Genomic DNA, 288,358 nt, shown 5'->3' on the forward strand with positions numbered 1-288,358 from the left:
CCTAACCTTTCAAAAAAAACTGAAACCTTGGCTCTTCAAGCAAGCTTTTGGAGCCTCAGTATAATTAGACAATCTTGAATCAGAAAATGACCCAGGAACAGGTAAGACGACGGAACGGATGAGGACTGTACATGGTGACATAATTTTAAAATTTGTATTGTTCAATGATTTGATGTTTTTAGATACATTGTAATGTGTAGGTTTTATTTTTATTGATGTATGTATTTTATATATGGCATCGAATTGTGCCGACTGTTCACCGCCCTGAGTCACCTTCAGGCTGATATGGGCGGGGTAGAAATAGTGTAAATAATAAATAAATAAATAATCTGAAGGACCATATTCTCTCACTCATGCCGACTGTTCGCCGCCCTGAGTCATCTTCGGGCTGATATGGGCGGGGTAGAAATAGTGTAAATAATTAATAAATAAATAAATAAATAAATAAATAATCTGAAGGACCATATTCTCTCACCCATGTTGAGAGAACTTCTGGGGATGTCCTTTTCTCTGCTCCATATCTTCACAGATAAAGAAGGATGGTGAGGTAGGGTGTCCTATATGGCTAATATCCACATTACTTTAACAGAACATGTTATCCCATATTAGCCTGCCCATGGCTTAAGGCCTTCTAGGGAGGTCTTCTCCTCTGCTGCACACCCTCAAAAATGTACACAATGGGAACACTTTGAATCATAGAATCATACGGTTGAAAGAGACCACAAAGGCCATCCAGTCCAACGCCCTGCCATACAGGAAAGACACAATCACAGTTCCCCTGCTAGATGGCCATCCAGTCTCTGCTTAAAAGCCTCCCAAGAAGGCAACTCCACCAGACTCGGAGGGAGCATATTCCACTGCCAAACAGCTCTAATTCTCAGGAAGTTCTTCCCAATATTTAGTTTGAATCTTGTTTTGAATCCATTGCTCCATGTTCTAATCTGAAGAGCAGCAGAAAACAAGCTTGGCCATTCCTCAATGTGACATTTATTTATTTATTTATTTATTTATTTATTTATTTATAGTGGTACCAAGACCATAAAATACAATTTCAATACCATAAAAACAATCAGAGAATCTAAAACCATAGCAAAGTCAATTAAAAACACATATCATTAGGGTCTCCTTTTAAAAACATTGTCCAGTCACATCGTCTACCATTCCATTTTACTATATCTGTTACACTGCATTTGTAAACACCTGTCCAAAAGCCAAGTTTTGACTCTTTCTAGAAAGGCCAATGTGATATCCTTAGGGAGGGTGTTCCATAGCCGACGGGCCACCACTGAAAAGGTCCCGTCTCTCATCCCCACCAGCCATACTTGTGACAAAGGTGGGATCGAAAGCAGGGCCTCCCCAGATGATCTTAAATCCTGAAAGGTTCAGAAGGAGAGATGTGTTTGGACAGGAAAGTTGGGCCAGAACAGTTTAGGGCTTTATAGGCTAAAGCCAGCACTTTGAATTGTGCCTGGTAGCAGACTGGAAGCCAGTGGAGCTGGCGCAACAGATGAGTTGTATGCTCCCTGAACGCCGCTCCTGTTAGTAATCTGGCTGCTGTCCATTGGACTATTTGAAGCTTCCATTCAAATATAAAAACATGGTGTTCGTGTCCCCTCTCAGCTTTCTTCTCTCAAACTAAACATTCCCAGCTCCCTAAGTTATTCCTCAAAGGCTTGGTTGTCAGACCGTTGGTCATTTTTGATCACCTTTCTCTGGACACACTCTTATCAATATCCTTCTTGAATTGTAGTGCCTAGAACTGGAGACAGTATTCCACTTGAGGTCTGACCAAAGCAAACTAGTGTGGGACTATCACTTTCCTCGATCTCAACACTATTGATGCACCGCTCAGTAGCTGTTCCCAAGCATTCACTTCCAAAATCAGCATCCTCCTTACTATTCTTCCACAGGAAAGCAAAGACCTGAGGATGCCACTTCAGAGCCCAGAGGAGACATCCATCCTCCTTGTGAGTAAATTCACCCATCATCACTGCTGAATCACTCTTACCATCAAGAAGGTCCTTCTAATGTTCAATCAAACATCTGATTCAGCAGGCGTTGGAGATCTGGTTGCTTAAGAAGAAAAGGGCATCTCAAGCTGTGCATCATTGCTTTTTTACATGCAAGAGTCACAATCCATCCAACAGCCACAACTAGAAGATTTGCACCATCTGCTGTTAATGCAAACTAATGTTGCGCTGAATGCCCTTTCCTCAAATTCATAAAAGCCCCTCCCCTCCTCAAAACAAATCAGACATGCACAGAAATTCTGACATTTGAAAGGCAAAATGAACAGCCTCCAGCCTCTGATACTTTTATCCCCTTTAATCCAACAGAGAGTGGAAATATGGACAGAGCTTAGGAATATTAGACTGTGTGATAACATGTTAATGTCAACTCTTGAAAGAAAATTGTTTTGTTCCTGGGAAACAGTTGAGAGAAGTGGGTAAAATACATTTGTTACATCAAGCATCATTAAGATTTTTTAAACATCTTGCCATGCATCTTGTTGGTTAGTCCCAATTGGATTAAATCCTATTCACCTATTGAATAGTGCATCAACACCGTGGGGAAATCCCATTGATACAATATGAATGGGTTCCTTGGTAGACAGGTTAAACACAAATAATCCACTTATTTATTATTATTTATTTATTTATTTCTTGCATTTATTAACCGCCACTCTCAGCCCTAGGGCGACTCGTGGCGGTGTACAGTACATAAAAGACACTTTACAGAGAAATCAGGACAGCAAACTAACATCACTAATACACAACATCTAAATTACACTAAAATAGTCCGCTCCGTCATATCGTGGAATCATAATCAATCTCGTAGTCGTAATTCATTCCGGTTGTCATTTCCAGTAACATAGCACTCAGTTGAATGCCTGCTCGAAGAGCCACGTCTTCAGGCCCTTACGAAAGGCCATGAGGGAGGGCGCCTGTCTGATGTCAGCAGGGAGGGAGTTCCACAGCCGGGGGGCCACCACCGAGAAGGCCCTCTCTCTCGTCCCCGCCAGACGTGCCTGTGAGGCAGGCGGGATCGAGAGAAGGGCCTCCCCAGATGATCTCAAGGTCCTCGTGGGCTCATAGGCCGAGATGCGGTCCGCAAGGTATTTTGGGCCGGAACCGTTTAGGGCTTTGTAGGATAACACCAGCACCTTAAATTGGGCCCGGTAGCAAATCGGCAGCCAGTGGAGCTGGAACAACAAGGGCGTTGTATGCTCCCTGCGTCCTGCTCCTGTTAACAACATGGCTGCCGCGCGCTGGACTAGCTGAAGCTTCCGGGGTGTCTTTAAGGGCAGCCCCACGTAGAGAGCGTTGCAGTAGTCAAGGCGGGATGTGACCAGAGCGTGTACCACTGTGGCCAAGTCAGACTTCCCAAGGTACGGGCGCAGCTGGCGCACAAGCCGAAGCTGTGCAAATGCTCCCCTGGTCACCGCTGAAACCTGGGGGTCCAGGCTCAGCGATGAATCCAGGGTCACACCCAAGCTGCGAACCTGCGCCTTCAAGGGGAGTGCGACCCCATCCAGCACAGGCTGTAACCCTATACCCTGCTCGGCCTTGCGACTGACCAGGAGTACCTCTGTCTTGTCTGGATTTAATTTCAGTTTGTTCGCCCTCATCCAGACCATTACAGCGGCCAGGCACCGGTTCAGGACTTCGACAGCCTCCTTAGTAGCAGGTGGAAAGGAGTGACAGAGTTGGACATCATCTGCGTACAGATGACACCGCACCCCGAAACTCCGGATGATCTCACCCAGCGGCTTCATGTAGATATTAAACAGCATGGGGGACAATATAGAGCCCTGTGGAACCCCACAGGTCAAAGGCTGTGGAGTTGAACAGGAGTCCCCCAATAACACCTTCTGGGTACGACCCTCCAGAAATGACTGGAGCCACTGCAAAGCAGTGCCCCCAAGACCCATTTCCGCAAGACGCCCCAGAAGGATACCGTGGTCGACGGTATCGAAGGCCGCTGAGAGGTCCAGGAGCACCAACAGGGACACACTCCCCCTGTCTAGCTCCCGGCGCAGATCATCGACTAAGGCGACCAAGACCGTCTCGGTACCATGTCCCGGTCTGAAACCAGACTGTGCCGGATCCAGATAATCCGTGTCTCTCAAGAATACCTGGAGTTGTGAGGCCACCACGCTTTCCATGACTTTGCCCAAGAAGGGAAGATTGGAAACAGGCCGAAAGTTGTCGAATTTAGTGGGGTCCAGTGATGGTTTCTTCAACAGCGGTTTTATAATAGCCTGTTTTAGGCTCGCTGGAATCTTGCCTTCCTGAAGGGAGGCATTAACCACCACCGTTACCCACTCAGCCAATCCCCCTCTGGCCTCCTTCAGAAGCCAGGATGGGCAGGGGTCTAGGATGGACGTGGTGGGCCTCATTCCTCCAAGTATCTTGTCCACATCCTCGGGCTTCACAAACTGAAAAGAATCCATCAAAATAGGACAAGCAGGTGCTCGTGTCACATCCACAGAGACTGCATTTAATATGGTGTCCAGCCCAGAACGGATCAAAGCGACTTTGTCTGCAAAGAACCGAGCAAATGCTTCACAGCGCGTGGCCGAATTGTCAGGGCTCCCGCCTGAGGTGGCGGGAGTCAAAAGACCTCTGACAATCCGAAACAACTCCGCCGGACGGTTTTTTGCAGACGCAATAGTGGCCGCAAAGAAAGTTTTCTTTGCGGCTTTTATTGCCGCGGCATATGCCCTTAAAAAGGACACAAACCGTGCTCGATTTGGCTCGCTTGGGTCCGAGCGCCACACGCTCTCTAGTTCCCTCTTCCTTCGCTTCATCGCTGCCAGCTCCTCAGTGAACCAAGGAGCTGGTTTAGCTCGGTTACTTGAGAGGGGACGTTCCGGAGCGATCATGTCAATTGCCCTGGTCATCTCCCCATTCCAGAGAGCGACCAAGGCCTCGACATGGTCACCTGCCGAGGTGGCGGGAAAATCCCCAAGAGCCGTCAGGAATCCATTCGGATCCATAAGCCTCCTGGGGCGGACCATCTTAATGGGTCCTCCACCTTTGCGGAGGTTAGGGGGCGCAGTGAGCCTAAATCTGATCAGGAAGTGGTCGGTCCATGGCAACGGAGAGATGGACAACTCCTCCACACCGCCACCCGGCTCCCATCCCTGGCAGAAAACCAAGTCCAATGCACAGTGGGTGGGGCCAGTTATTCGTTGGGACAGCCCCATGGTTGCCATGGTGGACATGAAGTCCTGAGCCGCTCCTGTGAGGGTCGCCTCGGCATGGATGTTGAAGTCCCCCAGCACGAGAAGCCGTTGAGACTCCAACGCCAGGCTCGAGACCACCCCCGCTAGCTCAGGTAGGGAGACTGTAGTGCAGCGAGGTGGACGGTACACTAACAGAATCCCTATTCTGTCCCGGTCACCCACCCTCAGGTGGACGCATTCAAAATTTGTGGTCTGTGGGATGGGGCTCCTGGTCAGATGGATGGAATCTCTATAGACCACTGCGACCCCGCCTCCCCGTCCTCCGGATCTCGGTTGGTGCTGTACGGAGAAACCTGGAGGGCAAAGCTGGGTCAGATTTACGCCTCCAGCTTCATCCAACCAGGTCTCCGTAATGCACGCCAGATCTGCCCGCTCCTCCAGGATTAGGTCCTGGATCCAGGTCGTTTTTCCGTTGACAGATCTGGCGTTCAGCAGCACCACCTTCAATCCCGAGGGCCCGCTCACCTGGTTACACCAATTTACCTTAGGAGACCGATTGGGGATTGTTAATGTAGATAAACGGTCCGAATTAGGCCAAATTCGAGGTCTCCTTTTTCCGCATCTCCTCCTCCCCACCACGACCTCTATGGGGGCCCCTCGGCTAGTGGAACACCTCCCCCCCTCCATGCCGCGATCTAATATCAAGGTCTTAATTACTGCTTCATCAGTTGTTTGATTTGTTGGCCCCTGCCAACACCCTTGCTCCCCTTCTTCCCCCCTCCCCGCCCCGTTTTTGTCCACAGGCTCCAGCCCACCTCCTCCCCTCTCCTTTCCACTAGTCAGTAGTAACAGGGACAGTACAAATAGGTGGGTGGGGGACCACATGGATAACAATAGCTTCAGATGGTGGAAGGCGTTCCAGCCACACCAGTTAGATAGTTCTTAAAGTGCGAGAGTGCGAGAGTCTTTAGTGCAACACAGTCAGTAATACCACTCAGTTAACAACACACTGCGTGCCGTTGGGCACATACATAAAGTGCAAGATCTAAAGTGCAATAGGTACCTGAAACTGGTTCTCAGCATTCACTAAAGTGCGGCATAGAGGGATAAGGAAGGGGGCGTAAGTGCTAGTGTTATTTAGCAGCAGGTGGCAGGCGCCTTAAAGTGCTATACTTATAAGGATCAGATAATGAATAAGTCCAACAAATAGGTAGAATGTGAAACTTAGACTGTTCAATTCACAGTAATCACAAAATTAAACAATATGAAATCAGTTCTGTACAGTCTTTTAGTAATATCGTTGTATGTTCATGAATCAGCCTCCCACGACCGGTTTCGGCCTTTGCTTCAAGCCTTCTTCGGGTGGTCTGTAATTTTACATACATAAATACATTTTACAATTGTATAGGTTGAACATAATGTAATAGAATGCATTTAGAAATACTTACAAAGTTCAGTCTTTTACATATGTTCTCATAAGAGATACTTAAGTTTTTTGCAATGGGATCTAGGTAAAAGGAACAAATTGTGGCTATTAACATTTAAAAATTACATATATCAAAATAAATGTTTTCCCAATATATTTCACCAATTAGGTGTATACTTACAAGATACTCTGCTTCTGAGTTTGATTCTAATTGCGAGTATGAACAAGATCTGGGGGTTTCCTCTATTTAAAGAGGAAAATGAGCATCAGATGTAGAGGAGACAGAGAAGTTAATTTAAGGCTCATTTAAAGTTATAGGTGTGGAAAATGTCAACACTAGATGGCGTTGTGAGTAATGTACTCCCCAGGGATGTATAGTATACAAGGGATAATACAAAAAACCTCAAAGTTATATATAGCAACTGTATGAATTGTGTTCATTAAGACCATATGGGTGTTCCATCCGTAATCTGAAGATCCAATATGCTTCTCTTTGTAGGAGTTTAATGTTAAAGTCCATGTGTTTGGATTGTGTGACTACTTCTAATATGTGGTATTTAAAAGATTCAGGGTTGTGCCGTAGATCATCAAAATGTTTATACAGTATGGAATCTCTGGAATTAGTTCTAATTTTGCTCCGGTGTTCTATAATCCTAGACTTCACTTCTCGACGAGTTTGGCCAACGTACATCAGATTGCATTCACAAATAATCACGTAAATAACCCCCTTGGTTGTGCATGTAGCAAAATGGGAGAATTTAATTATCAATGGTGGGTGTTGGTGTGTAAAAATTTTAGTCTCCACCAATTGGTTACACACTGAGCAATGATGGCACCGATAATTGCCAATCAGATTTGATTTCATGGTCCGAACATTATGTGTTAAGTCTGAATGTACCAAAAAATCCCCAATGCTCTTGGTTCTTTTATATGCTATTAATGGGGGTCTTTCACAGCCCGGGATGTCCCTTATTAAGTTCCAGTATTTTTTAATTGTTCTGATGGCTAAATTGGACATGTTAGTGAGAGTAAGTGGCCATATTAATCTATCTACTCTGGGTCTAGTCTTGTTCTCTAGAAGTTTAGACCTGGGAATGTTGGCTACTTTTAGATAAGATGATTGTATTATATGTTCAGGATATCCCCGGTTCCTAAACTGCCGTTTCGTTACCTCAATCTCATGAGTGAAATCCTGTTGGGTCGAGGAATTACGTTTAATCCTGAGCATCTGTGAAAACGGTAGATTATTTTTTAATGCCCAATGATGGTAACTATTGCAGTGTAACAGAGAGTTTCTATCTGTGGTTTTACGGTGGTTTCTCACCCTCAATCGGTCGTTTTCTTTTATAATCATAACATCCAGGAAAACCAAGGATGTGGCACTGATGTTCCCTGTAAATTTGATATTGTGGTGTACTGTATTGATCCAGGATAATAATGTTTCTGCCTCATGATGTGAGTTTATAATGATGAAAATATCATCAATAAATCTGCAATATTTGATTATGCTACCCGCTACAGGGTTATATGCACGATTCAAAATTATATTGTTTTCCAAATTATCCATAAATAAATTTGCTATTGAAGGTGCAACAGGGCTGCCCATGGCCACTCCTTGTATTTGAAAATAATATTTTTGGTCGAATTTAAAGAAATGGATAATTTGGAAAACAATATAATTTTGAATCGTGCATATAACCCTGTAGCGGGTAGCAAAAAACTTAAGTATCTCTTATGAGAACATATGTAAAAGACTGAACTTTGTAAGTATTTCTAAATGCATTCTATTACATTATGTTCAACCTATACAATTGTAAAATGTATTTATGTATGTAAAATTACAGACCACCCGAAGAAGGCTTGAAGCAAAGGCCGAAACCGGTCGTGGGAGGCTGATTCATGAACATACAACGATATTACTAAAAGACTGTACAGAACTTATTTCATATTGTTTAATTTTGTGATTACTGTGAATTGAACAGTCTAAGTTTCACATTCTACCTATTTGTTGGACTTATTCATTATCTGATCCTTATAAGTGGATTATTTGTGTTTAACCTGAAATCCCATTGATGCCATCTCCGTGAACCAGCCCAGGCCCTTCGATCTTCGGGGGAGGTCCTCTTTTTCCCCCTGCCAGTTTCACAGGCTCATCTTGCGGGCACAAGGGAGAGAACCTTCTCCTCTGTGGTCCCACGACTCTGGAACTCATTACCTGGAGAGATTAGGAAAGCTCCCTACCTTAAAGGTAAAGGTAAAGGTAGTCCACTGACATTAAGTCCAGTCATGTCTGACTCTGGGGTGTGGTGCTCATCTCCATTTCTAAGTCGAAGAGCCAGCTTTGTCCGTAGACACCTCCAAGGTCATGTGGCCGGCATGACTGCATGGAGCGCCGTTACCTTCCCGCCAGAGCGGTACCTATTGATCTACTCACATTTGCATGTTTTCGAACTGCTAGGTTGGCAGAAGCTAGGGCAGACAGCGGAAGCTCACGCTGCTCCCCGGAATCGAACCTGTGACCATTCGATCAACAAGCTCAGCAGCTCAGTGCTTTAACCCACTGCGCCACCCTATCTTAGAAACCTTTAAAAAGGACCTTAAAACCTGGCTCTTCCACTGTGCCTTTGGTGAGTAGGTACACAACCTCACACTACTGTACATGTGAAAAAGATCTTGGAGTCCTTGTGGACAAAAAGATAAACATGAGCCAACAATGTGATGTAGCGGCAAAAAAAGCTAATGGGATTTTGGCCTGCATCAATAGGAGCATAGTGTCTAGATCTTGGGAAGTAATGCTACCCCTTTATTCCGCTTTGGTTAGACCACACCTGGAATATTGTGTCCAATTCTGGGCACCACAATTGAAGAGAGATATTGACAAGCTGGAATGTGTCCAGAGGAGGGAGACTAAAATGATCAAGGGTCTGGAGAACAAGCCCTATGAGGAGCGGCTTAAGGAGCTGGGAATGTTTAGCCTGAAAAAGAGAAGGCTGAGAGGAGATATGATAGCCATGTATAAGTATGTGAGAGGAAGCCACAGGGAGGAGGGAGCAAGCTTGTTTTCTGCTTCCCTTGAGACACGGAGCAATGGCTTCAAACTACAAGAGAGGAGATTCCATTTGAACATGAGGAAGAACTTCCTGACTGTGAGAGCCGTTCAGCAGTGGAACTCTCTGCCCCGGAGTGTGGTGGAGGCTCCTTCTTTGGAAGCTTTTAAACAGAGGCTGGATGGCCATCTGTCAGGGGTGATTTGAATGCAATATTGCTGCTTCTTGGCAGGGTTGGACTGGATGGCCCATGAGGTCTCATCCAACTCTTTGATTCTATGATTCTACTGCTCCCATCAATGTTTCTGTCACTGAAGTACGCCCCCCCCCCCCATGGGAAAGTTTGGTTCTGCAACCCTTTTTATGAGCTCTCCTTTGCAAATAACCTTATCTCACCCTGAGATTTTTTAACATTTTATCCTGCATATGTGGCTCGCCCATTGTCACTGTGATTGTGTTTATTATAATTCTATATTGCTTAATGTGTTCATATATTTTTATGTAATTATAATGTTGTTGCTTGTGTTTTTGGTTTTATTTTGCTGTAATCTATTGTCTGGGCTTGGCCTCGTGTAAGCCGCCCCGAGTCCCCATTGGAGGAGATGGTGGCGGGGTATAAATAAAGATTATTATTATTATTATTATTATTATTATTATTATTATGTCATAATCTAGGCCAATATTTCTCAACCTGTGGTCGGAACTCATTGGATCTCTGGCTGGCTGCTGCAATGGAGGGACACATCTCTCCCTCTCCTGATTGGGACTTTCTGATGCTGAGCAGAATTCTGGGAGATGTAGTTTAGAGTCAAGCCTTTGCATTCTCTGGTATAGGGCCCCTCGCCTTTCCAAACTACATTTCCCAGAATTCTGTGCTTTCTCAGTCTCTTTCCCAGTGAACTCTGCCTTCCCCCTGCTGCTTCCCTCTCTCAATGGTGAGTGGCCATTAATTTAAAGAGGAAAGGCAGCCTTTTTGGCTTTGCATTGCTTCCTTGCATTGAACATGAAACTGATTTTGGAAGGCTTCTGAGGTTTACAATATTCCAATGAAAAAGTATTGAATAAATTTCAATTTTTGGTGCAGGACATGCTTATGCATTAGATAACACATTGTAAGTACAAATTTAACGAATTTGATACGACTAACGAAAAAATTGCACACCCCTACTGGTTTCAGTTTAACTCCATCTTTTCATGGATGAGAAAGTGGTAAGAAGAATTGGAGTGGAAACCATTACACGACATTGTTAAAGACGCTGCAGTGTGATACGGAGCCTCCTGTAATAAATGCATGCATTATGTGCTTGCCTTAAAGCAAGATCTAGACCTTCTGTCGCTACAAACAAACAAACATATGTTTACTGCATGATGTATAAATTCTTTTAACGGATTATGCATGCAATCTTCCTGCGGGGTGCCTACCTAGCCATTAATTTAATGGCAACATCACTTGGTTCTTCACCTGCTACATCTCATCGTTGCTTGGAAGTGCTTTAACAATATTAACCACACTATGTAAAAAAAATATGTTTTAGGTTTGAAAGTGTTATTTCCATTTAATTGTGCGGCACTTCCTTTGAAAGTAGCTGTTTTACTCCAGAAACTTCATTTCTGTGACTGCCACAAACTAGGTTGAATTGGTTGAGGCTCAGTGAGATATTGATTGGTAAACTATAGCAAAATGTGCTGTAGGATGTCCTGCGAAAACAATATTTTTGCAGTTTCATAAACTGTTCCCATGTGGTTATAATAGAACCAATTAGGAAATACCTTTTTTAACACAGGAACAAAAAATATATTACATTTTGCTGTTAAAGCTTTTCATTGTGACTTGCAAGCTGCATCTACGTGGTAGAATTTATGCAGTTTGTGACGGCGCAAGTGACGCCACCTATGTATAGAACTGTTAGTTGCAAGATTTAAACTGTTGTATCATGCTTAATCCTACCCCTTTTTACCCTGCTTATGTATAATTATATGGATTGGTTGCTTGTAGCTGTCAATCAGAACTGTTTGGCTCCACCTCTTCTTGCAGGAGGAGAGAGCTTCCTTTTTCTTCTTCATTCTGCCATCAGAGTTCATACCACATGGACATGAGTAAAAGACTTGATTCTAAAGGACCCTGATTTAAGTTACCTCTTAGCACCAGTTCTGAGGTTTTTTACCCCTGGGACTCATGCTTTATGTCCAGATCATCCTGGATAACATTGAGGAGTTCCCAAGCACCTTCAAGCCGGTTCTTTTGGCACCAGAGGAAGATCCTGAGTCTTCAAAACATAGGCCATCAGAACTGGGGTTGTGGTTTGCTCCGGCATTCACAGCCATTGAGGAAAGAGGAAACTTGGTGAGGCTTCTCAGCTTCAAACCCCTTGGACCCAGGACTAATTGAGACTGTAACATATGTTTTCCTTCACCCCTCTAAAGTTTTCCAGCTCATTGCTTTGACGAAATGACTTTGTGATAAATAAAACTTATTTTGAGCTATTTACAGTGTTTTGGGGGTTTGGGAGTTCCAGTTTCCTATAGGAGGGCAAGAAGCAATCCCCTGGGGGAAAGATGCCATGTCCATCCCTCCTTTATTGAGAATAATAGCCCACAGGCGTGACGGCACACAGTTTGAAACCACTTTAACTGCCATGCCTCAATGCTATGAAATCACAGGAGTTGTGGCCTTCTCTGCCCAAGTGTTGGTACTTCACGAAGCTACAAATCCCAGCATTCCAAAGCATTGAGCCATGCCAATGAAAGTGGTGTCAAATTTTATTAATTCTGCATATTCAGTCATTTCCCAGCCTATTCCCCTTTTCATGGAGAAGAGTAAACAGAAAGGTGCAGACAAAACTGCTTGGCTTCTAGTGTTACCAGATAACTGTCCCTGCAAATTGGAATGTGTAATAAGCTGAGGTTCTTCTTCCACACATCCCAAACTTGGAATAATACCTAAGCCCCACCTTTTTTCCAGCGACATCAGCATTCACCCCTGTAATCCCATCTAAATGCCAACTCTGCATCTACCCAAATGACAGCATCCGTCTGTCATCAAAGCCACCTTGGAGACCTACAGAGAAAGAGAGAGATCGAGAGAGAGAAAGATTAAAAATTAAAGGACAGAACTCGGGCCTGGTGTCTAAATGAAGGTTTATAGGCAGCACAAATCTGGACAGGTGGCCACTAAGCAAGACATGGCCACCGAGACACATTTCTCTTGATTTTTATTTTTTAATTAACTTTTATTCCCAGAATTTTATCTTTCCTCCCAACTTTTTTCCCCCTTTAAATCCCCCATGCTTTTCAGAAAGCATACTGAGATCTTTCCCTGATAAAAGCTGCAACTGCCTGAATGGGAAAATGCAAAGGAATTTCATCATATGCATCTGAAATGTGATAATGATGGTGGTGGTGGTGGTGAAGATGATGTTAATGTTGATAATGATGCTGCTGGTGATGATGATAGTGATGGTGATGATGAAGGTGGTGATGATGGTAGTGGTGATAATGGTGGTGATGGTGATAACAATGGCAGTGGTGTTGGTAATGGTGGTGATGATGATGTTAGTGATGGTTCTGACAGTGGTTGTGAGGATGATGTGGTGGTGATGATGGTGGTGATAATGATAGTGGTGATGTTGGTGATAATGATGGTAGTGATGATGCTAGTGGTTGTGAAGATGGTGTGGTAGTGATGACGGTACTGGTGATAATGATGGTGGTGATGATGGTAGTGGTGGTGAGGATGATGTGGTGATGGTGATAATGATGGTGATAATAGTGGTGGTGATGATGATGTGGTGGTGATAAAGATGCTGGTGGTGATAATGATGCTGGTGATGATGCTAGTGGTGGTGATGATAATGTGGTGGTGGTGGTGATAATGATGGTAGTGGATGTGAAGATGGTATAGTGGTGATGATGGTAGTGGTGGTAATGTTGATGGTGATAATAATGCATGTGATGATGGCAGTGGTGGTGGTGATGATGTGGTGGTGATAATGATGCTGGTGGTGATAATGATGCTGGTGATGATGCTAGTGGTGGTGATGATAATGTGGTGGTGGTGGTGATAATGATGGTAGTGGATGTGAAGATGGTATAGTGGTGATGATGGTAGTGGTGGTAATGTTGATGGTGATAATAATGCATGTAATGATGGTAGTGGTGGTGGTGATGATGTGGTGATGATAGTGGTGAAATAATAGTAGTGATGATGATAGATGTAGTGATAATGATATGGGTGATAATGATAGTATTTATTTATTTATTTACGACATTTATACGCTGCCCTTCTCTCCCCAAAGGAGACTCAGAGCGGCTTACAAGATATATATACATACAATATATTATGTTATTAGCATAGTACAATATCAGTATTAAATATTACTATATTGTACTATACCATTATATTGTAATATTATTAGTAATATTACATGTAATATAAGTATATAATTATACTATCATATTATTAGTAGTAGTATTATAGTGCATTACATTATAATATTATAAATATTATGTGTATATACAATATATTATATTACATTGTATTATATTATTAGCATAGCACAGGAGAGAAGGTGGATCTGTCCCCTGGCCTCTTCTCTCTTCACTCTGACCCAGAGAGGCAGTTGATGCTGTGGGGAGGGGTCCCCAGCTGATGACATATGCAGGAGACAAGGTGGAACTGTCCCCTATAGTGGTGGTGATGAGGTAGTGGTGATGATGGGTGATGGCGATGGTATTGGTGATGGTGGTGGTAGTGGTGGTGGTAACTGTCTTTCTATTCTAATGAGTCCTTAACATTTTGATGGAGCAATGTCACTGAGTTATTATAATCCCACTCGCTCTTCCCAATCACTTTATCTTTGGGAAAATTACAAGCTGAAAATTCTATAGATCTTTGGGGACCTCAATTTCTGGAATTAGATACCAACAATCCCACAAGCATTACAGCTTTTGAGCTAATTTGGGGAAAACTTCTAACCCCAACGTTAGCCAAATGAGCTCAAACATAGCCACGAAGGCAGAAGCTTATCTTCTCACCCTAGAATCCTCCTGCCAAACTCCCAAATCCTATTCCAAAAATATAGCTCCAAAGTTGGCCAAAACCACAGCCAGAAATGACAAGATGTCACTCACAGTGAACCAAAATGTTAGGAAAACGATGTAGCCTTCTGGAAAGGGTGCAAAATATGTCCTCACTTCTTCTATAGAACCCTTTAGTTCCCATGGCTCAATGCGATGGAATCATGGTGTTGGAAATAGTAACCTTCTCCAATCCTCCTATATTAGTTGTTTGTTATGTATATAATTGAGATTGCTTACTATGAGGGTTGAATGAAAAGTAATGCCTCCACCTTCGTAACTCCTCAACAGATGGCAGTACTGGTATGCAGCATGTACTGGCTTGTTCAGTAAACTCTACAGTTCCATTTTGGCGGGAAGCCTTAGCATTGAATGGTTGTGTTGTTAAAGTGCAAAGTATAGAACCCTGCACAGACAGTCGGTCAATGCAACTTAAGCAACGTGCAGTCATTGAATTCTTGACAGCAGAAGGTGTCACCCCAATGGAGATTCATCAGAGAATGCAAGCTGTTTATGGTGATTGTGTTGATTTCAGTACTGTGCGTCGTTGGGTGAGTAAGTTTAAAGATGATGAGGTGGGAACATCTGACTTGCATGACAAACAAAGAGTTGGACGTCCTGTGACAGCAACCACCAAGTTTCACAAGCAAAAGGTTGACAGATTGATTCAGGATGATCGTTGTATCAGTCAGAGAGAAATTTCAAGCATAACTGGCATTTCACAAGAATGTGTGGCCCTGGGATGGGGGGGCATGAGGACGTGTCAAAAGGGTCACCAAAGACCATCAGAAAACACAATATTTTCCATTGGTCATGGGGGTTCTGTGTGGGAATTTTGGGCCAACTCTATCATTACTGGGGTTCAAAATGCTCTTTGCTTGTAGGTGAACTATAAATCCCAGCAACTACAACTCCCAAAAATCAAGATCTGTTTTCCCCCAAAACTCCAGCAGTGTTCACATTTGGGTATACTGAGTATTTGTGCCAAGTGTGGTCCAGATCCATCATTGTTTGAGTCCGCAGTGCTCTCTGGATGTAGCTGAACTACAGCTCCAAAACTCAAGGTCAATGCCCACCAAACCCTTCCAGTATTTTCAGTTGGTCATGGGAGTTCTGTGTGCCAAAACTGGTTCCATTCCATCAGTGCTGGAGTTCAGAATGCTCTTTGATTGTAGGTTAAGTATAAATCCCAGCAACTACAACTTCCAAATGACAAAAATCAACCCATCCCCACAACCCACCAGTATTCAAATTTGGGTGTATTGGGTATTTGTGCCAAATTTGGTCCGGTGAATGAAAATACATCCTGCATATCATGTATTTACATTACAATTCCTAACAGTAGCAAAATTACAGATATGAAGTAGCAACAAAAATAATTCCATGGTTGGGGGTCACCACAACATGAGGAACTCTATTCAGGGATGGCAGCATTAGGAAGGTTGAGAACAACTGGTCTACTGTATTGTCGAAGGCTTTCATGGCCGGAATCCATGGGTTGTTGTAGGTTTTTCCGGGCTATATGGCCATGTTCTGGAGGCAATTTTTCTCCTGACGTTTCGCCTGCATCTATGGCAAGCATCCTCAGAGGTAATGAGGTCTTGCCATAGATGCAGGCGAAACGTCAGGAGGAAAAATTGCCTCCAGAACATGGCCATATAGCCCGGAAAAACCTACAACAACCCAACTGGTCTACTGTCTGGATCCATCCTAAGATGAGAAACAAATGCATTTGGGATTCAAGTGCAATTAATGATAAACATCTGATGATTTCTCTGGCAAACTACAGAAGGGGATTAGAATTCTTCCAGTGTTTTGCCAACGCAAGGACTGGATGCAACATCCCTCTGAATTGCATGCGCAACTCTACTATTTACGTGCTAACAAGAAAGGAAAGTCGGCGTTCTCCCCAACGCATTTGGAATAGGTTCCCCCCCTCCCTCCTGCCTCCAACCAAACCATTTTCTGCCAGGATTCAGCAGCCCTTTAAATTTTAAACAGCTCATTCTCCCAGCTGTGCTAAGTGGCACACCCGGGAAGAAAAGTGGTTTTAAATTTGCTGGTATGCGCGGCCCTGTGGCGTTAATGTCATTTATCAGCGGCGCAGGGGCTTCCAGCAGGAAAAAGCTCATCGATGTGGGCTTTAATTACAAAAAATTAATTTTCAGCTGTGCGTTTCACGGCGTACCTGACAATAAGCGGGCCTTTTCGCCGGCTGCGTGTGCCTTCCCAAATGCCACTCCGAGGAAGAGAACGCGAGCAAATCCCTTCTGGAGCAGCTGTTTGGGGGGAGTCCAACTGAATGCACCATCATAAGGATGCAAAAGAGAGAGAAAAAGAAAAAAGCCAATAGGAATCCAATTCCCCTTGCATTTATTTCAATAAGATAATCTCTCAAATGGAACAGTTGCCGGAGGATTTTAGCCAGGGGTCTAGGAACAAGTGCAGGGCCAAATGAGGATGTGTGCTCTTAAATAAGAATTCAGCTCCCTGGTGAATAATTGCACCTAGAGACTTGTTCTCTTGGCGTAAAGCAAATAGCTGTCTATTTTGCAAAAAAATAAAAATAAATAAAAATGACATGACCTCCACGTTTGCAAGGGTTTGCATCCCAGTCACCACAAAGTGGGGGTTAATGTAACACAATGATATTCCTCATAGGAAATGGCAAGAACAAAGTTTGCTTTTGGGGTTGTCATATTTTCAAGTCATGGTTGGTCAAACACATGGAACAAGAATCTGTAGATACAAAGGGATGGCTGTGTCATGATGTTGTGTTGGATCATGCAAGGATGCCCCTGGAGATAACAGTGTAGATGGTGCATCTACACTGAAGAATGAATGTTGTTTGATACCACAATTCAAGAGAGATATTGACAAGCTGGAATGTGTCCAGAGGAGGGCGACTAAAATGATCAAGGGTCTGGAGAACAAGCCCTATGAGGAGTGGCTTAAGGAGCTGGCCATGTTTAGCCTGAAGAAGAGAAAGCTGAGAGGAGATATGATAGGTAAAGGTAAAGGTAGTCCCCTGACATTAAGTCCAGTCATGCCTGACTCTGGGGTGTGGTGCTCATCTCCATTTCTAAGCCGAAGAGCCAGCATTGTTCGTAGACACCTCCAAGGTCATGTGGCCGGCATGATTGCATGGAGCGCCGTTACCTTCCCGCCGGAGCAGTACCTATTGATCTACTCACATTTGCATGTTTTTGAACTGCTAGGTTGGCAGAAGCTAGGGCTGACAGCGGAAGCTCACGCCACTCCCTGGAATCGAACCTGTGACCTTTCGATCAACAAGCTCAGCAGCTCAGTGCTTTAACCCACTGCGCCACCAGAGGCTGATAGCTATGTATAAATATTTGAGAGGAAGCCACAGGGAGGAGGGAGCAAGCTTGTTTTCTGCTTCCCTGGAGACTAGGACACGAAACAATGGCTTCAAACTACAAGAAAGGAGATTCCATCTGAACATGAGGAAGAACTTCCTGACTGTGAGAGCCGTTCAGCAGTGGAACTCTCTGCCCCAGAGTGTGGTGGAGGCTCCTTCTTTGGAAGCTTTTAAACAAAGGCTGGATGGCCATCTATCAGGGGTGATTTGAATGCAATATTCCTGCTTCTTGGCAGGGGGTTGGACTGAATGGCCCATGAGGTCTCTTCCAACTCTTTGATTCTATGATTCTATTGTACTTAGGCAATCCCTTGTTGTCCAAGTATGATGGCCTTCCAAGTTTAGTGTCTTAGCAGTCAATATGTAGGTTACTGTGGAACCCTATTCTTGACCTGCATGATCTTCCACACTGAGGGCATTGGTTTCCAGGTGAAAGGCAGGACTGGTCAAGGTTGGCTCAACATGTGTTCCTCTTAACATGTTTCTCCCTTTCACCCTCTATTCATGCCTCTTCATATTCCACAGCACTGCTGGTCACAACTGACCTCCATTTGGAGCGCCCAAGGGCCAAGGCTTCCCAGTTCTCTGTGTCTATGCCATAGTTTTTAAGGTTAGCTTTAATCCTATCTTTCCATCTCTTTTCCTGTCCACCAACATTCCATTTTCCATTCTTGAGTCAGGAGTATAGTAACTGCTTTTGGACATGGTGATCGGGCATTCGAACAATATAGCCAGTCCAGCAGGGTTGATAGTGTAGGAGCATTGCTTCAGTGTTGGTGGTCTTTGCTTCTTCCAGCATAATGACATTTTTCCGCCTGTCTTTCCAAGAGATTTGCAGGATTTTTCAAAGGCAACGCTAATGTAATCATTCTAGGAGTTGGGTGTGACATCTGTAGACAGTCTACATTTCACAGGCATAGAACAGGATTGGGAGGACAATAGCTTTATAAACAATCACCTTGGTCTCCCTACAGATGTCCCAGTCCTCAAACACTCTCTGCTTCATTCAGAAACTTGCAGCACTCACAGAGTGAGTGCTGCAGTGTCAAAGTTGACTTTTGTGGCGAGGTGGCTGCCAAGGTAGCAGAAATGGTCAACATTTTCTAATGTTACATCATTACATTATTTCTGGCCTTGCAGAGGGATTGGCTGGTGACTGCTGGAAGAGCACTTGGGTTTTCTCAATGTTCAATGAGAGGCTGAGCTTCTTGTACGTTTCTGCAAAGGTGTTTAGAGTGGCTTGTACTTTCTTCTGAATGTGCACAGATTACATTATCATTGGCATATTGGACTTCTATTACAAATGTTGTTGTGACCATGGTTTTGGCTTTCAGTCTGCTAAGGTTAAATAGTGTGCCATCTTCCCAATAGATAATTTCCACTCCATTGGGAAGCTTCCCATCAACAAGATGAAGTATCATATTGATGAAAATGGAAAAAGATTGGGGCAATAACACATCCCTGTTTGACACCTAATTCCACCTTAAATGGGAGCATTTGATACCACTTTATCTTCCATGGCTCAATGCTATGGAATGTTAGGAGCTGTAGTTTAGTGATCAGTGCTCTTTGGCAGAGAAGTCTGAAGACCTTGTAAAACTACATCTTCCAGCATCCCATAGCTTTCCACATTGGCAGCTGAAGTGATGTCAAACTGCATTCATTCTACAGTATAGACATACCCTTGGAAAGAAGTCTCCTGGAAGCGAACCCATCTGCTTTTGCAGTGCAGAACCAGTGAACTTAATGTAGTACCTTCATTTGCTCCTATTCTCTTCGGCTCACTTGCAAGTGTTAGGCCAATCACTGGCTTCATCTGGAATACCATAATTGAAATACATATAATACCAGTCTACACCATAAAAATATATGCAACGCCATCCTATCCTTTGTAATTTTGAAAGAATTATGAAGATAATTTCAGTGAAGTTATTTAAACTCTTGAAAAGCATCTATAGCTGCTATGAAGAATCATCTTGAGTAAGGGCAGAAGTAGATAAATGTTAGTGGGTGTATAGATAAACGAATGAATGAATCTGGATCTTCCAGATTCATGCACATGACTCTTCTCTGGGGATTTGTGTGATTCCAGTGGAAATTGCCCATAATGTTGCACTGGAGGACCTAGAGATGCCTTGAAAGGTGTTCTTTTAAGTTTTAAAAAGGTTGTTTAAAACTAGATTACTAACAGGAGTGGGGTACAGGGAGCATACTACTCCTCTGCTGTGTCAGCTCCATTGCTGCCAATTAGCTTCCGAGCACAATTCAAAGTGCTGGTGCTGACCTATAAATCCCTAAACGACTCCGGCCCAGTTTACCTGTCCGAACGGATTCTCCCCTATGAACCATCAAGGTTGTTAAGATCTTCTGGAGGGGCCCTGCTCTCAGTCCCACCACCCTCGCAATCACGTTTGGTGGGGACGAGGGACAGAGCCTTCTCGGTGGTGGCCCCTCAGCTCTGGAACTCTCTCCCGCTGGAGATTAGATCTGCCCCTTTCCTCCTGACTTTCAAAAAGCTGGTAAAATCCTGGCTTTGGAATACAGCATTTGCAGGATGATGATTATTATTTGCACTTGTTAACCGCCACTCTCAGCCCGAGGGCGACTCGTGGTCAATCGAGTCAATAACTGCTGACCACACCGGCGGATGGTGATGAATTTGTGATTTTACTTTGACGACCTAGCTTTTTGTAATTGTAATTGTATGATCGGTATTTTAATGTGTTTTATGTATTAATGTATTATGATTATATTTATCCTACTTGTGTATGAATTTCCTGCTATTAGGTGGGCAGAATGTTGGATAAACGAAAATGTTGGATAATAAGAAGGGATTAAGGAAAAGTCTATTAAATGTCACATTACATTATGATTTTACAAAGTAAGCACCAAAACATCATGTTTTACAAGAAAATGACAGAAAAAGCAGTTCACTGTAATGTTATGTAGTAATGACTGTATTTACAAATTTAGCACCAAAACATCACAATATATTGAAACAGCTGTGGATCCAGGTGGGAGGCAAATTGCATTGGATAATACAGAATGTTGGATGAGCAAAGGTTGGATAAGCGAGACTCTACTGTAGTTTGAATCCACTTTAACTTCCATAGTTCAAAACTATGGAATCCTGAGATTTATAGTTTGATGAGACAGCAACATTATTTGGCAGAGAAGGCTAAAGATCTTGTGAAACTCCAACTTCCCGGATTCCGTACCATTGAGCTATGGCTGTTTAAGTAGTGTTGAAATGCATTAATTCTACAGTGTAGATGCACCCCTAGTCCAACATGCAAACTACAACACCATGCATACCTCTTGGGAATAATAATGTCTTCTTCTCTTTAGTCTACTACTCATTTCCATTGAATGATTTCTTCAGGATGGGATAGGGAAGGACATTTGGAAAGTTTGCCTAAAAATACTCTTTCCTGCCTTTTCCCCCATCACTATCCCATTCACTCCTTGTCTCCTCTGTTGACCTCAGGGGAACAAGGGAACCCTCTGATAAATTATTATGGATCACTATGGTTATGGTTCACAGAGAAGTCAAAAAGTGGTTTTGATGGGATTCATGAGAGACTAGCTGGCAAGCAATGTCCCCTTTTGTCAGGATTTCGGGACAGCTGAAACAACACTTCAGGAGCCAGGCAAGTGTGAAAGAACAGCAATATTGTACAGCTCTGAGCACTTGGGTGCGTATCCCCATGTCCACATGAATGTGGCCGCCTGATTTTAATGTCACATTACATAAGAGGATCGGAAATATTAATTTCCTGTTGTGCTTCCTGTCTTTTAATTAAAAGAGAGTGAGGGTGAATTGGGAGACAGGTTTTGAAAGAAAGGGGAAGACAGATAAGAGGCAACAAAGGCAAGAAGTCCACTTTAAATCAACAGGGTCTGTTCAAAGGAACTACACACCCACATACAGATATATGCTGCGATGTTTTGGAAATGGTGCAATCATGATGAGATGGAAGACAGACTCTCTAATTTCATTTTGCTGTTTCATTGGAAGCAACTTTTTATTCCTCTGGGTAACAACAACAACAAAAAAACCCTTGCTAGAAATTGCTTTGTTGTTGCAATCCTTCAAGTTGGAGTTTTCTCAGCAAAAGGAAGCTTAGTGTTGCCTTCCTCTAAGACAGAAATGTCAAACTTGTGGCCTTTCAGATGTTTGGACCTCCAATTCCCGGAGGGCCCAGCCAAGCTTGTCCAATGGTCCAAAATTCTGTGAGCTGAAGTCTAAAACAGCTGGAGTGCCACAGGTCTATCACCGGTGATCTAGGACTTGCTCAAGGTCATCCAATGAGTTTCCATGTCTGAGTAAGCATTAATACTTTGGACTTCAGATTCACAGTCCAACGCTCAAGCCTCTATACCATACTGTTGCTGTTAACTAGGCATGTGCACTAGGGCTGGGTAACCACGGAAAAATTTGTTTCTAAACTCGATACGTTTTTAGGGGGTTTTTGCGTTTCGCTTTTTAAAAGAATTCCGAAATTTTCCCTTTAAAAAAGTTCGAAATATACAAAATTTCATAAAATTATGAAACAATTACGAAACGATTTCGAAACAATTACGAATCGATTCGTTAATGGCGGACGCGATTGTGCAATATGCTAAAAAACCCACCAAATGGGACAGGGGGAACTTCTGAAGCTTCCCTCTCCCTCTGTTGTTGACTGTTGGTGTGATAATTTATTTTTTATCACTGATAAAACAAACAACAACCCTAAAACTTGCACCAGACATGCGGAAATAATTACGAAACAATTACGAAACGATTTCGAAACAATTACGAATCGATTACAAAACAATTACGAAACAATTACGAAATAAATTGAAAAAATTGTTTCGATTTTTAATTACTCCTGCATGGCTCAATATCGGATCGTAAGCTAATTTAAATACGAATTAATAACAAATTACGAAATTAACGAACGAAACCGCCCAACCCTAATGTGCACAGATTCGGTTGGTGGGTTCCCTTTGGCCAATCTAGCTTGTTCGGCTTGTTCGGCTGGCCGTAACAGTAAGGTCTCAGCTGCCTTGTTTATTTTGGCCAAAATGGTCCACATGGCTGCTGTGCATGGATTTTTCTCTTCTATTCAGGAGTATGTGGTGCTTGCTTCCTTGACCCAATTCCTCAAAAACTCAGGCTTCATTGAAAGGAAGAAAGGAAAGAGTCCCAGGAATGAAAAAGAGAGCCTTGTGAGTTCCCCATTGCCACCAACGTACCAGATCTTCATAGATCTTTCGGCTGCCTAGCCAAAAATAGATTTTTCTATTAACCGATATTCGGGAGGCTCCCAAAAACAGATCTGGGTACCCATTTTTTTTGTCATGTCAGGAGTGACTCCTGGTGTGAGAGAATTGGCCGTCTGCAAGGACGTTGACCAGGGGACGCCTGGATGATTTGATGATTTTATCATCCTTGTGGGAGGCTTCTCTCATGTCCCTACATGAGGAGCTGGAGCTGATAGAGGGAGCTCATCCGCCTCTCCCCGGATTCGAACCTGCGACCTGTCGGTCTTCAGTCCTGCCAGCACAGGGGTTTAACCCACTGTGCCACCGGAGGCTCTGGGTACCCAATGAAATTTGGATACCAAAAATGGATTGTCCTCCAGCCAAATTTCACAAGCCTACTGTTAACTGTCGTAAAGTCAACTTTGACTTATGGTGACCCTATGAATGAGAGACTTTCTAGTCATCATCCTGTCCTCAACATCCATGCTCAAGCCTTGCAGACTCAGAACATTCATCGAACTGGAAGAAACCACTGGGTCATCATTTCCAGCTTCTCAACATGGAGGAATTTGTTGCACAGCAAGTGGATCTTAGTCACATCCCATGCACAAGACACATAGACAAAATACTCTTAATAGCAGAGATTAAACACAAACTTGCAGTGTTGCATACAAAAAACAAACAGTGCAAGAAACTTATATAGTCTTTGTAAGTAACACAGAATAAGACATCTTCATCTTGAGTCAAATGAGAGCAAAAACCAAAAACCTTGAGTAAACAGTTATTCCACCATAGCCTCCTTTAGAGCAGCATAACAGCATCTCTCCAACCTGCTCCTCAGAGCAGAGCCTTTGAGCACAGATCTCCTCAGAGAAAAAGCTCTCCACCACCACCACAACTGTATTCTAAAAACCCATACAGTTATACCCTATCAGCTGTGGCCCAAAATTGCTGGTTGACCTACATTACCAGCTGCACATAATAATTACCATCATAAGATAATTATCTTTGTCAAAGGCCCCTGGTCCTGCTACAACTCACCGTAACAGAATATACCCAGGCAAGGGGCATCCAGTCCAACCATCCACCAGGCATCCTTGAGTCAGTCCATCCACATGGAATGGGGTCCTCTTCTCCTACTGCCATCCACTTTTTCTGTCATTATTATCTTTTCTAGTGAGCCTTAATATGATCAAAGCACAACAGTCTCAGTTTAGTCATCTTGGCTTCTAGGGAGAGTTCAGGCTTAATTTGTTCTAGTACCCATTCATTTGTCTTTTTAGCAATCAATGGTATTCATAACACTTTTGATTTTCCTATCAGCTTTCTTCACTGTCCACTTTCACGACTATATGTAGAAATGGGAAATTTGATGGTATTCAATGATGTATCATTACACTTTGAAATCTTATCCAGTCCTTTCATAGCCATGCTTTCAAATCCTAGACTGCATCTATATTGTAAAATCAGTGTAGTCTGACACCACTCTAACTGCCATAGCTCAATGCTATGGAATCCTGGGAGTAGTAGTTTGGTGAGATACCAGCACTCTTTGGCTGAGAGGGCTAAAGACTTGGTAATTTCTAGGATTCCATAGCTTTGCAGTGAAAATTGTGTCAGGCTGCATTAATTCTATTGTCTAGGTACACCAAAGACTTCTTTTCATTTCTTTACTACAGTCTCTATTCTCGAGGAAATGGGTATTATTATTATTAGTGACTGAGCTAAGATATGGAAAATCTTGAAATATTTCAAGGTCTTTGTCATCTCCTTCAAAGTGATTTCAATCCATCTGTGGTCATGATTTTCATTTTCTGAATGCTCTACTACAAACCTGCTTTTTTCTTCTTTGACTTTCTTCTAAGTCTCTGCTTTCCCCTAATAGTAGTATGGTATCATCTGCATACTAAAAATGTTGACGTTCTTCTAATTATCACAGCTTCCTTCATGTCTAATCCTATTTTACATATGCTATATTCATAGAATCATAGAATCATAGAGTTGGAAGAGACCTCATGGGCCATCCAGTCCAAGAAGCAGGAATATTGAATTCAAAGCACCCCTGACAGATGGCCATCCAGCCTCTGTTTAAAAGCCTCCAAAGCAGGAGCCTCCAACACTCTGGGGCAGCGGGTTCCCCTGCTGAACAGCTCTCACAGTCAGGAAGTTCTTCCTAATGTTGAGATGGAATCTCCTTTCTTGTAGTTCGAAGCCATTGTTACGTGTCCTGGTCTCCAGGGAAGCAGAAAACAAGCTTGCTCCCTCCTCCCTGTGGCTTCCTCTCACATATTTATACATGGCTATCATGTCTCCTCTCAGCCGTCTCTTCTTCAGGCTAAACATGCCCAGCTCTTTAAGCCGCTCTTCATAGGGCTTGTTCTCCAGACACTTGATCATTTTAGTCACCTTCCTCTGGACACATTCCAGTTTGTCAATATCTCTCTTCAGTTGTGGTGCCCAGAATTGGACACAGTATTCCAGGTGTGGTCTAACCAAGGCAGAATAGAGGAGTAGCATTACTTCCCTAGATCTAGACTAGGGTTCATCAAACCTTTTAAACAGAGGGCCAGGTCATAGTCCCTCAAACTGTTGGAGGGCCAGATTATAATTTTAAAAAAAACAAACACTACACATATCTTACTTGTAGTGCAAAAAAATTTAAAAACAATACAATAATTAAAAATAATAATCTTAACAAATATAAATTTATTAGTAATTCAATGGGAAATGTGGGCCTGCCTTTGGCTGATGAGATAGGATTGTTGTTGTTGTTGTTGTTGTTGTAATGTGCTTTGGAGTCGTTATAGACTTAGGTTGACCCTGAGCGAGAACCGGGTAAATGACCTTGGAGGGCCACATCCGGCCCCTGGGCCTTAGTTTGAGGACCCCTGATCTAGACACTATGCTCCTATTGATGCAGGCCAAAATCCCATTGGCTTTTTTTTTTGCCGCCACATGACATTTTTGGCTCATGTTTAACTAGCTGTCCACGAAGACTCCAAGATCTTTTTCACACGTACTGTATTCAGCACACAATGAGAAAGATAAGATAAGGCGTAGCCTTGCTTGACTCCCTTGCCAACTGGAAGCCATTGCATTTCTCTGTGTTTTGAGTAGGACAATCAAACATGGCAGCATTTATTCATTCCCATTGAATGTGGTACAACTCCACACCAGCCCAGGTCTGCCATTCCTAGCTGAGTGGTAAACTTTGATTTCGATTTGCTCTTAATGCATTCAGCTGCTATAAAAACCCATTTGATTTCTTTCCCCACCTCCCGAAAACTCATTGTTTTACAGTCTCCACCACCCCAGGGGCCTTTGACAAAGATAATTTGAAACTACTGTAAAGACGGGCCCTACATTATGCCTTTGAACATGACAATAACCAGAGCCTGGTGTATCTCCGGAGAGGAAAGAAGGTGTCAGAACGCAGTTGGTAAATAAGATGTTCCTGGGCAAAGAATCAGGAAAACTCCAGCCTCTTCCTCCTTTGTAAAGCCTCTACCTGCGGAACATGAAGGGGAGAATCGGTGACAGACACATTAAAACACCATTAAACTGTGAAATGGAACACAGTGTGAAAATAGATTTAACCTTCACAGCATATCGATCTCTACCCTGTGCCGTGCCTAAGTTCTTGGACAACTGTTTTATAATAGGTTTTACTCATTTTCCCGTTGCTATTCTGACTTCCTCTGAGGAGCATGTTATTTCTAAAAGATCCTGACAGCTAAGGCAAGGTAGGGGGGAAGAGGGGGAAAGAGAGAAAAGATGGAAACCCCCCCCCCCCTTTCTTTTCTTTCTTTCCCAGCTACCCTTTCACTTCGGGAAGTTGTAACTAACAGTCATCTCTGTAAAAAGTATAGTTACCTGAGACAGAATTGGCAGGATTTTCACATATGAGCGGCATCATCCATGTTTGTTTTTTTTTTCCATTCTCTGTTTCCTCAATGTACAAAGTTTGAGGAGATAAAAGCTAAGCTCCTACTCTTCACCTCACCCGCCTCATAGGAAACCTGCTACAAAACAGGAGCTTTTTTGTTGAGTTCCAGGGCCAGAGAAGCAGATGGCGGAAACAGAAGAACGGCCTGCCTCAGGGGAGCGTGCTTGCTCCATCCATGTTCAACATCTACACAAATGACCAGCCACTGCCAGAAGGGACAGAGAGTTTCATCTATGCAGATGATCATGCCATTACTGCTCAAGCAGGGAGCTTTGAGATGGTAGAACAGAAGCTTTCCGAAGCTCTAGGTGCTCTTACTGCCTACTACAGGGAAAACCAGCTGATCCCTAACCCATCTAAAACACAGACATGTGCCTTTCATCTCAAGAACAGAGAAGCATCCCGAGCTCTGAAGATCACCTGGGAAGGAATCCCACTGGAGCATTGCAGCGCACCCAAATATCTGGGAGTCACTCTGGACCGTGCTCTGACCTACAAGAAGCACTACCTGAACATCAAGAAAAAAGTGGGTGCCAGAAACAATATCATACGAAAGCTGACTGGCACAACCTGGGGATCACAACCAGATACAGTGAAGACATTTGCCCTTGCGCTCTGCTACTCTGCTGCTGAGTATGCATGCCCAGTGTGGAACACATCTCACCACACTAAAACAGTGGATGTGGCTCTTAATGAGACATGCCGCATTATCACAGGGTGTCTGCGCCCTACACCACTAGAGAAATTACACTGCTTAGCCGGTATTGCACCACCTGACATCCGCCGGGAAGTAGCAGCCAATAGTGAAAGGACCAAGGCAGAGACATCTCCAGCTCATCCCCTGTTTGGGTATCAGCCAGCACGTCAACGACTTAAATCTAGACATAGTTTTCTAAGATCTACAGAGACACTCGCTGGAATACCTCAGCAAGCAAGAGTCCAAAAGTGGCAGGCTCAAACCCAGCACTTCAACCAATGGCTGATACCAAATGAGAAACTCCCTCCTGGGCACACAGAAGACTGGGCGACTTGGAAGGCGCTGAACAGACTGCACTCTGGCACCACGAGATGCAGAGCCAACCTTCAGAAATGGGGCTACAACGTGGAACCCTCGACATGTGAGTGTGGAGAAGAGCAAACCACTGACCACCTGCTGCAATGCAACATGAGCCCAGCCACATGCACAATGGAGGACCTTCTTGCAGCAACACCGGAGGCACTCCAAGTGGTCAGATACTGGTCAAAGGACATTTAACCAACTACCAAACTCACAAGTTTTGTATTTTTCTGTTTGCTTTGTTCTGTTAGAAATGTAATATAATGGACTGGTTGCTCTAACACGACAAATAAATAAATAAAACTCTTCATACTCCATGGTCATAGCCTTATGTGGTAGTTGTATGTCAGTCATCTACATTCTCTGGTGCTTGGGACACAGAAAGCCTTCAAAACTTGAAATAATGCAGTTCGATATTGATTTATTGATTTATTTCCTATATTAATACCCCGACCTTCTCCCCCCAAAGGGAAACTCACCTAACAAAAGCATCATAAAAACAACCACAGTACAATCAAAATATTAAAAATATTGAAATAACAATTAAAACAATTAATTAAGACACATCCATTAAAATCGAAATCCAAAAACCAGTCCGGGTCAATTCATTGCCATAAGTTGTGTGATCTTCGTCAACTTGCTGCTCACTGATCAAACGCTTGGTCCCATAACCAGGTCTTGATTTTCCTTCTAAAAGACAAGAGGGAGGTGGCCAATCTGATATCTCTAGGGAGGGTGTTCCATAGACAGGGCCACTACTGAGAAGGTCATGTCTCTCGTCCCCATCAACCACGTTTGCGTTAGTGGTGGGATCAAGAGTAGGGCCTCTCCTGAAGATATTAAACTTCGTGATCGTTCGTAACAGGAGATATGTTCGGATAGCATTGTAAGTGCCACGACACAATGCTATGTAATCCCAGGATCAATAATTTTGACTAGGCACCAGTGCTCTTTGGCAGGTAAGGCTAAAGACCTTGTTAAACATTTGGCCGTGAGAGTTAAAGTAATGTCAAACTACACTAATTCTAGTGTGCAGATGCACCGTACATTCTCCACCACAATTCTAAGCTCAATAGGGTTGTGCTTTTTGGGGTAAACCTTGACCCGTTTCATGTCCTGGCTTTCGGTAGGAGCCCAAATCCATTTTTTTGGATGACTCCTGAAATCAGGAGAGCAGATATCTGTTTTCACTCTGGGGTGCCAAAAGATCTGTTTTCTATCGGCCCATTATGGGGAGGGGAGGCTTCCAAGGCTCCTCTTCCTGTCATTTTAGGCATTGATGCTGCTTTACTCTAGAGGCGAGGTGAGAAACTGCAGGCTGGTGCATGCTTTAAGGAGGCTTCTTACCTGTTCCTATTCTAGAGGAAAGGTGCTCGGCTGCAGGAGGTGTGGGCGCTTTTTGGGCCTGCATGCCACACTCTTTCCAAGCCAAGCAGACAAGTTCTCATTCTCTCATTAGAGGAGGAGTGCAGCCAAGCGTGCATATTTATTTATTTATTTATTTGCAACATTTCTACCCTACCCTTCTTAACCCCCCCCCCCCCCCCGGAGGGGACTCAGAGCGACAAACACAGGCAACAACTTGATGCCACAATATCAATAAACAACAGTATAAAACCATACATGCATAATAGATTAAAAACAGTAACATTAGTTATATAACCACATAATCACATAGCCGTTTCCAATTATCATAACTGTCGTATGGTCCAGTTCAATGTCTGAAGTCTGGGTCCAAAACCACGATTTTAGTTTTTTCCTAAAGGAAAGAAGGGAGGACACCAATCTAATCTCTCTAGGGAGTGAATTCCACAAGCAGGGGGTCACCACTGAGAAGGCCCTGTCCCTGGTCCCCACCAGATGAGTTTGCGAGGCCAGTGGGACCAAGAGCAGGGCCTCCCCAGTAGATCTTAAACTACGAGGTGGAATGTGCATATGAGGCATGCATACTTTCTGATCCTGCATGCCACACACACACACTTTCCAAGGCAGGGAGGCAACAGGCAAGTTTTCATTCTTACTCTAGAGGAAGTGCTCGGCTGCAGCTATATGTGTACATTTTCTGGGTGTGCATGCCACACACACGAAGATACTCTCTTTCCAAGGCATAGACGCTTAGAGTGCCATATGTGCATGAAAAGCAGGCGAGAAGCTGGGATCGGCTCCCACTCGCTTTCATGTTGAGCTGATTTTCCTACCTGGAGGAGGCTTCCCATTACATGCTCCCGAAGGTAACAGAAGTAATGAAGGAATGGATGAAATGAAGGCAAACAGTTCTACACACAACTCTAATGCTCAACTGTTGCTGAACATTGGCCATAGATCTGCACTGGAGGACTGAGAAATTGCCAAAAAAAATGACCATGGAGTTACACGGAGAACCTAGAAATTCCTAGGTAGACTTTTTAAATCAAATCTGTGAATATTAAAATCCACTGAAGACAAATCTGAGATGTGAAGGGCATGGCAAAAATGTTTTGTTTTGTTTGAGCCTGTATTATCTCCTGTACCTCTTTCTATTATTGTTGTTGTTAATGTTATTTGTTGTTGTTATTATTGTTATTGCTGTTTTTTTAATTTCCTTACATTTTGTGATTCATTTCAATGCTTCTCAGAGCTCAGCATGCTGTGTAAATGCCAGAAGAGTGAGCTATACATTTCCATATAAATAAATCAATACAATAAATAAATGTAGTCATGCTGAATTCAGTGCACACGGTGAGACAAATTACCATCTTAAAAAAAATCATACTAAATTACCATCTTAAGCACAAGGGAAAGGAAAATGTACATTGATTTCCTTTGATGGGGTGTTGCCCTTAAAGTGCCAGTCAAAGCCTTCTCCAGAATTTCAGAATGTCTGTTCCTTGGCTACATTGCGTAAACATGCAATATTTTGCTTGTTCCCTCCTTGCATGCAAAAGTATGGTTATTGGTTGTGATTCTATTCAATGGTCTATGTTGAATAACTGTTTACATAATAGGAATGGTTCTGAACACTTTTGCTGAATTGCAAAGATGTGTATCAGAACAAGAGGGTATAATGCACATTGGTATTTGCTAGGGGTGTGCTCAATTCTGTTTGGCAATTCCTGATTTGGGGAAATTCGGTGATCCAGAAGCTGGATCACCGAAAATGGACTGAACAGGACCCAGCCAAAAGCCAGAAATGGGTCACAAGCAGCCAGATCTTTCAGCTAATGGGAATGATGGCATTGAGCAGTGCTCTACCAGTGGAGAAGGCCATGGCATGTGGTCAGCCAATCAGAGCCCTGGTTGACTGTGTCCATTTTCCTTCCCTCTTGCAGCGCTTGATGGTTAGGACTTCAATGCCCAGAACCCCTCTTGTGGTTTTTTAAGAAAATGTTATGGTAAAAACTTCAAAAATATCTCCAAAATCAGTGGATTTGAAATGTTCTGTAACTTGGCTGGCTTGGAGTCATAAATGTGATCTACAACAGAGGCAAGTTTTATTCTGATAGACCTACAAATGATGGAGAAACGAGCCCCTAAAGATTCACCATTGGCATCAATGGATCAAATCTTACCGGACTGAAAACGGCACCTCCCTCCTGATTTTGAGAATTTCCTGGTAAATGGAATGGGTGGGCAGCTGAAAACAGGAACTGAAAACGGCACATTTTTTTTTTTGCTGTGTTGCACACTAGGCTTGTTTGATCGTGTTCATCAGTTTCTAAACTCGTTATTAATTCGTATTTAAATTAGCTTACGATCCAATATCGAGCCATGCAGGAATAGTGTGAGGAGTAATTAAGAATCAAAACAATTTTTCCAAATTTTCGTAATTATTTCGTAATTATTAAGACGGGAAATAAGGAGAGAAAAGGTGCCAGCATTGCCTTCCCTCCGCATCCTCCTCCTCCTCCTTCTCCTCCTGGAGATATTTCATTAGCTTATTACTTATTTTTATTTTATGATTTTATGATTTCATGATTTTATGATTTTATGATTTTATGATTTTATGATTTTATGATTTTATTAATCTTAAGTGATTTTAATTTGTATTTTTACTAACTTAATGTATTTTAATTTCATCCTGAATTTATTTTAATTTGGTTTCTGTTAGTTGTAAGTTTTATCACCAACAGTCAGCAACAGAGGGAGAGGGATGCTTCAGAAGTTCCCCCTGTCCTGTTTGGAGGTGTTTTTTGCGCATTGCGCAATCGCGTCCGCCATTAACGAATTGATTCGTAATTAACGAAATTACGGAAATTTCGAAAATTTTGAAATCTTAAATTTTGGAAGTCCTCTGAAATTCAAAACGCTGGCGCCCCCTGGAAATGAAGCGAGTTTAGAACCAATTTTTTTCTTGATCAAACAAGCCTATTGCACACCCCTAATATCTGCCAATGTGTATCAACACTCCTTGTCCTGTGTTCCAATGTGCTTCTGGCTCTACCAATGTACATGGGAAGACTTAGCCATTGTTTGGATGGGCATCAGGAGCACTTGATGCACATTGGGAGAAGTTATGTCATGGCTGCAATATGCATTGGTCTCAATGTGCGTTGGTCTTGATTCACAATGGTTACTTCACTGGCTCCTAACTGAATACAGATATTGTGATATTACACATTTCTATTCCCAAAAGAAGTAATTCTACTTATGTGGCTGTAACTCTTATACTAAATTCCAGCCATCATCATCATGAACAGACATTTCTCTGCACCAGGCAAGATTGGAAAACTTTTGAGTGATAGGAAGGAAATGGAGTTTTGGAAGCAAGCAAGGTGAGGGGGAAAGGATCTGGGCTGCAAGGAAGTTGAGGGGAAAATGCTTTTGTTGGCGAGACAAGCAGGTTTAAAATGTTTTTGGTAGTGAGAGAGGCAGGGGGAGAAGGAGGAGAAGTAAGAGGGAGTAAAGCTTGAAGTAGGAGTAGGAGGAAACCACAGAGCCCCTCAGTATGTTTCATGGAGCCCCAAGGGCTCTGCGGAGCACACTTTGAGAACCACTGCTCTAGATCAAGGGAAATCATGGTGCCTCTCTATTCTGCTTTGGTTACACTTTACCTGGAATACCGTGTCCAATTCTGCCTCAGAGTCCAGTCAAAGCTCCTTCCTTGGAGACTTTTCCTGCATGGCAAGGGGTTGGATGATGTAGTGAATTCCCTACCTGTTAGGCCAGGAAAAGCCTAAAAATGTAGGCCCAGGACGTTTGGCAGCCATTTTGGAAAGGGTGCTGGGGGCATCCATTTTAAATCTCATTTCCTGAAGGGGGCGTGGAGGGAAATGAGAGGAGTTAGTGATTGGCTGGGAGAGAGTGTGTAGAGCTTAACTTAGAAAACAAAAAAAATAGTCTTTAAAGGAACGTTTTAAAACCCTGTCATGGAGATTGAATCTGGGTGTCAAAGAGAGAAGGATCTGGGAGTTTGGAGTGGAAAAGAGAGTAGGGAGAAAGGCCTAAAGTGGTCAGTTAGCTAGCAAAGATAGCTAGTGGGAAGTTTACAGCTATTAGGGAAGATAGCTGGGGAGTAAAGAGACAGATCCCAAAAGAAAAGGACTGTCTGTGTGGAGTTTGGGGGTTACTTTCAGAAAAATAATCCTGTCAGTAATCTCTGGAGGGAGGGAGGAGTTTTATTTGTAATTAAGTTCTGAACTGCTCAAAGAAACCACTCGCTTTTAAGACAATCTTTCAAACCAACTAAGCTTAATACCTGTTTTGTTCAAGTTCTCTTAAATAAACATCATTGTTTTATTGTTCACAACATCTGCCTCACGTGTGCCTCTGTGTAAGAAGTTTTAAAAGAAGAAGTCAAAGGCTTAATCGTGGCAGCATATATTTTAAAGAAGAAATCCTTTCAGTGTTACCTCACTGCACAGGCCTGAGTGCGAATCCAGAACATTTTAGCTAAAGATACCTGTAGTAAGCCAAGGGCTTTTCATTGCTTTTAAGTTTTGGTGGGTGCCAGAGTTCATTCAAAAGGTTTTCCGGCCAGACGAAAGTTCCAGCTTCATTCCAGCTTTTTGATTTTGGGTTTTACTGACCAGAAGCCACATTACATTATAACTGGTGGCAAGTGCCGGGATTTCGTTACTCAAATAAATCCCTAACACCATTGCACTGTTGTAGGAGCTTTGATTTTGTTTTTCCTACATGGCAGGGTGTTCGTCTAGATGGCCCACATGGTCTCGTCCAACTGTATTATTCTGGTTTTGCTTTATTCTAAGTTGGGGAGAGTTCAGGGCTTTGGAATCCTCTTTTTATAGATCAGAGTGAAAATCAGAGCAGGTTCATGCTTCACTGACGAGGAAATGAATACATGATATTGTCATGCTTTCATTGTCATGCTTTCATGCTTCCGACTGGCATCCAGTACAAGCAAGAAAACACCTGAATGCCAGGATGTTATCGCGAAAAGTACACACAACATTAAAGGAGGGTCATTCTTTTTTTTAAAAAAAAAAAATCTTTGAAAATGGATAAACAATTAAAAATGTATTGAAAGCTGAAAATGGGAGGAGAGAGAGAGAGAAAATAATTCCTAATTAATTCTGGTGCCCTGCTCAACCTCTCTCTATTTGTAATCCTGCAGGGAACATCTTTATTGATCTAGGGGAGGCTGCCACGGACTTCTGATGCTTATCTCAGCATAAAAATAGGCTCTCGTGAGGAGCAGTGATTTAATTACATGACAATCACCGCTAACAATGCATGGTGAATATATATATATATATATATATATATATATGCAGAGAAGCACTGGCAGTGATAAATGCAAACCAAGGGTGTTGACTTTCAGTAAAGTCACATTCATTGCCAGTAATGGTGAGAAGCTGAGATCACCCCCTCCTTTTTCTTGCATCCATTCATTGGGCTTCTCATCCCTTTGGAAGCCAGTTGAGATCTGCTCAAAGGGCTCTCCAAACATATTGGTGGGTGGGTTAAAAGAGGGGGTGAGCAAGCAAGTAGCTGAGGGGATTGTGATCAAAGCGAGGTTTAAGGCATGCGACAGTTGAACTTGCCACAGCATGACACCTCAGAGAAGCGCACACGCCGGGAGACCTTTCGCACATGTGCTTGTCAGGAAATAAACTGGGGGAGAAACAGTTCCAGTAATATGGTTGATGCAAGAAGAATGCGGAGAGTGGAGCATGTTAGCCACTGGAAAAACAACATCACTCAGAAAGGCACTGCTGGCACATCTCTCTCAAACCTGAGTTTCCATATTGGTGAGAGAATCAGTCACATTTCTAGATGGAAATCTCTTTTCCACCCAATCCCACAGAGCTAAAATTCTTCCATCAATAAAAAAGAAGTGACTAGCCAAAATTTAGCTGGTTCTGTTTCACTGCCTGTCCTTCCATATTGCCATTGGCATTTGATGTCAACACTGTGCATTTTGGGGATAATAATAATAATAATGATAATAATAATAATATGCTTTATTTATATTCCGCTCTATCTCCCTGAGGGGATTCAGGGCAGATTACAGTACACATATAAGGCTAACATTCAATGCTGCTATACAATTAACAAAGAAAGACTACATAAACAGAGGCAAAGGCTTCCCATCTTTTTCTATCTCTGGCATCTGGAGGTTGTGCTCAAGTCCAGCCACAAGGAGGTGCTGTCACTCCATCTTCCATGCTGAGGAGCTTTGTTGTCCTTAGACGTCCTCCCGATCGAAATGCTGACATGTCTGCATGGGCACCTTTTATTACCTCACCTTTTATTACCTCTACTCGCATTGCTGTTTTTGAACTGCTAGGTGAGCAGAAGTTAGACTGACAGCAGGAGCTCACCCCAACCCAGACTTTAACTGTCGACTTTTCAATTGGCAAGATTTTCTGCAGCTGGCGGTTTAACCTGCTGTGCTAAAGTCCAACCCTTTAACAGCAGTCCATACCATAGAATGTTATGTGAAGAATCATGGATTGTGTAAGCTACACGATCATATCTTCTTCTTTGCATGCACATGTTTCTCTCCCTGGGTTATCATGGGATGTGAAAAGCACCTCATGATACTTGTACCCCCACAAGATATGGAGGGCACTTTTCCTATGTTACATCTCCAATTTCCCATCAGTAGTTTGAGACCCAAGGCAGTCTTTTTCTCCTAATGGAAAATGACTTGGAAAGTGGACTGATCCATGGGGCATTAGAGGGTGAATATGCCCTCCAATGCCTCATGGATCCCAAAATTGCCCCAATTTATGGTAATGAATGAATGCAGAACATAGGGATGCTGTGCCAGATAAGGAGGGTTGTCATGTATGTGAGATTCTGAACTCCTGCATCACGAAGTTTAAGATCTTCAGGAGAGGCCCTGCTCTCGATTCCACCACTATCGCAAATGCGGTTGATGGGAACGAAAGACAGGGCCTTCTCAGCAGTGCCCCCCCTGCCCTGCCTATGGAATGCCCTCCCTAGAGATATCAGATTGGCCACCTCCCTCTTATCTTTTAGAAGGAAAATCAAGACCTGGTTATGGGACCAAGCATTTGATCAGTGAGCAGCAAGTGGAAGAAGATCACACAACTTATGGCAATGAATTGACCCAGACTGGTTTTTGGATTTTGATTTTAATGGATGTGTCTTAATTAATTGTTTTAATTGTTGTTTCAATATTTTTAATATTTTGATTGTACTGTGGTTGTTTTTATGATGCTAGCATCGTATGATGCTTTTGTTAGGCTGCCCTGGGTCCCCCTTCAGGGGGAGAAGCGTGGTGTATATTAGGCTTGGGCGATCCAGTTCGTTAATTTCGTAATTTGTTATTGATTCGTATTTAAATTAGCTTACGATCCAATATCGAGCCATGCAGGAGGAGTAATTAAGAATCAAAACAATTATTTCCAATTTTCGTAATTATTTCATAATTATTTTCATATGTCTGGTGCAAGTTTTACAATCTCGCACTTACCGGTCCCTTTGCTCTGCTCCTTCCCTCCTCTTTCTTATATTATATTATTATAATACTATTATATTATAGTATTGTATAACACCAGTTGTAGGTGTTTTTAGCGCACTGCGCAATCGCGTCCGCCATTAACGAATCGATTCGTAATTAATTATGAAATTTTGGAAATAACTTAGCGCATTGCGCAATCGCGTCCGCCATTAACGAATCAATTCGTAATTAATAACGAAATTTCGGAAATAACGAAACTTTGAAATCTCAAATTTCGGAAGTCCTCAGAATTTAGAAATGCTGGCGCCCCCTGGAAACGAAGCGAGTTTAGAAACAATTTTTTCCTTGATCGCCCAAGCCTAGTGTATATATATGGGAAATAAATAATTAAGCCACACTTGCACAAACACACAGTGAAAATGAACCGCCAAATTTATTATGTCACCAAAATGTTTTATTTATAAAGTTGAAATCTCTTATAAACCACATCATTTCAAAAAGGCTGTTTATTAATATAACATAATGCATCTGATAAAAAGTGATTTAAAGAAAAAGGCGACCCAATATACATTTCTCATAAATCCTTCACAACATGCATTTCACAAGACCCAGGGAATTTGAGTTCCAGGATATTGACAAATGGAGGGGAACCTGTTCTTGGAGTCTTTCTATACGTTAAACCACCCCGTACCAGCTTCAAATGTGACCTTTCTCAATGAAAGATGTTCTGTTTAAGACCTTTGACAACCTTCAGATAGCAAACTATCCTGAGATGTTCTCATCCGTATTCTAACACTCTACATAGGAAGACAAAAATGCCTTGTTCTATTGATCCATCTAGCCAATCATTCTTGTCTGTGGATGCTCCCATTCAAAGCTTCTGTGTAAGTCATGGTCTTCTACTTCCACCTGTTCCATTATTTTCCTGAAGATCCACCATGTTTGGCAAATGAATTGTTGGATCTCTCACATCCAGTCAAACATTCGAGTCCCTCAAGTGTTTTGACTGCAATTCATCTACAACCATCCTCCTCAGCAGAATGGCTAATGTTGAAGGATGATGGGAACTGCAGTTGAACATCAATAGGAGTCACTACTCTAAACTATTAGGTTTAATTAAAGGGGTAGCTCACAGATGATTTCTATTTACAATTATGAATACAGGTTCAGCATGCCCTGTCTGCAAAATCCAAAATAGTTCACAGGGGTGACTGAGACAGTGGCATCTTTGCATTCTGATGGTTTAGTGTACACAAACTTTGTTTCATGCATAGAATTATTTCAAATATTTTTTTATAAAATTACATTCGGGTTATGTGCAAAAGCTATACATGAAACATAAATGCCTTTCGTCTTGAGATTCGAGCCCCACCTCTGAGATATATTGGTAAGTATATATGTGCAAATACAAATATTCCAAAATCTGAAGAATCCAAAATTTACAATGCTTTGGGCCCAGCAAATAAGACACTGGCAGTTGCTAGGTAAACTATCTCATAGTCCTACTCCATTTTTACACACTTCTAAGACATTTCATTGAGGAAGTGCCATGGATGCAAAATGACTTCCAGATGTCATATGCTGCATTTCGTCCATGAAATGTAGTAGAAGTGTAGAGAAACAAGCAGGAACAGAGATGGGAAGAAGTCGTATTCTGAGCCCCTGACATGCTTCAAAATGGGAGAAAGTGAGATGGGAGCTGTCAGATTCACCTGTGTCATTTCAATTCAGTAACGTGAAGCTATGGGTGGTCTTCTGGCAAGCATTGATGCTCCAATTCTTGTTCCAAGTCCTTCCATATGAGCCTGAACCTTTTTTTTTTAAATCTCACAAGAAGAAATTGTGCAAATGAAAAATATACCCACTGTGTAGGCCCGTAGCCAGAATTCCGATTTTCTTTTGGGGGGGGGGGGGGCTGAGTTTGTTTCAGGGAGGGGCTGAGTCTGAGTGAAAGAGGGTCTATGCTAGCAAACCTTTTGTATTGTTACCCCAATACTCCCATGCATATGGGATATATTGAGCATGGTGATCAGATCATGATATGAATATACATAATAGTTTAAATAATGCACCAGTAAGGCCTTTTCGCGAACCACCATGAGAATATGGGGGGGGGGGGGGTGAAGCTCCCAAGAACCCCCCCCCCCCCCCGCCTCCCGGCTACATGCCTGCCACTGTGCAATAAGAACTAGGGTTGTGCATAGATTTGTTCAGTTGGTTCGATTGGTGTGGGCTATTTTTAACCACCATTTTTTCCTGGCTGCAACAGAACAGTGGCTGTCAAAAACTGGCTGCTTTGAGTTAGACATGGAGTGGGAGGAAGGAAAAGTTTGAGGTGGGGGGGGGGGGGGTACCACTCTAGCACTTCCAAATCAAGAGAGAAGGGAGGGTTTTTTAAAGGAAGCCTAGTGTAGGATACCTCCTGGTTGATTCCTCTTCCTTCCCTGGAAAATGGGAAGCCTCCTTAAAATGATTTGGAAAACTGCCTGCTGTAGGGAGAGAGTGTGCATGCCCGCAGTTCCTGTCTCCTCTAGAGCAGAAACAGCTTTAATGAAGCATTAAATGTGGTCTCCTCTATAGACAGAAGGGAAAGGATCACAGAAAGAGTGGTATCTTATAGGCCTGGGTAACAACAGAAAAAATTGTTTCTAAACTCGTTTCGTTTTTAGGGGTCCATCGCATTTCGTTTTTAAAAAGAATTCCAAAATTTTCCTTTTAAAATTTTTGAAATTTACGAAATTTTGTATAATTACGAATCAATTCGTTAATGGCGGATGCGATTGCGCAATATGCTAAAAAAACCTCCAAATGGGACAGGGGGAACTTCTGAAGCTTCCCTCTCCCTCTGTTGTTGACTGTTGGTGTGATAAAACAAACAACAAGTATAAAACTTGCACCAGACATGCGAAAATAATTACGAAATAATTACGAAATAATAACGAAACAATTACGAAATAAATTGAAAAAATTGTTTCGAATCTAATTTACTCCTCACACTATTCCTGCATGGCTCAATATTGGATCGTAAGCTAATTTAAATATGAATTAATAACGAATTACGAAATTAACGAACGAAACCGCCCAAGCCTAGTATCTTACATTTGGTCTTAATGAAGGATATAATGCCTAAATTATGGGAAATGGAGCCTGTAGGCCACCAATGGGCCAGATGGAAAACAAATCTTTTGGCTTCCTGGCTCAAAAATGGATTTCTGTCATCCTGAATTCAGAAGGCTCCTGAAAAATGGATCAGGACCCCAATCGAAATCTGGGACACCAAAATGGATCACAGTTTACCCAGATTGCACATGCCTAATAGGAACATGTGAACGTCCTGGTACCCAGTTGCTGTAAATTCCTTCTTTGGTGTACTGTAGGCTTTCAGAGTTCCACAAATCTGAAGATTTTTCCATTTTTTTTAAAAAAAATACAGAATTGGTGGGGACTGCACTCTTTCATGTGATGGTTCCAAATGTGAGGCACAATGGTGAGATGGCTGGGAAACATACGTGTCTGAATGGAAATTCTAAAATGAAACGATCTGTTTTGAAATGGAATCCTATGACACGGTGTGATAAAAAGATGATTTGCTTTTCCACAGCTCATTTTGTGAGATCTTAGGTCAGGGTATCCAAATGTTCTGGAGAGGAACTTCCATAATTCATATGCTACATTGTTTAGGATCTCTGAGAGTTGATGTCCTAAACTTTTGAAAGTCCAAAGGTTCACCATACCTGAGCCACCATGTAAATCCACGTAAACAGTGCTTAGACAATGGACATACCCAGAATTGCACGATTAAAATACACTAAAAAATAGCTACAGATTATCTCCAACATGTCCCTTTAATGCATGCTTCTCTATGCCTATAAGATTATATTGAAATATTGTTGCCTATGTAGTGTGTGCATACCATTGCATCGAAAGTTGGAATTGAGGAAAAAATGAACTGACTGGTAAAATGGAAACTTGAAAGGCATATTGAATGAATAGCATCCGTTGGTCCAGTCCTTGTGGCCCTGTTATGTGGAACCTGGAGAAAATGCCTGTCGCCAGCAACAGACTGCTCTCAAAGCACATCACTTCCAAAGTGGTATTTAGCAGCTATTGGCAATTTTCAACAAATATGTCAGCAGCAATTGCAGGATTATTTAAAAAAAGAAGGAAGGAAAGAAAGAAAATGTTTGAATGCTGAGCAATATCTGATAATTATGAGGAAACAAAATTATCTAAACCATCCATTGCTTGAAGTAGAAGATGTGTATCAAAGGTTTGGCTGATTCGGAGCTAGAAAACCATAGGCACACAGTCATTTGGGCAAGTGATGGATTGGTTTCGTATCCTAATGCAAATTTGTCGAGGGGGTTGAGAATGTCTCATATCAGTTTTTTTGATCTGCCCACGAAGCAAAACATGACTTTTCTGCTATACAAAAATGAGAGGAAGTCTCTCCTATGGTTTTGAATCCAACAGGCATGTTGAAAACCATTCAGGATTCAATAGGTCGAATTCTCTTCTTAGTGTGGGTAAAAATCGGTGTGTGGGTAAGTAGGAGGAAAGCCATCTGAATTCAAGGTGAGGCCTTGGGTTAATTTGGAGCAGGAGGTTTTTACATATGTCTTTCCAGACAAAACATCCAGGATAGGAGGCAGTGAACACAGCGCCGTGTGCACGAGGATGTGTGTGAGTGTGCCGGAGAATGCCACATTCCAAACTCAGCATCCTACAAAGCGTTCCGTTTCTTCCTAATGGGATTGGAACCACTGCATGGTTTCAATTCAGCATGTTGCACCTGTAAAAACAAACAGACGTCACGTTTGCAACAAGGTAACCCAAGCTTTCTCCACTACGTGTTAATGGTTCCCCGAGGACAAACTCAGGGAAAACCAAGGAAGGTTCAAAAGTAATGAATCATTTTCCAAACACGGTAACATGGGGGATTAATTGCAGGAAGGATTTGAGAAGTCATGCATCATTTCTTGAAAAGCAAAATATTAAAGCCAGGTTTTGTTTTTCCTAATGAGATGCACTGGTCCGGGCGTTAAGGGGGTTTCCACCTGATTTTGGCATGTGGCATAAAAGGCCCCATTCTGTCTTCTTTCTTTCTTGTACAAAATTCTCATATGATTGTTCTGTGCAAAGAAACCAACAATGTTCTATGCAGAAAATACTATTTATGCATGAAGATATTTTCTGTGCAAAAAAGCAGTTTCATGCATAGAAAATTCTGTGTTCCATGTAAATCCTTATACAATTTTTTTTGTGCAAAGCAAGTCCTGAACGATGAAGATTTCATATCACAGTTCCTCTCATTGTGGTTTCTCGACCCTTGAAAACATGTTTTTCCTGCCATTTCCTAATGTTTGCAGATATTCTTTCCATCCAGCATGTGTGCACACTTTTGAAACTCCCTCTTGCAAAAACTGACGATCCTATCAGAAAAAAATTACAAATACAGGAAACTGGTCAGCCCTCCTGTTCAAACAGCTCCACTGGCTACCGATAAACTTCCAGTCTGAATTAAAGGTTCAGGTTATCACCTATAAAGCCCTACACAGTTCGGTACTTGCTTATCTTCGTGACCGCATCTTCCCCTATGAATCAATGTGATCGCTAAGATTCTCTAGGGAGGCCCTCCTCTCACTCCCAACCTCATCACAAGTGCGGTTGGTGGGGACAAAAGAGAGGGCCTTCTTAGTGGTGGCCCCTCAGCGCTGGAACTCTCTCCCCAGGGAGATTAGAATGGCACCCACTCTGGCCACTTTCTGAAAAGAACTAAAAAAAAGGATGTTCCACTGTGCCTTTGACTAGATAGTTCCCCAAATAATTCTGGCCAATTTTGATCCATAATCAGATCTTGCACTTTACCACTTTACCTTCTAATGACATAGTGCTCTCCTTACATCCCCCTCCAGTTTTTAACCTTATCATCTGTCCTCAGCACTTTATCCATCAGCCCTATCCTTGTAAGTGATTTGCACCAGCCGACTGCCCGAGCTCAAAACTGTACATTATTCAGAGCATGAAGGTTGTTAGATGTTTGCTATGTATTGTATTATGTGTGGTTTGTTTTTATATTGTGAAATGTTTTTTATGAATTTTGTTGTTATATTTTAATTATGTTGAACCTGAGGCTTGTCCTCAGGTAAGCCGCACTGAGTCCCTTCGGGGAGATGGAAACGGGGTACAAAATTAAGTTATTATTATTATTTGAAACACAACAAGATGAGTCCACAGCAGACACTCTGCTGGCTGTTGTATTGGATCACATGTCGGACACTTCCCAGTTGTTGTTGTTATTGTTGTTGTTGTTGTTGTTCAATACTTCCATATGCAGGCATATAACACCAGCAGGATTCTAGAAATTGTATTGAATACTTTACTCTAAAAAAAGGAATCTTGCACTGGGGTAATTGCATTGGGAATACTCCATTAGGGTAACAGCATTGACGATTAAATGAATCTCACATTACATACGGATATAACTGTATCAATTACCAATAAATAATAACAACAACAACAACAACAACAAACTTTATTTATACCTCGCTACCGTCTCCCCAGATGCCCCAGTCACAGTGGGTTAAACCCTTGTGCCGGCAGGACTGAAGACCGACAGGTCGCAGGTTCGAATCCGGGGAGAGCACGAATGAGCTCCCTCTATCAGCTCCAGCTCCTCATGCGAGGACATGAGAGAAGCCTCCCACAAAGATAATAAAACATAAAAAGATCCGGGCGTCCCCTGGGCAACGTCCTTGCAGACAGCCAATTCTCTCACACCAAAAGCGACTTGCAGTTTCTCAAGTTGCTCCTGAACTGACCAATCAAAAACCATCTCCCCAATGGGGACTCGGGGCGACTAACATGAGGCCGAGCCCAAAAATAGTACAATGAAAGAAGATACAAAACAACATAAACATAACAAAATACATAATGTAACACAATAAAAATAGACAATGCAAAATAACATAATAAAATCAATCACAAAGGGCATGTCAAATGTGCAAGATAATGTTAAAATGTTAAATCTCTGGGTGAGATAGGAAATAGAAAAGTGTATTTGTAAATCAAGAGCCTGAGAAGGAGGAGCAGTGGAGTTTGGTCTTCACTAAGGGTGGGGAAAAGTGCATCGTGTGGACAACTGTAAATGGAAAGTAACAAAAATGTTTGCCGAATTTGGATGGCATAATAAAGTCTTATCACGATTTAGGCTCTGGATATTGGCAAAGTAAAGGAGCACAAGCTTTATGCGTTGTTTCCCATTTCCTAAGAATTAAACATTATGCAACTGTATTGAACTCTGTTGTTTAGTTATGTTGAACTTCATTTCTCTCTATATCTCGGTTGGTGCTAAGTCATTTCCTCAAATTACATGCACCATCACAGCGTTTGCCAGACTGTCCCTTCCACCCTTAACATCAACTGGTTTTAAGAGAAACTATTTCGGGCCAATTCCAGAAATGCAAACTTTCTATATAACCTAAACAGAAAAGCAGCTTATCTTCAAATGTAAATATTAATCCAGACTGCCACTGGAAAGCCTGTGACCTCTAAAACAAAAAGCCAAGGCAGAAAGTGTGGGCTGACTCAAAAGCTCACTTCAACTGAATGAACTGATAGTCTAGGGAAACTACTCAAATCAGGGTTCAATTCAGATAGCATTCCTTTGGCTTTTCTTAACAAATGTCCTGGGAAACCAGATGCCTATTGCAGGGGTGGAGAAAGAAGTGTTCCTGGTCCACTCGGGATCTTTTAACCCATTTAAAAGCACCACTCCAAGGGTCCATAGCATACCCTCCATAGTTTCACCACTGAATAATGGAGGACGTGAGACCAAGCAATATCAGAGAGTGGTCCAAATGGCAAAAGTGATGAATGGGGCACCCAAAGCTTGAAGAGCCTGCGACAGTTTGCTTTTGCCTGAACCTCCTGAGCAAAGCAAAGTTCTCCCCTCTTCTCCCCTCTTCCTTCTACTGACTAAATAAGGCTATAAAATACTTTTGTGCTTTCAACTCAGTTTGCAGCACATGAACGTTGGAGAAGGAGAGCGAAAGAGTGACATTAGAGTGGCAAAGGAGAGTGAAAGAGTGACTGTCATTATATTTGGTTTACTGTTATTTTTCAATGTTTTGTGTATATTGTTTATATGCTTATATGTTTTACACTTTAATGTTATGTTGTTTATTTTATTGCAATTTGTATCTCATTGTATTGTAATTTGTTGATCGGGCTTGGCCTCATGTAAGCCGCTCTGAGTCCCTGTTAGGGAGATGTTGGTGAGGTATAAATAAAGTTTATTATTATATTGTATTTTATAGGCAGGTGAAGAAAAAAAACAGCCTGATTGGGCAATTTGTGTGTGTGTGTCAGGAATGACTTGAGAAACTGCAAGTCGCTAGTGGTGTGAGAGAATTGGCTGTCTGCAAGAATGTTGCCCAGAGATGCCCATATGTTTTGATGTTTTACTATCCTTGTGGGAAGCTTCTTTCATATCCCCACAGAGAGAGCTGTAGCTGACAGAGGGAGCTCATCCATGCTGTTCCTGGATTAGAACTCCTGACCCGTCAGTTTTCAGTCCTGCTGGCACAAGGGTTTTAACCATTGTGCCACTGGGGGCACTTGGAGGCTATTGCCCCATTTTGGTCCCAGCATTGAATTGTGTTGGGGGGACCTAAAGATTGCTAGAGGTACTTCGTAGGTCCCCCAATGTAACTCTATGATAACATATGGGTGAAATATGCCACAGAATCTCCTGAAGGACCTGGCATGATTTTAAAGAGACAATTTTTCCTCTGGTTAAGTGAAACCGTGGACGTGGATTCCCCACTTATGTTCTTCACATACCTACAGAGACATACAGGCACACAAATATATTTCCATGCCTTTCCATTTCATGTGTTTAGTAAGAAGTACAATCAACCAAGACTTATATTCAAGTAGGTAGACCTTAGACCAGGTGTGAGCAAACCCAGGCCTGTGAACTGGACACAGCCCTTTGGGCTCTTCCCTCTGGCCCTCATCTGCCTCAGCCTTGCTCTCAACATAAGGATGTAATGGCCAACCACAATGGCTTGGAAATGGATTATGGATAAGTTAAATGGAGCACTCAATCACAGAATTTGGCTAGGTAACGGCCACCAGGCTGGCAATCGTTTAGTAGATTGTAAGTACATTGCTTTAATGTTTAAATGTTTTTAACTATTATAATTATTGGTAGTTTGTATTTTATTATTTGGCATCGAATTGTTGCCGACTGGAAGCCGCCTTGAGTCCTCCTTAGGGGCTTGAGAAGGGCGGGGTACAAGTGTTTGAAATAAATAAATAAGAACCACCTTGCATCGCCTCCGGGCTGAGAGGGGCGGTATACAAATGTAGTAAATAAATAGTAAATAAATAAATAAATAAATAAAAATGCCCAGGCTGAGGAGGGTCGAGGCAGAGACATGCTGCTGCTGAGAAGAGAACTGGAAGAGAAACACGCCACGGGAGAACAAGCCCTATGAGGAGCGGCTTAAGGAGCTGGGCATGTTTAGCCTGAAGAAGAGAAGGCTGAGAGGAGATATGATAGCCATGTATAAATATGTGAGAGGAAGCCACAGGGAGGAGGGAGCAAGCTTGTTTTCTGCTTCCCTGGAGACTAGGATGCGGAACAATGGCTTCAAAATACAAGAGAGGAGATTCCATCTGAACACGAGGAAGAACTTCCTGACTGTGAGAGCCGTTCAGCAGTGGAACTCTCTGCCCTGGAGTGTGGTGGAGGCTCCTTCTTTGGAAGCTTTTAAACAGAGGCTGGATGGCCATCTGTCAGGGGTGATTTGAATGCAATATTCCTGCTTCTTGGCAGGGGGTTGGACTGGATGGCCCATGAGGTGTCTTCCAACTCTTTGATTCTGTGATTCTATGATTCTAGGTAAGAGCGCTCGGCAGAGGCATGTGTCTCCTCCTCCTCCTCTGAGCCTGGGGACGTGGTGGGCCACCACATCCTTGGGCTGAGAGGATGACACTCCCTCGAGGTGCCAACTGTCCGCTCACATCAAGCGCCCCTTGTGCCAACTGCCCTCAGCCTCTCTCTTTCCCTCCCAGTTCATCCCTGCCAACCTGCTCCACCCTGGCCTGCCATGTGGCTTCCACCCCAAAATATTTAGATTCTAGCCTTGCACAGGTATTGGTCCCACTGGGGATGGGGCAGCTACACTGCAACACAGAGAGTAACATGCAAACCTTAAAGCAAATATAGATAGTTTCCACAGTCAGTGGACCTCCAAGCCTTTTGAAAAGAGAGATCTTTGGGGTGGGATGCAGTTCTGTTCTGCAAAGATGTTCAACCCCCCTCCCAATGTCTCTGCATCTGTCCATCTCCTTCCCTGCTTTCGTTTATGGTTTCTTCAGATGCGTTCTCTCTACTGGTCAAAAAAATGCCTCTGCATTGTGTTCATCTGGCATCACACTTGGTGGCTCTTTGGACCCAGGCCTGGTGTCTCGGTGGGAGGCCACCATTCATTACCTACCCTTTGAACATCTGACGGCACCCTGGAGAGGAAATCGAGGAGCTCATTATTGTCAATGGCATAGGGATTCCGGAGCTTTTTCGTAAATTTATTTATGCCTGGGAAAGAGAGACCAAAAAAAAAAAAATCACCACACAATGCAATACAATTACTACAAGGTTTTTAAAGAAGACAGAAAAGAAAAGAAAGAAAGCCCGTTGCAATCACTGACATACACACAGCCCAGCACATAAATGCCTTGCTTGCTCAGGCAGGAAGGTGGGTGGTGTTCACAGCAATGGGTTTTACAAGAAAAAATTAGTGTGAAAACACAGATGAGGCGGACACATGTTGGTGTCATGTGGAATCATTCACAAACAGCTCTCTTTGAAAGAAGCAGTGGGCGGTTTATTACAAAGCAACACGGTTTGCTTGCCTCCACAGTGGAAGCCCCCCTCCTTGGCTTTTAAGTGGTAAGAGGAGCAGGAATGGGTTTTGCGGGGAAGGGAAGGGCGACTTGGAGGCTGACATTTTGGCTTTGGGAATACATATCCAGAGGCACACTATATACCCGACGCGTTGCTTTCCGAGGGTCTTCTAAACGTGCAAAGAGACGCCATTTCTAAAGACGAGCTCTTTTCAAAGAACATAAAACACATATGTTTGGTGCCCGGGTATTTGTGCTTTAGCAAAAAGACTAAAATTGAGGGCAAGATTTATTTATTTATTTATTTACCTTGCTTATATACCACTGTTCTCAGCCCGAAGGCGACTCACAGCGGTTCACAACAACAAGAGACAGCAAAATTCAATAATTACAGTATAAAAGCAGTTATCAACTCAATAGAGTTGCATAATTAATAACAATAAACAATTATCAATTAACAATTACTACAATAGCCATTCACTATCATCTCATCATCAAAACATGATCCAGATACGTCATCCAATGATCCATTCCAGTGTTCATTAACCAATCATTGCACTCATTGTTCAAATGCCTGCTCGAATAGCCAGGTCTTCACTTTTTTTCGGAATACCATCAAAGATGGTGGTAGTCTAATGTCGGTAGGGAGGGCGTTCCACAGCCGAGGAGCCACCACTGAGAAGGCCCTATCTCTCGTCCCCGCCAGCCGTGCTTGAGAAGCAGGCGGGATCAAGAGCAGGGCCTCCCCGGAAGATCTCAAAGTCCTGGTGGGTTCATAGGCCGAGATGCGGTTGGAAAGGTAGCTAGGGCCGGAACCGTTTAGGGCTTTAAAGGTCAACACCAGCACTTTGAATTGAGCCCGGTAGCAAATCGGTAGCCAGTGGAGTTGGCGCAACAGGGGGGTTGTATGCTCCCTGTGCTCCGCTGGGAGCATACAACCCACAAGGAATGGCACGGGTTGATAAAGGCACTGCAAGGCAGAGCATCTCTCCAAAAAGGCAACTCAGAGGGATTTGGAAGTCACTTTTGAGTTCAATACATCAAGTTCCCCTCTTTCTATGATTCATTGATTCTTGTATTGTAAGCCACCCTGGGCCCCATACCAGGGGAATTTGGGGAAAAATAAATAAAATAGAGAAGAAGAGAAATAGAACAAAAAAGGACTGACTTACCCCAGATTAAAACGATGTACCTTAGTGGTATATAATACAGGGCGATCATTGCTACTGCAAGGACTAAACAAGCCAAGGCAGAGAGGAAAGGAACTGTCCAGTTGAATGTGCTGTGAATCCATGTGGAGAAGACAACAAGAGAGAGCATTTTAGTCTCCATAGAACTCACCAACACGTTCCATCAGAGTCCCTGTTTGCAAAGTAATTTCCAATCATGTTCTACAAAATACAAGTTGAGCTTTGTCAATAGCATCCACATCACTGAGATGGTGAGCTTACTCTGGATTTCAGACTGAAGGGCTAGACCTTTTTATCACACTGTTACTATTTACTTGGTTTTTTTTTTTTTTACTTTCCATTGCACTTTTTAAACTTGACTAATGTGGGATTGTTAGCTGCCTTGAGTCTTCATGGGGAGAAAAACAGGGTATAAATAAAGATAATAATAATAATAATAATAATAATAGGCATAACACCGTTGTTCAGATGATTCATTGGAACCTGTGTCACAAATACCATCTGCCTGCAACAAAGAACTGGTGGGATCACAAGCCAGAAAGAGTTACAGAAAATGAACGCGTCAAACTCCTCTGGGACTTCCAAATTCAGATAGACAGAGTTTTGGAACACAATACTCCTGACCTCACGATCATGTTAAAAAACAAAGTATGGACTGTCAATGTTGCAATTGCAGGTGACAGCAGGATTGAAGAGAAACAACTGGAAAAACTAACATGATATGAGATCGAACTGCAAAGACTCTGGCACAAGCCAGTCAAGGTGGTCCCAGTGGTGATCGGCACACTAGGTGCAGTGCTTAAAGACCTTGGCCTGCACTTAAACACAATCAACGCTAACAAAATTACCATCTGCCAGCTGCAAAAGGCTGCCATACTGGGATCTACATGCATTGTTTGCCAATACATCACACAGTCCTAGACACTTGGGAAGTGTCCGAAGTATGATCTAATACAACAGTCAGCAGAGTGATCTTGTTTGCTGTGAACTCATCTTGTTGTGTTTCAAATTATTATTATTATTATTATTATTATTATTATTATTATTATTATTATTATTGTGTGTGTGTGTCAGGAGCGACTTGAGAAACTGCAAGTAGCTTCTGGTTTGAGATAATTGGCCATCTGCAAGGATATTGCCCATGGGACACCCAGGTGTTTTACCATCCCGTGGGAGGCTTCTCTCATGTTTCTGCCGGGTAAGCTGGAGCTGACAGATAGAAGCTCACTTCATCTCATGGATTCGAACCACCAACCTTCAGGTCAGCAGTTCAGCCAGCACAAGTATTTAACTCATTGTGCCACCATGGTTCCTTATAATGATGATAATAATAACTTTAGACCTTGTTTTCAGAACAGATCTAACACACTGTATAGCCCCCAAATACCAACTGCAAGTACCAACCTCTTTCTTTGCTTTCAATTAGTATATTAAATATATATTATTAATTCAATGAATAGTGCAGGCTAAACCCATGTTTGTACCATTGAATCAAGACACCAACCATGCATCCAAATGTGCATGCAACCATGCATCCAAATGTGCACATCCATGGGCAATGTTCCAGTATGCATTCAGGCATAATGCAATACTATAGTTTGAATTCAATATGGATATTCTGCCATTGGGTAAATATGCTCAAATATTTTCATAAGAAAACATATAAACAGGATTCCAGCCTCCGCTTGTAGTCATGAAGAGTAGAGGAGGACTAGACCATGATGGCTTCCCAGATGTTGTGGGCCATCCCAAAGGATTGTAAGAGCAGTCTAAAGACATCTGCAGAAGCACATTGACTCACTCCTTATGTAGATGATACCAAGAGAGGGGCATAACTGAGGCCCATCCTCTAGAAAAGCAGCATGGTGAAGTTTTTGAATGTCAGAATGGGATGCTGGGAGACCAAACTTGAATCTGCACTCAGCCATGGAAATCCATTTGGTGTCTCTGGCCATGTCTCACAGGGTGGTAATGCTCTCATTCACCCATTCTTCCCAAACGGATCCCACAATAGGTTTGTCTAAGAGTCACCATAAGTTGGAAATGGTTTTAAAGCACATAACCAGCAGTGACAATCTCTGAATCCATTTGGATGTTGTGGACCCTGATGTTCACACAAAACTCAGCCAACAAGGTTAATGTTCAAGAGTTTTGCAGAGCGGAACGCTTCCTCGCCTATAAAAATTATCTCTCCTACTAGCAAATAAAGACAACAGTTTGGCTGTGTGAACTAGACACAACCCTTTGTGGCCTAATCCAACCTTCTGCCCGTTGAGGGCACTGGATGTCACCAGAAGGTTGCCAGGCATGTCTTCTGGATGTCCTTTAAGCCAGATGATGGTGAAAAAAAGAGTATCATTTGGGTTGTGAGGAACACTTTGTCTCGACCTACAAGGTTCCAGGGCTGAAGTGGAATGTCCCAGTTTCAATGAAGACCTTACAAAGTTGAAACTAAAGGAACAGATGGGCCCTGGCCCAGAAATACATGGAAAGTATTTTTAAATCCATCAACCCCAACTGACTCGAGCTATGAAAGTCTCTTTGATACTACGGGTTACACAGATGGAAGAGTTTATGTAAACCCTTGGGACACTTGTTAAAACCATGCTGAGGGACTCCCAGCCCACCCTGGTCCACAGCAACATTGCTATTGAGTTACAATGAGATTCCTGGAAGATTAGGCAGGACAACCGTATTAATGCCCCTCTTGCGCTCTTAGGGATCATTGTCATCCAAATGAATACGAAACGAATTAAGAGCCTCCCAGCATTTCCATCCAGCTGCACACAGAACAGTGCTCCGTTCACAAAGTGGAAGCTTTTGCTGGGCCATTTCCTACACAGCTGGGACAGATGTTGCGGAATCACAACACATGGATTTGTTGTATTTTTAGTCCCCCACATGGCTGCTCTTTGAAAGAGCGGAACTGTTGACAAGACTCTATGCGTCTGTGTATGTGGGGGTGTGAGCATGCACAGATGTTTGTAAAAGGAGGGTCACACAGCTCCAATAGTGTAAGAAAGAAAGAAGATGATTATTTTCTCGCTTCTTTCTCTGCCAGAGAATGGATGCGGAAACTGTCTGAAATTTCACCAATGAATCAAAAACAGGTCTGGATTTGAAAATGGATGAAATGCATGACCAATTTTCAAGGATCAGAAATAATAATAATAATAATAATAATAATAATAATAATAATGGGTTGTTGTAGGTTTTCTGGGCTATCTGGCCATGTTCTAGAGGTATTTTCTCCTGATGTTTCACCTGCATCTATGCGGACACCAAGAAAATCCAACAAATGCTACGTTCAGCAAAGGACAAGAGGGATCCTCTCACCTCGGCAGGAGTCTACCGTATCCCATGCAGCTGTGAACAAGTCTACATAGGGACCACCAAACGCAGTCTTGCCCAAACACGAATCAAGGAACATGAAAGGCACTGCAGACTACTCCAACCAGAGAAGTCAGCCATAGCAGAGCACCTGATGAACCAACCTGGACACAGCATATTATTTGAGAACACAAATGCTGGACCACTCTCACAACCACCATGTCAGACTACACAGAGAAGCCATTGAAATCCACAAGCATGTGGACAATTTCAACAGAAAGGAAGAAACCATGTAAATCAACAAAATCTGGCTACCAGTATTAAAAAACTCAAAAATTACAACAGCAAAACAGCAGAGAGTAAACAATCAGGCACATCAAATCAACTCTCAACAAAAGATTCCCCCAGGCACTTCCAAGCCATTAAATGCTAATCAAGGTGGTCAGTTGAAACATTCACACCTAGCTCCAGCAGACAAAACTCCTTTGTCCCACCCTGGCCTTTCCACAGATATATAAACTCATTTTCCTACTTCCAACAGACCTCACTACCTCTGAGGATGCTTGTCATAGATGCAGGCGAAACGTCAGGAGAAAATGCCTTTAGAACATGGCCATATAGCCCGGAAAACCTACAACAACCCAGTGATTCCAGCCATGAAAGCCTTCGAAAATAGAATAATAATAATCTTTACTTATACCCTGCCATCATCTCCCCAACGGAGACTCAGGGCAGCTTACATGAGGTCAAGCCCAATCAACAAATTACAGCAAAATAAAACCAAAAACACATGCAACAAACAACAATATCATAAGTACATAAAACATAAGAATACATTAACAATATAAGATTACAATAAACACAGTTACAATGACAATGGGTGGTGACATGTGCGAGAAAACGATTAAAAACTGATTAAAAAAACAGATGAGATAAAAGGAGAATTACGTTAACTCCTCTGTACAGCAACCATCAATATACTCATAGTTATTTCTGAGTTCGTTAATATATTTCCAATGCTGGAATTTGATGTGAAATTTGCATCTTCATAAGTGAACTTATTTGTACAGGAAATACATTAGAGCAGTTCTGTAATGTCCAAATTCACCTAGCACAGTGTTTCTCAACCTTCCTAATGCTGTGACCTCTTAATGCAGAAATCAATAAGATGTAAAGGTGATTTTTTTCTTTCTCTTCTCTCTCTCTCTTTTTTAAAAAATCCGCACACACACAACTGTGACCATCATTCCCACTTCTTCCAAGGAATAATATCAGTGTTTGCTTAGATCAGTGTTTTGCAACCTTCCTAATGTCTCAACCCCTTAATAGAGTTCCTCACGTTGTGGTGCCCACCAACCATAAAATTATTTTTGTTGCTACTTCATAACTCTAACTTTGTTACTGTTATAAATCGTAATGTAAATATAGAATCACAGAATCATGGAGTTTGAAGAGACCTCATGGGCCATCCAAGCCAACCTCCTGCCAAGAAAACCCAAAAGAAAGTATATTAAAAGGTGATGGTGGCTACAAAACACATACCCACAATGTGCACTTTGTTGTGGAATGACATGGAAAAGGCACAATTAAAAAGTTTGAGTACATAGAATCATAGAATCATAGAATCATATTGTTGGAAGAAACCTCATGGGCCATCCAGTCCAACCCCCTGCCAAGAAGCAGGAAAATTGCATTCGAAGCACCCCCAACAGATGGCCATTCAGCCTCTGTTTAAAAGCCTCCAAAGAATGAGCCTCCACCACACTCCGGGGCAGAGAGTTCCACTGCTGAATGGCTCTCACAGTCAGAAAGTTCTTCCTAATGTTCAGATGGAATCTCCTTTCTTGTAGTTTGAAGCCATTGCTCCGTGTCCTAGTCTCCAGGGCAGCAGAAAACAAGCTTGCTTCCTCCTCCCTATGACTTCCTCTCACATATTTATACATGTCTATCATATCTCCTCTCAGCCTTCTCTTCTTCAGGCTAAACGTGCCCAGCTCTTTAAGCCACTCCTCATAGGACTTGTTCTCCAGACCCTTGATCATTTTAGTCACCCTCCTCTGGACACATTCCAGCTTGTCAAAATCTCTCTTCAATTGTGGTGCCCAGAATTGGACACAGTATTCCAGATGTGGTCTAACCAAGGCAGAATAGAGTGGTAGCATTACTTCCCTAGATCTAGACACTATGCTCCTATTTATGTAGGCCACAATCCCATTGGCTTTTTTTGCCACCGCATCATATTGTTGGCTCATGTTTAACTTGTTGTCCACAAAGACTCCAAGATCTCTGTTATGCTAGATGTATTTTCATTGACTGGACCAAATTTGGCACAAATACCCAATACACCCAAATTTGAATACTGGTGGGGTTGGGGTGGGGTTAATTTTGTCATTTGGGAATTTTACTTGCTGGAATTTATAGTTCACTTACAATCAAAGAATGGTTGGTACTCTACCAATGATGGAATTGAACCAAACTTGACACAATGAACTCTCACGACCAACAGAAAATACTGGAAGTGTTTGGTGGGCATTGACCTTGAGTTTTGGAGTTGTAGTTCATCTAGATCCAGAGAGCACTATGGGCTCAAACAATGGTCGATCTGGACCAAACTTGGCATGAATACTCAATATGCCCAAATATGAAGTTTGGGAAAAATTGACCTTGACATTTGGGAGTTGTAGTTGCTGTGAATTATAGTTCCTCTACAATCAAAGAGCATTCTGAACCCCAATAATGATAGAATTGGGACAAACTTCCTACACAGAACCCCCATGCCTTGAAGGGACTCATTGGTGCGAGCCTCCCTCCAGCCTTGTGTGCTCTCCCTTGCCCGTGAATTTGCACCACACTGCCATGTGCCCAGCATGCTTGCTCTCCCCTCCCCATTTGAAGTCTCAGAAACAGTACTCTCCTTGGCTGAGAGGCCAGTTGCACAGTGGAGGAGGGATTTTGGTGGGAGGATTCGCTATCTGTTTCTTAAAAGGAATACAATGACAGGCGGAGAGATCTTCAGCCTTCTCTACCACACAGAACCCCAATGCCTTGAAGGGACTTGTTGGTGCGAACCTCCCTCCAGCCTCACACATTCTCCCTTGCTCCCCACTGTGCATCCAGCCTCTCAGCCAAGAGGAGGGCTGTTACTAAGACCATCAGAAATATATGTTTTCTGATGATCTTTGGTGACCCCTCTGAAACTTCCTCATGAGTCCCCCCACCCCCAGAGGTGTCATCCTCCAGGTTGAAAAACACTGACCTAACATCTTCTGTGATACCTCCATAGCACAATAATGCAATGGCTGATCCACCATGACACAATGCACAATGATATACAAAATGTGTGCATATGTACAAAACATGTGCATTAGAAAATGGGCGCAAAAATATGCAAAGATCATAGAAACACATATGAAAAAGCCATACAAATTTCAGCCAGGGACCAAAACCCAAAACAACCAAGCTGAATTCAAGGTACAAAATGAATTTGCATTTGATGAACTCAGCAACGAGATAAGAAGAGGAAAAGGTGGGATCATGCCTTTCCCAGTAGGCTTAGGCAAAAGCAAACGTCTATAGTTCAATCAACCCAGCATAATTTTCACTTACTTTTTTATCCTTTCCGCAAAAGATGCAAGTTCCTCCAAAATAGTTTGAACGGTTATAACGATGTCCTGAACCATGTGGATTCTTTCTATTAAGCCCTTTTTTTCAGATTCCTAGAAAAAGCAAGAAAAAAAGTGAGGACCAGGAAAGAAAAAGAAAAACCTTTGAGACTTTATAAAATTATTGCAGATAATGAAGGTTGTAGAAGTGATTATTTTACAACAGCATTCTCAAAGGTCAGATTCTTTTGGCTGCAGTCTGAAATCCTGTGAATCTTCAGCATTTTAATAGGAAACTTTATATTTATTTATAGTACTTATTTATATCTACCGATGAATTAATTCTGTTTCAATTAATTAGTTTTTTTTTTGCAGTACAGGATTCAAGGTGCCTCACATTCATTCAAAACCACAGTATAACTTTTGCATATTTATATATCATATAAAAACCCCAAATAATACAAAAGTTAGGCTACTAACTGGAGGCTATTACAGGAAGCACACGATGCCCCTCCTAAAGAAGCTCCATTGGCAGCCGATAAGTTTCCGGTCCCAATTCAAAGTGCAGGTTATTAATTATTTATTTACAGTATTTATATTCCACCCTTCTCACCCCGCAGGGGACTCAGGGCAGATTACAATGTACATATACATGGCAAACATTCAATGCCATAGACACACAACATATATAGACAGACACTTAGAGGCTATTTAACATTCCAGCTTTTTCATGAGGGTATTCTGGCCACCAGGGGAGCTGTCGCTTCACTGTCCATTTGTGACACTGATGCAGTACTTCCTCATTCTTTGCATTCTTTGCATGCTTGTTGGAAATTTTTATAGCATTGTAAATTAGTCTCCCCACATAAGTGGTACCTAAATTTCCTACTTGACAGGTGCACCTGTCTTTCTGGCTGCAAAGGTTGACAGCAAGCTACACAAATTGGTCAGAAGCTCACTCCGCCTCGGGCTGGCTTTGAAATCATCTTTTGGTCAGTAGTGATCTTAATGCAGCTGACTCCCAGCCATTTGCACCACAGTCCCAGTCCCAAAGGCCCTGTCTATTACCTACAAATAGATGTCACGAAGATAGGGTCTACTTGCCAAATGCCTGCTTCCACAGCCAGGATTTAAGTTTTTTTGTGACAGATCAGGAAGGAGGAAGCTGATCTGATTTCACTGGGGAGGGAGTTCCACAGCCGAGGGGCCACCACCGAGAAGGCCTTGTCTCTTGTCCCCACCAGTTGTGCCTGTGAAGGAGGCAGGACCAAGAGGAGGACCTCCCCTGCAGTTCTTAATGCTCTAAGTTTCTCATGGAGGGAGATACATTCGGACAGGTAAGCTGGGCCAGAGCATTTATGGTTTTATAGGCTAAAGTCAGCACTAAGTTGTGCTTGGTAGCAGACTGGTAGCTGGTGGAGCTGACACAATCAGGGAGTTGTATGCACCCTGTACGTCACTCTGGTGAGCAACCTGGCTGCCGACCATTGGATTACTTGAAGCTTCCAAACAGTCTCCAAAGGCAACCCACATGGAGTGTGTTGCAGTAGTCTATTTGGAATGTAACTACAGCATGGACTACCGTGGCAAAGTCTGACTTCCCACGGTATGGGCGCAAGTGGCGCACAAGTTTTAATTATGTGAAAGGTCCCCTGGGTTCCAGGCTCAACATTGAACTTTTTTCGATGAGGCGCTTCAACATAAAAATATGCATTTTTTTACGGTGAACAGGAAAAAATGCAAATATTTTTTTCACATCCCACCCCATTTGTTTTTAGCATATGAAATTTTGAAAAGTGTGACTGCCTCACAGGGCAAGTACACAAAGTCTCTTTCATACTTGAAGTTGGTAGGGAGTAAAATCTCCCAAGGTTTCCAAGGAAGGCTTCTTTCAGGCAGAACAGATGCTTGAGTTAAAGTCCGTTAAGTCATCTCACTGAGCGGTGCGTCCATGTCTCTAACTTCTAACCAATTCTTTGTGGCAACGGAATTTCAAACAAAAATGCAACCAGCCCAGATCTTCCAGGGCAAGCCTGTTCTTGCAACTTGGAGCTGTGAAGAATATCATCTAGCATCCGGGTAGACGTCCTGCTGCTTTGTTTACACATCTCAGATTGTGCTACAAGAATGTGGTGATAACATGATTTAGCAAACACAAGATTACGTCTTTTGTTTCAAGCGAGCTGGGCCTCCTTGGATGGAGAGAAGGAGTGAAAAGAAAGAAAAAATAAGAGGGCAAAGGAGTCCATTGAAAGATACGCTGAGTATGAATCTCACCAGTAAGAATGGATGGCATAGGAGCCTGGTCAATAGGATGGTTGAAGCAAATAAAGTAAAATGAAGAGAATGATGCAAAATAACAGCTACAAGCATTTTTTCCTATATCGGAAGGAAATATAATCTATGCATATAGTAAAGTATCTCTGTATGTATCTATGCATTTTCCAGGATGGCTCCCATATACAGAGAGCTACATCAGGATCAGTGACAATGAATCCAGACCAAATCTGACACACATGTTCATTGTGATTAACTGAAAATACTGGTGTGGTTATGGAACAAACGATCCAGGATGATGGGCTTTATAGTACACCCACATCAAGAGAGCAGCGCGAACCCCAGTGACGATGGATTTGGACCAAGCTTGACACACATTCCCATCATAACCAACCATAAATACTTTCAGAATTGGCAAGGGGGGGGGAGGGTTGACATAGGATGATGGGAGTTGATATGCACCCACATCCTTATGCATGTTATAATTAGACCATTCATCAAATCAAAAAACAAATAATACTATTTCTAATAAATGGCATTACAAAACACCTAAGCTAGAAATCCCAGGTGCCACAGCCAGTAATATATAAAATAAACTATATATTCAGCCCACTCTAGAGAAAACATGGTGTGTTCTTTAAATACCTCAAGGGATGCCACAGACAAGACGAGGCAGGTTTGTTCCCTGTTGTCCCAGAGATTTATTTATTTATCTATTTATTTATCTATCGTGTCAATGCAACCAGTCGATTATATTACATTTCTAACAGAACAAAGCAAAAAAACCAGACAAAATACAAAATTTGTGAGTTTTGTAGTTGATTAAATGTCCTTTGACCAGTATCTGGCCACTTGGCGTGCCTCCGATGTTGACGCAAGAAGGTCCTCCATTGTGCTTGAGGCAGGGCTCAGGTTGCATTGCAGCAGGTGGTCAGTGGTTTGCTCTTCTCCACACTCGCATGTCGAGGATTCCACTTTGTAGCCCCACTTTGTAGTCCCAGAGATTAAGGACAGATTTAAGTGTTTGAAGTTACAGGAAGATAGATGAATATTAAAAGGAAAGCCTTGACAGAGCCATTCAGCAATGGACAAAGATGGTGGGGTCTTCTCTAGACATCTTCAAAAAGAGGTTGGATCTGTTATCTGCTGGGATGTTCTGACTGGTGATTCTGCATTGAACAAGGGTTTTGATTTGATGTTCCATAAAGGGAACCAATTCAAAGGTTCTCTGGTTCTCTTGGGAGATAGAATCATAGAATCATAGAGATGTAAGAGACCTCATGGGCCATCGAGTCCAACCCCATACCAAGAAGCAGGAAAATTGCATTCAAAGCACCCCCAACAGATGGCCATCCAGCCTCTGTTTAAGGAGCCTCCACAACGCCCTGGGGCAGAGAGTTCCACTGCTGAACGGCTCTCAGAGTCAGGAAGTTCTTCCTCACGTTCAAATGGAATCTCGTTTCTTGTAGTTTGAAGCCATTGTTCCATTGCATCCTAGTGTGCAGGGCAGCATAAAACAAGCTTGCTCCCTCCTCCTTATGACTTCCTCTCAAGTATTTATACATGGTTGTCATGTCTCCTCTCAGCCTTCTCTTCTTCAGGCTAAACATGTCCAGCTTTTGAAGCTGTTCCTCATAGGGCTTGTTCTCCAGACCCTTGTTTTTGGTAATTATGATGTTGTTGTTTGTTGAATGTGTTTTTGGTTTTATTTTGCTGTAATTTGTTGATTGGGCTTGGCCTCATGTAAGCCGCCCCAAATCCCCGTTGAGGAGATGGTGGCAGACTCTCCAGACCTTTGATCATTTTAGTCACCCTCCTCTGGATACATTCCAGCTGTCAATATATCTCTTCAATTGTGGTGCCCAGAATTGGACACAATATTCCAGGTGTGGTCTAACCAAGGTCAAATAGAGGGGGAGCATGATTTCCCTGGATCTAGACCAGTGATGGGCAATCTTTTGAGCTTGGTATGTCAAAATTCCCCAAAAACCTGAGCATAACTTGGGTGGGGTGTCACTTCGAGAGAGAAAAACACACCATAATTTTGCAATAGTTATAGTTTAAATAAGAAAAATATATAATCCATGCTGAGTTATGGAGTGAACAATGCTCAAATGTGCAGATGTTAAATTTGTAGAGCCTTTTACAAATTTAAGGATGGAATTAGATTGGCTCTTATAAGGTGTACTTCTCTGTATACGGCTGCATGTGTCTGCGTGTCATCAAAAATAGCCATGCGTGTCAGTGCTGACACTCATGTTATAGGTTCACCATCACGGATCTAGACACTATACTCTTATTGATGCAGGCCAAAATCCCATTAGCTTTTTTTGCCACCGCATCACATTGTTGGCTCATGTTTAACTTGTTGTCCACGAGGACCCCAAGATCTTTTTCACATGTACTGCTCTCAAATCATACGTCCCCCATTCTGTATCTTTGCATTTCATTTTTTTTCTGCCTAAGTGGGGTATCTTGCATTTGTCCCTGTTGAACTTCATTTTGTTAGTTTTGGCCCATCTCTCTAATCTGTTAAGATGGTTTTGAATTCTGCTCCTGTCTTCTGGAGTATTGGCTATCCCTCCCAATTTGATGTCATCAGCAAACTTGATGATCATGCCTTCTAATCCCTCCACAGACTTTAGAAAGATTCTTTTTACAGCCCTGAATCTGTTCAGAAATAGAAACTGGGTAGATCTCTAGTTGATTTTGGATTGCATCTCCTAGTAGTCTTAGTCAGCAAGGCCAAAACAGCATATGGAAATCTGCTATCCTTGCTGGAGTAGTTGCAATGAATTCATAAGATTTATATGAGTTGATTCCTCATACAAAAATAGATTCCAGGTAGGATGGAGTGTGTCCACGCTGGCTATGAAAGTTATAATTAAAAGAGGTAACTTTTCCAAGTTCTGTCAAGCTTTCCATAGGCTTTTATTTTGCCTTGAAAGATTGGCACAAATGTACAGCTTTCCATCTGACCCAAGTTTAATCTAATGGACTTTCCTGCCCAGTTCCACCTTAGAGAAACAGGCACCTTGTGCAGCTATATTTGAATCTCACTGAAGGATGAATTATCACCTGGACTCCATCACAGCCAGACTCCTTTCATCATTATTTCGTTGTGGCTTTTGGTGACCTCCCTCTCTTAAGCCAAAATATAATTCGCTCACTGAAGGAATATGTGCACATGGACAAAAGCCCTGGCTAAAATTCTGCTTTTCTGAAGTCTTTGTTGAAAATTAATAAGAAAGTTCCCTGCCTGCCTCTGACAAGGTTGTCCCCTCCCCAGTCTTCGCTCTCATTCTGCACAAAGAAGAAAAAAATCCTGTTTCTTCACAGTCCATTTCATACTTCAACTGTTTCACCACTGACTGCAGCTCTCTGGGTAGAATAAAAGTAGCTCTCAGCCTCTGGGAAAGAATTAAAACCATCAAAACAAATTTACAACTGAGAATTAATTACATGACCAGTGTGCTACTTAAAATCTTCTCATATTCCGAGTTAAGAAAGGACTCGTTTCTCCATTAATTGCTTAAACGGAACTACAAAAGAGGTTATTGGGGAAGATTAAACATGGCAGGAGAAAGAAAGCATTTTTTATTCCAAAAAGAAGAAAAAAAGAAAGTTGAACAGAGTCAGAATTTAAAGCTTTTGGTGTCTAAGGACTTTATTGCATGAAGCCGCTATTGCATGTGAATTGATTGATCACCAAGAGTGGCTATGGGTTTATAAGGTTATGTGAAAATAGGAGTGCAGAGCCATGGTTCGGTGAATTGACACAGTTGTGAAAATACAAGAGACATGTGATAGTGAGGTATGGACATCTTCACTATCACATGTTTTTGCATTTGCACAACTGTGCCAATTCACTGAACCATGGTTCTGCACTTCTACTTCCACATAACCTTGTAACCCCATTCTCCTTCACTTCCACTGCTCCATATTTTAAACATATTTTTTCAAACAATCACAAGGGACTTTCCCACCCCAGCACAGCTGGGGGGTAGAGCAATTTGCCTCCTCCCTCATAGAAGACAATGGATGGTTCCTTTTGGAACCATCTGGAAAGACCAGCCCTATTCCTTCAGTCTGTTTGGGAACGTCACCCACCATGCCCACCCATTGACAGTATAATTACTGGTTGCCTTCTGGGACCGGATAGGAATTTTTCCCCTCCTATGTTCTATGAGGGTTTTTCACCAACCCTACACAGCATTAGGGGCTAGTTGGGCTATGCTAATATACACTAGAATAATAGAATCCTAGAGTTGGAAAAGACCTCATGGGCCATCCAGTCCAACCCCATTCTGCCAAGAAGCAGGAAAATTACATTCAAAGCACCCCCAACAGATGGCCATCCAGCCTCTTTTTAAAAGCTTCCAAAGAAGGAGCCTCTACCACACTCCGGGGTAGAGAGTTCCACTGCTGAACAGGAAGTTCTTCCTAAGGTTTAGATGGAATCTCCTTTCTTGTTTGAAGCCATTGTTCTGTGTCCTAGTCTCCAGGGCAGCGGAAAACCAGTTCGCTCCCTCCTCCCTATGACATCCTTTCACATATTTATACACCACTATCATGTCTCCTCTCAGCCCTCTCTTCTTCAGGCTAAACATGCCCAGCTCTTTAAGCCGCTCCTCATAGGGCTTGTTCTCCAGACCCAGATCATTTTAGTCACCTTCCTCTGAACACATTCCAGCATGTCAATATCTCTCTTTAACTGTGGTACCCAGAACTGGACACAATATTCCAGGTGTGATCTAGCCAAGGCCAAATAGATCTAGACATTACACTCCTATTGATGCAGGCCAAAATCCCATTGGCTTTTTTTGCTGCCGCATCACATTGTTGGCTCATGTTTAACTTGTTGTCCACAAGGACCCCAAGATCTTTTTCACACGTACTGCTGTCAAGCCACACGTCCCCCATTCTGTATCTTTGCATTTCATTTTTTCTACCTAAGTGGAGTATCTTGCATTTGTCACTGTTAAACTTCATTTTGTTAGTTTTGGCCCACTGGTATAGATTATACTTTTCCCTCCCTCCCTTTCCCTCCCTCTCCCTCCCTCCTCAACCACAGTATATTTCTACTAATCTTGGAGATCCAGTCACTGGTAAAGTCTTTGTATTTTTTCTTTGATGTGATTGTTGGCTCCTCCATTTTTCACTCAGTTGAAGTAGACCTTCCATCTATTTGTAATGACCTTTTGTTTGTCCGTTCTTATTGCTTTTTTAGTCATAATTCCCAAAATGTCTAACAGCACTTGATCATAAATATAATATTTCCAATTGCTTAACATCCATTTCGATTTGTCTTTCCATCCTCTAGTGATCACCGCATGTGCTGCTCTTATTATAACTTTAAATAACTCCTGGCAATTGATTTTTATACTCAGGTGTGCCAACACTCCCCATAGTAGCAAATCATTGTTAATTTGAATTTTTATCTGCAATATCTCCTGAATTTTTCCTTGTATCATTTGCCAGATTTTTTTTTATTTCAGAACACTCCCACCACTTATGTGAATAAGTACCTTTTTCTTTATTACAATGCCAACACTTCAAATTCTTCCCTTTTACCATGTAAGCCGGTTGTTCAGGAGTTCTATGCCATCTTAATACCATCTTTTTTTCTAATTCGTTATATTTTTCTTTTTTTATTTTATTCATGTTCCTAATTATTTCCTCTATTTTTTATGTTCTTAATGATTAAACTCCATTCCATTTGTTATGTATTGCTCTAATCATATACTCCTTATCTTCTACCATTAAATTATATATTTTGCCACTGTTCCTTTACTTGTTTTTTCTCTTGCATTTAGCAATTTTTCTGCCTTTAATTCTTCAATGGGCTGTGCATCCTCTTTCTTTATTTTTTCCCCAAATCCTGCTTAATTTTAACCAATTTTCTTCTTCCCCCTTTTCCAAAAACTCTGGCCAATTAATTATCTCTCCATCTTGTTTCCACATACCTTTTACCCTCTTTAATCACTTTTCTTCTAAGTTATTTGCCAACCTTTCGGGGAGTCCCAAGCTCTTAATTGGAGTCTCCAACATTGGTACCAAAAGTGTTACGAATCAGTCAACTTTAAGTTCGGTTTGGTTATTTGTGGTGCTGATTCAGAAATTGCATTGGATAGACCACATCAGCCCTAGTTTCTGATACAGAACATATGTCATCCAGTAGTTGCCATCTGCTCACCCATAGAAAACCATATTTAATAATCTAGAGCTGATGTGGTAGTAGTAATCTTTTGTGGGTAGTCAGCTTCTCCTTTCCCGACATTCCCATTGCCTTGGCACTATAAGAGGCTTTTGCAAAACCAGTTGATCTGGCCGGGGTGGTCCATGCCTTGGTCACCTCCAGATTGGATTACTGCAATGCGCTCTACGTGGGGCTGCCCTTGAAAACGGCTCGGAAGTTCCAACTGGTCCAACGTTCAGCAGCCAGGATGTTAACTGGGGCCCCTTACAGAGAGAGGTCAACCCTCCTGTTCAAGGAGCTCCACTGGCTGCCGTTTATTTTCCGAGCCCAATTTAAGGTGCAGGTGCTTAGCTACAAAGCCCTGAACAGTTTGGGACTACCTGCGTAACCGCATCTCCGTCTATGAACCCACGTGTTCACTTCGGTCATCTGGAGAGGCCCTGCTTGTGATCCCACCTGCGTTGCAAGCGCGCTTGGTGGGGACACGAGACAGGGCCTTTTCCGTGGTGGCCCCCCGACTCTGGAACACCCTCTCCAAAGATCTTAGACAGGCCCCTACGTTGGCAGTCTTCAGAAAGAACTTGAAGACCTGGCTGTTTCGATGTGCCTTCCCAGATTAGGAAATCTCCAATACCAAGTCCCAGACGCATTTTACTAGTATTAAGATTACTGCACGCTGCACACTGCACTTGCCCTATATGCCTTATATACCACCTGTCACATCAGCACTTTTAATCCTGTACTCCATTACTATGGCCGGCCCAGTTTTATTGTGTCTTTGTGTATTGTTTATTGCCTGTTGTTTATATTGCTTTATTTGTTTTAATTTGCTTTAGGTTTTGTATTGTATATTGTGTGTTGAGGCCTTGGCCTTTGTAAGCCGCATCAAGTCCCTCGGGAGATGCTAGTGGGGTACAAATAAAGTTTAATAATAATAATAATAATAATAATAATAATAATAGCCACATGGTTTTGAGGCAACAGTGAACTAATAGTGAGGCCATGAACCACTGGTGGTTCATGGACCACAGGTTGGGAACCACTGAATTAGATGAAGATCCATGCTGGTTTGCCTCTTTTGTGCAATAAAGTTCTAAGAAAGTATGTATGCATTGAGTTGATGTTTTCAGTGGATACAGAAGCCTTGACATTTTAGTCCACGTTACATATTTAGTAGCTTCTAATACCGATATGGGGTCCAACCACAAAAGAGTGGTATATCTGGCAGGAGATGGTGGTTTCCATGTTGGTGCACATAGTGGATCTTCACAAGGTTTTACCTACCTACTTTAAAGGAGATTGCGAGCTCTTTCTAGAATAGGTGCGACAACATGAACAGTCCCCCAGCCTTGCTCTACTTTAGTTCTAGTTCTATGGGATTTTTCAGAGAGTCTTTGGAAGCAAGGTTCAACAGCTACATACTTTGGGGATTTCTCTAGTGGTTGAAGAATCAACAGGAAGGAGGCATTTTCACAGCTTTGTCTATGCTGTGATCGGTGTTTCGAATGAAAGCTGAGAAAGAAAGCCAATATTCTCCTGGAGACGCTCTTTTTAAAAAATGGCAAGTTTTCTTTTCCTCGGCATGAATGGGTGTCAGGACACATTAAGACACCTTGTTGAAGAAACTGTCAGTGGCTGTTCACTGTGAGAGCAAAAAGATCAGCACACCTTGCTCATTTTCATTGTTTTTTATTGAGTTTTCTGCATAAGTGTTGCATTTTGTACAATATTTGATTGCTCGAAAATCCTTGCTCCTCCCTGTGTTAAGAAATGGCCACCAAGGCTGGAGCCATTGTGCTCTCTCCTGAGACGGAGGTAAGACATTACAGGTAACCTGAAAACCTGGCTTTTCTGTTGTGCATTTGGAGAGTGACCATTTATCCCACTTCTGTTTGCCCCATCTATAGTGTTGCCCCTATGATGCACTTTCCCCTGCCCTAAACTGAAAGCCTTACCCCACTGTTTTATCCCTCTTGGGTTTCCCTCACTTACACATTTTCTATTCCTACCTCACTCATTTTATCTTGTCCATTTGGCCTGCCCATCCTGTTCGATTTTATATTGTGTTAATTTGCTTTATTGTTTTGTTTGCTATTGTAATTATTTTGATGTAACTTTTGTTTTTTGCATCATGTATTTTATTGTGTTGTATTGTATTTTTTGGACTTGGCCTCATGTTAGCTGCCCCGAGTCCCCATTGGGGAGATGGTGGCGGGGTATAAATAAAGATTATTATTATTATTATTATTATTATTATTATCATCATCATCATCATCATCATCATCATCATAAACACAACAAGATGAGTCCACAGCAGACACTCTGCTGGCTGCTGAATTGGATCACACGTCGGACACTTCCCAAGTGTCTACGACTGTGTGATGTATCGGCGAATAATGCATGCAGATCCCAGTAAGGTGGCCTTCTGCAGCTGGCAGATGGTAATTTTGTCAGCGCTGATTGTGTTTAAGTGCAGGCCAAGGTCTTTAGGCACTGCACCCTGTGTGCTGATCACCACTGGAACCACCTGGTTTGTGCCAGAGTCTTTGCAGTTCGATTTTTAAATCCTCATATCGTGTCAGCTTTTCCAGTTGTTTCTCTGCAATCCTGCTGTCACCTGGGATTGCGACATCGACGATCCATACTTTGTTTTTTAACACGATTGTGAGGTCAGGAGGATTATGCTCCAAAACTTTGTCTGTCTGAATCCAGAAGTCCCAAAGGAGTTTGGCATGTTCATTCTTTGTAACTTTTTCTGGCTTGTGATCCCACCAGTTCTTTGTCATAGGCAGATGGTATTTGTGGCACAAGTTCCAATGAATCATCTGAGCAACAGTGTTATGCCTCTGCTTGTAGTCTGTTTGCGCAATCTTCTTGCAGCAGCTGAGGATGTGATCTATTGTTTCATCTGCTCACCCACAGAAAACCATATTTAATAATCTAGAGCTGATGTGGTAGTTGTAATCTTTTGTGGATAGTCAACTTCTCCTCCCTTGACATCCCCGTTGCCTTGGCACTATAAGAGGCATTATTATTATTATTATTATTATTATTATTATTATTATTATTATGCTGAATATTGTGATACTGGAGATAGTCCGCTATCTTCTTTTATTCATGATATTCATCCAGTCGTCTGATTGCTTTCGGACCAGGAAGGAATGTTAGCCTTCATCACCTGATCGGTGAATTAGGAAAAAGTGGTGGTGAATATTCTTGGTTATCCTGTAATATGTATGGGCCTTAGGGCAAGTAGAACAATAAGCAAACAGGGTTTGGTGCTGAGTAAAAAGGTGAAATTGGTAGACGGCATGGAAAATGTAAGAGTTGAAACTATTAGTATTGGAATTTCTTGGAGCCCCTTCAGGAAAAGGATTTTTTTCCTAGATTTACTCCCTGTGTTAAGTGGAGCTCGGAAATAGAAAGGGACTGTGTTGAAACTAGATGGACCAGGCTTCCATCTGAGGGCCCTTTAGGACAGCCGCTCAATCTAGAGCAGAGAAGTGGGATTAAAAATCCCAGTACCTTGAGGACATTCGTCCTTGTAAATGGACATGGACATTAGTCCTTGTAAATGGTCCCACGGCATCTACAAAGGTCTGGTTAATGTGAATTGGCTGGAACCACAAAAGCTATAGTGGGACTTGCTTCTCCATTAATTGCATAAATGGAACTAAAAAAAAAAAAGGTTATTGGGGAAGATGAAACATGATAGGAGTAAGAAAGTACTTTGTATTCCAGAAAGAAAAAAAGAAAACAAAGTTGAATAGAGTCAGAATTCAAAGCTTTTGGTGTCTAAGGACTTTGCTGCATGAAGACGCTATTGCATGTGAATCAATAGAGCACCAATAGTGGCTATGGGGTTGCAAGGCTATGGGGAAACAGGAGTGCAGAACCATGGTTTGGCAAATTGTCACAGTTGTGCCAATTCTTTAATTTTGTGGCCTATTGGTGCTCCGAGATGTGCTGCATCTCATAAGCGTTTTGCCAATGTTTCAGCGTTGATGCAGATAGAACAAAATGTGCACAAGCAGATTTTCTGTCATCGTTTCTTGTCACCCTCTCCCCTGGTGCCTCCAGGTTTGCCCTTCTTGAACCCTGTTTCCCTTGATGTCACTTGCCTTTGACATGCTTGGAATCCCAAGCTCTGTTTCTTTCAGCAATGCATAGGAAATGAAAACAAAGGAAAGGAATGACTGAAGAGAGCTCTCATGGGAATTGCTTTCCTCCTGTGCTTCCATATAACCACCTTGAGGACACCGTATGTCCATGGCTCCATCAGCTGTTTCAGGATTTTAAAATGAGGATAAACCCTGAAGCAGTCTACACCAACATACTATAAGGAACGCTTTGGGAGTTCTGGGACATACAATGCCCTATAGCAGTGCAATTTTGCACAATATCAGGCATAAAAATGAAATGCAAAGATAAAGAATGGGGACGCATGGTTCCAGAGCAGTACGTGTGAAAAAGATCTTGGGGTCCTCGTGGACAAGTTAAACATGAGCCAACAATGTGATGCAGCATCAAAAAAAGCCAATGGTATTTTGGCCTGCATCAATAGGAGTCTAGTGTCTAGATTCAGGGAAGTCATGCTACCCATGCTCTATTCTGCCCTGGTTAGACAACACCTGGAATATTGTGTCCAATTCTGGGCACCACAATTGAAGAGAGATATTTACAAGCTGGAATGTGTCCAGAGGAGGGCAACTAAAATGATCAAGGGTCTGGAGAACAAGCCCTATGAGGAGTGGCTTGAAGGGCTGGGCATGTTTAGCCTAAAGAAGAGAAGGCTGAGAGGAGACATGAGAGCCATGTATAAATACGTGAGAGGAAGTCATAGGTAGGAGGGAGCGAACTTGTTTTCTTCTGCCCTGAAGACTAGGATACGGAGCAATGGCTTCAAACTACAAGAAAGGAGATTCCATCTGAACATTAGGAAGAACTTCCTGACTGTGAGAGCCATTCAGCAGTGGAACTCTCTGCCCCAGAGTGTGGTGGAGGCAGGCACATAGCCAGGATTTCGATTCAGGGGGAGGGGGGCTGAGTTTGTTTGGGGGGGGGGGTGAGTCTGAGTGAAAGAGGGTCTAGACTAGCAAACCTTTTATATCGTTACTCCAATACCCTCATGCATATGGGATATATTGAACACAGTGATCAGATCATGATATGAATAAACATAACAGTTTAAATAATGCACCAGTAAGGCCTTTTTGCAAACCACCATGAGAATTGAGGGGGGGGGGGGCTGAAGCCCCCCAAGCGCCCCCCCCCCCCCCCCCCCCCGCTACATGCCTGGGTGGAGGCTTCTTCTTTGGAAGAGTTTAAACAGAAGAGGCTGGATGGCCATCTGTTGTGGGTGCTTTGAATGCAATATTCCTGCTTCTTGGAAGGGGGTTGGACTGGATGGCCCATGAGGTTTCTTCCAACTCTATGATTCTATGATTCTATGTACTTGACCTTTTTAATTGTGCCTTTTCCATGCCATTCCACAACAAAGTGCATATTGTGGGTATGTGTTTTGTAGCCACCCTCACCTTTTAATATAATTTCTTCTGGGTTTTCCAGCTTGTATAGATGAGTCCTATGTTAAGGGATGCGGGGGAGAGGGGGGGAGTATCCAGCCAACTGATGCCAGTCTGTAGACTGAATGTAATGGCATTGCAGCTTTTGTAGTCAGGAAGGAGGTCAGGATGGACCACCATCACCCCAATCCTGGATGAGAAAGTTGGTGAACGTAAATGAAATGGTCCAGTTTAAACTCATCACTTGTATTTGGGGTGGGAGCACTTGAGTTTAAGGTGGGAGCACAAATCATTCCCCAAATTATCTTAACACTTCTAAAGGTGATGCCTCTATGTACGAATGTGTGTTGATGGCGCAGAGGAGAGAAACAGCCCTCCCAGCAAGTACAGAATTTCAGATTTTGTATAATTCAGGTATGAAACTAAACGTTGTGTTTCAAATGGCAGCCCTAGACAATGAGGCATGCAACAAAGTGAATAAACCACGGTTCCCTTCCATCCCAGCCTCTTCTGTCAATGTTTGGAGGCATAAGAGAGCCAGTAATGTTACCCTTCCATTTTAAAGATTGATCATTCATATGGAAGGGGGTTAATCGGTTCCCTTGTTTGTGAACTAAGTGTCTATGTGTTCCTAAGTTGTAAACAGTTAGTCTCTGCGGGCATGTTACAATCCCCAGAAGCATGGTCTGCTACATCTGACATGCAGCAGAATCCAAGAAAGCTTTTGCTCTGTATACTTTGATAGAACGCACACATATTTGATAGAAACCATGACCTTCTGTATCAGATCCCAGCCAACTTGCTTTCCCATTTTTGCAGACACTGTGGCACAATGAAGGCAAATGCCTTTGAGAACGCAGAAATGCTGGACCACTCTCACAACCACCATGTCAGACTACACAGAGAAGCCATTGAAATCTACAACCATGTGGACAATTTAAACAGAAAGGAAGAAATCATAAAAATGAACAAAATCTACTAGCATTAAAAATACTCTAAAATCATAACAGTAAATAAAGACAAGAGAGCTTCAGACAAGAAACAATCACCTCTCAACCAAAGATTCCCCCAGGCAGTAAGAAGCCAGACCTTGAAACTGCTAGGCCATTAAATGCTAATCAAAGTGGTCAATTGAAATATTTACACCTACCTCCCACCCTGGACATTCCACAGATATATACATATAATATTTATATATTATAATGTAATACAATATAATACTAGTAATAATAATTCAATATTATAATTATAATTATATATTTACATTACATGTAATATTACTAATAATATTACAATATAATGGTATAGTGCAATATAGTAATATATACTGATATTGTATCATGCTAATAATATAATATATTGTATGAAAATATATATTGTAAGCCACTCTGAGTCCTCTTTGGGATGAGAAGGGCGACATATAAATGCCGTAAATAAATAAATAAATAAATAAATAAACCCCACTTTCCTAGCTTCCAATAGACCTCACAACCTCTGAGGATGCCTGTCATAAGTGCAGGCAAAACATCAGGAGATAATGCTTCTGGAATGTGGTCATACAGCCTGAAAAACTTACAACAACCTACCATTGCTTTCAGTTTAGCCAAACTTTGTATCATGCACAAAATTATGTAAAATACTAGCCGCCTCCTGCCACACGTTGCTGTGGCCCCCATGGGGGTTCAGTGTGGGAGGTTTGGCCCAATGCTATCATTGGTGGGGTTTAGAATGCTCTGTGATTGTAGGTGAACTATAAATCCCAGCAATGACAACTCCCAAATATCAAGATTCTATTTTCCCCAAACTCCACCAGTGTTCAAATTTGGCCATGTTGAATATTTGTGTAGAGTTTGGTCCAGATCCATCATTGTTTGAATCCACAGTGATCTCTGGGTGTTGGTGAACTACAGCTCCAAAACCAAAGGACACTGCCCACCAAACCCTTCCAGTATTTTCTGTTGGTCATGGAAGAACTGTGTGCCAAGTTTGGTTCAATTCCATCATTGGTGGAGTTCAGAATGCTCTTTGATTGTAGCTGAACTATAAATCCCAGCAACTACAACTCCCAAATGACAAAATCAATTTTTTTGAGTGAAGGACATACATTGGGTTGTTAGGTGTATTGTGTCCCAATTTGGTGTCAATTCATCCAGTGGTTTTTGAGTTCTGTTAATCCCACAAATTAACATTGTATTTTTATTTATATAGATTGTGTATAACATCACCGTTAGGCAATGTGCGTATGATGTATATGCAACATAGGAGAATGTTGTGTTTGGACTTGGGTGGCATCTCCAAGATATCACATGATACATATCCATCATGCTGCTTTGATTCTCTTTTGTGAAGAAAAATTATGGAGTATAAATGAAATAATATGTATTGGTGGTTGTTGGTGTGGTCCAGCATTTCTGTGTTCTCAAATAATATGCTGTGTCCTGGCTGGTTCATCAGGTGCTCTGCTATGGCTGACTTCTCTGGTTGAAGTAGTCTGCAGTGCCTTTCATGTTCCTTGATTCGTGTTTGGGCAATGCTGTAGATTGTAGATTGTTTGTGTGTTGCGTTTCCTCATCAGCTTCCCTATGCGGTCAGTGGTTCCCTTGATGTATGGCAGGAACACTTTTCCTCTGGGTGGATCTTCATCTTTACTCTCATGGCTTGTTCTTGGTTTTGCAGCTCTTCTGATGTCTGAGGTGGAATATCCACTGGCCTGGAGAGCCCAGTTCGCAGATTCTTTTTGCACGGTCTGCCAAGGTTTCTGTAGACACACTGTCTACAGAAAACCCACACACACAGATAGATATCTACATAAAAACTCCAACTATCACCCAAGTAAAAAAAGAAGCACCATTAAAGCCTTGGCAGACCGTGCAAAAAGAATCTGCGAACCCCACCTCCTCCAAGATGAACTGAACCACCTCAACTGGGCTCTCCAGGCCAATGGAGACTCCACCTCAGACATCAGAAGAGCTGCAAGACCAAGAACAAGCCACGAGAGTCAAGATGAAGATCCACCCAGAGGAAAAGTGTTCCTACCATACATCAAGGGAACCACTGACCGCAGAGGGAAGCTGATGAGGAAACACAACATACAAACAATCTACAAACCCACCAAGAAAATCCAACAAATGCTACGTTCAGCAAAGGACAAGAGGGATCTTCTCACCTCTGCAGGAGTCTACCGGATACCATGCAGCTGTGGACAAGTCTACATAGGGACCACCAAACGCAGCGCCCAGACACGCATCAAGGAACAGGAAAGGCACTGCAGACTACTTCAACCAGAGAAGTCAGCCATAGCAGAGCACCTGATGAACCAGCCTGGACACAGCATATTATTTGAGAACACAGAAGTGCTGGACCACTCCAACAACCACCATGTCAGACTACACAGAGAAGCCATTGAAATCCACAAGCATGTGGACAATTTCAACAGAAAGGAGGAGACCATGAAAATGAACAAAATCTGGCTACCAGTATTAAAAAACTCTAAAATTACAACAGCAAAACAGCAGAGAGGAAACAACCAGGCACATCTTAACACCTCTCAACAAAAGATTTTCCCAGGCTCAGCCAGGCCTTCAAATGCTAATGAAGGTGGTCAATAGAAACATTCACACCTAGCTCCAGCAGAGAAAAGCTCTTTGCCCCACCCCAGCCATTCCACAGATATATAAACCCTTTGTCCTGATTCCAACAGACTTCACTACCTCTGAGGATGCTTGCCATAGATGCAGGCGAAACGTCAGGAGAAATGCCTCTAGAACATGGCCCTATAGCCCGAAAAAACCCACAAGAACCTAATGAAATAATAATAATAAGAAGAAGAAGAAGAAGAAGAAGAAGAAGAAGAAGAAGAAGAAGAGGAGGAGGAAGAAGAAGAAGAGGAAGAAGATATTCTAAAAATACAAAATATTTCTGGCCCTAAGCATTTTGGATAAGGCCTGCTCAACTTGCACAGTCTTCCTGCATTACTTCTGTGGAACCTTTTGATTCGCCCTTGTTCAATGGCAACGGAGTTGAATTTGCAGCCTATATCCTAGGATCTCAAGCGTTTCCTTCAAACACAGACGCAGCCTGTTATCTGTTGTCAGATAGCAATGCAAGAACTACCAGAGAACGGATGTTTTGTATTATCAGAAAAAGAAATCGCAGCACGCTTTTGTTGATATGTCGGGGAAACCTGGTTCTTTGAGCCTCCTGCATCCCCGCTTCGTTCCTCAGTGTTTTGTACTGCTGACTATCTTATTCCTTTTGTCACGGCCAGTAAAATATATGTGCCATTTTCCTTGCTGCAGAAAATCCACTGAGGTACAAAACACGGAATAGCTGCAAAGGGCTTTTGATGTTTACTGCTGCAATCCCTCCAGCTAGAAACACCACCAGTTTATTAGTTTCCATTCCTCGTCAGGTATTCTTACCTTGTCGTCGTCATCTTCGTCTTCATCTAAAATGATGCAATCCTTGGGAAATAAGAAGAAGACAGGATATCAGTTCTCTCCAGAAAGCTTAGCAAAACTATGAAGCAGTGCTATTTATTTAGACATTTCTTTGTGGGTTGTTACAGATGTTTTGAGACTTGGAATGTGATGGAGTGGTTTGAATTCTGGAGTATGACATCGGTCTTGTCAAGAAAGACCTGTGATAGGATTGCCTTATGGTTGCAATAAGTTGGAAACTGCATGGACTTGCAGGTCCACCAGTGTTCCCTTTGGTTGGTACATAAGGACTCCTTGAGGAGCCTCTACCATCAACATTTGTACCATCTATGCTAGAAGAAAAAGGCTGTTAAACTCAAAAGAGCACTGAGTTTGTGACAATACAGTGACTTAGGAGCAGAGGGTTAGGCATTTTCCTTGAGTATGCATTGGAGAAGAGGTGTTTTATGTATGAGGGTTGAATAAAAAGTAATGCCTCCACCATCATAACTCCTCAACAGATAGAAGTACTGGTATGTGGCAGGTACTGGCTTGTTCAGTAGACTATCCTCTACTGTTCCATTTTGGCAGGAAGCCTTAGCATTGAATGGTTGTGTTGTTAAAGTGAAAAGTAATCCCTCCACCTTCGTAACTTCTCAACAGATAGAAGTACCGGTATGTGGCAGGTACTGGCTTGTTCAGTAGACTCTCCTCTACAGTTCCATTTTGGCAGGAAGCCTTAGCATTGAACGGTTGTGTTGTTAAAGTGTGACGTATGGAACCCTGCGCAGATGATTAGTCAATGTGACTTAAGAAATGTGCAGTCATTGAATTCTTGACTACACATTGCTTAAGGTGTCACCTCAACATCTTTAAACTTACTCACCCAACGACACACAGTACTCACATCAACGCAATCACCATAAACAGCTTGCATTCTCTGATGAATCTCCTTTGGGGTGACACCTTCTGCGGGCAAGAATTCAATGACTGCACGTTGCTTAAGTCGCATTGACCGACCATCTGTGCAGAGTTCCATACTTCACACTTTAACAACACAACAATTCAATGCTAAGGCTTCCCACCAAAATGGAACTGTAGAGAAGAGTCTACTGAACAAGCCAGTACCTGCTGCATACCAGTACTGCCATCTGTTGAGGAGTTAGGCAGGTGGAGGCATTAGTTTTCATTCAACTCTCATATAAATGTTTAACAGACCCAGCTATTAAACTATGAGGGGTTATGATATTTTGGATATTCAAAATTGCAAATGGTAGCAAAGCCCATTGAAATGAAAATCATTTGTGCAATTGGGAAGCTGTGGTGGCGCAATGAGTTAAACCCTTGTGCTGCTGAACTGCTGACTTGAAGGTTGGCAGTTCGAATCCGCAAGATGGGGTAAGCTCCTGTCTGTCAGCTCCAGTTCCTGCCAACCTAGCTGTTCAAAAAATGCAAATGTGGGTTGATAAATAGGTGCTGCTTTGACGGACAAACACAAGAGATGCTCCAAGCAATCTTGCCAGCCACACAACCAGGTGACAAGACAGGCTCCTCGGTTTGAACATGGAGGAAAGCACCTCCACAGAGCCAGAGATGAGCACTGCCTCCAGAAGCTGGAAATGAAGGGAGAAGCCTTTGCCTTTGTGTTTGTGTGTCTCATTGCATATAATTGTAAAGGCACTGAATGTTTGCCTACTGTATGTATGTAAATGCTGTAACCCACTCTGAATTCCCTAGGGGAGAAGGACAGAATATAAATAAAGTGTATTATTATTATTATTATTATTATTATTATTATTATTATTATTCATGACATCTTTCACATTGGCGGATCTAGAGGCATATTTTGCCAGATGTTGATAAATGAAACCGCAAATACCGTCCCATAGATATGGAAGTATTAAAACTGTATTTAAAATATAAATCACTTTGAGAGAATAAATTCTCTTTTTGGAGTGGATCATTTTTACCGCAGTCTCCCAAATCATCTTGGACAGGAATAGACAACATCTAGGCTCCATTTTCCCCCATCTTTGTGGGAAGAAAAGGTACTGGTTACCCGTGAATGTTCGTTCTGCTCATGGAATCAACTACTACCATATTTTTGATAAGCTGGAATGTGTCCAGAGGAGAGTGACTCAAAGGATCAAAGGTGTGGAGAAGAAGCCCTATGAGGAGCATCTTAAAGAGCTGGGCATGTTTAGCCTACAGACGAGAAGGGTGAGAGGAGACCTGATGAGGGCCATGGATCAGGAGATGAGATCATGAAAGTCATAGGGAGGAGAAAGCAGGATTGTTTTCTGCTGCCCTGGAGACTAGGACACAATGAAACAATGGCTTGAAACAACAGGAATGGAGATTCCACTTGAACAGGAATGGAGATTCCACTTGAGAGAGAGTTGTTCAGCAGTGGAACCCTCTGCCCCAGAGTGTGGTGAAGGCTCCTTCTTTGGAGGCTTTGAAACAGAGGCTGGATGGCCATCTGTCGGGGGTGCTTTGAATGCAATTTTCCTGCTTCTTGGCAGAATGGGGTTGGACTGGATGGCCCATGAGGTCTTTTCCAACTCTAGGATTCTATGATTCTATGATTTACTCGATTCTAATGGTCACCTTTTTTGACTAAATTACCTTTCCAAAATTAGGGTGCGCATTAGAGTCACATAATATGGTAAATACTTTTGGGGTTTTAGGCTTTTGAAAATTGAGGTGTGTATTAGATTTGATGGCGAAGTAAGGTGAAGGCAAAGGTGACAGCAAGTCCAGTCGTGTCCAAATCTAAGGGGTGGTGCTCATCTCCATTTCTAAGCCGAAGAGCCTGCGTTGTGCATAGACACCTCCAAGGTCATGTGGCCAGCATGACTGCATGGAGCTTCATTACCTTCCCGCCAGAGCAGTACCTATTTATCTACTCACATTTGCATATTTTCGAACTGCTAGGTTGGCAGAAGCTGGGGCTAACAGCGGGAGCTTACACCGCTTCCCAGATTCGAACTGGCAACCTTTTGGTCCGCAATTTCAGTAGTTCAGCAGTTTAACCCACTACAGTAAAAGGTAAAGGTAAAGGTAGTCCCCTGACATTAAGTCCAGTCATGTCTGACTCTGGGGTGTGGTGCTCATCTCCATTTCTAAGCCGAAGAGCCAGCGTTGTCCATAGACACCTCCAAGGTCATGTGGCCGGCATGACTGCATGGAGCATCGTTACCTTCCCGCCAGAGCAGTAGCTATTGATATATTCACATTTGCATATTTTCAAACTGCTAGGTTGGCAGAAGCTGGGGCTAACAGTGGGAGCTCACGCCGCTCCCCGGAATCGAACCTGCGACCTTTCGATCAACAAGCTCAGCAGCTCAGTGCTTTAACCCACTGCGCCACCGGGGGCTCCTATCAAATCGAAGATAAGATGCTTGCATAACTATAATTCCAACTTTCATAAACAAGAACAATACAGAAGCTTTTAAAATCAATTTCTCAAGGACTTGAGCTTCTGTGGATTTTCTTTCTAGCATTCCTTTCCCCCCTTTTTGCAAGATCCGAAAACATCGCTACCAAACGACCCTCACTGAACACATTTTTTTTCTTAACGCTGAAGGAAAGCAGATGCGACCCAACCGTTCCAAATGCAAAAGAAGGGCTGGGACTTTATTGCATGTTATTCTAATTCCCTTGCCAAGTTTCACTTCCAGTAAGCAGCTTTGTTCTCCCTCTGACAAATGAACCAGTTGGAATGTCAAGGCTGAGATTTCTCCACTCAGCTTGTTCTCCTCTCGGCACTGGTTCCAATGATTGTTCTCTCCCTTTAGGGCCATTACCAAAACATTAGGGGGCAGAAAATACATTAGCACACACATAATCAATCTTAAGAATCAGATATAAAATTTTATACAGCATTATCACTCCACTTGCTAAAAAGGTAATGGGGGTTAGGGGCGAAAAAATGCAGAGGCAACTTGGATTTCAAAGCTGTTTCGCTGCCAGAGATATATAAAAAGACCTTTTGGGTTAGCTGGAGTGTTTGTTGTTGAATAGTCCATTTAAAAATGGAAAACAACAGTTAAATGCAGTAAAAAAAGAGGAGTAGATGCACAAAGGGAGAATTAAAAACATGCACACCAAAATCTCACAATATCAAGATGCTGGCGGCACATGGCTGTGGACAGTTGGCCTTCTAGATCTGTGGGTTCTGCATCCATAGATTCAATCATCCAGTTCAAGTTAGTTGCATTCATCTTGAAAATATTTTTCAAAATCTAAAAAGCAAGCCTGATTCTGTCACATTATATAAGTGACAGCATTTCGTTACACCACTGTTTATAATGGGGCCTGAGCATCTGTGGATTTTGAGATCTCCGGAGGGTCCTGGAACCAAACCCCAGCTGATACCAAGGTGCTGGAAGAAGCAAAGACCACCAGCATTGACGTGATGGTCCTCCGCCATCAACTCCACTGGACTGGCCATGTTGTCTGGATGCCCGTCCACCGTCTCCCAAAGCAGTTGCTCTACTCCGAACTCAAGAATAGAAAATGGAATGTTGGTGGGCAGGAAAAGAGATTTAAAGATGGGCTCAAAGCCAACCTTAAAATCTCTGGCATAGACACTAAGAACTGGGAAGCCCTGGCCCTTGAGCGCTCCAGCTGGAGGTCAGCTGTGACCAGCAGTGCTGCAGAATTTGAAGAGGCACAAATGGAGGGCGAAAGAGAGAAACGTGCCAAGAGAAAGGCATGTCAAGCCAACCCCGACTGGGACCACCTTCCACCTGGAAACCAATGCCCTCACTGCGGGAGAAGATGTAGATCAGGAATAAGGCTCCATAGTCACCTACGGACCCACCCTGGAGGATTATCCTACTTGGACAACAAGGGATCGCCTAAGTATGTAAGTAAGATACCAAGGTCCTATTTTATTGGAAACATATCCATGTTGTGTAGCTTAAGAGGATTTTGAGATCTCTGGAGAGTCCTGGAACCAAACCCCAGCTGACTCCAAGGTGCTGGAAGAAGCAAAGCCCACCAGCATTGAAGCGATGGTCCCCCACCACCAACTTCACTGGAGAACTGGGAAGCCCTGGCCCGTGAGCACTCCAGCTGGAAGTCAGCTGTGACCAGCAATGCTGCAGAATTTGAAGAGGCACAAATGGAGGGTGAAAGAGAGAAATGTGCCAAGAGGAAGGCGTGCCAAGCCAACCCCAATTGGGACTGCCTTCCACCTGAAAACCAGTGCCCTCACCGCAGGAGACGATGCAGATCAAGAATAGGGCTCCATAGTCACCTACGAACCCACCCTGGAGGATTATCCTACTCGGACAACGAGGGATCGCCTAAGTAAGTAAGATACCAAGGTCCTATTTTATTGGAAACGTATCCATGTTGTGTAGCTTAAGAGGTTCCCCCAAAATATCTCTTTTGGGGTTTAACTTTGTTGGGCCCTGCTGCAGGAGAGACCCTAGGGCATGAGTATTTGACATCCAGCTTTGCTGTCTACTCAGCCTTGGGCTTATCCACAAGGACAAGAACTTCCTGACTGTGAGAGCCGTTCAGCCGTGGAACTCTCTGCTCCGGAGTATGGTGGAGGCTCCTTCTTTGGAAGCTTTTAAACAGAGACTGGATGGCCATCTGTCAGGGGTGATTTGAATGCAATATTCCTGCTTCTTGGCAGGGGGTTGGACTGGATGGCCCATGAGGTCTCTTCCAACTAGGTTCTTGTAGGTTTTTTTGGGCTATAGGGCCATGTTCTAGAAGCATTTCTCCTGACGTTTCGCCTGCATCTATGGCAAACATCCTCAGAGGTAGTGAGGTCTACCTCTGAGGATGCTTGCCATAGATGCAGGTGAAACGTCAGGAGAAATGCCTCTAGAACATGGCCCTATAGCCCGAAAAAACCTACAAGAACCTAGTGATTCCAGCCATGAAAGCCTTCGACAATACATTGAACATCTCTTCCAACTCTTTGATTCTATGATTCTATGTCACCACGTGGCTAGAGGCTGTGTCCCATTACATCTATCACCGCTGGTGTGAGACTGTCTCAGCTATACCGGGATCTTTACCATCACCCCTGCGCTACCTTCGATCCCTCCAGTGTCACCAGTGCACGGTCCTTCTGGGGCTAAGCTGCCCGGGCTGCCCTGGAAGACTCTTTCCATCTGGCCTTAGATATCATTCCAGAGTTCTTTTGACTATTGTCCATTCAAGTTTTAATTGGGTTTAATCATTGATGCCTGGGTGGCAAATTCCATTCTAAACTGGACATTGAGTGTTGATATCAGATACTTTACTTCATGATCGAAACCTTAGCATTCTTGCTCTTTAAGATCTGGTATTCTAAGATACTCCACTTAGGCAGAAAAAATGAAATGCAAAGATACAGAATGAGGGATGCATAGCAGTACTTATGAAAAAGATCTTGGACTCCTCGTGGACAAGTTAAACATGAGCCAACAATGTGATGCTGCAGCTAAAAAAGCCAATGGGATTTTGGTCTGCATAAATATGAGTATTTATTTATTTAAAACATTTATATTCCACCCTTCTCACCCTGCAGGGGACTCAAAATGAAGCACAGCATATATACAGCAAACATTCAATGCCGGGACATAAAACCATAATTATATACAAACATTAAAATCATTTAAGGTAAAGGTAGTCCCCTGACATTAAGTCCAGTCATGTCTGACTCTGGGGTGTGGTGCTCATCTCCATTTCTAAGCCGAAGAGCCAGCGTTGTCCGTAGACACCTCCAAGGTCATGTGGCCAGCATGTCTGCATGGAGCGCCCTTACCTTCCCGCCAGAGCGGTACCTATTGATCTACTCACATTTGCATGTTTTCGAACTGCTAGGTTGGCAAAAGCTAGGGCTGACAGCGGAAGCTCACGCCACTCCCCAGAATCGAACCTGCGACCTTTCAATCAACAAGCTCAGCAGCTCAGTGCTTTAACCCACTGCGCCACTTATATCCACATTAAAAGTTGCTTAAAAAGCATCTCAGGATGCCATTTTGCTGAATTGCACTGCCCCAAAGGCTTAGTTGCACAGTCAGGTCTTCACCATCCTTCTGAAGGACAGGAGGGAGGGAACTGATCTATCATTGCCAGGAAGGGAGTTTCATAACCGGGGGGCAATCACCGAAAAGGCCCTGTCTCTCATCCCCGCCAAACGCGCCTGTGATGGTGGCGGGACTGAGAGCAGCGCCTCCCCAGAATATCTTAGTTTCCGCAGTATAGTATAGTGCCTAAATCCAGGGAGTATAGAGTAGAGTATCGTGCCTAGATCCAGGGAAGTCATGGTACCCATGCTCTATTCTGCCTTGGTTAGACAAGACTTGGAATATTGTGTCCAATTCTGGGCACCACAATTGAAGAGAGATATTGACAAGCTGGAATGTTTCCAGAGGAGGGCAACTAAAATGATCAAGGGTCTGGAGAACAAGCCCTATGAGGAGCGGCTTAAAGAGCTGGGCATGTTTAGCCTGCAGAACCGAAAACTGAGAGGAGACGTGATAGCCATGTATAAATATGTGAAGGGGAAGTCATAGGGAGGAGGGAGCAAGCTTGTTTTCTGCTGCCCTGGCGACTAGGATGCAATGGAATAATGGCTTCAAACTACAGGAAAGGAGATTCCACCTGAATATTAGGAAGAACTTCCTGACTGTGAAAGCTGTTCAGCAGTGGAACTCTCTACTCCAAAGTGTGGTGGAGGCTCCTTCTATGGAGGCTTTTGTATATATGTCCAGAAGAGGACATCTTGGAGATGTCACCAGATTTGTTTATATTTCATAAACACCTTGTATACATTGCACAAAGGCAATTTTATATGCCTTATTTGTAATACTTTTTATATGTAACACAAAGTGTATTGTATGTTGAACCACCAGAAAGCAAAGGCATCGCTCTCGGAGCGTTACTGATTTTGGAATTCCAAATACAGGATGCCCAACTGGTACGTCACATTAGATAAGGCATAAATGGCCACCATAACAACTAGCTATTGGCAGTCTTCTACATAAGTTTTGTTGAATCGCTTTTTCAAACCTATCAATATTAGTGACCTTCACTTGGGATAGTCAATATAATAAGGTTGGAGTACATTCAGAATGAAAGAAAAATGCTCTCTGTGACATGTACAGTAAAATCAGAACATCCATCAACTGGTTAGCGATGGCACAGAAAATGGTTTAGATTTTAGCAGGACACTGATGTCTCACTTGAGAACAAGTGATGGAGTGGGATTGCTGTTGGCTCTGCCTTTTCATCCTTCATCAGATTTGCTCGGCTTCATAATAGTTTGGGTTTTCTTTTTTTAAGAGGGGGAAATGATCCCCTTCTGCAGTTAATGCCCCAAGTGTCCCAAATTTCATCAAGTGGCAAAACTTCCCATTTTCGAGATGTAATAAAGGACATGTGAAATGTCCAAAAGGTTCTCTCTTTAGGGTTTGGGACTTGGCACAGATTACTTGGCACCTTACCATTTGTCATGAGAGTGTGCGGCAAAAAAAGGGGGGTGTTAGTTAATGGAAAATCCATTTCACTCCAATCTGAAAGTAGTTTCTCAGGGTAGGAGAAGGGATGAGATGAAAAGAAGCAACGAAAGAAACCAGAAGATAGATCAATGATTAGATAGATAGATAGATGGATGGATGGATGGATGGATGGATGGATAGATAGATAGATAGATAGATAGATAGATAGATAGATAGACAGAAATAATAATGATAATAATAATAATTTTTGTCATGTCAGGAGTGACTTGAGAAACTGCAAGTCGCTTCTGGTGTGAGAGAATTGGCCATCTGCAAGGACGTTGCCCAGGGGACCCCTGGATATTTTGATGTGTTACCATCCTTGTGGGAGGCTTCTCTCATGTCCCTGTATGAGGAGCTGGAGCTGATAGAGGGAGCTCATCCATGCTCTCCTCAGATTCAAACCTGTGACCTGTCGGTCTTCAGGCCTGCAGGCACAGGGGTTTAACCCACTGCGCCACCGGGGGCTCCTAATAATAATAATAATAATAATAATAATAATAATAATAATAGTTTTATTTCTTACTTACCTCTCCACATGGCTTAGGCCAGATTACAATATGACTAAAACATATAGAAAGAGATCGATAGATATATAGATAGGTAGATAGTAGGGCTGGGCGGTTTCGTTCGTTAATTTCGTAATTCGTTATTGATTCGTATTTAAATTAGCTTACGGTCTGATATTGAGCCATGCAGGAGCAACTAAAAATAGAAAAAAAAAATTCAATTTATTTCGTAATTGTTTCGTAATTGTTTCGAAATCATTTCGAAATCGGTTCAAAATCGTTTTGTTATTATTTCCGTATGTCTGGTGCAAGTTTTATAGTTGTTGTTTGTTTCATCAGTGATAAAAAAATTAATTATCACACCAACAGTCAACAACAGAGGGAGAGGGAAGCTTCAGAAGTTCCCCCTGTCCCATTTGGAGGTTTTTTTAGCGTATTGCGCAATCGCGTCCGCCATTAACGAATCAATTCGAAATTTACGAAATTTCGTAAATAACGAATTTTTTTAAAAGAAAAATTCGGAATTCTTTTAAAAAACGAAACGCAATGGACCCCCTAAAAATGAAACGAGTTTAGAAACAATTTTTTCCGTTGTTACCCAGCCCTAATAGATAGATAGATAGATAGATAGATAGATAGATAGATAGATAGGTAGGTAGATAGATAGATAGATAGATAGATAGAGCTGGGCAGATGATAAAGATAGAGATTAGTTAGATATGATTGATTGATCAAGAAGAACTTCCTGAGTGTGAGAGCTGTTCAACAGTGGAACTCTCTCTTTTAGTGGCCCTCCTCTGGACCCTTTTAGCTTAGAATCAACATCTCTTTTGAACTGGGCACACTGTGATTCCAGGTAAAGAGGTCTAACCAAAGCAGAATACAGAGGAACCATGACTTCCCTCGATCTGGACACTAGACCCTTTTGGATGCAGCCCAAAATCCCACTGTCGGCTGATGTTTAACTTGTTCTCTACTAAGACTCCAAGATCTTTTCCACCAAGTTCTCCTGCAAGTATTGGGTTTAGTAGTACCTATGGAGAAGTGATTGGACTGACCTTGAAGGAGCTGGGGGTGGTGACGGCCGACAGGTAGCTCTAGCGTGGGTTGGTCCATGAGGTCACGAAGAGTCGGAGACGACTGAACGAATGAACAACAACAAATGGAGATGTCAACCCCACATTTTCTCCATCAGATCCATCATTAGCAAGTAGAAGAACCAGTTTCATGTAGCAGAAAACAACTAGTAGAAACTGTCACCTGCAAATCCGACATCGCTAGCTGGAATAATAACAAATGTAAGGTGCCGAAAGTTCTTGGCTTCCTCTGTCGCTCAAGGATAAATTACAATCAGGCTTGAGAAACAAAGAATGGAGTCACATACCTGTGGGTCTTGGATGCTGGTGGCTTTCTCCGGCGTGATCAAGGAGAAATTGTAAGCAAACAGCAGCAACAAAGCCAAGGGAACCATGTACAACTCAAAATGCCACACCGTGACCACAAAGGCCTAGAAGAAACAAAGCAAGGTAGAGAGCATTGTGGGAGATGGTTAGCTCGTTTGCCCTTCCTAGAGGAAAACAAAACACAAAGAAAACAATAACAAGGCAAGAGTGATGGTGGAGGGGAGATAAAGCTTTGGAGTCTTTCTTCCAGTAAATATGCACTCTTGAATCTCAGCTAACCTTTGATTCCCACCCTGCTTTTTGCTTTCATGAAAGACGATGAGTTTTAACTCTCTCTCTCTCTTATTTTCATCTGAATCATCCATAAGGTCAGTTAGGAGCTTCTCATCCCTTTAAATGCAAAGGCTCCGAGGCTGAAGAGGATGCAAGAAGTGTGCTGTACTGGGGAGAACCTTAACTTTTGCCTTGTGCTAGAGAGCTGAGTATTTGTTTCTTGTTTCTTTAAGGCTGGGCGCTTATTTGTTCTCAAAAACATCTGGCAAACTACAACTGCAGCAAATGCAAACAGGTTGCTTTGTTGGAAAAGAAGAACCATCAAACGGAAGTTCAACTTGTTACAGTAAATTGTAACAGGATCAAGTATGTGTGTGTGTTAAAGAAAACCTTATACCGTTGATTATTATGTGCAGCTGCTAATGTAGGTCAACTAGTAAGTTTGGACCACACTCAGTGGGGTATAACTGTATAGGTATTAGAATACAGTTTAGCTTTTGCTCTGAGGAGCCTTTGCTCAGGCATTTTGCTCAAACATTTCTACTGTTCTCTCATTTGGATGAAGCAGATGGCGGAAATAGAAGAACGGCCTGCCTCGGGGGAGCGTGCTTGCTCCATCCATGTTCAACATCTACACAAATGACTAGCCACTGCCAGAAGGGACAGAGAGTTTCATCTATGCTGATGATCGTACCATTACCACTCAAGCAGGGAGCTTTGAGATGGTAGAACAGAAGCTCACCGAAGCTCTAGGTGCTCTTACTGCCTATTACAGGGAAAACCAACTGATCCCTAATCCATCTAAAACACAGACATGCGCCTTTCACCTTAAGAGCAGAGAAGCATCTCGAGCTCTGAGGATTACCTGTGAAGGAATCCCACTGGAGCATTGCAACACACCCAAATACATGGGAGTCACTTTGGACCGTGCTCTGACCTACAAGAAGCACTGCCTGAACATCAAGCAAAAAGTTGGCGCTAGAAACAATATCATACGAAAGCTGACTGGCACAACCTGGGGATCACAACCAGACACAGTGAAGACATCTCCCCTTGCGCTATGCCATTCTGCTGCTGAGTATGCATGCCCAGTGTGGAACACATCTCACCACACTAAAACAGTGGATGTGGCTCTTAATGAGACATGCCGCATTATCACATTATCCCCCACACCACTGGAGAAATTACACTGCTTAGCCGGTATTGCACCACCTGACATCCGCCGGGAAGTAGCAGCCAATAGTGAAAGGACCAAGGCAGAGACATCTCCAGCTCATCCCCTGTTTGGGTATCAGCCAGCACGTCAACAACTTAAATCAAGACATAGTTTTCTTAGATCTACAGAGACACTCGCTGGAACACCCCAGCAAGCGAGAGTCCAAAAGTGGCAGGCCCAAACCCAGCACCTCAATCCATGGGTGATACCAGATGAGAGACTCCCCCCTGGGCACTCAGAAGACTGGACGACTTGGAAGGCGCTGAACAGACTGCGCTCTGGCACCACAAGATGCAGAGCCAACCTCAAGAAATGGGCTACAAAGTGGAATCCTTGGCATGCGAGTGCGGAGAAGAACAAACCACTGACCACCTGCTGCAATGCAACCTGAGCCCTGCCACATGCACAATGGAGGACCTTCTTGCGGCAACCCCAGAGGCACTCCAAGTGGCCAGATACTGGTCAAAGGACATTTAACCAACTACCAAATTTGCAAAATCTGTGTGTTTTTTTCTTTTCTTTTTAATCTGTGTGTTTGTTTTGCTCTGTTAGAATTGTAATACAATGGTATGGTTGCTGATGACACAATAAATAAATAAAATACTACTTCCTATCCTTGCATGACACTACTACTCTGCAATAGTCATTGTACTTTGACTAATAGAGGTGGTTGGAGGAGAAGAATCATATAGTATTGCCCAAGATCCTACATCAGGATTATCTATACATAGGAAAGCCAAAGTAGGTACGCATGTTTATATGTATGCTGATTTGTAACACAAAGACTCCTACATGCCTTGATGGATCTGGACCAAATATGGTGCACATATCCTTCATGATTAAAAAAAACTAGCAGGGCTGGGGGTGATGGAGGAGAATGAGAGTTGGAGTCCAGTCACGTCCAAAGAATCGTGTGATTCCCAACCAAGACCAAAAGTGCAGATATCCTCCTAACTAATCTGATAGCACAATCTATTATTTATTTATTTATTTATTTACTTTGCTTCTATACCGCAGGTCTCAGCCCAAAGGTGACTCACCGCGGTTCACAACACACAAAAACCAGCAAAATTTCAATACACCAATATAAAACAGTTAACGACCTAATCTAATATACAGTATCTACTTCCCAGTCTCATCCTCAACATCCTTGTTCCTTGGCTAATCAGTATGGGGATGATGGCTGTTGTGCCCTAACATGAAGGCTGAGCCCTTTGAACAATTAGAAGGAGAGTTGAGAGTTAAAAGCCCAACTAGATATGGAGCCGATAGGAATGGTAGCCATCCAGATCAGGGACTGATGGGAGTTGCAGCTTGATCAAGTCTTGGGACTCTCAGCTGTATGATTTTATAAAAGGTCCTATTAGGCAGGTGTTCATGGGACCATATTTAAGAGCCGCCGCAAACTAGCGTCTTGGGAGAGCAAATTGTGCCAGCACAGTCGAAGACTCCACCTCTGTCTCCGCCTATTTATCCGCGGCCGCGTGGTTTTCCCTTTGCTAGGGCAGCAATGCGAGCGTACTCTCGCTGTTGACAGAATTCAACAGCGAGAGTACGCTCACATCGTTGTCCTAGCAAAGGGAAACCACGCGGCCGCAGAGAAATAGGCGGAGACAGAGGCAGAGTCTTCGACTGTGCTGGCACAGTTTGCTCTCCCAAGACGCTAGTTTGCGCCGGCTCTAAAACTGAAAAGTGAACAACGAGTAATAGTGTTACAAAAATGCCTAACATGGACAACATTGGTTGTATAGGCTAGTATACTCTAAATCTCCTCCAAACTCTAATTCAGTGGTTCTCAACGTTCCTAATGCCGCGACCCCTTAATACAGTTCTTTATGTTGTGGTGACCCCCAGCCATTAAATTATTTTCATTGCAACTTCATAATTGTAATTTTGTTACTGTTATGAATTGTTATGTAAATATCTGGTATGCAGGATGTATTCTTATTGGAGTGTCATGGGAGGATTGATTTTGTCATTTGGGAGTTGTAGTTGCTGGGATTTATAGTTCACCTACATTCAAAGAGCATTCGGAACTCTACCAATGATGGAATTGGACCAAACTTGGCACACAGAACTCCCATGACCAACAGAAAATACTGGGAGGGTTTGGTGGGCATTGACCATGAGTGTTGGGAGTTGTAGTTTGCCTACACCCAGAGAGCACTGTGGATTCAAGCAATGGTGGATCTGGATCAAACTTGGCACGAATATTCAATATGCCCAAATGTGAACACTGGTGAAGTTTGAAGAAAATAGACCTTGACATTTGGGAGTTGTAGTTGCTGGGATTTATAGTTCACCTACATTCAAAGAGCATTCTGAACTCTACCAACGATAGAATTAGGCCAAACTTCCCACACAGACAAACAGAAAATACTGTCTGTGATGGTCTTTGGTGACCCCTCTGATACTGCCTTGTGACCCCTCCAGGGGTCCCGACCTCCAGGTTGAGAACCACTGCTCTAATTGGACTGAACCTCCTTTGTGTTAAATGGTAAAATCATAGAGGCACCAAACGTGCAGCTGAAGACGTACCCAAATGAGCATTCACATTCATTGGCAGTGTGACTCATGTGCATCCATGTGCAATGCACCTCTGTCTGCAGTTCATGCCACATCCATGCACACTGAGTACATTTCACTCCCAACCAAGCTATTCTTGCAGAGAAATTCAACATGTGTAAGATACTGATAAGATCCCGCCCAGGATTTAACACACGGTTTTGCCTTCAGACAGTTAGCTAGTCACAGATATTGATGCCAATGGTGTGTGTTTGTTTGTACACTTTTGCATGCCCACATGTGCTTTCTACATGGATTTAAATGACAGGCATGCTTCCGATTTGAATATCCAAGAAATTGCCGCCATTACCATTTTAAAGGCGAGAAGATGGAAACCCTTCATCTTCATTCCAAATATCCAATGCTAGAGGAATGGCTGGGCTTTACATGTTGAAAGCAAGGGCAGGAGGGAGAGAACGCTCACCCGTCACAAGCGTTTTAGTAATTAAACAAATGCGCATAATGAACCATATGCCCAAAAGGGGCCTCTTCTTCATGTGGGCCAGATTTTTATTTGAATTTTTAATTTTTATATACAGATGAAACACCGGGCGCGATGCAGCCGCCGTGTGAGTTACAAGAGGAAGGGGGGGAATTGTCGATACGTGAAGATGAGCAGAGCATCCTTGGACGACGATGTGTCTAGATTTCACTATTTAAAGAGACCAAAAAAATCCACATCCTTCTCTCTTTTAAGCAACTGTTTTAGGCATCTGTTCAAAGTCTCCATGAAAGAGATAGTGACAGCTTTTTAGGCTGAACAGCCCAACAAAAAACAGAATGCCGTCTGCCAAAAATAAAGAACCTCCAACATACCGACCCCATGGGACAAACAACAAGGATTCTTCTGCTTTTTTGTGAGACCCACCGCATGGCCTCCTCGGCTCCAGTTTGTTGGGAAACCTGCCTTTGAAGCTCCAGCCAAAAGTTAGAGAACAATAAGTCCCAAGCTTCAGCTTGGAGTTCTCTCTGAATTCCGAATATTGAAAAGTTTCATTTCCTGGCTGCCCTGTTTCTTAGATTCATTGTTGAATTTATGCAATTTGGCACCACTTAAACTGCTATGGCTCAGTGCTATGGAATCCCGAGTATCGTAGTTTGACAAGGTCTTGAGCCTTTTCTGCCCAAGAATGCTGGTGCCTCACTAAACTACAAATCCCAGTCTTCCATAACATTGAGCCCTGGCAGTTCAGGTCATGTCTAACTGCATTAATATTTAGCCTTTGGGTATAAATATCTATTTTGAGGGTACTCAAAATTAGGAGATTTCCTTTTCCTTGTACCCTCTGCCTAAGAATGCTGGTGCCTCACCGAACTACAAATCCCAGGCTTCCATAACATTGAGTCCTGGCGATTCAGGTCACATCTAACTACATTAATATTTAGCCTTTGGGTATAGATATCTATTTTGAGGGTACTCAAAATCAGGAGGTTTCCTTTTCCTTGTACCCTCTGCCCAAGAATGCTGGCGCCTCACCAAACTACAAATCCCAGTTTTCCATGACATTTTTTCCTGTCAGGAGCAACTTGAGAAACTGCAAGTTGTTTCTGGTGTGAGAAAATTGGCCATCTGCAAGGACTTTGCCCAAGGGACGCCCAGATGTTATTTGATGTTTTACCATCATTGTGGGAGGTTTCTCTCATGTCCCTGCATGGGGAGCTGGAGTTGACAGAGGGAGCTCATCCACGTTCTCCCCGGATTCGATCCTGTGACCTGTCGGTCGTCAGTCCTGCCGGCACAAGGGTTTAACCCATTGCACCACTGGGGGCTCCATGACATTGAGCCATGTCACTTCAAGTAGTGTCTAACTGAATTAATATTTAGCCTTTGGGTATATCTATTTTGAGGGTACTCAAAATCAGGAGGATTTCTCTTCCTTGTACCCTCTTCGCAAGAATGCTGGTGCCTCACCAAACTACAAATCCCAGTCTTCCATAACATCAAGCCCTGGCAGTTCAAGCGGTGTCTAACTGCATTAATATTTAACCTTTCAGTATAGATATCTTTGCATAAAGCTATTTAAATAAAATGCACAGTAAAAACTCGTTACCCTACACAGGGAATGCAAATCCTTGCTAATTTGGTTTGTGAAGGAAACAACAAAACATTCCTGCACTTTTCTTCTCACTATGAGAAAGTCTTCACAAACTGCAGTTTTGGGGGACTCTTCACATTTCAGGACTTAGTCGTGAAAAGTCTGCACATCCTAGGATTTTTGCACAGAAAATATTATTTTGTGGAAAATTTGAGCTTTTGTGCAGAAAACAGTATTTTTTCAAACATCTCAAGTTCAAAACACCTGGAGGGCCAAAGTTTGCCCATGCCTGATCTAACCCCAAATAGTGTGACTGAAAAAGATGCGTCACATACATTTCCATAATCATGTGGGTTTGCTAATAATAATAATAATAATAATAATAATAATAATAATCTTTATTTATATCATGTTATCTGCCTGAAGGGACTCAGGGTGGTGAACAACAAAGTCAGTAGACATTCAATGTCGTAGAAAAAATAGAAAACCAAAATGCTCTTCTAGCAGTCACCAGCCAATCCCTCTCCAATGCCAGAAATACAGCTTAATGGTGTAACATTAGAAAATGTTGACCACTTCCACTACCTTGGCAGCCACCTCTCCAAAAAAAGTCAACATTGACACTGAAATACAACACCGCCTGAGCTCTGCGAGTGCAGCTCTTTTCTGAATGAAGCAGAGAGTGTTTGAGGACCGGGACATCCATAGGGATACCAAGGTGCTTGCTTATAAAGCTATTGTCCTCCCAACCCTGCTTTATGCCTGCAAAATGTGGACTGTCTACAGATATCACATGCAACTCCTGGAATGATTCCATCAGCGCTTCCTCCAGAAAATCCTGCAAATCTCTTGGAAAGACAAGCAGAAAAATGTCAGTGTGCTGGAAGAAGCAAAGACCACCAGCATTGGAAGTGATGGTTCTCCGCCATCAACTCCACTGGACCGGCCATGTTGTCTGGATGCTCGACCACCATCTCCCAAAGGAGTTGCTCTACTCCGAACTCAAGAATGGAAAATGGAATGTTGTTGGGCAGGAAAAGAGATTTAAAGATGGGCTCAAAGCCAACCTTAAAATCTCTGGCATAGACACTGAGAACTGGGAAGCCCTAGCCCTTGAGCACTCCATCTGTAGGTCAACTGTGACCAGCAGTGGTATAGAATTTGAAGGGCATGAATAGAGGACGAAAGTGAGAAAGGTACCAAGAAGAAGGTGCATCAAGCCAACCCTGACTGGGACCACCTTCTGTCTCGAAACCAATGCCCTCACTGTGGGAGAAGATGCAGATCAAGAATAGGGCTCCACAATTACCTACGGACCCACCAGTACACTGATCTTGGAAGACTATCCTACTCGGACAATGAGGGATCGCCTAAGTAATGCTGTACAAAAGAAAAATACACAAACAAATAACCATTCCATCCAAAACATACAGAATTATGTTAAAGGCAGAAAACCCAACTAAAAACTCCACAAAACATTCCGGAAACACATTTTGCAAATGAATCATTTCTCCTTCCATATAAATTACCCTGTGAGCAATGTGATAATGAAACACTTTGATACTATATGGATTATTTGAATAGGTTGACAATTAGCACCAGTCAGTTGTGATTTTAATAGCGTTCAGGTTAATATAATGTTTATTGGAGTAGAAAAAAGTCTCACATTTTGGGAGGTGGGGGTTCTAATGTATATGTTTTAAATATGATTTTGATACTATAAATATAATGCTCCCTCCCTCACTCACTTTCTCTCTCTCTCTCTCTCTCTCTCTACATATATATATACTTACATACAACTACCCATCCCCTGCCACGCATTGCTGTGGCCCAGTCTGGTGATCTCGAAAATAAAGTAATGAGAAAGTGTTGGTTTCTAATATATGTAATGTCTTGATGCTTATGGATGAACAGTACTTCTTGTTGTTTCTTTGTCAGTAGAGATTGTCTGGTTTGCCTATTCTGGAACATGCAACATATTATTGTCCTTCTTTAGGGGTCCCTTTCAAATATATCATACTATATCTGTGTGTGTGAGAGAATCATATCTATCTATATCTATAGCTGGATGGCTCTTTGTCAGGAGGGCTTTGTTTGTGTTTTCTTGCCCTGGTGAAGGGAGTTGGACTGGATGGCCTTATTATTTTCTGTTGGTCATGGGGGTTCTGGGTAGGAAGTTTAGCCCAATTCCATCATTGGTGGGGTTCAGAATGCTCTTTGATTGTAAGTGAACTATAAATCCCAGTAACTACAATTCCCAAATGTCAATGTTTCTTTCCCCCAAACTCCATCTGTGTTCATATTTGGGCATATGGAATATTCGTGGCAAATTTGGTCCAGATCCATCATTGTTTGAGTCCACAGTGCTCTCTGGATGTACGTGAACTATAACTCCCAAACTCAAGGTCAATGCCAACCAAACCCTTCTGGTGTTTTCTGTTGGTCATGAGAGTCCTTTGAGCTAAGTTTGGCCCAATTTCATCATTGGTGGAGTTTAGAATGTTCTTTGATTGTAGGTGAACTATAAATCCCAGCAACTACAACTCCTAAATGAAAAAATCAATTTTCTGAGTGAAGGAAATGCACTGGGTTGTTAGGTGTCTTGTGTCCAAATTTGGTGTCCATTTGTCCAGTGGTTTATGAGTTCTGTTAATCCCACAAACGAACATTACATTGTATTGTCGACGGCTTTCATGGCTGGAATCACTCTTTTTTTTAATACTGGTAGCCAGATTTTGTTCATTTTCATGGTTTCCTCCTTTGTCTCACCCTGGTCATTCCACAGATATATAAACCCCTTTTCCCCATTTCCAGCAGACCTCACCTCTGAGGATGCTTGCCATAGATGCAGGCGAAACGTCAGGAGAAATGCCTCTAGAACATGGCCATATAGCCCGAAAAAACCCACAAGAACTGAACATTACATTTTTATTTATTAATAATTTTTTATTTATATAGATTTATATATGCAAGATGTAAGGGTGCCCATTTGAAATGGGTCTGTGGCCCCTTCCATAGACCACAATGGAGGAAGAAGAGTTGGACTGGAGCTGAAGCAACAGAGAAGAAAAAGAAACTTTGAAGAAAATCATAATAACTTCTGGCTGCGCTATGGTGGGAGAGAGCACTGCAAGAAGGAAGAAAAAGAAGGCTGGAAGTGAATATTCAAAGCTAGACTTTCCCTGCTATTTGTGATTGCCTATCGCCATCTACAGGAATTTCAATTTTTCCCTCTTGAAATTTGCAGAGACTTTTCTTCTTTCAGGAGTCCTTTCGTACAGGTTTCTAAGAAGGTGGGAATGGACCAGTATATATTCCAACATAGGATGCAATGTCTTGTGTCCCCATACACACACACCCAAAAATGGAGGAGGAAGATCTGAATTGCAATAAACAAGAAATGGTTGCTATGTGATACACTCTGTTTTAGGAATTTCCAGGCCTTTGTGTACCTTTTGTCAACAAGAGCAACCACTGCACTACACACACGTCAATAGTTATGATATTTCAGTAACGCAAAAACTGGGGTTAACAGGAACATGGGCTTTGTAAATCAGGCAACCAGACAGCCTGAAGCAATTAGGATTTGCAGACTGCTGACTTACACCAAAGTCTTGCATCATTTCTTTGGGATTTCTACAAAAAGCGGACCACACACACACATGACCCTGTTGTTTGCACAGCTTCTTGGAGACCTTCCTTTCTTCTTGGGAAATCCAAGGGATAGACAGTGCAGGGAATGCAAAATCTACGCATTCCCAATGAGATCTTGGTTACAGCACACCTGGAATATTGTGTCCATTTCTGGGTACCACAACTGAAGAGAAATATTGATAAGCTGGAATGTGTCCAGAGGAGGGCAACTAAAATGGTCTAGAGAACAAGCCCTATGAGGAGCAACTTAAGGAGCTGGGTATGCTTAGCCTGAAGAAGAGAAGGCTGAGAGGACATATGATAGCCATGTATAAATATGTGAGAGGAAGTCATAGGGAGGAGGGAGCAAGCTTGTTTTCTGCTTCCCTGGAGACTAGGACGTGGAACAATGGCTTCAAACTACAAGAAAGGAGATTCCATCTGAGCATGAGGAAGAACTCCCTGACGGTGAGAGTCGTTCAGCAGTGGAACTCTCTGCCCTGGAGTGTGGTGGAGGCTCCTTCTTTGGAAGCTTTTAAACAGAGGCTAGATGGCCATCTGTCAGGGGTGCTTTGAATGCAATTTTCCTGCTTCTTGGCAGGGGGGTTGGACTGGATGGCCCATGAGGTCTCTTCCAACTCTATTATTTTATGATTCTATGATTCTATCTCTTGGAGATGGGATCCAAGTCGAAATGTGAAATTCGTTTATCTTTGCCATTTATCTCCTTCTCCTTTCCATAGTAGTTTTGTAACTTTTTTTCCTCAATTGTACAGCCTGTGTGTGTGTGTATAGTGGAAGGGTGACTCTCTAAAGACTTCTAATAGGTGTTGGGTATTCATCATCTTTGGAAGAGGAAAAGGAGCAGGGAAGTGCTCAGGAATTGGAGGGAGAAGAAAAATCAGACAACGAGGGTTTGAAAGCATCCACATTTCTAGAGAGACAAAAAGAGACAGAGCACAGACGTCATTCATCCAGAATAGCTGCTAAAAACGCTGAGCTAATTGGGAGACACCCTACCTCCTCCTGCGTGAGGAATTCAGGGCTCTAAATCTGAGGCAGGATTAGTCAGCATTCGCTGGTAAGAATGACCCTGGTACTGCTGTTTTCACTCCTATGGAATCTGCTTTGTAGACTAAGTTCATCGTCTATTGTCCGATGGAAGATTGGTGTTTCTTTTGAGGACCTTGTAAGAGACTTGAATTTGTGTCTGGATTAAGACTTCCTTGCTTTCTTTTGCACTTTTCAATTGCATTTGCTTATCCTTTGTGTTTGCTGAAGTAAAGCATTTTTATTTTACTTCCAATATTGTCTAAAGGCTGTTTTTGAAGGGCGATTCAGGACAGTAGGCTAATACAGCCTTTCATAGTTGCCCACTCTTACTTTAAATCATTATAATATAAAAAGTTCTAACTGACTGTTCAGGCAGAAACAATGAGAATTTAGCTACTTTCCAATGATGAAAGGTAGAACACAAAAGCCCAGGTTGGCATCAGACACTAGTCAAAATAATAGAAGATGCAGGAAGTGATCCTGAGCTAATGCATAACACCGAGCCATGAAGATAGCTACCTGGACCACAAAAGGGGGTTCTCTCCAGGGAAAAAAACCCATCAGATCAGATCTCTAAAATTGCTAGTTCTGCTCTCTTGTAACTGTCACCTGCAGTGGATATAATTGCAGGTTACCACTGCCAAGACAACCCGCTCAAATGGTAGCAAGGAGGGAGGAAAGGACCTTCAGCTTGCCAAGTATAGCCAAACAATGGTGAGGAGGTACTATTTGACTGGAATCCATGGAGTGAAAAGGGAGGAACGAGGAAGAAAAGGCGTATCTGCGTAAGCACTAACGTGTAAGCTAGAAAACGTGTTGACCTACAAAACCCTATACGGCTCCGGCCCAGCGTACCTGTCCGAACGTATCTCCTTCTACGTCCCACCTCAGAGTTTAATATCCTCTGGGGAGGCCCTGCTCTTGGCCCCACCTTTATCACAAGTGAGACTGGTGGGGATGAGGGACAGGGCCTTCTCGGTGGTGGCCCCTCGCCTGTGGAATTCACTCCCCGGGGGAATTAGGTCATCAACGTCCCTCCTCTCTTTCAGAAGGAAGTTAAAAACCTGGATATGGGACCAGGCCTTTGGGTAAGCTGGCAGATGGGTAAAGGACAATGACGACCAGAGTAGGAAAGGACTATGATAATGCTGGATGGACTATGGATTTATGAATTGGCGAACGTTGACCACAAGATGATTGTATTGCTTCTATTGTATTAATTTGTTTTAACTAGTTATAATTGTTGTTGTTATATTGTATTTTGTATATTGTATTTTGTGAACTGTTAGGCATCGAATTGTGCCTTTTGTAAGCCGCCCTGAGTCCCCCCTAGGGGGTTGAGAAGGGCGGGGTAGAAGCATTTGAAATAAATAAATAAATAAAAGCAAGGATACATTAGGTAAAGGGAAAGGTTTTCCCCTGACATGAAGTCCAATCATGTCCGACTCTGGGGTGTGGTGCTCATCTCCATTTCTAAGCCGAAGAGCCAGCATTGTCCCTAGACACCTCCAAGGTCATGTGGTCGGCATGACTGCATGGAGCGCTGTTACCTTCCCACCGGAGTGGTACCTATTGATCTACTCACATTTGGATGTTTTTGAACTGCTAGGTGGGCAGAAGCTGGGGCTGACAGCAGAAGCTCACACCACTCCCCGGATTCAGACCTGTGACCTTTTGGTCAACAAGCTCAGTGGCTCAGTGCTTTAATCCATTGCACCACCGGGTACTCCTCAAATATACATTGGACATCCCTTATCTGAAATTATTGGGACAGGAACTGTTTGTCATTTTGGAAAGCCCAACGAGATCTCTTGGAGATGGGATCCAAGTTGAAATGTGAAATTCGTTTATCTTTCAGATACATCTTATACACCTGAAGGTGATTTTATACAATATTTGTACTCATACCGTGCACGAAACAAAGTGTGTGCAAATTGGACCATCAGAAAGCAAAGATATCTTTTGTATCTCTTCCCTCTTTTCCCACTTTCTTACTTTCTACATATCGTTCCCCCACTTTCCATGTAATTTCTTTAGATTCACACTAAAAAAAAATTGGAAAAATAAATAAAATAATGTTTTAAAAAATGAAAGCAAAGATGTCAGTAGGAGGAGACCTAATTAACACTTCCCCGGCTAATACATTGATGACTATCCCTTGGCAGCCCCTCTTTTCTGAATTTTGCAAAGGTGGTGCTCCTATCAAATGTACATTCGAGGAAAAATTGTGTGAAATAAGACATATATAAGAAAAAAACAGCATTATAAAGGCCTACTGAAAGTTAAAAACTGGGTTTCTATGGGAACTATACATGCATAATGCCTCCTCCCCCCAAAAAAAATGACTGCTTTTAATATTTACAACTCTAGCATCGCTGGGTACCTATTAATTTATTATTATTATTATTATTATTATTATTATTATTATTATTATTATTATTATTATTAAACTTTATTTATACCCCGTTACCATCTCCCCAAGGGACTCGGTGCGGCTTACATGAGGCCGAGCCCACAATACATCAATACAATAACAACTAAAAGCCAATCTAGTGGCCAACGTTCAGCGAGTTCTAAAATCTGTAAGTCCATTCAGCATTACCATAGTCCTTGCCAGATTCTGGTTGTCATTACCTTGTCAGTCTGCCAGATTACCCAAAGGCCTGGTCCCATATCCATGTTTTCAGCTTCCTTCTGAAGGAGAGGATGGACGCTGATGACCTAATTTCCCCAGGGAGTGAATTTGACAGGCGAGGGGCCACCACTGAGAAGGCCCTGTCCCTCGTCCCTACCAGCCTCACTTGTGATATAGGCGGAGCCAAGAGCAGGGCCTCCCCAGAAGATCTTAAACTCCGAGGTGGGACATAGAAGGAGATAAGTTCGGACAGGTACGCTTAAATTAAATAAAACTCATACAAAAGCAATATACTATGGCAATAATACAACACACAATTAAAATATGTGGCTGGGCCAAATGCAATTAAAGTTAAAAATAATGCTAGGCATGAATAAGGTAGGAGAGATGGGGCATTAGTGGGCGCATACAACAATCCTACCTAATCTAATTCACAATATAAAGAAGTCTCCTAAGTGGCTCAACCCCAACTCAGCTTCAGAAAATTCTCCCCAAAGTTCTCAACTGTTGAATTATGAGAAGGCCACATCTCAAGAGCATCAAATCCAGCTTGGTCTCCTCTCTAGCATTCAACCTCATGTGCCTGTGCTTTTCCCAGGAAGGGGGGGGGGGGGGGAAGCAGTCAAATACATCCTTTTAATTTCTCTCAGATTATAGTAATTGCATTAAGAAAACTGTAATTTCATTAAATGACATAATTACCATTAATATTCAGCAAACTGTCAATAGAAGGGGTATTTATTCTGGAGGAAAATCATAAGCGGGATGTGCAACGAGGCATAATTCCTCACAACAGCCATTCAACGTTTAAAATTAACCTTAAAAATGTTTTTTAAATACGTATTATCCATTGGTAGCAATTAGCTCCATGGCAGCAGACTTAACTTTCACGACCGGAATGTGTAGACTGAGGATTCAGCGAGAACTGAGAAGAAGACATAAACGGAGTTGCTAACTTCTTTTATGATTTGCCTCAAGGAGACTGTCATGTTATTTGTAGTGTTTTTCTCCACCGTTTTCACAGTTGAATTTGGGTATATAAAAAGGGCCTGGCTGCTATTTATAATATGTCTCTATACTAGTAAGCTGTATGTTATGGAGCACAGCTAGATTAGATGGAGAACTGGAGGAATTGTGGTGCAGCTGGATGAGTGTCAGCTGCATTAAGATCACTTCGACCAAAAGGTCATGAATTCAAAGCCAGCCCGGGTTGGAGTGCGTTTCCAACCAATTGCATCTGTCAAGTAGGAAAATTAGGTACCACCTTCAAGTGTGGGGAGGCTAAATTAACTAATTTGTTGTTGTTGTTCATTTGTTCAGTCGTCTCCGACTCTTCGTGACCTCATGGACCAGCCCACGCCAGAGCTCCCTGTCGGCCGTCACCACCCCCAGCTCCTTCAAGGTCAGTCCAGTCTCTTCAAGGATGCCATCCATCCATCTTGCCCTTGGTCGGCCCCTCTTCCTTTTGCCTTCCACTTTCCCCAGCATAATTGTCTTCTCTTGGCTTTGCTGTCTCCTCATGACGTGGCCAAAGTACTTCAACTTTGTCTCTAGTATCCTTCCCTCCAATGAGCAGTCGGGCTTTATTTCCTGGAGGATGGACTGGTTGGATCTTCTCGCAGTCCAAGGCACTCTCAGAACTTTCCTCCAACACCACAGATCAAAAGCATCTATCTTCCTTCGCTCAGCCTTCCCGAAGGTCCAGCTCTCACATCCATAGGTTACTACAGGGAATACCATGGCTTTGACTAGGCGGATCTTTGGTGCCAGTCTGATGTCTCTACTCTTCACTATTTTATCGAGACTGGACATTGCTCTCCTCCCAAGAAGTAAGCGTCTTCTGATTTCCTGGCCACAGTCTGCATCTGCAGTAATCTTTGCACCTAGAAATACAAAGTCTGTCACGGCCTCCACGGTTTCTCCCTCTATTTTCCAGTTGTCAATCATTCTTGTTGCCATAATCTTGGTTTTTTTGACGTTTAGCTGCAACCCGGCTTTTGCGCTTTCTTCTTTCACCTTGATTAGAAGGCTCCTCAGCTCCTCCTCGCTTTCGGCCATCAGAGTGGTGTCATCTGCATATCTGAGGTTGTTAATGTTTCTTCCAGCAATTTTCACCCCAGCTTTGCATTTATCAAGCCCCGCACATCCTCGCATGATGTGTTCTGCATACAAGTTAAAAGGTTGGGTGAGAGTATGAAGCCTTGCCGGACGCCTTTCCCAATCTTGAACCAGTCTGTTGTTCCGTGGTCAGTTCTGACTGTTGCTACTTGGTCCTTGTACAGATTCCTCAGGAGAGAGACAAGGTGGCTTGGGATGCCCATCCCACCAAGAACTTGCCACAATTTATTATGATCCACACAGTCAAAGGCTTTAGAATAGTCAATGAAGCAGAAATAGATGTTTTTCTGAACCTCCCTGCCTTTCTCCATTATCCAGCGGATATTGGCAATCTGGTCTCTCGTTCCTCTGCCTTTTCTAAACCCAGCTTGAACATCTGGCAACTCTCGCTCCATGTATTGCTGGAGTCTTCCTTGCAGGATCTTGAGCATTACCTTACTGGCATGAGAAATAAGGGCCACTGTACGGAAGTTTGAGCAGTCTTTCGCATTTCCCTTTTTTGGTATGGGGATATACGTTGATTAACTAAATTAACTAATTTATGAGGCCATAAAGAAGACTCCAGCAAAGCACTCCAGCGGGGAAGCATGTGGGGAATGTGGAAGTGCTTCATCAGCGTCGCAGATGGACGATGAAAGCGACAGCTCCCCTGGCGGCCAGAAAAAGCCTCTGTGTATGTCTGTATATGTTTGTATGTCAAAAATTGGAATTGAATGTTTGCCATATATGTGTACACTGTAATCCACTTTGAGTCCCCTGAGGGGTGACAAGGGCGGAATATAAAAGCTGTAAATAAATAAATAAATAAATAATAACAGGGAGAGATGAGGAGGCAGGTCCAGCTCCATTATGCCTCTACCCAGAAGCAGTTAAGACGTTATCTTTTCATCCCAACTGCCACTGCCCTAGTCATGGAGGAAGAGAAGAAGAGATTGCGATAGTTCCCTCATACCCAGAAGTGGGATACAGATAAATAAATAGATGATTGTGCACTGGGATTGTGGCGCAGCTGGCTGGGAGTCAGCTGCATTAAGATCACTACTGACTGAAAGGTCACGAGTTCGAAGCTAGCCTGGGTCAGAGTGAGCGTCTGACCAATTTGTGTAGCTTGCTGTTGACCTTTGCAGCCCAAAAGACAGTTGTATCTGTCAAGTAAGAAATTTAGGTACCACTTATGCGGGGAGGCAAATCTAACTAATTTACGAGGCCATAAAAATCTCCAGCAAGCATGCAAAGAATGAGGAAGTACTTCATCAGTGTCACAAATGGTCGCTGAAGGAACAGCTCCCCTGGTGGCCAAAATACCCTCAAGAACAGTTGGAATGTTAAATTGCCTCTGTGTCTGTCTATATATGTTGTGTGTCTATGGCATTGAATGTTTGCCATGTATATGCACATTGTAATCCCCCGAGTCCCCTGCGGTGTGAGAAGGGTGGAATATAAATACTATAAATAAATAATAAATAAATAATCATAGTGATTATGATGATGACGATGATTAGAGATCATAGTTGAACTCTCATTCAGCATCACCTAACCAATGTGTTTATCCACTCCCTACTAGCTTTCTTCACTGTCCAATTTTCATAACCATACACACATTTGATGACTATGGACTAAGGCCCCATTTATACTGTGCAATATACGGTCAGTGTAAACTCATATATGTCAGATAGCAATGACAGCATTTCCAGTAACAGAAAAATATTGTTTGATGAACATGTGGAATATTGATAGCATCTGGGAAATGACTGCTCATGTCATGATGAAAGGGGTTGTAGTAAAAGCTGAGGTGTATTGTGAAGTGTATTGCAAAGAGGTTGCATCAGCCATTGTCCCTTACTGATGACCTGTCAGCAGGTGGCTATAAAAGGGGGGTTGAAGGTTCCATCTTTCTGTCTCCTGCGTAACTCAGTGTGAGCATCTGTCTATTCTGTTTGTGACTCTCTGAGAATCTGATTATTTGTAAGAACAAGCCTGAAAGTGAATCTGCGTATCCTGACTCATTTATTTATTTATTTACAGTATTTATATTCCACCCTTCTCAGGGTGGATCACAATGTACATATCCATGGCAAACATTCAATTCCTTAGACACACAACATATATAGACAGACACAGAGGCAATTTAACATTCCAGCTTTTGATGAGGGTATTCTGGCCACCAGGGGAGCTGTTTCTTCACCGCCCATTTGTGACACTGATGAAGTACTTCCTCATTCTTTGCATGCTTACTGGAGATTTTTATGACGTTGTAAATTAGCCTCCCCACATAAGCGGTATCCAAATTTCCTACTTGACAGATGCAACTGTCTTTCAGGCTGTAAAGGTACACAAATTAGTCAGAAGCTCACTCCAACCCAGGCTGGCTTCAAACTCATGACCTTTTGATTAATAGTGATCTTAATGCAGCTGACCCCCAGCCAGCTGTGCCACAGTCCCGGTGATTGTACATTTGCATATATTGCAATGGTGAAGGTTAAAGCCTCTGTATATTTTGGATGGAAACCTGTATCCGTAAGTTTTCTAGTGTGTAGATAAGGTCAGATGCTTGCAGTTATACTCTGCTGATAGACAGGCTGAAGCTTGTTTTTGCTATGAAAGGACTCTGCTGTATTTTGCTTGCTTCTGGGACACTGGCTATCCAGAGTGCAGCGATTCAAAGAGACTGTGTTTTGGAAACTCTAAATCATTTCACGAACCCATCCTATGACAATATAATGCAGTTTAACTGTACTGAACCGTATGGCATGGGTCTACACTGTAGTATAGATGAGGCCCATATGAGGACATGGACATGATCAATCCATTATTTCAGGAAGAAGCACATCAAGCTTGGTCTACATGACACCACTGTCTCCACGCAAACCTACATGGACCATCACTACTAAGGACATTGAACTTGCTGTTACCTAACTACAAAAACCATTGGGGAAAAACACATTCCAGTCTATATGGGAAGAACCCCCACTTACCACAAATGCCATCACGCTCCTTATGGGGGACTCCCAAAGAAAGCAGCTTCGAATAAACTGTATTGCGTTCCATATTGTCATGGTGATTCTTTTCACACGATCGACATTTCTCGATAGGATCTGGAAGAAGACATATTTAAATAGAAGACTGGATGAACACAATGAGCTTCTCAAAATAACAGGACAAGTTAAGTGGTGAAATAAATACAAATCTGATTCCAGTTCAGGTTTACGATCATGTCACACCACGGTTTGTTGTTACACCCAAACTATGAGGATAGGTTCCTAATTATTCTCCCACTGTTGGGAAACTGTAACATTGGAAAGTTTCTATACTCTACCAGCATAAATTACTGTTGGCTGCATATAAAATAGAATGAGAAAATGAAATACCTTTTTGGAAAACTTGCGATTGTCTTCCAGAAACCGTCTTTCACGCGGAGAAAAGGTTCTGATGCTTGCTTTTACCTGAAAATGAATATATATATATAAAAGAACCATATTGTATTAGTAACTATTCCAAGATCTGTCATTTAAATATCACTTAAATGCTATATATGCTTGCTAATATTGCTTTTGCTACCACAGTCTTTGAAAATACATTGGCACAAGGGTCGGCCCACCTGTTATTGTTGTTATATTGATTTGTATCCCACTTTATCTCCCCAAGGGGGACTCAAAGTAGCTTAACATAAAATCATCAGCCTAACCATTTAAAATATACAAAAATATATGAGCATTAAAAAGGATTAAATATAAACATTTAATTTAAAGTATTTTTAAATTCCCCGTTAGAAACCATTGTTCAGCTGCCAAATGATTTAGAATGGGAGAAAGACATGTGCAAATAGTCACAAAAAGGACAATACAAATATCATAACCATAGGAATTTAATGGCTGATTGATAGTATGATAAGGACCTCAACAAGTTCACACAACACAGTTATAACATTATTATTACACTTTAACTGCAAATTAACTGAAATGAGAAATATTTCAAAATCTCAAATTGGCTGAGGAAGTGATACTATTTCTTTCTCATGTTCAACGTGTGTAAACTTTGTTTCATGCAGAAATTTATTACGAAATATTGTTTAAAACAACCCCCTGGTAATGTGTAATAGTATTTATTAGGATTGTGCTTTCGGGGTACACCTTGCTCCATTTTGTGTCCCAGGTTTTGTTGGGGGCCCCAATTTGGGATTTTTTTTGTGAGCCTCCCAAAATTGGGAGGGTTGTTTTTGGTGCTTTTGATTTGGGGCCCCAATAATCGGATATTTATGGTGTGTGTGGGGGAGGCGGGGGGGGGGCTTCCCACCCACTGGCTCCCTTTCCCGGAATGCGTTGTTATTTGGCACCTGCTGTTTCTACTCTACAGTAAGAGGCACTCCGCTGCAGGCACTGATAGGCGTGTGCGCTTTCTGGGCCTGCCTGCACGCCACCCACACATGCACCTACATTGGAAAGAGAGTGCGTGTGTGGTGGAAAGGGAGTGCGTTTGAGGCCTGTGTGCACACCCCGCCACTCAAGCACTCTCTTTCCAAGGCAAGGAGGCAAGTTCAGATGTACACAAAAGTAGGTTTTCATGTTGAGCAGATTTTTGTGTGGGGAGGGGGCTTCCTGTTTCATGCTTCCAAAGAAAAGGAAAATATGAAAGAAATTGTAGGAATGGTAGGAATGAATTTCGTGCACTAATCCAGTATTTAGAGTCCCCGGTGGCGCAGTGGGTTAAAGCACTGCGCTGCTGAGCTTGTTGACCGAAAGGTCACAGGTTCGATTCTGGGGTGCGACGTGAGCTTCCGCTGTCAGCCCTAGCTTCTGCCAACCTAGCAGTTCAAAAACATGCAAATGTGAGTAGATCAATAGCTACCGCTCCGGCGGGAGGGTAACGGCGCTCCATGCAGTCATGCCGGCCACATGACCTTGGAGGTGTCTATGGACTATGCCGGCTCTTAAGCTTAGACATGGAGATGAGCACCACACCCCAGAGTCAGACATGACTGACTTAATGTCAGGGGACAACCTTTACCTTTACTTAATCCAGTATTTATGAAACATAAATGAATTCTATGTTTAAATCAGGGTCCAAGAAAGCATGTTATGTAGGGACGTCCAAATACATATATTCCAAAATGCAAAAGAAAAATAGAAAATCAGAAACCCAAAACACTTGGGAGCCCCCAGCATTTCATAAAAGAGCATTTTTATTTATTTATTTTTTTTTTTTTGTGGACATCTGAAGCTGTGGCTCACTTCAAGTCACAATATGTTGAAACAATCCAATTTCTTCCCCTATGATTTGGTAAAGTAGCACTTCCTTACAAAATTATATTGGATCCACGTAAGACATGCAACTTACAGGATTAAATAAGACCTCCAGCTCCAAGTAGATCACACCTTTGGAAGGAATCTCTAGATCTTTATTCTTAAGTGTGTAGCAGCTTTGTTGACCATTTTTAATCTGCAATGGGAAATGGGAAGAGAAAACAAAAAGGTAAATAACAAGCTCCATAATCCAATGCTATCCCCAAAATAGTTTCACCATCTTGCATCAGACTTAAACCCAAAGCAAATATCCAGCATCATTTGACATCATAGTATCTTCTGACTTCATGATCCATAATTTGATTCAAAAAAGATTTGTGCAAGAGTACTATTATTTTCTATGAAAAATACACATATGTTGCAAACCTTTTCTAAAGCACTTTATATCTTAGATTTGCCTGAGGAAAGATGGCCTTTTCAAAAGTATTCATGGGAATTATCAAATTCACACTTTCCCAAGTTTATGGCAAGGCAAAGCACACCTTGCTTCAGAAATTCACACTTTAGCAAAGCTTGCTGTACCTTCTGAATGCACAGAACAATATATACAGTTTCAAAACACAAGTGGCTAAACAGCAATCAAAAGATGGTGAGAAACATACTTTACTCAGGAGGATATGTGTACAAAAACATGTCCTTTCGGTGCATAAATAAATGGGTATGGTAGGGAAAATGAATATGGCAAAGAAGCAAATCTCAATGCAAGGAGAAGAACTTCTGCATCTCAAAATTGGAAATGAAGAAAGGGTACGAAATGAAGGCAGATAGTATTTGGAGAATCACTATGGGCCGGTGCACACTGTACAGTTATAGCACTTTGATTCCACTCTCAAGTGTTATGGGATTTGTGTTTTTGTTTGGTATTTAGAATTCTGTGCCAGAGATCTCTAGTCCACCTGCATACTACAAATCCCAGGTATATCCATCCTATTGACTGTTATAAGAACCAAAACAGACAAGCATCTTGAGCTCTGAGGATGACCTGGGAAGGAATCCCACTGGAGCATTGCAGCACACCCAAATACCTGGGAGTCACTCTGGACTGTGGTCTAACTTATAAGAAACTCTACTTGAATATCAATCAAAAATGAGTGCTAGAAATAACATCATACGAAAGCTGACTGGCACAACCTGGGGATCACAACCAGTTACAGTGAAGACATCTGCCCTTGCGCTTTGTTACTCTGCTTCTGGATATGCATGCCCATTGTGGAACACATCTCACCACGCTAAAACAGTGGATGTGGCTCTTAATGAGACATGCCGTATTATCACAGGATGTCTATGCCCAACACTGCTGGAGAAATTATACTGTTTAGCCAGTATTGCACCACCTGACATACATCGGGAAGTTGCATTGGCATCGTCAACCCATCCACTGTTTGGATATCAGCCAGCATGCCAATGCCTTAAATCAAGAAACAGCTTCCTAAGATCTACAGAGGTCCTCGCAGGAACACCCCAGTAAGTAAGAATCCTAAAGTGGCAGGCTAGAATTCAGAACCTCAATCAGTGGCTGAGACTGGATGAGAGACTCCCTCCTGGGCACACAGAAGACTGGGCAACTTAGAAGACATTTAATAGACTACGTTCTGGCATCACAAGCTGCAAAGCCAACCTTAGGAAATGGAGCCACAAAGTGGAGTGCACAACATGCGAGTGTGGAGAAGAGTAAACCACAAACCACTTACTACAATGCAACCTGAGCCCTACCACATGCACAATGGAGGACCTTTTAACAGTGACACCAGATGCACTCCAAGTGGCCCGTTTCTGGTCAAAGAAAATCTAGTAAAATGCCAAGTTTTTAACTTTGTTTTTAAAAATACATTATAACTGTACCCTCAATTTGCTTCTGACATGATAAATGAAGGACCAAAAATCACGCATGCAAAGTTCTTTTGAATATTGAAAAAATGAGAGATAGTTGATGTGTAGATTTCCAAACTGTATTGAACGCTGTAGTTGTTACCCACGGGATGTGAAGCCTCAGTCAAAGGCATGCCAGATTCCTCAAGGGCTGATGGATATATTTGCTGAACCATTTGTACAAAACATCCCAGGCAAAATGGATGTGCGGGAGTAAAACATATGGATAGCCAATGCTAACTCCATTACAGAGCAACCCTGCTGACCACTTGAGAATTTTAATGAAATAGGGAAAGTCAGAGATTGATACAGTACAGGATACCGAGGAGACAAGGCTCTTAAGGAATAGAGACTGACTTTTCATTGCTCTTGTCTGGAAGAAAAATGGTGCGGCGACTACTTCTTCCCCCACCTCGACTCCGTTTGCATTCATTTACGAATGCCTCCAAAGCAAGCTTGTCACCGACGCCGTTTTCATTGTCTACCATGGATGACACCACACAAAATGGTTCAGCCCTGGAGGACGTGAAAAGGTCATCACAAAAGGCTGCATGGAACCATTTTCCATTTTGATCTTTGCACATCCAGTTATTATTCAACAGGGGATGAAATTGCTCTTGAAAACATGCTTTATTTATGAAAGAAAATATGTAATTCTTTCCCTACACTACCCCCATTGTGTTTCTGATCTCAGAAGAGAATGGGGAGCTGGGTGGCCTGAACAAGAATAAAGACACAATCCATGGTCAGAAAACAATGCTTCAGATAGGACCCTCCTTAAAGACACACAATAGTGAGCAGGTTTCCCACCTGAGAACAATTTACATGGAAGAATGATATGACAAAAACAAAGGAAGGCACTTGAAGAGATACGTTTGGCTAGCCAACAATACCCCAACCTCTACTTTCTGTTATCCTAAAGATGGTTTCTAAGAGATGGAGTGCAGACTAATCTTGCATTTGTATACCCTTGAAGTTATACTGCAGTCAACAGAATTTCCTCCCAGGTAAATTATTCAACTGTAGCATTAATATGATCCATGCCGCAGCTACATTCTGATGTTGAGGATATGAAAATGTCCATTAGTCCAAAGGAGCTACAGTCAGTTACAGATCTCAGTTTTCTCTTCCATGGTGAGAAGCTCTGTTCCATTTGCCACTGCTGTGGTCTCTTAGGGAGAGAAGCCAGGCAGAACATCATTGTGTCTGGTCTCAGTTGGTGGTGAGAAGCCCTTCCTCCATTCCTATGTCCATTGCTCTGGCCTCTTAGAGAGAGGAGAGCAACCAGATACAGCATCATTGTGCCTTGATCACAGTTGGTGAGAAGCCCTTCCTCCATTTTCACATCCATTGCTCTGGCCTCATTGGGAGAGAAGAGAAATTAGGCACAAAATCATTGTGTCTGGTCTCAGTTGGTGGTGAAAAGCCCTGCCTTCATTTTCACGTCCATTGCTCTTGTCTTTTAGGGAGAGAAGAAATACCAGGGACAACATCATTGTCCTTTGGTCTCAGTTGGTGGTGAGAAGCTCTTCCTCCATCCCAGCCCTTCCTCCATTTTCATGTCCATTACTCTGGTCTCTTAGGGAGAGAAGAGATACCAGGGACAACATCATTGTCCTTTGGTCTCAGTTGGTGGTGAGAAGCTCTTCCTCCATCCCAGCCCTTCCTCCATTTTCATGTTCATTACTCTGGTCTCTTAGGGAGAGAAGAGATACCAGGGACAACATCATTGTCCTTTGGTCTCAGTTGGTGGTGAGAAGCTCTTCATCCCAGCCCTTCCTCCATTTTCATGTCCATTACTCCGGTCTCTTAGGGAGAGAAGAGCAGCCAAGCACAGCATCGTTCTGCCTTGGTCTCAGTTGGTGGTGAAACGCTCTTTCTCCATTTCCATGTGAAACAGCTGAAATGCCTAAAATGACAGGAAGTGGGGCCTGGGAAGGACCCCCCTCCCATAATAGGCTGGATAGAAAATGGATCTATCAGCACCCCAGAGCGAAAACCGATATCTGCCCTCCCGAATTCGGGTGGCACCTGAAGAATGGATTGGGGCCCACACTGAAAGCCAGGCCATCAAAACAAATCAAGGTTTACATAGATTGCACAAGTCTATAGAATCATAGAATCATAGAGTTGGAAGCGACCTCATGGGCCATCCAGTCCAACCCCCTGCCAAGAAGCAGGAAAATCGCATTCAAAGCATCCCCGATAATACTACTGACAATCTATAATAATATATAATGATACAGTGTTCCCTCACTTATCGCAGATGTTACAGTCCAGGGCCACCCACAAAAAGTGAAAATCCACAAAGTAGGGATTATATATAGAGGGGGGGGGGGGAGAGAGAGAGCATTCTGAGGGTGTGGCAGAAGCGAGGAGAGATTTAGAGGCACCGCACACCTTTTTTTTGATAGCGTTAAGGAAGGGGCTATAAGGCTGTGATTTACATACTGCTTTGTATCTCCTCTCTCTCTTTTTTATGATTGGTTGCCTCTCTCCCGAGGGGGAGGGTGAAACCCCCTTCCACACTCCATCATTGCCAGGAGGCAGAAACCCGCAAAACAACAAATCTGCAAAAAGCAAACCGCAAAATAGCGAGGGAACACTGTATACTGTTTTAATGTTGTATATTTGTATAGTTTAGATTGTAATGTTTTTGACTGTGAGATGCTTTGAGCCTCCGTATGGAGAGATAAAGCAGGATATAAATCAATCAACAAATAAAGCAATTTCTTGTCTTGTATTTGAGTGGGGAAGATCTAGTCCAGGGGTCCTCAAACTTTTTAAACAGAGGGCCAGGTCACAGTCCCTCAAACTGTTGGAGGGCCGGATTATAATTTGAAAAAAGCATGAATTCCTGTGCACACTGCACATACCTTATTTGTAGTGCAAAAAAAACCCACTTAAAAACAATACAATAATTAAAATGAAGAACATTTTTAACAAATATAAACTTATTAGTATTTCAATGGGAAGTGTGGGATGATGAGATAGGATTGTTGTTGTTGTTGTTGTTGTTGTGTGCTTCCAAGCCGTTTCAGACTTAGGTTAACCCTGAGCGAGGGCCAGGTAAATGACCATGGAGGGCCGCATCCGGCCCTCGGGCCATAGTTTGGGGACCCCTGATCTAGTCTATAGGCCAATAATCAGTGACTCCTTTGGAGATTTGTTCTTAAAGACTCAGACAAAGAAAGTCAGACAGAATCAGGTTTGGATCTTCCCATCCAGCACATGAATGCTTCCCTTCTTTCCCTCCCACTTAGTCTGCAGCCTGCCTTGCTCTGGGAATCCCAAAGGACACTTGACAAATGTCTATAAAATCAAGAGGAGAGGGGAGGGAAAAAATCAACTCCTGACATCTTCTCTCTGTCAGCCCACACAGCCGGCTGCCTCTCACATAGGCCATTTGGCAGGCGTTGGCTCTCCAGGAGACCAGCTGCTCATGCCGCTCCCGTCCAGTAACATCAGGGATATGAGGATTCGGGGAGGAATTAACAGAGTCATCAAAAATTGAATAAAAGATGTTAGAGGAGTTGTTCCTTCCCTGTAAACATCAAACGGCTCACCGCCCAATGAGATCTTCCTGGAACATTTTTCAAAGGGGGGAAAGAAGACCTCACACACCTTCAAACTCTGGAAACAAAAGCCACACTTTGCCCAAAAACCAAAGAAGTTGTGGAGAAAAGAATGGCAATTCAATCGTATTCTTTGCTGAAAGAGGAGTCCAGGTTTCAGAAAGACCAAAGCTGGCTTAGGTGGACACATTTTCAGACGGGACCAAATCCCACCTTTGTCACACGTTAGGATGTTTGCATCAAGTCCCTTTCAATGGAAATCAAAATGCATTGATTGATTACCCTACTTGCAAACTATCATACAATTGTAACAGAGATAGAAACCAAGCTCTAGGAGGAAAAGACTGAGGGAATATTGTACATCTTGTAGAAGAGAAGATTGAGAGGCAGGTTGACCCAGTCAACTTTCAATCATGACTTTTGATTTCCATTCTATTGTTCCTATATATCAATTCCGGATCTGTGTGGTGGATCTGTTTTTTATATTGTTGTGTTTCTCTATGTAATGTATGCTATATGTTTTATGTTCATATGTTTTGGATTTTGTTGTACCCTGCCTTGAGCCATCAGGAGAGGCATGTAATAAGTAAAGTTTTTATTATTATTATTATTATTATTATTATTATTATTATTATTATTATCATTATTACTATTATTATTACATGACAGCCTGTGTGTGTGTGAGTGTGTGTGTGTGTGTTTATGAACCTGCACGCTCCCTCCAATCATCTGGAGAGGCCCTGCTCTCGATCCCACCTGTGTCGCAGGCGCGTTTGGTGGGGACGAGGACAGGGCCTTCTCTGTGGTAGCCCCCCGACTCTGGAACTCTCTCCCCAAGGACATTAGACAAGCCTCAACGTTGGCTGTCTTTAGGAAGTGCCTGAAGATCTGGCTGTTCCAGTGTGCCTTTCCAGAATAGGAAACTCCTGGTTTCAAGTCCCAAATGCATCTTGCTAGAGATTCAGGATTATCTGCACATTGCACCTACCCAAATACCTCTACATATTACCTGTCACGACAGCACTTTTTAAACTTGTCCATTACATTTGGCCCGGCCTTTGATTTTAAATTGTGTCACAGTGTCATTGTGTTATTGTTTTATTATTTTGCTTGATGTTTTATTATTTGCTTATGAGTTTATTGTGTATTGTATGTTGTTGTTGGCGGCGGCCTTGGCCTTTGTAAGCCGCATCGAGTCCTTTGGGAGATTTTGCAGGGTATAAATAAAGATATATATATATATATATATATCTGAGAAGAATAGGCTCATATAAGGAGGGATGGTACTTCAAGTGTGAAGGTTCTAAGATAATGAGTCTTTGGGTATCTCAAGATGCAGCACTGGAAAAGGATACTCAACTTGTAGATGGTATGCACAATAAATCACAATATGCACAATTGCAGAATGCAATGCACTACTCACAACAATCACAAGTAGTGTTCAAAACCTAATAAATAATAATAATAATAATAATAATAATCATCATCTTTATTTATATTATTATTATATATCTGCCCTATCTTTCCAGAGGGACACAGGGTGGATTCCAATGGCAAAAAAGCAAACATTCAATGCCAAATACAACAAAAAAAATCCAAATACAAAACCAACCAAGACCCAACATAGACCAACATATATCAAAATAAACCCACATATACCAAATTAAACCCACATATAAACCAAATTATAACATGTAACATTAATTAAATTGTATCTAGCATAAAAAACATGAACCACAGTTTATTAAACCCCTCAAGGTTTGTTTACTGTTACCTTAAAATTAATTATGGGCAAAACACAAGGTCCAGAGAAGCACGTCTGTTGTGCTTCCACTGCTATCAGCAGAATGTGTCCATTGTGCAATGGCGAAATGTGGACACTACATGCATAGTATGAGTCACACATGTGCATGTCCCTAACTAGTTACCAGAGTGTTTTCCTTGACTGGCTCTGATATAGGATCTCAGCCATAGTCACAGCCAGAATATCCAAAGCGCCAGGATTACACAAGAGTGCCAATGGAACAACTACACGATGGGACTGGACAATGTTTTAATGAGAATTTATTGACTTATGCTTTTATTGCTGTTGTAATGATTTTATTGATGATAATGTTTTTATATTGTACTTGTGTTTTTGTGGTATTGAATTTTGCCTTGTAAACCACCTCGAGTCGCCGGAAGGCTGAGAGGGGCAGTATAAAAATATAGTAAATAAATAAATAAATAAACTAATCTAGCATTTGACTCAATTGTTTTGTCATGCCAATTAGAATAACAGAATCATAAAATCAAAGAGTTGGAAGAGACCTCATGGGCCATCCAGTCCAACCCCCTGCCAAGAAGCAGGAATATTGCATTCAAATCACCCCTGACAGATGGCCATCCAGCCTCTGTTTAAAAGCCTCCAAAGAAGGAGCCTCCACCACACTCCAGGGCAGAGAGTTCCACTGCTGAATGGCTCTCACAGTCAGGAAGTTCTTCCTCATGTTCAGATGGAATCTCCTCTCTTGTAGTTTGAAGCCATTGTTCCTACTCTCCAGGGAAGCAGAAAACAAGCTTGCTCCCTCCTCCCTGTGGCTTCCTCGCATATATATATACATGGCTATCATATCTCCTCTCAGCCTTCTCTTCTTCAGGCTAAACATGCCCAGCTCCTTAAGCCACTCCTCGTAGGGCTTGTTCTCCAGACCCTTGATCATTTTAGTTGCCTTCCTCTGGACACATTCTAGCTTGTCAATATCTCTCTTCAATTGTGGTGCCCAGAATTGGACACAATATTCCAGATGTGGTCTAACCAAGGCAGAATAGAGGGGTAGCATGACTTTCCTAGATCTAGACACTATGCTCCTATTGATGCAGGCCAAAATCCCATTGGCTTTTTTTACCGCCACATCACATTGTTTAACATGTTTCACTTGCTTTTTCACACGTACTTCTCTTGAGCCAGGCATTGTCCCCCATTATGTATCTTTGCATTTTGTTTTTCCTGCCAAAGTGGAGTATCTTGCATCTGTCCCTGTTGAACTTCATTTTGTTAGTTTTGGCCCCTCTCTCTAATCTGTCAAGATTGTTTTGAATCCTGCTCCTGTCCTCTGGAGTATTGGCTGTCCCTCCCAATTTGGTGTGATGCTGGAAAAGGTTGCCCTCAGAATATAGGTGAAAAGCACTTTGTGAATTCTCTATCAATATTGCATTTGTATTTTGTGAGAACAACTACCAACACAAGCACTGAAACTACCTGGAAGAGACTATATAATAACTAAGAGTTGCTTCTCCTTCCCTGTGGGAAAAGCAGGGAAAAAATGAACAAAGAAGTGGAGCTACCAAAATAGTACATTCTGGGGGGAAATCAGGCAATGGTCCCAATAAATTAGAGGTGGATCAATGATCTCTCTCTCTCTCAATCTCTCTCTCTTGCAATTCATCATAGTGCTTAGCAAAGGGACTATCCTATGTACAACATAAAGGGCCTTTATAAATATCAAGTGAAACAGGTATATCACAAATAGTTGTCTTCCTCTCTGAGCTACTACAAGAAGTAGAGAACAGATACATTTCCCAACAAAGCCATCAAGCCCAGCCTGATAGATGGAGGAAAAGATACACAACTTACAGACAGTAAAGGGATGGCAACTTTCCCGAGGAAATCAGGAGGTTTGTCTCCATCTTCATCAAACACAGTCACTTCTAGTGTATCATGGATATCTTTGACAGGGCTAGAAAGAGGTGCACAGATAGGAAAATCAGGAGTTTGTGTAACAAAAAGAGCACATCTGTTACAAAAAGAGTTCAGCATACATATTCGCTCATTAAGTCCGGGTCAGTTTGGTCCATTAAATTCACATACAGTTACATTCCCTCTGATCTAATCAAATTAATCCATTTTTTGCCAAATTATCCTATTGCACACGTTGGTGGGCCAAGAAATTAACTGACTTCTGGATATGAAAGTCTTAAGACCAGCACATCGTCATGGGCAAAGGAAAAACTCTGGATTATGGGCCCATCCAGACAGAACCTTTATCCCAGGAGCTTCCACAGCAAACAGGAGGGTGGCCAGATGCCCTTCCCTGTAAATGCGTAAGCAATTGCTTCAAAAAGGCAAAAACTGTGAGATTTCCAGATGTAGGAATATTGTGGTTTTGAGCTGAATATGCGGATCTTCACATGTCTGTATGTCCCTGCCATCAGAAATCACTGGAATTTTATATCTGGATTTACTCTCAGGTTTTAGATGTTTGTTCCTGATTCAACAATTCCTAAAAAGAAGGTGACACTTGAGTAGAAGGTAAACACTTTGTCTGTGTACCAGAAACTTTATGAAATGTGTGGAGGGCACATTTTCTCTGGCCAGGACAAAGAATGAAACTTTTGCAGTGATTCCCTAAACGGCTCCGGCCCAGTTTACCTGTCCGAAAGGATTCTCCCCTATGAACCATCAAGGTTGTTAAGATCTTCTGGAAGGGCCCTGCTCTCCGTCCCACCACCCTCTCAATCGTGTCTGGTGGGGACGAGGGACAGGGCCTTCTCGGTGGTGGCCCTTCGGCTCCAGAACTCTCTCCCACTGGAGATAAGAACTGCCCATTCTCTCCTAGAATCATAGAATCAAAGAGTTGGAAGAGACCTCATGGGCCATCCAGTCCAACCCCCTGCCAAGAAGCAGGAATATTGCATTCAAATCACCCCTGACAGATGGCCATCCAGCCTCTGTTTAAAAGCTTCTAAAGAAGGAGCCTCCACCACACTCCGAGGCAGAGAGTTCCACTGCTGAACGGCTCTCACAGTCAGGAAGTTCTTCCTCGTGTTCAGATGGAATCTCCTCTCTTGTAGTTTGAATCCATTGTTCCATGTCCTAGTCTCCAGGGAAGCAGAAAACAAGCTTGCTCCCTCCTCCCTGTGGCTTCCTCTCACATATTTATACATGGCTATCATATCTCCTCTCAGCCTTCTCTTCTTCAGGCTAAACATGCCCAGCTCCTTAAGCCGCTCCTCATAGGGCTTGTTCTCCAGACCCTTGATCTTTTTAATCGCCCTCCTCTGGACACATTCCAGCTTGTCAATATCTCTCTTGAATTGTGGTGCCCAGAATTGGACACAATATTCCAGGTGTGGTCTAACCAAAGCGGAATAGAAGTGTAGCATTACTTCCCTAGATCTAGACACTATACTCCTATTGATGCAGGCCAAAATCTCATTGGCTTTTTTTTGCAGCCACATCACATTGTTGGTTCATGTTTAACTTGTTGTTCACAAGGTCTCCAAGATCTTTTTCACACGTACTGCTCTCAAGCCAGGCATTGTCCCCCATTCTGTATCTTTGCATTTCGTTTTTCCTGCCAAAGTGGAGTATCTTGCATTTGTCACGAACTTCATTTTTTAGTTTTGGCCAATCATCTCTCTAATCTGTCAAGATCGTTTTGAATCCTGCTCCTGTCCTCTGGAGTATTGGCTATCCCTCCCAATTTGGTGTCGTCTGCAAACTTGATGATCCTGCCTTCTAGTCCTTCATCTAAGTCATTAATAAAGATGTTGAACAAGACCGGGCCCAGGACGGAACCCGGCGGCACTCCACTTGTCACTTCTTTCCAAGATGAAGAGGAAGCATTTCCTGACTTTTAGAAAGCTGGTGAAAACTTGGCTCTGGAATTTAGCATTTGATGAGTGAGTCAATAACCCTTGAACACAGGGACGGATGGTGATGAATTGTGATTTTATTCTGACGACTTGGCCTTATGTAATTATATGATTGTATTTTAATATATTTTATGTATTATGTATTAGTGTATTATGGGATGTGATGTTTTAAACTATTGTTTATGAATCTTTTGTTGTGAACCGGCCTGAGTCCCTCTTCGGAGGTCGAGAAGACCGGTATATAAAAGTTCTAAATAAATAAATAAATACATAATAAATTCACTGTAGTGGTTCTCCTCATATCCGCATATCCACATCTTGAGTTTCTGGTGGAAGTCCCACAGCAGCCATCTTGGGAGCCTCTAAGACTTGCAATAAAGCATCATGTCTGGACAACAGAGGCAAAAATCCCGTGCCCAACAGGTATGTGTTGACCTCTTCTGAAGTCCTGGTTTTTTTTGCCCCTGATTAAAACCCGTGACTTAGTACTGTCTGGAAGCGCCCTATGTGTGTTTCACAAAATCACAGTGAGATATAAGAAGATGAATTTCATGCTGAATGCTTTCTTTTTAGAAACCACCCTCCAAGACTTGAGTCCAAGTCCCTTAGACTATTCCATCAATATGTTTACAGTTCCTAAAATGGTGAGTTGCAAATCCACTTACAAAGTGAAGACCTGGTTCCACTCCGGGTTGAGGTTTTTATAAACTGTATAACTCTGAAGCCTGTCATTCCCAAGCTCCAACAGACAGAAGGGATCGCTTTTGCCTGGAAAGAAAACAACAGCATTTTAATGTTTTCTTTGAGCCGCCCCAAGTCCTTTCTGAAAGAGGGCGAGGGATATAAATAATAATAATAATAATAATAATAATAATAATAGCATTATTAATATTATTAATATTATTCACATTATTCACCAATACATTACATAGTCCTAGACACTTGGGAAGTGTCCAACATGTGATCCAATACTACAGTCAGCAGAATGATCTTGTCTTCTGTGGACTCATCTTGTTGTGTTTCAAATAATAATAATAATAATAATAATAATAAGAAGAAGAAGAAGAAGAAGAAGAAGAAGAATATATTATTATTATTATTATTATTATTAGGGCTGGGCGGTTTTGTTCGTTAATTTGTAATTCGTTATTGATTCATATTTAAATTAGCTTACGATCCAATATTGAGCCATGCAGGAGCAACTAAAAATCGAAACGAATTTTTCAATTTATTTCGTAATTGTTTCGTAATTGGTTCAAAATCGTTTTGAAATCGTTTCAAAATTATTTTGAAATTGTTTCGTTATTATTTCCGTATGTCTGGTGCAAGTTTTATAGTTGTTGTTTGTTTTATCAGTGATAAAAAAATAAATTATCACACCAACAGTCAACAACAGAGGGAGAGGGAAGCTTCAGAAGTTCCCCCTGTCCCATTTGGAGGTTTTTTTAGTGTATTGCGCAATCGCGTCCGCCATTAACGAATCAATTCGAAATTTACAAAATTTCATAAATAACGAAATTTTTTTAAAGAAAAATTCGGAATTCTTTTAAAAAACGAAACGCAATGGACCCCCTAAAAATGAAACGAGTTTAGAAACAAAATTTTCCGTTGTTACCCAGCCCTAATTATTATTATTATTATTATTATTATTATTATTATTATTATTATATAACTGATTTATTTATCATTTATTTATTTACAGTATTTATACCCCGCACTTTCCACCCCGAAGGGGACTCAGAGAAGATTACAGAATGCATACATACTGCAAATGTTCAAAGCTGATTACACTGTTCTACAAATTTTCAGTTTTTCTCAGTTTCTGAAACAAAATGTGCCGTTTCCTAATAAATTTAACATGCTGAATTCAAATATAATAATTAAATGTGTTAATTGCCTCTGGTTTTTATGCAACAGCTATTTCAATTTTCTCCACAATAGGTAATTCGTTAATATTATGATAATGCGCCTAACCTTACTGCATGTATATAAACCGTGAATATTTACTAAATTTTAGTCAAATTATATTGCTAATAGTTTATACATGGGAAATATTTATTTAATTAGTCTATTGTTTATGTTTGTGCAGCAAGAAACTATATTAGCAGGCCTAATGCAGTTGAAAAGTCTGAAAGTTTAAATGTTGCTTTAATTGTGACTTTAGTTTATATCCTGTTTGCTTCTCTTGACTTTTCTTTTGTATTCAAGGATTGTCTCTTACAATGCTCCAGCAGTAGTCTGACAGCATTGACGGAGTCCATTTGCCTTGATATCTTTTTTCCATAGTGCTTTATTTACACACGTGTGAGGCATAACTACAGTAAAAAGAACAATGTAAAACTATGTTTGACTATACTGTCTCAGTCTTCAACTGACTGACCCTCACCGTTCAAAAGTCTGGCCTTATATAGGGCTTTCTGGCTTTTGCACACAGCACTAATACTGCATCATCAAACTTTCTAGAATATTCTAGAATCTTCCATAGTGTAAGTCGCAACATGCATTTTTTCAACCATACGTGATCACGTGATTGCTTATATCATAAAAACTAGAGCCAATATACATTTTTAAATGTCATTTTCGTTTTCAGCACCCCAAAATCATAAAAAAACAGCTATTTTCAGGCCCGCAACTTTTTCTCCGTTGAACAGTGTTATAAACTTTAAAAGGACAGTCAAACACAAACAGAGGTAAAGGCAGTTGTTCCCATCTTATTTCCAACATCTTGGAGGTGAGCTCAACTTTGGTCATGTATGTGTGTGGGGGGGGGGGGCTGTCACTCCATCTTCCATCCCGAGGAACTTTCCTCCAATCGATTGATGTCCTTAAGGGTGCCTTTATTACCTCCCCGCTATTTATTTACTTGCATTTTTGCTTTTGACCTGCTAGGTGGGCAGGTGAGCTGGGGCTAACGGCACATGCTCACCCCGACCCGGGATCAAACTGCTGACTTTTCAATTGGCAGGATTTTTCTGCAGCATAGCAGTTTAGCCTGCTGTGCTAAACCCAGCCCCATAAATAAATGAAACATTTGTTTAAAAATGTCAAAATTTCAGCAAAGGATCTAGGAGTCTTAGTAGACCATGAGTTGAACAAGAGTAAACAATGTGATGCAACAGATAAAAAAGTCAATGTGATTCTAGAATTAGGCTGAAAAATGCGGTATAAAAATAAAGTAAATAAAAAATAAATAAATAGAATAATAAAAGTAAAATGTTTCAATTAAAGGCAGTAACAATACTGCTCTATAATAAGAAATGATTCAGTATGATTCATATATTAGGCATACTGTACTTAATTTTTTTACTACTTTTCTGCATGCAATCTTTCATTACAAATAAATAAATTATTGTTGTTATCGTCATCATCATCATTATTATTTGTTTTTCATAATAAAAATGGACAAAAAACACAGATTGGCACCCTTTTCAACCAGCATCCGCTCCGTGCCTTGACCCATAATGGAAAGCAAGGAATAAATTCGAGAGAGGCAAAGCTTCATACCTGAAAAATCAGCAGCTAAGAGATCAGCAGCTTTTAAAATTTTAACTTGCAAAAATCCGATGTCTTTTATGTTCTGGAATGAGTTTCTTACACTCTGCAAACCAAGATGAGAAGAAAGGAAAAGGTTTTTTAAATCTGGTTTTGCACACTTTCAATCCACTTCTTTAATTCAACTCCTTAGTACACACAACTTGTTATTTAGATATTCAGAGATGGGGGGAAGGGAATGGATCCAAACTCACATAGCGTTGGGAGATCTGTTTCCTCTCAGTAGGATCCGCCAGGGGACAAACGCACAAATCAGAGATAGAAACACCCAAGCAAGGCACAACGGAGATTCCTATCAACAAGGACCCTGGCTGTTTCTCCAACGGCAGTTCCAAATAGTTGGTTTGTTTGCCAGGGAGTGCAGCAATATCTACTTTGCACCTAAAACAACAGAAGTGAAATTGAGTTAAAGCATGGCACCAATGGATTCCAAATGGGAAAAAAAACCATCTTATGTTACTGTTCATTCATTCATTGCTGCGCAGTTGCAGACACTTTTGAAAACTTTCAGGGTTACAACTATGTGGTTCTTTAGATGTTGTTGGATTGCAGTTCTCATTGACCTCCATCATTAGATATGTTGGTTATGTCTGATTTGAAGTGGGGCCTTAACACATTCCCCAACCCTACTTTCCAGTGATAGCCCTATAAACTAATGTATAGGTCTATAAACGTTGGTTAAAAATCAACCCCAAAACCTGGATCAACCTACCCATGAGTCAAGGCAAGTGTTCTACCTTAAGCTTTCTCAAAAAAAGGAACCATCCCCTTTTAAGGATGATCCATGAAGAGTAAGAAGAAATCTTGACCAAAAACCCTACAAAACAGTATGACACATTTGTGAAGTTCATGCATAACCAAATCATGCGCCAATGTGGAGAACAGACTGCAAGTTATATTATTTCATTAATTGTGTTTGGCTGCATGTTGGGCATTTGTGAATGTCTGGATGGGAAAATGGTAATGGCAGCTGGGGATCAGAATGGTCCCATTAGGTGGCACTGGTCCTCTCCATAGTATAAACCATGACTTATCCATGAATCACATTAAAATCCATTATTCTGGCCCCAAAACTTGCCCTTGACTTATACATAGGGTTGACTTATACACAAGTATATATGGTTGTTAGAAAACAACATGATGCATTGGAGATGAGCACTTTCTAGTTGTCTAGTGCTTATGCACACTTTTCCCTGGATTTCCAAAATCTCCTTTCCATAGACAGCCCATTTCCAAATTAATTTGGACTCAACAAAGCTTTTCACTTTAGAGCATGTCTGGGCTAAATGTGTGGGAGTCAGGGTCCAATTTCACCCCACAATTCACCCATCCGCCCCCCGCTTGTGCCCAAGTATGTCCATTTTCTCTCCCATTTTTCCCATTCTCTTGGAATTTTTAGTTTTTTTAAAAAAAGACAGGACAATAACAAGAGGGAGAAAAAATATGTAAAGTAGACAAAATCATATCCTCAAAAACAAAATAAACACACTAAAAAGAAAAAAAGTAGTAGTAGTAATAATAATAATAATATTAATAATAATAATAACACTTTATTTATACCCCGCTACCATCTCCCCAGGGGCTTACATGAGGCCGAGCCCAAAATACAACAATACAAGCAATAATAATAACAATACAAGCAATTTAAAAACAACAAAACAGTAAAACAATACATAAGCATTATCAATAGGACAACACACTTTAAAATCTATGGGTAGGCCAAATGTAATTGAAATTTAAAAGATTAAAAAATAATACTGGACATGGACGAAAATGATGGGGCGGTTTGTGGGAACATACGAGCAGACCTAAAACAATATAAAGTGCTTTGGAGGATGAAGTGCTATGGGATCATTATTCTGGGAAGGCACACTGGAACAATCATGTCTTCAAGCTCCTCTTAAAGACTGCCAAAGTTGGGGCATGCCTGATGTCCTTAGGGAGTGAGTTCCAGAGTCGAGGGGCCACCACTGAAAAGGCCCTCTCTCTCGTCCCCACCAATTATTAACCAATAATTAATAGAAGAAGAGAGAAAAAAAGAATGGGAAAAACAAAACAAGACAACACTCTATATATTCTCAAATTTTCAACAGGAAGAGATCTGCCTTCCCTTCCTGTCTTCCTTTCCTGTCCCCAGGGTAACAGAGAAAACAGGGTGCTTTGGTCTAGCATGGCATTTAAGATGAGGAATGCAATGGAAGTATTTTTCTTTTGGCATTTTTCCTGCCTTTGGGTAGTTTTCTGCATGACTATTTCAAATTTGGTTTTAGGGGAAGCAGGATAGCATCACCATCGACATTTTAAATCATTGGTGTGAAGTCGGAAGTCACTCTTTCCAGTCACAAGACTATTTTCCAAAATAAATAAATAAATAAATAAAATGGCAAAAGGAACGACAAGTAACTATTTCTTTAGCATGCTCTTTTTAAAGCACTGAGAAAAATGTTGTTGTTTTTTTCTCATGCTTTGCAATGTTTGCAAAGAATGGAAAAAGGAGAAGAAATTGACAGATTGGTGTTTCTGAAAAGCATATTTTTTATGTGGAAGTGAATAGAGTACAACTTTCCAGAAGCTGCAAGGTTTTAAGTTTTTCAAAAAAAGAAAAAGGCATGGAACAAATATTTGGAGCTTCAGCTAGGAGACTCCAAGGGGGGAGATTTCATAGCATTGGAATGCGGCAGGAATCAGGTTTCCAAACAGGTCTGGAGAGAAAGTCTGGAACAGGTTTTTGGTGCTTAAATCCTGTTGACAGGTATTTATTTAAACAAAAACTTGTTAAGGTGTTTCCTTAATAGCCCACCTTCAAAATCTATCCAGGTGGGTTCTTTCTAGGTAAATGGGTAAATGAGTCACAAGTTACTCTCAACTGATCCCATTCCAGCTGTAGAACCAGAGCTGTTGGCACCCTTTTGATACAAATTGCTGCGGCAACTTTCTATCTTAAAATTACAAGTTTGGAAAGGAAATGAAGGAGTGCAGAAATCAGTCTTGTTGACATATTGAAGCTCACTTCATGCCAGGGGAGAAAGGAAGTGCTGCACAGAGCGGGCAAAACAACCCAATTGCAAATGGTTCAAAGAACATGGTTTTGTAAGAGCTTCAACCGGGAGAATAAAATTGCTTATGATACTGTTGTAATAACCTGTATTATGTAAACCGCATTGAGTCGCCTAATTGGGCTGAAAAATGCGGTATAGAAATAAAGCAAATAAATAAAAATAAATAAATAAATCTTAGGCTTGCATTATACTTTTGGAGACTAGCTTCCCCAGCTCATGTTGAATCTGTTCATAAAAAACTGGATACACCGCAAGGGGACAGAAAGACGACTGGAGCCCAATTTGGGGAAAAAATCTCTACTTGGGTTGTTGTAAGTTTTTCGGGCTATGTGACCATGTTCTAGAGGCATTCTCTCCTGACGTTTCGCCTGCATCCATGGCAAGCATCCTCAGAGGTTGTGAGGTCTGTTGGAACTAGGAAAATTGGGTTTATATATCTTCGGAATGACCAGGGTGGGACAATGAACTCTTGTCTGTTGGATTTAGGTGTAAATGTTTGGGTATCAGCCAGCACGTCATCGACTTAAATCTAGAAATCGTTTTCTAATATCTACAGAGACACTCGCTGGAACACCTCAGCAAGCGAGAATCCAAAAGTGGCAGGCTCAAACCCAGAACCTCAACCAATGGCTGATACCAAATGAGAGACTCCCCCCTGGGCACACAGAGGGCTGGGCAACTTGGAAGGCGCTGAACAGACTGCGCTCTGGCACCACAAGATGCAGAGCCAACCTTCAGAAATGGGGCTACCAAGTGGAATCCTCGACATGCGAGTGTGGAGAGGAGCAAACCACTGACCACCTGCTGCAATGCAACCTGAGCCCTACCACATGCACAATGGAGGACCTTCTCACAGCAACACCAGAAGCACTCCAAGTGGCCAGATACTGGTCAAAGGACATTTAATCAATTACCATTAATCTGTGGAATGACCCAACCTGGTCATTCCACAGATTCCACAAATTTTGTATTTTGTCTGTTTGTTTGCTTTGTTCTGTTAGAAATTTAATATAATTTGACTGGTTGTCCTGACACGACAAATAAATAACTGACCACCTTGATTAGCATTTGATGGTCGGGCAGTTTTTTGGTGTGACTTGTTAGTGCCTGGGGGAATCTTTTGGTGTGGCACTAACAAGCCACACCAAAAAAACTGCCAGGCCATCAAATGCTTATCAAGGTGGTCAGTTGAAACATTCACACCTAGCTCCAACAGACAAGAGTTCTTTGTCCCAGCCTGGTCATTCCACAGATATATAAACCTAATTTTCCTAGTTCCAACAGACCTCACAACCTCTGAGCATGCTTGCCATAGATGCAGGCAAAACGTCAGGAGAGAATGCCTATAGAACATGGCCACATAGCCCGAAAAAAACCTACAACAACTCAGTGATTCCAGCAATGAAAGCCTTTGACAATAAATACCTTCTTCTTATCTGGTCTATAAGGCAAGAATTTACAAACTCAGTCCTGGAGTATACCGGAGTGCATCTACACTGTAGAATTAATGCAGTTTGGCACCACTTTACCAGCCATTGCTCAATACTATTAAATCGGAGTTGTAGTTTGATGAGGCACCAGCAGACTTTGGCAGAGAAGGCTGAAGATCTTGTGAACATACAACTCCCAGGATTCCTTAGTGTTGAGTCATGGCAGTTAAAGTGCCAAAGTGCATTAATTCTACAGTGTAGACGCACCACAGGTTTCCTTGGAAGCTTATCCAGCACTGACCTAGGGGACCTTTTAACACTACACAAATATAATGCTGTAAAAGTGCCATTGCCCTATCCTATAAATCCTGGAATGTCTAGTTTGGAAATAGATGAGCTCTCTGGTTGTGAACCCAGGTTTAAGTGAATGGAACTATCCAAGGTGCTGAACCAATTTTGGAAGTAGGGGTTAACATCCAGGACAAGGCACTCAATATCTGGACTCAAACCCAGAACTGATTCAGTACACATTAACCTATTTTCTCAAATGCATGACAGAGAACGGTATTCAAACCCCAGGAATATTTGCAACTAGTTTGTTGTGGAACTGGGATCATAGTAGAATAGGACACAAAATGACAATAATATTATTAATATCAAAAATTATTAATGCATCTTTGAAAGTATAAAGAAGTTGCATTACAGATGGGACTTAATAAGGGACAGCTTCACTCCTTTTGCAGTGTAAGCATAACTTTTTAAAGTTACTAGGATAGTTGTGGGATGTGGTTTACATTGATGCCTTGCTGTGTAGGGACTAAAAATGAAACCCTTTGGCTTCTTTCGCAAAATGCAAACGTGTAAGCAAAAAATAAGGAAAGCAAGAAGTCATTATTGAAACAATAATATATAATTAATTATATCTGGAACAAGCTGCTTTCTTTCCTATTAGAATTTCCTCCCCACAGCACCTAAAGTTACTTTGGAAGCTCTGCTTATATCCTGCCATCTGTGTTCCTGGACAATCCAGAACAGATGGCAATCCATATATAACAAAGTATTGCGTATGTTCTCCTGAAGTCAGATAAACATAAAATCAACAAATGTCGGAGAAAGGTTCGGATATCAACAAGGTGACAATCCAAACCACAAGTGCAGAGACTGAGCTATAAATACATTTGTTTATTCATTTAAGTGAAAGGGAATGGGAAGGAAAGAAGGAAGGAAGGAAAGGAAGGGAGGAAGATAGAGATATTGACATATATATCTAACTAAATATACAAAATCATTTTGGTTCATTCAAAGCACAGTTTTAAACTTGATCGTACAATTATGCTAAAGAATTTCACAGTCTACAATTGCTGTACTTTTAAAACATGAGCGGTTGAGCGCAACCGGTCCAGCAGTATAAAAGAGAAACAAATGCTTCATTAGAACTCATACACATAGGTTGAATCTATACTGTAATGAATGCAGTTTGGCCACACTTTAGCTGCTGTGGCTCAATGCTATAATATCATGGGAGTTGTAGTCTTGCAAGGTCTTGAGCCTTCTCTGCCAATGAGTGCTGCTACCTGTTGAAAACTACAAATCCCAGGATTCTGTAGCATTGAACTAAGTTAAAAGTGCTGTCAAATGGTATTGAGCCTACAATGAGGGCCAGGGGACAGTTCCATGTTGCCTCCTGTGCTATGCTAATAATATAATATAATGTAATATAATATAATATATTGTAAATACATATAATATGTATAATATTATAGTGTAATACAATGTAATACTAATACTAACAATATGATATTATAATTATATATTTTATATTGCATGTAATATTACTAATAATATTACAATATAATGGTATATTACAGTACAATAATATATAATACTGATCTTGTACTTTGCTAATAATATAATATATTGTATGTGTCTGTGTGTGTGTATATATATATATATATGTATGTATGTATGTGTGTGTGTGTGTGTGTGTATATATATATATATATATATATATATATATATATATAGTAAGCCGCTCTGGGTCCCCTTTGGAGTGGGAAGGGTGACATATAAATGTTGTAAATAAATAAATAAATAAATAAATAAATAAATGTATATGTGCCTACAGTGAATCAGTGTAAAAAAAAAATCCAGTTGCTCAATTCTTTGTGTACACATGACTTCTCTCAATGCAGTTCCATTGTTTTCCCCTCTCTGCTCTTCCCTGTTTGTACTGGAAAGCCAAAGAGACCAAAGGCTCCAACTGAGGAACTGAATATACTATAAATTCACTGCAAAGGGGTGGACTATTTTCATATTGCATTCATTTTGTGGCTGAAAACCCAAATCCAAGTTTTTCTTCATCATCAAAGCTTTGTTATAGTCATTAGCCAAGAGGCCCAACTAGCTTAGCAGTAAAAGATTAAAAAAAGATTTGAAAAACTGATTAAAATACAGGACAAAGTGCATAAGAACAAGAGTGGTAAAGGTAAAGGTTTTCCCTTGGCATTAAGTCTAGTTGTGTTTGACTCTGTAGAGTGCTGCTCATCTCCATTTCTAAGCCAAAGAGCCAGCATTGACCGTAGACACCTCCAAGGTCATGTGGCCATTGGCATGACTGCATGGAATGCTGTTACCTTCCTGCCGAAGCAGTACCTATTGATCTACTCACATTTGCATGTTTTTGAACTGCTAGGCTGTCCAAAGCTGGGGCTAACAATGGGAGCTCACCCTGTCCCGTGGATTTGAACTGTCAACCTTTCGGTCAGCAAGTTCTGCAGCTTAGTGGTTTTACCAGCTGCACCACCACGACCGCTTGAACAAGAGTGAGAACACCGCAAATAAATACAGAAGCAAATTTCAGCCTGAGTATAATCCAAGAAGTTGTCTTATTCCGGCTACCTCTGAGAGAAAACTGGCAACGGCCAAAGTCACGTGGAGTTTTTATCTCCCAATAAAAACTTTACAAAGAATTAGGATGATTTATGAGGTACGTTTTTCAGTAGTGGATTAATTTTTGGGCAGAAAACCCAACTCTAAGTTGTGATCTCTGATCTCTGGGTCATTTGGGACATTAGGGAAGATGTAGAAGACATCAATTTCCCCAGAGGAAACCCCAGTGATGCAATGGGTCAAATCCCATTTGCCAGCAGGACTGAAGACCAACAGGTCAGAGGTTCAAATCTGGGGAGAGCACAGATGAGCTCCCTCTGTCAGCTCCAGCTCCCCTTTGCAGGGACGTCCCCATGGGCAACATCTTTGCAGACAGCCTATTATCTCACACCAGAAGTGACTTGCAGTTACCCATGTGCTGGCAGGACTGAAGACCGACAGATCAGAGGTCCAAATCTGGGGAGAGCACAGATGAGCTCCCTCTGTCAGCTCCAGCTTCCCATGCAGGGACGTCCCCATGGGCAACATCTTTGCAGGCAGCCCATTCTCTCACACCAGAAGTGACTTGCAATTTCTCAAGTCACTCCTGGCACACAAAAAAATGTCCCCAAAAGCTTCCAGATGTGGAGATTAGGTTCATTTTAACCCCTCAAATAGTTTTAAATATGGTCACGTGGGAATTAGGCACAAAAAGGGCGATGGACTCATGGCTGTATTTTTCCCAAACCCACCCCTATAGTAATATCTTCTAAACAGAATATCATTTCCATCCCTAAATGCTGAAGGACTAAGAGGTACTACATAGGCTTCTGCGTAGTTGGCAGACCTATGTATTCGTGTATCTATGTTTGCATCCATAGGTTCTTCAAATGAACAGCACTTTGATGAAGTTTCAGCAAACTTCGTGCACAAAGAGAATTAGCACCGCAAGACAGCAATGGTGTAAAACAGTTACAAATCTGAGGGCACATCTAGGGAAGGGGGAGAAAGATTCCTTTACAACATCAGTATCTCATTATTGCTCTGGAAAGAATATTGTAAAAAGGAAAACGGCACTTACATTCCCAAGATTTCTTCGTGCTTTTTGTTATCCTTTCCCCAGATTTCAACCTCCAACACATCCTTCCTGTCAGAGAAGTAGTGAAAATCAAACTGTTCTCTCCACTGTGGGTTTGCACTCTTACACAGAGTCTAGAAAACATGCGGTTATAAAGTTTATTTGTTTTTTCATCCACATATAAATAAAAAAGAGAGAGAGAGAGGACAGGCTTGCTTCTTTCACAGAGCAATTCAGAGGAGAGCAGAAGAAAAAGAACATATTTTAAATAGCAGCAATGTTTAGAAGTACAGAACAGCTGGCATTTCCAACATAGAGCACTCTTTGTACACCACACCAGAGGATTTGATGCTTTTGACAATCTTTTGACAAAATGCATACAAATGTAAACGGTAACAATTTCAACCGTCTGACAGCATAACCCTAATTCTGTGTTGTTTATGGGTTAGAATTAGGCCTCTTTTCTCAGCTTTTCTTTAAGCAGAACCTTCTTCTGTTGGCTAATCTGACCAAATTGCTCAGTTGGCTAAGACCAATAGGCAGAGGAATCAACAAAGGGTTGGAGAAGGTGGGTACATACTAGGCTTGGGCGGTTTCGTTCGTTAATTTCGTAATTCGTTATTAATTCGTATTTAAATTAGCTTACGATCCAATATTGAGCCATGCAGGAATTGTGTGAGGAGTAATAAAGATTCGAAACAATTTTTTCAATTTATTTCGTAATTATTTCGTAATTATTTCGAAATTATTTCGTAATTATTTTCGCATGTCTGGTGCAAGTTTTATAGTTGTTGTTTGTTTTATCACACCAACAGTCAACGACAGAGGGAGAGGGAAGCTTCAGAAGTTCCTCCTGTCCCATTTGGAGGTTTTTTTTAGCATATTGCGCAATCTCGTCCGCCATTAACAAATCAATTCGTAATTTTTACGAAATTTCAAAAATTTTTAAAGGAAAATTTTGGATTTTTTTAAAAAACGAAACGCAAGGGCCCCCTAAAAACGAAACGAGTTTAGAACCAATTTTTTCCGTGGTTACCCAAGCCTAGTAGATACACCTCCTTTGAGCCATTGAACTACTCTTGTTCCCTTTTAGGATACGGGGATACCATTTGCCCCTTGCAGTATCCGTTTTGCCTTCTCTCCAAGCAAACAGAATCCTGGGAACAGGTTCTTTTTAAAATATTAAAATAGTAGCTTGAAAATATTAAAATTTGTTGTTGTTAATTCGTTCAGTTGCTTCCGACTCTTCGTGACCTCATGGACGAGCCCACACCAGAGCTTCCTGTCGGCCATCAGCTCCTTCAGGGTCAAGCCAGTCACTTCAAGGATGCCATCCATCCATCTTGCCCTTGGTTGGCCCCTCTTCCTCTTTCCTTCCATTTTCCCCAGCATAATTGTCTTCTCTAAGCTTTCCTGTCTTCTCATTATGTGGCCAAAATACTTCATCTTGGCCTCAAATATCCTTCCCCCCGATGAGCAAAATATTAAAATATTAAAATATTACATAGTGACATTAAACTCCACAAAAAAAATTGGGCAACCCCATCCGTTGTATTCAATGTATATGGCTTCTTAAAGTCGGCAACCCATGATGAAGGTAATAATAATAATAATAATAATAATAATAATAATAATAAATATATTATAATAATAATAAAATATTATTATTATTTATATTCCCTCACCATCTCCCAAAGAGACTTAGAGCATAAAATGCAGGCTACATAAGCATATAAAATAATGGCAACATAAATTAACACAACACTTTCAACTAAGAATGTCACATAATTAAATTTAAAATTCCATAAAACACAGCAGTACTTGCGGATAAAAACTGTTGTCTTCAAGTATCAATCCAAAGTGCTGGATTGAAGCTGTCACTAAGTCCTCGAGTCTAACAACTAAAATTCTAATCAATGTCAAAGGCCTTTTTTAAAAGCCATGGTTTTAGATTAGACCAAAAAACTTGGAGAGTGGGGCTAACCTAATCTCTCTAGGGAGGGAATTCTAGAGCCGGGGGCCATCACCAAGTAGGCCCTCTCTCTCATCCCCGCCAACCATGCTTGGGATGGAGGTGGGACCGAGAGGACCACCTCCCTGGCAGATCACAGAGCCTGTGCCAGTTCATAGAAGGAGATGCGGTCACAAAGATAGGGCTTTATAGGCCATAACCTACACTATACAGAGCAGTTTGGTCCTCGGAACAAACACTATAATAGTAATCATCATCATCACCATCATCATCGCCTTGAATGTCTCCTATGATTGAGAGCCAAAGTGGCCAAATATGTCCCCTTTGTAGGCATAAATATGGGGTACATCTAATGGAAACTGGCCTTCGGACAACTGCTGTGTCTGTCCAACCCTCTCCCAGTCACATGCATCAGGTATATTAAAAAGTCAGCTTTTTTCAACCATTCCATCACTCTGCACTCACCACCTTGCTTTTATACTTCTGGTCGCCCATTTTTAACAGCACAAATATTTGTGTCATCCCCCCAGCAGGGATATTCTTCCCTTCCAGTAAAGCAATGGTAACAGTTCCATTCCATAGTTGGTTTTTCTGTAAAGAATCTTCCAGCCTAGAGTTTCGCATGAAGCTTGCCTAAACAGAGAAAAAGCAGAGGGAAAATTCTGTCTTGAGAATTTCTTTGTTATATGGGAGGTATATAGCTAACACTGAAGATAGTCAAAGTTGGGAAATGGACAAAGCATTGTTTGCATGGGGAGCCCAACGTCTTTTTTTTTTTTTTTTGGTGTCCTCCAGCACCCTATTCTTAATTGGAATTTGGTTTTGAAAGGAGCTATTCATGTTGCTGAGCTTGGGGATATAGTTCAGATTTCCTTCAAACTTTGGGTTGAACTGAGGAAAGGATTGAGGATGCTATTAATACGGGAGTCACGTATGCCCCATTGGTTCGGACATTCCTTCTCTACATTCAAGATGGAAAGAACGCTGAAAAATATTGAGTAAACTGTAACAAGAAAAATTCTGGACTGATGAAAAAATTCACAGATCAATACTTATCCTGCACAAAATTCGCACATACTTATTATCCACAAAAAATTCATATATCAACATGGAACATTTCTATCTTACCTGTGCACAAAAAGCTATCCTCCTGCACAGACAGATGTAATACTGCAGAATTATTCCACACAAAATTTGGAGTTGCTTAGAAAACAGCATTTTTCACACAGAAAACAATATTTCTGTGCAGGGATATTTTCTGTGCAGAAAAATCTGTTTCCAGTACAGGAAATGCTGTTTTTTGCACTGTTTTCTCCACAAGACCACCATGAGTGAATTTTGTGCAGGATAAGTTCTGAATTATGAATATGTGACTGAATCTGTGGATTTCAAATCCTTCCTTAGGCACAAAAGGAAATGACTAAATTTGCTTGTCTCTTCATGAAGAAATTCACTGAAAAAATGCATTGCTATATTCATCTATATTTGAGAGAAAGAGATAAATCGTAACAATGATTGGCACTCCATTGTGCATTTAAATATATATTTTGACTAAGCTGAGATTTGTGTCAGAAGTGTAAAAATCATGAAATAGTAACAAATCTGCACATTTATCTAGGAAATAACAGCTTAAATCAGTCACTACTAGAATTTGAAAATATCACACTTTGTTGAACATGCTTCACTAGTTATGGAAAATGAAGTCATTGATATTTTACATGGATTACAAAAGCCAGTAAAATCAAACTTTTTTTGTAATCATCAGAAATGAGAGTAGCACAGTTTAAATCGATTTTATGCTGATTTTAAATATGTCTTTATTTTTTCCTCATGTCAACTTTTAAAAATATGATGAATGGTACATTATAGTGAACTACTGTAAAGTCTGCACATTTCACATTATATTCATGTAACACAAGCCAACAAGTATTTTTCATCAGATATGGTTCTAGGTAATCCTTATAGAGATTTTTACGCTGAATTCAGATCTGTGTTTATTTTTTTCTCTATTACATGTAGTTTTTGCAAGGAAGCGAATCGAACAATTAAATTGTATTGATATCAGTGTGTAAATGCATCAATTATTTCATTAGCCTCATCTCAAAAACTACATGTGCTGTTTTTTGGTCGTGTCAGGAGCGACTTGAGATACTGCAAGTCACTTCTGGTGTGAGAGAATCGGCCGTCTGCAAGGACGTTGCTCAGGGGACGCCCGGATGATTTGATGTTTTAATATCCTTGTGGGAGGCTTCTCTCATGAGGAGCTGGAGCTGATAGAGGGAGCTCATCCACCTCTCCCCAGATTCGAACCTGCGACCTGTCGGTCGTCAGTCCTGCCGGCACAGGGGTTTCACCCACTGCACCACTGGGGGCTCCACTACATGTGATAGAAAAAAAGGAAACACAGATCTGAATAATAATAATAATAATAATAATAATAAACCACTTTATTTGTACCCTGCCACCATCTCGCCCAATGGGGACTCGGAGCGGCTTACATGAAGCCAAGCCCATACAACAAATTATAATAAAATAAAATACAAATTACAATAAAATAAACAACATCGCATTAAAGTACAAAACATATAAGCATAATAAACAACATACACAAAACATAAAAATGCAGTAAACCAAACATAATGACAGTGAGCGGGCCGCATGTACATAAAATGATTAAAAAACTCAGGATGAGATAAAGGAGCAGAATTATTTGTAAGGGAGAACTCATAGAGAGACAGGGAAATAGACAGACCTTCGTAAAAGGGGGGGGTGTACTCCTAGGACAAGAATGTTGAGGGGAGCAATAGCTTAAGATTATGTGACTACTCTCCAAAAGTGCAATGGTAGAGTCAGGTCTTGAGATTCTTTTTAAAGGTTTCTAAGGTAGGGGCTTTCCTAATCTCTCCGGGCAATGAGTTCCAGAGTTGGGGGGCCACAGAGGAGAAGGCTCTCTCCCGTGTACTCACAAGACAAGCCTTGAGAAACTGGAAGGGCGAAAGGAGGGCCTCCCCCGCAGATCGAAGAGTTTGGGCTGGTTCATGGTGATACGATCACAAAGGTAAACGGGTCCCAAACTGTTTAGGGCTTTATAGGTAAGAACTAGGGCTGGGTGGTTTCGTTTCGTTAATTCGTAATTCGTTAAAAATTCGTTATTTTTTTATTACAAAGTGATAACGAACCATTCTGGAGCAACTTAAAAACGAAACAAATTTTTAAATTTGTTTCGTAAATGCTTCAGATTTGTTATGTATTTGTTTCGTTATTGGTTTGAAGTCATTTCGTTATTATTTCCGCATGTCTGGGGCAAGTTTTATAGTTGTTTTTTGTTTAATTAGTGAAAAAAAATTATAATATCACACCAACAGTCAACAACAGAGGGAGAGGGAAGCTTCAGAAGTTCCCCCTGTCCCATCTGGAGGTTTTTTAGTGTATTGCGCGGTCGTGTCCGCCATTAACAAATCGATTCGTTATTGTTTCGAAATTGTTTCGTTAATGTTTCGTAATTTTTTTTCATTTACGAAATTTCGTAAATATCGAACTTTTTAAAAGAAAAATTTCGGAATTCTTTTAAATATCGAAACGCAAAAAACCCCAAAAAACGAATCGATTTTAGAAACATTTTTTTCCGTTGTTACCCAGGCCTAGTAAGAACCTGTACCTTGAATTGGGACTGGAAAATGGATTCAGCACAAAAAAACTCTATAAGAATGACCTAACATTATATCTGATGAAAAATACCACAAGTATTTTGTTGTCTTCTTTTTTAAACAAGTTAACCTAAAACTTTAGAAACAACCCCAGAGTTCTCCAAAATTGTTCTTCTGGGCTAAAGAGCCATGGCTTTTATATTCTCACAGAGGGATCCATCTACTTCTGCGGAATCACAGGATTCCATTCAAAGGACAGCATTTGAATTTTTGGACGAAACCCCCACTTTCAAAAAATGCAAATGGGATGCAGCTTCATAAATCTAATGGCAGGATTTTGAAAAAGAAGTTGTTTCACAAGCCAAAACAGCAGAAACATGTATGTTTCCCATGGACAGGCTTCAAAGTCTCTATAGACTTTTCCTCCTGCTTTCCCAACCCCACCTTTCTTCACTAAAAGTAGAAAACTATTCCAAACTCCATTTTCTCTTTTCCCTTTCTTGCTTCTATTTCCCCACTTTACTTTCCTCCTTTAAAAAAAGGGGGGGGGGGCACAATGTCCAACAGGGATCAAAGGTCAAGTCTGCAATCTGTCAATTGCCGAAGAAAAATGGTCCCGCTTCCTTGAAATATGCTCTAAAATAATTTTGCGGCTTGGTACGTCCTAATTTTTTCGAATTGGATGTTTGTCTTGGAACGGCTTCTTTCTGCCTTGTCCATAAAAACAGGCCCACTTAAGCGCTGCGAGGCCGGTGAAAATGGAATCTAAGGCTGGCCATTAAAAAGGCTTGGGAGATTGCTTCCATATGGCTGAACAGCATGGGAGCGGAGAGGCCATGGCCTCCAGCAGGATTCACTTGGCTGGGACGCTCCTGGTCTATCCGCGGACACTCGTTGCATTACAGGGGAACATCTGGATTATTGCTCGTAATGTCCCTGGGAAATATCCACTTCCCATCAAAAGCCTTTATCTATCTCCACCGTACTTTGAACATTTTAGTGCATCGCGCAGCTGTGTTTGATGTGTGCGGCACTTGCAGGATGGAAATCCAAAGTGACTGCCCCCCTTTCCCTTTCAAACTCCTGCCTGGTCTTTCTTGCTTTTCCCTCCTTGAGCATATGTAAGGGGAGGGTATTTTAGGCTCATTCCCAGAGAGGCAAAACATACCCACACACAGGCACACTTTGGGACATTTCTTGTTACATTCCAGACTCAGAGGAAAAGGAAGAAGAGAATATAAAGAAGTTCGGACAGTTTCCTTGGGTTACTCCTCCTAGTTTCCAAAGCTAAAATATGGGGAGCAAGGCATTTGACTTTGAGGGCCTTCCAACAATCTATGTGTATGTTTGAGCTCTGTTTCATTTCCTGTTCACTCTCTGCCTAAATGCACACTTTCAGACAGATTTGGACTATAAACAACAATATTTTTGTATTGTCGAAGGCTTTCATGGCTGGAATCACTAGGTTCTTGTGGGTTTTTTCGGGCTATAGAGCCATGTTCTAGAGGCATTTCTCCTGACGTTTCGCCTGCATCTATGGCAAGCATCCTCAGAGGTAGTGAGGTGACCCTAAACCTAACCCTAACCCTAACCCTAACCGAAGCTCCACGACAGCCTCCTCACGGAAAGGAAGACCTCACTACAGAGGTGACCTCACTACCTCTGAGGATGCTTGCCATAGATGCAGGTGAAACGTCAGGAGAAATACCTCTAGAACATGGCTCTATAGCCCGAAAAAAACCCACAAGAACCTAACAATATTTTTGTTACTTAACAAGAAAATGAACTCAACCTTTATATGCTACAGGAAAGATTTAAACCCATCAGTAGTTAACCCACAGACACAATTTTTAAGGAAATGCTCATATGCAGTAATGCACAAATATTTCTGCAAATCTTCGTCAACCAGCTCTGTCATACAAGCTTCTGCAACCTACATCCTTGCTGTAGCTGTACTCCAAGAATACAAATCAACCCACTCCCTGATAGCCAACCATGTTGTCCAAAGGTCTGTAACCACATCTTATGAGGAACAAACTAGGAGCTGGGTATATGTAGCTTGGAGAAGAGAAGGATGAGAGGGTGTCATTGAGGATATGGAGCCGGCTTGTTTTCTGCTGCCCCAGACACCAGAACATGAACCAATGGATTCAAATGACAAGAAAGGAGATTTCACCAAAAGATTAGGAAACACTGTTTTACTCTAGAACAGTGGTGTCCAAGCATTGTTCCTCCAGGTGTTTTCGACTTCAGTTCTCAGAATTCATGGCCATTGGACAGGCTGGCCAGGGTTTCTGAGAACTAGAGTCGCAAACACCTGGAGGACCAAAGGTTGGACAACATTGCTTTAGGGTCCTTGTGGACAACAAGTTGAACATGAGTCAACAATGTGATGTGGCGGCAAAAAAAGGCAATGGGATTTTGGCCTGCATCAAAAGGAATCTAGTGTCTAGATCCAGGGAAGTCATGCTAACCCTCTGTTCAGCCTTGGTTAGACCATACCTGGAATATTGTGTCCAATTATGGGCACCACAATTGAAGAGAAATATTGATAAGCTGGAATGTGTTCAGAGGAGGGTGACTAATATGATCAAGGGTCTGGAGAACAAGCCCTATGAGGAGCGGCTTAAAGAGCTGGGCATGTTTAGCCTGAAGAAGAGAAGGCTGAGAGGAGATATGATAGCAATGTATAAATATGTAAGAGGAACTCATAGGGAGGAGGGAGCAAACTTGTTTTCTGCTGCCCTGGAGACTAGGACGCGGAACAATGATTTCAAATAACAAGAAAGGAGAGTCCGTCTGAACATTAGGAAGACCTTCCTGACTGTGAGAGCTGTTCAGCAGTGGAACTCTCTGCCCCGGAGTGTGGTGGAGGCTCCTTCTTTGGAAGCTGTTAAACAGAGGCTGAATGGCCATCGAATGAGGGTGGTTTGAATGAATTTTCCTGCTTCTTAGCAGGGGGTTGGACTGGATGGCCCATGAGGTCTCCCAACTCTATGATTCTATGATTCTAGGGCACTGCTTCCCAAATATTGGCCTTCAGCTCCCAGAAGTACTGACTTTTGATCAAGTTGGATAGGTCTTTGGAGAGATGAAGTCCAAAAGAGCCAGATGGCCCAATTTTGGGAAGTACTTCACTAGGAGGGAGGCGTTTGATAGTAGAATAGACTCGCTGCCTTGGGGAATGGTGAGGCCTTCCACCCACCCAGAGGAAAAGTGTTCTTGCCATACATCAAGGGAACCACTGACCGCATAGGGAAGCTGATGAGGAAACACAACATGCAAACTATCTACAAACCCACCAAGAAAATCCAACAAATGCTACATTCAGCAAAGGACAAGAGGGATCCTCTCACTTCTGTAGGAGTCTACCATATACCATGCAGCTGTGGACAAGTCTACATAGGGACCACCAAACGCAGCATTGCCCAAACACGCATCAAGGAACATGAAAGGCACTGCAGACTACTTCAACCAGAGACATCAGCCATAGCAGAGCACCTGATGAACCAACCTGGACACAGCGTATTATTTGAGAACACAGAAATGCTGGACCACTCTCACAACCACCATGTCAGACTACACAGAGAAGCCATTGAAATACACAAGCATGTGGACAATTTCAACAGAAAGGAAGAGGCCATGAAAATGAACAAAATCTGGCTACCGGTATTAAAAAAACTCTAAGATTACAACAGCAAAACAACAGAGAGGAAACAATCAAGGACATCTTATCACCTCTCAACAAAAGATTGCTCCAGGCACTGCCAGGCCATCAAATGTTAATCAAGATGGTCAGTTGAAACATTCACACCTAGCTCCAATGGACAAGAGTTCTTTGTCCCATCCTAGTCATTCCACAGATATATAAACCACTTTTCCTAGTTCCAACAGACCTCACTACCTCTGAGGATGCTTGCCATAGATGCAGGCGAAACGTCAGGAGAGAATGCCTCTAGAACATGGCCATATAGCCCAAAAAAACCTACAACAACCCACCTTCCATCTTTGGAAGACTTGAAACCATAAATGCTTGGGGTAAGTATTTCTACATGACAAATGGTTGGACTAGATTAGGCATGAGCAAATTTCAACCCTCCAGGTGTTGGACTTCAACTCCCACAATTCCTAACAGCCTACCAGCTATTAGGAATTGTGAGAGTTGAAGTCCAAAACACCCAGAAGGCCAAGGATTTTCCATGGCTGGACTAGTTGAATTTTGTGATGTCTTCCAACTCTATGATGCTATGATTCTTCAAGACTGTTTCCCAGTCATAGTTCAAAACATCTCTAATAAAGACTGTCAAAACACATGGCTGGTGGACATGTAAGCTCTGCGTATACATTTTAGATGCAGCCTTATCAGCTTCACAATCACCACACTAAGCAGAAGGAACCAATGAAGCCAAGGCAGGAAATAATATTATAAAGACATCATACTTTTGAGTTTCAGTTACACCAACTCGCAACACATATGCACAGTCACATTTAGTTTGGATCTTGCACTTTTCCCCTTATGTTAACTTTGGTAAGAGCTACTCAGATTTCATGCTGATTCTGGCTCAGGAAGAGAAGCAAAAAAGATTGTATCTGATCTCTTGAATAAGGATGTAAAGAATACTCCTAAATTATCTCATCCTCAACCAAGGAAGGTTGGGGGCATCTCACACATCAAGACACCTTGCCAAGAAAATGGGAAACAGCCACAAGGTTCTTCATGTTTGGGGGCTTTTTACACAGCAGACTTGTTTATACGACATCTTTTTTTTTCTGCACAGAAAAAAAAATGGATTCATGCTCCCACACAACTACCAATGGTACAGAACTCATATTGACTCACGTTGGTGTGTCTGTTTGGGTATGTTTTGCATCCATATGTTTAATGGTTCAAGACCTGTTTTGAGTAGTTTAACAAACTGAAAAATCTGAACTGTAAACACACAGGTAACGGTGGCCAAAAACACAGTAGAAAATGAACCACATGGGAACTTGGGATCAATATGCTGTTGAAGGCTATCATGGCCGCAATCACAGGGTTGCTGTAAGTTTTTCAGACTGTCTGGCTATGTTCCAGAAGCATTCCCTCCTGATGTTTCATCTGCATCTATGGCAGGCATCCTCAGAGGTTGTGGGGTCTGTTGGAAACTATGAAAATTGGGTTTATATATCTGTGGAATGTCCAGGGTGGGAGAAAGGGTGCTGTCAGGGGTGCTTTGAATGCAATATTCCTGCTTCTTGGCAGAGGGTTGGACTGGATGGCCCATAAGGTCTCTTCCAACTCTATGATTCCATGATTTTGTCTGTTGGAGGTAGGTGTGAATGTTTACCAGTATTAAAAAACTCTAAAATCATAACAGTAAATAAAGATGGGGAGCTCCAGACAAGAAAAAATCAGGGACAGCTAATCACTATTCAACAAAGTATGTCCCCAGGCAGTAAGAAGCCAGACCTTGAAAACTGCTGGGCCATTAAATGCTAATCAAGGTGGCCAATTCACACCTACTTCCAACAGATAAGAGTTCTTTCTCCCACCCTGGTCATTCCACAGATATAAACTCGATTTTCCTAGTTTCCAGCAGACCTCACAACCTCTGATGATGCATGCCATAGATGTGGGTGAAACGTCAGGAGAGAATGCTTCTGGGACATGGCCAGACAACCAGAAAAACTTACAGCAACCCAACTTGAGGTCAGTTTGTGTTTTTATAATTGCACAATGTGGCCCTCTTGGGTCATGCTTTTTGCCCATGATTCTACTTTTAAAAAAGTTATAAATACTATTTTTTTTAAAAAAATTGTTTCCAATTTTTAATGTATGCATTCAGAGTTTGTTGTTGTTTATTCATTCAGTTGCTTCCGACTTTTCATGACCTCATGGACCAGCCCACGCCAGAGCTCCCTGTCAGCTGTCACCACCCCCAGCTCCTTCAGAGTCAAAGCAGTCACTTCAAGGATACCATCCATCCATCCATCTTGTTTATGTGGTGCAAAACAAACAATATGCTATCAAAGGTAAAAGAAGAAGTAGCACAAATAATGACGCAACCAAAAGGATGCAATTTGACAAGGATGCAACAGGGGAGCCAACAGACTTGTGAGAAGGTCAAAAGAGCAAACCCCCCCCCCCCAAACACACAAACACACACATACACACACACACACAAACCAACTCCCTCTGCTCATTACGGAAAGAAACCATTGTGATGTAGGAAGGGAAGAATGAGAGGAGGTGGCCCAACACGACCCTGTGGCAACCAAGTCCTGCCACTCTGTGGATACCGTTCAAAGAAGAGAGCAGCAAGGTTCCCCAAAGGGCATTGCAAGAGACTGAACAATAAATGAGAGAGAGGGCAGAGTGAGGCAGGGTCCAGTGCAAAGGCACACATCTACACACAAAGATCTTCACACACTCGAAAGAGGGAGATGAAAAATTTGGTCTCACGTCAACTCCGAGTCCCTCTTTCAGCCAGCTTGTCCAATCGTTTGGACACCCAGGTGCCACTCACATTCGCTGGGCTCCTACCGCAAAGGAGGAAAGTGTGGCAGGTGCACTATCACCTCCCCGGAGCAAATGCAATCAGCCAAGCAGGGCTCATTGAGCATGCAAAGTTTGCTCAGCTGTGCAAGGAGGACAACCTTCCCCTGTGGCGAGAAGGGCCCAGGTACCTGAGTGAAGTGAACCAGAGTATATGCATTCTAATGCGGTCGGTCGCAAGCAGGCCTTTTTATGGGCCTTGCAGAAAACGCAACACAACAACAGTGGCCTAGAAAGAAGCAGGGCATTTCAGTTCCCTGTCCTTCCCTCTGATACATGGATGAGTGCATCAAAGTTGGGCAAATTTCTTTCCCATTCTGATACTCTGCCAAGATATATCATTTTTTGTATTTGGCCCAAAATTGACATGCTTTAATGTTTTTCTTGCTTGGAGTTGTCAAGAGAAGTCAGTTCTAACCAGCCAAACCACAATTATTTGACACCATTTTGCCATTGCCATTCATTATCATTCAGTCTAATTTGAAGTAGGTGTGATGTGTGTTATCTAGACTTCTGCCCTTCAACAGCTAGAGTAGCGAAGGACAATGACTCCTCTCCTCCAACTTCGAGAACCTGAAGCAACCTTCCAGATCTTAGCCTCTTTTGTGTCCCCTTCAGGGGAGATAAAGCAGGGTATTATTATTATTAATACTACTACTACTACTAATAATAATAATAATTTATATAAATAAAAATGTAATGTTCGTTTGTGGGATTAACATAACTCAAAAATCACTGGATGAATTGCCGCCAATTTTGGACACAAGACACCTACTAACCCAAGGAGTGACCATCACTCAAAAATGATTTTGTCATTTGGAAGTTGTAGTTGCTGGGATTTATAGTTCATCTACAATCAAAGAGCATTCTGAACTCCACCAATGATGGAATTGAACCAAATGTGGCACACAGGACTCCCATGACCAACATGAGTTTGGATGGGCATTGACCTTGAGTTTGGGAGTTGTAGTTCTCCTACAACTTGAGAGAACTCTGGGCTCAAACAATGATGGATCTGGACCAAACTTGGCATGAATATTCCATATGCCCCAATGTGAACACAGATGGAGTTTGGGGAAAATAGACCTTGACATTTGGGAGTTGGGATTTATAGTTCTCCTACAATCAAAAAGCATTCTGAACCCCATGAACGACAGAATTGGGGTAAATTTCCCACACAGAACCCCCATGACCAACAGAAAATACTTAAGGCCATCCAGTCCAACTGCCTTCACCAGGGCAAGAAAACATCATCAAAGCCCTCCTGACAAAGAGGCATCCAGCCACAGATATAGATAGTAGGCCTGGGTAACAACGCAAAAATTTGTTTCTAAAATCGATTTGTATTTGGGGTTTTTTTTTGTTTCGATATTTAAAATAATTACAAAATTTTCCCTTAAAAAAGTTCGGTATTTACGAAATTTCGTTAATATTTACAAAACATTTCGTAAAGATGGCGCCCTTTTTTTCAATATTTTTTCAATTTTTTTTCATTTTTTTTTAAATTTAATTATTAATTTAGTAGAATAGGGAGGAGAAATTATTATTAAGGAGGGAAGGCAGGCACTCACTCTGGCGGGCCCTCAAGCGCTGCTGCCGAGTCGGGCCCGGCTCCTCCGAAGCAATGCGAAATTGGGAGAAGGGCTCCCCAAAGGCCATCTAGCCCAGCCCTCCGCTAAGGAATTGGGAGAACGAAGCACACCCACCGCAAAGGTGAGGAAGGAGGGACGGGCCGCCTTCCCGCTGAGGGTCGCTCGCCCTCTCGCTCGCTTGCTCAGCCGGCGCCTTCCCCGCCCTCTCCTCCTCCTCCTCCTCCTCCTCCTCCTCCTCCTCCTCTTTCAGGCTCTGACTGGCTAAGGAGAGGAGAGAGAGGAGAGCTCCCAGCAAGCATCTAGCCAAGCCATCTTACGTATTTCCGAAATGGACGGAAATACAAAATTTTTTGGCGCATGCCGTTTCGATATTTAAAAACACTTCCAGGTTTAAAAATAAGTTTTGTAATCGTTTTGTAATTGCTAAAATTAACGAATATTTAACGAATTGCAAAATTAACGAACGAAACCGCCCAGGCCTAATAGATAGATATATATGATTCACACACAAAGAGATATAGTATCATAGATTTGAAAGGGACCCCCTAAAGAAGGACAATTATATGTTGGATGTTCCAGAGAAAGCAAACCAAACAATCTTCACATCAACACTGACAAAGACAGAACCCCATGACCAACAGAAAATACTTAAGGCCATCCTGGCCAACTCCTCTCACCAGGGTAGGAAAATGAAATCAAAGCCCTCCTGACAAAAAGTCATCCAGCCATAGATATAGATAGATAAATATGATTCTCACAGAGAGAGGGAGATTTGAAAAGGACCCCTAAAGAAGGACAATTATATGTTGCCTGTCCCAGAGTAGACAAACCAGACAATCTCCACATCAACACTGACAAAGAAACAAGAAATATTGTTTACTCACAAACATAAAGAAATTGCATATATTAGAAACCAACATTTCCTCATTACTTTATATTCCAGATCACCAGACTGGGCCATAGCAATGTGCGGCAGGGGATGGCTAGTAGTAGTAGTAGTAGTAGTAGTAATAAAAATTGGTGCCCAAAATCAGGAGGTATAGCCCTCCAGATTCCGCAATGTTCCTCCCTTTGCCTTATATGCTATACAGGATTAGAAAGTTACATGCAGTGATCTAGGACAACGCTTCTTAAACTGTGGGTCATGACTCCATTTGGAGCCCCTGACTAAATCTGGAAGTTGTGAAAAATTTGTGTAGCTTGCCACCTAGTGGCTGTTTTAGACATTTACATGAATCCAGAAGAGAGAGAAAAAGAAGAACCAACAGAGCCTATTCTACCACTTGAGGCTGCAATCTAAGAATGTTAGCATGGCTAAAATACTGAAGATACTCTACATCAGGTATGGACAAACTAGCCCTGCAGGTGTTTTGGACTTCAACTCCCACATTTCCTGATAGGCAGTATTGTGGGAGTTGGAGTCCAAAACACCTGGAGGGCCGAAGTTTGCTCATGCCTGTTCTACATCCTGCAGTATCAAAGATTCAACCAAGACTTGGTTAGCTCAGTTAAAAATAAACAAGCACAAAAAATAAACACTTAGTATGCAAATTGGTTTTTGTCTCTTTTTAAAAAGATAATTTTCGAGAGAGGTATGAAATAGGAATGGGGGAGGAATAGAAGGGTAGGGGAGATGGTTAAGAAAGCTGGGGGGGAGAAGGGGGGAAGAAAAGTGGAAAGAGAGGGGGGAAAGTCGAGAAGAAGAATATATATATATATTTAATTGGGTTATAGTTAATAGAGGGGATGATACCAAAAAAATCTCTATGAAGACTTCCTTTCTTCTTTATAGTGGGATGAGTGATGATGTAGGTATAGAAAATATATAATTTAGAGCATTGTCCCTTTTGTTTATCTTGGTCTCTGTTTTTTTGTTTGTTTGTTTTTTGTCGTGTCAGGAGTGACTTGAGAAACTGCAAGTCGCTTCTGGTGTGAGAGAATTGGCCGTCTGCAAGGACATTGCCCAGAGGAAGCCCAGATGATTTGATGTTTTTATCATCCTTGTGGGAGGCTTCTCTCATGTCCCCGCATGAGGAGCTGGAGCTGATAGAGGGAGCTCATTCGCCTCTCCCCGGATTTGAACCTGTGACCTGTCGGTCTTCAGTCCTGCCGGCACAGGGGTTTAACCCACTGCGCTGCCGGGGGATCCGGTGGTCTTTGTTGTAGTCATTTTGTCTTTAATAAATGGTAAATTTATATGTATATCAAAGAATTATTTTACAATTAATTTATTATTTATTATCAGTAAATGATTGAATTGTCTACCTAATTTATATACTTATTTACTCAGGGTCATGTAAGACTTTATCAGGCAAAAAGGGATCATGAGTGGAAAAGGTTTAAGAAGCCCTGATCTACAACATAGGGTCCTTGATGATTTCATGGACCAACTACGGGAAACTTGGGGATACTATATTCATCGATACCAACTTTGTCTTCCAGGCAACTGAGGAGCCATTAATACTAGTATATACTTCTTTAGACTGTCTGTACAATTGCACCAGCCACTGTGAGCAACAGGATCTTGTTCTGGATATGCCAAAGCAAGGAAGAAAAGCAGCTCCAATCTCTCACCAGCAACAGAGTGAGAAAGGTGGGTTTCAGCATGGAGCAATTGCAGGAAGGAAGAGCTATGAGCACAGAGTTGTCAAACCTGTTACTCAGGCATTTGCTGAAAGGCTACTTGGAAGTATTTATGGAGAACAAAGGGCCAGCAGAAGGTATGGAGCAGAGAAGGCAGGAAACATAGTAGGGCATCTTGAAGAACTTATTTGTGACTCATGTAGTGGAGTCTAGGGACGACATGCATCCTATGGGCCACATTTTGCCCATCCTAATCTACAGCAATGCAATAATGCTAGCCCATGAGATTGTAGCAAAGACCACCAGCATTGAAGCAATGCTCCTCCATCATCAATTCCACTTTTTTTTTTGTCGTGTCAGGAGCGACTTGAGAAACTGCAAGTCGCTTCTGATGTGAGAGAATTGGCTGTCTGCAAGGACGTTGCCCAGAGGACTCCTGGATGATTTGATGTTTTTATCATCCTTGTGGGAGGCTTCTCTCATGTCCCCGAATGAGGAGCTGGAGCTGATAGAGGGAGCTCATCCGCCTCTCCCCAGATTCGAACCTGCGACCTGTTGGTCTTCAGTTCTGCCAGCACAGGGGTTTAACTCACTGCGCCACCAGGGGCTCCATCAATTCCGCTGAGATGGCCACATTATCCAAATGCCTGATCACCATCTCCCAAAGCAGCTACTCTACTTCGAACTCAAGAACAAGAAACAGAATGTTGGAGGACAGGAAAAGAGTTTGAAAGATGGGCTTAAAGCCAACCTTAAAAACTGTGGCATAGACACCAAGAACTGGGAAGCCCTTGCCCTTGAGCGCTCTAACTGGAAGTCAGCTGTGACCAGCAGTGCTGCAGAATTTGAAGAGGCACAAACAGAGGGCAAAAGAGAGAAAGGTGCCAAGAGGAATGTGTGTCAAGCCAACCCTGGCCGGGACTGCCTTCCGTCTGGAAACCAATGTTCTCACTGCGGGAGAAGATGAAGATCAAGAATAGAGCTCTACAGCCATCTACGGACCCACCGCCAAGACATCACATCTGGAAGACAATTGTCCTCAAGCTACAAGAGATCACTTAAGTAACTTGGAGGCTTTTATGGAGAGCAAAGGCTCAGCAGAGAAAGAGCAGAGAAGGCAGGAAACATAATAGGGCATCTTGCAGATCTCATTTGCAACTCATGTAGTGAAACGACAGTGGAGTCTAGGGACTGCATGAATCTTATGAGCCACATTTTGCCCACCCTAATCTACAGCAATGCACTTATCCCAGCCAATGAGATTGTGGTCTCTGTTTGCAATGTAGAGTCCCAGTTGTGTTCAGTTGGCATGACACATATGCAAGTTTGGCAGTCGTAGATTTGATTATTTGTGGGTTTGCTGCTCTCCTGAGGTCTGCCAATGCACTGGATTCAAGTCATAGTTGGAAAGCCCATTGCTGTCCCCTTTGCGTAGAAAGGGTTTCCCAACCGCTTTCCCAAAGTCTACAAACCAGCAGACTTTGGTGGGAGGTGCCTGGAGACTCAACTCTGCCTCCACAATCATAAAATCATAAAGTGGGCCATAGAGTCCAACCTTGCAGGATAGAATCATAGAATCCTAGAGTTGGGAGAGACCTCATGGGCCATCCAGTCCAACCCCATTCTGCCAAGAAGCAGGAAAATCACATTCAAAGCACCCCCGACAGATGGCCATCCAGCCTCTGTTTAAAAGCCTCCAAAGAAGGAATCATAGAATCAAAGCGTTGGAAGAGACCTCATGGGCCATCCAGTCCAACCCCCTGCCAAGAAGCAGGAATATTGCATTCAAATCACCCCTGACAGATGGCCATCCAGCCTCTGTTTAAAAGCTTCCAAAGAAGGAGCCTCCACCACACTCTGGGGCAGAGAGTTCCACTGCTGAATGGCTCTCACAGTCAGGAAGTTCTTCCTCATGTTCAGATGGAATCTCCTCTCTTGTAGGACGCGGAAGCCATTGTTCCGCGTCCTAGTCTCCAGGGAAGCAGAAAACAAGCTTGCTCCCTCCACCCTGTGGCTTCCTCTCACATATTTATACATGGCTATCATATCCCCTCTCAGCCTTCTCTTCTTCAGGCGAAACATGCCCAGCTCCTTAAGCCGCTCCTCATAGGGCTTGTTCTCCAACCACACTCCACCACATTCCATGAGGAGCAATGAGGTGGCAATTTCATCTGACATACAGCCCCACCAAAGTGTGCTGGGGTTGGAGTTGCAGTGTCTTCAACTGCCATCAACCCACTGAAGTCTGCGTCCACACTTTACCAAAGTCCCATCACTATTAGTAGTAACAGGAGTGAATTCTTGCTTGTTAGGTTGATTTAATGGAAGGGAGACCAAAAACGGAATAAAAGAACCAACTTTCACAAACGAGAGAGCATCGTAAGAGTTGAGGGAGAGACGAGAAAATATGGCATCTCCAGGTATACAGATCCATTAGAGAGTATGGTGTGTGCGTTTTATTTCCTCCTGGTCTCTTAATCCAGTCCATCCACATATTTTCTGCCCCATCACACTCCTCTTGACCATTCTTCCATAACCTCTCCTGCCTCTCCGAGGCACCGCGATTCCCCGAGCGCACCGTTTTTTTCTTTGTAGCCTTTATGTTCCTCCTCCACAAACATAAACCAAAAGAACAGGTAAGAGGGAGGGCAGGGGAGAGAAAGGAGCCCATCTTGTTTCCACAGCCTGGCACTTCCTAACTAAAGATAGTTATTGATGTACAAGGCTGGCGTTTTAGTGTGGCAGCCGAATCAATAAACCAGGAAATACTGCTTTGTCAAGAGTAGCTCAAGTAGTCTTTCTGGGAAACTCTTTACTGCTTCTCAGATGGTCACTGAAGCTCTTTCCTAGCGGATCTGATCACTTCAGAGCCTGATCTCTAGCTTGTGTGAGGAACGCTGCAACTCTCCTACCCTCTAGTGACAGCAAGGGGAAAGGCCCCACAATAAAATTTAGAAAAACTGGAATGGAATAAAGTAAAGGCATTGTAGGGTTTTTGTTTTTCCTAATGTCTTCTCCTCTAGTTGTAGATTGTTCTTACTTGAAAACACATGTTTTATTACTTAGTGGAACTTCTGTGTAAATGGTGAATTGAGGACCTCATCACACTAGAGAATGAATCCACTTTTAATCTGGTTTCTGCCTCCTGCAGAATTCTGGAGTTTGTAGTTTAGGGAGGAACCTTTAACAACCTCACTAAACTAAAAAGTCCAGAATTCTGCAGGAGGTGGAAAGTGGATTAAAAGTGGATTCATTCTCTAGTGCAGTGCTTCTCAACCTGGGGGTTGGGACCCCGGGGGGGGGGGTCATGAGGAGGTGTCAGAGGGGTCACCAAAGATCAGAAAACACAGTATTTTCTGTTGGTCATGGGGGTTCTGTGTGGGAAGTTTGGCCCAATTCTATCATTGGTGGGGTTCAGAATGCTCTTTGATTGTAGGTGAACTATAAATCCCAGCAACTACAGCTCCCAAATGACAAATTCAACCCCACAGCCCCCCAACCATACCAGTATTCAAATTTGGGCATATTGGGTATTTGTGCCAAATTTGGCCCAGAGAATGAAATTACATCCTGCATATCAGATATTTACATTGCGATTCATAACAGAAGCAAAATTACAACAATGAAAATATTTATTTATTTATTTGTACGCTTGTATACCGCTAATATCTCAGCCTAAGTCGGCGACTCATTGCGGTTTACAACATTTAAAAAACAGTATTCAATTTAAAAACATAAAACACAAGTATAATACAAATTATTGGGCCACCAATAATAATCCCATGCATCTCGTAACTGGAGTCGCAATCCAAAATTCGTCGTCCATGATTACCAATCCTTAGTCATCACAATTCGTTGCAACGGATTAACCGAATGCTTGTTTAAACATCCATGTCTTCAATCTTTTCCGAAACACCATCAGCGAAGAGGCTGATCGTACCTCTATGGGGAGGGTGTTCCAAAGCCGAGGGGCCACCACAGAAAAGGCCCTGTCTCTCGTTCCCGCCAGCCGCACTTGTGAAGCCGGCGGGATAGAGAGCATGGACTCCCCAGAAGATCTTAGGGTCCTGGTGGGCTGATAGGCTGAGATACGTTCGGATAGATAAGTTGGGCCAGAACCGTTTAGGGCTTTAAAGGCCAACGCCAGCACTTTGAATTGAGCCCGGTAGCAGATCGGCAGCCAGTGGAGCTGGTGCAGCAGAGGAGTTGTATGCTCCCTGCGCTCCGCTCCAGTTAGTATCATGGCTGCCGCCCGTTGGACTAATTGGAGCTTCCGGGCTGTCTTCAAAGGCAACCCCACGTAGAGAGCGTTGCAGTAGTCAAGATGGGATGTAACCAGAGCGTGGACTACCGTAGCCAAGTCAGACTTCCCAAGGTACGGTCGCAGTTGGCGCACAAGTTTTAACTGTGCAAATGCTCCCCTGGTCACCGCCGAAACCTAATAATTGTATGGTTGGGGTCACCACAACATGAGAAACTGTATTAAAGGGTCATGGCATTAGGAACGTTGAGAAATACTGCTCTAGTGTGATGAGGTCCGAAATAATAATAATAATAATAATAATAATAATAATAATCTTTATTTGTACCCCGCCACCATCTCTCCAAAGGGGACTCGGGGTGGCTAACATGAGGCCAAGCCCAAAATTACAGTGCAACAAAATAAAATACAAAGAAGCAACAAAAAAAACCCCATCAAAATAAATACATGAAATAGCAAAATAAAATAAGCAGTTTCAGAAATACCGTGATAGAGAAATAGAACACAGTGGGTGGGCCAAATGTACTAGCATAAAATTGATAAAACCCTGGATGAGATAGGTAGTGGGAGTATGTGTTTCTGAGGGAGGAGCTCAAAAGGAACGAACAATGGGGTTAGATCTTCATTAAGGACAGGGAAAAAGTGCATCATGAGGACGGAACTATAGTTGTGACAGACAAAATATGGAATATATGTTCGCACATCGGAAGAGCCACCTTTTTAGGTCTTTCTCAAAAGCTGAAATGGAGGTGTGGAGAAGGAATATAATAGAAATGTGACTTACCTTGGGCACCGAGCGCTTTCTTCGGCTCGCCCACTTCTATTTGCAGCATCCACATCGGTGTGATGAGAGCCATGCAAAGAAAAACCAGAACAGAAAGAGAGACAAAAAGGATCCAGATTGTTAGTGTCTTCTGACTAATACCTAAGAAGAGTTCGTGCCCTAATTGCATAGTCCAACAAAAAAAAATCTTGATGTCTTAGTTTTTAGCCCTGTTTCTGGGGTTATTTGGGGCACTGGTTCAGAAAACTGCATTGGACAGACCTCATCAGCTCTAGTTTCTTAGATATGGTAATCGTGATTTTCTATGGGTGAGCAGATGCTGACTGGTAGATGGCATTTCTTTTGTATCTCAAAAACCAGAGCTGACAGGGGGGAAGTAGTGACATATTTTGGAATCAGCAGGTCAAAAATAAACAAAAACAAGGCCAAGATTTAAGGCACCAAAATGTGTGTTGGCCAGTGATAATTAGCTTGGGTCCAAACAATGGTTTTGCTTTGTTATTGTCTTGCTTGGGAGCAAAGTGATCTCTATAGAAATGTTCTAGATCCTACAGGCATTTCTATACCATAACTCCCCTAGATGTTACCATACAGTTGTTTAGAACAATGGTTCTCAATCTGTAGGTCCCCAGGTGTTTTGGCCTACAACTCCCAGAAATCCCAGCCAATTTCGGATTTCTGGAAGTTCAAGGCCAAAACATCTGGGGATCCACAGGTTGAGAACTACTGGTTTAGAAGGATCTAACAAATTCTATATAGGATATCTCTTTAGGAATCTTTCAGCACTAGTCTATGGTACACAGGTGCCAGAAGTGAAGTAATTTAATGGCGATCAACCTGTGATTTTATGTAATGGGAATGTGTCTCCCATGGATATGAAGGTCTCACTTCACTTTTTTCAATCCAGAAATGATATTAGGGTCAGATCAGGGGTCCTGGGGCCAGAAAAAAATGGGTTGCTTAATCCCGTATTCTCAGTCATTAGGGTTATGTTGTGCTCTACCTCAAGCCATAAGGAGATAGAGATAATAAATTTATTATTATTATTATTATCATCATCATCATCATCATCATCATCATCATCATCATCATCTGAGCACAAATCATGACCATCCTCACATGGAGATGCGGGAGACTGAACTTGGTATTCTGAATGTTAAATATGGTACCCACCATTACGCTACCATGCTTTGTTCAACTCTAGTAGCACATGAGGTATGTGTGGCACCTACCTCATCTTTTTCCATTGTACTAGCAAGGCCACCAGGCCTTCCTACAGCCATCCCAGAGGCAAACGGTTTGCCAGGAGAATGAAAAAGACTCATTTCCTGGACCCACTTACATTTCTTTTAATGTCTCCCTGCTTCACAGCAAGCTTCAGATCCAACACTATCACCCCCATGTCATCCTCCAAGCTGTTTGGATCTTCCAGTTTGAGAACCTTCTCAAAAGTCCTGGAAGAAAGAAAAAAAAGAGGTGGAAAGGAACAAACTGGCACACAAACTGAAGTAGAGACAGATATTATTTCTTATTTATTTGTTTCAGACATTTATATCTGGTCCTTCTCACTCCCAGGGTGACTCAGAGCGACTCACAACCAGCACTCATTAGATGCCAACAACAGTAGTAGTAAAAACACATTAAGACATTAATTAAAACAGCAAAAATTAAGTAGAAAAGTAGAAAGTTTTGTGGGAAAACTATGGATTTTTTTAAAAGATTGTTATATTTCGACATGTTTCCAGGAATGTCTAGACTCTCCAACCTGAAGCCGATGGTACAACCACAATGGAAGGCCTAAAGATTCCTTGAGAGAACATCTGAATCAAATCCACAAATCACAAAATCCACAAAAGAGGGCTGAATCTAATTTGGTGAATCTAGTTTGAACTAAATTCACCATTTCCCTCAAACAGAGACCACAAGTCACTACTGGTTAGTTGGGGCTTTATTTCCAGCACTGTCTAAGGCAGGCATGGGCAAACTTCAGCCCTCCATGTGTTTGGGACTTCAACTCCAAAATACATGGAATTGTTTAGGAATTGTGGAAACTGAAGTCCAAAACACCTGAAGGGCCAAAGTTTGCCCATGCCTAGTCTAAGGGGACAAAATTACTTGGACCAGCCTTGCAAAAGAAATCCGAATAGTGGATATGTTGCAGTTCTAATATAAGTAAATGGTATACAATCTTGAGATGTTTTGGTTGTACCTGTTGAGCTCCAGTTCACCCAGAGTTAGAACCGCAGCACCCATAAAGTCAGACGAAGTTAAGTCTCGGTCATATACCTGAAGGAGGAAAAGCAGAGACCTGTAACATCCGAAAACAATTTCTGCACATTCTTCAATTAGTTCTGTTTGTGGCCTTTTTCTATGAGGAAAATGGGTTTCTTGCTGAGGAAACAATGTTCTGTTTACAGGAAATCCATTTGTTTTTATCCGTGGTATATTTGCTCTGCAAGGGATGGAGACATTGAATACCAGTGGGAAAATACGACAACTCTCACTGGTTTATTATTCCTCCCAATGGGGGTCCTCGAATGTCTGGAAACTCATTTTCATCCTGTTTTTCAGTTAACAATAGCAAACATTTTTTCCATTCCTACCATACAGAATGTATACCACATTTTATCATGACTGCTCTTCTTCTCTCCCCCCCCCCCCCCCAAACTAAAAAGGCCCAAATGTTGGCCTATGGCTACATTAAAAGGAAACTGAGAGAAGAAGCAATGTGCTGACTTTATTGGGTTTTAGTAAAAGAATGTGTAATTTTTGTGCAAAGTTCTAGTGTTCAAATGCAACCTATCGTAGAGAAGAAGGCCATGTGCTTTGCGCTTGTGATGTAGGTCTTTCAGTAGAAAACTTCTCAAACTTGGAAAGTCACTCTTGATAACAACTTCCCTTCCATCCCACCCATCTTCCCCCCCCCCCAAACAATGGTAAGGATTCGTTAAATTAACTCCGCAAAATCAACATTTTTAATTTGCTAAAAATCTCATTTTGGGTAATGTTTAGCTGCAGTTTACCTTCACACGGAGTTTCTGATCAAGGGTTTGGATGGGAAGCACAACCGTTTCATCCCACACAGGATTCAGGTTCTTGTAGACAACTTTGCTTTTGTAGAGGGTTTTGCCATTCATCTTAAATTTCACGTATGGGTCACTTGTACCTTATGACAGGAAAGAATTGTTCAAAGAATGAGAAAAGATTAGACCTACCAACATGTTAAGTGAATTTCTAAAATTGTATATGATGGCCGAGATCTTATTTTATTTATTTATTTACAGTATTTATACTTCTCACCCTGCTGGGGACTCAGGGCGGATTACAATGTACATATACATGGCAAACATTCAATGCCATAGACACACAATATATAGACAGACAGTCAGAGCTATTTAACATTCCAACTTTTTCTGGCCACCAGGGGAGCTGTCGCTTCACCATCCATCCACGACATTGATTAAGTACTTCTTCATTCCCTGCATGCTTGCTGGAGATTTTTATGGCCTTGCAAATTTATCTTTCCAATGGGAGGAAATCTGGGAGCTATCCATTGAGGAGAAAGCTTGAGTTTATTCATTTGTGCAGATAAAGAAAAGTTTGAATTCTGATCCCAACATGAAATCCTGCTGATCTCAATGGAGCTCACTTCTGAGTAGATGCTTCAAAATCAATAAAAAATATACCGAATACAAGTGAATATATGTATGTAGCTGGGATGACCACCTTACATAGACAGACTTACCCTTCCACAAACAGCTTTAACCCACAGTGCTGAAGAGCCACCAAAAGCACTTCCTCCAATGACATCTCTGTTTATAGTGAGTGCCATGAACATGTAGCCCAATCCCTGCCAACGTCCTTCCTAAACACCATGCTGCCCACCATTCAAGGAATGCTTTCATTCAGGCACAATTTCATTTCAGATGTCTGTGGTGTCTCCTCCACCACAGACATCTCAGGGTTCCTTTCTCTCTCCATTGGTGTGGAATTTGCATGATCCCACCAATTGCCTCTCCCTTAACCTTTTCCTACTCTTTTCAACTCTTGTCTGCACAACAAATAGAGCAGAACTAATTAGCAACTGGAGGAGTTTGGGGGATTGACTCCACATGATGGAAGTTGTAGTTCACCCTGCATCAAAACAGAGCACTGTGACCCCACCCCCCTTACTGACAATTGACCTGGACCACATTTGGCACACAGACCCCCATGACCTAAGAAAAATACTGGAAAGGTTTGGGGGGAATTTACCTTGATTTATAGCCATTGTAGGTACTGGGCTATAAATAGTTCATCTGCTATCAAAGAGCACTCTGGATCCCACCAATGATGGCCTTGGACCTAACTTGGCACACAGAACCCCCATGACCAACAAAAAAACACTGGAGGGTTTTGGGGAAAATTCACCTTGATTGATAGGAATTATAGTGCATCTGCACCCAGAGAGCACAAACACAAACAAAGACGGATCTTCAAACAACAATGAACGCAAACAACGATGGATCTGCATCAAATTTTGCACACATACCCAATATGCCAAAATTTGGATACTGGTGGGTTTGGGATGCAATTTGCCTTGATGTTTGTTAGTTATAGGTACTGGGATTTATAGTTCACCTGCAATGAAAGAGTACTCTGCACCCCATCAATGATGGACCTGGACCTAACTTGGCACACAGAACCCCTATTACCAATTGAATCTACTGAAGAATTTTGATGGGAATGACCCACCATGGTAGGAGTTGTAATTCATCCTGCAGCTGGAGAGCATACTGAACTCCACTGATGATGCATCTACAGCAAACTTGCCCAACATGATAAACTTTAAGTATTGATGGAGTTTCAGGGGGTTAACCTGGCATGATTGAATTGTAGTTCACCCACAACCTTATGCATTTTGTAAAACTAAAAAACGGCTTCTTCTAATAACCCAGCAATGCTGGGTACCTGAACTAGTTGTTGTTGTTGTTGTTGTTGTTGTTGTTGTTGTTGTTGTTATTATTATTATTTCATGGGTTACTGTGGGAGATTGAATCTGTCATTTGGGAATTGTTGTTGCTAGAACGTACAGTTAGCCTACAATCAAAGAGCATCCTGAACTCCACCAATGATAGAATTGACCCAACTTGGCACACAGAACTCCCATGACCAAAAGAAAACCCTGGAAGGTTTTGGTGGGCATTGAACTTGAGTTTTGGAGTTGTAGTTCACCTACATCCAGAGAGCACTGTGGACTCAAACAATGATGGATCTGGACAAAACTTGGCACGAATACTCAATATGCCCAAATGTGAACACTGGCGGAGTTCGGGGAAAATAGACCTTGTCATTTGGGAGTTGTAGTTGCTGGGATTTATAGTTGACCTACAATCAAAGAGCATTCTAAACCCCAACAGTGATAGAATTGTGCCAAACTTACCATGACCAACAGAAAATAGTGTTTTCTGATGGGCTTTGGTGACCCCTCTGACACCCCCTCGCGACCCACCCAGGGGTCCCGACCCCCAGGTTGAGAAACACTGCTCTAGAACATGGCCATATAGCCCGAAAAAACCTCAACAACCCAGTGATTCCAGCCATGAAAGCCTTTGACAATATATTGGCCTTAGTGGTTGCAAAGCTTTTTCCAACTCTCCCCCTATTTATTTTATTTATTTATTTACTTTGCTTGTATACCGCAGTTTCTCAGCCCGTAGGCGATTCAACACGGTTCACAACAAGAGCAAAAAGTCAATCATAACAACATACAATATTTAAAACCATTAATAGCATAAGATACAAAGAAATGACACATCAATAAACAACACATTAACGTCTCGTAACTAGAATTGTGATCCAATTCGTCATCCGTAATTCCGTTTTCCTATATTCATCGAATTCATTGCACTGTTTATCTGAACGCCTGTTCAAATAGCCAGGTTTTTAGTTTCCTTCGAAACACCATTAACGAAGGGGCTGATCTAATGTCCATGGGGATGGCGTTCCACAGCCGAGGGGCCACCACAGAGAAGGCCCTGTCCCTCGTCCCCGCCAGCCGTGCTTGTGATGCAGGCGGGATCGAGAGCAGGGCCTCCCCAGAAGATCTTAGAGTCCTGGTGGGTTCGTAGGCAGAGATACATTCGGATAGGTAGCTTGGGCCAGAACCGTTTAGGGCTTTATAGGCCAACGCCAGCACTTTGAATTGAGCCCGGTAGCAAATAGGCAGCCAGTGGACCTGGTGCAACAGAGGAGTTGTATGCTCCCTGCGCTCCGCTCCTGTTAGTATCATGGCTGCCGAACGTTGGACTAGTTGGAGCTTCCGAGCCGTCTTCAAAGGCAACCCCACGTAGAGAGCGTTGCAGTAGTCTAAACGGGATGTAACCAGAGCGTGGACTACTGTGGCCAAGTCAGACTTCCCAAGGTACGGGCGCAGCTGGCGCACAAGCTTTAACTGTGCAAATGCTCCCCTGGTCACCGCCGAAACCTGGGGTTCCAGGCTCAGTGATGAGTCCAGGATCACACCCAAGCTGCGAACCTGTGTCTTCAGGGGGAGTGCGACCCCATCCAACACAGGCTGTAAACCTATACCCCCTACCATCCTTCCCTCCTTTCCCATGTCCACCAAGGAGATGTTTCCATAGATCAACTCATTCCAAAAGTGATCTCCATTTACCGAACATGCAGGCATGAATGAAATAAAGCAAGCAGCCCTAACATTACACATTTCCATTGAAGGGCAAAGCTATCCAGATAAATACCATGCATGAAGCATTTCCAATAACCTTCAGAGGATGAGCTTTTTTTAAATGCACACAGACACTTGGAAATGAGATGAGTGAGAGCGATTTGTGGTATTCCCTTTTGTTAATTTCTCTTGAAACGTTCAATCCCTCAAAGAAGACGGAAGACAGAAGGCACAAGAGAAAAGAGACGGCCTTTATCTTCCTGATAAGCAATTTTTTAGAAAAAGAAGGGCCTTCCACTATTAACTACATGAAAGAGGCAATATCAAGACGAGGCAAGGAAAGTAAGTGGCGGAATGAAAACATGAATAGGGCAGCGGAGGCAGGTGGTCCAAATGCACCGCCGCTCATCTGTTTCTTCCACGGAACAAGAGCCCTTCGACAAAGCGCATCATTGAAACAATGCGGTTTCAGGCTTCTGCAATATTAATCCAAAAATAACCTCCTCCTCCTCCTTCTAAATAGAGAGCAATCTCCATGGGGATATTCTGCGTTTTTTGCATCGACGTCGAAATGTTACAATTACGGGAATGGAAAAGCGAAGAAAGGAAAGAAAGAAAAAAAGAAACCTTCCCTTTCTGTAAAACATTGTTGTCCGTGCAAAGCAAGAAGAAGAATGCACAAAGTGTGGATGTGCGTTGGAAGGGGGGCAGTTGGCGAGGACGGGGAAGGCGAACTATAATGAAAGAGTCTTTTAATTAAATGAGATTGCCTCCCTGGGATCAGGACTTCATGCTTGTCAGCTTAGTCTCAAAATAAACATCTCAGAACCAGGGCCTCGGCGGTGTCACTTACGGAGGCAAAGCACGCTGGGTAATCCCTAGGTATCTTGACAGCTACATAATGTTCAAACTGTTTCACGGGTGAACGGCGGCACTTGCGTGAAAGAAAATATTAATGTCTGGAATTAATCGGAGGGAAAAGAGAAAGGGGGGGACGAGGGTTTGACAAAGCCAAAACGAGGGGAAGAAGTGTCAAGTTAGGAGAACGTTAATTGTGAGGGGCGAAATAATTGAGAGGTGTGTTTGCGGGTTGGAGCGGCGGCGCGGGGAGAAGCGAGAGGAAAGCAACAAATGGGAAAAGCAAAGGAAGTGTGGGCTCCTCCATGCACTCAACCTCAGAGAAAACAGGGAGAGAAAAAAATATATTCTGTCTCACTGTCAAGAAAGTAATGTCTCAACTAGGCAAGGAGGAGGAAGGGGGAGCCGAGCAGCACAAAGGAAAGGCAAGGCAAGGCGGGGAGCCGGCTGCAGAAGAACACAACCGAGAGAATACACAAATGACGGCCCTTCAGTGTCAGCCAACAGATGGGCTTTAACCTTAATATCAGCCGCTTTGCAAACAGAGTCTGTTGTTGAGATTCTTCTCAGGAGCCCATCAATGTCTGATTTGAGGAAAGCAAAAAACAGGGAGCAGGCCGTGCTATTTCCCATTCTCAACTTTAAACAGATTTAAGAGGGAGGTATCCTATGCGTCTTCTGCAAAAAACATGCAGAATTCAAAACAATCTTAACAGATTAGAGAGATGGGTCAAAACTAACAAAATAAAGTTCAACAGTGATAAATGCAAGATAGGCAGAAAAACTGAAATGCAAAGATACAGAATGGGGGACGCATGGCTCGAGAGCAGGACCTGTGAAAAAGATCTTTAGGTCCTCGTGGATAACAAGTTAAACATGAGGCAACAATGTGATGTGGCAGCAAAAAAAGCCAATGGGATTATGGCCTGCATCAATAGGAGCATAGTGTCTAGATCCAGGGAAGTAATTCGGCCTTGGTTAGACCACACCTGGAATATTGTGTCCAGTTCTGGGCACTACAATTGAAAAGAGATATTGACAAGCTGGAATGTGTCCAGAGGAGGGAGACTCAAAGGATCAAGAGTCTGGAGAACAAGCGCTATGAGGAGCGGTTTAAAGAGCTGGGCATGTTTAGCCTGAAGAGAAGAAGACTGAAAGGAGGCATGATAGCCATGTATAAATATGGAAGAGGAAGTCATAAGGAGGAGGGAGCAAGTTTGTTTTCTGCTGCTCTGGAGACTAGGACACAGAACAATGGCTTCAAACTACAAGAAAGGAGGAGGAGGAGGAGGAGGAGGAGGAGGAGGGAGAAAGGAGAAAGGAGAAAGGAGAAAGGAGAAAGGAGAAAGGAGACGGAGAAGGAGAAGGAGAAGGCGAAGAAGTTTATTTTTCTACCCCGCCTCCATCTCTCCAAGGGGACTCGGGGCAGCTTACATGGGGCCAAGCCAGGCAACATACAATTAAAAACAAAACAATAACAAGTTACAAATTAAAAAGACACAAAACAGCGTAACAGTAATAAACAAACATCAAGCAACAGCAACCCAAAATTTTGGAGGGGGGAAGGAGGCCAACTTACGAAGTGATTTAAAAGTAGTTCATTAAGGTGGATAGGAATATAACTGGTACAGGAGATAACATGGAAACAGAGCAATTTGACAGGAACAGGATCATCTCAATTTAACATATATATGAATAATGATGTAATATAGGAATTCAGGTTAAATAGTGAAAATAGATCATAGTACAATCGTTTGTCATAGGGGTCATCAGTCGAAAGCACAACAAAACATCCACGTCTTTAGTTCCTTGCGGAATGTGGCTAGGGAGGGTGCCTGCCTAATCTCTCTAGGGAGAAGATTCCATCTGAACATTAGGAAGAACTTCCTGACTGTGAGAGCCATTCAGCAGTGGAACTCTCTGCCCCAGAGTGTGGTGGAGGCTCCTTCTTTGGAGGCTTTTAAACAGAGGCTGGATGGCCATCTGTTGGGGGTGCTTTGAATGCAATTTCCTGCTTCTTGATAGGGGGTTGGTCTGGATGGCCCATGAGGTCTCTTCCAACTCTATGATTCTATGTTTTACAATAGCATGCAGCTTCAACTAAACTCGCCCTTTCCCTAAATGCGTCCATCTCCTCAATGAAAATTTTCACATTTTGATTTGAGCTGTATTCAAAATTTGTTTAACTTCCTTACTTCCTAACATGACAATAACATTAGTTTGTACATTCAAAAGAGCAGTTTACAAAATTCAGTACACACCAATAAATGGCACAAGGAGAAGAGGCAAAATAAGATCATGAAACCTAAAGTTGAATTACTGCGTATAAAAAAGCAGAATTCCTGTATAAAGTAAAGGAAAAGGTTTTCCCCTGACATTAAGTCTAGTCAAATCCAACTCTGGGGGTTGGTGCTCATCTCCATTTCTAAGCTAGAGAGCCAGCATTGTCCGTAGACATCTCCAATGCCATGTGGCTGGCACGACTGCATGGAGTGCTCTTATCTTCCCACCAAAGCGGTACCTATTCATCTAATCACATTTACATGTTTTCAAACTGCTAGGTTGGCAGAAGTTGGGGCTAACAGCGGGAACTCACTCCACTCCTCAAGATTTGAACCACCAACTTCAGCAAGTTCAGCAGCTCAGCGGTTTAACTCGCTGTGCCAACTATTGCTGTATATCATTATTATTGTTATTGTTATTGTGTTGTTGAAGGCCTTCCTCAGAGGTTGTGAGGTCTGTTGGAAACTAGGCAAATGAGGTTTAAGTATCTGTGGAATGTCCAGGGTGGGAGAAAGGACTCTTCTCTGCTTGAGGGAAGAGTGAATGTTGCCATTGGCTATCTTGATTAGCACTGAATGGCCTTGCAGCTTCAAAGCCTGGCTGCTTCCTTTGTTCACAGACACATCAAGTATTTTCCTGGATTTCATTTGAAAAAGGGATCAGTGCTTTTTCATATTGTGCCGCAAACTGCAATGAAAGACTCAAGCATGTTTTTCATAAGAAAACGTGTTACTATTACTATTACTATTCATAAGGAAACATGTGTTCACTAGGGATTTCTGGGAGGTTTCGTTTCATAATTTCGTAATTCGTTAAAAATTCGTTATTTTTTTTTTGTTACGAAGCGATAACGAACCATTCAGGAGCATCTAAAAAACGAAACGAATTTTTCAATTCATTTCGTAATTGCTTCGTATTTGTTTCGAAATCGTTTCGAAATCGTTTTGTTATTATTTCTGCATGTCTGGGGCAAGTTTTATAGCTGTTGTTTGTTTAATCAGAGAAAAAAATTATAAATATCACACCAACAGTCAACAACAGAGGGAGAGGGAAGCTTCAGAAGTTCCCCCTGTCCCATATGGAGGTTTTTTAGCGTATTGCGCGGTCGCGTCCGCAATTAATGAATCGATTCATATTCATTTCGTATTCGTTTCGTATTGTTTCGGAATTTTATGAAATTTCGTAAATATCGAACTTTTTTAAAGGAAAATTTCGGAATTCTTTTAAATATTGAAACGCAAAAAACCCCAAAAAACGAATCGAGTTTAGAAACAAATTTTTCCGTGGTTGCCCAGCCCTAGTGTTCACACATCTCCCTCTGTGTCCTGCCTCGCAGTTTAAGATCATCCAGGAAGGCCCTGTTTTCACTCCCACTGGCGTCGCAAATGCATCTGGCAGAGATGAGAGACAGGGCCTTCTCGGCTGTGGCCCCCCGCCTGTGGAACTCGCTTCCCAATGATGTAAGATCGGCCTCATTCCTCCTGTCTTTTAGGAAGAAATTAAAATCATGATTCTGAGACCAGGCTTTTGGACAGCAGGCATAATAGCACTTACTTAGGATCCAGAAGTCAACTGGAATGGTGGTATGCCTGACATCACTGTTTTTATGGTTTTAATGCTTTATTTATTGTTTTAATTGTTCTTTTATTGCATTGTTATATGTAATAGCATCAAATTGTTGCCAAATGTAAGCCGTCCTGGGTCCCCCTTTGGGGGTTGAGAAGAACGGGGTAAAAATAAGTAAATAATAGTGTATATTATAAGAAAGAAACACTTGAAATGCCTGTCTCACCCTTTTCCTTGGACTTCTTGGAATATATTTAGGGCTGGTTATTTGAGGAATTCCTCCAAAAGGAAAGGCATTCTAGCATCACAATGCACCAGTTGCGAATGGCAGTGAGAATCAGTCAAAGCAGGAGGAAAAGCACAGCCAACCAACTTTCACTCTGGATAAAAATGCTAACCAAAGTGAGTTTAAATGGTTACTGCTGCCCTCTAGCAGCTAAAGAGAGAACTGACAGAACACTTTCTTAACTACTTCTGGATTTTTTCCCCAATCTATAATTTTGGTTCATTTCCAGCTGTGTTCTTTGTCATTACAATGCTTGGTAGGGTTGCATGGCACAAGCCGGTTCCTCCTCGCTATATGCCTGGATGCCAACTAAATGAGTTTGCATCCCATGGTGGAGACAGAGTAGGATCCCTGGATTGTAATCCCGGGTCTCAGGACTTCTCCATTCCTCAGCATGAAAGGAAAGAATCTCAGGATGAGAGCACTGCCTTGAAAATTGTGTCAGCACTTCACATTTTTGGGCTTAATGTTTGCAGATTTGGTTATTTGTCAATTTGAATAATATATTTTCTCTAGGAGGAAAAAAAAGTCAACTTCCAGTGAGATCACCACAAAGTCACCCTGAAAAACTTAGGCATTCCAACGTTAAAAATAATATTTTAATTCAAGTTTTTTTGCAGCGATCTTGCACCCCTAATACCTGCAAAAGTGAAGAGCCTCCTCTAGTTACTGTGCTGTCGCACGCTGGGCCTGTGCATTAGACTGTAGACAGGACATAAATTCTCTGTGCCCAACGGGACGCCGGAGGCCCTTAGATTCCCCCAAAACAAAGTTCTGTAGAGGCTTAAAGTAAATCCAACAAAGTTCTTTAATGATGAAAACAAACAGGTACTTTCAAGCTTTCTTAACAGTCTATTGGCTCTTGCAATCTTGTTCACTGGGAACAGGCACTATCTTCATAACTGTATACTAACTAATGGGGAAATCCTTAACTTCTAATCTGGGCAGTCTGTACTTGCCTCTGTTGGCGTGGAGCCCCTGCACCCGGTACCAACTGCGTCTGGCTTCCGCGAGAGACCCTTACCAAGCAGAGCTTTGTAGACTTCCAGGGGAAAAGGAGTTCAGGTTTCAGTGATGCTGAAGTCCCTCAGCAAAGGAGCTGTAATGCTGTATGATCCTTGGCCAAGCTGTGGGCTGTAAAACCCTGGCCAAGCTGTAGAGCATTTTCTCCCCGGCCAAGCCGTAGAAGACGAAGCTTTCTACAGGAGCTCTTGGTTTTATGTCCTGTACGAAAGCTTTTCTGTGTGGACTAAACTCAAAAAGGCTCCTATTCCCTCCAAAAACCCAAAAAGGGGCGGGACCAGGGAACCTAACTATAATTGACAGGTGGCTTGCCCTATGATTGCAAACTATAACAGGAAGCCACCCTGCTGCAAAATCCCAAGCCTGGGATTGCAAACAAACATTTAATGCAAAGCAAACAGAATTGAAACTTCTGGTACAGCTGTACCAGCACAGATACACATATAAGACGGTCAGTCAAAAAGTAAGGCCTCCATCCAAAAAAGTCCTTTGTCTCACCCTGGTCATTCCACAGATATATAAACCCATTTTCCTACTTCCAACAGACCTCACTACCTCTGAGGATGCTTGCCATAGATGCAGGCGAAACATCAGGAGAAAAATTGCCTCCAGAACATGGCCATATAGCCCGGAAAAACCTACAACAACCCAGTGATTCCGGCCATGAAAGCCTTCGACAATACATTAAGGCCTCAATCGCTCTAACTTTTCTTTCTTTCACACCTATTGGACTATCTATGCATGATATGATAGCGGTAACCTTACTCTACTGATTAAAAGCATGGATCTGAAGCTAAATGAAAGAGTCGTCATTGAATTTCTGGCAAAAGGAGGTTGTGCACCTCAGAAAATCCATAATTGCTAGAAGAATGTTTATGGGGACACTGTAATGGGCATCTGTAATGTGTGGTATTGGTGTCCTGAGTTGCCCTTCAAAAACAGCCTTTAGACAATGTTGAAAGTAAAAGAAAAATGCTTTACTTCAGCAAACACAAAGGATAAGCAAATGCAATTGAAAAGTGCAAAAGAAAGCAAGGAAAGTAAGGAAGAAGCATCAGTCTTCCATCAGACGATGAAATAAGTTATTAACAGCAAACACAAAGCAGATTCCATTGGAGTGAAAACATCAGTATCAGGGTTGTTGTTACCAGAGAAAGCTGACTACTCCTGCTACTGATTTATAGCCCTGAATTCCCTATGCAGGAGGTGCAAGGGTGTCTCCCAATTAGCTCAGCGTTTTTGGCAGCTATCCTAGCTGGACGCTGTCTGTGCTCTGTCTCTTTTTGTCTCTCTAGAAATGTGGGTACTTTTAAACCCTCATCGTCTGATTCTTCTTCTCCCTCCAATTCCTGAGCACTTCCCTGCTCCCCTTACTCCTCCAAAGATGAGGAATCCCTAATAATTGGGTAAAGAAGTCTGAAAATGAAGAAACTGAAATTACAGATAAACTGAGAAGCAGCTTGCCGACAACATCAGTCACAGATGCAAATTGAGAACATGAATTGGTTCAAGGAGACAGATGAATTACAGTTCAGAATATTGCTGATGCATTGAACTCACAGGGTGTTATTGTTGTTGATTTTCTGCAGCATGGTGCCACATTCAACAGCGAAACTTATGTAACCACACTTAAGAAACTTAAGGAGGCCATAAGAAAGAAGAGACCACTAAAAATGTTGTTCCATCAAGCTTCATCACAATAATGCACACCCATACATGTCATTTTTCACAAACCAGATGGTTGCAAAAATGGGCTGGTCAGTAGTACCTTACCCACCCTACAGTCCTGATTTTGCCCCTTCTATCTTTTACCTGTTTGGACCCATGAAAGACAACCTATGTGGTTTCAGATTCAGTGACCTGAATGACATTAAAACAGCTTCAAAATCATGGGTCATGAAGCAAAAACCTGAATTTTTCCAAAATGGCTTGGGTTAAACGATGCCGCAAATGTGTAAAAATTGATGGTGACTGTGTTGAATGGTAGTTTTGTGTAGAGGACAGTTTAGGCTATGTTCTGTAGCAATTTCTGCTGTTATATGTTCATTAATAACGTTTTTATGATACATGACGATGGATGTACCCTTGTACATTCATCATCCATTAGATTCCTCAACCTGGGGGTTGGGACCCCTGGGGGTCATTAGGGGGTGTCAGAGGGGTCCCAAAAACCATTGAACACACAGTATTTTCTGTTGGTCATGGGGGTTCTGTGTGGGAAGTTTGGCACAATTCTATCATTGGTGGGGATCAGAATGCTCTTTAATTGTAAGTGAACTATACATCCCAGCAACTACAACTCTCAAATGTCAAGGTGTATTTCCCCCAAACTCCACCAGTGCTCACATTTGGGCATATTGAGTATCCATGCCAAGTTTGGTCCAGATCCATCATTGTTTGAGTCCACAGTGATCTCTGTATGTAGTTAAACTACAACTCCAAAACTCAAGGTCAATGCCCACCAAACCCTTCCAGTATTTTCTGTTGCCCATGGGAGTTCTGTGTGCCAAGTTTGGTTCAATTCCATTGTTCGGAATGCTCTTTGATGGTAGGTTAACTATAAATCCCAGCGACTACAACTCCCAAATGACAAAATCAGATCAGCCCCCTCCCTCCTGACCTTTCCTAAGAGAGTGAAAACCTGGCTCTTCAAGCAGGCATTCGGAACCCCGGAATAGTCAAGCTTGAGATGGAGAATGACCCAGGAATGGCCAAGATGATGAAACGGATGAGGATTGGAATGAGAGCATATAGCTCTTTTTAAATTGTTATTGCGCTGTCTTTTTTGTCTAAATGCACTTAATTGTTTTTGCTTTTGCATTGTATTGATGGCATCGAATTGTGCCGATATGTAGACCGCCCTGAGTCGCCTGCGGGCTGATATGGGCGGGATATAAGTGATGTAAATAAATAAATAAATAAATAAATAAAATCTCCCCAACCCCACCAGTATTCAAATTTGGACGTATTGGATATTTGTGCCAAATGTGGTCCAGTGAATTAAAATACATCCTGCCTATCAGATATTTACATTATGATTCATAACAGTGGCAAAGTTACAGTTACGAAGTAGCAAAGAAAATAATTTTATGGTTGGGGGTCACCACAACATGGGGAACTGTATTAAAGGGTCACAGAATTAGAAAGGTTGAGAACCACTGCATTAGATGTATGTGCACTTTTAAAAAGGAATACATTGTCTATATTCCACAAATTACATAGTACGTCCATTTCTGCCTTTATGAAGGACCTACACCCCAAAATAAAGTGTGTGTGTGTGTGTGGGGGGGGGGGCTATAATGCAGTCTATATCAAAGCTTTCCAACCCTCAAACAGGGGTTCATAATGATATAAAAATTACATCTCTTACATTGAACAACTCCTGCCAACCCAATGCACTTTCCCTTAAATAATAAAGCATATCTGGCATTCAAACAAAATGCACTGTCTTTCAATCCATCTGATATTCTGCAATACTTAGAATATCCACAGGAGGGCGCTTCTAAAATAGTATATATTAGGCCTGGGTAACAACGAAAAAATTTGTTTCTAAAATCGATTCGTTTTTTGGGGTTTTTTGCGTTTCGATATTTAAAACAATTCCGAAATTTTCCTTTAAAAAGTTCGATATTTACGAAATTTCGTAAATGGTAAAAAAATTACAAAACAATAACGAAACAATAACAAATCGATTCGTTAATGGCGGCCGCGATCGCGCAATACGCTAAAAAAACTTCTGAAGCTTCCTTCTCCCTCTGTTGTTGACTGTTGGTGTGATATTATAATTTTTTTCACTAATTAAACAAAAAACAACTATAAAACTTGCCCCAGACATGCGGAAATAATAACGAAACGACCTCAAACCAATAACGAAATGAATACATAATGAAATACGAAGCATTTACGAAACGAATTGAAAAATTCGTTTCGTTTTTAAGTTGCTCCAGAATGGTTCGTTATCGCTTCGTTAACAAAAAAAATAACGAATTTTTAACGAATTACGAATTAACGAAACAAAACCGCCCAGCCCTAGTATATATATTTTTCACAAAGGGGACAAGGAAAGAGCCTCCTCGAAGACTCTTGCAAACGGCCAATCTTTCCACCCCAAAAGCATTGCTTTACAATGTTTTAATTTATGCAATGCCTTTGGCACAAAATTGTTCCCCCACTTTACTTGGAAAACAAAACCTTTTTCCCTTTTCCCCATTTCTATATTATTTAAAATAAAAAAAAAACTCAAGATTAGTTGTTGCTTTTTTCAGGAAGAAACTTAGTGAAGAAATTACACCCCAGGAGGACTGAGAATGGCAAAACAAAATTCACAAAAGTGCAAAACCCGGGGGACATTTGTATACCCATTTATGCATTATTCCAAGTCATATAGATTTAATCTGTTCACTACATGATGCAATGCAATGCTCATAAAGACTGAGTCTGAGCTATGAAATGGCCCTCTTGTCATGTAATGACACACTCCCTGAAGGTATAAGAAAATGTAATATAGAGAGAGCAAGGGACTGACTCACCACAGCGATCCCTGATGACCAGATTCCTGCCTTCTTTTAGATGTATCGTTAACAGATATGCAAATGAGCTGGGCAATTTACTCACGCAATCGCTTCCTTCCTCAAGTGCCTGTGAAAATTTTCAAGAAAGAGTATTAACACTCATCTATTTCACTTCCCATAAAGAACGCTGCATCAGACCATCAGACATAGATTGTAGGAATCCACCACATGAAAGGTCACCTAATTCGGAGCTACATGTGTTTATATCCTTTCAAAAGAGCAACCAAACTATGGTTTCTATCATAAAAGAGAATTTTGGGGTTCATCATGGAGAAACTTGATGTTCCTAAAGTCCTTCCTCCACCAAGTGTGCCTACTAGACTTGTTTGATCCAAAAAAAATTGGTTCTAAATTCGTTTCGGATCTAGAGGGCGCCGGTGGTTCGATTCTAAAGTCAATCCCTATTTTCACAGGAGAAAAAGTTCTAAACTTTTCAAACCTTCCAAGACTTCCGAATCTTTAATAGTTTGAAAGTGTTATTTCCTGTTTCATTGCATGGTCTCTACTTTGAAAGTAGTTGTTTTACTCCAGGAGCGGATTATAACTCGCTTCTGTGACTTTGGGGCTTTGGCAGCTTGTGGGGGAGGCAGAGCAAATCCATGCTTCTCCCTTATAACTCACTTGAACCATGGATTTGCTCCGCTTCTTCCTCAGGCCGTTGGGGACAGCCGGTTTTGGAGTCACAGAGGCAAGTTGTGGGGGGGGGGGGGGGCATGGGTTTGCTCCACTTCTTCCTCAGGTCATCCCGAATAGATTACTGCAACACGCTCTACGTGGGGTTGCCATTGAAGACTGTTCAGAAACTTCAATGAGTCCAATGGGCGGTGGCTAGATTACTCACCGGAGCATCATACAGGGAGCATACCACCCCCCTGATATGTCAGCTCCACTGGCTGCCGATCCAGTTCCGAGCACAATTCAAAGTGCTGGTTTTGACCTACAAACCCTATACGGCTCCGGCCCAGCATACCTGTCCGAACGTATCTCCTTCTACATCCCACCTTGGAGTTTAAGATCCTCTGGGGAGGCCCTGCTCTCGACCCCACCTTTATCACAAGTGAGACTGGTGGGGACGAGGGACAGCGCCTTCTCGGTGGTGGCCCCTTGCCTGTGGAATTCACTCCCCGGGGAAATTAGGTCATCAACATCCCTCCTCTCTTTCAGAAGGAAGTTAAAAACCTGGATATGGGACCAGGCCTTTGGGTAAGTTGGCAGATGGATAAAGGACAATGACGGCCAGAATAGGAAAGGACTATGATAATGCTGGATGGACTATGGATTTATGAATTGGGGAACATTGACCACAAGATGATTTTATTGCTGCTATTGTATTAATTGGATTGTTTTAACTAGTTATAGTTGTTGTTGTTATATTGTATTTTGTATATTGTATTTTGTGAACTGTTAGGCATCGAATTGTGCCTTTTGTAAGCCGCCCTGAGTCCCCCCTAGGGGGTTGAGAAGGGCGGGGTAGAAGCACTCGAAATAATAATAATAATAATAATAATAATAATAATAATAATAACAACAACAACAACAATAATAATATAAGGGAGAAGCATGGATTTGCTCCGCTTCTTCCTCAAGCCATTAAAGGTAGCCAGTTTTAAAGTCACAGAAGTGAGTTATAAGGGGGAAGCTGAATCATTGAATCATTTCCGACTCACTTCATGAGTCGTTAAAAAAATGGCAAAAAAGCTTTGAAATGCCAAAGACTTCTGGGTTTTCTTTAAAACTTCAAAATCGCTTCAAAAAGGAAAACTTTCTGACTTTATTCCGAACAATGAAAGTTCCGACTGGACCTAACCATGCCTAGTGCCTACATGCTTGCGACTAGAATGGTGAGACTTGCTCAAGTTCACTGAGCGGTTTTCCATGGCTCAAAGCAGATTTGAACCTTGGTCTCCCATAATCTCAGCCCAGTACCTGACTTTCTACACTAAGTTGATTATCCAAAGTCTTTTTGTTATCACCTCCATCTTTTGGTGGAGTTTGCATGGTAAGATTAATGCCAAGCAAGCTTGCTGTCCCCTTCTTCTGAGGCTAAAAGGCTCTAGCGCAGGCATGAGCAAACTTTGGCCCTCAAGGTGTTTTGGACTTCAACTTCCACAATTTCTAACAGCCTACCAACTCTTAGAAATAATAATAGTATTAATGTATTGTCAAAGGCTTTCATGGCTGGAATCACTAGGTTCTTGTAGGGTTTTTTTCGGGCTATAGGGCCATGTTCCAGAGGCATTTCTCCTCCAGAGGCAGAGGAGAAATGTCTCTGGAACATGGCCCTATAGCCCGAAAAAACCTACAAGAACCTAATAGTATTAATATTCTCTAACAATTAACTGTGCTCTGTGCAGTCATGCCAGCCACATGACCTTGGAGGTGTCTACAGACAACGCCGGCTCTTCGGCTTAGAAATGGAGATGGGCACAACACCCCAGAGTTGGACAAGGGGAAAACCTTTACCTTTACTAACAATTATCAAGTATGCAGAGAAACAGCCATATTGCTTTTGAACGTTTACACAACCATTGATAACATTATTAATCCAGACAACATTGTTAATTTTTAAAAAATGTTTCCCAGAATTGGTTGGTTTTGATGAACATTTGTTCCCCTTGTTGACAGTAACTGGTTTGGATCTCTTCTTAGAGAGATACAGAATAATGCAAATAAATAATAATCAATAACAATGAAACTATGTCCCCTGACATCAGTTGGTTTTGGTCAAAGTATTTAATGGACCTTCTTCCCATAATATGATGGCTGGAAGAGAGGAATACATTTGGTTTGGTTATCTACGATTGGTTATTTTCTATAGCACTAGTGATATAACAGGGTTGTGGTGGCACAATGGGTTAAACCAATACGCTACAATTTGGTGATGGATCTGTGCATTGTATGTTTTTGCCCTGTTTCCCCTTCCGCTCCCTCACCCACATTGTGCTTCAGTAGTTATATTTATATTTTTAATGTACTAAACGTACCAAGTTTGTATGAAAATGTGGTTTCTATTTCCTGTGCTGGTCTATGACCAAAATAAATGATTTGATTTGATCTGATACGCTACAGAACTTGCTGATTGGAAGGTTGGCAGTTCACATCTGCGGACAGGATGAGCTCTTATTGTTAGCCCCAGCTTTTGCCAACCTAGCAGTTTGAAAACATGTAAATGTGAGTTGATCAATAGATACTGCTTTGGCGAGAAGGTAACGGCATTCCATCCGATCATGCTGGCCACATGATCTTGGGGGGTGTCTACAGACAACACCAGCTCTTTGGTTTAGAAATGGAAATGAGCACTACCTTCCAGAATTGATACAACTAGACTTAATGTCAAGGGGAAACCTTTAAGGATATAAATCTATTCTCATTTCATTCTCATTCAAAATCAAAATAATTCAGAAAACTGTCTACCCCCCCCCCCTCTCCCGCACGCCTCAGTTTGGTGAGCTTAGGAAGCTTTTTTGTATAGTTATGATTTTTAAAAACATTTTGGAATTCATTTGTGAAAATTTAATGTGTGTGCAAACATCAGCTTTCTGCATAAAAATGGTGAAATGCTCTTGTGTAAGCCACAAAATGTGAAACATTTCACAGTGACTAGTTCCTGACCATAAGGTATCTCAATGTGTTGAAACATGCTTTCTTACTGAGGAATAAGGTTTAGCTAGAGCCAAACTTGACTGAAACAAACATGAAAACCCAACTACAGAAAAACCCCAGCCTTTCCTCTGAAATCTATTATTTTAGCTCTAATCCCACCATGTGGATACAAGCTCCAATAGCAAATCCGACAAAGCAATTGTCCGCACAAACAAAAAGTTTGCAGGAAGCTGCACCCAATATTTTCAGTTCATGCCCATACTTGACCTATACTCTGAAATTCACTACCTATATAAAAAAATTAAACCACTTACACACTGGCCATCAAAGCCCTGCGAGGAACACGATGAGTCAAGGTTGGAGCCACTGAAAGAATGCTGCCAAAAACAAACAGAGGTTTATCAAAGGGAGGTTGTATTATATTACTATCATATTGTACTGTTATTGCTCAGTATTTCAGTGTCCAAGTACAAAGTCAGAGGAAGGCTGAGGAAAGAAACAATGGCTTATCTTGACTCTCTTGAGAGAATCCGTCAGATGGGATGCCAATCATCATGGATGGAAAGCTGGCATACAATCACATAGGTTAACCTTGCTGGTGTCCCATGCTCATATCCCCATAAGACTGGAATACAGGAAACTGCTGTTTTTTAGATCATTGTTCTATCTTAACTCAGTGTTAATGGTTCATCTAAGTCAGTGGTTCCCAACCTTCCTAATGCCACGACCCCTTAATAGAGTTCCTCATGTTATGGTGACCCCCAACCATAAAATTATTTTCATTGCTACTTCAGAACTGTCATTTTGCTCCTGTTATGAATCGTAATGTAAATATCTGATAAGCAAGATTTATTTTCATTCACTGGACCACATTTGGCACAGATACCCAATATACCCAAATTGGAATACTGGTGGAGTTTGGGGAAAATATGACCATGACCAACAGTAAATACTGGAAGGGTTTGGTGGGCATTGACCTTGAGTTTGGAGTTGTAGTTCACCTACTTCCAGAGAGCACTGTGGACTCAAACAATGATGGATCAGGAACAAACTTGACATGAATGCCCAATATGCCCAAATGTGAACACTGGTGGAGTTTGGGGAAAACAGACCTTGACATTTGGGAATTGTAGTTCCTGGGATTTATAGTTCACCTACCATCAAAGAGCATTCTGAAACCCACCAATGATAGAATTGAACCAAATTTGGCACACAGAACTCCCATGACCAACAGAAAATACTGGAAGGGTTTGGTGGGCACGGGCCTTGAGTTTTGGAGTTGTAGTTCATCTACATCCAGAGAGCATTGTGGACTCAAACAATGATGAATCTGGACCAAACTTGGCACAAACACTTAATATGCCCAAATGTGAACACTGGTTGAGTTTGGGGAAAATAGACCTCGACATTTGGGAATTGTAGTTGCTGGGATTTATAGTTCACCTACCATCAAAGAGCATTCTGAACCCCAGCAATGATAGAATTGAACCAAACCTGGCACACAGAACTCCCATAACCAACAGAAAATACTGGAAGGGTTTGGTGGGCATTGACCTTGAGTTTTGGAGTTGTAGTTCATCTACATCCAGAGAGCACTGTGGACTCAAACAACGATGAATCTGGACCAAACTTGGCACAAACACTCAATATGCCCAAATGTGAACACTGGTGGAGTTTGGGGAAAATAGACCTCGACATTTGGGAATTGTAGTTGCTAGGATTTATAGTTCACTTACAGTCAAAGAGCATTCTGAACCCTACCAACGATAACCCCATGACCAACAGAAAATACTGTGTTTTCTTATGGTCTTTGGTGACCCCCCTGTCATCCCCTTATGACCCCTGCAGGGGTCCCAACCCCCAGGTTGAGAAACGCTGATCTAAGTCAATAACGCTAAGCCCTCAATACTTCCAAAATGTTCAAACCAACCTTGTTCTGGCCTCCAAATTAAGATGTCCTCCAAGAGGAACCCTTTAGCTTTTAAACAAGTTGCAAGTTCTCCTTCTACTGTTTCACAATATAAGTGCGAAAAATATGAGAACTGCACACTTTCCATTTTGATAGCCCACACAGACCTCAATGGAGCACCTAGAGGTGACCATAAAGACTTTGACCGTTTCCAGATCCATTGTCAGCTAACCCCTCATTCTATTTACTGGGAAGTTATTCAAATTGAGAGGGGCAAAGTCATTCGGCAAAGATTTGGCCCATTGGCTACAACGGGAACCTTTAAGGCTCAATCCTCAGAGAAGGTTTGAGGGTAGGCTCAAACCTAGCCTGAGGTAGCTTTCTGCATGAAACTTACCTCAGTTTTAGACCTTATCTACAACCATAAGCCTGCCAAGTTTCAAAACATTTTGCCAATCTACTGATTTTTTTAGAATTATTTTAAGTTTTCATCATAACATCTTTTAAAATAAGACAAACCGCAAGAGAGGGAATTGTAGTTGCCAGTTGTGTCCATTCTCAGCCAATCAGAGCATGGACACAACTAGGCTTTTTATTGGCTGAGAAACAGAGAGAGGGAAAAAAACTTCAACTCCCATCATGCTCCGAGAGGAACTCAAAGCCTTTTCAATGCCCACCCTATGCAAGTGCTGATGGGAAAGCAAGTTCCCAGCAGGGGCAACTCTGGAGGAGGAGCCTAGGAAACTTTCCAAAAAGAAATGGATGGATGCTGCTGCTGCCGGGGAGGGAGAAAAAGGCACTGCAATAATCCCATCTTCTCCAGGACAGCCTCTGCCTCAGGTATACTGCACTTAACTCTATCTTCTCCAGTAGCCAATACAATCTGGCTCTCTTAATCCATTTTGTGGAGCTTTTCAGCTCCCTCCTCCTTGTTCTGTTTTCGGAGATTACATGAAACAGATGACCGAATATTACAAATCATTTTTATTCAAACCACAAGCACATTTGCACTGGCTATGCTGAGCTCTGCTTGATACAGATGCCAAAAATTCCTACAAACCCTTCCATAATGGAATGTGTCCATTATGCCCATACTTGACCTATAGAGGAGGGCGACTAAAATGATCAAGGGTCTGGAGAACAAGCCCTATGAAGAGCGGCTTAAAGAGCTGGGCATGTTTAGCCTGAAGAAGAGAAGGCTGAGAGGAGATATGATAGCCATGTATAAATATGTGAGAGGAAGCCACAGGGAGGAGGGAGCAAGCTTGTTTTCTGCTGCACTGGATAATAGGATGTGGAACAATGGCTTCAAACTACAAGAAAGGAGGTTCCATCTGAACATTAGGAAGAACTTCCTGACTGTGAGAGCCGTTCAGCAGTGGAACTCTCTGCCCCAGAGTGTGGTGGAGGCTCCTTCTTTGAAAGCTTTTAAACAGAGGCTGGATGGCCATCTGTCAGGGGTGCTTTGAATGCAATATTCCTGCTTCTTGGCAGGGGGTTGGACTGGATGGCCCATGAGGTCTCTTCATAGAATCATAGAATCAAAGAGTTAGATGAGACCTCAAGGGCCATCCAGTCCAACCCCCTGCCAAGAAGCAGGAATATTGCATTCAAAGCACCCCTGACAGATGACCATCCAACCTCTATGATTCTGTGATAAGTTGAATGACTCCATTTCCCATCGTCCCTGAACATTGGCCATGTTTTCATGCAAAGGAGAGAACTCCAAGTGCTAAACATTCTAGAGGGCACCGAGTTGCCTGCCTCACTTGATTATATTTTTTTCAGTCTTACATCATACTTGTTTACTGTGAATTAGTGATTGTATTTGCTAAGAGATAAGTCTCACTTTGTTCAGTGAAACGTGTTCCTATGAAGCACAGGCAAAGCATGATAACCTTAATCTCGGTCGTTTGTTTAACACTTACATTTAAGCCAACCAAAGTTTCAGCTGGAGATGCCCAAAAGGCTGTGTCAATACATTTTTCCCCCCGGATAGAGCAACTAAGGAAAAGTAGTAATAATACTAGTAATAAGCGAGGAGGAGCTGAGGAGCCTTCTAATCAAGGTGAAAGAAGAAAGCGCAAAAGCTGGGTTGCAGCTAAGCATAAAAAAAACCAAGATTATGGTAACAAGAATAATTGACAACTGGGAAATAGAGGGAGAAAATGTGGAGGCCGTGACAGACTTTGTATTTCTAGGCGCAAAGATTACTGCAGATGCAGACTGTGGCCAGGAAATCAGAAGACACTTCCTTCTTGGGAGGAGAGCAATGTCCAGTCTCGATAAAATAGTAAAGAGTAGAGACATCACACTGGCAACAAAGATCCGCCTAGTCAAAGCCATGGTATTCCTTGTAGTAACATACGGATGTGAGAGCTGGACCTTCGGGAAGGCTGAGCAAAGGAAGATCGATGCTTTTGAACTGTGGTGTTGGAGGAAAGTTCTGAGAGTGCCTTGGACTGCGAGAAGATCCAACCAGTCCATCCTCCAGGAAATAAAGCCCGGCTGCTCACTGGAGGGAAGGATACTAGAGGCCAAGTTGAAGTACTTTGGCCACATCATGAGGAGACAGCAAAGCCTAGAGAAGACAATTATGCTGGGGAAAGAGGAAGGCAAAAGGAAGAGGGGCCGACCAAGGGCAAGATGGATGGATGGCATCCTTGAAGTGACTGGACTGACCTTGAAGGAGCTGGGGGTGGTGACGGCTGACAGGGAGCTCTGGCATGGGCTGGTCCATGAGGTCACGAAGAGTCGGAGACGACTGAATGAATGAACAACAACAACAACAAAGTAATAAAACTCTATGCTATAAGTAAATATTCTGACAAAATAAAAAATGGAAAATTTATCTCCAGTCAAACTACAACTTCCATGACTCCATAACATTTAGCCATAACAGTTAGAGTGGTCTCAAACTGCATTCATTCTACAGTTTGCCATTTTTTAATTGTTGGAGTTCCTCCAAATACAGCCATGCACTGGAGTGTGTTAATCTAAGGACTGATCAGTCAGAGGCCCATGAAGCAAACTGAAAAATGATGGATGATAAAATAAGTTTCACATGATAAACTATATTGCCATCGTTGCTGTACCCACACAATCTAATCTTAGGGTTTGTTTATCTGGTGAAGATTTGTTCAACGCGATAGGCATTACCTCAAGAGCATCTTCTGCAAGGTCACTGTTGAAACTACTTCTTTGTAACAGATCAAAGAAATCATCACTGGAATTCCTCTTGGCTTCTGAACTTTGGATGCAGATGACCGGTTTCCCCGTGTCGTTCTCCCCTCTTTCCAAATGTGCCGTCTCCTTTTGGCCCCGTTCCCATTCCTCTCCAGTTTCTTTCAAGGAAGAGCCATTTGTGTTGTGAAGGAACACGTCCGTCGCAGAAAAGTCACTTGGGAAGTAAGTGGACAAGGCTTTGGAACGGGAATAACTTGTTTCTTCTTCAATAACAGTTTCTACATTCAGCATGTCGGGCACCGAAGAACTAAGTCGGCGGTCTAAGGGGTGCCTCTGCCTTCTCTCCATCACCTTAGTTGTGGTCTTCTTAGTCCTTCTGATGCTCAGATTTTGTAATAATGGCTTTGTCCTTTGCTTGAATGACCCCCAAACGGAAGGCTTCTCCAGATCCATAGTCAACTCAAGCTTACAACAGCACCGCAATATCCCGGGTTTTAAACCTTTTCACCAAATCCTAAAGTAGTGAAGGAGAGGCATGGAGAGAAAGAAAACAGGGTTAATTGCAATGTTTCATAAGGAACACAGATTTGGAAAATCTCTGAGAAATGCACAAACAGATTCTCGTTCAAAATAAGTAGTGTTACTCATGCGTCCCAGTGTCAACAACAAACACAGTCCCAAAGGCAAGTTTTACTGTTACTAGGAAGGAAATTGAGTCTTTTATCCTACACATCTTGTGAAGGTAAAAATAGCCCAGGGGTGAACTAGTTTGGTTTCCTCCAAGGCAGAACATGATGGGAATTCCCAAATACTGTAAAATGATTCACCTAAAATGGAGGGTTGCCATGCTGCTGTGGGTGGAAAAGGTCTCTCCTGGGGCACATTCGCATTCGGGGAAGGCCAGTGGGCCTGTTGGCTGAGCAGTGCCGAGTTTATCACTTGTTGCGGTTACTTTTTCAGGCTCTTTCCTGAGGCTACGGCCAAGTTACCCTAGTGAGCACTATCCACCAACAAGACAAGTTCCCCTTTGGGTCCATTTGAGAAGGGACTGAAAGGGCACACTTAAAATAGCATGTAGTCACTTTGGGATCAAGGACACTTCCCTTTCCATTTGCATCAATTCACAGAGCAAATTGGAAACCATGATTTCTTTAAGGGCATTAGCAACTGCCTAGCAACAGAAGGCAAAAGGAAGATAAACAGGGTATTTCCTTTCCCATTTGCAGCAAGAGCATGCACTTTCTAAATGAAGGATACAACACAAACCTTCTATTCATTCAGCAGTTACCATCTTATAACCAGGAGACAATCTACATTAGAAGTCCCATTGACATCGGCACATAAGCTCCCTGTTATGCAACTGTCGATGCTCCCTCTGGGATAACCAAATGGGTGAAGACTATCCTCAAAAGAGGGTCATACCATGAGTAACTTTTTTTTTAAAAGTTCAGACTAAAACCCAGAGTACTGCACTGACATGGAAGCCACCAATGTAAGTAGAAGGCCTGTAGAAAGGTCTGGCATCTTCTCAATGTTAGCAAAGTCTTCCCAGCACACCTTTCCAGTCTGATAAAGATACAGATCCAATTGTACATATATCTCAAGTCCAGCCAACATAGGAACCAAAAGGCCTGCTCCGGGAACCGGGGTGTATATTGCCTGCTGTTTCTCGTTCCTATGGGACTTCGTTTGACAAAGCGCTCACTACGAGGAGGGGTTGCCTGCTATTTCTCTGTGAGAATCGCTACCCCAGCTTGACCTTATTCCTATAAAAAATATGTTGGGAGTTAAGTGATTTCAAACACCATGAGAATAGGGTCCACATGTGGCATTTCAGCTCTAGCTTTCCCAACCCTGCTCTGGTGGAGTGAAGGAAGGGGCCATTCTACACTGCTTCCAAATCCAGTTTGGTGACAGTATTGTTTTTTTTAAAAAAGAGAGACAAGACCTTCTCTGTGGTGGCCCCTCGGCTGTGGAACTCCCTGTCTAGGGATATTAGATCAGCCCCCTCCTGACTTTTCGGAAGAGAGTAAAAACCTGGCTCTTCGAGCAAGCATTCGGAACCCCGGAATAAATAGTCAAGCTTGAGATGGAGAATGACCCAAGAATGGCCAAGACGATGAAATGGATGAGGATTGGAACGAGAGGATATAGCTCTTTTTAAACTGTTATTGTTTAAATGCACTTAATTGTTTTTGCTTTTTGAATGTATGTATTAATGGCATCGAATTGTGCCGACATGTAGACCACCCTGAGTTGCCTGCGGGCTGATATGAGCAGGATATAAATAATGTAAATAAATAAATAAATAAAAAATACAACACAACACAACTCAATTAGAAAAGGTAACTTAGGGTACCCCTGTTTTCTTCTGCCACCTTATAACAGGAAAAGGGAGCATGCCCAACTCTGGAGCTCATGCTGAAGCAAAGCAGATAGCGCCCGTAAGTCTCCTATTGAGGAAGTTGCCCTGTATTGAATCCCATCACAAGTCCATACAGGCTGCTCGACCTGGAGCAGCTTACCTGGGTTTTGAGAAGGTCTTTTTACAGTCATGTCTGAATATTAGGGGTGTGCAAAATTATCATTTGTCATCAAAAGTTAGATCGAAGTTTTTAAATTTGTACTTACGACATGATATTTGACACATGCCAAAAACTTAAGGATAGAAACTTATCCAATACTTTTTCGTTTGCTTTTTGTAAATCTTGGAAGCCTCCCAAAATCAGTTTAATGTTCAGTTCAAGGAAGCAAAGCAAAGCCAAAAAAATCTGCCTTTCCTCTTTGAATTAATGGCCTCTCACCATGAGGAAAGGGAAGCAGCAGGAAGAAAGCAGAGTTCACTGGGAAAGAAACCAAGAAAGCACAGAATTCTGGGAGAAATGTAGTTTGGGAAGGCAAGGAGCCCTATGCCAGAGAATGCAAAAGGACCTGCCCTTAACTAAAATGAATAGTTGAATGGTTGAATCTGCAAAGAGGAGGACTGGCTGAGACTTCTAGTAAGTAATCTCTGGGCTGCGCTCAGACGAAATTCCTTAGTGGAAGTTTTGTTGGTTTATATGAGAAACATTCAACGAGATAGCTGCTGCTGACTTTTTAAAAGGTTTTTGTCAAAACTTTTTTTAAAAATCCCTAAAATCAGTAGATGTATGAATATTTCTGAAAGTTGTGGGAAATGATCCTATTATCTTGTGTCATTGTATAGAAAATTCAAGAAGATCGCTTTTGTAGTTTTTTTGTTTATAAAAACTTTGAAAATTCTCCAAAACTTTGTGGATAAGGGAAACGTTCTGAAACTTAATGGGCTCACAGTGATAAATGAATTCTACCATTGTAGCAAGTTTCAACCCGATAGCTGTAGAAATGAGGGAATAAGGAGCCCTGGAAGTATCCCCACCTGCACAAAAAAGTAACAACATTTCATTACTCTCTTTATAGTAATGAAATTTTCACTAATGGTATTTTAGAAACACCTTAGAAACGAAATGCCAGCACCTCCTAATTTTGTCATGACATTTAAAACTTTTTTTTTCATCAGTTGCAAAGCCCTATGGAATATATTTCTGGCAAAGGAACATTGAGCCTGGGGTGTTGTGTGGTTTCCAGGCTGTATGGCTATGTTCCAGCAGCATTTTCCCTGACGTTTCACTCTGCATCTGTGGCTGGCATCCTTAGCACGCAAACCACACAACACCCCAGTGATTTCGGCCATGAAAGCCTTTGACAATACATTGAACATTGGACACAATAAGCATATGCTCCGCATTTAAGCTACAGAACCCCTTTTTGATCTAGGGAGCATCACTCCATTCTTCATTATGAGCTGTGAGTTTCCAATGAGACCAAGTTTCTCACATTCCATCTTCCCGGTTACCTTCCCGCTGTGGTCTCAACTGCTCTGAGAAGCTTTGCTTTTGCGAAGAAACAGGAAAGCCATTTCCTTTTAAGAGCCAGTCACTATGGAAAAACAACAGCATACCTTACCCTTGTTCAACCAGCCTCTGGCCATGTACTGGAAAGGAGGCGATAGTTACTACATCCTGAGGAAAAAGACATGCTGAAGTTGTCTCCATAAACTAGAGTTAAAACAATACTTTTAACACCTTCCTCTCAATCTAAAATAGGAACACAATGGTACTTCATGAAGTGGGAAAATATTTATTGTTCAACAAACTCTGTTTATAAAATATTAAGTTGAGAAAAATGGCTCGGCAACTATTTTGGAGCACTGGGTTGTTGTGTGTTTTCCGGGCTCACAACCTCTGAGGATGCCTGCTAGGGCTGGGCGGTTTCGTTCGTTAATTTCGTAATTCGTTATTAATTCGTATTTAAATTAGCTTACGATCCGATATTAGCCATGCAGGAGTAATTAAAAATCGAAACGAATTTTTTCAATTTATTTCGTAATTGTTTTGTAATTGTTTCGAAGTCGTTTCGTTATTGTTTCGTAATTATTTCCGTATGTCTGGTGCAAGTTTTAGGGTTAAAAAATAAATTATCACACCAATAGTCAACAACAGAGAGAGAGGGAAGCTTCAGAAGTTCCCCCTGTCCCATTAGGAGGGTTTTTTAGCATAGTAATCGATTCGTAATTTTACGAAATTTCGTATATTTTGAACTTTTTTAAAGGAAAATTTCGGAATTCTTTTAAAAAACGAAACTCAAAAACCCCCTAAAAACGAATCGAGTTTAGAAACAAATTTTTCCATTGTTACCCAGGCCTAATGCCTGCCATAGATGCAGATGAATCGTCAGGAGAGAATGCATCCAGAACATGACCAGACAGCCCAGAAATACACAACAACCCAGTGATTCCAGCCATGAATGCCTTCAACAATATTTTGGAGTGGTTTTTCCGTATTAGTGTGGTACATATGTTATGTTCTAGATTATTATGTCCATAGCATAAACCCTTATCCCTCGAAACAGGTTAATCAGCAGCAGCAGCATCAACATTCTGCTTTTTCTATCTCAGACAAGAGACTCTCTCTTGAATTAAAATCTATACCCAACAGCCACCAATGCTTTAGGACGAGCGTATGGGCTGCCAACATCTTCCCAAATCAGACCCCAGACTTAGAAAGTAATATTAGCTTAAATGAAACACGTGTACTTCTGAGCAGACATGTATGGAATTGCATAGTAGGCATTATTGTTGTTACTGGAGATAAATATTTGTCCAAACATATTTCCCTGTATTACCCACCTCGGAGTTTACAATTGTCAGGAGGGGCCTTGCTCTCGATCCTGCCACCCTCGCAAGCTCGATTGGTGGGGACGAGAGACAGGGCCTTCTTGGTTGTGGCCCCCATTGGTGGAATGCACTCCCCAGTGAAACCAGGGTGATTTCTTCTCTCCCCTCCCTCAGGAAGAAACTCAAATCTTGGCTTTTGGACCAAGCGCTTGGGCAGCTGGCTGAGACACAACTGTAATGACTTGTGAGAATTGTTAATTAAGAGACCTTGGACTGGAACTCTGGACTATGATTTACAGACTCAGACTTGGTTGTGTTATTATTTTAAGGGCCAATATTTTAATGGGTTTTTTTTTGCCTTTTTAATGTATTTTTATAGTTGTTGATTTGTTCGTGTTAATTGTTGTGTTCTGTTTCTTTATCTAATGACTGCCAATTGCAAGCCGTCCCGAGTTCCCCTTCAGGGGTTGAAAAGGACGGGATACAAATACTCTAAATAAATAAATAAGAAATCCAAGGGAAAATTGTCTCTCTCACAATCTCTCTTGGAGAGGGGCCTACACACCATCCTCTGCTCATCCCTGATGTATACAAACACTTCCTCTTCAACATCCTAAAGCAATTACAGTTGGCCCTACACATGTAGATATTATTATATTCACAGTTTGGCTTAATACGTTTTCTCTAGAAACATTTAGGTCTTCCAGTGTCATTCTATAGACAACTTGTGCTGGAGAACCTAGAGACCCCTTGACAGAATATATTCCTAGGCATTTGCAGGTTCTCCAGCATATTATGGTTAATGTCCACTAGAAGTTGACCATATAGATGCACTGGAAGGCTTAGGAATTCCTAAAGAGATATTTAAAAAACAGTTTATGTATTAGCAGTTTTTCCAACTTTCAAGGAGTCCTTTACCCCAGTGACCTGGAAAGGATAACTGTATGTAGAGATACTGTATCCGCAACACCTTCCTGCATCTTGACCTGAAAACTTTCAAGACTGGTATGAAGCATTTTGTATTAGGTCTAATGAACGTATGGCCGTAAGATCACATTTGGTGTTCTTTTCAAGGCTAACCTTGAAATTGTGGGTGGTTACTATCCACGCAAAACATGCAAAACACGTCTAGCTGCATATTTCAACCAAACTCCGGTTAAGGGACAGTGGTAACAAAGCTTCAATATCTGCATTAGAGCCTCGATTCTGCAACACAAGATGAATCTCCCTGAAGTTTTCCTTGAATCCTGTCTTTCAAGAAACAAAAACAGCTATATCTAGCCAACTGTGCCAATAAAAACCTCTTTTACAAAGGAATATCTTCAGATCTTGGTATACATGGAACTATATCAATGCATGCACAAACATGTCCTACCTCCACTATTATAATGCCTGGATGAAGCAAGCAAACATCTGTCGATAGAATTCCATTTACATTTCTGATCCCAGTTCAAACTGGCATTCTTTCTGAAACATAAATCATTTGAAGCTTGGATGGCTAAAAGATAATCGTATGTTCCTTGTGATCCCAGCTCTGGAGGAGACCTTATGTTCTGCCATCATCCAAAGAGCAAATGGAGATTGAAAAGGTCTTCTCAGTATTAGCATCCAACTTGCAGAACCTCCTGCTATAGGACATCAGAGGATATTCCCCATTCGATTTCACCATTTGTGGTGGTGATGTTTAGGATTTTTTATGGTTTAAGCCAGGGGTCCTCAAACTTTTTAAACAGATCTAGGGAAGTAATGCTACCCCTCTATTCTGCTTTGGTTAGACCACACCTGGAATATTGTGTCCAATTCTGGGCACCACAATTCAAGAGAGATATTGACAAGCTGGAATGTGTCCAGAGGAGAGCGACTAAAATGGTCAAAGGTCTGGAGAACAAGTCCTATGAGGAGCGGCTTAAGGAGCTGGGCATGTTTAGCCTGAAGAAGAGAAGGCTGAGAAGGGATATGATAGCCATGTATAAATATGTGAGAGGAAGCCACAGGGAGGAGGGAGCAAGCTTGTTTTCTCCTTCCCTGGAGACTAGGACGTGGAACAATGGCTTCAAACTACAAGAGAGGAGATTCCATCTGAACATGAGGAACTTCCTGACTGTGAGAGCCGTTCAGCAGTGGAACTCTCTGCCCCGGAGTGTGGTGGAGGCTCCTTCTTTGGAAGCTTTTAAACAGAGGCTGGATGGCCATCTGTCAGGGGTGATTTGAATGCAATATTCCTGCTTCTTGGCAGGGGGTTGGACTGGATGGCCCATGAGGTCTCTTCCAACTCTTTGATTCTATGATTCTATGAAACTGTTGGAGGGCCAGATTCTAATTTGAAAAAAACATGAATTCCTATGCACACTGCACATATCTTATTTGTAGTGCAAAAAAACCCACTTTAAAACAATACGACAATTAAAATGAAGGACAATTTTAACAAATATAAACTTATTAGTATATCAATGGGAAGTGTGGCCCTGCTTTTGGCTGATGAGATAGGATTGTTCTTGTTGTTGTGTGCTTTCAAGTCGTTTTAGACTTAGTTGACACTGAGCAAGGGCCGGGTAAATGACCTTGGAGGGACGTATCCAGTCCCCAGGCCTTAGTTTGAGGATCCCTGGTTTAAGCTATCAGTAGACCCCCTTCAAAATACCTAATGACTGCCCATTACATGAAAGTTGGACAATAGGAAAGAGGGAAAATTTCCAAACTCCTCAAATGCTTCCAGTTGCATCAGTGCATTAGAACACATCAAGGTGTTTTCATGCCAATTCTGGTGAGTGCCTCTGGAAGCTTTGGGGGGTTCTTTTAATATTTTTTTTAGCACTGCATCATTTTGAGGGAGAGGATGAGTGGCCCAAATTGCTTCAGTTTGGGACCGTAAAATCAGTTCAAAACTGTTAAAAATTGGGGGTTAGGTCCCCTAAAGGCCCAAAAGAAAGTACAAAGGATTGTATTAGTTGAACTGCAGGTTGTGTAATTGTTTATGCATTTTCTGTATTTGTATGTTTGCATGATTAAATATTTTTATGAGCCACATTTGGGGAGATGGTGTCAGGGTATAAATAAAGTTGTTGTTGTTATGAAAAACAGTAGCTGAAATTGGGTATGAATTGAGTTAAATCACGATCAAAGTTGTGGTTTGAATCACTTCTTGGAAGGACTTGACTTTAATAATTTGAACCAGTTTGAATGGCTACATTTCTGTATTTCTGGGGCTGCTTGCCCACCATGGGCTCCTCTCCCATACAGAGCTTTCCAAACTGTGTGTCAGGCACCAAGAGGAAGGTGCGTCAAGCCAACCTCAACTGGGACCACCTTCAACCAGGTAACCGATGCCCTCACTGTGGGAGAAGATGCAGATCAAGAATAGGGCTCCACAGTCACTTACGGACCCACCGCTAGGACATTACACTTGGAGGACCATCATCCTCGTATTACAAGGGATTGCCTAAGTAAGTAAATAAGTGTGTCAGAACACACGAGTGTGCCACCTAGGTGTGTTGTCTGAAAAATGCTCCCTCCCTTTCCTACCTTCACAAACAAAGAGAGTGAGGAGGAGGAAGAATGGACCCACAAAGGGCATCTAGTCCAACCTCTTTTATCCAAGCAGAAAAACACCCAAAGCCCTCCCAATAGGCATCCATCCAGCCTCAGTTCAAAAGCCTCCAGAGAAGAAAACTCCACTAGAAGAGATCCCCAAGGGTATCTAGTCAAACCCCTTTCAGTCAGGAAGGAACACACAATCAAAGCATCCCTGGATGGCAATCCAGTCTCCGTTTAAACGCTTCCAGAGAGGTTTAATCCTTACAGAAGTGGAGTGCTGGTGCTGTTCAAGTGTAGGTACTGTTATAATGTTTGTAATTTGCACTATTTTTTGATTGACTTGCAGTAATCAACACTAAAATGAATAAATTTCTAATTAAGTAAAGAAAATCTGATGACAATGATATCTGTGATGAATCCCATCACATAAGAATCAACTGTGGTGCATAAAAAGTGTAAAGGGGAAAATTCCAAACTTGATTTAAACAGTAAAGATTATATGAAACACACACATGTATAGGTTATATACACTGTGTGAAACTATTATGCGAGTGGTTTAACCTCCAGCCTGCTTGTTGTTCATTTGTTCAGTCGTCTCCGACTCTTCGTGACCTCATGGACCAGCCCATGCCAGAGCTCCCTGTCGGCCGTCACCACCCCGAGCTCCTTCAAGGTCAGTCCAGTCACTTCAAGGATGCCATCCATCCATCTTGCCCTTGGTCGACCCCTCTTCCTTTTTCCTTCCACTTTCCCCAGCATCATTGTCTTCTCTAGCCTTTGCTGTCTCCTCATGATGTGGCCAAAGTACTTCAACTTTGCCTCTAGTCTCCTTCCCTCCAGTGAGCAGTCGGGCTTTATTTCCTGGAGGATGGACTGGTTGGATCTTCTCGCAGTCCAAGGCACTCTCAGAACATTCCTCCAACACCACAGTTCAAAAGCATCGATCTTCCTTCGCTCAGCCTTCCCTAAGGTCCAGCTCTCACATCCGTAGGTGACTACAGGGAATACCATGGCTTTGACTAGGCGGATCTTTGTTGCCAGTCTGATGTCTCTACTCTTTACTATTTTATCGAGACTGGACATTGCTCTCCTCCCAAGAAGGAAGCGTCTTCTGATTTCCTGGCCACAGTCTGCATCTGCAGTCATCTTTGCGCCTAGAAATACAAAGTCTGTCACGGCCACCACATTTTCTCCCTCTATTTTCCAGTTGTCAATCATTCTTGTTGCCTTAATCTTGGTTTTTTTATGTTTAGCTGCAACCCGGCTTTTGCGCTTTCTTCTTTCACCTTGATTAGAAGGCTCCTCAGCTCCTCCTCACTTTCAGCCATCAGAGTGGTGTCATCTGCATATCTGAGGTTGTTAATGTTTCTTCCAGCAATTTTCACCCCAGCTTTGCATTCATCAAGCCCCGCACATCGCATGATGTGTTCTGCATACAAGTTAAAAAGGTTGGGTGAGAGTATGCAGCCTTGCCGGACGCCTTTCCCAATCTTGAACCAGTCTGTTGTCCGTGGTCAGTTCTTACTGTTGCTACTTGATCCTTGTACAGATTCCTCAGGAGAGAGACAAGGTGGCTTGGTATGCCCATCCCACCAAGAACCGTAAAATCAGTCCAAAATCCAGCTTGCTAGGAAAACTAAATTGCTGAGTTGTGAAAGGATACATTTCTAACAAACATGTTGCTGATATGGCAAGATTGGAAAACTCTGCTTTACAGCTTCAAGTTCACCTCTCTGTTTCATTTCCAGTTTTAACTGTTGCATGGACATGGTTTGATCCAAGCCACAGTTTGCAAACATGGTTCCGTGTGCATTTGTGGAATATTCAGAGCTAACCGTTCCTGACAAATAAGCCATAAGAGAAGAAACACAACACCATAATTGGCTTTGCAAATGAAGAGGAATGGGGAAGTTTACTCATGTAAGAGGAACAGGGAAAAGTAGGCTGCGGGGCATACCTAATTTCATCAAGGTGAGGGACCAAACAGCATTTCATCTCCACCAAGGCAATGAAATTGAAGCAAAAACACACATTGGCAAATGTTGTCCCTTGACGTTTATCGAGGGTTGTCTATTAAATTAACCTCTGAGTCAAATCAAACCATCATTTGTTTAAGATGCCATTTACCAGCTTCTCCCTGAAATCCGACACTGCTCTATTAACAACAGATTTCCACAGAGGGCTATTGCAAACATTTGGTAGCTGTCCAAGTGGCAGAAAAACAGGCCCTGATCATGCATCTCCAAGACATTTCTTTCCTTCTTCTTTGCTTTGGATTGTTTTCTTTTTAAGGAAAAAAAGAGAGAAGTGACCCAAGGCAACAATTGTTCAGACCTGAAAGGATAATTTGAAAGAATGCAGTTGTTTTCTTCGTACCAAGCTGAACCAAATAGCATTTTCTCTCCACTGGGCGGTACAGGAAATTTGACATATATGGGAGTTTGGATGAAGGGAGGCTGAAGAAAATGTTGCAGATGGAAACAAGTAAGTGGTGTCTGATAATGCAAAAGTATGAAGACTAAGGCATAAAGATGGGTATTATGCAGAGGAATCTTGTAGTGTCATAGAATCAAAGAGTTGGAAGAGACCTCATGGGCCATCCAGTCCAACCCCTTGCCAAGAAGCAGGAATATTGCATTCAAATCACCCCTGACAGATGGTCATCCAGCCTCTGTTTAAAATCTTCCAAAGAAGGAGCCTCCACCACATTCTGGGGCAGAGAGTTCCACTGCTGAACGGCTCTCACAGTCAGGAAGTTCTTTCTCATGTTCAGATGGAATCTCCTTTCTTGTAGTTTGAAGCCATTGTTTCGCGTCCTAGTCTCCAGGGAAGCAGAAAACAAGCTTGCTCCCTCCTCCCTGTGACTTCCTCTCACATATTTATACATGGCTATCATATCTCCTCTCAGCCTTCTCTTCTTCAGGCTAAACACGTCCAGCTCCTTAAACTGCTCCTCATAGGGCTTGTTCTCCAGAACCTTGATCATTTTAGTCGCCCTCCTCTGGACACATTCCAGCTTGTCAATATCTCGCTTGAATTGTGATGCCCAGAATTGGACACAATATTCCAGGTGTGGTCTAACCAAAGCGGAATAGAGGGGTAGCATTACTTCCTTAGATCTAGACACTATGCTCCTATTGATGCAGGCCAAAATCCCATTGGCTTTTTTTGCCGCCACATCACATTGTTGGCTCATGTTTAACTTGTTGTCCACGAGGACTCCAAGATCTTTTTCACACGTACTGCTCTCGAGCCAGGCATTGTCCCTCATTCTGTATCTTTGCATTTCGTTTTTCCTGCCAAAGTGGAGTATCTTGCATTTGTCACTGTTGATTTGACAGGACTAATGAAAAAACTGCACACCCTTAGTAGATACATTCCCTGTCTTAAAGGTGCTACAAGATCCTTTTGTAAACAGTTCTAAGTTAATGCATGACAGCTTTGAATTCTACCATAAAGACTAACTTTCACAATCTTCAAGACTGAAACAGCCGTCATCCTCAGCCTAGTTGGTGAAGGCTGCATTATATGAATCATAGCAAAACCAGGACTCTTTGTTTGACTTCCCACATTGACTCTCTTGCTATGCTGTTCTTAATTCAACACAAGATACTGGCAAAGAGAATGCCCAGGTCAAGTTACCAAATGATGAATGAGACCTCTCCCAAGGTAAACCAGATTCAAGAATTTCCTTTCAAACAATGGCCTTTGTGGCAAGGCATGGCAGTCCCACTCTACCACTAAAGAGAGCTCTTTGATGGAAACCAAGAAGCGCTAGAGCAGTGGCTCTCAACCTTGCTAATGCTGTGACCCCTTAATGTCGTTCCATATGTTGTGGTGACCCCCAACCATAATATTGTTTTCGTTGCTACTTGATAGTTGTCATTTTAGTACTGTTATAAATCGTAATGTAAATATTCGATATGCAGGATATATTTTCATTCACTGGACTACATTGAGCACAAATACCCAATATGCCCAAATGTGAATGCTAGTGTGGTTGGTGTGTGTGGGGGGGGGGGGGGATTGATTTTGTAATTTGGGAGTTGTAGTTGCTGGGATTTATAGTTCAGCTATAATCAAAAAGCATTCTGAACTCCACCAGCGATGGATTTAAACCGAATTTGGCACAAAGAACTCCCATGACCAACAGAAAACACTGGAAGGGTTTTGTGGGCATTGACCTTGAGTTTGGGAGTTGTAGTTCACCTATACCCAGAGGAGCGCTGTGGATTCATGCAATGATGGATCTGGATCAAACTTGGCACGAATACTCAGTATGCCCAAATGTGAACAATGGTAGAGTCTGGGGAAAATAGACCTTGACATTCGGGAGTTGTAGTTGTTGGGATTTATAGTTCACCTACAATCAAAGAGCATTCTGAACTCGACCAACAATAGAATTGGGTCAAACTTCCCACACAGAATCCCAATGACCACCAGAAAATACTATGTTTTCTGATGGTCTTTGGTGACCCCTTTGACACCCCCTCACAACCCCCTCAGGGGTCCCAACCCCCACATTGAGAAACACTGCGCTAGAGTTTCTTTGCAAGGTATGCTTCAGCAATTGATGCAATTCACTTAACACAAGAGGCCAAACGATTTCATAAAACTTACCCATGCTATGTTTTATGTGCAGATGCAAAGTTAACAATGATTGTTATTCTTTAACTAGAAATGCAATGTAACTCATGAGCATGGGGAGTGCTAGGGCTAAGCAAATAGAGATCTAAATGCCTGGCAATTTCAATTGCACCTTGACTCTTTCATCCTATGTATCTGCACTTCATTTCAATCGCTCCTCCAAATTTCATGCTCCCCACCAATGACCAATCCATAATCAAATTTATTTATTTATTTATTTATTTAAAACATTTATATTCTGCCCTTCTCACCCCAAAGAGGACGCAGGGCGGAGCACAGCATATATACGGCAAACATTCAATGCCGGGACAAGAATTCAAATACGCATACAAAAAACATTAAAAATATTTATCTCAATATTAAAATACACCATTTAAAATCGTCTTGGTCATCCGCATCAAATCTAATTGGCCTGGTAATCTTTCCTATTGCTGCTTTATTTCCCTGTCCCGAAAGCTTGGTCCCACAGCCAAGTTTTTACCATCCTTCTGAAGGACAGGAGAGAGGCGGCCGATCTGATCTCGCCAGGAAGGGAGTTCCATAGCCAGGGGGCAATCACCGAGAAGGCCCTCTCTCTCGTCCCCACCAATTGTGCCTGTGACAATGGCAGGACATAGAGCAGGGCCTCCCCGGAAGATCTTAATCTCTGTGATGGTTCATAGGGGGAGATGTGTTCCGACAGGTAAATTGGGCCGGGGCCATTTAGGGCTTTATAGGCCAAAGCCAGCACTTTGAATTGTGCCCGGTAGCAAATTGGCAGCCAGTGGAGCTGGCGTAACATGGGAGTTGTATGCTCCCTGTACGCCGCCCAAGTTATTAACCTGGCTGCCTCTTGTTGGACTATTTAAAGCTTCTAAGCAGTCTTCAGAGGCAGCCCCACACAGAGATCATTGCAGTCGTCTAGCCTGAACGTTACGAGAGTGTGGACTTACCATGGCCAGGTCTTACTTCTCAAGGTACAGGCACAGCTGGCGCACAAGTTTTATTTGTGCGAAAGCTCCCCTGCCCATCACTGTAACCTAGGATTCCAGGTTCAGAGATGAGTCCAGGAGGACCCCAAGCTGCGAACCTGTGCCTTCAAGGAGAGTGTAATCCCATTCAGCACAGGCTTTAACCCTATACCCTGTTCAGCCTTGCAACTGACCAGGAGGACCTCTGTTTTGTCTGGATTCAACTTCCAATTTGCTCGCCCTCATCCAGACCGTCACAGCAGCCAGGCACCGGTTCAAGACTTGGACAGCCGACTTATCATCTGGTGGAAATGAGTGATAGAGTTGGACGTCATCTGCATACAGATGGCATCGGATTCCAAAACTCTGGATGATCTCACCCAACAGCTTCATGTAGATGTTAAACAACATGGCAGACAATACTGAGCCCTGCAGGACCCCACACGACAGTTGTTGTGGGGCCGAGTAGGAGTCACCCAGCAACACCTTCTGGGAATGGCCCTCCAGGAAGAACTGGAGCCACTGCAGAACAGTACCTCCAAGACCCATCCCTGCAAGGTGCCCCAGAAGGATACCGTGGTCTACAGTATCGAAGGTCGCTGACCCAGGATTCTTCACCTATTACTCAGTCATTATGTGTTTCTCTGATCATAGGTCCTTCCATCCTAAGGCAGGATACAATAACAGAAGCTATGAAGTAACTTACATAACTCAAAAGATTAAGAGCTGTCATCTGAAGCAGAACACATGGTGACTTGAAATGTCAAAAGATACTCAGAGTGCATTGAGACAAGACACATTTGAAACTCAAAACAGCAAGGGAGATGCACGCACACAATGGCAGCCCATGGCTCCTGGATCAAGAAAATGGGTTTAAAGGAGCAGCAAAAAAAAAATCCCAATTGGATTAAAACTCAGAATATATTTGCCATGGAATCTATCCAGTGCCATTCCACATGCACACAGAAAGATCTCAGTATTGTGCAGAACTTTCCTGTGTCTCATGCTAAAAAAGCATTTTGTGAACAGCAGATATGGGCAATTTGTGACCTGCTGCATAGGACTATAGGTCCCAGTATTCATCTATTGGCTAACTCGGGATGATGGGATCCAAATGACTATTGATGTTTGGTTTCTGCTTGAGAAGAGTGGGGAGAAATTGTTCATAGCATCATAGAATCACAGAGTTGGAAGAGAACCCCCAAAAGCTATCTATTTATTTATTATTTATTTAGCAGTTTTGTATACCGATCTTCTCACCTCCGTTCGAGGGACTCAGGCTGGTTTCCGACATCAATATTAAAACATCATATCTTAAATCACACTAAAACATTAAAATAGCGAAATACAATCATATAATGACAGTGGTCAGTCGTCATCAAAAATCATTATTTGTCGTCATCCATCCATATCATAGGATCATGGCTCATTCGTCGAATGCCAATCCCCAAAGCCAAGTTTTCACCTGTTTTCTGAATGTTAAGATAGAAGGGGCAGTTCTGATCTCCAGTGGAAGGGAGTTCCAGAGTCAAGGGGCCACCACCGAGAAGGCCCTGTCTGTCGTCCCCACCAGCCGTGCCTGTGAGGCCGGTGGGATCAAGAGCAGTGCCCCTCCAGACGATCTTAGCAATCTTGATGGTTCATAGGGGAGGATACGTTCGGACAGGTAAATTGGGCCGGAGTCGTTTAGGGCTTTATAGGTTAAGACCAGCACTTTGAATTGTGCTCGGAAGCTGACTGGCAGCCAGTGGAGCTGGCGCAACAGAGGAGTAGTATGCTCCCTGTACCCCGCTCCTGTTAGTAGTTTGGCTGCCACACGTTGGACTAATTGAAGCTTCCGGGCAGTCTTCAGAGGCAACTCCACGTAGAGAGTGTTGCAGTAATCTAAATGGGATGTAACCAAAGCGTGGACCACCGTGGCCAAGTCAGACTTATCCAACCCTATTCTGCTATGTAGGAAAAACACAATAAAAGCACCCCTGACAGATGGCCATCTTAGAAGACTTCAAAGAAGAAGTTTCCACAGGACTCTGAGGCAGGGAGTTCCACTGTTAAGCAGCTCTTCTTACAGTCAAGAAAGTTCTTCCTAATGTTCAGATGGAATCTCCTTTCCTATCATTTGAACCCATGGCTCCTTGTCCTAGTTTCAAGGGCAGCAGAAAACATGCCTGCTCCCTCCTCCTTATGACACCTTTTCACATATTTATCCATGGCTCTTATGTCATGATTCCGGCCCCGCTTACCTATCGAAATGTATCTCCTCCTATGAAACATCTAGGAGATTAAGATCGTCTGGGGAGGCCCTGCTCTCATTACTGCCTGCCTTGCAAGTGCGATTGGCAGAGACGAAGGACAGGGCCTTCTCAGTGGTGGCCTCCTGGCTATGGAACTCCCTCCGCAGGAATATTAGATTGGCCCCCTCCCTCCTGACTTTCCGAAAAAAGTAAAGACCTGGCTCTTTGAACAAGTTTTTGAGAATGCAGCAGAATAGATAACAGGGAACTATGAATGATGAACATGGAATGGCCAGACGATGTTACAGGATAACATTTTTAACAAGATGACACCGATTATTATATGCTTTAATGGTTTTTATTTATGTTTTATATTGTAATGTTGATTGTTTTTAATGGCACTTTTATGAATGCCTGACATCGAATTGTGCCAATCTGTAACCCGCCTTGAGTGGCTATATGGCTGAGAAAGGCGGGCTATAAATATCATAATTACATAAATAAATAAATGTCTTCTCTCAACCTTCTCTTCTGCAGGGTAAACAGACTCATCTATTTAAGAAGCTCCTCTTCATGGGATTCGTGGTCTCTAGACCTTTGATCCTTCTAGTTGCCCTCTTCCTCTGGACACCTTCCAGCTTAGAGTCAAACTCTCTTTTCAGCTGTGGTGCCAGAATTGGGCACAGTATTCCAGTTAAAGAGATCTAACCAAAGCAGAATACAAAGGCACCATGCCTTCCCTCGATCTGGACACTATCCTCCTTTGGAGGCAGCCCAAAATCCCATTGGCTTTTTGAACTGCTGCATCACACTCTTGGCTCATGTTCAACTTCTTTGCCATGAAGACTCCAAGATCTTTCTCACACGAACTGTTGTCAAGCCAAGAGTCACCCATCCTGTAGCTTTGTATTTCATTATTTATGCCTAAGTGGAGTATTTTACATTTGTCCTTGTTGACATGCATTGTGTTAGTTTTGGCCAATCAGCTCTCTAATTTGTTAAGGTCACTTTGAATCTTGATCATGTCCTCTGGAATATTAGCTCTCCCAACCAATTTTGTCTGAGGGCCCCTCCACACAGCCATATAGCCCAGAATATCAAGGCAGATAATCCACAATATCTGCTTTGAAGTAGGTTATCTGAGTCCACAATGCCATATAATCCAATTCAATGTAGATTTCATACAGCTGTATGAAAGGGGCCTCAGTCCTGTTTGCATCTTCTCATATAGATTTGGAGACATTGTGTCTTACCATACAAGCTGGAGCCCCCAGTGACACAGTGGGTTAAACCCCTATGCTGGCAGGACTGAACCCATTCATATAGGACTGAAGACCAACAGGTCACAGGTTCGAATTTGGGGAGAGCATGGATGAGCTCTCTATCAGCTCCAGCTTCTCGTGCGGCGACATGAGAGAAGCCTCCCACAAGGATGATAAAATATCAAAACATCTGGGTGTCCTCTGGGCAATGTCCTTGCAGACGGCCAATTCTCTCACATCAGAAGCAACGTGCAGTTTCTCAAGTTGCTCCTGACACAACAACAACAATGACGACAAAACCATAAAAGCTGGGCAGATTATTAAGATCAAGTAATGGAACGCTCCTCTACACTCAGCTCGGGGACAGCCATCACTTAAAATTAGCTAGAGATGGCACCAGGACTGTGGCACAGCTGGCTGGGAGTCAGTTGCATTAAGATCACTACTGACCAAAAGGTCATGAGTTCGAAGCCAGCCCGGTCGGAGTGAGCTTCCAACCAAATTCTGTAGTTTGCTGTCAACCTTTGCAGCCCAAAAAACAGTTGCATCTGTCAAGTAGGAAATTTAGGTACCGCTTATGTGGAGAGGCTAATTTACGGCACCATAAAAATCTCCAGCAAGCATGCAAAGAATGAGGAAGTACTTCATCAGTGTCACAATTGGACGGTGAAGTGACAGCCCCCCTGGGGGCCAGAATACCCTCATGAAAAAGCTGGAATGTGAAATAGCCTCTGTGTGTCTGTCTATATATGTTGTGTGTCTATGGCATTGAATGTTTGCCATGTATATGTACATTGTAATCCATCCTGAGTCCCCTGCGGGGTGAGAAGGGAGGAATATAAATACTGTAGATAAATAAATAAACTTTCCAGTGCAGCACAAAACTTTGGAATGATTTTATGCAGTTGTGTGGAAGAGGCCTTAGTCTCCAGGGCTGCAGAAAGGAAGCTTGCTCCCTCTTCCTTATGGCATCCGTTCAGATATTTAAACATGTCTCCTCCCATGTCTCCTCTCAGCCTTCTCTTCTGCAGGCTAAACAGCCTCTCTTAGAATCTACAGCCATGCTTTAAACATTGCATTATCCCAAAGGAATCTGAAACCATTTCTTCTTGGCAACACCAAGTCTGTCACCAGTGATTATCTTCAGCCAGCTGGAGAGTGCAAGCAATGCAATTCTTGACTTGTTTGAGTTCTGAAGAATTCAGCTCCTTGAAAAAATGACTGCACCCTAAAGGCAACGCCAAGTGAGAAAGAAAGCCTGGGTGCCTCAAGGCAATGCTGCATTCCAGATAACCAGTTGGCTGACAACCAAGGAAGAAATGCTGGAAAGGTGAAAGCGTGGATGAGAAACACTCCACACTCAGCTCTGTAATATTCTATAGGTTCATCCACACTGTAGCATCAAAGCTGTCCACAGAGGCGGCCCTAGGTAATTTTCAACGGTAAGCAAACAGTATTCCCCCCCCCCCCCCAAACCAATCACTGATATATATTTTCGGTTTGTCGTGGGAGTTCTGTGTGCTATATTTGGTTCAATTCCATCATTGGTGGAGTTCACAATGCTCTTTGATCGTAGGTGAACTATACATCCCAGTAACTACAACTCGCATATGTCAAGGTCTGTTTTTCCCCCAAGAGCACCTCAAGAGCGCCCCTGGGCAAAATCAACTATACTGCAAATGCTTACTTTGCGTAATAAGTTGAGCTGCCCCTGGCTGTCCGACACCACTTTAAAGCTGCCATGGCTCAATGTGATGGCATTCTACAACTGGGACTTTTTCAGACATTTAGTTTCCTCTGGCAAAAAGTGCTGATGCCTTCCCAAACTACAACTCCCACAATTACATGGCATCACAATTCTGTCAACCAGAGCTTCTTAAACTTTTCCCACTCAGGGATAATTTTTTCACTCGACACCAAGTGTATTAGGTATGTAAAATAGGTGTAAAAATCAAACACATGCTGGAAATAAATCAGCATTTGCAAGGCTTGCAAAACAGGCTGTTTTGTCTTTTGCAGAGTTCACTATTAACATTTCAGGTTGTTGCTAAAAGATTTCTGTAAATGGGTGGCGTTCAGGAACCTTTCACCGCTGTCAGATGTTTTGGGACCACAACAATTGAGCTAAGGGGACCCTACTTGGGGTTAGTATCCACAGTTTCAGAAGATGTGCTGTATACTACTAGAAGAGGTGCAGTTAGCAAGCTTTTTAAATTAGAGACAGATTCGTAAGGAGCCTCTAGAGAAGAAAGTTTGGGTTTCTCCAGCTTTTCCCTTTTTTGTTTGCAAGGGAGAAAACAACAGCTTTGACTTCAAACTGCTCTCCAGTTTTGCCAGAGAAATGTTATTGAATAGTGAAAGTCACTTCCTGATTATGGCCAGAAGAAGTGGGCAGCCCAAAAACATTTGGCACCTATTGTTGTTGTTGTTGCTGCTGCTGCTGTTATTGTTATTTGATACACAACAAGATTAGTACACAGTAAACAAGATCACTATGCTGGCTTTTGTATTGGATCACACATTGGACACTTCCCAGTTCGTGCAGATCTGAGTAGGGTGGCCTTTTGCAGATGACAGATGATAATGTTTTTAAGTGCAGGCCATGGTCTTTAGGCACTTTTTACCTAATTACCACTGGGACCCCCTTGACTGGCTTGGCAGTTCAGTCTGTGGAATAATTATATATCTGTGGAATAATGTCCAGGGTAGGAGAAAGAACTCTTGTTTGTTGGAGGTAGGTGTGAATTTTTCAATTGGCCACCTTTACTAGCATTTAATGGCCTAGCAGTTCCACAGATATAAACCCCATTTTCGTAGTTTCCAACAGATCTCTCAACCTCTGAGGATGCCTGCCACAGATGCAGGCAAAACGTCAGGAGGGAATACTTCTGGAACATGACCAGACAGCCCAGAAAATTTACAAAAACCCATTGATTCCAGCCAGTAAAGCCTTTGACAAAACATTTTTAAATAATAAAGAAAACATGTTTCTAGTTTGAAAGTACTATTTCCTGTTTAATTGTGTTGTCCATACTTCAAAGTAGCAGCTCCACACCCGGAACTTTGTTTTTGCACCAAAATTTTTGTGAAATAGGTGGATGACGATGTTAAATCGGTGAACTGGATCACAAACTGTGCTATAACACAATGTCCCTTGAGCAAAGACAAAGTTGTTGTAGTTTAAGAAACTTTTGCCATGTTTTTATGGTAGAACCAATTAGGAAATGACATTTAAAACCCAGGAACAAAAATCATAGTGTAGATTATAAAATTTAGTAGACTCAGGCTGACTATAGAGGAGCAAATCTTATTGATACTGAGCAGTGCACTGCATTCTGGGAAATGCTGTTTAGGGCAGGGCCATTTGATTTCTCTGGCATAGGGCTCCTCCCTTCCCAGACTACATTTCCCAAAGTTCTGTTCTGTTCCCAGAAAACACTGCTCCCTCTTTTCGCTGCTGCTAATGGCGAAACTCAATTAATTTCCAGAGGAAAGGCAAGGCATTAATGCAGCCTTTTTGGCTTTGCTTTCAGCTTTGCTTCCTTACACTAAATATCAAACTGACTTTGGGAGGCTTCTGAGATTTACAAAACAAAAATGAAAAAGTATGGGGTGAGTCTCATTTTTTTTAAATTTTTGGCGCAGGTCATGCCCATTTATTTATTTATTTATTTCAGTTATTTCTACCCCGCCCTTCTCACCCCCGTGGGGGGACTCAGGGTGGCTTACAAAAAAGGCACAATTCGATGCCTATATCAAATATACATACATACATAAAAGCAATTAAACAGTTAACAAGTTAAAAACATCAATACATAACACAGTAGTAAACAATCTCATGCTCAGTGTTCAGAGTTCCATAAATCCATTCCGTTATGTCAATTCCTGCCCATCACCATTCCTTTAGCTGACAGAGTGTCCAAAAGCCTGGTCCCACATCCAGATCTTCAATTTTTTTCTGAATGAAAAAAGGGAAGTCGCTGATCTAATCTCCCCGGGGAGTGAGTTCCAAAGGTGAGGGGCCACCACCGAGAAGGCCCTGCTCCTCATCCCTGCCAGCCTCACTTGTGATAGAGGCAGGGTCGAGAGCAGGGCCTCCCCAGAAGATCTTAAACTCCGAGGTGGGACATAGAGGGAGATCCGTTCGGACAGATACACTGGGCCAGAACCGTATATGGTTTTGTAGGTCAAAACCAGCACTTTGAATTGTGCTCGGAATTGGATCGACAGCCAGTGGAGCTGACACAACAGCTCTCTGTATGCCGCTCCGGTGAGCAATCTGGCTGCCTCCCACTGGACTAGTTGGAGTTTCTGAGCAGTCTTCAAAGGCAACCCCACGTAGAGCGCGTTGCAGTAATCCAATCGGGATGTAACAAGAGCGTGGACCACCATGGCCAGATCCGACTTCCCATGTCTCAGATATCTCCTCGTAAGTATGAATTTAACAAATTTGATCTGAAGTACGAGGACTAACGAAAAAATACACACCTCTGGTATCAACATGAATTAATATTGACTACATTGGCAACTGAGATTGAAGTTAACCGTTTCATTGTGGTTCTAATTCCTATAGAATGCTTTTAGTAATATAGCCTGAGATGTCAAAGCTACCTTTTTGCCCATCTGGACTGAATCAGGCTGCAAGTGCATCATGGAGATATCACTAAAACCACAGAATTTCAGTTCAACAAGAACAGGAAGCTCACTAACACCTCTGGCCACAGTCCTGAATTAATGAGAAATGAAAGAGAATGACAACAGCAGTGGTCCAAATGCTGGCTTCTGCTTTTGAGTGCTTTGTCACTGAGAGAGCCACAAAAACCAGGCCACAAACTTGAACCAGCCCATCCTTGATCTCATGACACATCAACCACCCACTAAATAAAATGTCAACCTTCCTATTTGCATCCAAAGTGATCCAAATGCAAGGTGTTTGCGGCACCACGGAAGAAAATCCAAACCATGTCTTGCTCACACCAGGCTTGCCAAATATCAGTGTTTGTGAAAACAGTTCAGTCTGAAGCAACCAGCTGCTTCTCTCCAGGCCTTTGGGTTGCTTCATGTTATCACGACTGCAGATCACTTTCTCATAAAAAGACAGAAAAGTTTAAAGAACAGAGTTCAGTGATTCTTTGAGATTGGAAAAATAAGTAGAATTGGATAATATGTAGAAACATCACCATATTTAATGGCAGGAATAGTCTAAGAACAATAATCAGGACCTATCTCAGGCATGGGCAAGCTTTGGCTCTCCCTCTAGGTGTTTTGGACTCCAACTCCCACAATTCCTAACAGCCCCATGTCTCTTCCTTTCCCCTTCAGCCTCTTAAGCTTAAGCTCCAAAACACCTGGAGGGCCAAGTTTCCCCATGCGTGGCCTAACTGGAAGTAACGTTTCACTTCTGTTTGTTTGATTTAGTTTTATAGGTGTAGCGTGTATCTAATGTATCTAATTTCAATCTTTTGTCTTCTGTTAGTTGTGCAAACATGTGTGTTACTTTCTCTGTTTTTGTATAACTTGGTTGTGGCTTGACGTTGTTTAAATGTCAAAAGTTCACTCCGTTTATCTGGATTCGAGGAGGAGATTTGTGGCAATTTGGTGTCTGTTTGCACAAAGGAGTTTAAAGCTAAGTAATATCCTTCTTATATATAAAAAAAATCCCCTGCTTTACCGGTGTTGTTGTTCCAAAAAAATCTAAGCACTGGAGGTCAATAGTTCTCCACTTTCTGGAGAAACCCAAATTGAGATGTTGTCTTGTCGAAAGCTTTAATGCCTGGAATCACTGGGTTGGTGTGAGTTTTCCGGGCTGTCTGGCCATGTTCCAGGAGCATTCTCTCCTGATGTTTCACCCACATCTATGGCAGGCATCCTCAGAGGTTGTGAGGTCTGTTGGAAACTACAACAACAAGTCTATCTAGGGAGCACCAAATGCAGCAGCATTGCCCAAACAGGAAACAATGAACATAAAAGGTCTGGAGAACAAGCCCTATGAGGAGCGGCTAAAGGAGCTGGGCATGTTTAGCCTGAAGAAGAGAAGGCTGAGAGGGGATATGATAGCCATGTATAAATATGTGAGAGGAAGCCACAAGGAGGAGGGAGCAAGCTTTTTTTCTGCTTCCCTGGAGACTAGGACGCGGAACAATGGCTTCAAACTACAAGAGAGGAGGTTCCATCTGAACATGAGGAAGAACCACCTGACGGTGAGAGCTGTTCAGCAGTGGAACTCTCTGCCCCGGAGTGTGGTGGAGGCTCCTTCTTTGGAAGCTTTTAAACAGAGGCTGGATGGCCATCTGTCAGGGGTGATTTGAATGCAATATTCCTGCTTCTTGGCAGGGGGTTGGACTGGATGGCCCATGAGGTCTCTTCCAACTCTTTGATTCTATGATTCTATGAACATGAAAGTCACTGTGGAGATTCAGTCTGAACATTAGGAAGAACTTCCTGACTGTGAGAGCTGTTCAGCAGTGGAACTCTCTGCCCTGGAGTGTGGTAGTGGCTCCTTCTTTGGAACCTTTTAAACAAAGGCTGGATGGCCACCTGTCGGGTGTACTTTGAATGCAATTTTCCTGCTTCTTGTCAGCGGGTTGGACTGGATGGCCCATGAGTTCTCTTCCAACTCTATAATTTTATGACTCCGAGGTAGAGAGTTCCGCTGCTGAACAGCTCTTCTTATGGCGAGAATGTTCTTCCTAATGTTGAGGTGGAATCTCTTTTCTTGTCTTTTGAACCCAATGGTCTGAGTCCAAAGAAGCATTGAATTGCCTTTTTTCAGTTTTCATCCTCAAGTCTCATTCTGTAAATGCATGCAAACTATCCCATGAGGTCTCTTCTAACTCCACGATTCTGATTTATGATTTTATGACTGATTCAGCATGAGAAGTCAGCCATATCAGAGCACCCGATGAACCCAGCTGGGCACAGCATATTATCTGAGAACACAGAAACGCTGGACCACTCTCACAACCACCATGTCAGGCTACACAGAGAAGCCACTGAAATCCATAAGCATGTGGACAGTTTCAACAGAAAGAAGGAAACCATGAAAAGGAACAAAATCTGGCTCCTAATATTAAAAAAAAACCCTCTAAAATCAGGACAGTAAATAGAGAGCAACACTAAAAGCAGGAGAAATCCTGACATGAAACTGTTGCAGCTACGGTGTTGCTGCTTTAAAGTTGGGGTTGATTTCAAGCATCCAAACCCTTTTTTCGGAAGCTGCGCCCCGTTGAGAAAAATAATATGTACAATCAACAGAAGACAAACTCTCTTCCAATAAGGAAATGTTTATGCAATAGTCACAAATAACAGTTTCAATCCATCGATCCCAATATTCCAGCAAACCTTCCTTGAGCTTTTACAGAAATCTATTTCTCTTCCTCTTGCTCTCTTCACAGTCTCATCTTACCTTCATCTCCATTCTCTACTCATTCTCTTCTCTTCTCTACTCTCTACATTCTCAGTCTCTCAATTTGTAGTACCTAAGCTTTCACTGGTGGCTTGATTGTTTATTTTATTTATTTATTTATTTATTTATTTATTTGCTTCACTTTTATACCGCATATTTCAGCCCTTGACAGGCGACTCAATGCGGTTTACAGTGTAATTAAAACACAGCAATACAACAACCGGGACGACAACGTCGCTCCACAACAATTAACATCAGACAGACAAATCAACAAACAACATATATAACGCCTCCGTTAAAGTCAGATCCATTCTCATAGCCATTGTGCCGTTCCTATGTTCAGTTACCGTCTTCCTTAGTTAGTTGCATTGCTTAGCCAAACGCTTGTTCGTAAAGCCAGGTCTTGACCATTCTCCGAAACGCCAGCAACGAAGGTGCCTGTCTGATGTCTGCTGGCAAGGCATTCCATAGCCGAGGGGCCACCACTGAGAAGGCCCTGTCTCTCGTCCCCACCAAGCGCACCTGTGACGCAGGCGGGATCGAGAGCAGGGCCTCCCCAGACGATCTTAACGTTCTAGTCGGTTTGTAGGCGGAAATGCGTTCGGAGAGGTAAGCGGGGCCAGAACCGTTTAGGGCTTTATAGGCCAAGGCCAGCACCTTGAATTGAGCCCGGTAGCGGATTGGCAGCCAGTGGAGCTGGCTCAGCAGGGGAGTGGTGTGCTCCCTGAGTGCCGCTCCTGTTAGCAACCTGGCTGCCGAGCGCTGGACCATCTAAAGCTTCCGGGCTGTCTTCAAGGGCAACCCCACGTAGAGCGCGTTGCAGTAATCAATCCGGGATGTGACCAGAGCGTGGACCACCGTGGCCAAGTCCGACTTCCCAAGGTACGGGCGCAGCTGGCGCACAAGTTTGAGTTGTGCAAATGCTCCCCTGGACACCGCCGAAACCTGGGGTTCCAAGCTTAGCGAGGAGTCCAGGATCACACCCAAGCTGCGAACCTGCGTCTTCGGGGGAGTGTAACCCCGTCCAACACAGGCTGTAACCCTATACCCTGTTGCTGGCCATACAATGACTGGACATGATTCTTACAATCACTTACCCATTTTTCACTTAAGAAATGATCTAAACAATATAAAACTCTGACAGAAACAATCATTACAGCTATTGAAAGTCCTTGAGCAAAGCCATTTACTCCTCAGGGAGAAAGTAAGTGCTTTATTTCCACACAATGATTATTGTTACTGTAACTGGGTGCTATTATAGCATATCTATTTTTGGTGTCCTTTCGAATCTAGTTTGTAAATTCCTTTGAAGATATCAACTTAAATTGATGAAGTGGCAACCTGAGGAAGGGAAGTTTTCCTGAAACAAGGTTAATAATACCGGGAACCCTTGTAGTTGCTATCATCACATACATCAAAAGAATTTCTACAGTTGCTATCATCACATATTTGTCAAGAACTCCTACAACAACTTCTGTCTACATGGGACTGAAATATAATTGCTTAACGTTTTACAGAAGAAACATAATCTGGACTTTTGTTTAATAACATTCCAAGGAAATTATAATGAGGAACTGTTGAGAACTCACAACATTTTGTGAATTAGAACTTTTTGTTTAATGTTTATTACGGATGTTTTTCTTGATTGAATAATTTGATGTGTATATGTATTTTGCTCATGATATTGATACAATAATAATCTTACTGTATATATTATATGCATTGTGTAAATCAGTGTTTGAATTGATTTAGTCATAGAACAACTTCATACTTATACAATGAAAAAATCAGGGCCAGCTAACACCTTCCAAAATGGCAGGAATCAGCCAGGCTTTGAAGCTGCAAGGCCATTCAATGCTAATTTGTTTATTTCATATCAAAAGCATTGCATAAATTAGTATAAAACCGATAAAAATAGAAAGAGTGCAGGTGGCCGGCTAAATATCTTTTGACCAAAAATGGGCAACAGCAACTGCATTGTCTGTAGCCTCCAACAATTCTTCCTCTGTACATGAGGCAGGGCATAGTGGACAAGCATACAGATGTGGAGTTGTCTGTTCTGCTCCACAGTCACATAAAGTGTGGGATTCTTTTAGGTAGTGCCATTTTGCCAGGTTGTCTTTTCTGACACGATAAATAAATAAGGTTGTCTTTTGATCTGCCCACTCCACTTCGGAGTCTGTTCAGGGACTTCCAAGTTGCCCATTCTTGGTTTGCCTCTGGAGGAAGACCCTTGTGGGTGGATGGGTGGGGGGGAGCATCCAGTTGGGATTTCCTGGTCTAGCTGCCCAGAGGGATAGCCTTGCTGTTGCTGGGGGACGCCAAGAGGAATAGTAGTTCTCATAAAGCTTTTCCTTATTTGAGTGTACTGGGAGGAGGCTGGTAGCTATGTAGTAGATGGCTTTCACAGTGTACAGCCTTATTTCTCTCACATTTAGCAGCAACTTCGCGTCGCACATCATGGGGGGCAATGCCAGCTAGCTTGTAGTTTATCAACAGGTGTAGGTTTAAGACATCCTGTGATTATTCTGCATGTTTCATTCAATGCTATGCTCACCTGCTTTGCATGGGCAGACCTATTCAATGCTAATCAAGGTGGCCAATGGCAACACTCACACTTGCCTCAGACAGACAAGAGTTCTTTCTCCCACCCTGGACACCATTCCACATATATATAAACCCAATGTTCCTAGTTTCCAACAGACCTCACAACCTCTGTGGATGTCTGCCCTAGATCTGGGTGAGACATCAGGAGAGAATGCTTCTTGAATATGGCCAGACAACCCGGGAAAACTCACAATAATCCTGAGATGTTGTTCTCTCTCCCTCCAAGATCAAAACTCTTCCAAGTTCTGTAGAGGTCCAAATCAGGATTCTGTTCGCCTTCCTTCCAAGGCTTGATCCTGCTCCTCTCAGGTTGTAACCCAAGCTACTTTTGACACCATTTATACAGAATGAAAAGTGCCTCCTTCTGTTGCACAACCCCTGGACCACAAAGCAAGGCAGGCAGCAGGACGTGCGGCTCTGTGTTCAGAACCCCAAACAAAACTCGAGAAACAGGTAGACCCTCTTTCTCCTTTGGCCCACGCTCTGGACCAAGCCTTGAGAAAGAAGACTTGCCCCCACACCCTAACCAGAGCCTCCCTTTGGACTGCAACTCCCAACCATCAGGGATGCTGGGAGTTGAAACCAATCCGCGATTTGTTAAAGAGCTCCCCAAACTCTCTCCAAAAAGCCGTGCGCTCCATGCGCTTTTACGCAGCGCTCCAAGCTTTCCTTAGTCACTTTAGTCTCTCTCCTGGCTCTTCTCTGTCTCCCCAGACACGTCACACATCACGTCACACATCACAGTGGGCAATGCCAGCTAGCTTGTAGTTTATCAACAGGTGTAGGTTTAAGACATCCTGTGATTATTCTGCATGTTTCATTCAATGCTATGCTCACCTGTTTTGCACGGGCAGACCTATTCAATGCTAATCAAGGTGGTCAATGGCAACACTCACATTTGCCTCAGACAGACAAGAGTTCTTTCTCCCACCCTGGACATCATTCCACATATATATAAACCAAATTTTCCTAGTTTCCAACAGACCTCACAACCTCTGTGGATGTCTGGAGAGAAACATCAGGAGAGAATGCTTCTCGATATGGCCAGACAACCTGGGAAAACTCACAATAATCCTGAGATGTTGTTCTCTCTCCTTATTATTATTATTATTATTAAACTTTATTTGTACCCCGCTAGCATCTCCCAAAGGACTCGATGCGGCCTACAAAGGCCAAGGCCTCAATACACAACATAACAATACACCTAAAGCAAATTAAAACAGTTAAAGCAATATTAAAACAACAAAACAACAAGCAATAAACAATACACCAAAACGCAGTAAAACTGGGCCGGGCCAGAGTAAAGGGTACAGGATTAAAAGTGCTGATGTGACAGGTAATATGTAAGGCTTATAGGGCAAGTGCAGTGTGCAGTGTGCGGCAATCATAATTCTAATAAATAACAATACACCTAATGGGACCTGGTATTGGAGATTTCCTATTCAGGGAAGGCACATCGGAACAGCCAGGTCTTCAAGTTCTTTCTGAAGACTGCCAATATAGGGGCCTGTCTAAGTTCTTTGGGGAGGTTGTTCCAGAGTCGGGGGGCCACCACGGAAAAGGCCCTGTCCCGTGTCCCCACCAAACGCGCTTGCGACGCAGGTGGGATCACGAGCAGGGACTCTCCAGATGAACAAAGTGAGTGCATGGGTTCGTAGATCAAAACTTCCAAGATCCAAACTTCTCCAAGTTCTGCACAGGTCCAAATCAGGATTCTGTTCACCTTCCTTCCAAGGCTTGATCCTCCTCCTCTCAGGTTGTAATCCAAGCTACTTTTGACACCATTTGTACAGAATGAAAAGTGCCTCCCTCTGTTGCACAACCCCTGGACCACAAAGCAAGGCAGGCAGCAGGAAGTGCGGCTCTGTGTTCAGAACCCCAAACAAAACTCGAGAAACAGGTAGACCCTCTTTCTCCTTTGGCCCAAGCCTTGAGAAAGAAGACCTGCCCCCACACCCTAACCAGAGCCTCCCTTTGGACTGCAACTCCCAACCATCAAGGATGCTGGGCGTTGTAAAAGAGCTCCCCAAACTCTCTCCAAAAAGCCATGCGCTCTGTGCGCTTTTACGCTTTTAAGCTCTCCTTAGTCACTTCAGTCTCTCTCCTGGCTCTTCCCTGTCTCCCCAGAAATATCCTCATCCCCAGGCACTGAGGAAAGGGAGAAGGGTTCCCCAAAAGAGTAGCAGCACCCCCGTTTCTATATTATAAATACTACAAACCGGCCGGAGGACATCTCTATGTTTACCTGCCGGGCGCCAGATCTTGTCTTCTCGCCTTCCCTTTTCGGATATGTCTTCTCTCTCCGGGAAGCCAGTGGTTTCCTCTGGGAGGGGAGGGGCTGAAGGCGGAGCTTTCTGGGTGCGAGAGAGAGAACAGGAGAAGGAGAAGAGGAAGGTGAAGGGCTGCCACTGGGACAGGTCCTTCTGAATGGCACCGCTTGCTTCTGGATGCATTTGGGAAGCTGGCGTCTAACATCAGCTACATGTCTCCACTGGATCCATTGAACCAAAGAGTTTGGCTTGTAGATCTTAAGAGTTATAGAGTTGGAAGAGACCACATGGGCCATCTAGTCCAACCCCCTGCCATGCAGGAAAAGCACAATCAAATAATAATAATAATAATAATAATAATAATAATTTTATTTGTCGTGTCAGAGCAACCAGTCCATTATATTACATTTCTAACAGAACAAAGCAAACAAACAGAAAAATACAAAACTTGTGAGTTTGGTAGTTGGTTAAATGTCCTTTGACCAGTATCTGGCCACTTGGAGTGCCTCTGGTGTTGCTGCAAGAAGGTCCTCCATTGTGCATGTGGCTGAGCTCATGTTGCATTGCAGCAGGTGGTCAGTGGTTTGCTCTTCTCCACACTCACATGTCGAGGATTCCACTTTGTAGCCCCATTTCTGAAGGTTGGCTCTGCATCTCGTGGTGCCAGAGCGCAGTCTGTTCAGCGCCTTCCAGGTCGCCCAGTCTTCTGTGTGCCCAGAGGGGAGTCTCTCATTGGCTATCAGCCATTGGTTGAGGTGCTGGGTTTGAGCCTGCCACTTTTGGACTCTCACTTGCTGAGGTGTTCCAGCGAGTGTCTCTGTAGATCTTAGAAAACTATGTCTAGATTTAAGTCGTTGACGTGCTGGCTGATACCCAAACAGGGGATGAGCTGGAGATGTCTCTGCCTTGGTCCTTTCACTATTGGCTGCTACTTCCCGGCGGATGTCAGGTGGTGCAATACCGGCTAAGCAGTGTAATTTCTCCCGTGGTGTAGGGCGCAGACGCCCCGTGATAATGCGGCATGTCTCATTAAGAGCCACATCCACTGTTTTAGCGTGGTGAGATGTGTTCCACACTGGGCATGCATACTCAGCAGCAGAGTAGCACAGCGCAAGGGCAGATGTCTTCACTGTGTCTGGTTGTGATCCCCAGGTTGTGCCAGTCAGCTTTCGTATGATATTGTTTCTGGCACCCACTTTTTGTTTGATGTTCAGGCAGTGCTTCTTGTAGGTAAGAGCACGGTCCAGAGTGACTCCCAGGTATTTGGGTGCGCTGCAATGCTCCAGTGGGATTCCTTCCCAGGTGATCTTCAGAGCTCGGGATGCTTCTCTGTTCTTGAGATGAAAGGCACATGTCTGTGTTTTAGATGGGTTAGGGATCAGCTGGTTTTTCCTGTAGTAAGCAGTAAGAGCACTTAGAGCTTCGGAAAGCTTCTGTTCTACCATCTCAAAGCTCCCTGCTTGAGCGGTAATGGCACGATCATCAGCATAGACGAAACTTTCTATAATAATAATAATAGTAATAATAATAATACTTTATTTATACCCTGCCACCATCTCCCCAAGGGACTTGGAGCGGCTTACATGAGGCCAAGCCCAACAACACATCAATAAAACCAAAAAAACAATAAACAAAAACAATAAATACAATACAATTAATATAAATCACATATAAACAATAACCAATAAACAGAAACACACAAGTATTTAAAAACCTATGGCCGAGCCAAATGTAATAGTTTAAAAATTTAAAAAATAAACGCTGGACATGAGCAAGGTATCTGGTATAGGGTTTTAAAAGAAATGAGGGAAGGCAGTCCAACCTAATCCAATAGTAAAGTGCATTCTGAGGACATATTGCTGGGAGTTTTCAATAAAACAGAAAAGCGATAAGCAAAAAAAAATACAATTAATATTAATCACATATAAACAATAACACACAAGGATTTAACAACCTATACAACTTCCATTGAGTGATTTCTTCCCAGCCCGGCACAGGGATTTGCTTACTAGTCATCTCCATCAGTCGTCCTTTTTGCAGATTTAACCATTCATCAAAACTCTGCCTGGATGCTGCAATGGAGGGACATATCTTTCTCTCTCCTAATTGGGGATTTCTGATGCTGAGCAGAATTCTGAGAAATGTAGTTTCCTGGCATCCTTTACCAGTGTAGTACTGGAACAATTGATGGAGTTTGACAGTTTACATCTGTTTGTTTGTCATCTATGTTCTAAAGCTGTGATTCTCCAACTTTGACCCCGACCCCCCCCCCCCTGCCATTTTGAACTTCAGTTCCCCAAATCCATGACCCAATATTGCCTCAGCTACCTGGAATCCCTGGGACTTGTTATTCAAACCCTGGATCGATCATATTTGAGACCCAGCAAAGGGTGCAAACGTAACACTTGGTTCCATGTGCATTTTCACCAGCATGCAAGGCCTGCTTTTATGACTCTTCCTTGCCCAATAAACAAACATTTCCTTTTCTGCTCCAGTCCAGTGTGGGACTTCATTTCCTTTCCCTCCCCGCTCTTGCTGCCAAAAACTGCTTGCTTTTGTCTTAGACATCCTCATAAATGTATCCTTGTCATTTGGTCACCAAACAAACCTCCCAGCGAACACAAATATCACTGAACGTGTAAAACCTGGGATGCTGGATCGCTCCCTTTCTTTTGCCTTGGCAGGAGAGCATTTGATTTCCATGTCACGTGACATTGAGGCCAATGTGTTCAAAAATATTATTATCCCAGGGAATTACATGGGATCTATATCTCCCCGTGGTATATACACATCTCAAGGCTGTTTTGAGACCTTCCTCTATTCTGCACTCGCTAGAATAATTTATTTTATTTAATAATTTACAGTATTTAAATTCCACCCTTCCCACCCCGAAGGGAACTCAGGGCAAATCACTGACACATATACGTCAAACATTAAATGTTGTTATACTCTGACAAGATAGACAACTGTACATAGATAAAGATATTTTTTTCATGTCAGGAGCAACTTGAGAAGTTGCAAGTTGCTTCTGGTGTGAGAGAATTGGCCGTCTGCAAGGACATGAGAAATAGAGGTATTTATAGCCTTTTCCCATCTTGGAAGTTTATGCTCAGTTCCATCACCGTTGGCGGGGAGGCGGTGTATCTTCCCTGCCGAAGAGTTTTGTTCATAAACTTCCTCCTTGATCAAATTGCCGGCATTTTCTGTCATTTTCTTATGGGTGCTTTAAATACCTCCCCTCTTTTAAGCAGTACTTATTTATCTACTCACATTTTGCTTTTGAACTGCTAGGTAGGCAGAAGCCGGGCTAAAGGAACCCTCCAGCTCACCCCGACCCGAGCCTTGAAATGTCAACCTTTTGATTGACAAGCTAGTGAATAACCTGTTGTGTTACATTCCGGCTTTCTGGAGCAAAGTAAGATGGATTTTGCTTCCTCTGGAACAGTGTTTTTCAACCTGGGGGTCGGGACCTCTGGGAGGGTCATGAAGGGGATTTGAGAGGTTTCCCGAAAGACCTTCAGAAAACATATTTCTGATGATCTTAGGAACCTCTCTGCCTGTCCTCCCACTAAAAGCCTTTCTACACTGTGATTAGCCGGCCCCTCAGCCAAAGGGAGGGCTGTTTCTGAGATTTCAAGCAGGGAAGGGAGAGCAGGCATGCTTGGCACATGGCAGCGTGGTGCGCATGTAAAGGCAAGGGAGGCTTGTGCCAACGAGTCCCTTCAAGGCATGGAAGTTCTGTGTGGGAAGTTTGGTCCAGTTCTATCATTGGTGGGGTTCAGAGTGCTCTTTGATTGTAGGTGAACTATACATCCCAGCAACTACAACTCCCAAATATCAAGGTCTATTTTCCCCAAACTACAGCAGTGTGCACATTTGGGCATATTGAGTGCCAAGTTCGGTCCAGATCCATCATTGTTTGAGTAGAGTGCTCTCTGGATGTAAGTGAACTACAACTCCAAAACTCAAGGTCAATGCCCACCAAACTCTTCAAGTATTTTCTGTTGGTCATGGGAGTTCTGTGTGCCAAGTTTGGTTCAGTTCCGTAGTTGGTGGAGTTCAGAATGCTCTTTGATGGTAGGTGAACTATAAATCCCAGCAACTACAACTCCCAAATATCTAGGTAGATTTTCTCCAAACTCCACCAGAATTTACATTTGGGCATATTGTGTATTCATGCCAAGTTTAGTCTGGATCAATCATTGTTTTGGTCCAGAGTGCTCTCTGGGTGTAGGTGAATTACAACTCCAAAACTCAAGGTCAGTGTCCACCAAACCCTTCCAGTATTTTCTATTGGTCATTGGAGTTCTGTCTGATAATTTTGGTTCAATTTCATCATTGGCGGAGTTCAGAATTTTCTTTTGATTGTAGGTGAACTATAAATCCCAGCAACTACAACTCCCAATGACAAAATCAGTTTTCCTTCCCCCAGTCCTACCAGTATTCACATTTGGACATATTGGGTATGTGTGCCAAATTTGGTCCATTGAATGAAAATGCTTCCTGCATATCAGATATCTACATTACAATTCATACAGTTATGAAGTAGGAATGAAAATAATGTTATGGTTGGGGGTCACCACAACATGAGGAACTCTATTAAGGGGTCACAGCATTAGGAAGGTTGAGAAACACTGCTCTGGAATCATCAGTTCCTCTTTCTATAGGTTCCTACTCCCATTTATAAATTTTAAAAAATAGCAATTTTCTAAAAGAGCTGCATGTTTTGGGGATTGATAAGCCTTCTTGACAAGCTGCATATGTATGAGCACATGCACGTTCTATCATGTGTCCTAATGATGGAAAGGAAGCAGATTTAGATGATTTGTTTTCTTTTGCATGATTGATTTGAGATTGACTAGTCAAAGGAAAATCACTGGGTTTTTTTAAAAAAAATCCAAAAACTCTACTTCTGAGATTCCAAAAGCCATAATGGTCAGGCATGTAGCCTGGGGGAGGGGGGGGCTTGGGGGGCTTCAACCCCCCCCCCCCCCCGAAATTCTCATGGTGGTCCGCGAGAAGGCCTTACTGGTACATTATTTAGACCAGTGTTTCTCAACCTTCCTAATGCCGCGACCCCTTAATCCAGTTCCTCATGTTGTGGTGACCCCCAAAGATAAAATCATTTTCGTTGCTACTTCATAACTGTAATTTTGCTACTGGTATCAATTGTAATGCAAAGATCTGATGTATTCACTGGACCAAATTTGGCACAAATATCCAATAGACACAAATTTGAATACTGGTGGTGTTGATTTTGTCATTTGGGAGTTGTAGTTGCTGGGATTTATAGTTCACCTACAATCAAGGAGCATTCTGAACTCCACCAATGATGGAATTGAACCAAACTTACCACTCTGAACTTCAATGACCAACAGAAAACAACTGGAAGGGTTTGGTGGGCATTGACCTTGAGTTTGGAGTTGTAATTCACCTACATCCAGGTAGAGCACTGTAGACTCAAACAATGATGGATCAGGACCAAACTTGGCACTAATACTCCATATGCCCAAAAGTGAACACTGGTGGAGTTTTGGGGAAATAGACCTTGACATTTGGGAGTTGTAGTTGCTGGGATTTATAGTTCACCTACTGTCAATGAGTATTCTGGACCCTACCAACGATAGAATTGGGCCAAACTTCCCACACAGAAACCCCATGACCAACAAAAGAAATTTTTCTGATTGTCTTTGGTGACCCCTCTGGCACCCCCTTGCGACCCCTCCAGGGGTCCCGACCCCCAGGTTGAGAAACACTGATTTAGACTGTTATGTTTATTCATATCATGATCTGATCACCATGCTCAATATATCCCATATGCATGGGGGTATTCCCCCCCCCCCCCCCGAAACAAAATCCTGGCTACGGGCCTGATAATGGCCACACATTTCAAGGCACAATGAGGACCAGGATCCCTGAAACAAACAGAGGCAACTGAGATTTATAGGAAGCTAGATCCTTCACTGAATACCATAAAGGTTACTGATCTGTTTCCTGACCCTGAGCTCCACTCGGATTGGCTGCATTTATCTTCACACCATTAACTTCTCAGGTGATGCCTTCTGCAGCATAATTCCTGACTATATGCAGGAAGTGCTTTGGGGACAATGCAAACAGGAACAGACACGCTTTCTGCTTGGCTGGAAATGTGATCGGAAGGCAAACACAGGACAGCTCTGCACCTGGTAAAAGGGTTTGGTAGCCAAAGCCTTGCTTCTATTGATCCTCCTCCCCTTATAAAGTATTTGTTTTTGTGTTTGCAAAAGGCAGGGCCTCCAAAGGGAATGACAGCCGTCAGAAGCATGTGTCTGCTTTACATTTCCTTGCAGGACTACTCTTGTTGAGCAAGCCTGTTGCAGCATTGATCTGCATTATATGAGTCCGCACCGACCATATAATGCAGGTTCAAACTGCATTATGTGGCAGCATAAATGAGGCCTAGGTGGCCAGAGTTCAAACTTTGTTCAGCCATGGAAATCCATTGGACAAGTACACTTTCTCAGCCTCAGTGGAAGACAAGGACAAATGGTCTTTAAATCAATCTTAGAAAAAATAATGTAAAGTTTGGGTTGCTGTAGGTTTTTCAGGCTGTATGGCCAATGTTCCAGTAGCATTCTCTCCTGATGTTTTGCCTGCATCTATTCTGTTAGCAATGCAGCAATTGTGTGTGTGTGTATGCAAGGTAAAAGACATAGGAATTAGAATAACTGGATGACAAGATGGGACAATGTTTTTATTAGGCAACGCAAATGATATATGCTTTTGGTATTCTTTTTATGGTTTTATATTATGTGTTAATGTTTTTAAATGTTTTATGTGTTTTGGGCATCAAATCATGTAATGTTCGTTTGCAGCATTAACATAACTCAAAAACCACTGGACCAATTGACACCAATTTTGGACACAATGCACCTAATAACCCAATGTATGTCCTTCACTCAAAAAATTGATTTTGTCATTTGGGAGTTGAGGTTGCTGGGATTTATGTTACACCTACAACCAAAGAGCATTCTGGACTCTACCAAATGATGGAATTAAACCAATCTTGGGACACAGAACTCCCATGACCAACAGAAAACACTAGAAGGGTTTGGTGGGCATTGACCTTGAGTTTGGGAGTTGTAGTTCACCTCCATCCAGAGAGCACTTTGGACTCAAACAATGATGGATATGGACCAAGCTTGGCATGAATATTCCACATGCCCAAATATAAACACAGATTGAGTTTGGGAGTTACTGGGATTTATAGTTCACCTACAATCAAAGAGCATTCTGAACTCTACCAACAACAGATTTGGGCCAAACTTCCCATACAGAACCCCCATGACCAACAGAAAATACTTAAGGCCATCCAGTCCAACTCCCTTCACCAGGCCAATAAAATATAACCAAAGACTTCCTTCCTGACAAAGAACCATCCAGCCATATATATATATATATATATATATATATATATATGTATATGTATATGATTCACACACATACTGATATAATATCATAGATTTGAAAGAGACCCCTAAATAGGACAATTATATGTTGCTTGTTCCAGTGTAGGCAAACCAGACAATCTTCACATCAACACTGACATAGAAACAACAAGAAATACTCTATCACAAGTGAGATTAGTGGGGACGAGGAGCTGGGCCTTCTAGGTGGTTGCCCCATGCCTGTGGAATTCACTCCCAGGGAAATTAGGTCATCGACATCCCTCCTCTCTTTTAGAAGGAAACTAGAAACATGGATATGGGACCAGGCCTTTTGGTAATCTGGCAGATAGACAAAGGACAATGACGACTAGAATTGATAGGATTTGACAATGTGGAATGAACTTACGGATTCTGAGCTGGCGAACGTTGAACATTAGATTGGTTTTTATTGATTGTGATGTATAACTTGATTGTTTCAATTGTTTTATAATTGCTGTTGATACATGTTTTATCTTATTGTCTGTTGATGGCATCGAATTGTGCCTTTTGTAACCTGCCCTGAGTCCCCCCTTGGGGGTTGAGAAGGGCGGGGTAGAATCATAGAGTTAGAAGAGACCTCATGGGCCATCCAGTCCAACCCCCTGCCAAGAGTTTAAAATCTTCGGGGGAGGCCCTGCTCTCGGCCCCGCCTCTATCACAAGTGAGGCTGGTAGGGACGAGGGACGGGGCCTTCTCAGTGGTGGCCCCTCGCCTGTGGAATTCACTCCCCGGGGAAATTAGGTCATCAACATTCCTCCTCTCCTTCAGAAGGAAGCTAAAACATGGATATGGAACCAGGTCTTTGGGTAATCTGGCAGACTGACAAGGTAATGATGACCAGAATTTGGAAAGGACTATGGTAATGTTGAATGGACTTGTGGATTTTAGAACTCGGTGAACGTTGGCCACTAGATTGGCTTTTTAGTTGTTATTGTATTAATTGAATGTTTTAACTATTGTGGTTATTGCTGTTTATGTATTTTATCTGTTGAATAGTTGGCATCGAATTGTGCCGGTTGTAAGCTGCCCTGAGTCCCCCCTCGGGGGTTGAGAAGGGCAGAGTAGAAATGCGTGAAATAAATAAATAAATAAATAAATAAAGGAATTACATATATTAGAAACCATTACTTTATTTTCCAGATCACCAGACTGGGCCACAACAATGCGTGGCAGGGGACGGCTGGTAAATAAATAAATGACCATCTGTCAGGAGGGCTTGGATTGTGTCTTGAATTGCTCTTAGGGTCTCTCCCAACTCTGGGATTCTATTACTGTAAAGCCAGCACAGAATTCTGCCCTGAGTCCTTTGAGAGATAAACAGAATCTTTTGTTTTGGTTTGGTTTCAAAAGTCTGGGAAGTACTTGGTAGGTTTGCTTGGCCTGCCATTGTATTACACATACATACTAACTTGAGATCAAATCCCATAGCACTCATGTGACTCATGTTCTGGGGAAACCTGCATGGGACACTGTTGCATGATTTCTCGTACTTTGGAAAGCATGCATTCTTTTCCCGTAAACAGCACAAAGAAAAGGGTTTCCCATAAACCGTCACGTTGTGCAACTAATAACCCACCTTGCAAGATCCCTGCAGGCAAGGCAGCATAACTCAATGGTCATTCCAGTCTGGAAAATCGCAACTGTAAAAATAGCAGACTGTTTTGTAGTTTCCTTAGCCACTCAGGATTTCCTGGATTGTTCAGATATTTCAATCCTTTTTGGAGTTTTCCTTTGCTTTACTGCTACAGATGACAGATATGTTTGGGACTTGCCAGAAAAAGACACGCTTGGGAACAACGAGAAAGCCTTTGATGATTTCGTAGACACATGTTTATAGGAAAGCCATCTTCTTTCTTTCTTTTTTTTTAGAACAGGCAGCCAAAAGGGAAGTGATGCTGCTTTGTTTATATGTGACACTGTTCCTTAGAGAGAGAGAGAGAGAGAGAGAGAGAGAGAGAGAGAGAGATCTGGGTATAGTATAGTTCGGAAGGTTTCTCTGAGCTTAGCACAAGAGAACCTTTAGTAACGGTAAAGGTTTCCCCCTGACATTAAGTCCAGTTGTGTCTGACTGGGAGTTGGTGTTCATCTCCATTTCTAACCTGAAGAGCCAGTGTTGTCCATAGACACCTCCAAGGTCATGTGGCCAGCATGACTGCATGGAGCACTGTTACATTCCTGCCGTAGCAGTACCTATTGATCTACTCACATTTGCATGTTTTCGAACTGCTAGGTTGACAGAAGCTGGGGCTAACAGCGGGGGTTCACCCCGCTTCCCAGATTCAAACTGCCAACTTTTGGTCAGCAAGTTCAGCAGCTCAGCAGTTTAACCCACTGCTCCACAAGGGGGCCTTTTACCTGCCCGGATTCGAACCTGAGACCTTTAGATCAGCAAGTTTAGCAACTCAGCGCCTTAACCCACTGCACCTGAAGAGCCAGCAATGTCCATAGACACCTCCAAGGTCATGTGGAGTGCCGTTAGTTACCTTCCTGCCATAGCAGTACTGATTGATCTACTCACATTTGCATGTTTTCGAATTGCTAGGTTGACAGAAGCTGGGGCTAACAGCGGGAGTTCACGCCACTGCCCGGATTTGAACCTGAGACCTTTAGATCAGCAAGTTTAGCAACTCAGTGCCTCAACCCACTGCACCTGAAGAGCCAGCAATGTCCATAGACACCTCCAAGGTCATGTGGAGTGCCGTTACCTTCCTGCCATAGCAGTATCTATTGATCTACTCACATTTGCATGTTTTTGAACTGCTAGGTTGGCAGAAGCTGGGGCTAACAGCGGGAGTTCACGCTGCTGCCTGGATTCGAACCTGAGACCTTTAGATCAGCAAGTTTAGCAGCTCAGCACTTTAATCCACTGCGCCACCGGGGGCTCCAAGACAACCTTTAAGGTCATTGTAACGAGGCATCTACACTGGAGAATGAATGCAATATAGGTCCAGATTGACCAAATGCTATGAAATCGTGGGAGTTGTTTAATAAGGGGTGTTTTTTTTTTTGCCATGTCTTCCAAAAGGTATTGATTTCTCACCAAACTACAACTCCCAGGAATGCATAGCATTGAGCCATGTTAGAGTGGGGTCCAATTGCATTCATTCTACAATGTAGTTGCACCCATTGGCTGGAATGCTATTGATATATTAGACTCATAGAATAAAACAGTGGGAAGAGACCACATGAGACATCTAATCCAATTATCATGCAGGAAAAGCACAATCAAAATACCCCTGACAGATGGCCATCCAGCCTCAGTTTGAAAGCCTTCAAGGAAATCCCCCTATTGAAGCACATTGAGATCTGAATTTGTTTCAAAGACATGGAAAACAAGCTCCATTTGGCTTGACGATGTCCATGTCATGCTTTCCGATTGACCAGATTTAGCTGAGACACTCAACCCCATGTTATCCTATTGTTCAGGTTCGTTTATGGTAAATACTAGGGCTGTGTGATTGATTAAAAAATGTTTCAGAAGTCAATACAAAATTTGTTACTTTTTCATTATAGTAATTGTGCAAGTGGTGAAACTTCAGGGACTCCTTTCTCCCTCATTTTTACAGCTATTGAGGTGAAACTTGTTTCAATTATAGAACGCATTTGCCACTGTTATCCCATCAAGTTTCAGAATGTTTCACTTATCCATAGATTTTGGGGAAATTTCATAGCTATCTCAGTGAATGTAAGTCTGTCATATTAACTAATGGAACTTCAATTGAGGAATTTCTTTCCAGCCCAGCGCAGATTTACTTACTAGTATCAAAGTATCAGTCAATCCTCCTCTTTGCAGGTTCAACTATTCGTTGGATCTCTTGTTGCTGCAATGGAGGGACGCATCTCTCCCCTCTCCTGATTGGGGCTTCTTCCTGATGCTGAGCAGATTTCTGGGAAATGTAGTTTAGGGTAGGGCCTTTTACATTCTCTGCCATAGGGCTCCTTGCCTTCCCAAACTACATTTCCCAGAATTCTGTGCTCTCTCCATCTCTTTCCCAGCATACTCAGTTTTCTCCCTGCTGCTTCCCTCTCCTCATGGTGAGAGAGAATTCATATAAAGAGGAAAGGCAGCCTTTTTGGCTTTACTTTGCTTCCTTTTTGGCTTTACTTTGCTTCCTTGTGCTGAACATGAAATTGACTTTGGGAAGCTTCCAAGATTTACAAAATAGAAATGAAAAAGTATTGGGTAAGTTTTGATTCTTAAGTTTTTGGTGTGCATTCTTTGATTCTTAAGTTTTTGCTCGTGCATCAGATATTATGGTATGTTATAAGTACGTATTTAGCAAATTTGATATGACTTATGATGTGTAATGAAAAAATTGCACACCCCTAGTAAATATTTGACTGTTATTACATAGCAATGGAACTATCCCAAAGTCTCAGACTATGATCATATTCAGCTTTTGGTGCACACGATCTCCATCTGTTTTACATGACCAAAGGAACTGGCATCATTCTTGTGACAAACAATTGTATCCAGATATTTTCTGAATATAATAGAATTCCTTTTCTTTCCTGCAAATTGCATAATTTTGCAGTTTTCCATCAAGAGCCAAAAATAGGTTTAGAGAAGGGAGTGTTGGATGAGACAGAGGCCAGGAATATAGAAGGCGAAAAGGTCTTTTCATGAAACATTGCCCCATGCATTATCCCATCAAAGTGAACTATGTGAGGCATCTTTCCTCCCCTTTTGTGCTTTTCTGTAATCTATAAATCATAAAGTGATGAGCTCAGGATCAAGAATGGAGTGGTGCTAAAAATGAACCAAGAGGAACCATCCATCTTAGTTGAAAACAAATGTTGCCCTGGACGTGTGTGTATCCAAAGAACACCTTGTTCCCTTCAGAATTATTTCCCCTTCTTCTAAAATGTACTCATCACCACTTCCTAAGATTTCCTGCTTGTGTAAGAAGTCAATGTCTGAGGATGTCCGAAAGTGTCCAGCATGCTTTTTTCATCATGGAAAATGGATATGCTCAAATTCTCACTCCTTGGCAATCTGGGAGTGCATCTACACCAGTATTTCTCTACCTTCCTAATGCTGCAACCCCTTAATACAGTTCCTCATTTTGTGGTGACCCCCCAACCATAAAATTATTTTCATTGCTGTAATAACTGTAATGTAAATGTCTGATATGTAAATATCGGATATGCAGGATGTATTTACATTCACTGGACCAAATTTGGCACAAACAGCTGATATGCTCACATTTGAATACTGGTGGGGTTGGGGGGGGGGGGTATTGATTTTGTCATTTGGGAGTAGTAGTTGCTGAGACTTATAGTTCACCTAAAATCAGAGCATTCTGAACTCCACCAACAATGGAATTGAACCAAACTTGGCGTACAGAACTCCCATGAACAACAAAAAATACTCGAAGGTTTAGGTGGGCATTGACCTTGAGTTTTGGAGTTGTCGTTCATCTATATCCAGAGAGTGCTGTGGACTCAAACAATGATGGATCTGGACCAAACTTGACATGAATACTCAATATGCGCAAATGTGAACACTGGTGGAATTTGGGGGACATAGATCTTGACATTTGGGAGTTGTCCTTGCTGGGATTTATAGTTCACCTACAATCATAGAGATTCTGAAACCCACCAACGATAGAATTGGGCCAAACTTCCCAAACAGAACCCCCATGACCAACAGACAATACTGTGTTTCCTGATGTTGTTTGGTAACCCCTCTGATACCCTCCCGTGACCCTCCCAGGGGTCCCAACCCCCAGATTGAGAAACACTGATCTACATTGTAGAATGAATACAGTTTAACACCACTTTAACTGCCATGGCTCAATCCTAAGGGAGTTGTAACATGATAAGGATCTTGTGAAACTATAGCTCCCACAATTCCATGGTTCAAAAAGACCAGTAGAACTATTTTGGATAAGATACAGAACGGAGTCATAAACTGGAGTTCAGCCTTGACCTGATACAGAGATGAATCTTGATAGGAAATTGCCTTCAGCCATGAAATGCTCAGCCTCCCTGATTTATCGAAAGGGATGTCCATGTTCTGTTTTCATATACGACTATTTTCCTTCCATAAGATATGCCCTGAGGTGAAAGGGACAGGAGGAAACAAAACCCAAAGTATTCAAACGACAGCAGTCTGCCCCTTATATGCCTGGCAAAACATGATTGATTGACTTATTATTGACTATATTTATACCTTGCCCTTCAGCCAAAGAGGTCCCCAGAGCAGCTTAAGACTTTTTAATCTATATGGGCATTTACAATGTAAAGCTAATGCCGTCTGGCACCGTAACCACCATGTCTCAATGCTATTGAATCGTGGGAGTTGTAGTTTTACTGGGATTTTAGCCTCTACTGTCAAAGAGTACTGATACATCAGTGAAATACAAATGCCGGAATCCCATTGCCTTGAGCCAGGGCAGTTAAAGTAATGTCAATCTGCATTGATTCTAGAATGTAAATGCTAGGGGTATGCATTTTTTTTTGTTAATATTTGTAAGTTGTATCTAATTCATTAAATTCGTACTTATGATGTGATAACCAACATGTGGGCATGGCTCATGCAAAAAACATAAGAATCAAAACTTACCCAATAATTTTTCATTTGCATTTTGTAAATCTTGGAACCCTCCCGAAATCATTTTTGGTGCCAGGACGCAAAACAAAGCCAAAAAGGCTGCCTTTCCTCTTTAAATGAATGGTCTCTTGCTATGAGGAAAGGGAAGCAGTGGGGAGAAAACAAAGTTTGCTGGGAAAGAAAACAGAGAACTCTAGGAAATGTATTTTGGGAAGGTGAGGAGGCCTATGCCAGAGAATGCAAAAGGCCCTGCCATAAACTACATTTCCCAGAATTCTGCTCAGCAAAAAAAAGAAAGCCCCAATCAGGATAGGGAAGAGATGTGTCCCTCCCTCATAGCAGCCAGACAGTTCCAGTGAATGGTTCAATCTGCAAAAGGATGGACTGGCTGAGATTTCCAGTTAGTCAATCTCTGTGCTGGACTGGGAAGAAATCCTTAAATGGAAGTTCTGTTGGTTAATATGAAAGAGAGATTCAATGAGATAGCTGTTGTGGCTTTTTAAAAAAAATACACACATTTTTGCCAAAACTTTTTAAAAATCCTAAAATTAGTAGATGTATGAATATTTCTGAAAGTTGGAGGAATTATCCCGTTATCTTGTTATCTGAAACTTGATGGGCGAATAGTGGTAAATGTGCTCTACCACTATAGCAAGTTTCACCCCAGTACTTGCAAAACAGAGAGAGAAAGAAGCCCCTGAAGTTTCTCCACTTGCACTATTACTATAATGAAAAGGTAACGGAATTTCGTAACTCTCGTTATAGTAATGAAATCTTTACTAACAATATTTTAGGAACACTTTGGAAATGAAACACCGGCACCCCTTAATTTTGCAATGAGTTTTGAAACAATTTTTTCATTGATTGCACAGCCCTAGTAGATGCATCCCATATTATGCTTTTTCACTTACTGGCTGTAATTCACAGACTGTCCAGGAGATGACAGTGTCACTTCAGGTAAACAATGCATCTCGAGATTTATTTTTTTAAAACTTCCAAAAGGCAAAGCTTGATTTTTTATTTATTTTTTTGGCATTTTTATAATTAGACTTCAGCATCCACGGATTTGGGTGGTGGGGTCCTGGAAGCCCAGCGAATACAAAGATCCCACTTTATAGTTTACATTTAACTATTCAATTTAACAATTTAAAGATTGGTCCTTTGTTTAAGTTTGTTTTTGTGTATTTTAATCCATGTTATATAGACACACATTTTAATTTGTGGTATTTGTGGTATTTTTACAATGTTTATGTGTTTTAGTTATTCTGTAACCCATCTCAAACTACAAGGAGAGGAGGGTAAGAAATAAAATTATTATTATTATTATTATTATTATTATTATTATTATTAATGTGTTTTTATTTATTTATTTATCATGTCAGAAGCAAATTGAGATAGCAGTTATAATGTACTACAATGCATCCATATTGATAGAGGATGGCCACTTTATCCCTGGGATGGATACTTGCAATCTCATTTCTTCACAAAATATGACCTTCCTGCACCTTTTCTAGGTCTTACAGCATGACTTTTTTTGAGCTGGAATCCCTTTATTTCAATAGGTTTTGTTGTTGTCCATGGTTTAGCCTATCTACACAAAGTCTAGTGACTTACTCTGTATCTTTGGGAGATGGTGGTCAGGCATCCGGACAACATGGCTGGTCCAGCGGAGTTGATGGCGGAGGACCATCGCTTCAATGCTGGTGGTCTTTGCTTCTTCCAGCACGTTGACATTTGTCCGCCTGTCTTCCTAAGATATTTGCAGGATTTTCTGGAGGCAGTGCTGATAGAATCGTTCCAAGAGTTGCATGTGACGTTGTGTAGACAGTCTACGTTTCGCAGGCGTATAGCAGTTGCTCTACTCCAAACTCAAGAATGGAAAACGGAATGTTGGTGGACAGGAGAAGAGATTGAAAGATGGGCTCAAAGCCAACCTTTAAAACTGTGGCATAGACACTGAGAACTGGGAAGCCCTGGCCCTTGAGCGCTCCAGCTGGAGGTCAGCTGTGACTAGCAGTGCTGCAGAATTTGAAGAGGCACGAATGGAGGGTGAAAAAGAGAAACGTTCCAAGAGGAAGGTGTGTCAAGCCAACCCCAACCGAGACTGCCTTCCATCTGCAAGCCAATGCCCTCACTGCGGGAGAAGATGGAGATCAAGAATAGGGCTTCACAGTCACATACGGACCCACCAGAACACTGATCCTGGAAAACTATCCTACTCGGCCAATGAGGGATCACCTAAGTAAGTAAGTACTCTGTATCTGCTTTAGAAAGAAAATCTGGGAGACCTCAATAACTGAGAAAACCAAAACACTTATTCCAAATCCCCCCTGCCTTCATTTCTTCTGGTGCGAAGGAACTTTTAAGAGCAAGCCCAAGCAAACAGAATCCTTTCGATGGACTTCAAGGAGAGGCAGCTGAAAGTAAACAACCAGAGAAGTAATGGTGCCGGAAAGCTAATATTTAGTGACCTATGCATAACAGAGAGAAATATTTGCTTTGCAGGAATGTCTTTTTTATGAAGGAGTTTTTTGCAGGTCTCCGGGGCTGGAAAAGTTCTCCATTATCTTCTTGGAAGTGCAAAAGTTGCATTAGATCACGAGAGCTCTTTCTCCTGGCATGGAAAAATCCTTGAATTAACAAATGAGTTTATAACATTGACAGGCATATACACACATATAGCAAGAGTTTAAAACAGTAAATAAACATTAAGTTAAAACACATTAAAACATTGTCATCAACCATATAGCTAATTTCAGTCTGGTTTAACATCCAATGTGCTTGATGTCCAAATGCTTGGTTCCAGAGCCATGATTTAACCTGCTTCCTAAAAGAAAGTAGGAAAGAAGCCAACCTGATCTCCCTGAGGAGTGAGTTCCACAGGTGTGAGGCCACCGCTGAGAAGGCCCTGTCCCTCATCCCCACCAAGTGCACTTGTGAGGCTGGTGGGACTGAGAGCAGGGCCTCCTCGGACGATCGTAAGCTATGAGGCAGGACGTAGAGGGAGATACGTTCGGACAGGTAAGCTGAGCTGGAACCATATACGGTAGTGGTTCTCAACCTGTGGTCCCCAGATGTTTTTGGCCTACGACTCCCAGAAATCCCAGCCAGTTGACCAGCTGTTAGGATTTCTGGGAGTTGGAGGCCAAAAACATCTGGGGACCCCAGGTTGAGAACCACTGATATAGGGCACTATAGCTCAAGACCAGCACTTTGAATTGTGCTTGGAAATTGACTGGAAGCCAATGGAGCTGGCACAACAGGGGGGTGGTATCCTCCCTGAATGTCACTCCAGTTAGTAACCTGGCTGCTGCCTGTTGGACTAGTTGAAGTTTCCGAACAGTCTTCAAAGGCAACCCCACATAGAGCACATTGCAGTAGTCTATTCAGCGCCCCCGGTGGCGCAGTGGGTTAAAGCACTGAGTTGCTGAGCTTGTTGATCGAAAGGTCACAGGTTCGATTCCAGGGAGCGCCGTGAGCTTCCGCTGTCAGCCCTAGCTTCTGCCAACCTAGCATTTCGAAAACATGCAAATGTGAGTAGATCAATAGGTACCGCTCCGGCGGGAAGGTAACGGCACTCTATGCAGTCATGCTGGCCACATGACCTTGGAGGTGTCTACGGACAACGCTGGCTCTTCAGCTTAGAAATGGAGATGAGCACCACATCCCAGAGTCAGACATGACTGGACTTAATGTCAGGGGACTACCTTTACCTTTACCTATTCAGGATGTAACCTGAGCATGAACCACCGTGGCAAGATGAGGCTTCCCAAGGTACAGCTCTTCTTACAGTGAGAACGTTCTTCCTAATGTTGAGGTGGAATCTCTTTTCTTGTCTTTTGAACCCATTGCTCTGAATCCAAAGAAGCATTGAATTTCCCTTTTTCAGTTTTCATCCTAAAGTCTTATTCTGTAAATGCATGCAAACTATCCCACAGGCTAGGTTCTTGTGGGTTTTTTCGGGCTATAGGACCATGTTCTAGAGGCATTTCTCCTGACGTTTCGCCTGCATCTATGGCAAGCATCCCACAGGCTATTGCAATTCACAGCCACACATCCCCTTGGCTTCCCCTGGTGTTCCTCTCATTAAAATTGCACTACTTAGTATTAATGGCAGAGAGCCATTACATCTATCAAAGCCTTGGCATACAAATGCTGCTATTTTATACAGCATCACCCCCCATCATCAGGCACCTGGCGGGTCCTCATGCCTTCGGATTCCATCCAAACAAGTGCCATTGAGTCGGGAAGTCCTTGAGTCAGTCACTAAGTGGGACTGATTGTCCTCCATTCTATCTTTTGATTATATTCAGAGATTATTATTCCCTGAAGGACTCAAGGAGAAGAAGTGAAGAAGTCCTTCAACTCCCGGAGAAGGATTTCTTGTCCTTGGTGACTCCACATGCCTGTCTTTTGCCCAGAAAATGCCAGAGCCAACAATGTGATGTGGTGGCAAAAAAGCCAATGGGATTTTGACCTGCATCAGTAGGAGCATAGTGTCTAGATCTAAGGAAGTAATGCTACCCCTCTATTCTGCTTTGGTTAGACCACACCTGGAATATTGTGTCCAATTCTGGGCACCACAATTCAAGAGAGATATTGACAAGCTGGAATATGTCCAGAGGAGGGCGACTAAAATGATCAAGGGTCTGGAGAACAAGCCCTACGAGGAGCGGCTTAGGGAACTGGGCATGTTTAGCCTGAAGAAGAGAAGGCTGAGAGGAGATATGATAACCATGTATAAATATGTGAGAGGAAGCCACAGTGAGGAGGGAGCAAGCTTGTTTTCTGCTTCCTTGCAGACTAGGACGCAGAACAATGGCTACAAACTACAAGAGAGGAAATTCCATCTGAACATGAGGAAGAACTTCCTGACTGTGAGAGCTGTTCAGCAGTGGAACTCTCTGCCCTGGAGTGTGGTGGAGGCTCCTTCCTTGGAAGCTTTTAAGCAGAGGCTGGATGGCCATCTGTCGGGGGTGATTTGAATGCAATATTCCTGCTTCTTGGCAGGGGGTTGGACTGGATGGCCCATGAGGTCTCTTCCAACTCTTTGATTCTATGATTCTATCATTCTATGATTCTATGAGGCCAAGAGGAATGGCATTTTCTCGTGATTCCCACTAGATGGCAAAGTCCAACCAAAGTCCAACAACTAATGTTGGAATTCAAAATTTCCTTGAGTTTGGGAGAGGAAGAACATAATTGCCAATGAACAGAACTCTCCTTCAAGAAGGGGAAAACAGGCATTGAACATTCACTCCCAAAAGAAGTATTGAGGGGGAAAGTGAATATATTACTGAGAACACTGAAAGAAAACAGATTACATTAGAGAAAATGGCTTGAAAATGCCATTGGGTGTTGCCATGACAGCTGAAATGGAATAAAGAATGACAATTGTGTGGTGTGAAAGGGCCTTGGGTCACCTTACGGGATTCACTTTGCATGGATGTGTCCACCTAAAACCCGCCTACATGAATTTCTGGCTCTTTTGGCATGTCTTAATGACTGGAATTTCAGCCAACAAACCTACAACTATCTGGCAAAAGAAGCCAGCGTGTTATTTTCCAGAACAAGGCTTACACGTCAGTTGAAAAGGCTTTTGTATTTTTCTCCTGAATTTTAATAGATCCTTTGAGCTAAGGATGCAGCACAACAAAACATATGCATGAACTAATGGCTGTCTCAAGTTCTTAAAGGTTCAAGGTATTCAGATAAGGGCATCTAAGGAGGGGCTCATGGAGGAGGAAAAAAGGAAGAGGGGGAGGAAGAGGGGGAGGAAGAGGAAAAGAGCAACAGGAAGGAGGAAGAGGAAAAGAAGGAGGATGAAAAGAAGAGGAGAAGGAGGAGGTGGCAGAAGGGGGAAAGAGGAGGAAATGGAGGAGGAGGAAAATGAAGAGAGGAAAAAGGAAATAGAGAAGGAGGAAAGTGGGAGGAAGATGGGAGGAGGAAAAGAGGAGGGGAGGGGGAAGAGAGGAGGAGGAGGAAGGAAAAAAGATTGTGGATGAGAAAGAAGGGTAGGAGGAGGAGGTGGTGGCAGAAGTGGGGAGAGGAAGAAGAGGTGGAAAAGGAAGAGAGGGGGAAAGAAATGGAAGAGGGGGAGAGGGAGAAAAACAAAGACAAGAGGAGAGGAAAAAGAGGAGGAAATGGAGAAGGAGAGCAGGAGAAGGAGGAAGGGAGGAAAAGGAAGATAGAAGAAGAGGAAAAGGAAGAGGGAGAGGGAGATCAGGAGGAAGAGGGGAGCAAGAGGAAGAGGAGGAACAGGAAGAAGAGGAAATGTAGGGGGAGAAAGAGAAAGAAGGAGGAAGAAAAGGAAAAAGGAGAGGAAGGGAAGGAAGGAAGAGGAAGAACAGGAAGATAACAATGGAGAGGAAAAGGAAGAAGAGGAAATGAAGGAAGAAGAGGAAGAAAAGGAAGAAAGGAAGGAAGAAGGCAAAGAGGAAGATCAGACAAAAAAGGGGAGGAGGAGGAGTCCGAGTTCCTTGCTGGACAAAAAATAAACCAAAATGAAGATATTGGTGAAAACTGTGGACAAAAGCATATTACATATTACATTAGCAAATTGCTTTAATTATTGTTTTAATTTTTTCATTCCATCTAAAATTTAAGAATGGTATACTACACTTGGTGCTGGGATGGTAGCAGCATTGGCACCCATCAGATTCCTAAAAGAGAGGGCATTTCATAAAGGGTGCCAATGCTGAAAAGGACATCTCCCAGAACTTTATGTTGACACAGAGGAATTAGCCGCAAAAATAGTGGATAATAGTGACCCCATTGAAACAAATGACTTTCAACAAATGTTAATGTGGAATCACCTTAGAGGACCTAGAAAATTGCAGCCTTTTCTCAAAGATGACTTTCTCTAACCATATGGACATTTGGGTTGCCCTTTTCTGACTTTTCCAGCTCCATGATACCTTTTGTGATCAGCTTCCTGTTGGTATCATTTGGACAATTCTGGCCATTGTTGTCCAATGTTGTTCATTTCAGTAATGCTGGACCATAGTTCCACAGGAGATGATAACGTGCCCAATGAGCATTGCTCATAGATGTACATGGATGTACAACAAGCAAAGTTGTGCATAGATACCTATTACGCATTGTGCAGAACTGAGCATGAGTATACAGCCTTTGACTGTGTGGATCATAATAAATTGTGGCAAGTTCTTGGTGGTATGGGCATACCAAATCACCTTATCTCTCTCCTGAGGAATCTGTACAAGGACCAAGTAGCAACAGTAAGAACTGACCATGGAACAACAGACTGGTTCAAGATTGGGAAAGGTGTATGGCAGGGTTGTATACTCCCACCCAAACTATTCAACTTGTATGCAGAACACATCATTCGATGTGCGGGGCTTGACAAATGCAAGGCTGAGGTTTAAATTGTTGGAAGAAACATTAACAACCTTAGATATGCAGATGACACCACTTTGATGGCCAAAAGTGAGGAGAAGCTGAGGAGCCTTCTAATCAAGGTGAAAGAAGAAAGCGCAAAGGCTGGGTTGCAGCTAAACATCAAAAAACCAAGATTATGGCAACAAGAATGATTGACAACTGGGAAATAGAGGGAGAAAATGTGAAAGCAGTGACAGTCTTTGTATTTCTAGGTGCAAAGATTACTGCAGACGCAGACTGCAGCCAGGAAATCAGGAGACGCTTCCTTCTTGGGAGGAGAGCAATGACCAATCTTGATAAAATAGTGAAGAGTAGAGACATCACACTGGCAACAAAGATCCACATTGTTAAAGCAATGGTATTTCCCATAGTCACCTACGGATGTGAGAGCTGGATCTTAGGGAAGGCTGAGCGAAGGAAGATAGATGCTTTTGAGCTGTGGTGTTGGAGGAAAGTTCTGAGAGTGCCTTGGACAGTGAGAAGATCTAACCAGTCCATACTTCAGGAAATAAAGCCCGACTGCTCATTGGAGGGAAGAATAGTAGAGACAAAGGTGAAGTACTTTGGCCACATCATGAGGAGACAGCAAAGCTTAGAGAAGACAATGATGCTGGGGAAAATGGAAGGAAAAAGGAAGAGGGGCCGACCAAGGGCAAGATGGATGGATGGGATCCTTGAAGTGACTGGATTGACCTTGAAGGAGCTGGGGGTGGTGACGGCAGACAGGGAGCTCTGACGTGAGCTGGTTCATGAGGTCACGAAGAGTCGGAAATGACTGAACGAATGAACAACAACATACATACATTGTGCACCATTCCACCAGGGCTTGAGGTTGCACAACATTGCAATTCATTAATGCGCTGACTTTGTTCTATGAGCATAGCATCTTTAAGTGCCGAGACCACAACAGTGCACAGACATATGAACAAAAATGCTTGCAAACCATCACATGGAGTTACAAAGAGAAATGACACCAAGCTGCTTTGGAAACATGTTGATAAAAGAAGAAACTGAGCAGAAGGAAAGCCAACCTTCCTTCAGATTATATGATCCCACTCTCACTGGTGAAAACCAACAGCCACAGATGTGATACTTGGCAGCCTTGTTTTTAATCCCTTACAATTGGCCTTTAGCCTATGCCTTGCAAAATGATACTTGGAATGACACATCTCCCATTTGTGGCATTCATCCCTTTATAAAAGAGTGTGCTAATTTCCTTTTGCTATTCTTGGCTTTCAAACACTTTACTGGGTAGTGGGAGATATATATATATATATATATATATATATATATATATATATATATATATAAATTGGGCCAGGGAAAAAGGGTGGAAAGCTCTGTATACAATGAGGAGGAAAAGGAAGGACTTGATAATCCAAAAGCCTGTAGCGAAATGATACCAGATTTGGCTGCTGATCACAAGAAGACAAAGCCATTAATTGTCACCGAGATGGGCTTCATTAGCTCTTGTCATCTGAAAAGGGAGCAAAAAAATCTGTATGTGTTGCATGAATTTAAATGTCTGGTTCAAGCCCAGAAAGGCTTGGCTCTTTGCCTGCAAATGGCACATTATGTTGGAGAAGGAGGCTGAGACATTTACTGTAGCAAGAAAAGCTCAAGGAATGGAATATATGCATAAAGATTAGTGATGGGAAAAGACCTTTTCGGAGTGGGGATTCGATCCAGAATTTGAAGGATCTTTTCTCCAGTGAAACTCAGGGCTTGTCAACACTTGGCCAAGAGCCCCCAGTGGTTCAGTGGGTTAAACCCCTGTGCCGGCAGGACTGAAGACCAACAGGTCGTAGGTTCGAATCTGGAGAGAGCGCGGATGAGCTCCATCTAACAGCTCCAGCTCCTCATGCGGGGACATGAGAGAAGCCTCCCACAAGAATGGTAAAAACATCAAAACATCTGGGCGTCCCCTGGGCAACGTCCTTGAGACGGCCAATTCTCTCACACCAGAAGCAACTTGAAGTTGCTTCTGTAAATAAATAAATTATGAATAAATGTATATTCAATATTTTTTCCAGACAATCTCGCAATACCAGCAGATTGTCTCCCTTTGTCTCTCCATTTCTATAAAGCCAAATGATCTGTGTCTCCTCTCCATGACTGTATTAATCAAACCACCTTTAGAAAACTACCGAGCCCCTGGACTTGTGTACTCAGCCTAACTAATCCTTTCACAATAGATCAGGGATTGGGAAAAACCGCTCACTGTATGTATACATTCCAAGCACACCCATGTCCCATTGATTCAGTCTCTTCTGTACTCATGAACTGAATCCTCTCTCTATTTATAAACTCTTATTCCTTTGAGAAATTTCCTGCAGTCATTGGTGATTTTTTTTTCCTGGCTTCCATTGGTAAGATTGGGATTTAGTCGCTGCTAAGCATCAGCGCATGAGTTACAGGCAACCCTAGCCCACTGAACTGTTGATTACAGTCAGTCACCATTTGTATTCTCTGAACTATCCCTTTGAGTTCACCTGGATTGGATATTAAGTCAATCATGGACTTATTTGTATTTGGCTTCAGCACATTCCTGATATTTGCGTCCTTAGAATCATAGAATCATAGAGTTGGAAGAGACCTCATGGGCCATCCAGTCCAACCCCCTGCCAAGAGTTTAAGATCTTCTGGGGAGGCCCTGCTCTCATCCCTGCCTCTATCACAAGTGAGGCTGGTAGGGACGAGGGACAGGGCCTTCTCAGTGGTGGCCCCTCACATGTGGAATTCACTCTCCGGGGAAACTAGGTCATCAACATCCTTCCTCTCCTTCAGAAGGAAGCTGAAAATATGGTTATGGGACCAGGCCTTTGGATAATCTGGCAGACTGACAAGGTAATGACGACCAGAATCTGGAAAGGGCTATGGTAATGCTGAATGGACTTACGGATTTTAGAACTCGGTGAACATTGGCCACTAGATTGGCTTTTTAGTTGTTATTGTATTAATTGAATGTTTTAACTATTGTGGTTATTGCTGTTATGTATTTTATCTGTTGAATTCTTGGCATCGAATTGTGCCTGTTGTAAGCCGCCCTGAGTCCCCCCTCGGGGGTTGAGAAGGGCGGGGTAGAAGTGCCCGAAATAAATAAATAAATAAGAAGCAGGAAAATTGCATTCAAATCACCCCTGACAGATGGCCATCCAGCCTCTGTTTAAAAGCTTCCAAAGAAGTAGCCTCCACCACACTCCGGTACAGAGAGTTCCACTGCTGAACGGCTCTCACAGTCAGGAAGTTCTTCCTAATGTTCAGATGGAATCTCCTTCCTTGTAGCTTGAGGCAGACTAAATGGACCCTTGCTTCAAACCAGCAAATGACAGCTCCTCAAATTTCCTGCCAACAGGAGGACCAATCACAGAAGCTGTTGCATGGAGCCATTGCATAGAGCTGGGTCCTAGTCAGTCCGATTTTTAGCCAATCAGAGGTTGGCTCAGGTATTGCGAACAGTGGTCTAAGTGAATAAATATGGTCTCTATTTTCCAATACTTTATGTCCGTACTTTGAGCACTATTGATATCCTCGTTGGCCATTGAGAATTAAAGACCTGTTCTCTTGCCTTCACACTTGTCTGTGCTTCTTTCGACCTTTTGACAGCTTAGCACTTTGGGCTCGCAAACCCACAGCTCAAATCAATCAAGGCAAACCAATCAAGGGATTTTTTTGGCAATATTTGTCCGAGATCGATAGTTACAAACTATAACAGCTGACTGAAAATTCCATGTTGCAAAACGTTTTATCTCAGCATCATCCATTTGGGAGTAAAGAATAAAGGAAAACTTATTTGCTCTCGTACCTTTGCTGTGGGTTTTCTAGAGGCATCTGTTTGGGGTGAAAAGGATGCCGAGCTCCACGAGTTTCTTCTCAGCCTCATACACTGAACCAAAAGGTCATTCAAAAACCATTGGGCAATCTCATATCTCACCTGCAAACAGCCCAGACTCCATTTCTCCTTCAAGTTCAGTGAGTAATTTGCCTGGAAGGGAGAACTGATTTGAATGTAGCCATAAATCTATCAACTCACCTTTATATGTCAACTGAAAAATATGTGCGGGGTATTTTTCGAAGGCTTCTTTGTCTCTATCCTCCTTTGCTTGGGTCTCTTTTCTGAAACATATCAGAGAAAGTGCCCAGAGGCAAGAGTCAGGAGGAAAACACCCAGAACTGGGAAATCGTACTTTTCAGAAACAAATTAATGTGTTCTTCTCTTCTAGTGAAATATGCTGGTTTGCCAGCCTTGGGTGTATCTGCAGAATAGAATTAATGCAGTTTGACCCCACTTGAACTGCGATAGCTCAGTACAACAGAATGGTGGGAGTTGTAGTTTGATGCGGTCCCAGCACTCCTTGGCAAGGAAGGCAAAAGACCTTGTAAAAGTACAACCCTTGGGATGCCATAGCATTGAGTCAAGGCAGTTCAAGTGGGATCAAACTGCATTCATTCTACGGTATAGATCAATGTTTCTAAACCTTATTTATTTATTTACAACATTTGTATCCCGCCCATATCAGCCTGAAGGCAACTCAGGGCGGCATACAAGTCGGCTACAATTAGATGCCATATATAAAAATAAATACATCAATAAAAAGCAAAAACATCACAATACATTTAAAAACCATAAACACAATGAATAATCAAAATTGTAAAAACTGTGTTTTTTGTTCAAATCCTCAACCGTTCCATCGCCTTAGCCGTTCCTAGTTCATTTTCCGATTTGGGTTTTTCTGGTCATGCGGTAGTTCCAAACGCTTGCTCAGAGAGCCAGATTTTCACTCTTTTTGGAAAGGTCAGGAGAGAAGGGACCGATCTAATATCCCTAGGCATGGGGTTCCATAGTCGAGGGGCCACCACAGTGAAGGCCCTGTCTCTCATCCCCGCCAAATGTCCTTGTGAAGCCGGCAGGATCAAGAGCAGGGCCTCTTGATCCATCTGAACATGAGGAAGAACTTCCTGACTGTGAGAGCCATTCAGCAGTGGAACTCTCTGCCCCGGAGTGTGGTGGAGGCTCCTTCTTTGGAAGCTTTTAAACAGAGGCTGGATGGCCATCTGTCAGGGGTGATTTGAATGCAATATTCCTGCTTCTTGGCAGGGGGTTGGACTGGATGGCCCATGAGGTCTCTTCCAACTCTTTGATTCTATGATTCTATGATCCTCGGATGATCTCAAGTTCCTGGAGGGTTCATAGTGTTGCGACCCCTTAATACGGTTCCTCGTGTTGTGGTGACCCCCAACCATAAAATAATTTTCTTTGCCACTTCATAACTGTAATTTTGCTACTGTTATGAATCCTAATGTAAATATCTGATATGCAGGATGTGTTTTCATTCACTGAACCAAAATTGGCACATATACCCAATATGCACAAATTTGAATACTAGTGGGTTTGAAGGGGGATTAATTTTGTAATTTGGGAATTGTAGTTGCTGCAATTTATAGTTCAACTACAATCAAAGATGATTCTGAATCCCACCAATAGAATTGGGCCAACATTACCACACAGAACCCCCATGTCTTAAAGGCACTCATTGGTACGAGCCTCTCTCCAGCCTCACATACTCTTCCTCACCTGCACATGCGCATCACACTAGCATGCAGCGAGCAACCTGCTCTCCCCTCCTCACTTGGAGTGTCAGAAACAGCCCTCCCCTTGACTGAGAGGCTCGTCAATCACAGCCGAAGAGGGCTTTTGGTGGGAAGATTCATTGTCTGTTTCCAAAAAGAAAGAGAAGGACAGACGGAGATATCTTCAGTCTTCTCTGCCAAAGGGGTTCCTAAGTCCATCAGAAATATATGTTTTCTGATGGTATTTGGTGACCCCTCTGAAACCCCTGCATGACCCTCTCCCAGGGGTGTCGACCTCCAGGTTGAGAAACACTAGTATAGATGCATCCCTACAATTTAACTAATTTGGGATAATTTATGTAGATTACTGAGTAACCAGTATGAGGACTGAGTACCTATACAAGCCATCCTTACCTTTAATATCTTTCCCTTGCGATGCATCCACCCTGTAGAATGAATGCCATTTGACACTACTTGAATTGCCCATCCTCAATGCTATAGCATCCTGACAGTTGTATTTTGAAGCCCCCGGTGGCGCAGTGGGTTAAAGCTCTGTGCCGGCAGGACTGAAGACCGACAGGTCCCAGGTTCGAATCCCGGGAGAGGCGGATGAGCTCCCTCTATCAGCTCCAGCTCCTCATGCGGGGACATGAGAGAAGCCTCCCACAAGGATGATAAAAACATCAAATCATTCAGGCGTCCCCTGGGCAACGTCCTTGCAGACGGCCAATTCTCTCACAACAGGAGCGACTTGCAGTTTCTCAGGTTGCTCCTGACACGACAAAAAAAAAAGTATTTTAACAAGGTCTTGAGCCTTCTCTCCCAAAGATCGCTGATGATTCACCAAACTACAAATGTGGTTGTACAAGTGGCACCAGACTGCATTAATTCCACAATGTAGATGTCCTCTAAGATGCAGGATTGAAGGATCTTGCCAAAGTGAGACAGTTAAAGCTAGATGTTGAATACACTTTTGGTAACCTCGCTGCTGAAATATGTAAGTGCTCTAATAGCACTGTTCCAAACATATGCCGGGGGGATCCCACTGTGCTTATATAACTGGCCAGGATATGCCTTCTTTTCCGACCCACTCCACCCCCCATTTTCCATCTCTTTTCCCCCTCCGCCCCTTGCCCTCTTCTGCGTTATTAATGGGAGGCAGCTGGATTCCATTACGGCTGTGGAAAGAGGTCTATCTTAGGAATTATGATCAAAATTGATGTTTAAACTGAGAGCATGCGCTATTTGCACCTGGCTGAAGTAGGGCATTTTGAAGCCATGTTCACATAATACAGGTCATTGTTGCTGTTCTGATTGTGCAAAACATTCCCCGCTTTCCATTTTTTGGACTAGTGGTTTACAACATTTTCCCCCCACAATGCTTTCCAATGTGAGAATACTCCCTTCCTTTTGATCCATCTTTTACTTCTGCAATATTCTTCTTGCTCAGCTGTGTTGTCTTCCTTTTTTCGTCCACTCAAACGGAAGGGCAACCATAGTCATTCGAATTGGAAAGCAGAAGGTGAGTGACACTGCCACATAGTCTAGAGAAATACAGTATATTTGGTCTTATTTTTATAAAAAAAATACTAGCCATCCCCTGCCATGCATTGCTGTGGCTCAGTCTGGGGATCTGGAAAATAAAGTAATGAGAAAGTGTTGGTTTCTAAAAAAATGCTTGTGGGTAAACAGTATTTGATTATTTTTTCTTGCCCTGGTGAAGGGAGTTGGACTGGATGGCCTTAAGTATTTTCTATTGGTCATGGGGGTTCTGTGTGGGAAGTTTGCCCCAATTCTATCATTCATGGGGTTCAGAATGCTCTATGATTGTAGGTGAAGTATAATTCCCAGTAACTACAACTCCCAAATGTCAAGGTCTATTTCCCCCAAGCTCCATCTGTGTTCCTAGTTGGCCATATGGAATACTCGTGCCAAGTTTGGTCTAGATCCTTCCTTCTTTGAGTCCACAGTGCTCTCTGGATGTAGGTGTATTACAACTCCCAAACTCAATGTCAATGCCCACCAAACCCTTCTAGTGTTTTCTGTTGGTCATGGGAGTCCTTTGTGCAATGTTTGGTGGAGTTCAGAATGCTCTTTGATTGTAGGTGAACTATATATCCCAGCAGCGACAACTCCCAAATGACAAACTCAATTTTTTTTTAGTGATTGTCACTCCTTGGCTTAGTAGGTGTCTTGTGGCCAAATTTGGAGGCAATTTGTCCAGTCGTTTTTGAGTTATGTTAATCCTACAAACAAACATTACATTTTTATTTATTTACTAGCTTTCCCATGCCACGTGTTGCTGTGGCCCAGTCTGTGTAGATGTTTTTTGGGTATATATATGTGTGTATATGTGTATATATGTGTTTTTGCATATGTGTGTGTGTGTGTGGTTTTGCGCATGTGTTGTAATGTACCTTTTTTTGCTTTTTAAGTCTCTTCTGTTGTGTTTTTCAGTGTTTTATGAGTAATGGTCACTTGTTGGCCTGATAGGTGTATTGTGTCCAAATTTGGTGTCAATTCATCCCGTGGTTTTTGAGTTATGTTAATCCCAAAAATAAACATTTCACTTTTATTTATTTATATAGATAGATAGATAGATAGATAGATAGATAGATAGATAGATAGATAGATAATGCAAGATTACGTATTACAATGCTTACTTATTATTACTATAAATCAGTAGTTCCCCACCAGTGGTCCATGGACCACCAGTGGTCCGCAAGAACTAAAATATGGCCCGCGGCATCAGTATACCATTGCAACAAGAGCGACCGGTCTCGCAAAACCCTCATATAGTACCAAGGCTTATTAAATATGGTTTTCTGTGGATGAGCAGATGGCAACTACTGGATGGCATATGTTCTGTATCAGAAACTAGAGCTGATGTGCTCTATCCAATGGGATTTTCTGAATCAGCACTCCAAATAACCAAACTGAATCTAAAGTTGACCAAAAACTTTTGGTACTAATGTTGGAGTGCTCCCTGGTCAAGTGGTCGCTGCTCAAAAAAAGTTTGGGAACCACTGCAATAAAAGGATACAGTAGTGGTTCTCAACCTGTGGGTCCCCAGATTTTTTGGCCTTCAACTCCTGAAATCTTAACAGCTGGTAAACTGGTTGAGAGTTCTGGGAGTTATAGGCCAAAACATCTGGGGAACCACAGGTTGAGAACCACTGGGTTAAAGTCATATGTTGAGAAGTTCTATAAATTGTGTTCTAGTTCTTCAAACATGGAGACAAGAGAAGAAAATGCAGACTACAAAATATAGGATACACTCAGACTAACTTCAAACTAGGGGTACATCTACACTGTAGAATTAATGCAAATTCACACCACTTTCACTGCCATGGATCAATACAATGTGATCACGGGAGCTATCATTGTATAAGCTCTTCCCACTTCTCAGATAAATAAGACTGGATTCTCACAAACTATAACTCTCCATAGTTTGTGAGAAACACTTCTGTGTGCATGATTTGAAATTATGTCAAGCAACACTCTTCTTCAATTGTTGGACATGTTTTCAGTACAGCAATTGGCCATAAGAGGACTAAAGCAATAAAAAGGCAGGTAATGAAAAAATTCGATTCCATTAGCAACAGGAAAGTAACTTCCTTTGAGATCCAGGTTGACCCCTTCCCATGCAAAGCTCAGTGACCCTTTCTTAGTCAATCACCTCCACTGATATCCCTTTAGACCATTTTAAATGAGAACAGAAATAACCTCAGTATGCCTCTGAATTTAATATCATCACTTTTCTCCTCCTGTATGTTGTATGTTCTGCATTTGGGTTGGCCAGTAAAGGTAGAACTCTTTTGTGGATTTTGAATACAATACTAACCACAGCAATGGTGTCAAAGTAGGGACCATTATTAGGGCTGTGTGATCAATGAAAAAAATGTTTTAATACTCATTGTGAAATTAGGGTGGAGTGAATTGTTTTTGAGAGTGTTTCCAAAATTATGGACCTAAAACTTTTTGTAACTACAATGAAGTAACACATTTTCCATTATTTTTTTCTTTGAGTAATTGCGCAAGTGGGAAAACTTCAGGGGCTCATTTCAGGCCCTCATTTTTAGAGTTGTAATGATTTTTTTTTGTTGTGTCAGGAGAGACTTGAGAAACTGCAAGTCGATTCTGGTGTGAGAGAATTGGCCGTCTGCAAGGACGTTGCCCAGAGGATGCCCGGATGTTTTGATGTGTTACTGTCCTTGTGGGAGACTTCTCTCATCTCTGCATGGGGAGCTGGAGCTGATAGAGTGAGCTCATCCATGCTTTCCCCGGATTTGAACCTGCGACCTGTCAGTCTTCAGTCCTGCCGGCACAGGGGTTTAACCCACTGTACCACCGGGAGCTCCTATCATGATGAAACTTACTATAATTACACCATCCATTTCCCACTATTAGCCCACCAAATTTCAGAACATTACATTCATCCACTAATGTTTGGGGAATTTTTGAATTGCTTATAAACTATCTATGTATCTATCTATCTATCTATCTATCTATCTATCTATCTATCATCATCTATCATCTATCTATCTATATACACATATACTACAAGTGCTATCTCCTTGAATTCTATATGCACAAGATAACCAAGGCATTGATCCCTAGAAGTTACAGAAAAGTTCACATATCTATTGATTTTTGGGGATTTTTAAACATTTAGACAAATACATTTTGTCAAAAACGCCACAACAGCAATCCCCTTGAATGTCTGCCTGTCTATAAGACACACAGTTAACCACAGAAGTTCAACTTAGCTCAGATGTATACTATTACTTACTTACTTTAGTCCTCTTTGCAGGTGCAATAATTTTATTTATTATGATTAGACTGACTAGATGGCTGGCTGCTGCAGCCCTCATTGGGCTTTCTGATGCTGAGCACTGCATTCTGGGAAATGTAGTTTAGGGCAGGGCTTTTTGAAGTCTCTGCCACAGAGAGCCTCACCTTTCCAAACTACATTTCCCAGAATGTTGTATTCTCAATCTTCTGCCCCAGCTGCCCTTCCTTATGGGTCTTAATTTAAACACTAGCAATGGCGTCTTTTGCATTACCAAAGTTTCTTCATGCTTATACTGACTTCGGGAGGCTTCCGAATTTTACAGAATCTTTAGAAAATTATTGGTGAGTGTTTTTATTCTTATTTTTTTTCTCCCCCTTTTTGCATGTTTCTTAATAGCGATTCATTTCCACAAATCTAACAAATTACTAATTATGGAACTAATGATAATTTTGCACAGCCCTAGTGGTCATTATTATAAAATGGTGATGTAGGGTCATTTATTTATTTATTTATCGTGTCATCAGCAACCATACCATTATATTGCAATTCTAACAGAGCAAAACAAACACAGAGATTAAAAAGAAAAAGAAAAGAAAAGAAACACACAGAGATTTTGCAAATTTGGTAGTTGGTTAAATGTCTTTTGACCAGTATCTGGCCACTTGGAGTGCCTCTGGGGTTGCCGCAAGAAGGTCCTCCATCGTGCATGTGGCAGGGCTCAGGGTGCATTGCAGCAGGTGGTCAGTGGTTTGTTCTTCTCCACACTCGCATGCCGTGGATTCCACTTTGTAGCCCCATTTCTGAAGGTTGGCTCTGCATCTCGTGGTGCCAGAGTGCAGTCTGTTCAGCGCCTTCCAAGTCGCCCAGTCTTCTGTGTGTCCAGGGGGGAGTCTCTCATCTAGTATCACCCATGGATTGAGGTGCTGGGTTTGGGCCTGCCACTTTTGGACTCTCGCTTGCTGGGGTGTTCCAGCGAGTGTCTCTGTAGATCTAAGAAAACTATGTCTTGATTTAAGTCGTTGACGTGCTGGTTGATACCCAAACAGGGGATGAGCTGGAGATGTCTCTGCCTTGATCCTTTCACTATTGGTTGCTACTTCCCAGCGGATGTCAGGTGGTGCAATACCGGCTAAGCAGTGTAATTTCTCCAGTGGTGTGGGGCGCAGACACCCTGTGATAATGCGGCATGTCTCATTAAGAGCCACATCTACTGTTTTAGCATGGTGAGATGTGTTCCACACTGGGCATGCATACTCAGCAGCAGAGTAGCATAGCGCAAGGGCAGATGTCTTCACTGTGTCTGGTTGTGATCCCCAGGTTGTGCTAGTCAGCTTTCGTATGTTGTTTCTAGCACCCACTTTTTGCTTGATGTTCAGGCAGTGCTTCTTGTAGGTCAGAGCACGGTCCAAAGTGACTCCCGGGTTTTTGGGTGTGTTGCAATGCTCCAGTGGGATTCCTTCCCAGATAAACCTCAGAGCTCAGGATGCTTGTCTGTTCTTAAGGTGAAAGGCGCATGTCTGTGTTTGAGATGGATTTAGATGGGGGACATGAGAGAAGCCTCCTCGCAGGATTGCAGGACATCCGGGCGTCCCCTGGGCAACGTCTTCGTAGACGGCCAATTCCCTCGATCCAGAAGCAACCAGAGATGACTTGCAGCATGTAGGGTCATAATAAGATTGGAAGGGTCACACCAGGACAAGTCCACACTACAGAATTAATGCAGTTTGACACCACTTTAATTAATTTCCATGGCTCAGTGTTATGGAGGTCTGGGATCTGTGGTTTTGTGAGATATGCCCCTTTCCCTGTCAGATTCCTTTTGAAAAATGATGTTCACCAGCATTCATGTAAGGCAACTAGGTCTCTAAGCTTTAAACTGATGTTCCTAGGTATGTCTTTGAACTGCCAGGGACAAAGACATGCCAATGCACAAAAACATATATATTCAGCAGAGTTTCAGAAGTTGCCCAAACAAAACATCTACTTTCCCTTAAAACATATTTGCCTTTAAACCATGCTCTCAAGAGACAAAATAAACAGTCTTCTTTAAAGATAACAGAGTTCATTTACTCACAAGGTTTATGTATACAGCATAGAGGCACTTTGCTTATTAATCCAGTTACAATGGGATTTTAAGTAGTTTCTCTGTGTATGTAACATAGGACATCTTCCTTAGAATCAATATTCCAATGCATAACTGTTCTTACTGAACTCTAAACTATACTCATTGCTTCTGATGCGAACAAATAGTTTCTACTCTCTCTGAGAGTCTAGTGGTTTCTATCTCCACTGAAGTCTAAAGCAAACACTGATCTAAAATGGAGTCTCAGGTCCTGAACGTGTCCAGACCTGATCACATAGTCTGCAGCCCCTCCCACAACAAAGAAGTTAGGTAAAATTGCAAAAAATACACACATACAACACAATAAGCAATTATATACATAACAAACAACTAGTGATGTACAACGTCGCTAAGTTCTACATGGCTGTGATTAAAATCCGGTGGATGATAATTGAGAGTCAAAAGACCTAAGCTTCTCCTCTGGAATATAGATGGGAAATCAGATATAAACTGATATTTATAGTGTTGGATATTCTCCACTACCACCACGCACATACCCCCGCCCCCAGTGCCATCCCCACTATCTCCCTTTAGACTATCTTCAGATGATCTTGTGGGTTGAGTTTGTTATGCTAAGTCCTTGCAGGACCAAGTATGTGTGTGTGAAAAAAAAATCTTATTGTGTTTAATTATCATGTAGAGCTGGAAATGTAGGTCAACCAGCAAGCTTGTGTGTGACCCAAGGGGCTATATCTGTTTTATTTTCTTGAATACTGTGCTGGCACGGCTGTACCAAAAACTCCAACTTCCTTTTCTTTCTTTGAGTGTTTGCATGTATTCCAAATAAGGTGGCTTCCCTTGGTTTGCAATTATAGGGCCAATGACCCATCAATCATTGTTAAGTTTTGGTTCTGCCCCTTTCCCCAGGGCTCTGGGAGGAGAGGGAGCCATTTTAGGTCAGTCTTGCATTGGAAAGCTTAGCTACAGGACATGGATTAGCTCCACCTGTAGAGAAGCTTCGTTTTTCACAGCATCCGGGGGAAATTCCGGGGGGAAACAGTTCCAAAGGACTCCAGCTGGAGAATCTACAAAGCCTTGACTGGTAGGTCTACTCAGGACCCAAGAAGCAGTTTGGAGCCGGGAGTAGAGCCCACACCAGCAACGTTTAGAAAGTAGATTGCCCAAGGAGGGGTTAAAAAGAGTTTTCCTCTTAAAGAAAAGAAACAGTTCATGAAGCCAGTTGCCTGTCCCTTGTGGACAAGATTAAGAAAGCCACTAGTTGATTCAAAGCCTTGAAGTATTTGTTTGACTTGTTGAAGATCCAAGAAGTATTTGATTGCTGTGTTGAAGACCTAAGCAGTAATAAAGGACCTTGTTAAACTTTTCAAGCTTCTAAAGACTTTGTATAGGAAAATCGTTAGGGCCTCTCAGCTAAGGTACCCTGGCTTCCTGCTGGACACGTCCTGTTCAAAAGCCATTTGCTATAGACCCAGTGCGTGACAGCATAAATACCAACATGGAGTTCCAGCAGAAGATGCTGAAGGAGAGATCATGAAGGAGAGCTTCTGGAGAGCCTTTTCTCTAAGGAGATCCATGGGCAAAGACTTTGCTCTGGGGAGCAGTTTGGAGAAGCTACTCTGAAGGAAGCTATGGTGAAATAGCTATTTACTTCAAGGTTTATTTTCATCTCTCATTTGCTGCAAAATGAAGATGCCTTATTTTATGTTCCTTACAGAGACTGTGTAAAGTTTGTTGCACTGCTTCTTTTTGTATGCAACATTGCCAGTTTATGTTTTCATCTCTGCTGAGTAAAAAGTAAAGATTTTTCCATTCATTTTTTACTCTGGTCTGTGAGTCTTTTGCATTTGGGCGCTGAGGTGCTGGGCAAAACAGGTCAGTGCGTAACAGAGTTGGGTTTTAATAACTACTTGTATGTGGTTTTTAGCCTAGATTTTAAAATTTGTTGAAGTCTGAAGCATATAACCCCTTGGGTTTGACATGGATGTGCGGGACTGGGTCCCCCTGTTATGATCTGGCCATTGACCATAATAATAAAGTTTAAACAACTAGTGGAGGCTTGAGAAGGTTGTTATTCCCAGCATTCTGACACCGATTTAAAATCCTGGAGTTATTTGATACAAAATTCACACATGGCTTTTTTGTGTCAGAAAAACAGCACAGAAATAAAGTTGTTTTCTGCTCAGAAAATTCCGTTTTTTCTTTGCAAAACAGTTACAGACAAATTTTGTGCAGGATAACTCCCAAACTTTGAAGATTTTTATCGGTTCAGGATTCTTCAAAATTTGGAGAAACTATAAAGAAGTCCCGAAAACATCCAAAATAAGAATAATGAAAAACTAAAACCAAAACATCCAGTGAGGAAGTAACATTTGATTAGTCCACTGACCATATCAACAGTAAAATACAAAAACAAGAAAATACACAAATAGACACTAATCACTGTCCTTAAACTCCTGTAATAGTGAACAAACATTAAAACACAATTAAAACGTAATTTAAAAGTTAAAGATAATTTATAATATCATCATTAAAGTGCCAAAGTAAAAATTCATACCACAAAAGTTAAGGATGAAGGTTAAAACAAAGGTTAAAATAGACCAACTATTACACAGTCGCAATCCAGTTCAGATATCTGCATCACTCCTACAGTTTACCAAAACATCCAGTGCTTTTGACATGATTTTGCTTTGAAACAACATAGAATTATTTGATTTAATGTTGGGACATGTTTGCCAAGAAATCTGAGCTTTGAGATGCATCATGACATTGGAAGTCTTCGACTTTCTTCAAGATTCTTCAAAATTCAGAGAAATTGTAATAGGAAGAAATCTAATAGATATATACTTCAAGCTGCTATTCTATTACTCATTGGTTTGGAAATAAGCTTCATAGAAATCCATGGAAGTTATTTCTTAGCACATATGTCTTGAATTTTACAGACAGCTAAAAGATGCACTAGACGTACACCATGGAAGTTTACTTTGGATTGCATTTTTATTCAGCCTGGACTATATTTGTTTAAATGGAAAAAACAAAAAAATAGAACAAAATGGACTGTATTATCAGAGTGAAAAATATGAAAGAACTCCCCCATCCTTCTCCTTTTCCCAGTTCTCAAATATTTTAAAGTTGTTGTTGGACAGTGTCAATGGAAGCCAGGAGTGTGGAAGAAAAGTCTGACAACTGGCGTTTTGGTCACTCACGCCCCCACACCGAGACACAAATGGAAGCAAAATTTATGAGGGCGAAAAACCTTTTGCTCTCCAAAATGTCAGCAGCAAGACTGCTTTCTGTCTGACACCTGCCGCTGGCCAGTCCCTTGCGTCTGAGATGGAGCGGAGTCAGAAGCGTGGAAACATTTGGCAACCAGAGCCCAAAATCTGGGCCTGAAGTGGGAAGGCACTGCAGATCCCAGAGAGAGAAAGAACATACTCACAGTGGGACACAATCTCTGACCACAAAAAGTGTTTGCTTTAGGGTGATGTACGAGATGCATGGTATGGTGTGACTTTTGTTAAAGTGGTAATGGAAGATATTTATTTATTTGAGTATTTATACCTTTCCCTTCAGTCAAAGAGACTCAGCTGGACAGATCATTAATTTGTAGGGGTGTGCACAATATTCTGTTGGTGTACTGGATTCAGGGATTTGGCTGCCGAATTTCTAAAAATGAGCATGGTGGTGAACAGCCTAAGCCTTAGTTGATAAAGATCAGAGTAGCCGGATCTTTTCAGCAAATGGGGGCAAATGAGGCTGAGTGGCATTCTATCTGAACCAGAAGAGACATGTGGACAGCCTCACAAATCAGGCAAGCTGCATCTCCTTCTCTTCTTTCTCCTCCAGAAGCCTCCTCCATCCCTTTCTGAAGGCCCTCTCCCCAGCAACCTCATGAGGCTTACTTATTTTACTTAGGCAATCCCTCGTTGTCTGAGTAGGACTGTCTTCCAAGATCAGTGTACTGAGGTTAGGTTCATAGGTGACTATAGAGCACTATTCTTGACCTGCATCTTCTCCTGCAGTGAGGGCATTGGTTTCCAGGTAGAAGGTGGTCCCGATCGGGGTTGGCTTGATGAGCCTTCCTCTTGGCACGTTTCTCTCTTTCGCCCTCCATTTGTGCCTCTTCAAATTCTACAGCACTGCTGGTCACAGCTGACCTCCATCTGGAGTGCTCAAGGGCCAGGGCTTCCCAGTATGCCAGAGTTTTTAAGGTTAGATTTGAGCCCATCTTTAAATCTCTTTTCCTGTCCTCCAACATGCCGTTTTCCATTCTTGAGTTCGGAGTAGCACAACTGCTTTGGGAGATGGTGGTCGGGCATCCGGATAACGTGGCCGGTCCAACCGAGTTGATGGCGGAGAACCATAATTTCAGTGCTGGTGGTCTTTGCTTCTTCCAGCATGCTGACATTTGTCCGCTTGTCTTCCCAAAGATTTCCAGGATTTTCCGGAGCAGCACTGATGGAATTGTCCCAGGAGTTGCATGTGGCATCTGTAGACAGTCCATGTCTCACAGGCGTATAGCAGGGTTGGGAGCAGGGTTGATCTGGGACCAGGCTTTTGGACAGCAAGCATGACAGCACCTTGGATGTTGAACTGGACTAAAATTGGCTATATGGTTGATGACAATGTTTTAAATGTGTTTTTAACTTAATGTTTTATTTACTGTTTAAAACTATTGCTATTTTTGTTTATATTTGTATTATACTGAGGCTTCGAATTGTGGCCGGTTTGTAAGCCACCCTGAGTCCCCCCTTGGGGGTTGAGAAGGGTGGGATAGAAATATTGGAAATAAATAAATAAATAAAATAAATTGCCACCAACCATAGAAGATTGGATGATAGAAATGATGGACTAAACCAAGATGGATAAATCAACCTGCTTATTAAAAGAAGGGACATTGGGGAGGGGAGGATTTGAATTGACAGGTATACCTTTTATTGATTTGTTTTCCACAAAGATGAAAAGGATTTACCAATTTCGAAGACTATTTTGAAAAGGATTTTTGTTTGAGAAAAGAGTCAACTCCAGGAAACCTGGAGAGCAATGCCTATGTTGTCCTTTGTAGCTGAATGAAGATAGATCAGAAGTCAACATTTTTTTTCATTTTCATTCCAATCTTTCTTTTTCAACTTTTTTTCTTTCTTTTTTTCTTTCTTTTTCTTGGTACCTTTTATACTCTTGTTCTATACTTCTTATCTTGATTCTCAGTGCTGCCTCCGGAAAATCCTGCAAATCTCTTGGGAAGACAGGCGGACAAACGTCAGTGTGCTGGAAGAAGCAAAGACCACCAGCATTGAAGCAATGGTCCTCCGCCATCAACTCTGCTGGACTGGCCACGTTGTCCGGATTCCCAACCACTGTCTCCCAAAGCAGCTGCTCTACTCCGAAACCAAGAACAGAAAATGGAATGTTGGTGGACATGAAAAGAGATTTAAAGAGGGGCTCAAAGCCAACCTTAAACACTCTGGCATAGACACTGAGAACTGGGAAGCTCTGGCCCTTGACCGCTCCAGCTGGAGGTCAGCTGTGACCAGCAGTGCTGCAGAATTTGAAGAGGCACAAATGGAGGGCGAAAGGGCGAAGCGTGCCAAGAGGAAGGCATGTCAAGCCAACCCTGACCGAGACTGCCTTCCACCTGGAAACCAATGCCCTCACAGCGGAAGAAGATGCAGTGCAAGAATAGGGCTCCACAGCCACATACGGACCCACAAGAATACTGGAAGACAATCCTCCTCGGAAAACGAAGGTTCAACTAAGTAAGTATCTTGATTCTCTCTTTTAACTTTTAATGTCACTCACTTTTAAAATATTTTAATGAAAATAGATTTTAAGATATGAAAACTCACACTTTTTTTAAAGAAAGGAACTCTAAATTTAATGTAGACTCCACGCAACAACAAACAGTGAATGTATTTCAACTGGAAAAAGCTTCGATAATCCAGCATTGACCCAGTTTTTGCAGTTTTCTTCCTAATTCTATTATCTCTAATTGCAGGCATAAAATCCAAATGAGATATCTAATTATAAGTCTATGTACATATAATTGTGTTAGGTCAACCATTCTACTGTAAAAATAGGAAACGGAGTCATTTTCCAAATGAGAAATAAGGCAGTCTTTGATTGGCTGTGCCACGTGGAATGTGACAGATTTATAATATGGATTAATTAACATTTTTATGACAGCCATTAACTCTTCCTCTTAAAAAAATCCACTTCATATGTAATCCCTAATTGGCCATAAATTGTCATAGTTTACCTGGATTAACCCACTGGAGTAAGAAAACGTAATTTAAAAATTTGGGTTCAAATCCATTCTTTGAAGTGGATTAAGTGGGTGGAATATGGGGCACATTCTAGATATTACTTCTCGTATTATGGTCCAGATTGAGAGAAGACAATTATAAAGAGAACTCTCTCTCAAAGAAAATTTAAAAGAAATACAGTCACCAGTGCTTTTGTCTCCTGTGCCATCAGCTTTCTAGGTATATTTTATGCCTTCACCTGCAGTTCGGATGCTGGTTCCTCTTCCTCTTCCATTTCACATTCTTGCAATAGTTGTGACTGGGATTATCACTGACTCCTTTGATTCTTGCTAATATTTTGATCTTGCAATTTCATTCCTTGGAACAGTGGCAGCCACCATTTCCCAGTGGTTCTTGATGGCTTCTGTGTCAGAAGCTTAGAAAAGCTCTCCAAGGTACGAAATTATTCTCCAATGTATTCAGCACATTGTAGAGTGGCAGCCTTGAGATGGACGGCAACAAAATAGGTTCAGAACTTTGAGCAACTTTCAAAGTAAAGTATGGATTTGCCACCTTGTCCACATGAAAGCTACAGGATACGACTGCAAACAACCTTCACTTTATCCAAAGATGGACTGGGTTGAAACACCAGTTTGGTTGAAACACTGCCCAATGCTGTGCTTTCAAACTTAAGGTAAAGGTTGTCCCCTGACATTAAGTCCAGGCATGTCTGACTCTGGGGTGTGGTGCTCATCTCCATTTCTAAGCCAAAGAGCCAGCGTTGTCCATAGACACCTCCAAGGTCATGTGGCCAGCATGACTGCATGAAGCGCCGTTACCTTCCCACTGGAGCGGTACCTATTGATCTACTCACATTTGCATGTTTTCAAAGTGCTAGGTTGGCAGAAGCTAGGGCTGACAGCAGAAGCTCACGTCGCTCCCCGGAATCAAACCTGTGACCTTTCGGTCATCAAACTCAGCAGCTCAGCGCTTTAACCCTGTGCCACTGGGGGCTCTGCTTTCAAACTTACCCTGTTGCTTTTTGAATCTGTTGCTGGGCAAGTCTGAACTTCAATTCCAGATATCTGCTCCAGGTCTCCTCATCAAATTGGCAACAGGAAGAATGTCATCACTGTTGTCATGGGCCAACCTTGGAATTAAAGCTCTCTGACTTGCCATGTTTTCCTATTCTTGATTAGGTTCCACCACTTTTAAAGAATGTGTTACAAGAAGTTGCTGCTAAATGTGAGATAAATAAGGTTGAACACTGTGAAAGCCATCCATTACATGGCTACCAGCCTCCTCCCAGTAGACTCAAATCAAGGAAAAGCTTTATGAGAACTACCCCTCCTCTTGGCGTCCCCCCAGCAACAGCAAGGGTCTCCCTCTGGGCAGCTAAACCAGAAAATCCCAACTAGATGGTCCCCCCACAAGGGTCTTCCTCCAGGGGCAAGCCAAGAATGAGCAACTTGGAATTCCCTGAACAGACTCAGAAGTGGAGTGGGCAGATCAAAAGACAACCTGGCAAAATGGCACTACCTAAAAGAATCCCACACCTTGTGTGACTGTGGAGCAGAACAGACAACTCCACGTCTGTATGCTTGTCCACTGTGCCCTGCCACATGTACAGAGGAAGAACTGTTGGAGGCTACAGACAATGCCATTGCTGTTGCCCGTTTTTGGTCAAAAGATTTTTAGCCGCCTGCTCTTCTATTTTTATCGGTTTTATACTAATTTATGCAATGCTTTTTATATGAAATAAATTAATTAATTAAAGAAAAAATAAACATGGTCTAGAGTTGTTATTGTTACATCTAGACATCCAGATAAGTCCATCTTCTGGAACCGGAAGCCCCCAAAATTAGTTGATTTTCATCTGTTATAATCCTGATAAGTATCCTTAGGTCACACAACAATTTAGCCTGATGTGCGATTCAAAACAAGTAGGAAGCTTATGACTGAGCAGAGCTTTAGAAGAAAACTTCAAGACCAGCAGTTTTGAACAGGCAACTGAAAGATCTCTGGAGACTTTTTGTCCCCTTTCCTCACTGATGGGATTCTAAGGTTTGTGATTCATTCACTGGAAAGACAATTCAGAATGCCACACTCAGCATTCCTCAGCAGCAGAGTCATCCTTCTGGACTTGTAACCTTGATTTATAACCTTGGCGTGCTCTCTTTTAACAAGCTTCCCACTCACGGTCCCTTAGAGTGAAAGGCCTTTAAGCCTGATTTAAGGTTGACTCTTGCTCAAGATGCCTGATGAACGTTGGCCATCCATGAAAGTCAAGTCGTGGTCCTTCATTGTGAAATACCTGGCAAATATCTCTTGAGGGCAAGGTCACCTTTAGCTTGAAAATCCAAAATAAAACTGTTGCTATGTTGTCTGGGAGAAAAGAGAACAGAAAGATATAGCTCCAATGTGCCTTGGTCCAGCATCTAGTAAGATATCCTCCCTTCTTTTTGTGTGTTTTGTCTTCTCTCTTTGCCTGTCTTCCAAAAGTACTTGGACACAACTTGGAAACCATTGACCCCCTCTGAGTTCAGGACCTGGACTGTGATATAGGTTTTGGGTCCCTCTTGACCTTAACTCCAGTTTGTAAAACATGACGCCAGAAAAACAGGGTCAGAAATATTTAGAAATATTTAGAAATGGAAGACAAAACTATGGATTTTGGCACACTCATAGAGATTAGACTGGCACCCAGTTTGTCCACTTTCTGAAAAGAACTAAAGACATGGATGTTCCACTGTGCCTTCGACTAGATAGCTCCCCAAATAATTCCGGCTCCCAATTTGATCCATAACTAGATCTTACACGTTACTACTGTTCACTTTCAGAGACCTAGTGCTCTTCTTACACTACCCCCCAGGCCCTAAGTTTGTCATCTGCCTTTAGCACTTTATTCATCAACCCTATCCTTTGGCAAGTGATTTGCAATAGTCATCCGCTCGATCTCAGAACTGTGCATTACTCAGATCACTGAATGTTGTTGGATGTTCACTATGCATTGTATTCTGGGATTGTTTTATATTGTTGAAATGTTTTTATGAATTTTGTTGTTATATTTTAACTATGTTGAACCTCAGGCTTGTCCCCATGTGAGCCACCACGAATCCCTTTGAGGAGATGGAGGCAGGGTACAAAAATAAAGTTGTTGTTGTTGTTGTTGTTGTTGTTGTTGTTGTTAGTAGTAGCAGCAGCAGCAGCAGCAGCAGTATTTTACAGGTTTCCCTCACAACTTGTGGGCACTGTGAGTACATTTTGACCATTTGGGTAAAATACTATTCTAGGAGACAACTTCTAAAAGGTGTTTAAGGAGAAAGGTGGGGGATTTGCTTCTGTGCTGCTAGTCTCCTTGCTTCCCTATTTATTTATTTATAGTTTTTATATTCCACCCTTCTCATCCCGCAGAGGAATCAGGACAGATTACAAAGCACATATACATGCCAAACATTCAATGCTAGTTAGACATACAACATATATAGACAGACACAGAGGCAATTTAACATTCTAGCTGTGCCCAAGCTTTTCTGGCTTCATGGGGGTATGCTCAATTCTGGCTCGGTTCTGGCCACAAGGGGAGCTGCCGCTTCACCATCCATTGTGACATAGAGTCCTTTGATGGAGTACTTCCTCATTCTTATGCACACTGCTGGAAGGTTTTATGGCATTGTAAATTAGTTAAATAAGCCTAAATTTAGCTGTACCTAATTTCCTACTTGACAGAAGCAACTGTCTTTCGGGCTGCATAGGTTGACAGCAAGCTAGACTAATGGTTGGAAGCTCACTCCGACCCAGGCTGGCTTCGAACTCATGACCTCTCATTCAGTAGTGATTTAATGCAGCTAGCTCTCAACTAGCTGTGCCACAGCCCGGTCCTTCCTTCCTTCTCAGTTTCCAAGATTCCAAAACTAAATTTCCAAAGATCAAAATAAGTCAGATTTGAAGTCAATTCGATATAAGTTCTCTGTGCCTTCTGATGTACTACGAGCTGATCAATGAGAAAGGGTACCGCTGGCATCTGTCTGCAGTAAAACCTGGCCAAAAATGTAACATTTTCCCTGTCTTTTGGAAATGATAGAAAGATAAAGCTGGAGAGGGAAAGGAGGGAGAATGGGATATTGCAGGAAAACGTAAACACTATCTGATAGGCACAGGAATACAACGTTGCACCAAACCCTGACACTGCCATCCAAGGCCTTCCCGTCCAAACATCAACACATTTTCGTTGGCATAAAGTTCTATGCACCTGAATGAGTCCAGAAATAGTGGCTTTGTTGTGGCTGCAATGTCAGTAATAAAGAAAAGGATGCTGAGAAAAGTCCCTTCGGTAAATCAGCCTGGCATAAACTACAAAATGTCACAAAAGGAAGGGAGCACAATACAAAGTAAACTGACTGATATATGTGACCAAAATGTCAATATTGAATTCTATTTTAACATCTGCATGTTCTTGAGACTAATTATATTGTATTGGTTTTACTGTATGCTGCTTTGAATCTTCTTTCTGGAGAGAAAATGTGGGGTTAAACAACAACAACAACAACAACAACACCATAATCTCCCAGTTCCTCCAAGTTACGCATGGTTTTTATAGTTGCACCTGCTGCTGTTGGTTTTTTAAGTGCCTGAACAGGAAATGCTCACATATTCGTCACTTGAGTTGATGAGTGAACCTGAAATGCCTTTCGCTATCCCTCCACCGCCCGCTCAGCTTCCTCCAGACGAAGGGAATCTGGAATCTAATCTGGCCAGACTTTCTGAAGTGTGCAGCAGGCTTCCAAGGTGCAATTTATGATGACGGGTCTGGCAATTTTTTTTCTGCTGACAAAACATATTTTTAACTTCCACATATTGAACAACTGCATAAAAAGTGAGGTGTGTGTGTGTGTTTCTTTAAGAGAGAGAAAAATGGAGAAATTATGCCTTCTTTGCTTTTTTATGGAAGACTTTTATATATTGATTTTATATATTTCTGCAAAAAGAAGAATCACGGCAGCTCCAAATGTGTGACCTACTTGTGAATGTTTTGTATTCAAAACCCCTAACTAATTTTGGGGAACAGATCCCATTTACACTGATCCAGTTTGAAGCTAGTGTCAAGCTGCAAGACCCAGAAAACAAATTCCCACAAAAGTGCCAGAAAGAAAGCCTCCAATGTGCAGAAATACTCTCTGGTTTGTGTTATCACCATCAGATCCTCAAACAAGTTCCAAGATTTCCTATGTAATCATCTGAACAGCAAAACCACTTCTCTCAGTGGTGGTTTGAGACTGTATTAAATGGTCAGTGTAGATGGGACCACTGTTTATGCAACGGATGTACTCAGGTATAAGTCTATCTCATGTATAATTCAAAGGCAGGTTCTGTGGTCAAAATTGTGAATTTTGATATGGCCTGTGTTGTGGATAAGTTGGGGGTCATTCCACAAAGAAAAGGAAATGCCAACATTATCCCTTTCCAGCAGCAAGGCAGAGAGAGAAGGAGTCAGTCCTTCCTTTAGGTCAGTGGTTCTCAACCTGTTTTGGTCCCCAGATGTTTTGGCCTTCAATTCCCAGAAATCCTAACAGCTAGTAAACTGGCTGGGATTTCTAAGAGTTGTAGGCCAAATCACTTGGGAACCCACAGGTTGAGAACCATTGCTTTAGGTTGTCTTGCAATGGACTAAGCTCCTACCATTTGTCACTGTACTATGATTGTTTTTTCTTGATAAGAGTTAAAATGGGTATTATTTACATTGATACACAGATAAGTTGATCCAGCTTTTGTGGACTGATAGTCGACTAATATGTCTAGACCAGGGGTCCTCAAACTAAGGCCCGAGGGCCAAATACGGCCCTCCAAGGTCCTTTACCCGGCCCTCGCTCAGGGTCAACCTAAGTCTGAAACTACTTGAAAACACACAACAACAATCTATCTCATCAGCCAAAAACAGGCCCACACTTCCCACTGAAATGCTAATAAGTTTATATTTTTAAAAATTGTTCTTCATTTTATTGTTTTTAAGTGTTTTTGCTCTACAAATAAGATATGTGTAGTGTACATAAGAATTTATTCATGCTTTTTTCAAATTATAATCCGGCCCTCCAACAGTTTGCGGGACTGTGACCTGGCCCTCCGTTTAAAAAAGTTTGAGGACCCCTGGTCTAGACGTATCCATTGGTACATACAGTAGTTTACATGCATATACCTAGAACAGGGGTGTCAAACTCTTTTTTTATTAAGGGTCACTCCAGCCTTATGGTTGCCCTCAAAGGTCCACTGTTGTAGTAGAGTCTGTTGGCAACACTACAACTGATAGTAGGAGTGGTAGAGGAGGGAAACGAGGCACCCAGGTGTTAGATGAGGAGCAGCAAAGGAAGAGAATTCGGGAGATACTTATGTCACCCACTGACGAAGAATCCTTTGAAGGTTTCTCTGAGAGTGAAATGAGTGAGGAGGAGGAAGGAGATGGGAATAGAGGCATTAAGAGGATTACCTGAGAGCAAGAGTCAGACGAGGAGCACCAGAGAAAGAAGATCTGGGACATACTTACTGCTCCCACTGAAGAAGAGGATTTCATGGGCTTTACTGGAAGTGATGGGTCTGGGAGTAGTGGGGATGAAGAGGAACCACTGGATTGGACCAAGGTTCAGGAGATTAGGATGTGTGTACGCAACCAATGTCCAGTGACACTTTTGAGGGGTTTTCTGGTGGTGGGGATTGGCAATCTAGTGATACCATGAAATCGTGGAGAGACCTAAGTCTTGACAAGAGGTGGAAGAGTTGGAGGGATGGGCGTTGGCGTTCAGCTGTAGAGGCTAAGCCAGCTGATAGTGATGAGGATGGGGTGGAGGGCAGCTCATCATCGGATGATGAGTTGTATGATAAATGAAGGCACTGGGGTGATAGAACTTTGCAGTAGGCAAAGTGTTGGTTTCGTGCCTTGGGTCTTGTCGTTGCCACTTCTCTTGTCCTGGATCTGCAGGTTGCTGCTTTCTTCGTGTACCGATCAGCTTGGCTTCTCCTAAGTGCAGATTTCCCCTCTTCTTGACTTCGAACTGTTTCTGAGGAAGACACTGCCTTCTGGACTTTGGGACTTTCAACTGGGATTTCTTCGACTTGGGACTGCTTCTGGACGGCGGCTTCTCTTCACGGCTCTTTGTTTGCTCATTATCTTTGAACTGAGTGATTTTGGTGTGTTTTGGGAAAACTCTTATTTAATCCGGATTTTTTGCTAGTTTAATCATTTTCCAAGTTTGTTTTTCAAGCTGCAAATTGTTGCAAACTTTAAGTTTTGACCAGAGGCGCTGAAGCAAGTGTCTCTGAGTCCTGTTTACTTTGCTTTAATAAACTATTGTTTTGGATATACTCCTGTGTCTGGCTCTTTAAGGCATCTGGTTCCGACATCCACTGAATCCATAGATAGATAATCCATAGATACAGAGAAGCAACTATATTTTTCTACGAAGTAGTCAGTACTCTTTCATTTTTATTCAGTTCGGTCCTCCAGATGTAACTGAATGACAATTCACATCATTTTTTTTAAATTTTTTGGTATGTCCACTGGGGATAATGGGAATCACAGTCCAACAGACCTTGTATCTCTGAGGTTGGGGAAAGGTGAAAGGACATTTCATATCCACAATCCTTGTATGTAATTGCAAACCCTCCTCTCCTAACTAAACAAAACAAACTGCAACCTTTCAGATGTGATTGTATCGCAGCACCCAATAGCTCTAGTCATGATGTCTCCTGATGAGGAAGATGGGAGTTGTAATCCATCATCTGGAGGAGGGCCACATCAAAGGACATGGTGGGCCAGATTCAGCCCGTGGGCCTTTAGTTTGACACTAGGGCTGGGCAACCACGGAAAAATTTGTTTCTAAACTCGATTCGTTTTTAGGGGGTTTTTGCGTTTCGTTTTTTAAAAGAATTCCGAAATTTTTCTTTAAAAAAGTTCGATATTTACGAAATTTCGGAAATTACGAAACAATTTCGCAACAATAACGAATCGATTCGTTAATGGCGGACGCGATTGCGCAATACGCTAAAAAACCCTCCAAATGGGACAGGGGGAACTTCTGAAGCTTCCCTCTCCCTCTGTTGTTGACTGTTGGTGTGATAATTTATTTTTTTATCACTGATAAAACAAACAACAACTATAAAACTTGCACCAGACATATGGAAATAATAACGAAATAATTACAAAACAATTGTGAAATTCATTTTAAAAATTCGTTTCGATTTTTAGTTGCTCCTGAATGGTTCAATATCGGATCATAAGCCACTTTAAATACGAATTATTAACGAATTACGAAATTAACGAACGAAACCGCACAGCCCTATCTGACACATGTGACTTAAAGGATACATTGGGACCTTGAAAGTTCCCCATCCCAAATACATTTATTAGCCACAGCCTCCAAGATTAATTTGGGAAGAAGTTGGCTGATGGTCCCACTCACACCTTGCACAAGGCTTTGTGGCAAGAGAAGGCATTCTAACAGTGACGGATTGTCAAGAAAAGGATCTTAAAACAGAGAAGGGCAGTGAGTGATGCTGTAAAGAGAAATAAAAGCTGTGCTGCTGAAAATTAATGTCCCCTTATTGTGATAAGGATGAGACTCAGAGTAATCTGATGGAGAGGGCCCTTTCTTTCTCTCTGTTCTTGCTGCCTCTTCATCAGCTGTGCAAATCAATTTGCAAAATTAAATTCTACTTGCACACGGCCTTCCACCTGATTCCCAGGGCTTATCGATTCCATGTGCTCCACCTGTGCACACGCATGACATTTCTGGCAAGCAGAAATGGGGAAAATATCTGTCACTGTGATGCCTTGTGACAGTCTGTGGAAAAGCTGTCCAATTCAGGAATAAACAAAGCATCTTCCGAAAGCAAGGGGTGGAACAAAAACTCTCATTAAGTGCCTTTTTGAAAAATGAACATTTCTAATTGGTGGTCTGTGAAGTTATTAACAAAAGCATGCATGAGTGTTTGATTCAGAGGAAAATAGGGATGCAAATCTCCACTTAGCAAAGAAATTCATATTTTCACTCTTGTGAGTGAATCACTCAGAGGTGACGTAAAGTGTTGAAACTGGGAAAGTGAATTTTTAAAACTGCAAATAATGATAGTGAATTTTGTATAAATTATGATCATCACTGAGGTTTAAGCATCTAACGGGTTGCTTGTGTCTTTAAAAAAACTATAATAATCCTGTCCTGTGCTTGCTATCCACAGAAACTGGACGGAAAGTGACAAAAGGAAACATAAAAAGGGGGTAATTTTGCACAATGGCACAAAATGTAGAGATTGATAGAGAAATAGAAGGAGTATTGAAGGGTCTGAAAGAAGAAATGATTGCAAAGCACATTTCTTTATTCAGTTCTTGTGGGTTTTTTCGGGCTATATGGCCATGTTCTAGAGGCATTTCTCCTGACGTTTCGCCTGCATCTATGGCAAGCATCTTCAGAGGTCTTCCTAACATTTCTTTATTGTTAGGAAACTTTGTTGTGAACAATCTCAGGCTGTTGCGAACCTCCACACTCCTGGACTTATTCTGCACAAAACTCACAATTCTTACTTTTGTGCAACAGCTAAAAGCAGAAGACAGCATTTCTATAGAGAAAACTATATTTCTGAGAAGAAAATATTCCATGTTCCAGTGTAGATATTAATGCAGTTTTCTGTGCAGAAAGTATAGATTCTGCAAAGAATAATCCCAAAAAAATTATTTTTGTGTAGAAAAATGTTTTTTTGCTTCTCAAAATCTGCAAATTTTGTTGGAAGCCTCCTACACTAATAATTTGTTATGTATATAATTCAGATTGCTTTTTGTATTGTATATGTGTGTATTGGTATGCAGTTTTCCTTACCTCTATGTTTTGGGAGGGGCTGCAGACCATGTGATCAGATCTGGGACTGCTTCAGTTCTCAGACTCCATTTTAGAAACAATTTGTTGTCAGACTCCACTAGAAACAGTATGCTTTTAGAAATCTATAGAAAAAGTATGCTTCACAGACTCTATTAGACTCTCAGAACAGAGAGATGCTTTAGACTATGGACTGTTGATGATTATAAGAAAGATGCCCTGTGCTATCTGCACAGAGAAACTACTTCAAATCCTATCTTGTAACTGGATTGATATGCAATATACATGTATGCTGAATACATGAAGTTTGTGAGTAAACCAACTATGTTATTTTAAGGAAGACTACTTAATTTTTGGTCTCTTGAGAGCATGATTTAAACCAAGATGTTTTAAGGGAGAGTAGATGTTTTTTGGGAAACTGAAAAGCACACTTCTGGAACTCTGCTATATATGTTTTTGGGCATTGGCATATCTTTGTTTCTAACAGTCCAAAGAGATAGCTAAGTATATCAGTTTTAAATGCTGAGAAACTTAATTGCCTTACATGAATGTAGTGGATATTTGCCACTTCTGTTTTTAGTTATCGTATCAGGAGTGAACCAAGGGCATAGTTGTGATGTATTTGAGAAAACATAGTTTAAAAACTTGGCATTATATTAAATGTCCTTTGACCAGTACCTGGGCACTTGGAGTGCCTCTGATGTTGCTATAAGGAGGTCCTCCATTGTGCATGTGGCAGGGCTCAGGCTGCATTGTAACATGTCATCTGTGATTTGTTCTCCTCCACACTCGCATGTTGTGGACTCCATTTTGTAGCCCCATTTCTTAGGGTTGGCATTGCATCTCGTGGTGCCAGAATGCAGCCTGTTCAGTGCCTTCCAAGTTGCCCAGTCTTTTGTATGCCCAGGAGGGAGTCTCTCATTTGGTATCAGCCATGTTAGCCTGCCACTTTTGGACTTTAGTTTACTGAGGTGTTCCTGTGAGTATCTCTGTAGATGTTAGAAAACTACTTCTTGATTTACGGCGTTGACATGCTGGCTGATATCCAAACAGGGTATGGGCCGGAGATGTCACTGCCTTGGTCCTTTCATTACTGGCTGCTACCTTCCTAATGATGTCAGGTGGTGCAATACCAGCTAAACAGTATAATTTCCCCATTGGTGTAGAGTGTAAACATCCTGTGATAATGCAATATGTCTCATTAAGAGCCACATCCACTATTTTAGCATGGTGAGATCTGTTCCACACTGGGCATGCATACTTAGCAGCAAAGCAGCCAAGTGCAAGGGCAGATATTTTCACTATGTATGGTTGTGATCCCCAGGTTGTGCCAATCAGATTTTGTATGATATTGTTTCTAGAGTCTACTTTTTGCTTGATATTCAAGCAGTGCCTCTTGTAAGTCAGAGCATGGTCCAGGGTAACTCCTGGGTATGTGGGTGTGGTGGGGCGACATGAGAGAAGCCTCCCTGCAGGATTACAAAACATCCAGGCATCCACTGGCCAACTTCTTTGTAGACAGCTGATTCTCTCACTCCAAAGCAACCAGAAGCGACTTGCTGAATATTTACCACTAAGGAGAAGTTTGACTCATGCATTGGATCATACTTTACGAAAGGTTACGATCGCTAACAAGGTCACATCTTTCCAAATGATTCCTGATTTTCCCAAAAGGTTCTGAATTTCCATTTTCCAAAAGTTTATGGAAATTTCAAATTCCCAACAAACTTCATGTATAGCAAGTACTAAACTGAAAGCTGCACAAGTCTTTAATAGTACACTCCTCTGAAGTCCCTTGAAGGATGAGAAGAGCAAAGTAAGTAAATAAATAATATAGTGAGAAAAAATGCTAAAATTACTTGTTGCTTCTTCTTAGATTGGATCTAGCTTTTTCATTCTTCTGCAGGAAAAAAAATCACCTTGCTATGTCAAACCTCTTCCAAGTTTTGCACTCTCCTTTATTCGTAACTTTTCCCTTCTTGCTCACACTCTGATGTTGCTTGGCTTCATTCGGCATTCTGTGTTGTATCTATGAAACTTCGAAGCGCTAGGAGTCCTTAGGATGCTACAATGCCACATAAAGTGGGAACAAAGCATTAGCGTGAAAGAGACCTGAAGATGGAGGTTGCTTCTCAAAGGAACTCTTTGCCTCCTGGTTTAAAATCCGGGCCATAGGGAAACGAAAATCAGAAGTGGCTCCCTGCCTCCTTCCGCAATCACTTTGATTGAAGAGGCATAAGCGCTCCCGCTGTGCTGCATCTCTGCAAACTGGCAGGAACCGCCATTTGGAATACAAATGCAAAGCAGGCTGTTATCGACTGGAGATGATGTGCATTTTGGTTTATTATGATGAGCTTGGCTATTCTTCTCAGAATTACAGATACCAGGGTTCCATATTCAACATTTTCACATTAATCCAAGATGGTGGGTGTGTTTGTCCTGAAAGTAGCAATCTCTTACCTCCATCCCACATGAGAGAACCTTTTCAGAGGCCACTCCAAAGTTCTGGGACTCCTTTCTTCCCATTGGTCTCTATGTCCCATCTTTATTTAAGGAGGCATTGGCTTTTAATATATTGTGGCAAGTGGCGTTCTTAATGGAGCTCTAAAGACAAGGACATGGATCTATGGATTCAAATACTACCCCTAGGGATTTGAGAAGGGCAGGGTAAAAAAAAAATTGCCCGAAATAAATATTATGAAGAACTTTTTGACAGTAAGAGCTATTTGGCAATAGGGCCTTTTTGGTGCTGGCCCCTCGACTCTGGAACGTACTCCCTAAAGACATCAGACAGGCCCCAACTTTGGCAGTCTTCAGACGGAGCTTGAAGACGTGGCTGTTCCAGTGTGCCTTCCTGGAATAATGATCCCATAGCACTTTGTCCTCCAAAGCACAAATATATTGTGGCAAGTGGCATTCTTAATGGAGCTCTAAAGACAAGGACATGGATCTATGGATTCAAATACTACCCCTAGGGATTTGAGAAGGGCAGGGTGAAAAAAAATTGCCCGAAATAAATATTATGAAGAACTTTTTGACAGTAAGAGCTATTTGGCAATAGGGCCTTTTTGGTGGTGGCCCCTCGACTCTGGAACGTACTCCCTAAAGACATCAGACAGGCCCCAACTTTGGCAGTCTTCAGACGGAGCTTGAAGACGTGGCTGTTCCAGTGTGCCTTCCTGGAATAATGATCCCATAGCACTTTGTCCTCCAAAGCACAAATATATTGTGGCAAGTGGCATTCTTAATGGAGCTCTAAAGACAAGGACATGGATCTATGGATTCAAATACTACCCCTAGGGATTTGAGAAGGGCAGGGTAAAAAAAAAATTGCCCGAAATAAATATTATGAAGAACTTTTTGACAGTAAGAGCTATTTGGCAATAGGGCCTTTTTGGTGCTGGCCCCTCGACTCTGGAACGTACTCCCTAAAGACATCAGACAGGCCCCAACTTTGGCAGTCTTCAGACGGAGCTTGAAGACGTGGCTGTTCCAGTGTGCCTTCCTGGAATAATGATCCCATAGCACTTTGTCCTCCAAAGCACAAATATATTGTGGCAAGTGGCATTCTTAATGGAGCTCTAAAGACAAGGACATGGATCTATGGATTCAAATACTACCCCTAGGGATTTGAGAAGGGCAGGGTGAAAAAAAATTGCCCGAAATAAATATTATGAAGAACTTTTTGACAGTAAGAGCTATTTGGCAATAGGGCCTTTTTGGTGGTGGCCCCTCGACTCTGGAACGTACTCCCTAAAGACATCAGACAGGCCCCAACTTTGGCAGTCTTCAGACGGAGCTTGAAGACGTGGCTGTTCCAGTGTGCCTTCCTGGAATAATGATCCCATAGCACTTTGTCCTCCAAAGCACAAATATATTGTGGCAAGTGGCATTCTTAATGGAGCTCTAAAGACAAGGACATGGATCTATGGATTCAAATACTACCCCTAGGGATTTGAGAAGGGCAGGGTGAAAAAAAATTGCCCGAAATAAATATTATGAAGAACTTTTTGACAGTAAGAGCTATTTGGCAATAGGGCCTTTTCGGTGGTGGCCCCTCGACTCTGGAACGTACTCCCTAAAGACATCAGACAGGCCCCAACTTTGGCAGTCTTCAGGAGGAGCTTGAAGACGTGGCTGTTCCAGTGTGCCTTCCCGGAATAATGATCCCATAGCACTTTGTCCTCCAAAGCACAAATATATTATGGCAAGTGGCATTCTTAATGGAGCTCTAAAGACAAGGACATGGATCTATGGATTCAAATACTACCCCTAGGGAGTTGAGAAGGGCAGGGTGAAAAAAAATTGCCCGAAATAAATATTATGAAGAACTTTTTGACAGTAAGAGCTATTTGGCAATAGGGCCTTTTTGGTGGTGGCCCCTCGACTCTGGAACGTACTCCCTAAAGACATCAGACAGGCCCCAACTTTGGCAGTCTTCAGACGGAGCTTGAAGACGTGGCTGTTCCAGTGTGCCTTCCTGGAATAATGATCCCGTAGCACTTTGTCCTCCAAAGCACTTTACATTTCTTTAGATCTGCTCGTATGCCCTTCCTCAAACACCACTATCTCCTTTTTGTCTATGTCCCAACATTATTTCCAATTTTAACTGTACATTTGGCTTTCCCACTGTTTTTAATTGTGTGTTGTCTTATTGATAATGTTGTATATTTTTATTGTCTATGTTTTTATTTTTAATTGCTTGTATTGTTGTATTTGGGCTCGGCCTCATGTAAGCCGCACCGAGTCCCTTGGGGAGATGGTAGCGGGGTACAAATAAAGTGTTGTTGTTATTATTATTATTATTATTATTATTATTATTATTAATATGGAGTGCAATCGAGTCTTCTTCTCTGGATGCTTTTGAGCAGAGCCTGGATGACCATCTTCCAGTAATGCTTTGATTGTGTACTCCTGAAAGGAATAAGGGGATTGAATCCCATGGCCTTTGTGGTTTCTTCTAACTATGATGCTATGATTCTATGAGTCTATGAGATGTTGTATTTTCTCATCATCTATATATGGTTTAAAACTCTTTCTAGCTTGCATTGTTACCTTGTATTTTCAGTGTAAACATGTTTAATGTCATTTTATATTGTGTTTTCTTTTAAAAAAATGTTTTTATTGTGAATAAGATTTCTCCAGTGAGCTGGAGAGAAGAAGAGTAAAATTAGACAAAGGAAATTTACAGCAATAGTGTGGGAACAATTTGTGGGGGGAAAGTAGGGGGAAAAGGGGGGGATAGGTGGAGAATAGAGGAACAGATAACTGAAAAAACAAACAAACAAACAAAACAACAACAACAACAATGAATACCCATTTTGATTTACCACTTCCAGGTTCTTCTGGGTTGTGTTGTCAATTATTTCCGTTATTCTCGTGGTTCTTCTGCTGTCGGGTTTCTTATTGTCATTTGGCCTTTGAGATTTTTATTGTATCTCTTGTATATGAACTTCCGTATTGTCTTTCATAATAAATTCCCAAAAAAATTCCCCAATTTGTTATTTGCCTTTGTATATTATTGTCTGTTAATCTTTGTGTTAGTGTTTTCTTACACGGTTGCACACTCCCTAGGATCCCATGCTGGGAGAAAGTGGGGTATTCAATCAATCGATTGAATGATTAATTGATCAATTAATCAATGTCCCAAAGCCAGATACAGAACAATGACTCATCTTGAGAATCCCAACAGAATTCAGTAGATCAGTCTGTGTTAAGCTTTGGCTATACGATCCCTCCCATCCCTCCCCATCAGCCACTGATATCCATTGTAAGAAAGAGGTGGCAACTGCAGTAGGATATTGAGTCCTAGGACTTTATCACACCAGCCTCTTCTCTCATCACAATCACACTGTTAATGCAAATGGGAACATGCGATTAGTCTTAGTCACCTCTAGACTGGATTACTGCAATGCACTCTACGTGGGGCTGCCCTTGAAAACACCCAGAAATTTCAGATGATCCAACGAGTGGCAGCCAGGTTGTTAACTGGGGTGCCTTACAGGGAGCGGTCAACCCTCCTGTTCAAGGAGCTCCACTGGCTGCCATTCATTTACCGGACCCAATTCAAGGTGCAAGTTCTTACCTACAAAGCCCTGAACGGTTTGGGACCCGCCTACCTGTGTGGCCGCATTTCTATATATGAACCCACATGATCCCCTCGATCATCCGGAGAGGCCCTGCTCTCGATCTCACCAGCATCGCAGGCACGGTTGGTGGGGACGAGAGAGCGGGCCTTTTTGGTGGTGGCCCCTCGACTCTGGAACTCACTCCCTAAAGACATCAGACAGGCCCCAACTTTGGCAGTCTTTAGGAGGAGCTTGAAGACGTGGTTGTTCCAGTGTGCCTTCCCGGAATAATTGATTCCATAGCACTTTGTCCTCCAAAGCACTTTACATTTTTTAGGTCTGCTTGTATGCCTTTCCACAAACGCCACTGTCACCTTCTTGTCCATGTCCCAGCATTACTTCCCATTTTAATTTTACATTTGGCCTTCCCACTGTTTTAATTGTATGTTGTCATATTAATAATGTTGTATATTTTATTGTCTCTATGTTTTATTTTAATTTGCTTGTACTGTTGTTATTGCTTGTATTGTTGTATTCGGCTTCGGCCTCATGTAAGCCGCACCAAGTCCCTTGGGGAGATGGTAGCGGGGTACAAATAAAGTTGTTGTTGTTGTTATTATTATTATGCCATTATTGGAATGAGCTTTATCACACTTTGGTGCCATTGTGTGATGCTGGCACATTGTTGACGTGAGTTCCCATTACCGGTCATCTGCACAGCCTCACTTCCTATCTATGTTTCTCCTGCCCAGCACAGATGTACTTTTTTGCCACCGTTTCCATATTTTTGTGAGACCTTCCTCTGCTTCGCAACAGCAGAATTGCAGTGGAGGGAAATTATTGCATGGGGAAAGCTGCAGCACAATAGGTTTTTTTCCATCAATGATAAGAGGCTATTTATTTATTTATTTCAATTATTTGTACCCCGCCCTTCTCAACCCTCACTAGAGGGACTCAGGGTGGCTTAAAGCCGGCAATGATTCGATGCCCCCTCATACAATATAATAAATACAATAATTACATGTAAATAAAAACTTTTAATTAGTTAAAATTAAATCCATCTAAAGTAATACTAGCTGGTTAGCTTTATCTAGAACTGAAATTCTGCAACCAGTGACACAATCAGAAGCTTGGCCAAAGTCCATTTTCTATAGCATTGTCATCATTGTCATTGTCAACCATGTTTTCTAGGCCTGGGTAACAACGGAAAAAAATGTTTCTAAAATCGATTCGTTTTTTGGGGGTTTTTGCGTTTCGTTATTTAAAATAATTACAAAATTTTCCTTTTAAAAAGTTCGATATTTACGAAATTTCGTAAATGTGAAAAAAATTACAAAACATTAACGAATCGATTTCCGAAACAATAACGAATCGATTCGTTAATGGCGGACGCGACCGCGAAATACGCTAAAAAACCTCCAAAAACTTCTGAAGCTTCCCTCTCCCTCTGTTCTTGACTGTTGGTGTGATATTATAATTTTTTTTCACTAATTAAATGAAAAACAAAAAATTAAACATGCGGAAATAATAACGAAACGACCTCAGAACAATAACGAAACGAATACAATAACGAGATACGAAGCATTTACGAAACGTGTTTAAAAATTCATTTTTTAAAAAAATTGCTCCAGAATGGTTCGTTATCGTTTTGTAATTAAAAAAATTAACGAATTATTAACGAATTACGAATTAACGAAACAAAACCGCCCAGCCCTAATGTTTTCAACTTCTTGCTGAAGGAGAGGAGGGACATAGTTGACTTAATTTCACCGGGGAGCAAGTTCCACAGGTGGGGAGCCACCACTGAGAAGATAAGAGTCTATCGAATCATGATTGAAGCAAAGTGTGATTACAGGACAGCCACAAAGTTGTGTGATAATCCCATCAACAGATTACCTGAAAGCACTGACATATTGATATAACTATGCAATGAAGGTTCAACTTAAAATCCAATATGTTGGAAATGACAGAGGAAGAAGATAAAAAGGGAAGACAATAATATTCATGAAAAAGATACACAAGCCATCCCTGAGTTACAAACATCTGATTTACAAACAACTCCAAGTTAAGAACAGAACTGAGACAACAGGAAGTGAGAAGAATCTATTCCAAGGAAGGGAAATTATTATGGAGGAAAGGGATCTCCACTGAAGCTTTAGCACCACTTTCCCATGCTTTCCAAAGCTTATATAATAATAATAATAATAATAATAATAATAATAATAATAATATACTTTATTTATATTTTGCCCTATCTCCCCAAAGGAACTCAGGATGGATTACAGTACACATATCTTGCAAACATACAATTAATAAAGACAGACAGTATGTAAACAGAAGTAAAGGCTTCCCATCTTTTTCCATCTTCGGCATCTGGAAGCAGAGCTCAACTCCAGCCATGGTGAGGTGCTGTTGTGCCATCTTCCATGCCAAGTAGCTTTGTTGTCTGTAGACATTCTCCTGAACAAATTGCTGGCATGTCCACATGGGCACAATATGAATGGGCTCCTGAGTTAGTAAATACAACAAAATATCGCATTTATATACAAAATGGAAAATAAAACAGTTCAGCCAATAATGTGGCTGTTGAAACTTATTCAAAACAATATTATATGAGTTTGGTACAGTCTCTCTAAAATAGTATCCACGCCAAGTGTTCTTGCATTGAGTTAAACATGGATCCGCAGCCCATGGCCAGTTTCAATTGGAATCAAACACATAGCAGAGTATCTTATCCCACCCAACATAAAAATCTGTATCTCTAAGGGGAACAAGTATCAAGTTTATAACTTTTCTACCAGAGGAAGGCTTGGAGTAAGGCCGAAACCGGTCATGGGCTGCGGATCCATGTTTAACTCAACACATGTCCAAATGGGCGCCTTTTATTACTCCCCCCCCCCAGCAGTACTTATTTATCTACTCGTATTGCTGTTTTTGAACTGCTAGGTGAGCAGCAGCTGGGCTGATGGCGAGAGCTCACCCCAACCCACACTTGAACTGCCAACCTTTCAATCGGCAAGATTTTCTCCAGCTGGCAGTTTCACCCACTGTGTTAAGCCTGGGTACCTGTTCCGAAAACAAATTCAACTTAAGAATAAACCTACATAACCTATCTTGTTTGTAACTTGGGGACTGCCTATATACCAAACTCAATTCTACCTCCCTAATCCTTGCTTTCTCCCTAGCACGATAAAACAAAAGAGTGGGGAGAACTCGTTGTAAAGAAGCGTTAATCCCACCGCTTGTCAACCAAAAATGTAAAGAAGCAGCGCTAATCTCACTAGATGCCACCAAAAATTATGTGAGGAAGTGTTAATCTTCTTTAATGTCACCAATATTCTGTGAGGAACCTTCTTTTAAATATCAATTAAGCTGCCACCAATATGTTTAGAGACGCTGGTTTATGTCTCTGTTTATCCTTAGTTGTGTTGTGAGGTGATTTTGGTAGTGTGGAATGCACCAAGCATAAAAGCAATGGAGGAGGCAGGTTTGAAATACAAAGAGAACAAGTTTTATTGTTAACAGAACGTAATTGTTGCAGTTTTGAGAGTTTGAACTTGGCACAAGGCTTGATGTTACAAAATGGCTGGTTTGAGATACTTTCAGGCTTCTGAAGGTTACAAATCTACAAACTCCTTCTTTAGTGAAGGGCTTATACTATTTCAGAGTTCTCTATTGTGAATGTCCACACTGTTTGCCCTATACTCGGAACAAACCACTGATCACCAGTCTTTCCTTACTGGCGATCCTTAAACCCACTCTGTTAGATTCTTTAACCTAAGCAATCTAACAAAGTAACACCTTCAGCTCTCTTGCTGAAGAAATATTCACAAATTCTAAGAACTGCTGAATTCTCACAGCTTCACAACAGAGCCCTAACTGGCTCTCCTCTTCCCCGGGTCTCTTCCACCGGACTAAACTACTTTCCCCAGAGTCCTTTCTTGACTCTGCTATTTCCCAGAGCCCTTAACTGGCTCTGCTCTTCTCCGGGTCTCCTCCACCGGACCGGAGCTTAACTGCCACTTTCAAACCTTTTCCTCCTTAAGCTCCGCCCACCTTCTCTGAGGCTTTGTCTTGTCACCATGGCAACCTATCCCTCACAGCTAGGCCATGGCAATAAATGTAAAACCTAAATACAGTTTAAATACAGTATAATAAACACTCTATAATAAACATTTCTCTACATCGTATTTTTATTCAGACTAGAAAAGAAGCTTTTCCCTAGCTCCTTTCATATGAATAAAAAAAGTTTCAAAGAATCCCCAATTGGGACCTGCTAATCAATGAATAATTCATCTTGTCAGTGTTGATTTCCAGATGTACAGCAAGGTTAACTTTTTCATCCTTCTCTTTCAGACCTCCTGCAGTGATTTTGAAAGCAATTGAGTGCCAATATTCCATCTCATTGAATCCAGTTTGCTCGGAAGTGGAGTCCAACTTCATATCTCAGTGGTAGTGGGACACCATCCAGATTGTATCTGAAGGACCTCTTGCTTATGATAAATAGTTCCTTCGGATGAAAAAGTCTGAGCTTGAAAATCATTTGATTCTTATAACGTCACATTCCCTTGCTGTAATTATTATTTTTTCTTCTCCATACATTTTATTCTAAGTGTGCCATACCATCCAATATTTTACAGACTCCCCTAGATGAAAGAGGGCAGAATACAAACATATTATTATTATTATTATTATTATTATTATTATTATTACTATTATTATTATTATTATTATTTGATACACAATAAGACTAGTACACAGCAAACAAGATCACTCTGCTGGCTTTTGTATTCAATCCCACATCAGACACTTCCCAAGTGATGTATCAGTGAATAATGTGTGCAGATACGAGCAGGGTGGCCCTTTGTATCTGACAAGTGGTGATTTTGTCAGCGCCTATTGTTTTCCAGTGCTGGCCAAGGTCTTTAGGCACTGCACCCAGTGTACCAATCACTACTGGGACCATCGTGACTGGCTTGTGCCAGAGTCTTTGCAGTTTGATCTTCAAATCCTCATATTGTGTAAGCTTTTCCAATTGTTTCTCTTCAATCCTGCTGTCACCTGGGATTGCAACATCAATGATCCATACTTTGTTTTTCCCTACAATCGTGAGGTCAGGAGTCTTGTGCTTCAAAACTCTGTCAGTCTGAATTTGGAAGTCCCAGAGTAGTTTGACATGTCCATTTTCAGGCTTGTGGTCCCACCAGTTCTTTGTCACAGGCAGATGGTATTTGTGGCACAAGTTCCAATGAATCATCTGAGCAATGGTGTTATGCCTCTGCTTATAATCTGTGTGTGTGATCTTCTTGCAGCAGCTGAGGATGTCATCCATCGTTTTGCCTGCTTACTTGCAGAGTCTACACTTAGAATCTGTTGTTGACTTTTTAATTCTGGCTTTGATGGCATTGGTCCTAATGGCTTGTTCTTGGGCTGCCAGAATCAGGCCCTCCATCTCCTTTTTCCAAGTTCCATTTGTGAGCCACATCCATATTTTTCCTTGTCTATTTTGCTCTCAATTTTTCTCCAGGAACTGTCCATGGAGAGCCTTCTTTCACCAGAATTATCTTCTGCTCTGTACTCTATTTTGATGGAATTCCATCTTTGTGTTTTGCACTTTAAGAGGTTTTCTACTAGGCTTGGGCAATCCATGGTTCTAAATGGTTCTAAAGTACTTACAAAACTAAAGTTCTTGTGGTGAAAATTTGAGAACTCTAACAAAACTCTCAAAATTTCATAATAAATGGCAGTTCCTAATTGGTTCTGTCATTAAAATCACCAATAATGAAATAATAATTAAATTTTGAAAGTTTTGTTAGAGTTCTGAAATTTTCACCACCAGAACTTTAGTTTTGTAAGTACTTTAGAACCATTTAGAACCATGGATTGCCCAAGCCTATTTTCTACTATTGACTTCCATCAATGTTGGTTCTTGACTGCCTTTCACCATAATAATCTGCCAGTACATTATTATTATTATTATTATTATTATTATTATTATTATAGATTAAAATTGGGGTGCATGTGACCAAGCAACATCAGAGAGGGTTCAAGGTGGCAAAAGTTATTGCCATCTTGCTATAGTTTTTAACTTTGAATATGTTTGATGGATTTAACTAAATTTTTAAAATATTGATTGTATTTAATTCTGTTTTAATGTTTATATATTTGTATATTTTAAATTGGATGCCGATGCTTTTATGTCAAGCCACTTTGAGTCCCCTTTGTGGAGATAAAGTAGAGTATATAATAATAATAGTAATTATTATTATTACTAATGAGGGTAAACACACACCTTAGGAGAGGTGCAGCAATTTGCTTTTGCCAGCACCCAATAGGAAAGGTAGATTTCTATCCCACCTTCTTCTCTTTCTCCCCACATTTTGAACTCAGCCATTTACCATTGAAAACAGCTGAGGAAATGTGAGAAAGTGGAAAGAGGAGAGAATTGAACCCTAGTATCCCAGTTTCCTGCTCTAAGGCTGGATCCACACTGCAATATAATCCAGTTTCTGATTCCAGCATATCTGTTTTGAACTGGATTATATGGCAGTGTAGACACATATAGTCCAGTTCCAAACAGATAATCTGAATTATCTGGCAGTTTAGATCCACCAGGTGCCCCTGGTGGCACAGTGGGTTAAATAGCTGAGCTGCTGAACTTGCTGACCGAAAAGTCACAGGTTCAAATCTGGGGAGCAGCGTGAGCTTCTGCTGTTAGCCACAGCTTCTACCAATGTAGCAGTTCGAAAACATGCAAATGTGAGTAGATCAATATGTACTGCAGGAAGGTAACAGTACTCCATGCAGTCATGCTGGCCACATGACCTTGGAGGTGTCTACAAACAACACCGGCTCTTCGACTTAGAAATGGAGATTACCACAACCCTGAGTGTCGGACATGACTGGACTTAATGTCAGGGGTAAACTTTTACTTTTTACTTTAGATCCAACCTAACTCTCAAACCATGTCATTTGCATTGGCTCTGTAAGTAAACATGTGGGAAAATAAATGAATAAATATCGGAGGCTTGCAGAAGTGCTCATTCTCCTTTTCCAAACAAATCAAAAAGGAAGAAATGTGGCAGTTAAATGTGCTGATGACATCTGGGAGATATCTCAGAGTCACAACTATGTAAGAACTGCATGTAGCCCACAAACTGCATGTTTCCCACCTCAGCTTTATGGATTGGCTGGAAAACATTGATCTAATGCCCCTTATTCTCTCCTGGTTCTCTCTTGTTCTGAGATGTTCAAATCCATGCTTGTTTGTTTTTCTTTCAGAAGGAGAGTTTTTAGATGCACAACTTCACCAGCTACTGAAATATCCTTGAGAGTTTGGTCTGAACATATATATTTTTGAGTATCTTTGACATTTTCACAGCTCATCTGTGATGGTTTCAGCTCCACGCAAACACTAAAGTTTCTACATGAAAAATAGGAAGAAAGAAGTGTACCATCTTATTGACTATTTTATTCCCCATGAAAACTTTCAAATACTCTTCACGCCCTTTTTATACTTGTGCTGGGAATGACAACAACAGATGGTATGAGATGGGTGAGAAACAAAGAGGAAGTATCTGCAAAGTCACAGTAACTCTAAAGTTTGCAAAAGTTGTATCCAGACGTCAGCAAGGAACATCCATCTAAACATCGATTGATGCAGTTGAAAGATGGCTATCATGCTCAGCATGTTGAGCATCTTCAGCATCAATGTGGGCAGGAGAAAGAAATTAAGGGTCAGGGAATGGCCTGGTGAAAGAGGAGACGTAGCTCACTGGAGGGCATAAACTTCTGTTAATAGTGCCAGTAGGTGTCTTCCACACAGAGGCAGCCCTAGGTAATTTTCAACGGAAATCAAACAGTATTTTGGTGCCCTCCCCTCAACCAATCATTGATATATATTTTCTGTTTGTCGTGGGAGTTCTGTGTGCCATATTTGGTTCAATTCCATCATTGGTGGAGTTCAGAATGCTCTTTGATTGTAGGTGAACTATACATTCCAGTAACTATACTTGCCGCACTTGCTCCCTTGCCTGGCCCGCTTTGGGTCCGGAGGCGTGCCTGAAGATCCCGGCGTGTGCACCAAAAGTCACCTCTTCTCCTGACTTTCACCTCAGCCATTGGGACCAAGAGAGAGAGAGAGAGAGAGAGGTGGAGATGCCCACCTTTCCTGAAGGTAGGCGCAAAAACAAAGGAGGGAGCGGAGGTGGGAGATACCTCCAGCCGGAGTAGCTCTCTCTCTCTCTTTCTTTCTCTCTTGGTCCCAATGGCTGAAGAGAAAGTCAGGAGAAGAGGCAACTTTTGGTGCGCAAGTGGGGTCTTCAGACACGCCTCCGGACCCGAAGCGAGCCAGGCCCGGCGGCTCCGCCCCTTGGCTCACCCGCGGATTAGGGAGAGGAGAGGAGGCGGGTGGAGCTGGTCATGGGAGCCGGTCATGGGGAAGGGATCGAAGGTGGAGAACGATTGAGCGCCGGCTCTGCTTGCGCAAGGGTCCGGCCCCTTTGGGAAGAGGATCACCCGGCAGCGAGGCAAGAAAGCCGAGGCTCCCCACGGACTGCTAGGGCTCTTGTGAGCTGAGGGGGCGCTCCTCAAGTGGTGGTCGAGGAGCATTTACAGAGGCGCCTCTGCGCCCCTGGCAAAAAAAGTGTTCTGCGACCGCTTACTTCGCGTAATGGATGAGCCGCCCCTGCTTCCACATCAATGGGATGGTGAGTCCTCTAGGTTTTAATCCAGCTTTACAGCAAGTGTCCCAGAACTCCTTCAAAGTTCAGATTGAAACACAACTCAGATTTATGACTCCACTTTCACTAAAATCTATTAGGAAAGGTTTGTGAAAGTGCCTTTCAACTCTTAGTATCCCCAGCCAACATGGATATTGCCACATTGAAGCTTGCTAGATGTTGTACTCCAAAAAGGACACTTTGTCAACGTGAACAGTGGCCATATTTGATGCCTGGAAGCTATAATCTTAAAGAGACATCCCCAAAGTCCTCTTTTAGAGAATGGAAACCCAGGTCCCACTTGATATTTTACAAGTAGCTCGAATGAAGAGAGCAAATAAGGGACAGAAAGCAAATTCACGCTACCATTGAGATAATGTTCACCCTACTCTGGGGAGAAAGCAGAGATAGTTATCTGGAAGCACATTATTTTGCAATTAATTTTAAGAGCCCAAATGAAAAGAGAATGTATCGATTCCACTTAGCTCTGGGGTGTCGTTAGTTGGTTGCGTTTACAAAGAAATACTTTTCGGAGAACAATCAAGGGTGAAAAGAGATACCTTGTATAGCTTTGAGAAGCAGTCGCTGAATCCACATGAATACAGATGAACAATAATGTCATTAAGTTGCTGGATTTGTTACAAATGCAGATGTGTGTGTGTGGACCTGGATGGGCAATGTCTAGAAGTCTGGGACAGGGATGCACAGTCCTTTCATGGACAGTAGAGGGTTCTGCCAAATCTTATGACCTAAACCCAACATCTTTCACATATTGTGCTTTGAAAAATCTCCCTGTGCCCTCCAGCACAGAATATGTACCATATATACGTATCATCCGGAGTTTCGGGGTACAATGTCATCTGTACGCGGATGATGCCCAGCTCTGTCACTCCTTCCCACCTGCTACTAAGGAGGCTGTTCAGGTCCTGAATTGGTGCTTGGCCGCTGTAATCGTCTGGATGAAGGCAAACAAATTGAAATTGAATCCAGACAAGACAGAGGTACTATTGGTCAGTCGTAAGGCCGAACAGGGCATAGGGTTACAGCCTGTGTTGGATGGGGTTGCACTCCCCCTGAAGACACAGGTTCGCAGCTTGGGTGTGACTCTGGACTCATCGCTGAGCCTGGAACCTCAGGTCTCAGCGGTGACCAGGGGAGCATTTGCACAGTTAAAGCTTATGCGCCAGCTGCGCCCGTACTTTGGGAGGTCTGACTTGGCCACGATGGTCCATGCTCTGGTTACATCCCGCTTAGACTACTGCAATGCTCTCTATGTGGGGTTCCCTTTGAAGACTGCTTAGAAGCTTCAAATGGTCCAGCGCTCGGCAGCCAGGTTGCTAACAGGAGCGGCACTCAGGGAGCACACAACTCCTCTGTTGCGCCAGCTCCACTGGCTGCCAGTTTACTACCGGGCACAATTCAAAGTGCTGGCATTAGCCTATAAAGCCCTAAACGGTTGTGGCCCTACTTACCTCTCTGAACGCATCTCCTCCTATGAACCGGCTAGGACACTAAGATCATTTGGGGAGGCCCTGTTCTTGGTCGCACCTGCATCGCAGGCGTGCCTGGCGGGGAAGAGAGACAGGGCCTTCTCAGTGGTGGCCCCTCGGCTGTGGAATGCCCTACCCACAGACATCAGATCGGCCCCCTCGCTGTTGGCATTTCAGAGGAAGGTGAAGACCTGGCTATTTGAACAAGCGTTTGACTAAACAGTGAAATTGAACATAGGAATACGGAACAATGGATAATGAGAGTGGATTCTGATTTTATTGTTGAGGCGTTATGATTACTGTTGTTAATTGTTGATGTTATAATCTGTTTTAATTGCATTATACTGTTTTGTGATATTTTACATTGTTGTGTAAACCACTTTGAGTCGCCTAAGGGCTGAGAAAAGCAGTATAGAAATAAAGTAAATAAATAAATAAATAAATATACTCAAGTATAGGCCGACCCAAATATGAGCCAGGGCACCTAATTTCACCACAAAAAACTGGGAAAATGTATTGACTCGAGTATAAGCCGAGGGTGGGAAAATGCAGCAGCTACTGGTCAATTTCAAAATAAAAATAGATGCCAATAAAATTACATTAATTGAGGCATCTGTAGGTTAAATGTTCTTGAATCTATATAAATAAAAATGTAATATTCGTTTGTGGGATTAACATAACTCAAAAACCACTGGGTGAATTGACACCAAATTAGGACACAAGACACCTAACAACCCAATGTATGTCCTTCACTCAAAAAAATTGATTTTGTCATTTGGGAGTTGTAGTTGCTGGGATTTATAGTTCAACTACAATCAAAGAGCATTCTGAACTCCACCAACAATGGAATTGAATCAAACTTGGCACACAGTTTTCCCATGACCAACAGAAAATAATGGAAGGGTTTGGTGGGAAGTGTCCTTTGGTTTTGGAGTTGTAGTTCACCAACATCCAGAGATCACTGTGCACTCAAACAATGATGGATCTGGACCAAACTCTACACGAATACTCAATATGCCCAAATGTGAACACTGGTGGAGTTTGGGGAAAATAGAATTTTCATATTTGGGAGTTGTAGTTGCTGGGATTTATAGTTCACCTACAATCACAGAGCATTCTGAACTCCACCAACGATGGAATTGGGGCAAACTCCCACACAGAACCCCCATGTGGGCCATAGCAGCACGTGGGGGATGGCTAGTATTTACATAAAACTGTAATTTACGATAAGACTGTCCAACTCTGAAAAGAGAGTAAAATAATAAATGTAATAATAATAATAATAATAATAGAGTAAAATAATGGAAATGTAACAATAACAGTAATAATAGAGTAACCTAATAAATGTAATAATCACAATAATAAATTGATAATCAAAATAATAAATGTTTAAAATAATAATAAATATCATAAAATAACAAATGCAATAAAATAATAAAAATAGAATAAAATAATGTAAATGTAATAATAATAATAACAGAGTAAAATAATAAATAACCTTGACTCGAGTATAAGCCAAGGGGGACTTTGTCAGCATAAAAAAGGGCTGAAAACTTGGCTTATGCATGAGTATATATGGTAATCCTAAAATAGATCCATGCGTGCTAAAAATACCTTACCTTTCAAGTGTTCTAGTTTGTCATCCCCCCTTTTTAGCAGATTTTAAAGTTCTCCTGCCTTTCCTTTCCTTCCTCACTTCATCCCAACTTCCCTTTATTTTTGCAAAACTGAATTCAAATTGCAAAAAGGGATTTTATCCATTTTGTGTATTCTTAGTGTGCAGCGAAACATCAGGAGAGAATGCTTCTGGAACATGGCCAAAAAACTTACAGCAACCCATTCTGCTTTTGACTTTCTGTTCTGAGGTTGTCTTGAAAATGTTTATGATGAAGACAAACATGCAGTTAGAAAACACATACACAGAGAGAGGTGCAATAGCCAGCATCATTTATCAAATAGACAACTCACCTTTGTCCCAATGACAATTGGGTTAATCCGATTGCCAGTCTCTGGATCAGAGAAGTGACCTAATGCTCCAAAACATGGCCTTATTTTCAGAGGCAACTGCTTAGCGCATCGAAGAGGACAGTGGAGATGTGTGTGGAGCTTTGGATGGCATCCAGCTTTCTTTCATCTGGCGCCCTTTGGTTTCATGTTGGACGATGGCTTCCAACATCCCCTGCCAGCATTTTGCATACAATTAACGCAAACACACACACATACAACATACTTTAGTCGACAGGCCCAAATGAATCTGTAGTTAAAACCCCTAAAATATGCTTGTATTTCAAGGGGGAGAAAAATGAAGACTGGAAGTCTGCAAGCAATCCACCTAGAATCATGTTGTTGTTCATTCGTTCAGTCGTCTCCAACTCTTCGTGACCTCATGGACCAGCCCATGCCAGAGCTCCCTGTCGGCCGTCACCACCCCCAGCTCCTTCAAGGTCAGTCCAGTGACTTCAAGGATGCCATCCATCCATCTTGCCCTTGGTCGGCCCCTCTTCCTTTTGCCTTCCACTTTCCCCAGCATAATTGTCTTCTCTAGGCTTTGCTGTCTCCTCATGATGTGGCCAAAGTACTTCAACTTTGTCTCTAGTATCCTTCCCTCCAGTGAGCAGTCGGGCTTTATTTCCTGGAGGATGGACTGGTTGGATCTTCTCGCAGTCCAAGGCACTCTCAGAACTTTCCTCCAACACCACAGCTCAAAAGCATCGATCTTCCTTCGCTCAGCCTTCCCTAAGGTCCAGCTCTCACATCCGTAGGTTACTACAAGGAATACCATGGCTTTGACTAGGCGGATCTTTGTTGCCAGTCTGATGTCTCTACTCTTTACGATTTTATCGAGACTGGACATTGCTCTCCTCCCAAGAAGGAAGCGTCTTCTGATTTCCTGGCCACAGTCTGCATCTGCAGTCATCTTTGCACCTAGAAATATAAAGTCTGTCACGGCCTCCACATTTTCTCCCTCTATTTTCCAGTTGTCAATCATTCTTGTTGCCATAATCTTGGTTTTTTTTAATGTTTAGCTGCAACCCAGCTTTTGCGCTTTCTTCTTTCACCTTGATTAGAAGGCTCCTCAGCTCCTCGCTTTCGGCCATCATCTGCATATCTGAGGTTGTTAATGAATCATAGAATCATAGAAACATAGAATTATAGAATCATAGAGTTGGAAGAGACCCCATGGGCCATTCAGTCCAACCCCCTGCCAAGAAGCAGGAAAATGGCATTCATAGCACTCCCAACAGATGGCCATCCAGCCTCTGTTTAAAAGCTTCCAAAGAAGGAACCTCCACCACACTCTGGGGCAGAGAGTTCCACTGCTGAACGGCTCTCACAGTCAGGAAGTTCTTCCTCATGTTCAGATGGAAACTCCTTTCTTGTAGTTTGAAGCCATTGTTCCATTGCGTCCTAGACTCCAGGGCAGCATAAAACAAGCTTGCTCCCTCCTCCCTATGACTTCCTCTCATGTATTTATACATGGCTATCATGTCTCCTCTCAGTCTTTTCTTCTTCAGGCTAAACATGCCCAGCTCTTTAAGCCACTCCTCATAGGGCTTGTTCTCCAGACCCTTGATTTAGTCACCCTCCTCTGGACACATTCCAGCTTGTCAATATCTCTCCTCAATTGTGGTGCCCAGAATTGGACACAATATTCCAGGTGTAGTCTAACCAAGGCAGAATAGAGGGGTAGCATGACTTCCCTTGATCTGGACACTAGACTCCTATTGATGCAGGCCAAAATCCCATTGGCTTTTTTTGCCACCGCATCACATTGTTGGCTCATGTTTAACTTGTTGGCCACAAAGACTCCAAGATCTTTTTCACGTGTACTGCTCTCGAGCCAGGCATTGTCCCCCATTCTGTATCTTTGCATTTCATTTTTTCTGCCTACGTGGAGTATCTTGTATTTGTCCCTGCTGAACTTCATTTTGTTAGTTTTGGTCCATCTCTCTAATCTGTCAAGATTATTTTGAATTCTGCTCCTGTCCTCTGGAGTATTGGCTAACCCTCTCAATTTGGTGTCGTCTGCAAACTTGATGATCATGCCTTCTAACCCTTCATCTAACTCATTAATAAAGATGTTGAACAGGACCGGGCCCAGGACAGAACCCTGCTTGTGGCACTCCGCTCATCACTTCTTTCCAGGATGAAGAGGAAGCTCAAAGTAACTGAAGTAGACATGCAGACCCGCAATGGACACAGATGCAAGTAAACAGGTTAATGCAACTATATGAACATACATAATGGACATCTGGATTTCAGGCATAGAACTATAAGATCTTAGAGTTTTAATGGACCACAAGGACTATCTAGTCCAGTGGTTCTCAACCTGGGGTCCCCAGATGTTTTTGGCCTACAACTCCCAGATATCCCAGCCAGTTTACCAGTTGTTAGGATTTCTGGGAGTTGCAGGCCAAAAACATCTGGGGATCCCAGGTTGAGAACCACTAGTCCAAACTCATGCCACAACTAAAGCACCCCTTCTCTGCACATAGCAGGTGATGGGTCAACTCTTTGTTCCCACCACTGTTGCTTACTAGTCACAGATGTCTTTGTGGTCATTATAGTCACCGCTGCTGAGATAAGAATGGGGTGCCCACTTGATCAGTTAGAATAACAGGGTCACCTTATTATGACCTCAGCAGATGTGACCCCAATGGCCAGTTGTTTGCAGTGAGCTCCATGGCTGGCAAGAAGCAACAATGGCAACACAGAAGTCCAGAAGACAGATCAGTGGTATTTAGGGGTTGAAGGGGTTTCAGCCCAGCTAGGCCAGTGAGGCATCAATATGGACCAGCTAGACACCAATGTGGATGATCCATTGAATCTGGCTGTCATCACAGCCAATCTGGAGTCCATGTGGCTCGTAATGCTCTGGATTAAGCAGCATAGACAAAGCTTAGGTCAGCCCTGAGTCTCACCATTTTCCTTCTGAGTCACAAGCCTCAGAAAAAAACAGATAGAAGCAACTGTTGTCAAATGTTTTAATGCCCATCTGGGAATTCAACAGCACACAGTTTGATAACACGGCTGCCCTGTTATGATTGCTAAGAGAGAGAGAAAAAAACATCTCCGTCATAATAATCTTATTACTGGCTGGTGGCTACAGAAAAGATTGGAATTCACATCTGTCTGGCTTTGTGAGGAGCAATTTATTTTTATGGCTAGTGAAAGGAAATAAATTTCTTCCCAATTGCTCCTTGGTGTATTGGGAGTTTGGGGGGGGGGGGGGGGCTCACAACTCATTCTACATTTATAGATAAGCAAAAGGTCAATTGAATGTTATGTCTTTCACAATGCCTGATGGTCTGCCATGGCCTAAAGGAGAGGAATAACACAAGGCTTCCATGCTCACCTTTGGGGTTTTCGGTGAAAGGACAATCTTGTGCTTATCAAGCCGAGAGAAGCAAGCCCCGGAGCCATCCATCACCCATCGCAAGGGCTTTTGCCATGAGATTTAATGGAGCATAAGAGCTCCAGTGTCATCAGTGTTATTGCTCAGTACAACACAAAAGGATGCACTGCGGCTATACAAAGCACCCCTTAGATGCATTTTGTCATGTTCTCTCAAATTTTAATGGTACAATGGCATGGCAAATATCCAACATGAAGACATTTGTAGTTGTTGTGTGCCATCAAGACGTTTCTGATTTTTGGTAACTTTAAATATGTTATGGGTTTTCTTGGCAAAGGATGAGAAAGTCTCCCTTTCCCCAAAGTCATGCAATGACTTGACATGGCTGAGCGAGGGCTTGAACTCCAGACTCCACGGACTTGAATTCCACAGTCCAAATTAATTCTACAGTTCCATCTTGTCTCCTGGATATGTCATCAGCTGGAGACCCCTCTCCCCAGCACCAACTGTTGTTCTGGGGCAGAGTGAAGAGAGAGCAGGTCAGGGGACAGTTCCACCTTGTCTCCTGGGCTATTCTAATATTATAATAAATGTAATGTAATGTAATGTAATATAATATAATATAATATAATATAATATAATATAATATATATTATATCTATCTATCTATATAAATGCTCTGTGCATAAAGAGTACCTTAAAAACAAAAGAACCAATGAAATCACTCTCAACAAAAGATTCCCCCCAGGCGCTCCCAAGCCATTGAATGCAAATCAAGGTGATCAGCTGAAACATTCACAGCTAGCCCCAGCAAACAAAAGTCCTTTGTCTCACCCTGGTCATTCCACAGATATATAAACCCATTTTTCCTAGTTCCAACAGACCTCATTACCTCTGAGGATGCTTGCCATAGATGCAGGCGTAACGTCAGGAGAAAAATTGCCTCCAGAACATGGCCATATAGCCCGGAAAAACCTACAACAACCCAAAAGAACCAATGAACGAAATCACACCAAAATTGGCAACAAAACGTCTCACAACACAAGGCGTGACCATCACTCAAAAATTATGATTTTGTCATTTGGGAGTTGTAGTTGCTGAGATTTATAGTTCACCTATATCAAAGAGCATTCTGAACTCCACCAACAAACTTGAACCAAACTTGGTACACAGAATTCCCATGATCAACTGAAAATACTGAAAGTGTTTGGTAGGCATTGATCTTCAGTTTTGAAGTTGTAGTTCACCTCCATCCAGAGAACACTGTGGACTCAAACAATGATGGCTCTGGATCAAACTTGACAGGAATACTCAATATGCCCAAATGTGAGCACAGATGGAGTTTTGGGGAAATAGACATTTAGGAGTTGTACTTACTAGGATGTATAGTTCACCTACAATAAAAGAGCATTCCAAACCCCACCAACGATGGAATTGGGTCAAACTTCCCACACAGAACCCCCATGACCAGCAGAAAATTCTGTGTTTTCTGGTGGTCTTCGGTGACACCCCTCTGGTGCCCCCTCCCCCCGGGTCTTGACTTTCCAGGTTCAGAAATGCTGCCTTAAGACCATCCAGTCCAACTCCCTTCACCAGGGCAAGAAAACATAATCAAAGCCCTCCTGACAAAGGGCCATCCGACCATTCACACACACACACATGTATATGACAGATGCAGTATCAAAGATTTGAAAGGGACCCCTAAAGAAGAACAACGATACGTTGCATGTTCCAGAGTAGGCAAACCAGACATCAACACTGACAAAGCAACAGCAAGAAATACTGTTTACCCACAAGCATAAAGACATTACATATATTAGAAACCAACACTTTCTCATTACTTTATTTTGCAGATCACCAAACTGGGCCACAGCAACGTGTGGCAGGGGACCGCTAGTAATATAATATATTGTATATACATATAATATTTATAATATTATATTATAATGTAATGTAATGCAATATAATATTAACAATATGATATTATAATTATATATTTATATTACATGTAATATTACTAATAATAATATGATATAGTAGTATGGTGCAATATAGCAATGTTTAATGCTGATATTGTACTATGCTAATAATATAATATATTGTATGTAATATATACCTTGTAAGCTGCTCTGAGTCTCCTTCGGGGTGAGAAGGGCAGCATATAAATGTCATAAATAAATAAATAAATAAATAAATAACTGTTCTGCTTGGACAAAGTTGCCCAGCCACTTCCATAGAGAAATGCATGCTTGTATAAGATACCATGAGGATTCTGATACATATTAAGACTGAAGCCTCAGTTACTCTGAGTAGGATTCTCTGGTAGAGAATTTTCTGTATCCCATACAAGTTGCAGTTTCCAAAATTATTTTGGATGCTTGTACTTGTGTGTCTTGTAATTATTTCCAACCAATGTTTGGAACCTTGTGCAGGTACAACTGTACCAGTAGCTCCAATTTTGTTTGCTTTGCATTGCATGTTTGTTGTAGTCCTAAGTTTCAGGGACTCTGCAGAGAGGTGGCTTCTTTTGGCTGCAATCATAGGGCAAGCCACCTGTCAATTATAGTTAGGTTCCTGGTCCCGCCCCCTTTTTGGGTTTTTGGAGGGAATAGGAGCCTTTTTGGGTTCAGTCCACACAGAGAAGCCTTTCATGCAGGACATAATACCAAGAGCTCCCGTAGAAAGCTTCGTCTTCTACTGCTTGGCCGGGAGATATACAGCCTTACAGCTCCTTTGCTGACGGAATCCGGTCTCACAGCACTTCAGCCAGCCATCACCAAAACCTGAGTTCTTTTCCCCCTGGAAGTCTACAAAGCTCTGCTTGGTAAGGGTCATTCGCGGAAGCCAGAAACAGTTGGTACCGGGTGCAAGGGCTCCACGCCAACAGAGGCAAAGACAGACTGCCCAGAATAGAAGTTAAGGATTTCCCCATTAGTTACAATTATGAAGATAGTGCCTGTTCCCTGTGGACAAGATTGAGAGAAAGCCAATAGACTGTTAAAAAAGCCTTAAAGTATCTGTTTGTTTTCATTAATAAAGAACTTTGTTGAATCTTTAAGCAATCTAAAGACTCTGTTTTAAGGAAATCCAAGGGCCTTTAATCTGAGGCAGCCCCAGCATCCCATTGGGCACACAGAATGTATGTCCTGTCTACAGTCTTATGCACAGGCCCAGCGTGCGATAGCACAAACCTATTTATACCTAAGGCAACCTATTGTCATTGCAGGACTATTCAGAGAGGAGTCACCTTTTCTTTTCTCTGTGTTCAGAGAGTGTGACTTGACATAGGTCATCCAATGGGATTCCATGGCTGAGCAGAGATTCAAATTCTGGCCTCCAAAAAATCATAGTCCAGGGTTCACAATGCATAATGTAACTTCCACAACATCAAAGTGAATTCTGTTTTGGACAAATCCAATCACTTCCACAAGTGCATTTAACACATGTTGCTATTGGTAAGACACCAGGAAGACCCTAGCAAAAGTAGGGTGAAACAAGAGCTTGGAAAACAAAGCACTGGAGAACTACATTGCTGGTTGTTGACTTCCACAAGCATCCAACCAACAGGGACACTTGCAATGTTGCTGATGTCTTTGGGGGTTGTATTTCCCAAAAGTGAACTTTCCAAACTCAATCTGAGCTGCAAAAATATCAAAAGCAACACAGCCCTTTTCAAAGGAAGGAATGCAAACACCTTTACTCTTTTCAACTACTCCTCCAACCATCATCCCAGAAAATAAGGTTTCATCTCATTGCATGTAACCCAGAGCCTTTCATGGTCCCCTCCTCATGTACACACAAATTTATCTCATAGAGCTTTACATTTGATCCAAAGAAGTCCCTTTGATACATTATGGATGATAAGGAGCTAGCCGTGCAGTGTGTAAATGAGCACGTGCCCATCAAAAGGCATTACAACGATCTGTTTGTGAAAGCATGGCTTTAATCAACCCATTCCTGCTGTGAAGGATTATTGGTCTGATCGCAATCCTTTTCTCCAGCTCACTTGAAATAAAAAACCCTTCATCTCCTCCCCCTCCTTTCCTACACTTCATTGCTCTGAGTTTTGCCTGGTTACATCGTGAAGCAAATGAAAGAGAAGCTCCCAGATTATATTACTTGCTAATGCAAGAGAATAGGTTTGCTGTTGCTCTGTAGTAATCAGCATGAAGTTGGTCGAGCGGAAATCTATACCTGAAAAGGAAAAGATGGGAGTCCCTACTGGTTTCCATCAAGGCAGCAGTTAGCTTTGTTTATAAGTCCCAAGAAGCCCCCTTGGCCTTGCATTGTTTATATCAAATGGTTATGATCTCTCTATCCAAACAGGTGCAGAGATGCAGCATGGTTCCACTTTGAGCATAAGTGTTTGGGCCTAAACATACTAAAAGTACCGGACCTTAGAAGCTCGGCAGGGTCAGCTGTAATGAACATTGCAATGGGAGGCCACCATGGAATCCCCAGCTATATTCCAGATGAAGAAAACAGCAAACCATCTCTCAGTTTTCAACTGACAACTCCTATAACATACAACTTGTATTGCATCCTAATTATTATTCAACCTAAATTCTTATAATATGTTACTACTCAGATTTTGTAAGTCAAACTGAATTGATTCTGTTCCTGTTAAATTGCTCTGTTTTCATGATATTTCCTATGCTATCATGGATTTTCATCCACCTTATTGAACCAATTATTCTTTAATCAACCTGTATATTGGTCTTCCCACCCCTTTTAAAATTAGTTTTTGTTGCTTGGACAACAAGTTAAACATGAGCCAACAATGTGATGTGGCAGCAAACAAAGCCAATGGGATTTTGGCCTGCATCAATAGGAGTATAGTTTCTAGATCCAGGGAAGTCATGCTACCCCTCTATTCTGCTTTGGTTAGACCACACCTGGAATATTGTGTCCAATTCTGGGCACCACAATTCAAGAGAGATATTGACAAGCTGGAATGTGTCCAGAGGAGGGTGACTAAAATGATCAAGGGTCTGGAGAACAAGCCCTATGAGGAGCGGCTTAAGGAGCTGGGCATGTTTATCCTGAAGAAGAGAAGGCTGAGAGGAGATATGATAGCCATGTATAAATATGTGAGAGGAAGTCCTAGGGAGGAGGGAGCAAGCTTGTTTTCTGCTTCCCTGGAGACTAGGACGCAGAACAATGGCTTCAAACTACAAGAAAGGATATTCCATCTGAACATGAGGAAGAACTTCCTGATTGTGAGAGCCATTCAGCAGTGGAACTCTCTGCCCTGGAGTGTGGTGGTGGCTCCTTCTTTGGAAACTTTTAAACAGAGGCTGGATGGCCATCTGTCGGGGGTGCTTTGAATGCAATATTCCTGCTTCTTGGCAGGGGGTTGGACTGGATGGCCCATGAGGTCTCTTCCAACTCTTTGATTCTATGATTCTATGACACTTGCTTGTTATTGTTATGTTGCTTTTTAAATTGTATTTTGTTATTGCTTTGCTTTTAATTGTATGTTGCCTGGGCTTGGCCCCATGTAAGCCGACCCGAGTCCCTTCGGGGAGATGGAGACAGGGTAAAAAAAGAAAGTTCTTCTTCTTCCTCTTCCTCTTCTTTAGTATTCCTTGCCTAAGAAAACCCTATGAAATTCTTACAGTCACCATAAATTGATAGGTGACATGAAGGCTCGTGTACACAAATAAGCTGGTGACTTTGCCATTGTCCCTTACTATTCAAATGGGATCTTGCTGTGTGTTGATCCATAGTTCAACATCATGTTAAAATGTTCATTATTTGACTATTGCCATGGCTTTGACCTGTCTTGGTTGCAGCTATGTATTGAGCTGTCCTCGTAACTCGTTATCTTGTAACCCAGATACAAGCAAGTGAAGGTAATGGTCAATGCCTCCTTGGAACAAGGCAAAACTCCAACTTGCCTAAAGGAAACAGTTGTGAGATCTATAGTATATTTAAAATGCCATCCTTGAACTCCTCTATAACGGGCAACGATCGGCCAGTGTCCAACCTTCCATTTCTGAGCAAGGTTTTGCGATGTGTGGTGGTCTCCCAACTCAAGAGATTTCTGGATGAAACATATTATCTAGATCAATTTCAATCTGGTTTCAGGCCTGAATATGGAACAGAGACAGCTTTGGTCACCTTGGTAGATGACCTCCACAGAGAGCTAGACAGAGGGTGTATTTCCCTGTTAGTTCTCTCAACGGCCTTTGATCCCATTGATCATGGTATTCCCCTGGGTTGTCTTGCTGAGATGGGACTAGAAGACCCTGTCTTACAGTGGCTCCATTCCTTTCTAGAGAGCTGAAACCAGAAGGTGAGGCTGGGGACAGTTATGAAGTAGCAACGAAAATAATTTTATGGTTGAAGGTCACCACAACATTAGGTAGGTTGAGAAACACTGTTCTATTGCCATGGGAAATGACTAATGCAAATAGTAGATATATTTATCTATTTATCTGTGTATCTAATTATCACAGATTTTATCATCCAGTGCACTAGGCAGCCCTGCAGCTGAGTTTAAATAGTTAATAAAGTTGCCCTTAGTTTCTCCATACTTTGTGTGTATACTTCTTTCTTCTGATATGGTGGGTAAATGAACATTTCCCCATTGGGATCCATGACAGCATTCATCAAACATTTGTTTTCTGGGAAGAGTTATGCATAAGTTATATCCACCACCGATTCAATCAGTCCTCTGAGACAGTTTCCAAAACTTAAACTACCCAGTGGGGCATGTAAAGAAGCTGCTGTCACTGTTGCAATAAATATACAAGTGGGTGTAATCATCGAAAATTGGATTAATGATGAGAGCAGCCGTCTAAAAAAGGAAACATAAAGAGATGGTTAATATTCATAACATTTGGCATTTGCTGAGAAATTTTGCACTAAGATAAGAGGATACAATCAGAGCTAACCCCGGGGCGTTGTGTTTTCTCTAACCAAGAGAATGAGTTGATTGCTGCCTTTGCACGCCGGACACAATCTCCATTGAACACAGCAGGCTTTCTCCTTCAAATGAACCATCTCAAAATCTCAAGACGCAGGGTCAGTTCTGATCTGAGCATGAAGATGGTTGTCAAAGGCTTTGGGGGAGCGTTCCTCTTGTTATTCTCCTCATGCCTGTAGACTGGTCGCTTAAGGAAATGATATTTCCATCACTTGAGACAAGAGTTCCCTTTGTAATGAGGAAACATAAAAATATTCCTAGGGAGGTGGGAGGCGGAACTCATCTAGGAAATAATGTCCATATTAGTAATACTATCAATTGAGCATGTCTTAGCCTGAATTCTCAAATGTGAAATACTCCACATGGATGGCTTTCTGGTGGTTCAATGTACACGCACTTTGCTCCATGCACAAAAATTTTAAAATACTGTGTATACAATTACCTTCAAACTACATGTATAAGAAACATAAACTAAATTCTATGTTTAGACTTGGGTCTTGTGATAGAGGCGGGGTGTTGAATTGGATCACACGTTGGACACTTCCCAAGTGTCTAGGACGGTGTGATGCATCGGCGAATAATGTGTGCAGATCCCAGTAAGGTGGTCTTTTGCAGCTGGCAGATGCTGATTGTGTTTAAATGGAGAGCAAGGTCTTTAGGCACTGCGCCCAGTGTGCCGATCACCACTGGGATTACCTTTACTGGTTTGTGCCAGAGTCTTTGCAGTTTGATTTTTAAATCCTCATATCGTGTCAGCTTTATGATTATTATTATTATTATTATTTCTAACTTATTTCAGACTTTCAATTTTTAACTGAAGATGGTTGACCTCAGATCCCTCACTTTTATTGAAGACTGTTCTTGTGTAACCTAATGGTTATTGTTCTTTTAATACTTCATGTTCCATCACGCTCTTGTTACATCCTGATTAGATTACTGCGACGCACTCTACGTGGGGTTGCCTTTGAAGACTGTTCGGAAACTCCAACTAGTCCAGCGGGAGGCAGCCAGACTGCTCACCGGAGCGTCACACAGGGAGCATACCACCCCCCTGTTGTGTCAGCTCCACTGGTTGCCGATCCAATTCTGAGCACAATTCAAAGTGCTGGTTTTGACCTACAAACCCCTATACAGTTCCAGCCCAGTGTATCTGTCTGAACGGATCTCCCTCTACGTCCCACCCCGGAGTTTAAGATCTTCTGGGGAGGCCCTGCTCTCGACCCCGCCTCTATCACAAGTGAGGTTGGCGGGGATGAGGAGCAGGGCCTTCTCGGTGGTGGCCCCCCACCTGTGGAATTCACTCCCCGGGGAAATTAGATCAGCGACATCACTTCTTTCCTTTAAGAAAAAATTGAAAACATGGATTTGGGACCAGGCATTTGGACAATCTGGCAGATAAAGAAAGGACTTTGACAATGGACAGGAATTGACTAATGGAATGGAATTATGGAACTCTGAAAGACGAACGCTGAGCATGAGAATAGTTTTATTGATGTGTTATATACTGATCGTTTTGATTGTTTTAACTGTGATGATTGTCTTAACTATGGTTTTGTACATTATGTGTATTTTGTGTCGGCATTGAATTGTGCCTTTTTGTAAGCCGCCCTGAGTCCCCCCTCGGGGGTTGAGAAAGGCAGGGTAAAAGTACCCGAAATAAATAAATAAATAAATAATCACTTAGTATGTGGAGCATGTCCCCTTTTTGCTTCCCACTGATATGGAAGTCAGAGGATGGACGGAAGGAAGGAAGGAAGGAAGGAAGGAAGGAAGGAAGGAAGGAAGGAAGGAAGGAAGCAAGGAAGGAAGGAAGGAAGCCAAGCTGAACCTTGAAGGTCCAGAAGGTTTTGGAAAATATACTTAGCGCCTTGGTTTTCAGACCTATTCTTTTCCTTCAGTAGAACTCACAGGCAGAAAACATCAGCCAAAGGATCATACCTCTTTCCAATGGTATCATGTTGACGTACAGACTTTCCAGGGAGAATGAAATCAAAGCACGTGTTTGTCCCCAAAGGAGGTAGCAAGTATCATGGAAAGGCATACAGCCAGGGCAATAAAAAGGGAGATAAGGTATCACCAGGTATTGAATTTCTCCCCCAAGTGGCCTTGGCTATAGGATGATCTGACAGGCAGAACGGCACTGGAAACTCTCAAAAGTGATACAGTCAATGTCATCATCAACCGAACCATGGAAAAGGTTTTCTTTTTCCTTTAAATTATTTTGGTTTTTTTATATATTGTTTTCAGTGTGGAGACTCAGAGTAACTATTATTATAACTAGTTCTTTCCAATATCCCTAACTGGCTGGAATATTAAGATATAATCCAGTATGGACCAGAATGCTCCTAGAATATTACACAAGCATCGGTTTTTTCCTATGGAAGTAAATGGACAGCTTTATCTAAACGGAACACTTGTGTCCAATTCAGACTGTGGTGCAACAGTCCATATGTGGCACAATTGTGCATAGTTGTGTATGCACACCACAAACAATTGCATCCTGTTTTGCATGTATATCACTCTATATCACACTTGCAGTCAGAGGTGGCCCTAGGTAATTTTCAACAGTAAGCAAACAGTATTTTGCCCCCGCCCCCCCCCAACCAATCACTGATATATATTTTCTGTTCGTCGTGGGAGTTCTGTGTGCCATATTTGGTTCAATTCCATCATTGGTGGAGTTCAGAATGCTCTTTGATTGTAGGTGGACTATACATCTCAGTAACTACAACTCGCATATGTCAAGGTCTATTTCCCCCCAAGAGCGCCTCAAGAGCACCCCTGGTCAAAATCCACTATATTGCAAATGCTTACTTTGCGTAATGGGTTGAGCTGCCCCTGCTTGCAGTGCACATGTTTCATTGCACAATGTACTAGCTTGCTAACAAATATACAGACTGCATAGTCATATCAATTCTGGGCACCACAATTCAAGAGAGATATTGACAAGCTGGAATGTGTCCAGAGGAGGGCGACTAAAATGATCAAGGGTCTGGAGAACAAGCCCTATGAGGAGCGGCTTAGGGAACTGGGCATGTTTAGCCTGAAGAAGAGAAGGCTGAGAGGAGATATGATAGCCATGTATAAATATGTGAGAGGAAGCCACAGGGAGGAGGGAGCTAGCTTGTTTTCTGCTTCCTTGGAGACTAGGACGCGGAACAATGGCTTCAAACTACAAGAGAGGAGATTCCATCTGAACATTAGGAAGAACTTCCTGACTGTGAGAGCCGTTCAGCAGTGGAACTCTCTGCCCCGGAGTGTGGTGGAGGCTCCTTCTTTGGAAGCTTTTAAGCAGAGGCTGGATGGCCATTTGTCAGGGGTGATTTGAATGCAATATTCCTGCTTCTTGGCAGGGGGTTGGACTGGATGGCCCGTGAG

At 42.2% G+C, this 288,358-nt stretch overlaps 1 protein-coding gene across 3 annotated transcripts; it reads right to left on the reverse strand.

Moving 5' to 3' along the window:
- Positions 1–40,219: 40,219 nt before the first annotated feature.
- On the reverse strand, positions 40,220–206,488 carry MCTP2 (multiple C2 and transmembrane domain containing 2). Of its 3 annotated transcripts, none has more exons than XM_060755639.2 (23): positions 206,426–206,488; positions 176,321–176,861; positions 171,567–171,629; positions 167,608–167,716; positions 153,419–153,561; positions 152,605–152,681; positions 151,738–151,849; positions 150,396–150,431; positions 131,459–131,626; positions 129,025–129,155; positions 120,781–120,967; positions 120,539–120,632; positions 117,700–117,802; positions 115,014–115,116; positions 105,988–106,089; positions 104,022–104,096; positions 103,629–103,748; positions 85,106–85,228; positions 74,703–74,744; positions 56,285–56,394; positions 49,331–49,440; positions 47,753–47,850; positions 40,220–42,036 (listed from the first exon to the last, which is right to left on the reverse strand). In XM_060755639.2, exons 2-23 carry the CDS (start codon positions 176,798–176,800, stop codon positions 41,968–41,970), a joined length of 2,655 nt encoding a protein of 884 aa, XP_060611622.2. In that variant the 5' UTR covers positions 176,801–176,861; positions 206,426–206,488; the 3' UTR covers positions 40,220–41,967. The 3 variants fall into 3 exon arrangements, with proteins under 3 accessions (XP_060611622.2, XP_067327408.1, XP_067327409.1); XM_067471307.1 differs by lacking the exon at positions 206,426–206,488 and adding an exon at positions 180,332–180,390; XM_067471308.1 differs by lacking the exon at positions 206,426–206,488 and adding an exon at positions 180,327–180,389.
- Between the last annotated feature and the right edge of the window lie 81,870 nt (positions 206,489–288,358).

Source organism: Anolis sagrei, chromosome 9 (assembly GCF_037176765.1).
Source record: "Anolis sagrei isolate rAnoSag1 chromosome 9, rAnoSag1.mat, whole genome shotgun sequence".
Taxonomy (NCBI): domain Eukaryota; kingdom Metazoa; phylum Chordata; class Lepidosauria; order Squamata; family Dactyloidae; genus Anolis; species Anolis sagrei.

Coding starts and splice junctions, on each gene's coding strand:
- MCTP2 (XM_060755639.2), bottom strand. CDS start 176,800: ATGGATCTGGAGAAGCCTTCCGTTTGGGGGTCATTCAAGCAAAGGACA. Junction 167,717..171,566: donor AGGGCTTTGATGGCCAGTGT/GTAAGTGGTTTA, acceptor AAATTTTCACAG/GCACTTGAGGAAGGAAGCGA. Junction 56,395..74,702: donor ACGAAGATGACGACGACAAG/GTAAGAATACCT, acceptor TGCTTTTTCTAG/GAATCTGAAAAAAAGGGCTT.